This window comes from Cheilinus undulatus, linkage group 13 (assembly GCF_018320785.1).
Source record: "Cheilinus undulatus linkage group 13, ASM1832078v1, whole genome shotgun sequence".
NCBI classification, from domain to species: Eukaryota; Metazoa; Chordata; class Actinopteri; order Labriformes; family Labridae; genus Cheilinus; species Cheilinus undulatus.
The window spans coordinates 19,565,625-19,775,445 of NC_054877.1; the positions used below are offsets into that span (position 1 = coordinate 19,565,625).

Consider the following 209,821-nt stretch of genomic DNA (forward strand, 5'->3'; position numbering starts at 1 on the left):
CTACATGTGCACCAAGTATAAAATGTTGCTTTTCTTCTGTTTTTATTTGGTTTATTCATCATGAAACTGAAGAAATTTTGCCAACTTGTGAAAATCAACCAATTAAGATTTTTCTTGTTCGTTTAAAAATGTCCTCCCCAAAACTACATAGTGCCCCTTTAAAGTGCTATTTCACAGTTCCACCCTGTAACTGTAACAGTTAGACCAGTGGTACTCAACCTTATTCTACCAAAGAGCCACATTGTCTAAAAAATACTTTACCAAGAGCCACAACACAGTATGGGAATGTAAAGTAGATAACAGATCAGTTAATCTGTAGTTTAAATAAAATAAAACAGTGGATTGGTGAATAATTATGAGGTTAAATGGGATTCAAATGTCTGTATAGAGTCAGAAGAACCAATATGTCACTGATAATGAGCATGTATTTATTTTGTTTATCACTGACATCAGGCTAAAACCTTGTATCTCAATTTTTCATGATTTCAGTTTGTTTTTATAATTCATATTTATATCATTTTTATAAATTATAAACTTCACATTCCATGAAAAGTGATCATTTTGGAGATACCAGTCTTTGGCCCAACACCAGCGTTATGAAAGTTCCACCTGGCCTAAAGATTTTTAAGACATTAGAATGTGCTGAGTTTGAGCTCTGAGATGCTTTTCAAAGAAAATGATGAATGATTGTTGGCTATTTGGGTATTTATATCTCACATTGAGGCATTTACTGGAGTTCAGTGGCTTTATTAACATAAAAGAGATGCTTTCTAATTTCCACTCATTATTAGTTAAAGGGGGAGGGGCCTCATTTTGGTCTTTGCCCTGGGCCTCAAAATGACTAAAACCAGCCCTGCCTCACACCTGCAGCTCTCCAGACACATCGTTTCACCATGCCTTATTTTGGAGCTTTGGTTTTATATTTCTTCTCTTTTGACAATATTTATAAAACTCACAAGTTCAATGGATGCAAGAATTGTGAAGGTGGTATCAAAGAAGGGGTTATATGTAAACATGTAACTTGGCCTCTTAATATGTTTTTGATTGAAATAGCTTTTGATTTCAGTTAATATGTCCTCCTAATGCTGCAAATTCAACACATGACCATTTTTAGTTCCTCACAACTTATAAAATATTTTGAAACTCTGTTGTGCATAATAATTTGGAACAGTGAATTTTGAGGATTTTTTTTAGTAATAGTTATCATTGGGAAGTTTGTTCAATAAACTCTGAATAATGCCCTAACTCAACTGACTGAATGACTTGAAAATTATGCTGGCTGTCATTTGCATCCAGTTTAGGAAAATCAGAGAAAAATATCATTCATATAATATTTTGGAACACGGTGTACATGATGCAAAGCATCTTGGGATGAAAACCAAGGCTAACAACAAATGCATCCAACAGTGATCTCACTGGAACTTTAAGTGCACAGCAATTAGTTCAAAAACGTTATCACATTTCTCTCTCCATTTGAACAGCTGACCAAAGAAGTCAGCATCTGATTCATTGGCTGCTGACATGATCCCTTCAGTAAAAGCCCTGAAACATCTTTTAGACAAGGAGGCGACTACTGATCATGGTGTTAAAAAAGACAAAGAGCAAAGGATGGCAAAAGATTCAAACAAATACAGTCTTATCTATTTTTCTTCCTTGCTACCTTATAAGACCCCAGTAAAAGGACTGCTATCTTAATGAGGATGCTAAAGTGCAAAAGCAGAGCTTGATGCACAACAGGCTGGCAAGCTCACCACAGATGCTGGAGTCTGGCTTCTTCTCACATCCTTGATAAGAAGAGAAACAGACTGAGCTGCAACAAGGCAATAATGCTAATCTTTGTAGAGAAAAACCTATATCTAACCAAGACGTGGAGGTAGGTTAATAAGATGGTAGGGCTGAGAAATACATCAGTCTTTTATAATATCACTGTATTTTTAAAGGACATACAGGGACTGTTTATAACAATACAGTTTTTGTTGGGGTTGATTTTAAAAAATGTAAGGAGTGAGTGTAAGGAGCTGCTGTCATTTTTTCAAAAGTATCTTTCTTTGCAGAATAAATTTCAGTGAAAAGTTGTATTGTGGATTGTATTATGAATTTGCCGTCTCTAAAGTAATAAAGAATAGGAATAATCCGCTGTTCAACAATGAAGAATAATTTTGCTACCTGGCCTAGATAAAAAAATGTTAAAAATAACAAAAATCAAACAAGCCACATCATAAAATATTGGTATCTGACAAATTATTATTTTGAACATCTGTATCGGTCCTGATTTCTACAAATCTGTGCATCACTAATTGTGACTCTGATTTTTTGCAATAATTGAGAAGCTCTACCATCTTGTTTTATGAGCCATGGACTTGAACATAAATACTCAGTAGAAAAGCCTTATCAGAATAAAAATCTCTCATGTATACATACATCAATAAGATGACTCTGATCTGAACTGGTCCATCCAGAATGAAATTTCATTTTTCTCTATTAAAAAAAAAAAAAAAAAAAAAGACGATACCCAAGATTATGTGTGTTCAGAGTTGTTTCATGACAAACAGCAGACATGTCACAAAAAATAGAATCTTATTTACATACTGAGTGTTGGTTTGTCTCCACAGGTTTTGTTTAAATATGGGTTGAAATGAGTAGAATCATGGTGTGGACTGGGTGGCGGTGGAACAGACTAAATGAAATTGTGTCTCAGCAGAGAAATGTTTAGCATGCCTAACTTGTACAGCAAAGACCTTGGTTTTATCAGAAATATTTTTTTTCCTGTGCTTTCATGTGCAGACATAAGAGCAGACAGGCTGACAGAGCTCTTTACAGCTCACTGAATGAGTTGTGATTTGTTGAAGGTCAAGCTTTCTCGCCTTACAGGAAAGTCTTTGTCTGCCATTTCAATAGCTGAGCATTGACTTGGCAACATGTGGTCCTCTATTAGATGGAGACATGGATCAGTCCTTTCCTGGGAGCTCTAAGTGGCCCCAGCCAATTGAAAAGCAACAGCTTGGCTTATGAATAAACCCCAGTACGGTGCATGGGAGACTCTTTGATCACTGTATTTAAAAAAAACAACAACACACAAACACACACCAACTCACACCTCCACCTTCTAATTCTTTCATTTCATTTTGTCGACACCAGTTTTCATTAAAAAGAATTTAACTACATGTGAATTCACCGACAACCAAAATAACTACAGAGTAACTTTCTAAGCCTTTTTTACACATGACCTCAAAATTTCACGACACTCACCGTGATTTTGCCGAGTTGTTTTTTTCACACAAGCTTTCCCTGTCTGCAAGACATGACATCAAAAAGACACAGCCCAGTCAGCGTTTAGCAGCAACTTTAATCACAGCTGTTCCACACATTTACCCCTGGACATTTTTATCAAATTTCTGAAATATTCCTCAGTTGCTTGTTCACACATGTACCTCAAAACAGGCTTAGATGAGAAAGGGGCAGACAAAGCAACAGACTGTCAACATGATGAAATGTTTAGACTTTTTAATCTTTGCTATGATCAGTACCAAATATGCCAACATGTCAAAATGATCCAACTTCTAGTCACTGCTAAAGGTGTATGAAAAGGTCTTGACACCTATCCAATAAAACATGTCCAAAATTAGACCTGTTTCAGTATGTTCACCCACTAATTTTCTGATTACCTGTGACCTATATCAGGGGTGGAATGTATTTCAATGTGTTTTATATGTGTTTAGTCGTGTTTGAATGTTTCGGTTGTATAGTGACCCCTGCTTGGTTTTTGGTCATGTTTCTAGTGCATTATTGTTGTTTTTAATGTGAGACACATTTGTACCATGGGTGAAGTTATCCACTGACTAAAGATCACGCCTGTGACTTTAGGTTCTTCTAAAGGATGCATAGTGCATTACTCTCAGTGTAAATGCAGAAAATCTGACATCAAATTTAATACTTTTCAAGACCTTTTTCAAGACCCTCTTCATGCTTTCAAAGCCACTATGGCATCTTCAACTTCAAAACATTTCATTAGCAGCACAGTTTCATTTTTTTTGTGCCAATTGTAGGATAAAAATGGAACAATGTAGACAAGAAAACACCAGTAATATTTCTTTTTATAGTATGAAAATAGGGCTTTCTTAAAGAATTTTGAGAGTATGAGGGAAAAGATCTAAGTTTGTTACCATAAGGTAGCCGACAATGCAAAGTCTTTTTTTGTTAAATTACCTATAGTTGCCATACCACAGTCTTAAAGTACCTTTTAACAATTTTTTGCACTTCAGCTCCAACTAGAGACATAGCGTTGCTTTGAGGATGCACTGACAGCTCAGCATTGTCAGATCTGGCATGGTTTCAAAAGAATCTCATGTGTGATTAAAATGAAATTTAAAAAAACAAGCACAGAATAACTAAGGCTACGCTCTCACTGCAGTTAAAAGTGACCTTGGGGCGCAGGTGGCCAATCTGTTTAAGGCACACCCCATGTACGTGGACAGCCCGGGTTCGAATCCGGCCTGAGGTCCTTTACCGCTCTTGTCCCTGTTTCTGACTCTATCTACTGTCCTCCTCTATCAAATAAAGGCACAAAAATGCCCGAAATAAATCTTTAAGAAAAAGTGACCTGAATCTGATTCTTTTGCTCAAATGTGACTTGTATCTGATTTTTTTATTTTTATTTTTTTTTGTGTGTGAACAGCGCAATTCACATTGAAAATGACCTTTTCAAATCACATTCAGGCCACTTTCGTATGTGGTTCTACATCAGGTATGTATCTGATCTTAAGTTGACTGCAGTGTGCACAGGCAGACAAAAAAATAAGATCTGGGAAAAGATCAGAATTGAGCACATCAAGGCCAGCAATGTGAACGTAGCCAAAGTTACAACCTCGTGGTGAAAGTGAAGATCTTGAAAGCTACAAAATTTAAGTCCTCATACTCTTGCATTGAAGACTTTGTGATACATTTAAAAAGTCTTAATTTTTAATTGATTTGCCAACTTTTAATACTTTTTAAGATCCCACGGATGCCCTGAGTATGAACTGCCTTGCTATGAGGTTGATTCTCTCCTTTCTTCTTGCCAGAGGAGACCCACAATGCCACAGATTTTCAAGAGTTACTGCAGCTCTGGCATACTGTAAAACATTTAGCCATTTAAAAGTGTAGTTCAACTATATGTAGTGTGGACCAATATAAATACTTTTAAAGTGTTAAATTTGATTCTACAGGAGTTCAATTACTGTGTAAGAGTGACTTACCCACCCAAACAACCAGGTTAGAGATCTACTCTCTTCTTGATCTTGCAAATAAGGACAATCATATTTTACTGTACAACTCCTCAATAGCTACACGATACTAAGTACTTCAAGTAAACTTTAAATTAAATTTTACTTCAGTACAATAGTCTTGTACTTTTTCAACCTCTGACCTTTATACACCTAATCTATCCTCATGACCAATTAACCCACAACCCATTACCAACATATAGTGTTCTAATTAATTGTATCAACAAATGTATACACATTCATAAACACATATAAGAAACAATCAAACACAAACACATTGGTTCTAACAAGTGGAGAAGTACTAACAGGTAAATAGAAAATGCAATAGGAACGCACAAGTTATTGCACCAGAGGTTCACTTTGCAATCTATGCAAAGGATGATCCTAAGCGTCTATTTCCCTATTCGGCTAAACGCTCATTTAAATTTCATTCAACCGACTTGTCAAAAGAGGAGAAAATCCCTAGAAAAAAATAGTCAAATTTTGTGTCAGTGGGTCTGTGAGCCTGATATGCTCTCTTCAGTGTGGCTAACGTCAAAAGGTAGCACCGCCAGCCTTCGTTCCTCTTTGCAGATCAATATGGTGCTTTGCTATTTGGCCTCTTTTCACTTTAGTTGAGTAGTTATACATGAGTTCAACCTTTGACAGCCTACATACCACTTTATTTTCATTTGCCACTTAAAGGACTGTCATACTGCACTTTACATCACCAATACTGCAGGGCTATCTGCATCGTATTTTGAAAAGTGGAGACAAACCTTCGTCAAAGGATGATCCTAAGCGGCTATTTAACCGACTAGTCTAAAGAAGAGAAAATCCCTAGAAATCAGTCAAACTCCTCACAGGGTCATTGTGTCAGTGGGTGTGATATTAGCCTGATATACTCTCTACAGCGTGGCTAACATTAAAAGGTAGCGCTGCCAGCCTTCCTTCCTCTCTGCATATTGATATTGTGCTTTGATGTGTGGCCGCTTTCACTTCAGTTGAGTAGTTTTAAATGAGTTCAACCCTCAACAGCCTGCACACCACTTTATTTCCATTTACTAATTTAAAAAACTGTCATACTGCACTGTTCCTACAACATGCTAACCGCTAAGCCACCACTGAGCTTCTCATATTTATGTCCAGTGAAATGACACGGGAATGTTCAGACTAGAGTGACCAGATCGCAATTCACCAGATGTGGGACAAAGACTACATTTGTGTGGGACAATGTGGGTCACCAATGCATCGAGGTAGTCTAAAATAACTTGAAAAAAAAACCATTTCTATTCTGCTCCTTAGTTTATAACATTACTATGCTTTGCCATCTGGTTGATTCAGTAGCACATAACAGACTGCAATAAACATTTAACAAGTATGTCTTATTTAATTGCAACTTTCCCAAGTTCTCTCATGTATGAAAACATAGTATGCATGGAGCTTTCATGCTATTTTACAGTGCCCCTCAAGTTAACACACCTGACTATGTACAATTAAACAGAATTGACAGTCAAGGCTACAATTGTTCTTTTAAGTATAGTACTGTAATGTGCTTTAAAAGGGTTTGGCTTGCCTGTATATTCTCCAGCAACAGAGAGAAACAACACAACCCCAGCACAACTCCAACACCACATTAAAGTGTTTGTTCTAGTAAAACAATATACTGAACCACATATCCAAGTAGAACTTTTACTGGATTAGGCTACATGTACTGTAGTAGGCTACATAGGCTTTACTGGACAATGCTAACTAAAGGCACCACTGGGTATAAAATTACGCACTACATGAAATATTAAATAAATAAAACCAGAAATACAAATCAAAACTGGTCAGGAGGAAACAAAAACTTATATATATATATATATATATATATATTATTATTATTATTTTTTTTTTTCTTTCAGTTTTGTCCATCATATTAACACAATCAGTGCTCTTCCAGCACCAAGGAGAGCCCCTGGCTGAATTTTTTTTAAAGTTTTGTCAATCAAAAGTCTTTCAGTTTTCTCCATCACAGCAACAACTGCAGGCAGTCCAGGCCCACATAGACAATGCACTTTCATCACCACAGAAAGCACCTGGCCGTGAATCACAAGAATAGAGCACTGTTGTAACATCCCTTACCACACTGGCTCAGTGCTCACAATATTCTAATCTGTACCTTAGACAATGTTTTTATCTTACCTTATACTTTTTGCTTGAGCGTGCAGCTTCTAATAAGGCCTTCTGCTTAAGTGCATAGCTGTATAATTCCTTACAACTGCATTCAAAGTTGGTCTTAACTTGAATTTCACTCTTGATAAGCTCCACGGAGCAGCGGTTCCTCTGGTCAGTCCAGGCTGCAGTCATGAGGGAAAACACTCTCTCTACAGAAGCATTGGTTATGGGGATGCTGAAGAGAAAGGATGCAACAGCAGACGGATTTGATGTCTTTGTGCTTTTAAGCAAGATCGACCACTTCTCCACAACGGGAGCTCATGTTTGAATCTTGTTTGGGTTTTAGCAGGAATGCATGCATAGACTGGGAAGCCTCCTTTTGAGCAACACGTTTTTATGTGAGTCTCGTATTGTCTGTGTTGTTTCACGTCGTATTCTTCTCCATGTGAAACGGAAAAGTGACTCAAGCAAACTTCATACAAAACTTTACCACTCGCCTTGCACTGGTTTCACCCAGGAATACAGTGACTTTGGTGTAGCTGCATTTCCTTTTCTTAGCCGTACGGGTCGTGCTTTCCTCCCGTTCCCCCATGTCTTGTGCTGCATGCTGATGCCATTCTAACCTGATTTGCATTGTTTCTTGTTGGTGGGTGTGCCCTTAACCTGCGTCCGCATCCCGGTTTGATTGACATGATCAAACCGCCCGCCCCGCCCCTTGATGACAGCCCTCACTGCTTTCTCCACATAGCCATTTGATAAATGCCAGATTACCAGTATAAAACACGCATATCAAAACTGGAGTCTGACTGTCAAAAACGATGCGGGACAACATCTTAATTTGCGGGGCGTGTGAAAAGTAATGGAAATGCGTGACTGTCCCGCACAAAGCGGGACATCTGGTCACCCTAGTTCAGACAGGAAGGCAGTGGCCATTAACTGCATTATAGACCAGGATTTCAGGCCTGTGTTTAGAAAAAATGATAGGTGATTAATTCAACTGGCTTGGAAATCATGTGCTGGCTAATTTGATAAACAAACGTAACCATTTAACTGTGCACACCCATAGTCTATGCTAGTTGCAGGAGCTACATGGAAATACTGCTTCGCCCCCTTAAATTTTTCTTGAATATTTCATGCTGAGTTCTCACATCCCCTCAACCTGACTTTGTGTAGAAAATCTACAAGAGAGATGACAGGAAAAGTCCAAGTGAATGTGAAAAATTTGGCTGTGTTCAACTCAAGATGGCAGACAAAGTAACAGAGTCTGATGCTATGATGACAGTGTTTGCCTTCATATCTATTCCATGTATTTGGACACATTCACAGTATAAATAAATGAGTGGAAAAGACCATACTGGCTAACAGAGAAGAGTATGAAGCAAAGTCATTACATGCACAAAGTCACTTCACAGTAGCAGGACAAATATTTCACCACTCCTCCTAACACACTTTGATCAGTTTTCCTGACTTTACATGCTACCTTCACACATCAGCTCACCCCAATTTCATGCTGAAATTGTACAAGGTATGGGACAAAAATCTTTGTTGAGTCTGAGTGAAAGTTTGTCTATCTATATAAACACATGCAGCTCAATGTGAACATTCTGGAAATTTCTGTGCATGTCTAAAAGGCTGTAAGTATTGCCCTGTCAATCATACTATTAAGTTCATATTGGTGTACACAATCTAGGACCCAGAAATGGCAATGGACTTCAAAATGGCCTGAGAGGCGAGGCGTCATCATAGATGGAAATGGTCCTGCACGGTGATTGATCCGATTACTGTGATTTGTCATAATGCTGAAACTGACATTTTGTCCTCCATTAGGGACCATAAAATTGTAGGGAAGCAGCCTCATGGAATTTAATTAGAAAACAACAAATACCACAATCTCTCATGCTCAGCTGAAGCTCACTGTGTTTGGAGGAGACAAAGAGACAACACAAAGGAAGTGGTTGGGGTTTTTGTTGCAGACAGGAAAACATTATTGGTAATATTACACTGGGGAACATTTTGTCTGGGTTTATAGAATATGATGTTAGCTAAATAATACATTTGCTTTACAGTGATGATGATAACTATATGTATTAAGCTTTGATACAGCTTAACGATTACTTAAATAATCAATGAGCAGAGATGAGACAACTAATCCTTTGAGGTGTTTACCAAGAAAAAATACAATGGCATAATATTATGAGGATTAATTGCTTTTCCTTTGGCATATTTACACTTAATGTGATACCAATGGATTTTGGCTCACTGATCTAATAAATAAGGGATTTGAAGGCATTTGTGTGGTTTAAAAGAAACTTTTAAATCACACTGAAGAGTATTGCAAGCTTTCTGTTCATCTTTTTTCTTTACCATAAAAAATACTGTAGAAAATACAAACTGACCTAAAAAAAACTGAAAGGGCTTGAGGCAGCACATTTCTGTAAAAAACTCAATATTTTAAAACCAAGCAGCAACCTCCGGTCCTAAAAAATGAAGTCAATGCAGAAGTGCAAAAAATTGCTATACCGCGAGTGTCCACTTGAGGCTGGCTGCAGGAACACTGGAAGTTCCGTCTGCACACATTAAACAGCTGGTTTTGACACACAAACTGGTTTACAGCCTGGTTCAAAACACCACACGTGTCTCATTAGCTAGTGTCTTATTGTGCTCCCACTGTACGGGGGGGGGGTGAATTTTTTTGTACCACGATCGTTTGGATTATATTTAGGATGAAAGCTGATTGGCGCGTCTCATTTGATTGACAGATAGCTCGGCAGGCTAGCTAGCAGGCTTGACAGGAAGGCGCGCTTAGTGGGCGGGCTGTTAGGTTGATCCAAAATTCGGTTGAGACCGCGATTTCAATATGGAAGCCTCCACGAATGGGCTTCAAGAACCGTTTTAGCCCGCCTGTTGTAAGCAGACGACTGACGTCACACAGGGTTTGTCCAATTCTTTCTACAGTCTATTTTTTTTTAAACCAAGTAAACCACAGAGCAACCACTAGATTTTTTAAAACGTTGATACAATTCCAGTAAAAATCCAATGACATAGATTAGGGGTTGGACAATCTATCTAATTTATGTGCATCGTGACAGTGATTGGTTCAAATGTTATCCAATCAAACTGTCAGAATTCCATTAATCAATATACATCATCATCTTTAAGCTACACTTTAATTTGAAATTCCTCCCACACTCGTTCACAATTTATGCTCAGCTGCTTGTCATCCTGATCTTTCAAATAAGCTAACAGTAAACAAGCAATTGCGAACATATTTTTTTTCTTTAACTGTGCTGAAGGGGTGTATTATATCTGATATTGATCACAGGCTAGGCTAGTGCGATTTATCTTTTGTTTTTGTTTTTTTGTTTTTTTTGTCAATTAATCCACATTTTTTGTTCAGGACCAATTAAAAAATAAAAATCTAGATTTTTATTATTATCCATTATTTTTAAATCTTCCTCAACAAAAAATTCGAATCAGGAAGCAGCAGAGCAAACTTTTGTCAACATCTCAATCAAAGACATGCAGCCGAGAGGTGAAAGTGTGTCTCACTACAGAATTGACAAGACCACTATACCCACCAAACACACACTTAAAGCAGTCAACAGCACTGAAATTTAGTGGTGGGCACTGTGATGTAAACCAGTATCAATAGTGTTAATTGTAAAAAATTTTCCACAGAATGGACTTCTGCATCACCGTCATTACCAGTTTTTAAATGGGTGCATTCAGCTGTAGAGCCCATGCAAGGCATGATGCAGCCACTAGCTAGCAAAGTGATGGGAAACGACTTATTTTGAGTCCTGTCAGCAGTAAGCTTTGCTCTAGCAGTAAAAGCAGCCACATAACTAAATGAACGTCACTCACTCATGCCGCTGTATTTAAACTGTAATACAGTAAACAGGTTAAACCTGTGTTTATCCTCTCTTAGTTTAATGTCTGTAATAGTAAGGACTGTGTTTGCTTTGCAGAGCCAATCTGTCCTCTGTCTGGGGCTTTAACACAAGCTGGGTTGCCTCGGTTTGTTTTTTAACCTGAACGCAGCATTGCATGCACGAGAGTAATGACATCAGTAGCAGTGTACTGAATCAACACAGCAAACATGGCTGATAGGAAGAGGTCAAAGGTAGGGCTGTGCAGTTAGCTGGCATGGGATTTACAAGTTTTTTACAACAGCATTACTTCTAATCTGAGGAAGCAGTGTGATTATTATTGATGATTCAGATTGGCTCCCACTGCTTCCTGCTCGTTCGCCCCTCTCCTTCCCTCTCTCTGTTGCACCAAATCTTCACCTTAAACACTGTGATTTGCCCATTTATCATGTGGACATCAACCATGGAAATTTACCAGATAAAGGCATACGTTTGTTCTCTCAGTCACCTAACAGACACTCAATTAAGCCACGGTATGGATTGTCTAATGTGAGTGAGTCCTAAAAGTTGCTCTCCATTTCTCCAGCTTGGTAGAGCTGATGCCGTACAAAGGTCTCTGTCAGGATGGATGGATCCAGATTGACTTTGAAGAAGTGACAGCGCCGCAGGCTCATTCGCACTGCTTATTTTCATCGAAGAATAAAACAATTTGCCTCTTTGTATTAATTTTTGCAGTGAATACAAATAGAACGTAACAGACTCAAAGTGCAAGGTTCAGGTGTGTGACGTTTTTCCGGATTAAGGCTCGGTTATGCTTCTGCGTGGACAGGTACATGATTGATTGATGAGTGAGGAGCAGACCGCTCTTACCAGGGAAAGTTGACATGCTAGTTTTGTTGAAAAGAAGTGCATGAGAAAAGAAGATGTGCAGTTCATGGTAGAATAAGTAGTTTGTTTACTTTCATGTGTAGTTTGTAATACTTTAATTTGTAAAATGTAATACCTTTATTTATTTTGACTTCATGCTTTATTGTTCATTTGTTTTTAATTTATTCGCCCTCCATAGACCCCGACACACATTTTTCTATGAGGGGAAATTGGAGGAATAGGAGGTGGTGGGGCTGGGTTTTAATTTGTGCAATATAAAGAAAAAACACTGGGTAGTTAATAGGAGTGAAGAAAAAAATCGATACAGTATAGTATCGCGATATTTTGCATTGTGATATTATATCGGTTCACATCCGCCAAGTATCGATTTTTTTCATTTCAATTGCCAATATGAAATGAAGGGTATGATAGCGGAAAAATAAAATCAATTGCTTTTTTCTGTCCATTTGATGGAGCTGTTGCGCTGTTAGTCCGGTGAGGTCAGCAGAAGCAACAGTCACAGAGCAGGAGAGAGAAAGCACAACAAATATGGCAGCATCAGAGAATGCATAAGGAGCGCACCATCAGCGTTTAAATCAAACATATGGACCTATTTTGGATTTTTTAACAAGCAGGGCACAAACGAGATGGACAAGACATGGAGTTTGCAAGGAGGGCCACATGAAGATAAAATACTATGGAAATATGACAAACCTGAGGGCTCACTTCACTCGGCATCACCCAGAGATAGTAATAGCTGATGAGGGCAAGGATAATGCCGAACCACTGCCTCTGAAAAACCAGCCTACACTCGACACACTACAGCGTTGTGGAAAACAAGTGGTCTTGCTACATGCTACAGACACCGGAACCCAGGTATGCACCTCCGTCACAACATTATTTCACGGACACAGCTTTGCTGAAGCTCTACAGGGCAGTGAAGCTTAAAGTTGAGGAAAGTCTGAGTACAGCTAAAAGGGCTGCATTAATTTGCAATGCATGGGCATCATGGGCAGTGGTCACATTCTTATGTGACTTTAACCGCTCTTTATGTGACTGATAACTGGCAGCTGCTGTCTCACATTCTCCAGACTAGAGCAATGCACGAAAGTCACACCTGAGCAAACATTGCAGACCTCTTGCAAGCTGCAGCACACGAATGGGGCATTGCAGAGAAAAACCTGGTAGTTGTCACCAGCAGCACTTTCAATATTGCCATCACTGTTCAGTTAGCGGGATACCTGCATAGGAAGTGTGGCTTCACATCGTGCACTAAATCTGCCTCCCGTTTTCAGGCTCTTGGGACAAGTATGGCTCATTACTGGCTTTTATAACAGAGGCCCGGTGGCAAACCATGCTTTGGAGTCTTAGCAGAAAATGTCAGAGCTCCTGACCCACAAGCTCAAGACTGATGTCAGCCTGCAATGGAATAGTGCCTTTGACATGCTTAGGCGGTTCCTTGAACTTGCCATTTGCGCAGCGCCACTGTCTCCTGAAGAGAGAAATAGCAGAACAGACATCTTCACCTTGAACGAGACTGGTATTGGGAATGCTGAAGAAATTGTCCACGCCTTGAAGTCGATGCAAGTTGCAACCACTGCGATGTCAGAGGAAAAGAATCCTACTCTGTCACTGGTAGCACCACTGCTAGCGCAATTATTGAATGAGATGCAGGACAACATAGGCACAGCACTGATCAGAGACATCAAACAAAGCTTCAATCAAGATCTAAAGAAGAGGTATGCCGGTTCATCAGAGAAGAGTATCCTCTACACCAGGAGGAGTGGACTCTGGTGTGAAGGAGCTGGGCTGCAGCTGCCATCCATCCACAATCAATTCCACTACAAATACTGGGCTTCAACTCCTTCACTCTACCAGATCGTAGACTCTGTTATCTCAGTCTTGTTCCAGCCATCTATTTATGCTACTACCTGTATTTTGGACAAAAATTTCTTACACTTGTTTCCTCTGCCCACAGCATTTCTGTCTTAACTTCTGCCTCAGCCCACTCCTGCAACTTCTGGTTTCCCTTTGACCTCTGTCTCTGGACTTAAGCTGCTCTCCTACTACTCTACAGTCAAGCAGAGTTCAGATCAAGATCCTCTCAGCTCCACTACAGAAAAATAAATCCTTGTTTGCAACTTCTCCCTGCCTCAGCTTCTGTGTATCACATTTGGGTTCAACACCAGTACTGCCTAACAGAGCTGGTGGAAATCACATGAGCAACTGTATCCTTTTCTGGCCAAACAGGCAAAAAGATACCTGTGTACCCCTGGTTCTAGTGTTTCAGCTGAAAGAGTCTGCTCGATGGCTGGGGACATTAGCTGGGTTTCCATTACAGTTTTTCGCAAAATAAAAGAGATTTTTCTTAATTTCGATTAAGTACAATTGTGCTTTGAATGCGTTTCCATTAAAGGGAGTTTTGGGTATAGGCCTTGCAATTCTCGTAAAATCTCATCTCGCGTGAATCCGCTGCAGGGAAGCTTGACGCTCAAAACCTGTTGCGTGTTGGTACGGTTTTGGTTACATCTACGGCGGTTGCCTTGATAATGTTGAACAAAAGCCGAAGGCAACAGATGATAGTTCAGAGGTAATGTCCGTATGTATGGCAAAAGCCATGTATAAGGGTAGAAGTATGATGTTAAAGAAAAGTCTCGACACTTCTTCTGTCTACACGTACAGTGCCATGTTGTCTCGGAGTGACTGGTCATGTCACACCGTACGTCACGTGCCGTGACTTGTAAATGCGAAAAAGTGTTTCCATTACTCTTTTGTGATATATTTCTGTGTCGAAATGCCTGAAAAACCTCCTCATGAAAGTGTAAAAACTTTTTAGCAATATTTTAGGGTTTTTTCAAAATTCAGGTTTTTCTATTACCAGTTTTTTATTGCGCTATTTCGATTTTGCGCATTTCCAAGTGTAATGGAAACCCAGCTATTGTCACAGCACAAAGAAGCGCTCTGACATCTGAGCATGTTGATCAGCTTCTCTTTCTGAGCACAAATGCAGACTTTTCTTCACTGTCCAAATGTGTGTAACTTTTTTGGTCCTGAGACCACAAGGGACAAACAGAAGAAAATCCATTTCAATTTAAAAGCACGGTTTAATTAAACCTTTATGTTAAGTAAATACACAATTTATGTTATATAATTTTGATTTCACTGTTTTATTTAAGATTATGTTTATCTAAATGTTTCTATGTTGATGTAAGGCTACATTTTTTATTTAGAATTTAAAGCAATGTACTTTCAAATTCCTAAGTTACTGAATGGTTTGCATAAATAGTGCAAATTCCATTGTTAAAAAGAAATCTTGGTAAAGATTTCAGTTCATCTTTGCATTCAGTTCAACTGTATTTACCTGACAAGCCATTGATTTGTTTCACACATCCATCTGGAAACCTTCAATACTAAGCGTTTGGGAAAGGTTAGGGGCTTTGAAAAAACTTTGGAGGGTAATTGGATGAACGTTCTGTCTGTCACATCTTTATGGACCAATCAGAGCAACAAAACACGTGACGTATCCTCTATTGAGGTGCGCGTGCGCAGCTACCGGGGAATAACACAAACCATGGCAACTCTAGACATGTCAGTACAGGCTTTTGTCGTTTTTTGAAAAAAAAAAAAACGTCACAACTCCGCCGCGCCTGAAAGTACTGCCCCTCGTCGCTGATTGGTCCTGTCACTTCATAACCAGGCCCAAATGGTTCAGACGGGAGCTTTACAAGATGGATTCACCAGTGAAAAACAAAGAAATGGGTGGATCCATCTGTTTTGCAAGGTTAAAACTGTACTAGACTAAATTACAAATAATTCTGTCTTTCGGGTGTGTTCCACATTTTACAGTGTTGCCTAAAGTGTTAGTCTGTAGTTATTCTACCCCCATTTTCTAGAAATAAAACTGACTGAACTAAGTTGAATATAGACTGAGAATCTTTTCCTAGTAGATAAGACCTTTTTGATCCAGTTTTTCTTATAGGACATAAATGCAGTTGAAAAAAATGGTATCAATCGTGATATATCACGATATATGGTATCACAATACTTTAAGAATCGCCAAACATTTAAAAATTGCAATAATATCGTATGGTGACCCAAATATTTAGATAATATTGTATCATGGGGCCACTAGTAATTCCCACCCCTAGTTGTTATAGTAGTTTAGGTTTTCCACGTTGGAGTAGTTTGTAAAAACAGTTGTGATGTTACATTACAAACGGTGTTTGATGTTGTTTTGATACATTTGATAGTGTTATGATACTGACAAATATATATCTAAAATTAAGAAGTTTTGGTTATTTTATGAATTAAATAACATTTATTTGTGCATATTCAAATGGGTACCATTGTGTACCAGTATCGGTTCACAGGTACCAGGAACCCGATCACTTTAAATGTGAAAGGTACCCATCCCTAACTGTACATAGAATCAGTATTGTGTGGTATCATGATGAAACAGTTAATTTACAACCCTAATACCGATACCTTCTTTGACAACACTGACAACAAAAATATAAGTCACAATTTTGAGTAATTTCTCATTTTGTATTACAAAAACCTTGAACATCTGTTGTCAAACGCACAGCTGATGGCCAGCTGATCCCGACTATCACCTCCCAGCTTCAACAGCCAATCACAGCTCTTTCTCTCAACTCAGTGGTCCATTTTAATATGATGCTCTTCTCACTAATCCCAGCTTGCATTAACATTCATGCGCCACACTGCTGCTGCTGCTGCAGTCAGCAAAACTTAACCTCCTCCAACCCAGCCTCATCCTGTATAGCATAAAACTGTTGCAGCCTCATATTCAGATTCATGTTACTATGGCCTAATTGCCTATTTCTATTGTATTCACTATGCATTTTCATACATCTATCTATCTGGGGGTTACTAGCTATGTGCACCCTGGACAGTCAAAGCATGCCACTGGGCCGACCAAGGGAGCATTATGAGCTTTTGGGCCCTGACTCACCAGATGAGAACCACTGGTTTAGACATGACTTAAGGTCATGTGGAGATGCAAGATTTTATCAGTATGATGTATTTATCAGCAGATAGCTTTAAAAGTGAGTTATAGGTCTTGGTAGACATGAAGATTTTGGCCAATATGTTCAACATACATTTTGGCTGTGAAAAACTTGCCTTTATCAGCTGTAAATTTTGGCCTCATACAAGTAAGTGGAGTTTCAGGCAGAACCAAGAGACTTACCGTTTCTTTATTCATTATCATTCCTTATATTTTTAAGTGTGTTGTGATGATTGAAATTTGGTAATTTCCACAAACTTTAAATTCTGTGTTTTAAGGGCTAAAGTTTTAGGTCTAAACAACATTTAAATACCAATATCACTATCAGCTGAAAATACTAAACATAATTAGCACTCAAACATTTGTAAGGTTATATGATGAGATGTGCAGCTAGATGCACATGCGTACATCTCAGGTTGCTTTGACAGGGACAAAGGTGCTTTTATCAGAGCATTTCTCCAATTATGACAAATTTATGAATGAAAACAGAATTGATTGATTGGTTGATTGAACGTCTGTTTTCTGTTGAGTAAATACGCCTTATGATGTGTTGATTTTATTGAACAGAGTCCTCAGTACAAAGCTAGAAGTAAACAGCAGAGCTGGGCAGCGCTGGTCTGACTCATCATGTTGTGTTGGTGTTTTGGTTTAAGAACCCCCTGGTGGCAGAATTTTACATAACATGTTTAAGCTGCCTATTTGTTTTTAAATTTGCAAGCTTAGATATCTGCGTCCTTTGCTTTCGTCGTTTAAGAACGTTTAGGCATCAGTATGCAGTGTGAAACTCTTCAAGATGTCAATATGTCTATACATCAATGTCACCAAGACAAATCTGTCTCTTATCTCCTCTTGGTGATTAAAGTGCATCATTAAACAGAATAAAATAACAAGCTTGTGTCCACACAGATTTGTATTTGAACAGTATGTGTGTCCGACACCTCCACAGCAGACTTCTTCCTTTTGGATGAGCACCCACATCTTTGTGATTTCTTATCGTGTGCTCGGTGTGGGAACTTTTTACTCTTCACAGTGACAGCACAGTGTGTAATTCTCACTCTTTACACCTCTGACACATTCACAGCAAAGAACAATGATTATTGTTCTGATTTGAGGCGAGAGCAATTTACACCTTAGTCAACCTTTATGTTTGTGAGGCATCACCGCAGCTCTGCAGATATGATTGTTGACCTCGCACTCTTAACCCCGCCTTAACAAACACTTCAATTAAAGAATGAAAGAAAGTTTCACTGGTAGATTAAAGAGAACTGAAAAATAAAATGCCTTTCTTTCGTCTCACTTTTCTTTGGTTGACTCAGCTCTGTGCACTATTAAACTAGGAGAGATATTGGCGTTTGGAGCTGTCGTTCAATGAATCTCAGCATCAGATGAGGGCTAAAAAACAAACAGCTGCAACCTTCATGCCCCACGCGTCCCTTTGGCTCACACCGACCTCTCCTCAAATCGAGTGTGGAGAGGCAGCCCGCTAATCCAGCTGACCATAATGCTTCAATCAGACCTCTCACTCAGCCTTTCGACTCCTTTTCCTCCCTCTCCGTCCTCCTCCAGCCCTTCCTCAGCTTTTTCTGCTCTGCTCCTTCTCTCCTCCTGCCATCACTTCCACTTAAACCCAGCACGCAGGGGGCCTGACCGAGAGGATTGATTTCCAGTAAGGCAGTGTCTGGAGCACATTCTGGAGCTTTCCGGATGCGTTCATCCTCCTTTATTGCACTCTAATCTCGAGGGGGCAACCGTGTCTGCTCCTCAGGTTTTGCTGTAGACGCTCTCACCACACACAAAATACGTTAAAGCCTACGCACCACGTACACGTGAAGCTCGGAGTACAGTAATTTCAGTGTTTGGCTCTTCATTTTCAAGGGCCCGGCTTAATAGCTAAGCATTGTTATTGCCTTCTTTGTCTTAATGAGTTTTATTGGCCTTTCATACACGAGTCAGTCTTATTGAAGATTAAACAGGCATTTCATTTAAAGCAATAAATCATACTTATATTAGTGCTCCAATACAGCAGGCTCAGGTTGCACAAGCTAATAAATAAAGTCAGAAAAAGAAGATGCAGCATCCTTTGACCCATGAACCGTGTTTATGAACCCTGGACCCCCAGACTCCCCTGGTGCTCTGCCCACACTGCCAACCAGCTGCCGTGGGGATGAGGATCCCTTGCAGTGAAAACCCTTCGCCCTTTCTCAGCTCGCACAGAAAACAAGTCATGCCCAATTAATGCCTGGGTCAAAGTTTTAATACACCAGCCAACCGTCGTTGCTATTCAATCCTCTACACCGAGATCAGGACCCGGGATAATGAGATTTCTTTGCACCTGGTGATTACACCGAGCAGCCAACCAGAAAGGAAAGCGATCGGGACGGCAGGATATGCCCACTGATGGGCCCATACCTCGGATCGACCCTCACTGCTCCAATCTATTCTTAGCCTGGCTCTGCCTGCTATTTCCCCCCGGGTCAGGGGTTTTGGAGGGAGTGTCAAAGAAGTCTAGAGGTGCTTTTTTTTTTAACAAGAATTTCCACGAGGGCTAAAAACGGCAGGCTTAAACTAAATGTTAATTGCTTTATAGATTCATTGATTTATTGTTTGGTTACGATGTCAAAAAGTCTCCTGATATGTTCCAAAAGTCTGAGAAAACTCACCATGTGAACTGAGTCCTAATGTCGTATTGAAAGGCAGGAAAAACTGTTCAAAATGCTCTCCACTTTTTTACCGGAGTTCAACAAGGTTTTTTCAATGTTTCATCTCATCAAATCACTAGTCTTAACACCAAATGTAAATTGAGCAGTTAACATGGCCAAGAAAAGTACCTTAAACAAAACATGGAAGTGCATAAAACTTGATCTAATGGAATATTTGGGATGCAACTAGGGCATATTCAGAAATTTCAACACTGATATGAACAAATTCTTGCCTGCTCTCTATTCTTTTTCCACCTTTAGTTTTTTTATATTAACGATGTGTTGTATAGAGACCTCGAAGACTAAGTCCTCATCTTCAAACCTCAGTTCTGACGGAAGTGACAGGTGACTCCATGGTGAGAGCGTTCACAAGTCTGTAACAACAGCTATAATCCTGACACGTTGCCACTCAGCCCTACACTGTCAGCTTTCCTCATACATTTTGTTTACACTTGTGGTTGTTTGACATAAACAGCTAAGAAGCCTTTCCTTTCCACAAACTTATTAAGGAGAATATCCTTACACTTGTTTTGTGATGAGCTGGCTAATCTTCAGTACTCTGATATCATCATAACAATGGTCACATGAGACTACCAGTTGTCTGCTCTGCAGATCTTTGTGTGCTTTAAGCTCGTGGTTTAGCAACACCTGGCACCACTCCTATTAAAGATGCAGACTGTGAAAATAATTGCTGATACTGATGCAGATTTCAATGTTTCTTCCACAACTTCTTTTGTTGTCAAAACCCTACAGACATTTTCTCCCGTGTTTGACCATAAAAAAAGATGTTTGTCCAATAGGTGACTTCTTCTTACCCTAACAAGCCAGATAGACCGTTTCATATCTCCACTGCATGGATATCTTTTACATTCATCTGGGAGAGCTCCCATAGAAAATGAAGGGCAGGAAAGGGAAGGGCAGGACTTTTAAAAAATTCTCAGAAGGTGATTGGACAAACATTCTGTCCGACAGGCCAATCAGAGCGACAAGACAGAATTAGGTTGCACACATGCACAGCTCTAGAAGTAACGTCAGCTCTACAGGCATACTCTGCCATAGTGCATAAACAGAAGAGTGGAAAAAAAGTGAAAATGTCTTTTCTGTCTTGTAAAGGTTTTGTTGTGGTTCTATGTTCTTGTTGTCATCCAGAAATGTGGCCCATTTCCAATAAAACTGCCACTGTGGCAACATCTGAGCTAATTTCTCCACCAGCAGCCATATCAACTCACACTGCAATGCAAACCCCCCTGTATACCTCTCAAACTCATGCTGTAGCAACACCTTTGAGTAAAAAGAAAGGTTTCAGTGTGGTTTCTTTGCTCTTTAATTGATAAAGAAATATGGGGCAATTCTGATAAAACTGCCCCTATATCTAAGCTAATTGCTACTGCTTTCTGCTTTCAGTGAAGAGTAAACACAGCCTGTAGCTACCGCCTTGTTTTCCTCTAATGATGCTAATTGGTTCAAACGGTGTTTGGTGCGGCACAGATGTTGTGGATTGGAGCTTTTTCAGATAGATTTGCCTGAAGCCAGACTGGCAAATCCATCTGCTCTGCAAGTTTAACTTATTCTGTCCAGTAAAAAAATCTCTCATTTGATTTAACAGGCAGACAAAATGGCACCATTGCCATTAAATTTATTGGTCACAGATGATAGCATTGGCTATTGTTACCCATTGATATTGCATTATTTTCAGAGGCATATATTTGTCAACAGGGCCGATAGCCGTGTTTAACTGATGTGTTAGTTAGGGATGTACGATATTATCCGCCTGATACCGGTATCGGCAGATTTTAGCTCAAAAAGTCAATTATCGGTTTCAGCAGATATCAAAATTTCTGGCGATATTTAAAACCAATATTTTGGCTGTGAATATAAGCTAATACTGTAAATTTTGGCCATTTGTACTAATAAATTACAGTTTGGGGCTTGAACAGAACTGTGCCAGTTAAGGTCTTTTTCTCTGTTCATTCTGAATCTTTTAACTTAAAGGTTAGTTTGTCAACAGCAGGTTATTTGGCCTTTTAGGGGTTGATTTGCCATTCATTTAGACATGATCCCATGATTTTATTGCTTCAACTATGGATGAGTACAGTTAAAGGTTAATGTTTGTTATGAAGAATCATGTGCATTTCTTTGTCGTGTCATGGTAGTAGCTCTGTGACCCACTGACCTCCAAATCAACTTTTGCTCGTGCTGCAGGATAGGACTTAATATTGATATAGAGATGATTTATGATCGGGGTCATGCAAGTTGTATTGTGAAGTTGACAGAATACTTTGCATGTATTTTTGGCTGTTTGGATCAATCTGCTCTACACGGATTGTTGCAGGTTGGCAGCGGCCAGTGCCAAATATAGACCTCCAGTGTATCTCCAACAAAGCACAGTGGGGTGGCACTTCTTGGGTGACTAGAGAGGGAACGATTTTCTCTGCAGTAATTACAAATTGTCATATCTGCTGATATCGCTATCCTGCCAATAATATTGTGCATCCCTAAAACTAAATGTCTTGAAAGTTGTCTGTGAACTTTGAGGCCAAGAGACACATTCCTGTTTTTTTTCGCTTGCAGCCCAAAGACATGCAGAGATGTGGTGAGTGCTGCATAAATAACTGATCATGATTTTATCACTGCACCAGATTTGAAACCCTTCTCCATATGAGAGCTAGTGCCTCACCTAATCATCTGATAAGTTTCAGAAATGACAAAATGTCTTATTTAATTTACCTCTACATTTTAAGAGGCATTTTCCCACTGACCCAGGACTTTTCTGCTTTTAATATGCGATGGATAAACAAACTTAAGTGCTACCCATGGCCCAAACTTTGGGGACAAAAACTATATTAGGATTCCAAGCATACATGAAGCCGCTCTCGTCTATTGTTGTAACGTCTAATCCTGTGGAAGGCAGATGAGTGAAAACGCTAGCAGTGTGACACGGGCTGATGGGGTGCTGGTCTCCAGCAGCTCAATAATGATGAGATAGATGTATGACAGCCACTCACAGTAGAGTGTCAGCCTATTTGTCTTCCTGTCGCCGCAGAAAGATGGATGACCCTTCAACCTTGCGCCGGTGGAAATATTCACAGTGCTGCCGTGTTGCGAGGAGCCCCATCATCATCCCTCACTATCATGCCTCCCCCTCTTCAAGATGTCACGAGTTGTTGAGACTGGTTTTGACAGTTACTGAGGTTTTAATCAGTCTGGAAGACGCCGGTATTTAAAGAAAGTGATTCGGCATTTTGGAAAGGACAATATATATACCATTTAACAGCTTCTTTAAAATACACCAATTTAATCATTTGTTAAAACAAAAAAAAAAAAAAAAGTGACATGAAAAGTATATTAATGTTATGTGTTTTTTACACAATTTAATCCATGATTTAGTATATGCAGTATTGTTAGATACTCCTTACGATGAGTTAAGGGGAGAGTTATTATCACTGGGAATAATCAGGTAATGGTAATAATCTTGTTTGATGTGTTTACATGCATTCAACAATCCTTTTTTTCTGTAAAAACCTTGTTTACATGATTGAGGGCTGAAAGGAAATAAGATTGCAACCCATTATTTTGTTTGTTCATAATGTATTGAATCTTGTTGCATCATACTGTATTGTACCATGCTGAATCTAAAAAAGGCAGATGAAGCTTGGTTTTACTGTCACTATTACATGTTAGTTTGCACAGTATGTACATTTAATCAAAGGAATGACTTTCAGGTTTTTATTCCTTAATGTCTATATTTGATTTAGGAGCGCATTTATGATTCATGGTAGAATAAAATGTTTGAATGAGATGTTGTATGTCTATTTACAAACCTAACAGATTATTAAATTAGTACAGGACTCAGTGCTCTTTAGAAAATGTGTTTATGTTGACAACAGTATCTAAAATTAGTTTAGTAATATTCAGACATCAGCAAAAGTCCAATATCATACATACCTATCAAATTAAGTTGCATTCTGTTAAAACATAAAATATGCATTAAATAATTCACTCCATCTTCTTTGCGAATACATCTTGGACTAATGATTCAAAATTAATTACTGTATGAGATGAGACTATCATCCTCTCCCTCACACACAAAGACAGACACACACGTCTACGAGTCTCTGGAGACAGCAGAGGTCAGTCACAGATGGGTCGCAGAAAACCAGGGCAGGGGGGAAGGCCGGAAGATTGGAGGAAATAATTATCTCCATACATTTCAGACCTTCATTTCCCTCAGGGAAATGCATGGCTAATGTTCCCACCCTTCTTTTCCTTGGATCACATCAGCTGTACAGCCTTGCAACAGCTGGCAATCATTTTAAAGCCAAATCCACCCTCACCTAGAGACAATTCACTCCTCTTCAACCTCTCACATGTGTCGCCAGCAGCCTTAAACTGTGAGTCAGTCATGTGAGCCACTTCAAGGACTGTGAGCACATTGTTTGCTTGAGACTGCTTTTGATATTGCAGTACAGACTGTGATGATTCCCATGGTTACCTTGGTAACAGCAGGTTGTGCTGGGGTGCTGGGTGAAGGTGTGAATTGAGTTTGATAAGGCAACAGTTGTTAATTAGAAAATGAGTGCGGGTGGATGGGTTTCTTAGGCGGGTCTCTGGAGCCTTGACGTGCCATCATGACATTTAGTATATCATTTCTCATACTAATTATCATAGAAGACCATCACCATTAAATAGTAAAGTTAACAAACTATCTACTGCTTAAATCCTAAGTAGCATTTCTCTCTGTGGTTAGAGTTCAACTTCAATTAATCTTTTAAAAATAAATGTCCATTAAATTTACATGTCAAAGGCAGAACTGTGCATCTTTACATAACATTTTCAGCACATTGGTCATTTAGTGTCACTTTACTTTAAGCTCACTTAAGTCTCTTCACACAAATCCACAAACCCAGCATTCTTAACTTTGTAAACTAGATTCTAGAAGTTTTAGGCCTTTTTTTCAGGCAAACTATGAACCGCCTTCTCTCTCTCTCTCCTCACAGGGCTCTGTATAGTTATAGCTTCTGATCCCAGGTCAGCTAAAATAACTCAGATGTCAGATCAGATATTGTGTAAATCTTTTGCTATTTTACAGCCTAAAAAACAATACTTATGCATATTGAGTCATGAACACGTACAAATTCATCAGCAGTGGATGGTTTGTGTGATGACGTCAGAGCATGACGTATCCGTGCCCAGGCCTGGATGCGTTGAGCAGTGTGAGTGCGAGCCAAAGGGAGGACCGTGTAGGGGGTCAAATGGGCTTCAGAGCGGTTAGAATATGGCACGGTACGGATGGTCTAGTGTGAGTACACCCTCAGATACAGTGCCTGAGTACTGGTACACAATTCTTTACATCTGTCTCTTCAAAACCTATTGTATCCACACAGCATAGACCCATTTCAATCTTATGAGCTGAATGTAGATGTCTGTAAGAAACAATAAAATAAAGACATTCAGAGTAGCCTGCTGGATGGACTCCAGTATCTTCATCCAGCATAAACAAATACCGAACCTGAGCGTAGGATTGTGTGGTGAATTTTTAAATACTATCAAACCTTCTAAAAATTTACTGTGGTGTACAGTATTACCAACAGGTGTTTAAAAAACACATTTTACAATAGCAGGTCAGCCCAGGCGTAAATATGCAAGCACAGCGAGCAGAGCATGTGCCACCACAAGCATTTACAGTACTTTTATAAAATGCTTTGAGTCCAAAAAAGGCATATAAAGACATAAAAAGACCAAAAATAAATTTAAAAAAAACAGAGGATCAAATGAAGATTTGTCTCTTTTTCTCATTTTACTCCTTGCACAATGACCCATAGGTGCTCTCTTTTCTTCCCCGTTCAATGGTAATATAAGAAACGACGACTGATAAAAGCTTTTCAGGGCTGATACCATTTATTAGCGTTTCATGAGACCAATAACCTATATTTTGAAATGATATGCATTTATTTTGACATCCAAAAAAATAAATAATGTTGCAGAAGAATAACTGTATGATCCAAAAAATGAAGGAGAAAAAGAGTTTAACCCTGGCTCTATCAGCACAAGAAACAGCATAGAACAACACTGTAGAACCAGGAAAACAGAAAGTGATACTTTACGCTGACTGTGCCAGTGACACCCAGGTTACAGTACTGATTTGCTAGAACTCAAGTGACATCTAGCCAATCAGATTGTGTTGTATTCAGGACAACTGGCAAGACTGTAGAGAGTGAAAATAAAGCCAGAGGGGAAAGCACATCTGGAGTGGAGCCAAAGCAGTGCACTTTTAGATTAAATCATTTTGATGTTCTTTTAAACAGTGTGATCAATGTATGACTGTCAGATGTTTTCATTGTATTTTACTGCCTGCTAGAATACATATCAAACTGTCTAATTATGTCATAGTCCTTTCTATTAAGCTGCTTAGCACTACATGAAATAGATATTTTATCTGAAACAGTCAGAAATTACTTCAAACCTTACCCTCAGTGAACCTAACAGCTAAAATATGCTGCAATCCATCCAGTGATTGAAGAAAATACAGTAGCACCTTCAGGGGCGTGTTTTTGAGTCTTGCTGCACTTGTTTTGGTGTTTTATTGTTTTGTTGAGCCACAGGAGCTAGTCCTCCATCTCACAGTGACAGATTGATGGATGCTGTTTTACGACTGAAGAGGATTGGCTTTGTAGTCTATGTGGTTTAAAATGTTGGGCCACTGTCACCCAGAGCCTGCCTGATACAGAGGGATGTTTGGTTTATTTCAACTTCTTTGTTGATGTCATGTTTGTGAGTTTACATTTTTAAAATAAAAAATTAACACACCAACAAAGTAAATTCATAATTAATGAAATATCAAAACAGCATTATAAAACATACAGTATGTATGGTATTGCACAGCAAAGTATTGAAACATTTTACTATATTGATATTTTCTAACACCCCTAGAAAAAAACACTTCTGTTTGTAAGTTAAACATCTTATTTCTGGCCATTTCTGAGAGGATAAAAGAAAAAAACAGTTTTTAAAGCAGCCGATCTACAACCATATAAGTTGTTGAGAAAATGGTTTTAATATCCATTAAAGTTAACTGAGCCAAAGTAGGCAAAATAAGTTTAAATCCCCCACTTTTCAACAAAAAGTCTCACCAGCCCTTTATAAACTTCCCATGATTTGTCTGATTTGTCTTTTAAAGAACTGGTCATGGGATTCAAATCAAACCTAAATGTTGTACCTTTGGCTCGACTGAGTGGGAGAGGGGGACTCTGTCACCTCTGCAGCTGATTAGAGCATTGATAACAGTTATCCTCTGATCCAGACAACCTCCTTAAAACAACTACAACACTGTCCACTCAGTCATGCCCTCATAATACAAATCTATTAAAATATATATAAAAAACTCTTAAGGCCTTTGCAAACGGAGACTGTTTTTATGTCCAACATTACATCTTATCTTGTGTTTATCATGTTTGCACCAAGACATCAAAACTTTCATCCATCATGTTTTTTTTGTAAAAAGTTTTGAAATGTCAGTGCAAAAAAAGAAGAAGCTGTGTTTCCATTACCCTTAGAAATGTGCAAAATCTAAATAGCACAAAAGATAATCTCCAAAAAATACTTGAATTCTGAAAAACCTCTCAATCATTGCTTAAGTTTTTATACTCTCATGAGGAGGTTTATCAGACCTTTGGATATGGATATACAGTGCTTAACAAATTTACTAGACCACCTGTCATATTTGTCTCAGAGACCATCCAGCATCATGAAGTGCTTTAATGCGGACTCTTTCATTTTCAGTGAGCTCTCCATGTTTTACCATTTTGAACAGGAATGAGGAATTTCAAACTGAATTCACCTTTTTATACCCAAATTTGAGCGGGCTCACTGGGCTTCTCTGAGAAGTCAGGAATTAATCAAGCATAACATTTAACCACTAAAACTCATTTTTTGTTCAGGAATGCAAGTAAATAACTATAATTTGACATGTTAATCAAGAAATAATCATGTGCTTTACTATTTTTTCAGTTTTTTTGTAAATCAGTAAATTTGGAAATTCATGGATAACAATAATAATTATATTTTAGCATTAAAAATATCATTTGGGTTAAAGAGCTTCTACATATTGGTGTAGTAACCATTGCAGAAACATAAAAAATGATTTTGGTAATTACCAATGCTGTTAATTTAGGGCAGCTGTGGCAAACCTTACTTTGGGTGGTCTAATAAATTTGTTCAGCACTATATATAACGCAGGAGTGCGATGGAAACACGGTTTCTGCATTTACACGTCACAGAACGTAACGTACAGTGTCACGTGACCATTTCACTCTGAAACAACATAGCAAGGTACGTGTGGACAGAAGAGGAGACGAGACTTTTCTTAACATCATATTTACCCTAATACGTGGCTTTTGCCATACATATGGACTCTGCCTCTCAACTGTCGTCCATTTCCTTCGTATTTTGTTCAGAATTATCAAGGCAACCACTGTAGATGTAATCATAATCGTTCCAACATGCAACAGGTTTTGAGCATCCAGCTTCCTTGCAGCTGAGTCTCGTGAGATGAGATTTTACAAGAATTGCAAGGCTCATGCCAAAAAAAATCCTTTCAATGGAAATACATTCAAAGCGCAATTGTAATTAGAAATTTAATACATATCCCTTTCATTTTGAGAAAAAATATAATGGAAACCCAGCTAGAAAAAGGCAAAAATGGTACTCAAAGCCACGTACCAAGGAGAATTTAAAAAATGTTTTCTCTCTCTCTCTCTCTCTCTCTCTCTCTCTCTCTCTCTCTCTAAGCTGTTAAAACCAAATTTGCTTTTGTCTTTAATCATGACTATGAAGTCTCATGTAAAAACTGGTATTTATGGGGTCTCGTGGTTTTTTGGCTTTGCAGTCAACCAGTGGACACTTGGAAAAGTGAAGTTTTCTTGCACTCCCACACTGGCTTTATTTTTCAACCAAAGGTTGTCAGTTTGGTAAATAACAGTTGGAAAATCATTGTGGTTCTGCTGACAGATAGAAAGCAAAGCATGCTGGCTCATTAATAGCACTGAATCACACACCATTGGGATTAAACAGGCCAGTGAGTTATTCATTAGAGCAGTGATCCCCAACCTGTGGGCCGCGGCCTATTGCAAGTGGGCCGCCACATCATTTCCAAAATAGTATGATTTCTGTGGGGGGGAATGTAATTATATAAAAATAAAAATATACAGAATAGTGTTTTAAATGTTAAAACTCAGTTATGTTTAAAAGAATATCAAAAATGTTCAAATATTCTTTTTTAATTTTGTTTTGTTTTTCCTTCAAGTATTAGACATGACAAGCAAATGAGAGATAGGAACTTTTGTTGTTATCTAAAGGTTATTGTGTGGACAGATCCTTGAAAACTGTAATACTGAAGATGTTGCAACATGTTACAGATGCTGTGTTAGCGACTGTGGAGCTTCCAACATGTTTCTCCTGTATTCAGTTCAGTCCTTTATATTAAATCTTTAATTTTTTTTTTTTTTAAGTGCTCTGAGAACACATTATATGGCCTCCGTATTTATGGGGTTGGAGGTGGGCCACGAAAATTTTTGAGACTTAAAATTGGGCCCTAAGTTGGAAAAGGCTGGGAACCACTGCATTAGAGGGTTACATGTCAGATGTACTATAGGGTTAAACAAAGTCCTGTAGCTACAATAGAAAACTGTGTTTTCATCTTAGGATCTGCCTTAAACAAATGTCAGGAGGTGGGTCATCTTGGTATGTAAGCTCATTTTCATGAACATTACAGCTTTATTTGGATCTTTACTTTGGTGTGAGAACCACTGCTTTCAGTCAGCATATTTAATGAACGTTTTTCTTTTGTTCTGTTTTCAAAAGTAGTGCTACTGCCTTTACACAGAGCATCTCTCTGGGATTAGATCTCAAGAGGATTCACTGCCCATTTAAATGCACAAAAGAGAACTTCTGCACAATGTGAAGAAACTTCAGACGAATCCTTCCATCCTACTGCCCTTGCATGGAGACTCACTCTTCCTGACGATGAAAATCGTGACAGTTTGAAACATTTTCACTGGTCGATAAAAATGAAAGTTACCTTTGGCATGAGAGATGACTACTCTGACATACTGCTTCTCCATATTAGAGGGTTTCAAAGATGATTTTTTTTCTTTGAACTTCAGAGATATTCAAGTATCATATGTCCAATTCAAAAGAAACCAGTCTGCTCTGAAATATGTACCTATGTTACTGAAAATTAAATGAAGATTTACACATTTTATGAGGACATCTGTGCAGTGTTGACAGTTTTACTTTACATTATGAATAAAACATGTTTTTCTAAAAATAGATCGTCTGTAGTTAAAAAGCTGTGGTTTAATCCTAGGGGGTGCACAGTATTATTGGTATGATACTGACAGATATTAGCTGAATTATTGTATCAGCAGATGTTAAGGTTTTGTGCCAATATTTACAACCTATATTTTGGCTATAAAATCTATCTACATCAGCTGTAAATATTGGCCTTACAAACAAATGAGTTATTGACATCCTCAGCTGAAGCCTTTGTCAAACCTTTATTCTCTGCTCTTGCTTGTCAGCCCCCTGTAGCCAGAACCAGCCAGGTTTCCACCAGATTTTCCCCACTCAGCGACACACCCGCTGAGAATAAAGCTGATGGATGCATGGATGGATCTACTTTCCTGAGGGAAAAGCAAGGCATCCAGTAGCTGCTTACAAACATAAGAGACGTCTCCTGCATTCTTCTCCCCAAGGTTATGAATAATGTGGTAAACATGAAGCAAAAAGTTAGATGTCATCAGAAGTAGAGGACTGTTTTGAATTGTGGCAACAACGAAATAGAAATCAAAATTGTGCCATGATTCAACATTTTCCAACACCTTTTGTAATATTTAGCACAGCACCAAGACTGTCAACAATCTGTCGGTTTTATTTGGCTGTTCTGCACAATTTGACTTCACATATGAAACATTCAGATATCACTGTTTGGTGACAGCAGTTGCTCAAACATGGATTGGTATTAGCAATGATTTTCAGATCTCTGAGTTTGCCTACAAAGTCACCTGAATCACCACCTTAAGTGTCATACAGCAGAGTACATCTTGTCTCCTCAGGCTGAATGCTGAAGTTGTTGGTAAAATTGTGTGACAAGACATCTATCTGCCCACATCCGACAGTGTCTCATTTCTAAAGCCTTATTGATTTTTTTCTACCATTTTTTCCCTTTTCTCCGAAAAGATGAATAGATAAATGTCAGCTGAGGAACACAATCTCCCACCAGCCTGTGATCCTAGTGTTTGATCACAGGCTAACTGGGCAATTCAATAAAAGATTTTACCCCAGCTGGAGCCTCGCCGGATTTTTGTATTAAAATGCAATCCCTCTGAGTCTGAGGTATTTCTGTGGTTGTTTGCTCCTGCACCTGTCTCACATCTCCACAGGACCGTACAGCTGAACCAACCCTGCTGGAAGGTGAAACTAGCGTTGGCAACCTGGAAAAGATATCACTGATCACTAACTCCACAGAAAATTCATTTCACATTAACATTTACCAGCCTTATTGAATGGATCGTCACTTGTCAGGAGGAAGGCAAACACAAAAATAATTGCTTCAGTTGGTTTAATAAAGTTTCTAAAAGTGCAGCTTGGATCGGCTTTCTCACTCTGGGGAAATATTCTCTCATTACAGCTGATGTGGGCGAGGAGGGAAGCAGCAATAAGGTAGATTTCATCCGAGGCTTGGAGAAAATGAAAGCTTCCGATGACAGTAGAGCATGTAATGTTTTCATCTGGTTCCATCCATGGAGGAAAATTAAACGAAAATTACTGTTGTTTTTTTTCTTCGACTCACTCTGTTAGCGATGGTTTTCTTCACAGGAGAGAAAATAAAAAGCAGTAAAGAAGTCTGAACGTTGTATTTTAATGCACTTGTACATCTACCTGTTGTGCTTTCAACTATAGAAAACCCTGCAGGGTGTGCAGTAAAGTTGGCAAAGTTCAGATTCTTTTAAACTTTTTTGATACCACCTGCTTTAAACAATACAATATCTGTTATTTTTGCATTGGACTGTATCACAAGTAGAAATGTTTCGAAGAAATAAACATAATCTCATATCCACAAAGGACCTGAATCCCACGGGAACATGGGAGATTGCAAGTTTACAATATGAAAGCTGTTCGTTTAAACTGAAAACATTTTCAAAAAGCAAATATCAAATACATTATGTAGGGGTGTGATGAGACTCATCTCACAATAGTATCAGCCTAGAAATGATGAATCACTTGTCTTACCCATTTATGGATTCATCAGCTTCATTGATCTGTATTAACTACTTGTATGGGGCACTGATCGCCTGTAGCTGTTAGGTCAAACTCCATAATTGGAGGCCATAGTCCTCCAAACAAGCACCCCAAGTTTGACTCCAACCTGTTGTTCCCTCCCCACTCTTCCTATTCTCCTATTCTATCCACTGTCTTGTCAAATAAAGCCAAAAAGAACAACAATGATTTATTATCTATTTAGGGATGCACAATAATTATCGGCACCAATAAATTATCGGCTAATATTGCATATATTTTACATATTTCAAATGTTCCAATAATAAAATATTAACCGATAAAATCCACAGATTATAAAGGAATTTGTTTTCTTTCTCCACGAGACTACACATTACGAGACAGTAGGTGGCGCTGCAGTACGAGAACCGCTGTTAAGCACCAGAGAAGAAGAGGAAGCAGCCTCAGTGCTAGGAGGCTAGCAGAGGTTAGCAACACAGCAGAACTGACAGAGTTATTCAGTATTTACAGGGAGGATAACATGACAGTGTCTGCAAAATTTGTCCCGCAAAGATCCCGAAGTGTGGAAAACAGTCCGTGAGTTTAAACACAACTGATCTTATAAGTCACTTAAAAATCTTCATCCTAACGACATTAAAACTAGCCTCAGCCATGGGCATAAGGACCTGGCCAACAGCTAATACCAGGCAGAGCGCTGACTGAGCAGGCACTGGAAACTGCAGAAAGTTCATCAGAGCCAAAAGGCAGCGTTAACTAGAAAAGCACTTGGAGAGCTCAGACCTCTGCCATTAGCCCTATCTCCCAATAGTCCAGAGTCCTTCAAAAAATTCCTGGATCCAGACGGTGATCTGGATCACTCACAAAATCTAATCAGTTCTTCCTTATGCCATTTCTGACATTTCCTGAAAATTTCATCAAAATCTGTCTATAACTGTTTGCGTTATGTTGCTAACAAACAAACTAACAATCGAACTAACAAACTAGCAAACCCTGCCGATCACATAACCTCCTTAGCGGAGGTAATAATGACAAAACCAGTCTGACAGTCTCCTGATCCAACGCTGCGTTCACAGACGTATCCCTGCTCCGTTTGATGTGGTTTTATTCAGTCTGATCAACATTAGGAACAGAAGTTTAGCCACAGACTTTACATTCTTAACCTATTTCTGATATGACTTGTGTCAGTGCATATTTTTAATCTTTATGTAAAACATCAACTCTCTTTAATTCTGACTTAAGCAGCAAAAGCAAAAAAGAGACTCCCAAACATCTCCATTTGTTAAGCATGACAGCCTGTTATCATTTGGTTTTATGTCTGATTTGATATAAGTCAGCTAAATCCTTGTGTAGTTTATTGAAATGTCAGATTTGACCACTTGTTAGGATACTTTAATTTATTTCAAGGGAAATGGGGAAAAACCTGTCAGTTGTTTGTGTATGTTGTACTTGGAACACAAATGCTTAACTAAAAAATAACAGCCGTAAAGTCAGAATTGTTCTTTGAAACACGAGTGATGTCAGTTAGAATAAATTATAAATATCTTTGTTCATTACATATTAACCCCTTATTACCCCCAGATGTGCATAAACACATCCGATAAACTTTTTTTTTTTTCAAATCAACTATTGAAAAAAGGTATCGGTCATTATCAGTTTTCAACCATCAGGAGTAGGAAATTATCGGTTATCGGTTCAAAAAATACTTATCATGCATCACTACTATTAAAAGCAGAGTTAAGTGTCCAAAAGTTTTAAATCTCGGACTGTGACAGCTTCAGTGTCAGAGCAGAAATTTCCTCCTGACACTGACATGTCTTTAGAGATGCAATGACACTTGTCACAGTAATCCTGACCGCAGAAGAAGGTCATTAAACCTCATGTGAACCAAGAGCAATATGAAAACCAAAACAGTAAAAGCCTAAAAAGGGATGCAATAATGAGGCATGAACAATTGCCAGTGGGTGAAATCTTTACTTGTTTTGTTGCATCAATTTCATGCTGGTATCTAGTGTAACAAACTGGAAAAGTTCACCGAGAAAAAGAAGTAACCTATAGGACAATCTCTGATCCATTTTCATGGTCACACAGTGCTGTGAAAAACTATTTACTCCCCTCCTGATTTCTTATTTTTGGCATATTTGCCACACTAATATGTTTCATAACTTCCCAACAACCAAAATATCAACAAAAAGTACAATTGAACAAGTTTCCCAGAGAAATCACAATTACCAATAACCCACATTTCACAATCAAAACTACAAGCTATTGTTTGGAGGTCGGCAACAAAGTGCTGCTGTCAGAGACGCCACCAACCAGCTGAAGGCTTCAGATGTCCAGCCCCACTCCACCAGCCAACCACAGACCTGCACAGAGATGGCAGAGATGACAGACAGCACACTCGAACAGAAACACAGGAGAGGAACAAAGCTGGACACACAGATAGAGGACACGCTCTCACACAGAAACAGGAAATAAACAAAGATCCACATGACAACAAAGCACTCACACGGACCCAAAGGCAGAACACAGCATCCACACTAAGCTCTTCCATCAATTGCACCAGCCTTTTGCTGCTGTCTGTTTACGTCACAACTCCACCGCACCTGAAAGTACTGCCCTCGTTGCTGATTGGTCCTGTCACTTTATAACCGTGCCCAAATGGTTCAGACGGGAGCTTTAGAAGATGGATTCGCCAGTGAGAAACTAGGAACTGGGCATATCCATCTGTTTTGCAAGGTTAATTGAAATCTGTAGTGGCTAGAATCAGAATCAGCAGGTCAGACCAGGAAAAGATTGAAAATCAGAATGGAGCAGCTGACCTGGAATCATTGCATCTCTAGTTGTGAGTTAAACAAGTGCAGGGCTGCAAACGCCACATTGTGATACTACAAGAGCAACACAGCTGCACAGAAACTGCACACTGTGGACTTTGAAAATCATTACACAGGACAATAGATTAAACCTTTTTTCCCTCTGAGAGACTCAAAAAAAACTAGCACGCATCTGCTGTAACTATAAATCTGATTTTTAGAAACGTATTTGTTTAACAAGGAAAACTCCATGGCACTCTAAACAATTAAAATACCTTTATTTTCATAGTATAGTCATAGAGACCTTAAAAACAAACTTCAATAAGATTTGCCTTCAGGTTTTTATCAGGAAGTCACAACAGATTTGTTTGCCGCAGACAAGTCAACTTACGTTTTAATTAATTCTTCAGCTAAAATTAAATCTATATGGAAAGTTATTATTCCTGCTGATTAATCAAAAGCAGAACTTCATATCTGTCAAAACATAAGTGATATGATTTTTTTCTACTTTCCTTCTTCCTAATTTTAGCCCTGATAAAGACTGAAAATGAAACTGAAGCTCCAAAGACTGATACTTCTACTTCAAGTTGACAGGAAAAGAGGATATAAACTTCTCTTTCAAAAATTTGTAGTTATTTAAAAATTTAGTTTGAACAAGATGGGCTGTTTTCCTGTCTTATCCGTTACCAATGGTGCTGTAGTGGCCCATATTTCAAGTGATCTATCTTCCTAACACTTCTTCACTGGCACACAGATTTATGGACTCACCGTAGCTTCTTGTGCAATAATGGGAAATATACCATTGATTCAGGTCTCAAAGGGGAATGAGACGAAATCAATTTCATACACATCTTCAATAAAATTGAATGTCAGATTAATATTTTCAGTCCTTTTGAAAATTTCTTTTCTCTACTCATTAGCATAATTTTATTGTGGCATAAGCGGATTAAACCAACACAAGGCATCATCACATAGCTTCCAATGTACCCGACTGATCTATGGAAGGCTTTCCCTGGCCATATTTTGCATATCAATATAGGCATCTTCAAATTGAAATCTCTTTCTATTTTAAGAGATTGCTTTTTGATGGTTTCTCATTACAGGGATGTTGGCTGTGGGTCAAATGGAAATGTCATCACTGGCTCAGCAGAGGCTGTTCAGAAGGGGAGGCCTCTCTGACACAGGCTAACGTCCCTTTACAGTTTAACCTCCCTCGCTTGCGAGATGATGAATCATAGCACCCAGCGGAGAGGGCGCGTGGTGACGGGAGGCTGAATGAATGTTTTACGAGGTGCCAATCAGCCCGTTTGTGACAACCTTACACACTTCTACAGTGTTACTCACAGGCTATAATCACATAAAGTCGCAGAGTTACGCTTGCTCATGTCACAATCGCTGCTCTACAAGTCACCTCGGGTAAATGACATATGGGAAAGAAAAAGTAATGTTATTCATTGAGGTAAAATTATAAAACGATTAATCAACTGACAGAAAAAGACCCCTGACCAACCAGAAAACTAATCATTTAAACAAGGGCCCTATGAAATCCATTTCATTTTTTGTCAAATTCAGTTTTTTCCATTTTAATTTTTTAAAATTCCATTTTTTTAACCTTTCCACTAATTTTACCATAAAAAAAGAGTGTCTGGTTTACATAAATGAATAAAATGTTCACTAATTAAACTGAAATAACCTTAAATTTATCAAAAAAGGGCCACAATTGGCCCAGGAGCCGTTGTTTGGATAACCCTGATATAAAATAGCTTAATTATAACAAATGTAACAGTCAGATATTTCCAACATTTTAAGACACATTCACGACTATAATCACATCCTAACTGATGTTTATAATATAAATGAAGAAATCTTTCTGTTCTCTCAAACACAGAGTGATAGTAACTTAAAAAGAAGGTCACATTAAAGTTAAATAGTTAAAAGTAAACGTGTTACCAAAACTTTTCTTTACTCTTACAGTCTGTAACAGTCCATGCAGTCTGATGCTGCATTGTGTTTTACTCCTGACTGTAACTTTTCTCTCCTCGTCTCTCTCCATCCTCGCTGTCTGTCCGTCTGCCTCATATCAGACTGCTACGTATTTGCTCATTAAGCAACAAGAGAACTACAGTATCTGCGGGAGGGATTATTAAGCTAACTGTTACTCGAATGTAACTTCATTTAGACTGCGGGACTTCATAAAATCTCGAGTCCGTCCAGCTCGGTTTTGAATCCTCCTAGGGGTGAGCGTCTGCCTCACACAGACACACCTCTCTCTCTCCGTGACTCTCAGGTGTGGTGAGGTAAAATTACTCAAAGCACGGATGAGTTTTGTCGACTGGAAGGTGTCAGCCCTACAGCCATCGGCAAATAATGTGGGCATGGACCAGTGTCAGTACCAGATGTAAAACGGTTGTTTTGTACCACTTTAATGTTGGCATTTGACATACCTACCAACTGATCAGGAGTGATTTATTATCAGGCAGGAGATTTGTGACTCGTCATTTTTGACAGGTCCTCAACAATTTCATGAAATGAAATCAAATTTGGTTCACATTAGAGCATGAATCTTGTACGAGACTACATTATTTTTTCTTAGTTTCAGCACAAATCAATGCTATGCTAATTCTGTAAACAAACATTTTGACACGATGAATTTGTTCATGTTTTTTTGCATGACTAAATTGAGACAACACTGTAAATGTTAAATATTTTGGCAACCAAAATAATAATATCTTGATCTCTTGCACCCTGATAGATCACAACAGCGAACAGCAGCACCAATGACGTTCCAGGGACAGAGCCAGTGGTATCAAATGCTGACCAGATACCCCTGAATCTGATTGGCCTCCTCAGACTCCTTAAAATGATTAGTTATTTGCCTTGTAAGTCATTAAATAGCCATTTTAGCATGCCCAATCACAAAGCATATCTTAACCTACATTAGACTGGTTTTACTTGCTTTATCTTCAAGGTGAGGTATGAATGTGGCCCCACCACCCTTATTTATCTCTGTATGTGGCCCCAAATGGAAAAAGGTTGAACAGCCCTGCATTAAGACAAACTCTGATCTGTTTTTTTGGTCAAAGATGAGAGAAAATGTTTGCATGGTGGGATCATGCACCAAAAGAAGTGATGAGAAAAACATCAGCATCTGTATCAGCTGTCTTTTTAATTGGGATTTCAAACATTGGTAATAGTACCTCCTCTGATTTTTACAATCTGTAAATCTCTAGTTCTACACTCTCTGATTCACTCCTTTTATAAACTCCTTTCACTTAGCGGCATTGAGAGTTTTAAAGTTACAAAAGCACAAAAAACAGCCTAATACAGACGCAGTCTTTCTCTACAATCTCTTGAATACAAACATCTGCCTTCTGCATATTTGAGCTCTGCCCCAGTGATGTCTGAGGTGAAGTTAAGAGTCAGAACATTTCAAATATTTCACCTGAGTCGAAGTGAAAAAGCTTTTTGCTATCACCTCGGCATGCACGGTGACTCTTTCTTCTATGTGCCAATGTTGAGATATAATGGAGCCACAGCCAAACAGCCAAATGCAGCATACAGACATAAGAAAAGTAGCCAAAGCTAGGATTTTTGCCTCATGAGTCACTGCTTTAACTTGGTTTAAATTTCTTTTTTGTCATGATGAATGAGAGGTCACAGGCAGCGATGTTGAATGGGTGAGCTCAGAGAGTTTGGTACATGCCACAGAGAGAGTCGAGCAGTAACGAGCGACCTGTGGCGTCGCGGTGCATGAGTCTGCCTCTGGAGTGTTGAGTCGGTAATGAGGTTTTATTCAGGCAGTCGGGACATCAGCGTGGACAAATATCACTCCGCCTGATTCTGTGAACTGTGTTTGTGTGTTTGTTTTTGTACTAATGATGAGCCGTGCTGGAAATGAGACGGAGAGGCGGGGGTGTAATGAAGAGGGAGCGAGGTGGGGGCAGGAGGGTTCTGTGGGTGTGTAGGTGGGGTGGCATTCAAAAGAGGAAGCATGCAGTTGCTCCAATCACTGATTAATTAGATCATCAATCTCTCATACTGCTCTTCTACTCCTGCGTGTATGTGGTTAACTGACTGGTGTGGTGGTAGTGTGCTAATGCAGGAGAGGCATTAACCCTGATCTGTGTGGATGAGAGACCGCTTGGCGAGCACGCGTCCCCAGAGACTGATGGCATGCTTCTGTCTGCTGCCAATCTTATTTCCCGGAGAGCTTGCACATTTATTTCATTTCGTCCGGTTTCACAGCCTGTATTGATCTCTGAATCATCATGCATGTGTAAAGATAAAGGGCCCTCTTTTAAACACAGGGTTCTATTTAAAGCTCCTCTGTCTGTCTGATTCCCACTTCTGTATTTCTTTATAATCAAATCATTTATGGACTTACATAAGTTATCAATCAAATCAGGCATATTGAGTCCCCCTACTCTTCAGTTTCTTTTTCATTCCTCTTATGTTCTTTAAAATCTTTTATCTCTATTTGTTCAACCTTTCCTATCCCCAGTTTTTATTTCCCCGGTTGCTGTTCATACCTCATGAGTTCATGAGCTCCGTCTGACTTTCTGTGCGAGGAAACCAGCGGATATTAGATGACGGGTTGGGTATCAGAGACATCGTTGTCTGTCTGACAGTCCCTGTGGTACATTAGCCGTCCCTTACCATGTATTATTGATTCCCCTTCTCTAATCACTGTCTCTAGTGTTACAGATGAGCCTTTACTGCCAGCAGCGTCTGCACTCCCAGGAGTTTCTGGCAGCCAAAGTCTTGGCTGGGGCACAACTCTGAGAGGTAGTGCGGTTTTCGAGGAACAGCAGCAACAAAAACATTGGGTGAGGTATTGTAAATTCATGTCAAACAACCGGCATTAAAGACAACTCCTGCACTTTATAGAATACAAGCTGCAATCACTAGATGGATAGATAGACTGTTATGTTATTAATTACATGGGACATATTTCACATTTATAAAACCCATACAGAGAGTTTAGAAAGTGTAGGACTTTTCAAAAAAATTTTCAGAAGGTGACTGAACAAACATCCTGACTGTCCCATTTAATATCAGCCAATCAGAGCAAAAAGACAAAATGACATAGGTAAGCATGCGCAGCTCCACTATGCAGCATAAGCTCAGCAATAAGTTGCCGCTGTAGTTTACCAATGCTGGAGCTTGTTGTTGGATCAAACACATGTCCAGACCAATAGAGGAAAATGCAAAAACATATTCCCCACCAAGAAAAGCTTTCAGTGTAGTTCTTTGCTCCTCTAATAAAGGATGCTCTCCAGATCTGACCAAACTGCTTCACCGGCAGCAGTCACTACTATTTGCTCTGGCTTAACAAATGCAAGCAGCTCACTGAAGTCTTTTTCCACAAACTTAATGTGAGCTTATCTCCTGTCACAAGTTTTGCTTCATGTAGTCCAATGTAGGGCTGAAACGATTCCTCGAATTATTCAGATGATTCGAATCAAAAAATTCCTCGAGGCAAATAATCTGTCTCGAGGCTTCACTTAAATCAGTCATGTATCCATATACGTCCGTACCGTAGCCTGGACATTGCGCCGTGTGTTGCACAGCGAGCTGTGTTTCACACGGACGGCTATTTGTGTGGCACAATGTACTTGTTTTCACTGTTACTATTACGCAACATGCATGATACAAGGCATGAAAATCACGAAGGAAGAGAAGTTGATGCAGTGATGCTTACAGGCATGCGTCCTGCCACTGCCTGCAGCTGGCAGATATGGCACTATACCGGCACTGATGAACCTACGCAGATCTCAGAGTTGATCTTGCCTGCATGACTCACTGGAGTGAGACAGTGCTTAATTTGTGTATGCAGACACAAACTAAGCGAAGGGACCTAGCTTCTTTTCTCATTTCTCTAGTACTACTTCTCTAGAAAAAGCCGAAGTGACTGATTAAAAAACACAATGCAGTACTCGATTAATTGTCAGAAGAATCGATAGAGTACTCGACTACGGAAAAGAATCTATTGCTGTAGCCCCAGTCCGATGGTCTCCGCTCTGGCATCATTACAAACAGCATGTGCTAACTGGTGCTAATGGCTAATATTCCTATTTGGCCTTTTGACTCACATGTCCCTTGAGAGTTACCGTAGCTATCACTGATGCTGTAGTCTGGCTGGCTGTGCTAATAAAGCCAGAGCAATGGCTACAAAGTATTACTGTAGAAAGGTACTGTTTATCATTTCTTACCAAGTATATTCAGTTATACGAGCCTGGAGGGTTGTAGCCCACGTCACACTATATCAGTTGAAATACTGCTGCTTAAAACAGGTTATGCTCTGTGTGCGAGTAATGAAATGTTAATCTAGTAATGACTGCTACTGCAAGTACTTAAGTACTCATACCCATCTCTAGTAAGAAACGGTCAAAATTTGGCAGTTTATTCAACACAACTACACACCACGGCATAATGTGTGCAGGTGAGCAGTGTGGTTAACACCAAGTTAAAGAGATATTTCAGGATTTTTGAAGTTGGGTCGTATGAGGTACTTGGCTATAGTAGTGGCATTAGCCTCCAGTGACTTCTGTTAAAGTTGATTCTGTGCCTATTACAAGCTTAGAGAGGTCTGAGGCATAGTGGCTATAGATGGGAACGTTTTATCCGTGTAGTTTAACGAGTTTTACGTAAAAATGGGCCAAGAAAATATGTTAACCCCCCCGCCCCCCGTTGCTTTGTCAAAAACGTACAAAGCACTTCATTTCTCCCTAAAAAAAACCCTCTGTGTCAACTGAATTATGATACTTTCAGCATTTTGTGTCCTTCCGCCGTGCACTGTTATCATCTGATCAGCTGTGTTGGTCTGTGGGCTTCTACAGGGATAATAACACCACACAAAGCTAAAACAAAGATAATATGAGCGATTTTGACTCGAGTGATGATAATGTGCAGTTTACTGAAGAAACAAGAGGAAATTTTAATGAACTGGTGTAAACCGAAGAAGAACTTAAACAGATGGAGAGTCAGGGAGCCGAAAGAGAGAGCAGAGGAACTTTATCTCAAAGTTCTGAGCTGGAGAGATCCCGAGGGGATGAAGTGTTTTGTATGTTTTCCACTCAGCGTACAGGTGAGCCAACATATTTTCTAGGCCCATTTTTACGTAAAACTCGTTAAACTACGCGATAAAACATTCCCATTTACAGCCACTATGCTCCGAATGTCTCTGAACTTGTACTAACCACAGGATCAACTTTCACAGAAATCACTGGCTAATGCCACTATTATACTATACTCTACTATAGTACCTCATACGACCCAACTTCAAAAACCCCAAAACATCCCTTTAACAAAGTTGTGCATTCAATGCAAAACTTCAGTAATTGCCTTAATTACCATGCAAAGATTATGTTTCCCACAGAAGAAGACTGTTCGTGATGATGGTAGCTGGGCTGTTAATTAGACCAAAAAAGAGTAAGGGGCTTTTTGAACTTGGCAATATTGGCGCTCATTTACCACCATGTTGTTAAGGACATCTGAGCGTGGGTGATCGAAAGAACCTAGCACCTTACAACGACAAGTGCTAATGCCATCCTGACTCCCAAACAAGATGCCTCAAATTTAATAATTTATGTCCTGCATGATAAATCTCTTTAGCAGTGAAGAAATGCAGCAATTTCAGCAGAGATTATAGAGCCCATAGACCTGCAATCTCTGATATGCGACAGGTCACATATCAGATATCAGGTCTGTGATTTCTAAAGGAAAAAATAAACAACTTGTTGGTCATGTAATATAAATTAGTAGTGCCTCATTTTCATTACCAGAGAGGTCTGAGTCCATTATTTTGGACCCATAGAGACTTTCCATGTGAGCATAATTTTGGGTATGTTTTAACTGTTCATCACAAATGTCCTTCGGCTACAGAGTTTTAGCATTGATCTAGGCTGTGTGCTGAATGAATGAATGAATAAATATTTTATTTACACATCTGGTCATTTACATGACCCATCCCACATGGAATTATTCAGACACATTAATTGACAAGACAATAAATATTCTGGAATCAGCCCGGCACCAAACAGTAAATGAGTATAAACCCCTCCATATCTACATATCAATTTAAACCTTAGTTTGTACTTGAACCTAACAGCTAACCTAAGCTGTAAAGACACCATGTTGGCCATATGAAGCCTGTGTCTGCAGTTTTAAAGGGATAAGCCAGATTAAGATAGAGCTGAGAGATAAAGCCCAGATTTTTTTTTCTGCCCTTTCAACTCCTCAGTTCGTGTTTGTTCTGTGATTCTGAGAGACGGATTCCACACAGCGGGAAATCAATTACATTCACACCAATATGGATCAGAGACCGCTGGTGATCTGCATTTTCTTTCCCACTCTTTTCTCCTCTCTGTGTGCCTTTACTGAAGAACAGAGGATTCATTTATTATTTATTTCTTAAAGATGACTATGTGTGAATCTCTGCTGGGTGCTTCGGCGGAAAGTGAAAACACAACGGGGGTGTGCTGTATAAGGAAGAGAGGCAAAGGACGGTGAAGGGAGAGAGGGGGTCTTACAGAGCGGGAGAATGAACTCCATACCATTCCTGGCCCCTTCTGATGTCAATGTGACATCATCGACCCCAGCCCCACCCACCCTGAACTCGACATAAATACATTAACATCACTGAGTCATACTGTAGCATGAAGCAGTAGATCAATAATCTTCTGATGTCACTCGAAGGAAAGACAAACCTAATGTCTGTAAATCAAATTAACCATTTATCAGCTTTCAGTTTACATTAAATGGCAGCATTACATCTTACAGCGATGTATGCATTTGACAGGCTCACTGCAAAGTTGGAGGTGAAATAAAACTTGAGAAAGTGCAACAGATTTGTTGAAAGCTATACCCAGCTCTAACAAACAGTGAGCTATTCAAGCCAAAGCCCAGGGTTACTTCTTTGTTCACACTCTTACAAAAAAGGCACAGACGTGACAGAAGTGCTTATTCATCCCAAACGACTAAAGGACAATATCTGAAAGAAGGGTTACATCATTTACATGTGATGCAGGGCTGTCCTTGACTAAATTACAATGGCACGGAGGCAAGCGGCTGACTGACTAAAGAGTGAAAAAAACCCTGAAAAATAAATTTAGAAATAAAAGGAACAAATAGACACAATGAAGGATGAGAAGGTTGAGGTTGAATGATAAACTGCTTTTCTGATTGATGAAAACTACTTAAGGAGTTGAAGAAATAACAAAACAGGTATTCATGAGAGGAGAAGAGCATCATCTCTGTGTGAAAACATGAACCTGATAAACTCAACCAGCCAACCACTACGCGTTCCTTTTTCACTTGTAATGTACAGCAACGTTGTTTACTACAGAAAGGGTCATGAGAGGGTTACATAGTAAACTCTTACTTCCACACTTGTGCACATGTCGACCATATACAGTGCTGTGAAAAGAATTAGCCCCCTTTTTGATTCCTCAGTTTTTTGCATATTTATCACACTTAAATGTTTCGGATCATCAAACCAATTTTTTTATTTCACAAAGACAACCCAATTAAATAGAAAATGCAGTGTTTGAATGATTAACTTTTTTAGGGAGGACAAAAATCCAACCCTATCTGGCCCTGTGTGAAAAGTAATCGCCCCCTGAACCTAATAACTGGTGTTGCCACCCTTGGCAACAATAACTAAAATCAAGCATTTGTGATAGCTGGAGATCATTCTTTCACATCGCTGTGGAGGAATGTTGACCCACTCTTCTTCGCAGAATTGTTTAAACTCAGCCATATTGGAGGGTTTTCCAGCATGAACTGCCCGTTTAAGGTCACACCTTAATTTTGTTTTTCTTGAGCCGTTCAGAGGTGGACAAGCTGGTATGTTTTGGGTCGTTGTCCTGCTGCATAACCCAAGAGCGCTTGAGCTGATGGCCGGACGTTGGCCTTCAGGATTTTCTGGTAGACAGCAGAATTCATTGTTCCATCAATCACAGCAAGTGGTCCAGGTCCTGAAGCAGCAAAGCAGCCCCAGACCATCACACTGCCACCACCACGTTTGACTGTTGGCATGATGATCTTTTTACCAAATGCTGTTATTTTTACGCCCGATGTAACGGGCCGCACACCTTCCAAAAAGTTCCACTTTTGTCTCGTCAGTCCACAGAATATTTCTCCAAAAGTCTTGGGGATCATCAAGATGTTTCTTGGCAAATGTGAGACAAGTCTTTGTGTTCTTTTTTGTCAGCAGTGGTTTTCATCTTGGAACTCTCCCATGATGCCATTTTTGCCCAGTGTCTCTCTTATGATGGAGTCATGAACTCTGACCTTAACTGAGGCCAGTGAAGCCTGCAGTTCTTTGGATGTCATTCTAGGTTCTCATGTGCCCTCCTTGATGAGTCGTCGTTGCTCTCTTGGAGTCATTTTGGTTGGCCAACCACTCCTCGGAAGGTTTACCCAGTTTTCTCCACTTGTGGATAATGGCTCTGACAGTGGTTCACTGGAGTCCCAAAGCCTTGGAGATGTCTTTGTAACCTTTTCCAGAGAGATAGATTTTAATCACTTTGTTTCTCATTTTTTCTTGAATTTCTTTGGATCGTGGCGTGATGCCTTTCTTTTTGAGATCTTGTAGCCTACTTCACTTTGTCTAAAAGCTTCTTTTTAAGTGATTTCTTGATTCAACAAATCTGGTGGTAATCAGGCCTGGGTGTGGCCAGTGAAATTGAACTCGGCTTTCCAAGAACTGGTTAATCACAGTTAACAAGGGGGGCAACTACTTTTTCACACAGGGCCAGAGAGGTTTGGATTTTTCCCCCCTTAAAAATTAAATAAACATTCAAACACTGTCTATTTAATTGGGTTGTCTTTGTGAAATATAACAGTTGGTTTGATGACCTGAAACATTTAAGTGTGATAAATATGCAAAAAACTCAGAAATCAGAAAGGGGGCAACTACTTTTTCACAGCACTGTATATGCAAATACCTTCAAGTAGCTCTTCTTATTCTTTCTACAAACTGTCATACTGTGCATAAAATAATGCTGCAAGAATGCAATCTTAACCCTTGGTAAAGGGTAAAAAAAAAGCTTTCATGGTCCCCCTGCTCTACAGTTAATGACATTTTCAGAGGTTATTTGTTAAGATACTTTAAAAAAGTATGTGATTTACAAAAGCTTAAGAGATTTCCAAGTATCTGTTTTTAAAAAAGAATGTTAATACATTTGATTAGGAGTATTGAAGCTTCATGAGTCTAAAAATGCCTTTTATTTGGCTGAAACAGGGGCATTAAACAACATACTGTAGTGTTGTCCCAACACCTGATTTTAAGACTTTAATTTGATTTCATAACTGAAACTAAATTGTAGGGATGAGGGAACAATCAATACAGCATAGTATTGCAATATTTTGTGAGGCGATATATTGTATCGTATCTTCTGCCAAGTATTGATTTTTTTTCTAAGTTAATTGCCAATATGAACTAAAGTCTACGATACTGGATAAATAGCATCAGTTGCTTTCCTGTCCACTTGATGATGCTGTTGTGCCCTTAGTCCAGTGAGGTCAGCAGAGGAGACAGTCATACAGGAGGAGAAAGTCAGTACTACCAATATGGCCACACAAGGGAAAGGACATAGGAATGCAAGCAGGGCACGAACAACATTAACGTGACACATGGGGTTTGCAAGGAGTGCCGCATGGAAATAAAATACTGCATTAATACGGTAAAAATGAAAGCAAGGCTAATGCTAAACCAGCTAAACAGTTGAAAAAAATGGTATAGATAGCAATAGGGCTGACAACTTCCATTCGGTTGGTCAATTGTTTGGTTGGAAACCTTTTGTCCAATTGAGATCACCCTGGTTGGTGAGTCGTGCCCAACTAGGTGATTTTTTTTTTTTAATCTGAACGACCACTCGATTGGCTGGTGCCAGGGTGTAATTTCGGTCGACTAAGCATGGGGATAATATCGTATCGCGGGGCCAGCAGTGACTTCCACCCCTAAACTGATACCTGTTTTGATGCCAGAGCAAAAAACAAGTACTAAATATTGAGAAGTTTCACGTTTTTATCAACAAAAATTCAGGCAAACTGCTGCTCACTGTCTAGATTTGCACAAGTACAATATATGGACAACAGTATATAGCCACACCTGTTAATCAATGAATTCAGGTGTTTCAATCAGACCCATCGCCACAGGTGTATAAAATCAAGCACCTAGCCATGCAGTCTCCATTTGCAAACATTTCTGATACAAAATGGGTCATTCTGAAGAGAAGCATGGTACTGATAGGATGCAACCGTTGCAATAAGATAGTTTATGAAATTTCATCCCTGTAGGATATTTTATAATCAACTGTGATACTATAGGAAAGTGGAAGCATTTAGGAACTCAGCCACATAAACTCACAGAGCAGGGCCAATGACTGCTAAGGTGCATGGTTCATTAAAGTCCACAAAAGGCTTATTAGGGTAGTAAATTTGGACATAGTAAACTATAGGCCCAATAAAAATGAATTAAAATTTTCAAAATTAATCAATAAACAACCTTCCTACGAAAAAAGCATGCCATTTGCAGTGACACAGACAAAGTTACCGTAAAGTAGAGGTGAAAAAAATCACACTTTTCGTGATACCTGAGGGTATGAACTCACTAACCCTAAAGGGATGATAGCCGTCACTGCTTTATACAACACTCCCAAGACCCAAACCCTGTCGCCAACATTAGTGGTTTTGGATGAGATCCAGGTTGGTTGGTGGGACATCTTTGAAAAGGAAATGGTAACTGTAGAGAGAAACTGCAGAGGAACAGAGAGAACATTTCTGCATGTCAAGGACATCGTTTCTGTCTGTGAGTGAGCTGCTTTGCCCACACAGTGAAGGGCGTACGAATGTTGGCATGGCATGCTCTGTACAGCATGTTATAGTGCATTTTGATGGTTTTATGTGGAACAAGATGTGTTTTTAGAATGTAGACTGTCCAGGATTATTTTTGTAGACAGAGGAGGAAAACCTCCATTTTGAAAATACCTACATGTGGGGAACTTAATGTCACTAATGACTGAAGCTGAGTAAACTGGAGCTTAGCAGTGTAATAGTGATAGAAGGTGCATGGAGCCCCAACTCATTTGCTCTGAGTGCAGACCTAATGGCTACTAACAGGTAATTCTGAGCTAAACAGATACAGAAATCAATACATGAATGAGCTGTGTAATGAAAAAAGCCAGTCAGGCAATACTGAGTTTTACTAATAAACAGAAAATCACCCTAAGTTTCACTACAACTACTAGGTATGAATGGGATTACTACAATTACCATTTGATTAAGACAAAAGAATATTCCATTTGAAACAAGCATCCATGACTGAACTGTGAATCAGTTAGTTATTTCACTTTAACATTATTAAATGTTTATGGAGATTTAACTTAAGTCTTTAAGACTGCTAGTTGGGAAATAGTTTCACTTGAAGCTTTGAATTGTCCTTTTTCACAAAATTATTTTCCATTATTTTATCTATGATGGCATTACTTTGTTAATCAAAGAATTTTCAGTTTAAGTAAATATAGAAATATGTTAAGCTGCAGACTTAAAATAACTATGAAAGCATAACAAACAAGAGGCAACTGAAAAGAAAATCAAACTGCTATTTTAAAGCATAATGTATAGTTAGCATTTGGTGCACATAAACCAACAAGCAAAATAGCCAAAACCAAAGCACAAACCACAGACACGGTTAAAATGACAGCACTTGTCCCTTCCAACTAGTAATGCAGTCACAGACAGCAAGATGGCAAGTTATCATAAACAACAAACACTTACCTTAGTGTGGATATTTGATGAGAGGTAATGCATCTGGCATTTTTTGGGAAGAGTTGCTGCAGGATTTCAGTTTTCATAAGCCTTATACCAGAAAAATATTCCTCCACAAAGCCGACCTGACATGAACTTTCATTGGACTAGCTTGTTTGTAAACAAGCACATAAGCCAGAATATAAATAATAGCATGAGTTAGCTAGCCAACAACGCACGCAGCCAGGACAGGACAGTGCCTTTCTCACGCCTTATGGAGGGTGCGTTTGATATAATACCCATTACAGCTAGCAGTATGTGCTACTTACCTATACAATCTACTTAAAATCGTTTAACTTGGCTATGGTTTTGTATTATCTTGAGAGAGTGAAAAGGAAAATTAATCTTCTCTCAAAGTCTTTATTAGCAAGAAAAGAAACCAGGTTCTTAATTGTGTGTTGATAATACAACAAATACTGGAGCCCTCAAAACTCATAGATAGATAGATAGATAGATAGATAGATAGATAGATAGATAGATATTGTGGTATGATGTGATTGTTTTTAACTTAATTTAGACAGTTTTACTGAGCAGTCTCGGGTGTGGAGCTAGGTGAAGAAAAATGTTATATGATAGCTTGTTTATAATCTGTTTTTTTTTAGTATAGGCTAGAGTAAAACGTGTGTAAAAACATCGCACTTAAGGTTGGGGTGTGCTGTATATCAGCACTGCTGTGATTGTCTTTGCATTTGGCCTGCGACCTCATGCCAACATGGTTGAAAAATTAAGTGAATGCAGAAAAAAAATGTAGTTCCTTACATGTCCACCAGAGGTTGGGTCCTAAAGTACCAGAAGCCACATATAACCCCATGTTAAAATGCCAATTCTAGCAGCAGAAATAAACAAATTGAAGCTTGGCTCAAAAAGAAATTTTAGTTGGAAAAGTTCATTTCTGCAGATGGTGAATGTTTTAATGAATGAGTTCTGCATAATTAGGGGCATAGCTGATAAGACTGCAGGCCAGCATGCTGTAGTCGTTGGTCAGGAGGCCAAAGACCTGTCTCAGCTCTATCTCTTTGTCCATTTCTAGGCTTTCTGAAAGTTAGTTTGAGGCAGTGTTTGCAGTGTGGCGGCCACCGTGGATTGGCCTCAAAAGCCCCCTTCAATAACTGAACAGCTGATGTTGGCTTTGTTTGCTATTTTTTTGTCTGTGCATCATGCTTATGACTAAATCACAGCAGTAAAGTGTACCTATATTCAGTACAACATCACGCCCTGTCACATGCTATGCTTCATTATTATCACTTGACCAATCTGACATCTTTCATGTGGAATGGCCTGATGCTGCCACTGATGCTACATAGGACCCTTTCCCCCTTTCAATACTCTATTTAGAATCATTCAAGGCATGATGATATATTATTAGACATTATGTCTTTGATTTCTAACATGTAAAGGTAAGAGGAACACCTGAATACCTTCTCCAGCACCAGTGAGTTTGAAAAAGTGGGTAGTGTAAAAATGGACCACATCCATCATTCCCCTTCACTATCACTGGGGTTAATTCACACACTGCCATTCATTAATTTAATTACTCCATGGCCGACTGGGCACGACCCATCTCAGGTGCCCTCAGCGATTCTTATTATAGTGAGCAGGGGGTCTTGTGGATTCAGCTCATCTGTTGTATTTGCTCAGTGTGGCTCACAGAGACCTCTCGGCCTCGGCGCAATCTCACCTCATTAACATTTCAGGTGACAAGTCTGTCACTGCCTTAATTAACAATTCATGAGCACGGCTTATATAGCTATATTAACATTTTACAGCCAATAAATCAGCTTTCCTAGTCTGCTCTAAGTGTGTGTGAGAGAGGGAGACTTAGGGGGCTTTGTATGTGCGTGTAGGCGTTATTTCTGTGCATCCTCAACAACAGGGATCTATATTGTTCCTTTGTCTAGTCTGTGTCCCTCTCTGTCTCTGACCATGACATCTGTTTGAACCGTCTCTGATCACAGCAGTGTAGTGAATCACACACATTTTACCTTGCTCTTTAACAAAACATGAAAAAAGATCCAACCTACAGCCTTAATCAGAGGAGGTCATCCACAGTGTTATGCCAATTAATACCCAACAAAAGGCAAATCTGACTAAGCAGCCACAAACACAAGTCTAACCCGTGATGGAGAGGTCGATTAATTAGGGAGCTATTTACGATCAGACAGCTATCACAAAGTGACAGTCGGCCTCTGTGAAGACTTTTTCCGTAAGAGGCAAAATGAACCAGAGGGGAGAGAAGAGACACAGGGAGTAAAACTGAAATAATGATGGAGACAGTGTGGTAGAGGTGTCATCATCTCTGCTTCTCTTTCACCTGACTCATATTCAAAAGACCTCTGAGAGTTTAACAGCATCTAGTGAGACCAAAGAAAAATATGCTGCTTCACCATGCTATGTAATGTGCGGAGGCAGGTGTTCATACAGTAGGTAAAGATGGATGATTTGGAGTTTTATCTTCACTTACATTTGAAAATAAAGAATAAAACAGTACACATTTAGGTAAATAGTGTGAATGAGGATAATCCAGTCCCCATATTAGTAACTTGGAAGAGCAATCTTACATAAGATCTCTGAATAGTTTTTCTTTCAAAGAATATTTTGTTCCTCATAGGCCCAACAGGTTGAAGATGCTGTCCACCACTGACTGTTATTCTGCTTGTTGTAGAGAGCACAATAATTAGTGGATACAGTTGAATTTTTGGAAATAATATAACTTACAGTATGGTCAAAACTTCTCCTATATGTAAAGTCAAGACTCATGAGGCATGAGTGTGTTGGAAAGTAAAGGTTTTTGATCACCAGTTTAAGATTTTGAAGCATATTTTGGTGATTGCATTTGGTTTGAAAAGAGTAAAATGTAGCTGATTTTGTGAGGACAACTGCAACATGAAATTTTGATGTCATCTCTTTTGTCTAGGCTTTTTCACCCCTGGTAATGCACCCGGAGACCACCTGCAGTTTTTGAGCCCTTGAGATGTCCACAGCACAACCAGGGGCTTATGGCAACCGTGTTGGCTGCCCAGACAGTAGCCTAGGCCATGCTTACTCACCACATCCACCCCAAACTTTGCTCTAAAAATGTGGATTTATTTTTTCAACAGATTATTTTCCCATGCCCCTGTTAACATGCAAGGACATCCAGAGCACATCTAGGGTTCAATCCACCTTCCTGTGCAATTTTGACCACAGGCAGCTTAGTCGCCACATATATGACTTACTTCAGCCTCAGTTTTTGGCCCAAACATACCTAGAAGTTTACAGTACTATGCATTTATGTATATATACTGTATATGTATGTTTTCAATTTTCTTATGTTGCAGCCTGGTGCTACAGCAAAAAAAAACAAAAAAAAAAAAAACATTTTTATTCTCATTTATCTACTCTCAGTACCCCATCATGACAAAGAGAAAGCAGAATTTCTGAAAATTTGGCAAATTTATTGAAATAAATAACTGAAATTTAACATTGACAAAAGAATTCAGAAAATTTGCAAAAACATTTGAAATTAAGCTCAGGGGCCTCCCATTTCTCTTGATCTTTGCTGAGATGTTTCTACACTTTGATTGGAGTCCACCTGTAGTAAATTAAATTGGCTGGACATGATTTGGAAAGGCTGACAGCTGACAATGCATATCATAGCAAAACCAAAGTCATGAGGACAAAGTCACTGCCTGCAGAGCTCAGAGAAAGGGTTGTTGCAAGGTACAGATCTGGAGAAGGCTACAACAAGTCTGCTGCAATGGAGGTTCCCAAGAGCACAGTGGCCTCCATGATTCTCAAATGGAAGAAGATTGGCACAACCAGGACTCTTCTAAGAGCTGGTCACCCAGCCAAACTGAGGGAGGATAAGAGCCTTAGCAAGAGAGGTGACCAAGAACCTGATGGTCACTCTGACTGAGCTCCAGGGATCCTGTGTGGAGATGGGACAAAGTTCCAGAGGGACAACCATCACTCAGCCCTCCACCAATCTGGACCTTATGGCAGAGTGGCTAGATGGAAGTCTCTCCTCTGTGCAAAACACATGAAAGCCTGCTTGGAGTTTTCAACAAAAGCGCCTGAAGGAGAAACAAGACTCTTTGGTCTGATTCTTATTTTCTCTCTGTCTCTACCCTCTTTCAAAGCCCAGCCTGTCAAGACAGATGAGTGTTCACAAATGACTCTGCTTGAGGTTTCTGCCTGTTGCAAAGTGCTTATTGTTAATGAATTCAGTTGAAATACCTGAAAAATATGATTAACATTAGATTCCAAACCTCATGAGATATCGTTTGGTTAAGATTTGCTACTATGTAAACCAAAAATTAACTGAATTCTAGTTTTAAAATGTGTTCTATCTGTGATGGTAATTCATGTATATTGAAATGCTATTTCAAGATTATGCAGCATATTTTGGAATTCATATTTTGTGAAATATTGTAAATCAGTAATTTAGCCAGAATAACTGCATGGAAATTTGATCAAGTCTCATGTCTGATGGTATGTATCTAGAAGAGACTTTGGGAGATTAAAAAACAAATAATAAAATACTGAAATCAGGAATTTTATACTTCACTTATCAAAATCGTTTAATTGTTCTTCCTCTACAGATATGTATTTTCTATCTGTCTTTAAAACCTTCTCAACCCAGCTAGTCAAGGCCGACTATTATTTACAGCTTATTACCATGATAGCTAACTATTCACAAGACAGTCAGGCTGCAGCCCTAATATTCTAGAAAGGAAATACATGCTAAAACTTTCTAAATAAAATCAGATTAAACTTCTTGGTATGGGTGAGGGTTAAGGTAAGGGTAAGGATGCCAAAAGTTAAAATTTTTAAGAATTTAATAAAGCCGAGCAAACAGCCTGATTAATGAAAATATTCCAGCATAGGTAACATAGCTCTATTAGCTGCAATAGCTACAAAGCCGACGCACTATGTAACTAACGGAGCTAAAGCTAAGCTCACAGAGCAGCCATGTAAGCTATGTATCTACATTATCTGCACAGAGCCGTTAGCTTAATGTAGGTTTGCTGAAGCTCATGCCACAAAAGCTAACTTAGCCATAGATAACTGAGCTGCATAGCTAATGTAGCTATTGAACAATTGTAGCTATGCAGCTAACATAGTACCATACTTTACGTATCCACTAAGCCAACAAAACCAAAGTTAAACTCACAAAGCAGCTATGTAAGCTTTGTAGGTACATTATCTATGTAGCTACATTAGTTCAAGATATGTTTGCTAAAGCTCACGCTTCTAAAGCTTACTTAGCTACATGTAGTAAAGTTAATAAGGAGGCTAGCTGGCTAGCTATGTTATGTAGCCAAATCTTGCGAAGCTTAAGCAAGCCAATCCTGGATTAGACTTCTGATCTTTTTTGTATTATATATTATTACTGAGCTACATAGCTAACGTGGCTACAAAGCTATTGAGCTAAAGCTAAGTCAACAAAACAGCTATATAAGCTTCATAGGTATGTTTTCTACATAGCTACGTTAGCTTTAGCTATGTTTAATAATGCTCACATTGCTTACACTTACTTAGTAACATGTAGTGAAGTTAATTAGGTAGCTAGTGTAGCTACATTATGTAGCTAAAGATTACGAAGCCTAATCATGCCAATCCTGGATTAGACCTCTGATCTTTTTTGTTTTACATAATTACTGAGCTATGTAGCTAACATAGCTACATAGCTATTGAGCTAAAGTTAAGTCAACAAAACAGCCATATAAGATTCATAGGTATGTTTTCTACATAGCTACTTTAGCTTAAGCTATGTTTGCTAATGCTTACATTGCTTAAGCTTAGCTACATGTAGTGAAGTTAATTAGGTAGCTAGTGTAGCTACTGTATGTTATGTAGCTGAAGCCTAAGCAAGCCAATCTTGGATTAGACCTCTTTTTCTGTTTTATCCATGACATTTTTCTGAGTCTGAGTGTAACTTTTTGAGTGTAACTGCCAGACTTTTTTATGAATACAATTTAATGTTAAAAAAATCCCAAACTGGAAATGCATTGTATCAGCAGGTTACAGCATTTCTTTTCCAAGATATACAGTCTGTGAGAGTGGCTGTCAGAAATGTACAGTCTGGAGCCACAACCCTCTCATTATTCATGCAACATGAAAACATGAAGTTTTGATCCAGTCCCATGGCCAATGATATCTAAATGATATAAAAACAGGTGGATGAAGAGGAAGATTTATTTGATCAAATTGCCACACTGTCACACTCTTCATACACTGTTCAGGGGAAGAAAAGTTCAAAATTAAAGCAAAGACTCTACTTCAACCCCCCACCTCCTCCGGCAGCCTCTTTGCCCCCCCCCACGCACACACACCAAAAAGCACCCGCATCACAGTGTAATACAGGTGGTGGATACTTGGTGTTTGCCAAATGAAAGTGATGTTTGCAGGCTTGTTCTGTTTCCTCTGGTGTTGTTTGGTTTCTTGTTAAAGTTTACAGGATCATATTTGCTGTTATGAAGCCACAATGCCCTTAATATCACAGTGCACCTACATGGACAGTTAGCTGTGGCTGAATTCATTTTGATTCCCTTGATATGAAGCAGAGTGTTCCAGTGGTGTAATGGCTCTGCAGCCCAGCACAAAACTGGTCCTTTGAAAGAAAAACTTGCCTTGTGTCGCCTGTAGCAGCCTTGAACATCCCCCCTTCTCAGGTGGACCTGCACATTTATTTTAAGTCAACCAAAAGATCAAGGTCACCGCTTCAGAGGGAACATATTGAATTTAAAGGATTCAAAAGCGGTCTTAGTCAGGGCTAGCCTTGCTAAATGCATGTCTCAATGACAAATGCATTGTACACGGTGAAGGATCCACCCTGGCTCAACACAGGCTATTCCAGCTCCAATCTGTCCTCTAACTTCTGCAAAGATGAAAAAATAAGAAATCGATCTGTAAGAGGTGAAACGAGGAAATGTCCCCTGGATTTATGGCTGGAATCATGGCAAGCATCTGTCTCTTTTTTTAACTGAAAGAAAAGTCTGGGTGTTTTCCTTCACTTATGAGTCATCTTACTTCCCATGCTGCATGAACGTTGGGCATAAATGAAGTGAATTACTATTGTTACCTTGAGCAGTAAACCTATAGATGTAAGGTTATAGTGTCAAGTGAGGGGCTTTAGCTTGACTGCAAACAAACCTGTGAACTGTGTTGCTCTTACAAACATAGACAGGAATACACTATAGCACTACACTACTGATAGGTGATATACTGAGTTATAACATGATTCCTATAAAATGTACAGGAGCAGATATGACAGTGAGTTCAGACTGCACATCACAAATAATTGACACCAGTACAGCATGGAAAAGGTGGACAGAGACATGTGAGTGCAGAAATTTGGGCGCTCACACCAGCTTCACTAATGAAATGTCCTTTTCTAAACTCACTCCAACACTTTTGGAAAGGAATTACCATGACTACCAGGAGGAGTTTTGGCTTTCTTTACTGCTGCTGTGCTGCCCTCTTCTGGCCACAATAAAACCTGCCTCTAAAAAAAGTCACTGATACTACTAATACTACTTTCTCTGCATGAGTAGCATAGAGATTTCAAGGCTGACTTAGAGTATGACGTGGGTTATGCTTGCTTAGAATGATGAATTAATACAAGAAGAAGAGGATGAAATAAACAAAGTCATGGAAACTGTCAGCGATATTAAAGAACTGTGTGGGTAAAGTTATGAGTGGCACATCAGATTTATCTGACTTGAAATTCAAGTCCCTGCAGACATCATTCACTTACATAACCCATCCCTGATTCTTTCACTTGGCCGAGCCTTGGCCTGATGAAACAGTGCAGTCTTATTTTGGAAAGGCTATCTCTGGTCTGATGGCAGGAAAGAGAAACAGAGCTTCTACAATGGTGAAAGCTTTTTGAAAAGGGCTGTTTGCCTTCTTTAATCAATCCTTCAAACATGAATCATTACACTTATCCTGTCTCTCCTGAGGTGAGAGAGGCAATAGTGACTGCCATCCTTTGTGCCCTAATGTTTGAAAAAATGCCCCAATGTAGACAAAATTTGACAACTTGCCCTTGACTCTGCCCTCTAAAATTGACAAAGTGCCCTCTTTGGTGCCCTCTAAGTGGATAAAATTTACCAACATGCCCAATTAGGTGTCCTCTTTTTGGACAGAATTTGACAAATGCCCTTTAGGTGAAATCTAATCGACACATGCCCGATTTGGTGCCCTCTGTGTAGACAATATTTGACAGATTGCCATCTGCTGCCCTCTAATTTGACAAAATTTGACAAAGATTCCAATTTGGTGCCTTCTTTGTGGACAAAATTTGACAAATACCTTCTGTGGTGCCTTTTAAATTGACAAATTTGACACAGAACCCGATTTGGTGCCCTCTATGTGGACAAATACCTTCTGTGGTCCCCTTTAAGTGGACCAAATTTGAATAAAACCTGATTTGGTGCCCTCTAAATGGAAAGAATGGACAAATTGCCCTCTATGGTGCTCTCTAAGTAGACCCAATTTGACAGAGTACCCTCTTTGTGCCCCTCTCAGTGGACACAATTTCATAAATACCTTCTGTGGTCCCCTTTAACTGGACAAAGTTTGATAAAGAACCAAATTTGGTGCCCTCTAAGTGGACAAAATTTGCCAAAGTACCCGATTTGGTGGTCTGTGTGGACAAAAGGTCTATAAATTGCCCTTTTGTGAGCCTTCTTGAATGGACAAAATTGGACAACGTGCCCTTCTTTAAGGCGACAAATAAGACAAAGTGCTCTCTTTGGTTATTATTAAGTCAATACAATTTTACAGGGAACCTGAATTGGTGCCTACTTTATTGACAGAAAATGTACAGAATTTGACAAAATTCCCTCTATGGTGCTCTCTAAGTTGACAAAATTTGGCAAAAGTGCCAGATCTGTGCATTTTGGCAGAGTCCATAAATCACCCATTTGTGCCCTCTTAAAAGGACAGAATTTACAAATTTCCCTCTTTGGCGCCATCTTAGTGGAGACAATTTGACAAATACCTTTTGTGGTCCCATTCAAGTTGACAACATTTGACAAAGAACATGATTTGGTTTTGCCAAAAATTTGCTATAGTGCCGAATTCGGTGCCCTGTATGTAGACAAAAATCCACAAATTGCCTGTTTTATGTCCTCTTAAATGGACAAAATGAGACAAAGTGCCCATTTTGGCACCTTCTGGCCTAGTGCGCTCTACAAGAACAAAATTAAACAAAGTGCCCTCTTTGGTGCGCTCTAAACAAAGTTAAACAACCTGCCCTCTTTGTGGACAACATTTGCTTACCCCGCTTTAGGGTGAAAATATGAGAGCGTGTCTCTTTGTACTACATGATAAATTTCCCTCCATGTGATTAGGCAGTGTTTCCCAACCATTGTTCCCTGGAAGCCCCCCTACATGTACCTAAGAAAAGTGGCGCCCTCCCAGGACCCGAGAGAGAAGAAAAAGTGACACCCCGTCGCCAAGAATCAACATAGACTTTAATTGTTTCCCTCATAAAACCCTAAAAAATGCCAATGCTTGCTTTTCTTATCAAAAGACCTTTATAAAAACTACTTAATAACTGTTGCATCATGGTTTTAGGCGATATTTGCAAATCTATTTTGGCGGCCACAGAGCAGACAAAGCCTCGCGCCCTTCCCTAAGATTTTTGCAGGGGGGACCCCAGGTTGGGAACCAGTGCCATAAGGATAAAGCGCTTTCCAGGGTTGTCCTCCAGTGGATGTAACCAAATTTCCCACAGTGACAAAAATGCAATGAAGCGCTGAAAGCTCCTTCCTCATCTTTTTTTCCAGAGGTGTAGTAGGTATGATCATGATAAAATAATTAAAAACTTTAAATCAGGATTTCTAACTATTCTGATATAAATGTCTGACACTTTTTTGAAGATGGTGCCCCACTGCACACAGCAGGTGCCCCTTTTATCATTTTCACCCCTGCCCCTCAAACATTCTGTGTTCGCCACTGCATTACACTTAACCTGTCTCTATTTAACTCACATTTACCCCTGGTTACACAATCTCTCTGTTTGTCATAATCACTTCTGTTTGAACTGTCAGCATGTGTCTGATCAGGGAAAAAAGGCCCATGATAGCACTTTGGGTATGAAATTGCTTAAAGCAATCTCTGATATAAAACAATTTTCCCGTGTGATTGGAAGCTCTCCTCCCTTCTCTTTCACACACAATGAATTCCTGCCTCAAGTGCTGTGAATTAAAGCTCTTTTGTGTGTGCTACTTCCCGTCTCCCTCCACCATGTTCAGATATTGCTCAGCAAATTGCTCAGCCTGCCTTGGAGCAATAGAAATTGCTGTCGGACAGAGCAGACTGCACACTTTGTATTCCTCACAACACCCAGCAACAGGGCAGACAGAATGTAAATGACTAGTGTTATCCCTGGCCATGAATATCATCAACTCCATCACTACACACACTTCTTTCAACATTATCCTGCACTGCTCATCAGTGAGGTGTGAAGTATTGGCTGTTGGCAGAGAAAGAAGTAATCAACTCATGTCTCAAATGCTTTTTGTTGGAGGCAGCACATTGGCATTAATGAGCCTCTTACATTCATTATTCTGTATCCTTTTAAAAAACACATCTTAGCCTAATTAAATTAAAACATTTCCACACAATAGCACCTGTTTGCTATAAACTTTTTTAAAGGGGAAAGTTTTTTCCCTCTTCAGACTTTTTGGGAGGAGGGTGTGGACCCTGAGCGTCATTCCAAGGGAGTTGCACTCATAGTGGACTTCCCCAAACTTGGGTTGTTGGAGTTAGATCAGTCACTAGGACAATGTGACTTTGGTTTCTGGGATCGTTACGCACAATAATAACAGAGTTGCCCTCTCCTTCTGTGCTAGGACTATTTATTCTTTGGAGTTTGTTTAGTATGACTTACAGGGAGGCAGAGATGGACTGGCGGTGGATAGTTTTCACACTGTTTTTGAACTTCCAGTTCACGTACGGGACTCCCTCCTCTTATGACTTGTTCCAGGGGTCTGCATACACTGGAGTGGTGCACAGACACAGGAATAGGTAAGTTCTGTCTTTTTTAACTTGCGTGAATGATTTTAATTTTCTGTTTTACTTCAAGAACATTTTCATACCATGCTTCTTTAATTTCCTGGACTTGAGAGTCGTGCGCCTTCGTTGCGCATTTGCCAATATACAATGCGATAACGCCCAAACATCTTGGGTCGAAACGCCCCAAGATCGATGAAGATTCAGCCTGCTGTGGTCGTATATAGTCTGTTAACTTTCACTGTGCTCTTATCAGCCTCGGGCTAAGTTTGGCTTGAGTGTAGCCAAAGCTGATAAGATGCAGATAAACACTGGAATGCCAGTAACTTCTCAGATATCCCGCACAAGTGACTTTTAGTGTATTTGGAATTGTTAACTGATAAACCTAAACAAACAAGCGGGATTCTTTAGGAAATAAAACTTAAATTGTGTGAATTTCAGGGAAAAGGGGGCTTAATAGCGATTTTCATTATCAAACTACAAAATATGTCGTCCTCTAAAGCAATTCTTTTAGTAAATAAAATTGTGTTTATTTTGTGTATTTTCTCCCCCTCAGGAACTGGTGTGCGTATGTGGTGCGTAAGAACGTGAGCTGCGCCGTGCAGGGCAGTGTGGAGAGCTTCCAGGAGCCCGTGGTTGCCCCCTGCCCGGCCTACCAGCCCGACTGCCAGCAACAAGTGACGTGAGCATCCGGGGAGCTGAGGGAGGGGGGCTGAGGGTGCATGTTTAGGCGTATGAGGTAGATGAGAGTTCAGATTTTAAATGTTTCTCAGAGAGAAAAAGAGAGAAAGCTGGAGGCAGACAATGTCCCAGTGGCAGCAGAAACTCAACTGGCAGAACCAAAAGTAGGCTAAAGCATCTTTAGCAAGTTAAAATCCTCGGTGAAAAGCCAAAGAGCTCATAAGAAACAGCCTGAAGGAAGGAGAATGCTCCCTGTAGATGAAAGACAATGTTATTACTTACTTTTAAAGTCTTTTAAAGTTACAAGCTAGCCTTTCAAGTCAGTATTATCCGGTATACCACTGTCTTCATGAATACTTGATTCTGATTGGCTACACCGCGTTTATATTAGACAGCTACAGAGTAATGTTGACTTATATCCATTTTCTTTAAAACTCCCTAAACGCTCTCAAATATAATGGCATTAAGTGTGTGAAATCATGATATTGATTCAGGGACCAGCTACGACATGGCTGGTTAGCGAGCTGTTTATCAAGCAGTCAACACAACATAGCAGTAACCTTGCTAGCTAGCTTTTTAGCTAACCCTCTAGTTGAGTGCTTTAGGTTGAAGCTACTGACTAGAAATATATCCTAGTCCCAATTAATAGCTAATATATGTTTATTTAGTGGACAAGGGAACAACGTGTATTTGAATAAGAACCTACTTGGAACATGAAATTATAATAATTATAATTATTGAGTAACTAGCAGGCATTAGCCCATGCCATATCTTTTTATCCTTTGTTTTTATCAGCATGAATTCCAACCTCGAACACTCAAATACTACTGTACGAATCACAGTTATTAACCAAAACCTACGGTAATATATAACTAAAACCTAAAAATAATATAGGTTCACTGAAACTAAATTTTAAAAAAGTTTTACAAAAAACAAACAGAAAATAAAACAAACTGAATTGTGTTCTTTAAAAAAATAATTAAAATAAGATAAAATTGACGAATCGTCCTTAGTTTTACTCGTTAAAAGCAGCAGAGTGACCGTCATGAACACCTAAGTCTGCAAGTGTAAAATGGCCTGATTTGATTGGTTAAGACTCCATACAAAGAAAGTTTAATGTCTTGAGTTGTATTTAAATAGCTAGTTTGATTAGGCTAAATAAAATAAAAAGTGAAGAATAGCCAACATGAATGTGTTTTTAAATGTACGATGGCCACACACCCCTGACATGTATTTGTATATACAAAAAACTGAAACTAACACTAAAACTGATTAAAAGTGAACTTAAATTAAGCATTTTTGCAAAATAAAAACTAAAATAAACCAAGAGCTGTCAGTAAAAATGAATTAAATCTTATCTGAAATTGAAAACAGAAAACGAAAAAAAAGAGCTAATGAAAAATCAAAAACTGATATGACTATGGTACAAATGCCAAAGTTAAATGTGTTTGTCTTTTTATTTGAAGTAGGCCTTTTATCTTAAAGTATAAATGATCAGATTATAATGGACTCCTATGGACTTCTGAACTGCAGACCTCCTTATATTCCTGATAATGAGCACACAATCTGGCATTGTGTGTTACATATAACCTTATCTTTGACAGTACTTTGAGAAAAAATACCTGTGAGTTTCATTGTGTTAACCTTGCAAAGCAGATGGACTGGCAAGATTCCATGTCTGTCGTCAGGCAGATCCAGCTTGCAACGATTGTACCAGGTCTGAAAATGGAGCTGGCCAATCAGTGTAATTTGAGGAATAAGAGGCAGAAGCTACAGGCAGGGTTTAGTTGTACGGGAAGCTGAAAGCATTGGCTAGCTTTTAGCTTGGATATAGCTATTATATAGTGGCAGTTTTATCAGAAGTTGGCCACATTTTTGGATTAAATAAAGAGCAAAGAACTGCAATAAAAGCTTTTCATGATGGAATCAATTTTTTTCACTCTTATCCCCGCCTGCTTTGGCATGAGTAGTTACAGTAGGTAGCCTACATAGTTACAGGCAGAATTTAGTTGCACTGTAAGCAGTAATGGCTGACACCAGTGTAGCTTTTAGCTTGAATGTAGCTGTAGGTTGTTCAGAATTGGGCCACAAAACAAGAGCAAAGAGCACAATGAAAGCTTCTCTGAGATGTTTTTGCACTTCTCCTGACCGGCCTCAGCATGAGTTTTATACACCAACAAGCTCCATCGTTCAGACGAGCTCATGTTACTATCAGAGCTGTGAATGTCTACTACCTCATTTTGTATTGTTACCCTAATTGGCTAGTTATGAATTTGACAGACAGAACCTTCGTCCAATCAACTTTGGGGAATGTTTTTGTAATGTCTTACCTTTCTCAAACGCTTTGTATGGGAGGTTTCCCACATTTGGATCAGTACACATCAGCGCCGTATAGAAAGTCCTGTATCATAATAGTTTGAACCTATTCTCCTCACACTATCTACAAATGAACAAGAAAAATCAGCAACGAAATAATATGTACTGTTTTTTAGCATTGGTTAAAAAATTGTCCCAAACCAAAAATTCCTCACAGGAGCTTTGACATGACCTTTTATCTACTCTGATAGGTCAAAAAAGGATCATGAATCCACACTGTTTTGCTTTCTTTTTCACTGAAATCAACCAGCATATACAACACCAATACATCTATTAACATGCTTGAGGTCTTCAGGAATAAAGGACTTCAAGTCTTCAACAAATCAGCATTCATCTTGAACAGCTAGACTTTAATCAGAGAATTGGCTCAAGAATAATGAAGACAGCAAAGTGTGCAAAATTTGCTGCTTATCTTTTAAAATCATAAGTGCTGTGGCTAGAGTAAAGACACTGGCTTTAATTCTAAATATTTGTGTGTATTACAGCTTGAGTTATCTTTGAATACTTAGGCTAGCTGTTATCACTCTTTACATGTGCCTGTTTTACTTAATTAAGCATACAAGACAAATTATTCACACCTGGCTTGGAAACGTGTTTCTAAGTCTGCTCTAGTTTTATGAAGTGTTTGAATATGCGTTGATACACACTCACAGATGCCTCACAGCTGTTGATTTGTCACTAGAAGACATATAGCTCTCAACATTATGTGACTCAATCCCCTGTTATGGTTTTCATCATCATAGTACAAACAATAATAGAAATCAGTTAATTTGAAAGTAACACATCAAAAAGAGTCTCATCAAAGTAACTCTGGGTTAAATTATCCCCGGGGACAAATAATGCATTTAAAATGTAACACAAAAATATATCAAAACATAGAAGTATGTTATTCCTTTGTAAATCTGAAGACATGACTACAAGGGTAAACATATGCTCTCCCTTTGATGCAATATTAAATATTGTCCAAGTTAAATATAATTTGAATAGAGCCCATGTTTGTACCAAACATTTTAGGATTAACAAAACAATCTGTCTCTCATAGAGCAGACAATCGTAGTTCATGAGTGTATCCATTCCAGTAATTGGTGAGGAACTGATGTCATTACTTCTTTACTGGAAGGAGTTCTGTTGCAACATTATATTTACATTTTTAAAGTATTTTAACCATGAAACAACACATGTTGTTTGTGGTTCAGCTTTCTGATCCACTCACCAAAAGCACATGCATGGAGCCTTTGTGTTGTGGAAAAGATCCCTGGAAACTAGTGAGCCTTTGGTCGCAGGAGCAAATTTCCTAGAAGAACTGGCAGTGAGAATCGACACATCAGGTTTTTACATTTCTGAGTTGTGATTTTCAGCACTGGCTTTATATTATCTTGTGGTAAAATGACACTAAAGCGCGTAGCTTTTGCATAGATTTTTCTGTCTTCCTCAGGCTGAATAAAGTGTTATCAGTGACAGTGTGGAAATGTGCAAAGATGATTATTTCTGCAGTCAGATTTCCAGATGTGCATGATTGAACCCTGCTTTCAGGGAAGTGATGTCACCTATTGTTTCTTTGGAAACAGTTTGCCTTGGCTACAAAGCTGACATATGCGAGTAAATGAGAACATTACAGAAGCCTTAAAAATGACCATATAAAAAAAAACAAGTAAACAAACAGAAAAGTCATTTTTGGTGATTACAGAGCTCAAGTGTTTCCAATGAAAATAAACAAGACTGGAACAGTTTTTTCTTTGTGCAATAACAGAGTATTGAATCATGAACAAAGAAAATGTGGTTACAAACCCCCACAATATGGTTTGATGTAGAAATAAAGTTCATGTTTCCTTCGTTGTTTTTGTTTCTGCTTAGAAAACTCTGGCTATATCTTATGTTACAGATATCATAATAGGTTTCGACCTACATACAAGATTGCCTTCAAGACGGTTACAGAGTTGGAGTGGAGATGCTGCCCTGGCTACCAAGGTCATGACTGTAAGGATTTAAAACCACCCCCAGACCGACAAGTAGTTCAAGGAGCACAGCCTTACCTCCCACAAAATCCTGGATACACAACCAGACACACACAAAGTAAGTCAGTGTTTTCCTCTCTGCACTGGGTGTTTCATATCTCATTTTCTCCCCATCTTACTGAGTAAAATTGAAGTACCAACTTACTGTAAATCCTCAAATAATACCAGACGTTTGTATAAAAGAGATTTAATTTTACTCTATACCTTATTTAAGACCTGTAGGTCCATATCAGCATGAATTATAAGAAATAGGTATAGATGCTAGGCGAAAGCAAAACAATAAAATCAAAGTTTTCAGTAATAAAAACACAAAATACATTTGTGACACTGATTGTGGGCTGAGTAAGCAACATTGTGATTTCATTTACTGAGTAAATTTATGCACTAGTAAATGTGTACATGAAATGTCTCAGTACAGTATGAAATGTGGAGACATTGCTGTAAAAAAATGTGACTTGCACTTGTCCATCCTGGTAATTGGAGAACTGTACACTGTTTTCATCATCACTCAAGTTATTTCTGATAATTTGCCCCAGATATTTAACTTTGTCCACTGAAGCTTCATCACAGGTAAAGAAAGATGGAAAGGTCTTTGGTTTTCACTAACATTATGACACTCTTTAGCCATTTTATATAATCCTAAAACTTGAACAGATTTTGAGAAGTTGCAGGCTGTTACTTGAGATTCTTTCTCTGTGTGTTGTATAGTTCTTAATATTTTAATACAAAACAAACATTATAATGCAACTTCAGAAGTAAAAGCCTAAAAAAAAATATTTTAGGAACTGTAAGCTATCTGACAACTGAATTACATTAAAAAAAAAATAACAATGAGATACTAAAACAAATAATAGTTTTTGGTTGTTTTAAGGGGGTTAGAAAAGGTGTATTTCTACAACTAACAGCCGCTTATATGTTTCTTTCCCTACTCTCATTTTTATTTAGAGAGCAAAATTAGCTTTGGCTCATCTTGTTAGTGTTTTCTTTTTTTAGCTGGTAGTGTGACGGGTAACCTCCTGTGTCAATAAAAATATATTTTTTAATCTATGTCAAAGGAACTTTCAAAAACACTGTTGGCACATTTTGGTCACCGAATGATTGTGTGAAAATGTTGATGGTTCAGTCACATGGGTCTCTTAGTGAATTTATGTTCTATTTTTTTAGATCAGACGTCAGTCTGAATTAGGGCTCAAAGACATGTGCTTTGTCTAGTAATGTTAAACATTAGCCATGAATGATTGCGACAGTACCGAAAGTTGCAAGACATGCTGGTGTAAACTGCCCACAGCATGGGGGGTAATAAACATAAAACAGTCCATCCATTTTTGATGAAACCTCTATGCAAACCGTCTCTACTGTCACTGACTCACTCTGTTTATCCCTTTGTAAACTTTAGCTGCACAGTACTAAATAAACGACTGTTTAAAAGCATTAAAAGCTGTACTGTTTAAAATGGAAATGCATAGGAATCAGCCTGTCAACCCTTGATAATTCCCCTGCCTGTAGAAAGGGATGACCTTTTATTTGTACATGATGTTGACAACGCCAATGGGCCGCTACTGAACTACGGGTCTCATTTTGAGAATTTGAACTATGCTATTTCAAAGTGATTTGCTTTGAAAAGGAGAGAATTTTTTGGTTGGATTTAGTACTAAAAAATCTACAATTTATTCTTTGACCACAGGGCCAGAGCGGCGAGAGACTGGACACCATGAGATGAGGCATGGTGGGACCGATAAGGTGCATCTTCTAGAAGGTGAAGTTCAGCGTCTGTCTCAAACAGTTACGAATCTACAGTCCGCTTTGACGGGGTTAACTGCCAATCTCAAGACAGACCTGCAGGACGACACAAAAAAGATGCTGGTGACACTTCTCAACAACATGAGACCACCAGATAGTCCCACTGCTGGAGGCACTGAGGAGAGCCCCGCAGTGCTGGATGGCCATCAGGCTACTAGAGGTGGGATCGCAGGAGAAAAAGCTATAGAAAAGATAGTGGCCAGACTGGATGATCTCAACAATGCACTAAAGAGCAAGGAAGAAGCTTTGGAAGACCTCAGAGGAACCATGACCAGTCATGAGGGGCAGATTCGTGTCCTGATGGATGCCTCGCAATCTCAAACACCAGCCATAGGGGAGTTTGATATAATACAGAACTACATTGATGGCAAGTTTAAGGAGATGAAGAAGGAGCTGGATTTGAGTGTTGAAGAACAAATAGCTAAGCTTCAAAGTTCATACAACGACAAGATCCAGGCCTTGCAGAAGACCTGTGAAGGTGGCTGTGACCAAGGTTTGGCACAACTCGCCAAACTGGTGGATACAAAAGAGGCTGATCTGAGAAAGGAGATCCGGGCTTTACATCTAGACATGGTTGCTGCAGATGGACCAATCAGAACCCAAAGACAGATAGATCCATCTAAAGGGGAAGAGGATCATGATAATGACCATAGCAACATGTGGCGGGAGATTGACCGGATTGCAGAGGCTCATCGGATCCTGAACGTACGCATTGACAATGAGCTGGCACATCTGTCTTCGCCTCAGGTTGACAATGACTTTGGCCCAATGATTGAAGAGCTAGAAGCTCGCATTAATATCACAGAGCAAAATGCAGAGACACACTGCTTCTATATTGAAGAGAAGCTGACCCGTACCATTGCTGATGAAGTGGCGGCACTTCGGCTCCTTCTTGATGAGCGTCTGAACAACATGGAGGACCAGCTTACGAACATGCTGGTGGAAATGAGCAACAACTCCTTCCCTGGTATGTTTAGTGAATCTGTGGATGCTGTCCAGAGACAAGTCAACAATAACAAGTTCCTCCTTCAGGGTTTGGATGAGAAAGTCAGTGCTGTCGCTGAGTTATGCTCTGCAGGATGTTCAGGCTCAGGATACTCTGTAGATGCAGAAAGTCCATCATCTCTACCTAACAATTTGTTAAGTATTTTTAAGGACCTGAATCGGTATAGGAATGACTTGGATGTTCTCCACACAAATGTCACTGCCAACAAAAACAAGATCAGGCAACTTGTAGAACTCGTTGGAAGGCAGTCACTCAGAAATGAGAGAAATGCCAGGACAATAGATGATGTCCAGAAGGGCTTGATTAATCTCCAGGACAACGTGCGTGGTCTGGCTGGTACTTTTAAGGGTTTCAGTGACTCTCTGAGCAAATACAACCTGGATATGCATAGAATAAACTCAACTTGCTGCCATGCAGAACAAAGAGGCACTGCAGGAAATACCTGGTCATCAGTCATTCCTGTACCCAGTATCCAGACTGATGACACCAGAAGTCAGGTGGATGATCTAAGGAGCAGGCTTGACACACTCAGTAAACAGGTTTCCTCTGAACTGAGACTGTGTAAACAGAACACACAGAGTGTTTCCGATGACATTTATGCTGTGGACAGACGTGTGAGCAGACTTGAAAAGGTGTGTGGAAAGCTAGATGGAGTTTCTGACAATATCAAAGAGCTGAAAGATAGACTGGAGAGACATGTTGGTGGTCTGCAGAACTGTGTGAGCTGGATGAACACTACATGTGGCAAACAGGGTGCAGACATCATCACACTGCAGAATTCCTTGCTGAAGCTCCAGGGACAAATGTCTGCAATGGCTAAACATGTTTTGAAAGACGTCACCGCCAAGGAGCCAGGTGAGTAAATGGTTTGGTGATGGTTTGATGACAGATGACATCTTAGCCAATTTCATACATGTGCCCCAGGAAATGTCTTGAATATTTCAGTCTGCCTGTCTTGCTTGTTTGCACCTGCACCTAACCCCAGGAAGACTGGTGTTGTCAAATAAGGGCGGGGGGGGCTCGGCAGATGGGACATGACATGAAAAGAACAGTTTGCAAATGGCAATCATGGCTATATTTATAGGACATGTTCACATTGAAACTGGAAAGAGCGTAGGAAAACATACTTAAAGAAGATGTCAATATCAGGTTTATAGAAAAATGAAACAATATTGACATTTGTCTTGTTATCATGGCAACAAAAATGATCTCTCAGACACCCAAAACTGGTTAAATGAAGTTATTTTTGAGTTCCAACCTGCTTATTAGTAAGGATAATTGAATTAATACGAAAATTTACATATCAGGCCTAATTCATCAATACCACTGCAAAATTTTTCTTTACTTTTGTCCTAAGAAAGTTTCTAAGAGAAACCTATTCTGATTTCATGTCTTGTTCTTAAACTGCTAAATTATTCCAACATGTTCCCTAAACTGATGTCCTTGTAAGCTGGAAGCTTGTGCACGTATTTTCTATTTAGCATGGAAAAATGCCTCTTTTATGCCCATATAAGGACATGAGACTGCAGAGCTGTGTGCAAACTCAGAGGGCACACAAGAATGAGATAGAACTGGCATGATGTTAATAATGTCCAAGAAATACTTAGGCCTAGAGTTCAGTAGTGGATGTAGTGCTGCTCAAAATGAAACAAAAAAAGGAAATTTTTAACCATGTATTTTATTTAGCGCCAGTACTATTAAACTTATGTTACACACTATAGACAACAGATGATATCACTGGTTAAGAGCCATTAAAAACAACATGTGGCACTGTAATAAGTAAAGGATGCATTCCATAATAATAATAAACAAGGAAAATAGTTCTAGCTTTAATTTTTTTTTCAAATAACTTTGATAAACGCCACATTTTATTTTAAAAACTGGCACTGTTAAACGATGAAACGTCTTTAAACACATTTTGATATTTTCATTGTTTAGCACAAGCATCTGATGAAAAAAATTGTACCAACGTGCTTCTAGTTTATCTTCAAAATTGTACATTTTTGATTTGAGTTATAGCCAATGCTATGACTCTATTCAACACTATGAATGAATTTTGTCTAAATCATTTAAGAAAATGTGCATGGAATGCTGGATTTGCTTGGTGGGTGGGGCAGGCATGCATGTGCAAAGGCTGTGGTCTTCAGTGCACTAGTCGCTGGATCGTTTACCGGTCTCTGTGCTTTTTGCTTCAGCCTTCCCTCTTCTCTCTTCCCCCATGTCTCCTGTCTCTTTTTAGCTCTTCTATCTTAGTAAAGTCAAAAAAAGCCCTAAAGCAACTTTTAAACTTTTAAACTTTTTTAAAAAGAGAATATATGTATGGTACTGTGCAGAACTTTCAGGCATGTTTGGACCAGAAATTGAAGCTGAATTAAGGTGTGTTATAAGGAGTAAGCCCACCTGAGGGCATCATCAGGCAGGAAGGAGGATTGACATAACCCCACTCATCCTCTGGATGTCTGCATATTTCCAGTGGCATGGGAAAATAATGTGTTGAAAAAGTCTTCACCTTCAGGGTGGCTTAAGGGGTGGTTGTGTCCAGTAAGCACGGCCTAGGGCAAGGGTTCCCAAACTTTCAGGTAATGACCCCCTAAATTACAGTGCTGGGACCTGGAGGGGGTTAAAGGATGTAATGTTGCACAAATTTACATTGTAAGAATTTTGTACACAATTCTTATGTTTAAGCACAAATTTTACTTGATAGCTATTTTTAAATTGAACTTTCTCTGCTTGGAGCAGCTTTGGGTTGAAAATCTGACTTTTTTTCATAACTTTGGTACTTCTCAGGACTATTGAATGTAATAATAATTGATATTGCATCTTTTCAGGCATGCAGTATTGAAAATAGAAATTTCTGATAACCTGTATCTTAGATAATGAGTAGAAAAGAGTAGAAAGCAGCTTCATTGTCTGCTCAGTGAGTGAACTGGTTGCCCATAGGTTGTCTGATGTAAATGCCAAGATACCTTCATCTAATTTCTTGTTCAGTGTATTTTCCAGAGTATTTCCTGCTTTGTTCACATACCGTCTCACCCACTTTGCACAGTCTTACCAGAGCGCTAGCAGGAAAAAGCCCAGGTAAAGTCAGGTTGACCATTTGTGGATGTGTGGATTTCTATATGTCCTGTTGTTTGAATAGAAACTCAAAACAGTATGAAAAGACAACAAGCAAGTGGCCAGTTTGTATTCAATAAAGACTAAATAAAGGGATGAAAATACTAGCTGGTGACTAAGGATGAAGAAATGAAAATGAAGTGGTTTTAATATGCTGGGCCCTTGTTTACCTTGTTTACGAAGACAGACAGGGTAATTAATTCTCCTTCAGTTCAGGTCTTAATGCTTAGCTGAACTCACCACATCCTGGATGTTGCTTCATATTAAATTTTGCATAGCTGTCAGAGAAGGCAAATGAGGACATTTCTCACTGTGTCACACTTTTCAGTCATACTAAAATATCTTTCATAAAGATAAGGACAGAATTTTTCCTGTAGAAAGTTCTAAAATTCCCACATTAACACAGCCAGGAAATGAAATGAGCCAAAAGACTTATGAGGAAGAAAGAAGTCTGTTCATTTTTGTTTTATTTGTACAAAAAAAGCCACAGAAACGGCTGCCAAGGAGAAGCTGAATAGAAAAAAATGCAGACTAAAGTAGCTTCCCAACTTCCTATTTGAAATTCCAACATATGAGTTTATTGAGTGTGATTCCCATCTGTGTAAACACAAACTTTTCCTGAAGATAATCCTTCATAATGCATTCTGCCTGCTTGGTTTACATGGAGGCTCGGTTTGAAGGATCAGATACCATGAATGGCCACAGGGTATTTCCCGGAGTGGGAGGACACGAGTTCACTGGGCCTCTCGTGCTCGCCTTGAATATGTCACTCAATATGTCCTGAGGCCCACATTGGAAACTTCCTGTGACTCAAATCCATGTTGTCCTAAGAATTCCCCAGTTTTTATATAGGGAGTGAGAAAGGTAAATAGAATCTGAAAGTTTTATACTGCCAACCTCAGCCCCTCGCCATGACTCTATTGGTTTACTCTCACTGTTTTGTGCCTCGTTGCTCCCTTATGTAAATGTCAGAACACCGAGTAGACTGCTCCATCTCTCAAAATCCCTTTATGAACATGTTGAGCTGTGAGGTCTACTTTCTACCATCATGACAGTGCTTTTTGTAGTCACAGACCTCACTTTCAGTCACCAGCCTCTCACACACACAGCACACCTCCACCTCCTCTCTTTCTCCTGACGCATACCGACCTCCAGAGATTCCCGTAGGGTGACCTCAGCCTGATGTGTGGAGTCTGGTCCTCATTAAGGGCCCTGACTTACTGCTGGAGCCAGTCTTGATGGAGAGGGGAGAACAGGGCTCCACACCCAGTACCAGATGCTCTGACTACCCTCAGCTGTGATGTCATGATTGGGGCCCCATTGCTGGTGCCTCCCTCTGTTAAACAATCGCCCAAAACAATAGTGTGATGGAGACCTAAGTAAAAAAGGAGGGTGGATGGATTAATGGCCATGGTTTGAGAGACAAACACATTAGGGCATTGTGTTTCCATCCCACTTTTTGCCAAATATGGTCTGCTTTTTCCAAACTCAGATATCTGATATCAGTGCCGTAAATGTAACATTAGCCAGCATTAAATCAGACTGAACCTCTGCCCAGCATTCAATCAGGCAGAGCTTCGCGTGCAGGAGCAGGATTATGAAGTATGTTTAGTTTAGGCTTTGACTTTTAAAAGAAGCAAATTCTAATCCAGTACACTTCATGGCGAATTTAGCAAATATCTCTGCACTTTGTGCCGTTGTCAGTCTGATGATGTGTTGGCCTCACAACAGTTACTAAAGGACATTCAGCTGACTCTGAAGCTCTGTTTCTCTGGTGAAAGCCTAAAAAGCAGGGATTTAGTAAGCAGCTCTCCCTGGAGTGTAGTTTATTTTCACTTATCTAGAGTCCTTCCTTCCTGTTAGTATGCAGCAGTAACTATTGCGACTGTTGGCTAACTGCTGGCTAATATTTAGCACATGGCTTTATCAGAGGTATGCATAGCAACAAAAATTTTCTAATGATATACCAAAGACTTGTGATCTCAATTAGTAACCCAAGATATTATTTTCATGCTTGTTTACATTTGATTCAAAAAGTTGAATGCCTTCAATGCTGTGAAGAAGTATTTGCCATTTTAATGTTTCAGATCATCAAACAAATTTCAGTATAAGACAAAGATAACCCAAGTAAATAGAAAATGCTGTGTTAAAATAATGCTTTTATTTATCAAGGGAAGTAACATCAGTTAGCTAGATAACTTTGCTAAAAGGTAGCAATATACTGCAGAGAAACAACTAACCTCATGTAAGAAAGTTTTTGTTGCTTGTTGCAATAGTGAAAACAGCAAATCTATTGAGACAGGGTATTATCAGTTTTTCCAGTATGGTAAGAAATTAAACAACATTTTTTAAGTGGATAAAAAAAATTTATACCTCTCAGATTTAGTTAGCCATAGTTTGAAACTACAAGCAGAAGCTAGCTAACTTAGCTTAAGTCTACAGCAGTGAAACAGCTAGTCTTAGGAGTCAGATCTTATAACTTATAAAACTTCAAATAGTTTTGCAGAGTAATTTTTACTAAAAATGAATGAAAAGATTAATACTACTCATATTTATGTAGCCAAAATTTGAAACTAGCATTAGCTAGCAAACTAAGCTAAAAGCTGGACATGTACTGTCAACAGCAAGGCTTAGGAGACAGGTTATCACAAATTATTCCAGTCTTGATAGAAATCAAACAATGATGTTTTTTCTGGGTGAAAAAAGGTTTATACCATTCAGATTTAGTCAGCAGTAATTTGAAACTACAAGTAGCAGCTAGCTATCATAGCTAAAGTTTACAGCAGTAAAAAAAAGCTAGTTGTAGGAGATAGACCTTTGTTGGCAGTTGCAGTCTTGACAATAGTTTCACAGCACAAAAATGATTGAAAAAAAAATGTATTCTACTTTCATTTATGTAGCCATAATTTGAGCTAGCTAACTAAGCTAAAAGCTGGAAAGATACTACAGTGAAGCAGCTAGCTTTCGGTGGACGGTAACATTAGTTTTTTCCAGTCTTGTGAGAAAGCACAAATTGTGTCTTTTGTACTGGTTGGATGAGAACATGATTAACCTTCATTTATGTTGCTGTAATATGAAGCTACTTGAAGCAGTTAGTTAACTAAGGCTGGGGGGTGTCTTCAAAAAATCACGTCAGTAGCATGTTTTAATGGAAGTTACAGAGGAAGAATTATTGTTTACAATAAAGAGAACCACAAAGAGGAGCTGCTGTGTTTACTCTTGCTGTTGAAACAAGAGCTAGGCTAACTTTTATCCAGTTTTCAGTCAGATTTCTTGGCTGTATTAATAGGCTGCTGGTGGTAGCTTTATATTCAGTCTTTTAAGGCAAGAATTTCAATGGATTCCCCCAAATTAAGGACAAATGTCATGACACTCACACTTTGCATGTAGTCTGTATTCTTAATCCCACAAGAGAGGGAGTTTTACTGCTTAGCATGACGATTGAATGTTTTCCTAAAATTTTGGACAAAGAGGGACTGTCCTCATGAACAGAAAAAAAGAAAATCAGCTAGAAAATTCCCAGATCACTGGGTGTGGTGGTGCTGGTTGAGATTGTACTGAAACATTTCCTTTCTGTGTTTGAGCTCATATTCTCCGGACGGTCATATGAAGACCCAGAGGACACTGGGAACAGATGAGGTGTTGTAATAACATAACTGAAACATTAACAGGAATAACTTTGCCCTTACTCAATGTGACTGCTGAATGAAATTGTGTGACTTAAGTTGCAAAATGTTGGCAATGCTTCGGCCTACGGCAGCTGCAGCAGGATAGGTCTACCACTGAAGCCTGTGTTTGTTTCTGGCTGTTTCCTTTCCAATAGGGAGTTGTGGTTGGGCAGCAATGTATCAAAGTTATTTTGAAATATGGCAAGAGGCTGAAACGTCTTAAGGGGTGCAAACTGCTAAATAGTTTATCAAAAAATGTAGAAAAATGGAAAATGCTTGTTTTCATGGAGTGTAAGCATGCTGTTCTTCATTTTGACGGTGACTAATCAACCTTCTTGTGCTGGATTTTTTCATTGGATTCTCAAGCTGTTTTTTTCTACGCCTCCTGTTTTTTGGAGATGATCCCAGTCTATCTCAAATCACTTCCCTGTCTTTTTCCTCCCAGTATCTCTTATCTCCGAAACTGCTCTCTTCTCACTCCCTTGACACTCTCTCCTTCTGTCCAAATGTGATTTGTCCTTCCAAGATTGCCAGAGGACTTCTTTTTCTCCTCACTCCCTCCGCCCAGTCCTGTAAAAGTCTATTGACAGCCGAGGCCTTCACAAAAAAAAAGGTGGTTGTATTAAAGCAGCTGGATAAAGTAAAGGCTTTGATTTCATGGATCAATGCTTTGCAATTGATCATTTGGAGTCTATATTGGAGAGGCAGGCAAGAAGATTAACTGTCTGCCGTGATGAGGGAATACAAGAAAAACAAGATATCAAAGGCTTTTTGAAGTCAAAGGGTGTCTGTGGGGAAAGAATATAAAATTGTACCCACCACCACCACCACAAACACTCACTGTATATATTTAGTCAGTACCAGAATTTAAAAAGGGGAGCTGTGACTGCATCAGCCTCCCCCTAGAGAGATGTTTGAAGCTGGGAGTTGAGGTGTTTCCATCTCTGACCCATCTGGAAGTCTTCAGAGGAGAATGGACGCAGCTACACAATGGGAGTCCCAGAGGTCTGCCATGCAGCACACAACCTGAACCTCCCGTCATTAATATCACTGCAGGGAAAATAGAGGTGGAGGGAGAAATTGTGTTCATGTGCACAGCGAGGAAAAGGAAAAAGAAGTAAGTCAGACTGAGTGATGCATTAGTGCACATGCGTGCTGCCACCACACCCTGCTCCGAAACCCCCTGACACCGCTTTCCACCACATGATCCATTTGTCTGCAGCAATATTCCTTGACGCTTTCTCCTGTACACTCATGCACTGTCACCCTCAGCTGGAACTGAAGCAGGCCTTCCTCTGCCATGTCTTACTCCATTTTTTAACCAATAACATCTGTTTGTGGTGATTCACATGGTTGAACCAGATTTCTTGTGTATGTGTTTTACCGTCTCTGCGGTTGCCCCCTCAGTGACACACGGACTCAGAGCTCATGGGAAATATGCACTAAAGGCACCCGATGTCCTGAAAGAGGCAGGGGAGGAAATGAATGAGAGATTTTTGATTATCTCAGTACAACATGATTGCTGAGTTTAATTTGTTTTTAATTATACATGGGGTTTCTGAGAAGCTTGTGGTAAGAGGGAGAAGCTTGTTGGTTTGATGATGTTTTATTTGATAAAACTAGAGTGGTTGATTACTTTAATAATCTAGAGCAACAGGCGGGCTCTAACATGATACGACTGCTTTCAGGTATTTTGTGATTGATCGTCGAGCTGGATTACAACATTTAATGTGCAGCGGAATTAACAATCAAATTTGATTTATAATAACGTTGATAATTTGCTGCAAAACTTGCAGCTACTTTAAAAATTATTTAGTTATACAATACTTAAAATGTTATACTCCATACACTAACAAGAGTGAGATACAGTTAGACCTTGATAAAGATTGATTTTTGCACTTCTTTTCGTCATAAAACACTGTTTATGTACATTAAGTGCTCTGACTCAGTGCTTCTGTAAAGAACTTTTCGTTTATATTGATTTTGGCTCCCTATCTTGACTCAACAGTACATCTTAAGTCTTTGCTGGTCATGTGTTATCTGACAAGAAGAACGTTTTAATTCCCTTTTTTAAACAGTCATATGTATCACTTATTGTGAATATTTTCTGTGGAAAACATCAAAAGAGGCTGTTCCTATTCCTTGTGTGGCCCCTTACCTAAGGCTAGGATAGCATGGGAACAGCAGGGCCAAGTCTGACAGAAAATGGCATTGATCATTATAATTATCGTAGTTGTGATTCTAGTTATAAACAAGAATATTTTCCCTTCTCCTGGTGTACAGTGCCCATTAAAAGTATTCACCCCCTTGGATGTTTTAATATTTTATTGATTTTATACATCTATCACAGTTGATAAAATGTGGCTTTACTGACAAAATAATTACAAAGAAACCCTCCTTAATGTCAAAGTCAAAAACAGATTTTTACTACGTTATGTCAATTAAATAGAAAAAATTAAGTAGTCTCACTATCAGTGAAATGGGGATCACCTGAATGAAGTGAATGTGTCTCAAGTGATTGTAGTAGAAAGACACTTGTGTCTGAAAGGTCCAGTCACTGGTTAATCAGTATTCCTCGCTACAATTACACCATGAAGACAAAAAGAACACTCCAAACAACTCAGAGAGAAGATGAAGGAAAAGTATAAGTCAGGGATGGATACAAAAAATCTCCAAGGCACTAAACTTCCTCAGGAGTTCAGCTAAATCATCATCAGGAAATGTAAGGAATATGGCATGTGTGTAAATCTGCCTAGATCAGGCCTTCCTCACAAACTGAGTGACTGTGCAAAAAGGAGGCTAGTGAGAGAGACCACCAAGCCACCTATGACTACTCTGAAGGAGTTACAAGCTTCAGCAGCTGAGATGGGAGAGACTGCGAATGACAACTGCTGCCTGGGTTCTTCACCAGTTGGCTTTATGGGAGAGTTCACCAAAAGGCATGTGGGAGACTCCATGGCCAAGTGGAAGAAAGTTCTTTGGTCTGATGAGACCAAAATGGTGCTTTTTGGCCACCAGGATAAACACTACACATCACCACAAACACACCATCCCCACTGTAGAGCATGGTGGTGGCAGCATCATGCTGTGGGGATGCTTCTCTGAAGCCAGCCCCGGGAGACTTGTAAAATGAATGCAGCAAAATTTAGGAAAATCCTGGAGGACAATCTTTTCAGTCTGGAAGAGAAGTACGGCTTGGGAGAAGATTTATTTCCGACCAAGACAATGACCTCAAGCATACAGCAAAAGCTACACAGAAAGGGTTTAAAGACAACATGATCTACTAAATACTGATTTGAAGGGGGTCAATATTTATGCAGTCCCTAATTTTTCATTAGGTATTTTTTATTTAACTGACATTAATTTGTAGAAATCTGTTTTCACTTTAACATTAAAGAGTTTTTTTGTCAGTTCACAATAAATCCAATTAGCTTGACCATGATTGATTTATAAAACCATTAAAAAGGAAAAAAACATGCAAGGGCTGAATATGTTTTATAGGCTGTGTATATTGTTTGCTCAAAAAGAACTATAAAAATGCCCTTGTATCAGCATATCTATCAGCTGTAAGGTTGTTAAAAGTTGCCTTACCTTTTTATATAATGTGCTTAAAACAATACAATCTGTGTTATCTTAATTATAAAGAGTATTTTACTTACAGAACTTGATGGTATCATCATCGTATCATGGCAGCCCTGATCAGCTTTAATATCCATTCAAACATCAAAAGCAGCCTTTAAAACTTCTCACAGGGCGTTTTGCTAAGATTAAAAATGTAAGTAAGGCCACAGTTACTTCTCTGGATACTGTTTGAAGTAGGTAATGTGTTTATTCTCCCTGTCGATTATGTGTTGTTTGTTTTCTTTGAGAGCTTCCTCAAAGAGCCTTTTCCGCTAAATCTAACTGTAACCATTTGGGATAAGTGGTCATTTCCTTTATGTCAGAGTCATTGGCTGAATGACATTACTGTAATCCTTTTACATCTGCTCCATTTATGCTTAACCTCTCCCACAAGGTTTGATTGGGTTTAAGTTACAGATATTAAACAAACAGAGGCTTTGTTTTAATGTAAAATAAAACCCTCCTCTGAATCTCAGACACAGCATGACACATTCTGTGTGATATGTGGTTGTAAAAAGGGGCTGACATAAGCTACAGGTACTGTAATTACTTTTATTATGTATCCTCTGGACACTTCACAGTGTGTCTGCTCTCACCTCTGAGGCTCAGGAGATGTCTGTACCCTCAGGGGGGCTGGCAAACCGCCAACGGGTTTCTTTTCAGATGTTTCTTGTTGCCTGAAGCTCACACTGTCCGCCTGCTTTGCTTTTTTTATTAAGGCTAATAATGGTGCCACTCTAAGGTGCAGTGAAAGCTGTAGGTCTAATTTGGCCTGCCATCAGAATAAAAGTCGTAAAGGGAGAATTTACAAGAGAAGGGAGGGACGTGTTCTGAAGGAGAGAGAGGAAGAGGGATTTATAAACAAACAAGTAAAGCGAAGGGTGTTCGATGGCGTTTTCTACAACTTTCATCAGATTATGAGGCTGCTTTTGACCAGAACTTTCTTTGCTTTTAATAAACTGGATCACATATTAAAGTAGAATTTGAAGTGAAAAGTTAAAATCTTGCCAATGCCTGTTTCTCTTTCTAAGGAATGACCTTACGACCAGAGAGGCCCATGCCTGTGCCAGATCCAGCCCAGACCAGACCCAGAATCCAAGAAATCCACATCCCTCTAATCATCCCTCCACCGACACAGTCCAGACAACCGCACAGACCCAGCCAACGAGTGCCGACCAACACGCACACAATCAGGACAGGTCCGCCCAACCAGCCATCCAGCCCCCAGCTGCCAGGACAGCACATCCCCCCTCTGGTTCCCGTCAGGCCGGTGGTGGAGACGGGCGAGGCTGGACCTCCAGGGTACATGCGCAGAGTGACTGTGCGCAGAGGGTCTGAGGACTCGTCTAGTATACCGGTTAAAGGATTTGCTGGAGCACCAGGTGAGCAGAGCTAATGGTGACTGTGGAGGTGATGACTATAATCTTAACTGTGTGAACATAAAACCTGCAATAAGCCTAATTTAACTCCATTAAGAACAAACTGATTTAATTATCAAAGCTGATTTCTTTAAGTGGAAGAAAAAAGGGATTACTGGCATGAAGGAAAAAAATGTTAGGATTTAATTTATCTACAGAGGCCCTAAGCAGACATGCATCCATTTTATTTACTCCATAATTATTGATTTAATTCTGGCTGTTTTCTCAAATCCTGACTTGATTTTCCTGTGTCTCAAAAGCACAGAACAGACAGAGAAGTAGTTTAACCTACCTTAGTAGTATGGATTTAGACAACATGGAATGTCATGTAGTCCAGCCTCTAAGTATCCAGAAAGCAACTTTCTATACAATAAAAAATGTAACAAAAATGGAATATTCAGATCAATTTGACATAAAAAGATGAAGCAATACTCTTTTTAACCAGTGGAGTGTGCTATTCTCTTTTGGCTCTCATTTGATGTCAGTAAATGTAGAAGAGACACAAACTTAACAGAAGCAAGTGAACATTTCAAGGTTAATAACTCAAATATGTGTGGTTTTAACATTAATGTCAAACGTGTTGCACCTGTTCCAGACTGGGTGCGTGTTTGCTGCATGACGGCTGCAGCACATATCAGATCCAGCTTGTGCTATGACAGCTTTCATACCAGGCACATTTGTGCTACGTTAACCTCTTGTCAAAGCCCTCTCTCTTCATTGTTTTACCTCAATAAATCTTCCTACTAGTGACTTAATTTACTATACAGCCTAACTGAGTCAGGAAAAAATCAGAATAAAAGAATTCTGTACGAACAATGTGAGTTTCTCTACTGAAACGTTTATAAGCACACAGAAAAAAAAGTCTAACTGTGTTTTCTTCTCTGTAACAGTCTACTGATGTGAACATCCATATCTGCTGATATGGGGCAAATATAGCTCTCCATTTATCATTTTCCTGTCTATTTTGGCCAAGAGCACTTCCTTCTATTCTCTAGTTTCACAGGGCGTGATATGCAGGCAGTCTGAAAGCCCTCACTTGTTTACATCCTGTTGACGTGAAAATCAGACCATTGGAGCATCAGTTTATCCCAGTTGGTGGAGTGGGCACCAATATATACAGGCTACAGTACTCAATGAACTGAGTGCAAGTTAAAGTCTGCATCCTGGCACATGTTTGGTGCATGTCTTCCCCCACATTCTCTTCCCATATTCCCTGCTATCCTGTTTAATAAAGGCAAAAGCCCAGAAATAATCTTAGGGAAAAAACAAGCCATTGCTCAGCTTCTACACGGCTGCCACGCACCCGGTCTGAAACAGCAGAGGTAAATTTTACCATTATGCAAAAGTAGGTAAATGCCTGGGGTAAAATACTAGGGGCTCCATAAACACATAATTTCTCTCGCACCAGCCAGTATTTTTGGAACTTTAAGGGGTAAAGACACTCATTAAAAGCACAAAATATTACATAAACTTGGTAATGTTATAGTGGCATAAATGCCAGCTGTAAAAAAATCAAATGTATATAAAAGGTTAATATTTTTTTTTTAAACACCAAAAAAATCATCTGGTGTAACTGCATTTTTTAACAAATATGTCTGAATAATTATTAGAGCCCGACCGATCGATCAGTGGGCCAGTTAATTGGGCCGATTATAGCGTGTCACAGATTAATCAACATTGGCCAATATGTAGCCGATACATTAACATTTTTTGCTGCGCAGGGATTCTGTCACTCTGTCCTGTTGCTCTTCTCCTGTGTGTCCCTGCTGAACTCAGCCCTAGTGCCTTGCCCCTCCCCCCTCACACTAAAGTGAGTGCAGCAGCAGCTCTCCCCCACTCAGTGTTGCCAACTTAGTGACTTTGTCGCTATATTTAGCGAGTGTTCAGACCCCTCTAGCGACTTTTTTCAAAAAAGCGTCTAGGGAAAAATCTAGCAACTTTTTCTGGTGTTATTGGAGAGTTTTGGAGACTCTGATGTGAAAGCATGTATCGCTGTTGCTCTTCTCAGTGAGCAGCGGGTGCTGCTGTGGGCCCCTCCCCATCCCTAAGCAGTCACAGTCCTCGCACAGCAGTCCCTCTCAGCAGCATTCGGACTCACTCTGCTGCAGCAGAGAAGAGGACTTAACACCAGAGAAACCGCGAGGGAAACTGCTTTTTTTTTACTCCATGGTAAGCTCTGACTTTATCAAACAGTTCAAAGGTAACACCCGCACACTGTCCAACTTGCAAAAAAGGATGTATTTATTTACAACGTTTCGGTACTAGACCTTCATCAGGCAAACAGTTTGTTCAAAAGGCCAGGAAGTTATTCCACCATTAAGCTGTGACTTTATAAAACAATATAACACTACACTCACCTTGCAAAGCAGATGGATACGCCCATTTCCTTGTTTTTCACTGGCGAATCCATCTTGCAAAGCTCCCATCTGAACCATTTGGGCCCAGTTAGAAAGTGACAGGACCAATCAGCAACGAGGGGCAGTACTTTCAGGTGCAGGAGAGCCTTGACGTAAGCAAGCAGCAGCAAGAGCTGGTGCAGTTATGGAGGAAGAGATTAGCGTGGATGCTGCTAAAGCGCCAGTTTTATCAGAACTTGACAGCATTTCTTTGTTAAAAGAAGAACAAAGAACTGCAGTGAGTTGTTTTCTTTTCAAAATTGACAAAAGTCAGTACTTACATGTCTATAGTCGCCATGTTTCGCGTTCGCGACAGACAGATCGTTCATCCAATCACACTCAAAGCCTCTGCCTTTTCTCAAATATTTCCTATTGAAGCTTTCCCAGATGGATGTGTGCAACACATCTATCTGGCGTGTCAGGTTAACAGTACACTTTAGTGCCCCATGACAATAACGTGCTCACGGAAACATGATGTTAGGGCACGTCAAGGAGAGCATGCTAGTTTTTTCACACAAGTTTTAGAGAGCGTATAAAAGCGGTTCAACGTTGTCTAAGTTGCATCTTTGTGAAATAAACAAAGAGAAACGCAACTGTTAATTCCCATGTCCACCATTATCTAGTAAAGGACTGTTAAACAGTGTTTTAACATCGTCTTAGTTGCATCTTTGTGAAATAAACAAAGATAAACGTAACTGTTAATTCCCATGTCCACCATTATCTAGTAAAGGACTGTTAAACAGTGTTTTAACATCGTCTTAGTTGCATCTTTGTGAAATAAACAATGATAAATGCAACTGTTAATCCACATGTCCACATTTGTGATTATTATTATATATTATTATATTATTATATATTCTGTGTATATCAATGTTCTCATTTCATATATCGGCCAATATATCGGATATCGGCTTTTTTTAGCCCCCAGTATCGGTATAGGCATCAGCCCCAAAAATCCCATATTGGTCGGGCTGTAATAATTATTATACAAATTTATAATTAAATACACATATTCTGTCACACTTTGAGAGGTTGTGGATGGTAAAACACTATAGAAAAGAAAAAACAAGTCCAATAATTGTCATTTGTTATTGAAATGAACATTCAAACTTTGTATTCCATAGCTCTGATGTCACAGGGTTACCAGATGTCCATTTAGAGTCTCCACTGGACATTTCAAAACTGCCTGGATATCTCTATAAAAAACATTGCTAAACAGTCATTTCTGGTTAGTTTCACATCAAGTTACCAATAGGACTTTCTTGATAAATAAGATTTTCAAAGGGGGCAAGAACAATGATTGGAGAGGAGCCCCATGCCTGTGTTTGCCTAGGGGCCCAAAATTGCTAAATCCACCACTGTCTTTATGAAGAACTTAAGGTAAAAAGATGTTTTTAAAATATATTTTGGAGCTTTTTGTGCCTTTCTTTATAGAGGAGGACAGTGGATAGAATCAGAAATAAGGATAAGAGAGAGGGGGAGAAAAAGGAAAAGAGCCACAAACCAGACTTTAATCCGGGCCGCCAGCATACATGTGGTGCGACCTAAGCAGGCCATCTGAGTGGCAACGTTCAAAAGGATGGTTTCGGAGGTGCACCGATTTCTTAGGTACATGTAGGGGGGGCTCCAAGGAAAAATGGTTGGGAAACACTGTTTTAAGACATCTTCTTCTTATCTTGTGCTGCTTACTTATGATGGATGATTATTATTGTCTGAAATCTGTTGCAAGGTCTTGTTAAAAGTGGTCAACGTGATTTGCGCTGACCCCAGAATGCTTCCAAACCAGTAAGGCCACTTTTAACTGCTTTGCTCCCTCATTATGTGAAATTCATGAATGGAACCAAAATGTTGGTTTAAGGCTTAGTAAATACACCTTATTGAGCCCTCAACCAAGAAGTACACAGAAGAGGTGGGCTGAGCTGAGTAGCACGTCTGTACTCCCCATACCGTTACTGTATTGACTGAGAGCCTCTGGGGACTGAATTTACATGCTGTGTTGTGCATTTAAGGCGAAATGGCAGGCTAAGTTGTCTTAAGAGAAAAGTCAGATTAATCCATTATAATGGCAAAACAAGCAATGAGAAGAATGAAGTAAATTTAGATCCTGAGAAAACAACTAAATTCACCTTATCAGAGGAAGATGAAGTGAATAAAATGTACGGTATGGATGCATACCTGCTTTGGGTTTCTGTATATTGTAGCCAAACATACAAAGAGGAATTAGAGGCACTGACCAGAGACCAACAAGATCTGCATTTATGTCTATGAGCCTGACAGCTGGGAGAAACTCAGTAAAAAGTTGTGAACACACTGTACTCTGAGAGTATGTACTGTATTTCTACTCTCTAATTTTATGTAATCTGATTTAATGATTCAGCAAAACATCACAGAACATAAAGAGGACTATTTGTTGTAGCAGCTACCAGGCACACTATTCTCTGTTTTAAGTTTGTTTTCAACTCTCAACGAAACAGTGATCAACAAATTTATTTTAAAACTCTCATTTTCAAAAAGATTAATGTCGTTCATACTTGATTAGTGATTTTGATTAACAATCTCCACTCTAATACCAATAAAATGTCCTTGTTTGTTGTGTCCTAAAACAACATTACAGTGCAGAGAGATAGAGATCCTTCTAAATCATAATGTTATTACTAAACCTCCTGTGTTCTTCCTGTTCTCAGAATTTGTCTGGTCTCAAAAAAGTATTTTAGTGACCCCATCTTCAATAATTTAACTGTAGCTCGCAGGCTGTAATCCACATAGTTACCACAGATTGTACAAACTCTTCTTGTTAGGCCTCCGGATAAATCCTGGAACTGCGCTCTGTCATCATCCGTCATCCCCACAATGACAAGAGGGGAAAATTTAACGACACACTGTCATGAGTCTGGCACCACAGATAGGTGGGCTGAGCCAGCATTACCACATGTGTGATTTAATTTATGTACTGTATGTCATCTTTTCAGCAGCGCTGTCGCATCATTACATAAGTCATACTCGTGTAGCTCACATTTGTTCTTCTCAGCCTCTGCCTCACATGGAACCAATAACGAAGGTTGACTTAGCCATGCACTTTTGTTTTTTTTTTCATGTCATACAGTAAAAGCGATGCTGAAGTTAAAAGGGTTTTAACAGGGAACGGAGGAGACAAGATGTGGGATGAATTTACTGGACTGCTTGTAATGTGAGAAGGGAGAATATCGGTGGACAGAACATGTCGGTATGTTTTGGACTAAAAGAGGAGAGTGCTTTTTGTAACGTATCCTCTAAATCCACTCTAGAAGAATCTAAGCCAGAGAATGAGAATGTTTTCTAACCATTGCTAGGACTGTTTTATGCTTGTTTGTTTAATATGACAACAGAAACATCTGCTGGTTTGATACTAAACAAAAGCTCTGCAAACACTTAAAGGCAATTTAAAGCAATAAAAAATGTATTTTAAGTCTAATAAACAACAAAGGCATATGGTACTAACCACAATGCCAAAATTCAGTACTGAAAAAATCACCATGTTTCAAAATCATGACTATAAAATAGTAACTAGCAGAGGAGGGTACAGTTACAATTTAACCTAGTTCGCAGGTTATCCAATAATTATGCCAAAAACCCTCTTGACAGTCTGATGGTCCACTTCTGTTGTATTCCTTATTATCACAATTATTCAAAACGCTGTTGTGCATGAGCATCATGCCATACATCACTGGAACGTTATGATCCATGTGATTCTGACCTTCTCAAGATCCAACCATCAATGGCAGCCACAATCAACACATCTGTCAAACAAGTAATTAATTCTAATGTAAAGCTCTACTGTACCCTCCTGATCACAATATTTCAACAAAATCTGTCCTGTTGCATTGGAAAGGGTCCCAATGAGCCAAACCCAGTAAAATATTTCCTTCAAAGACATTACATCCATAAAGATCCATAATTTACTACAAGTCTACAATGATAGCAACTCTTTGGATTTACTCTGACTGAGCTCCAGAGGTACTTGACTCCATATAGGAGTAGCAGTATTTCACAGTAAAGCACACAGGGTATTTGGCTGGTTATTTAATAAGCTCTCTAAAGTACAGGAGGTGGTACGCTATACTCTTAAAACTGCTGGGTTAAAAATAACCAAATTTGGGTTATTTTGTTAATTCAGCGCTGTGTCCAAAAAGGACCGACCTAACAATGAGTTATTTCAACTCAGCAGGCTTTTACCTGTGAGTTGGGTTAGGTTTTTGACCTGAAAATTTGGTTAAAATTACCAGACTGTTGGGTAAAAGCGACCAAAAACTGGGTTTCAGGTTTTCATTGCAATTTCTTTTTTTCTTTTTTTTTTTTCTTAAACCAAACATCCAGCTTCTTCCACTTATCAGAGGCCGGGCTGCGGTGGTAGCAGGTTGAGCAAGTCAACCCAGATATCTTCCTACCCAGCGACACTTTGCAACTCCTTCTGAGGGAGCTGAAAAAAAAGTTGAAATGTTGATCTCTAGTCTCATATTCATCTTTTGATGTCAAACCCAAATGTTTTCAGTCTACAGCAAAAATAAGAGGAATTAGCCTGACTGTTCCAATACTTTTGAAGGGGAGTGTATAATCCCTCCAGTGCATTCTGGGTCTTCCAAGGTCAGCGTCCAGCTGGACGTGCCTGGAGTAAAGAGACAGATGCCGAGCTAGGATGCACTCTAAGTTTAAAATCTGCATTGTCTCTCCACTGTAGGCCAACCCCCTTCTACAGTCAGGAAGTGACTAACTTAGTGGACAACTACACTCAGGGTGCTGAAGTGTTTACCACAGAAACAAAGAAATCCCAACAATCATCACTGTACAACACAAACCATCTAAACACATATAAATGCATCTTAAACCCATCCAAACAACCCACCTAAAGCATGATGGGAAAAAACCACCCCTCAAATTTGAAATGGCAGTGTCGCCCCCACATTCCTCCTCTTATTAAGCAAACCATTTTGCCGGGTCACTACTTCTAAGCCAACATGGGGTCAAACCTACTCAACCTGTGACCCCAACAGTCTTCACCCAGCATTTGGGTAATAAAAATAACCCATCATTTTTTAAAACATGCAACAATTGGTGCATCTCCAGTAAAAACCATCAAAAACTTAGCCGATAAGCCGATAATGAATGATTTACAGATTAACAAATGTGCCCCCAGTTCTGATAATCTATGCTCTTGGATGGTACTAGGGTGTTTGTTGAGTTTGCCGCTGTCAAAAACTCTGACCTGCAAACTGCAATCTGACAATGAAGGTAAATCTGGCTGCTCTGTTAGACCTTCCGGTGTTTGAGCCACCAGAACCTGAGGACACAGAGCTTCTCATCCCAGGGAATTCAAGCAATCAGGCCAAGTTGATCTTCAAACTCAGGGTATGAAAATGCTATGCACTCATCACAAAAGACATCTGAGAGGCGATGACGACACATGTAATATATAAAACACATTTTATATACCATTACTGAGCCATGATATTAGATATGACTCTGGAAATAATTTAGCTGTTTCAGATGATTATGCCATCGAGGGCCAATTATTGGGGGGGATAAAGGGGAGAGCTTTCCGGGGCCCAGCCATGGAGGCCAGGAAAATCATGGTCCATTGTAAAGTTAAGTTGTTATAACCATATTTTATTGTTTTACCTGAATAATGACCACTCTCATTAAGCTAAAAAACACATTAATTATTTATATATTTATGCAATAGTATATAGCTTTCTTGAAATTGTGAACTCCTTTTCTTGAAACATAATTGAGTTATAAGGGTTATAAGTGGCAAATGTGGGCAGAAAAGGTGGTGAAAGTAGATTTTTAAGATAGCAGAAATGGGTTAAAAGTGTCAAAAATGGGTTTAAGTGCTTAAAATGGGTTAACAGAGGCAAAATTATAGGTGGGAAGTGGCAAAATGGGTTCAAAGCAGCAAAAACCAGCAGAGATTATGGTGAAAAAGGGTTAATAGTGGCAAAAATGGGTCAACAGAGGCAACAATAGGCGTTAAGTGGCAGAAATTGGTTAATAGTGACAAAAATTGGCAGAAATGTCAGTGCAATGGGGTTTTTAAAGTAGCAAACGGGTTGGAAGCAATAGTATGTGTTTGAAATGGCTAACATGGGTAAAGAGTAATGAAAAGTGGTTACATTGTGGCAAAATTGTTTAAGTAGCAAAAATGGGTAAAAAGAAGTAAAAATGGATGAAAATTTTTCAAAATATATGGAAAGTGGTAAATAATAGAGGCAAATAGGAGATAAGGTGGTGGTGAAATTGGACTTTTAAAATAGCAGCAATGGGTTAAAAGTGGCAAAAGTAGTCAAACAAATAGTGAAATGCAGTTAAAATGGACAAAAACGGTGGTGAAATGGTATTTTAAAAGTTGCAAAAATGAGTTAAAACTGGCAAAAATGTGAATGGGTGGGGAAAAAATGGATGAAAGGGGGTTAAAATGAGATAAGATTGGTTTTAAGTGGCAAAAATGGGCAAAAAATTGTGCAAATTGATAAAAAGTGGCAAAAAAGTGGTTAAAATTGGTTAAAAATGGCATAAAAAAATAACTGTAACACCAGAACCTAAATATATTCCTACACACTTTTCAGCCTAAAATGAAGTAAATGTTAGCCAGGGTGCTAGCACCCGTGCTACTGACCCAACACACATGCACTGATAGTAACAACAGATCACTACTTGCAAGTGCTCCTCCTCTGGGTTTGTCAGGGGTCCAGCTAAATATGTGGGCAGGCCTGAAGCTTTCTGTGTTGATATGTACAAGATTTTCCAGGGCAATTTTTCTCACATCATTTTATCTTTTCTTATCTTTCCATGACTGGATTCTAGATTTTCCAGGATGCATGGGAACATGTATGTGTGTTTATTGACTGTATACACTGATTTTATGCAGACCTTAAGAACCTCTATGCTCCCAGTGTCCTGAAATTTCAATCAGAATCAACTAAAAAAAGACACTTAAATACCCAAAATTGTGGAGTCTGGATTATAACCTGTTTTCTCTAAATGTGTACTTTCTCTGGGAAACCATCCCATGATGCTTTGCCTTAATGATCCCATGGAAGACAGCACAGCAGCGTCTGGCAGCAGCTTTCGCTCACTGTTATCCTCACATGATGATAAAATAGGATGTGTTTGTCGTCTGTGTCTTTCACAGGCTATCCTCCCCTGCAGCCTGCATCTTTCAAGCCTCAATCAGCGAGCCGCCAAGGTACTGTAGCAGTTCATCATGGAGTTAGACCGTATGTGTCTGCAGGCTCTGCCGTCCTACTACACCAGTGTAAAAAAATTGGAAAAGCTGTGAATAATTTGTAGCCTGGGAGTGTGTGGGAGTGGGAACTGGATGTGTTTAGTTTAAGAAGGTGTGGGCGGGTTGTGGAAGGATTTAAACTCATCTGCAGGCACTTAGCACAAAGTTTTTACTCTGGTACATTTAATGATAATCAAGAAAATCACATTACTGAAGGAGATAATTGCTATATTCCCTTTAAAGGCAATCTATTTTCATTCAAGTGATGTATTGACTCCAAAAAAACCTACAAACATCATTTAATTAATCCTGTGAATTAATTTTATACTTATAATAAGGCACTTATAGAAGAAATATCCATTAAATGAAGGTGTCAACAATGCAGCAGACAGCTGTGAGAACAATTAACACTCTGTATTTGTGCCTTGTAGTTCCTGTAGTAGCAAAGGTGCCATGGAACCCCATGTATCAAGCTCCAGTTGAACCACCAGGTAAGATCTATTTTGAAGTCTCGATTATTGATTAAGAAAATACATTATTTTCTTAATTGTAAAGAGGTTAATGTCGTTTGAAATGAGGCACTGACTTACTTGCATGCATGTGTTTTGTTCCAGTTTCCATTGACCCCAGTGCCTTTGCAGACCCCTTCTCCTTCTCTGCTGGACTCACGCTGCAGCCACTTTCCGGAGACTTCGGCATTATTCGCTTCAACAGAGTCCTAGTCAATGATGGCGGACACTACAATCCACACACAGGTACACCACCACAACAACAACAACAATATTGATTTAGCTGCAATGTCAGTGTGCCACTGTTTAAAGACTTATTGATGCATTTAAAGTCAGTCAAACATTTCAGTGTAAACAACCAACAACATGAATTATAATTCAGTAACTCAAAACACAAGGTAAGCAGATCTGGGGCACAGTAGATCAAATACTGTTACAGTGTAAATGACACAGCATCCTTAAGACAACCTTCTAGAAAAACTTTTCATCAGTGCAGGAAGACCTTGTCCACATTGTATCAACATTTAGACAAGCTTGAAAATGTACAAAATCCTTAAACCATGTTTTGTTTCGAAATAGATCTGTCAAAAGACTAAAGATTTTCATTGCGATTCAGCTGAGAATTTCTCATGTTAATCACGATTAATTGCATCCTTTTTATAAGAATTTAAAACTCCACTATTTTGCTCTTAAAACTGTTTTTGTGTCGTTTTGGAGTTTTATACTGCCTTATATAAGGGTGGCTGATTTCCTGTTTTGATACAGATCTGCTTTTATACAGTGCCTATAAATAGTATTCACCCCCTGGATGTTTTAAACTTTAATTAATTTTATAAATCAGTCATGGTCAATATAATTTGTCAAAGTGAAAACAGGTTTATACAAATAATATCAATCAGATAAAAATATCTAAGGTAGAATAAGTGACTGGACAAGTTTTCACCCCCTTTAAAGTGACTGATCTAATTCAACAAAGGTCAAAACAGTTGGTGCTAGTAGTCTCACAGTTAGTGAAATGGGGATCATCTGAAGGCAATGAATGTGTTTCAAGTGATTATAGTATAAATACGCTTGTGTCTGGCAGGTCCAATCACTGGTTTATCAGTATTCATGGCTACCATTACACCATGAAGACAAAAAGAACACTCAAAGCAACTCAGAGAAAAGTTTATTGAAAAGTATAATTCAGGGGATGGATACAAAAACCTTTCCAAGGCAATGAACATCCCACAGAGTTCAGTTAAATCCATCATCAAGAAATGTAAGGAATATGGCACGTGTGTAAATCTGCCTAAATCAGGCCTCCCTCACAAACTGGGTGACGGTGCAAGAAGGAAACTAGTGAGAGAGGCCACCAAGCCACCTATGACTACTCTGAAGGAGTTACAAGATTTAGCAGCTGAGATGGCAGAGACTCTGCATGTAACTGCTGCCTGGTTCTTCACCAGTCCAAGCTTTATGGGAGAGTGGCAAAGAGAAGGCCACTGCTGAAGAAAACTCATACTACATCTCCACTAGAGTTCACCAAAAAGCATGTGGGAGACTCCATGGTCAAGTGGAAGAAAGTTCTTTGGTCTGATGAGACCAAAATGGTGCTTTTTGGCCATCAGACAAGACGCTATGTTTGGTGGACACCTAACACTGCACATCACCACAAACACACCATCCCCACTGTGAAGCACGGTGGTGGCAGCATCATGCTGTGGAGATGCTTCTCTGCAGCTGTCCCTGGAAGGCTTGTAAAGGTAGAGGGTAAAATGAATGCAGCAAAATATCCGACAATCCAGGATGACAATCTTACTCAGTCTGACAGAGAGCTACGGCTTAGGAGATTTATTTTACAGCAAGACAACGACCCAAAGCATACAGGGAAAGCTACACAGAAATGGCTTAGAGACAACAAGGTGAATGTTCTGGAGTGGCGGAGTCAAAGCCCAGATCTCAGTCCAGTAGAATCCAATAGAATCATAGATAATGTATAGATTACAACTATTTCTACAACATTCTGACTGAAGAACACTAATGAAGATAACAAGGGATGTATTCTCATATAATCTTGTTCTTCATAATTATCCTTTATGTATGAATAAATTAAAGACTTTATTAGAGTAAACATTGTTTGATGTAAAATAACAACCTGTCAAGTTAACCTTTGACATTCTAATCATTTATAATGGCTGTAAAAAGATACTGTTGCATATGGTGACAAACAGCTGAAAGTATTTCATAAATGTGTTTAATTTACACACTATTTCCCTTTCTCACCTCTTCAGGGATCTTTACTGTACCTCAGGATGGGCGATACCTGATATCAGGACTTCTGACAGCAAAGCAAGGTAGCCAAGTCCATGCCGTCCTGTCCGTGTCTAACCGCAGCGTTCAGAGGCTGCAGAGCTCAGCGGGGCCTGTGACCGGTCAACACAGGGGATCAGCTGCTGGGAACTGTGGCTGTGGGGGCTCTGTGTCCTTCAGTGTGATCCTGCCCCTGAGGCAAGGAGACCGCGTGGGCCTGGTGAGGACTGGAGGCCAGCTGGCCACCACCGAGGCCAGGGAGATCCTCTCTACCTTCAGCGCCATCTTCCTGTACGCACCACAGGCCAAACGATAGCTGAGAAAGAAAACCTAGAAAGGACTTGTTCGATCCCCAAAAAATGGACTTGAGAAAAAGAATTCAAGAGTAACTAAACCCCAGAGTCTTGGCTAAGGTGCATCAAAAATGCCTTTAGAATGTCATGGACTGTGCCAGGAGGGGAAACAATAATCCCACTCACTTCTTCATACTGTCCCCCTCAGCCACAACATCAGACAGTCTGCGATGTTTTTTAGAATTATCAGCAAAAGTGTCCCAACTTTTCAAGACAGACTTACAATGAGGTACCCGAGTGTGTTGCGATGATACATGGTCATGTAGAGGACACTAGTTCCTATGCTACCAACCCCATTTTCAGAAAAACTGGGTTCATTCATGATCTTCAGTAAAAAAAAAAAAAAAAAAACACTACCCATAATCCTAAAGTGTCAAAGTGACCGTTACTACTGAATCTAACAGTTGCTTCTACTATAGAGGATTTGAAAGGGTGAAATGATGGTTCATGCTCCAGTAAAAGACAGAAGTTTATACGTTATCACCCTCTTTAAAAAAAAAAAAAAAAAATGGTTTATTTGTAATCTTGAACAGAACTACAATACCCACAATCCTAGAGTTAAGGTGACTGGAGGTGACAGTTGCAGAAAAAGTGGGTGGTCACTATTGAGCTTAGTGGTGACAAAAACTGGCAAACGCATACGTCTACTACTTATGGAAGCCCATTTCTGCCAATAAAAAAACAAATATGAAAGTAAGGTAATTAAAAAATAAAGTGAACTCTTAAGCCAAAATGATGAGATAAAAGTAAGAGTATGAGAAAGTAAGTCATAATTGTCTGACAATTAATGTAAAAATTATAAATATAAGTCAGAATTATGAGGTAGAGTTGAAATTATGAGAAAGGGTTAGGGTAAAAAAAAAAATCAATGTGAGTAAAAATATGAGATTGTTAGTGATTTTTAAGGCAAGTAAAATTAGAGATAAAATGTTATTTTGACATATCTCATGACTTTTTAGTCTCCCCTCTCACAATGGTAATCTTAATCTCATAGTTATGACTTTCTATCTCATTATATCGACTTTTTTCTCTCAGAATAATTACATTTTCTTTCTCTTTATTCAAACTTTCTCTCTCCTAACTAAGCTTTTTTGTCTCATAATTTTTGGCTTTTTAATCTCATTGTATGTTTTTTTTTTTCCATCTAAAAACCTGGACTTCTTCCCTCCTATTTTAGATTTTCATCCTATAATCTCAACTTTATATCTGATAATTTTGACTTTGTTCCATCATTTCAACTATTCACCTCATAATTCTGACTAATCCCATAATTTGTCTTTACATCATGTAATTATGACTTTATCTTAGAATTTTGACTTTCTTTTTCATCATTTATCTCATGATTATGACTTACTATCTCATTATTTGAAATTTATCTTATAGTTATGACTTTATCTTATGATTTTGACATTCTTTCTCATATTTGTTAAATTTATCTCATAATTTTTACTTATTTCCCATTAAGTCATTATTTTATTATTTTGACTGTCATTATTTTGACTTTTTCACATTATGACTTTCTATCTCATAATTTCGACTTTTTATCAGATAATTCTGACTTTTATGTCACCATTTTGGTTTTAGCCTCAATATTATGACTTTGTCATAGATTTTGACACCCAAAACCTTTTATTTATCTCAAAATAATGACTTGCTTTGTCATCATTTTGACTTTTTTCCCATAATTATGACTTTTCATGTCATCATTTTGACTTAATCTCATGATTATGACATTTGATCTCATGATCAACATTTTGTCCTATGATTTCAATTTAATCTCATTATTGTGATTTTTTTTTAATCCCAGAATTTTGACTATCATAATCTTCCCCTTCCATCTCATTATTTTTCATTATTTATTTCATAGTTATGACTTAGTTTCTCTAACTTTATTTTTTTTAACCTCTGAATTTCTCATTATCTTTACATACCATCTCATTATTTTGACTGTTTCATCATTATGACTTACAATCTCAATATTTCAATTTAAGATTTTGATTTGTGATGTTTTTGAATTATTACCTAATTTTCACTTTTTTTTCCTTCCCTTTTTTTACTGTGGAAATAGGCTTCCATAACCTCTGGATCAACCAATAGAAAAATTTAATTGCAGTAGCCAGCTTTCACCTATAAAGGGCAGTTGCTTTACATATTTCCAACAGAAAATGCAGAACTGAAACACTTTGTACATAACTGTTGAGAGTTGGAGCCTATCTGATAAGAATACTGCTACATACTGATACACATACATAGGTTTTCAGCTAAAAACAGATGGTTTGGTTTCTCTTGAAATGTTTGTTTTCACTGATTTGTTGTGTAGCTATATCACCAAGCAGAGCCACTGTGAGTGAAGATCCTCAGTTATAAATTCAATATAGGAGTCATTACATTGACATCTGTTAGACATATGTGGAGTATACATAAATACAGGAAGCAGAATTTGTTTCTAATATATTTGATTTCCTTTGTACCTATTGTGAATGTCCTGTACATATAAGTGTTAATAAATTAACATTAAAAGTCCTTAAATGTGAGCCTAAATAATAACAAAACCATCTCAGACTTCCACTCAACAGAGTAACGAAGAGAAGAGCAGGGCAGGGAATAAACCACAATAAATCATCAGCCACAGTGTGAGCTCACTTCTTCTTGTGTAATCGATGCTGTAGAAGGAGAGAATGATGAATAACAAACAAATGTGGAAAAACATGATATTTAGCAACACAACAAGCTTTTATTAATGTAACAAACTTGGCTGGCTTTAGAAAATGGTCATAGAAGAGGCAAGGTTAGAAGGCAAAGTCCCACTAGGGTCATTACGTAAAGTGGGTGTGGATGAAAAATAAATTTCCCCTCTCCTCACTCCTGAGACTGAGAAAATATTCCAACAGTACTCTGTAAGAAGCAGCAGGAGGTTTTCAGCCTTGAAAAAAAAGAAAAAGACTGATTTCTGTTCAGTCTCAGGGAGTTAGAGCTTTTATAAATATTTAATGTTTGTGTTATCCGATAAAACAAACTTGATTTTGGATTTAAACTGAAATAACCTCCTTTATGCATTGTCGCTTTTGAAAAAACGGCAGCAGGGTAAAAGTCAGTCCTCTGGCCTGTGTTTACTGTTGAACTTTTTGACTCCGATCACAGACAAGAAAAACACACAGACATGTTCAGTTAGAAACTTTATTTAATACAAATATGACCACAAGCCACGCTTTGTTAGCTTCATTAGGCCACTATTTTTTCTTCTTACAATGTGTTTTTGTTCTTTAAACATACTTTGAACCACATTTCTATACAAATCAAACACAGTATACACATAGGTTTTTCTGTTGGTCGGACACAATCAGATAGCAAGCATTACCTCCAAACAGAAAGAAACACACAGAGTTCCACAAGAGATCATACACTGTTTAAGAAAGAATAAAACAAAAAGGCATCGAAAACAGAAGAATGTGATGATCAGCATTTACACTGGATCATTTTCCACAGCGGTTGAGTGAGAACACAAACAATATTATATACCACGTATCCCGGGATCATAGAGGATGAAGTGTGAGTCTTCCACACAAGATGCTTTTACTTTCATAGAAAGAAAAGAATTCATTTTTGCTAAATCAGAAGATATATCTATTCACTAAACTTTATAGACAACTAGGACGGGTGAAAGATGCACAAATTAAATGATAAAAGTAGAGGTGATAAAAAACTTGTGAACTGTATAATCAAGTGATAAAAACGCCTTTGAATTTGAAAATGAAGTGATAAAATATGAGTTGATTTGATTAATTTGAGGTTAATTTGATGAAAATAGTGGCAAACTGAATAACTGATTTTCATTCATCATTTATCATTAACAGCAAAATCATTTCCATTTATAGTTCAAGGAAAGAAGCCTCAAGAGTTAAAGTCACATCAAGTGATGATAAAAATAAGGTGATGAACAAGTGTGTGATTTAAATTATTGAGTGTCAAAAAGCATTTGAATAGGCAATGGAAATAGAATCTAAAAGTTCAAAAATAAAATTGGTTTAAACTTCCATTTAGGGACAGGGTAAGGGCTAAGGTAAGGATTGGATACCAAAAGTTAAAAAGTTCATAGTATGACCTGCAAAACCTAGCTACAAAACGTTTAATAAAGCAGAGTTAGCCGTCTGCTCCCAGGAAAAAAAGCTTGTCCTTCATAAAAACCGTAGCTTGCATTGCTCCATTAACTGTGCAAGCTGCATAGATAACAGAGCTAAAGCAGCTAATGGAGCTAATGCTGAGCACACAAAGCAGCTATATAAGCTACATATTTACCTCATCTGCGTAGCTAAGTTAGCTTCAGTCTGCTAAAGCTCATATTGCTGAAGCTAACTAAGCTACAGATAATGGAACTACGTGGCATATGTAGCTAAAGCTAAGCTAATGCTAAGGCTCACACTGCTAAAGCTAACATAGCTACATTGGTTTATGTAGTAACATGCATTACATAGCTAGTGTAGCTATGTTAGTTTTAGCTAATGCTAAATAATATTAAGTGTGCCAACAGCCATGTAATTACTTCTAAACAGGTCTATGCGTAATTTAATTCTGGATTAGACCTCTGACCTTTTTCTCTGGTTTATTTATGAAATGTCTCTTAGTATGTAATGTGGTTATTTCATGAACGTCACTGCCAGACTTTGTCTATGAATAAAGGTGAATCAAAACAAAAATACATCTAAAACTGGAAATAAGTTGTACCGGTAAATTACGGCACCTGCTGTCTGAGATATACAGAATCTCAGATGACTGGTTTGTGCAAGTGGCCGTCAGAAGCGTATGGTCTGCAGCCAGACCCTTCTCTAAAAACCAGCCATAGTGTTGCAGGTGGGCCTGATGGGCCCAGACCCACCCTTTAAGTCTGGGAGATAACAGACTTTCTTTCCTTATACTTTTGTGTTTCATAGCTATTTGAATTGAAAATGCTTGTGTTGTTAATAATAAATGATGAATGGAAATCCATCAAAAAGATATCTGCCACTATTCTAATCAAATTGCACCAATTTTCTTCATGACATCAACCTCAAATTAATCAAATCAATTCAGAATTTATTACTTCATTATTTAGTTCACATGTTTTTAATCACCCCACTTTTATAATTTAATTTTTGTTACCTCCACCCTTCATAATGAACAAGCAAACCCATCAAAGCAGAATCATGGAAACGTCGCAGCTACAGAGTGAAAAAAATGACGATTCACAGAGACTCATCTGGAACTAGCCACTGTTGTAAATTGTGCTTTTTGTAAGTCTAGTCTTACTTTTTAATCCTCACTAGCACAGATTGTTAGCATGCTGCTGTTACTCGTGTGCAGGAGATATGATCCATGTAAGTGGAGTGGCGCATCTGCCCACAGTGTCTCTCTTCCTATTACACATACACATAATGCCACTGAAGTGCTTCAAAAAGCTTCCTGTATACAGTCAAGTATTTCCTGTTTATCCCCAAACAAAACCTTTTTGGCTCTTCCTCCGGACAGCGGAGAAACGGGATCAGTCTTTTATCTTCTCTCACACACAAACACACAAAGAAGCTAAGGGTTAGCTTTAGCACCCAATACAAACATCATTTACAAACACAAATCCCCTTTCAATAATTACTTCAATTCAAAGTATTTCTCTCCAAGGTGTCACTCAGGCAACAAGAGGTAAATCTAGAACTCTCCGTCCTGCTTTAATTGCATACTCGGGTCTATAATCTACGAAGACCTTCGGTGAAGTGCATGTGGGTGAGAGGTGCTCTGAGCTGTGTCTGAGTGCAGCGTAGACAAAAGTGCGTTGGAAAAAGTCTCGATAAAGCCACTGAGGGAACGTAAGCAAAGGGTGAGTGATTCTGTCACCCCACAACAGCAGCACTCAGTGATTAGGTATGCACGCACACACGCATAAACACACCATTACGTCACCCTTAAGTCATCTTATAGATGTCCTTGCAAGCCCAAATCCTTCATTTTGCTCTCTCTCTTCACATCTGCTTGTTTGTACTCTTCAAACTTATAATTTACATTTACACACATTCTAATACTAAAGCTGCAGATTCTGAGGTTTCTAAGGAATGTGAGGGTACCTTACATGTTGAAAGTTTCACTGCAAAACAAATGAATACAGAACGGTGTGAAAACTGGATACAAGATTTGAAAAGAAAGGATCTTACAAGGCCTACAAGTTACTGTTAAGTGCATGGTAAGCTGTGTCCACCCACACAAAATACCAAGTTTAAGTATTTCAACATTGCATTGGTGATAAATTAGTTATTTTTTTTCAGACAAGCAAAGGCATCACGATAGAAATCAATAACTTAAACATATCAATTATCATAAATAATGACTACATTGTTAACAAAACACACTTGATTCGCCAGAGCTTGAATAACAGAACAAACATATTAAATCAACAGCAAGACAATATACCAAGAAGCTGCTTCTTTTTGTTTTTAAGTCACATCCAAGAGTGGATCTTCACATACTTGTTGGCAAAAGTTTACCCCTGGAACAACCTTGAATATTAACAATACTGAACATGACTCATTCAGTACGGACGTAAAGAGCTCTCTGAGGGAAAGAGGGATGATCTGAAATCTGTTCTGCCAACAGCGAAGTAACAACCGCAGTCATAAAGAGCAAAACTGACCACCTTCAGCAGAATTTCCACCTTCTCTGCAGCCTGTTTACGTAGGTGCTGAAGGCATTTCTGAAGGCTTCACTGCAGGTAGAGGTGTAGATTTTTTACCAGCCGATATAACGACTTTTACTTTATGTTTGAGAACAGAAAAAACCCTCCAAGTTAACCATAGATACCTGCATCAAGGCAAACACTGCAGCCACTGCTAAATATTGCTGAAACATAAATTATGGTCAGTGTATCCTCTTTTAATCAATTTATTTTTAGTTTTTAATCTTGAGGGCATCAGGAAGATTTGAAAACTTAATTCAAGAAAACAAAGTCTCTTCCTCCAGCAGCCCGGCTCAGTCTCTAGTGCTTGGGGCTTCAGTCGTGTCCCTAATGACAAATACAGACCATCCTGTTTGCTAGAAGGTACAGAAATAAAAAGTGGAGTCTAGGATCTTAATCCCTGTTCTGTGAAGGGGACTTAAGAGCGCTCACTGGGTTTGGACGTCTTCACCGGCATGAGGAAAGGTGATTATTTAGGTTGTCCAAGGATGAAAAATTTCAGGGATTATTCACCAGGATTTACGGTTCCACTCATCTCTAATGAATCATTACAGTTTAGAGGCTGTTTGTGATTCTGGTCATTACCCTGTTACTGTGTTGAACTCAATGTACATTATTGTTTATGTGCGTATCTGAGAACTACATAGGAAAGTCTGTGTATTTCCTAAAGATGCATTCAAGTGCACAGTCCAGTGGTGGAGATATGAATACCTGGGTATCCATATGAGCTGGATCAGAGGAGCTCGTCAGGGTCGATGACTGGTATGGGTTGTCTCCAGTAACAGAACGAGCTGTACTCTGGCATGACAAAGGCCTCGTTCTGCTCCTTACTCAACAGAGGGAACACATGCTCCACCAGCTCACTTAGCCTGCCGTAACTGTGGACAAAAAGACAAGGTTAAAGGCAAAAGTGGTGATAGATGATGGCAGAAATTCAAGCAGCTATGGCAGTCGTGTGATAAGAAGACCGATGAAGATCTAGAAATAAAATGAAAGTATTTTAGACAAAACAGGCTTTAGACAACACAGAAAAATCTTACAAACTATCCAATAATTACTTTCATTTAGCTCTGGTTAGTCCTCCAGTTCCTTAGGAAACATGAGACTCTAGAGCAGTGTTACTCAACCCTCATCAACGCAGGAGCCATATTGTTGGAAAAAACAATCCAAACCTGATGGTGGGGAGGGGGGTACTAAATAAAAAATATTTCCCTTATTTATAGTCAATTAATGCAGTTACTTGGGCTAAAGAGCTAGTTTAAGCCTTTATTTTTTTATCCCCATTGTCAACTCCATCAGATGTTCGTTAACTCCATCAGAAGTTCATCGACTCCATCAGCTCAGATGATGTTATTTTAACATGGTTAATATTAAAGATAAAGTTAGGTAATCATATAAAACTAAAATGAGATATTTCAAAAAGGTGAAAAAAGAAGAAACAAAACAATGCATTTTATTGCTAAATATTGTTACTGAATACCAGTTGTAGATAACTGAAAACTTGACCTTCATCTTGAATCAGTGAAATAAAAATTAAATACACTATATTGTGTCTGATAGAGTTGACAATAATCAAGATGATCAGCAATAAAATCATATTTTGGGGAAAAAAATCTAAATTAAAATCTCCTCCTTCACACAACTGGTAGTTGAGACTTTAACCATTACATATGTTCACTTCAAATTAATGAAGTAAAACAAGAGTCAAGTTTAGAACATGTTTTGTCTCTTTTCTCAAGAATTAGTGATATCTGTCCTTCTCCGGCACATCCAATGGAAATATACAGACAAAAAAATAAAGATTGACAATTAAAGTTGATGTTAAAAGCCTACAGTACAAGTGTGGGAAACAAACTGATGTGACTTGCAATGGTCCCCACCTTTAAAAAAATCCCTGTTAAGTATCACTGCTCAAGAGCTACAATAAATTCTACAGTGAAATGAAAGTTTTTTGTTGTTGTAGTTTTGGTCCTGGTCAGTGACATACTGACTGAGTTGATTTTAAGCTGGGCAGACCTGCTGCTGGAACAAGATTAAAGGAAAAGGTTGGAAAGAACCACAGACTGTATGTTAAAATGGACAACCTGTCTTAACCTCCTCGTATTATAAAAAGATGAGGCCAGAAAACCCCAATGACAAGTTACACATTTAAAGCCAGAGTCCACAGTAGGGATTGTCTGGAAGAGCTACAGTACTGACGTCACACCGCTTCCACTAATGGAAACACACATCTATGTTGCTGGGAAATGTCATAGATCGCATAGGTCAGTACAGTTCACAGCAGAACAGATTCTTGTGTCCATTTGAAGCACGGTAGGTAATGGAGCAAGGCAAGGTAATGGAGGACGAATTACTCTTTTGTTAGTGTTAGTGTTTCTTCCTCTCACCATTCATTCAATCTGGCACACTTAGTTCTAAAAGTGTGGTCTATCATGCATTTATACCATTTTCAGCATCAAATGGTGGTTGGTTCTACACATCAAGGCTGCCCATAAGAGGGGGAAAGGAGAGAGCTTTCTATGGCCCAGCAAATGGGGGGCCCATGAGGAGGTCAGCAAAGTCATGGTCCATTTCAAAGTTAATCTGTGATAACACATTCTATCCATTTATGCTGTAGTACAAAACAGCCTTTTTCAAAATTCAGAACTACCTTTTATGGTAATGATAACGATGTGGATGGGCAAACTGACTAAACTACTGAGAAAGTAACGACAGACTTCATAGCCAAGCCATGATGTGCACAAACGTCAAGAGGCCAGACAATAAAGTAGAAGGAACTGAGACAACTTTAAGGGAAAAAAAATAAATGCAAAAATGGGTTAAAAGTGGCCTAAATGGGTTAGAAATGGCAAAAACTTGGAATGGGGTTAAAGAGTGGCAAAAAATATGTTGAAAGTGGCAAAGGGGGGGGGCATAAAGTATCGAAAATGGATTCAGAGTGGCAAAAATTTTGCAAAAGGGCCATACAAGGTAGAGTAAAAGGGTTAAACAGTGGCAAAACTAAGCATAAAGTAACAAAAAAAGGTTAAAGGGATACTTCAACATTTTGGCAAATTCATCCATTGCCATAATCCCTATAGTCTTAGTAATAGGTTCGTTACCTTCAGTTGTCGGTGCAAGCTGTTCTTAGATCGGCTGCTGCCGAGTTCGGATCTGCTGTGCCAACTCAATGTAAGCAGACGGTATTCTGGCTTTCCCTCATCAAACTCATCAAATACACAATCCAACAACTCCAAAATGCACTCGTGGACAAGTTGTGACCTGCACATTCACCACGCTATGAAATAATAACGTATAATTATGTTACATTACGACGCATGAAGCAAATACTCTTGAACTATTTCTTGAGTAAACCACTGGGTGGAGTGACACAGTGCAGCAGCCATGTCTGGAGTGTAGTTCCGGCTTTGCATTTAGCTTTAAAACATCTCCGTCTCGTAGTGTTCCATGATTATTTCATAGCAAAGTGGCAAAATGTTGCAAAATGGGTCAGAAAAAGTTGTGAAAAGTGGTAAAAAAAGAGTGGCAAACAGAGAAGAAAAGATGCATTATGGGTCAAAAAGTATTCAAAAGAAGCAAATATGCATGATACCATTCATTAATCACAACTGAGGAAGGCCCATTCTCTCACTAACATGCTCTTCCTCAGACTTGAAGGAAGAGCATGTTGGTTGTGCCTGTTGTATTTGATTTTTGTTTTACAATCTTTTCTGTGACACTGCCAGAGCAGTAAATGTACTCACGAAGATTTATTGCCCTTGGTCTGCTCCTGGATCAGCTCTCCTTTTGGGTTTACAGTGAAGATCCGACACACTGGAACTCCCACCTCTTTGTAGGCAAACACATCCTGCAGGGAGACAACATACCTCATGCTAACATTGATAATGACAAAGAAAAAATTATCTTTACATCACCACATTTGAGCATGTTTCCCCGATGTTAGCACTGACAGGCACATCTTAACCTTTAGTTAGGTTAGGTTAGGTTAGGTTAGGTTAACTTTTAACCAGTGATCTAAGTATGTGAAATAAATTTGATTTACAAGCTGAAAAAGGTAGAACCCCACCTTAGAAGGCCACCAGACAGCAGTTTTAGAGAGCTCTCAAACATTTGGTACCAACTGACATAAGCATGTTAATGACATTAACCACCACAGATTTCCTGTCTGTGTCATCCTAATGCACGTAATAGCAATAATTCTAGATGTGACTGTTTTGGTGGGCAAGCTCCGCACTGTGAGCTTGTGTGTGTTATTTTTTGTTTTCTTTACTTTAGCGAGCATCACAGTCAGACAGACTGACAGAGGTTTGATGGCTGGCCCAGCGCTTCATCTGTGTGTTAGTGTTTATGCAGCTGAAGACGAGACGCTGTGCCTGGTTTGAGCTCCCTTGCACAGACGATGTCACATGGGACCATACTCCCCAGCCAGTGACCTCAGCTCAGGTTCAGCCTAAGCACTGATTTCATATGTTTGTGTCTGCTAATTGATAGCCAAACTGTCATGTTGATCTAGCAATACATCATGACTGCATCAACTTGTGGAAAAACACGGCTTACTGACATGTAACAGTGAGAGCTTTAATGTCCGTGAGTCTGACATCTTTAAACGTCCATTAACTCACATTAGTCCTATTCCCAAAGGCGGCGTAGAATGGCTGTTTGTTATGCTGGAACAGGTTCTTGATATCTGTAAGGCATTCAATCTTGAAGATCTCTGGTTTCTTCTCGATGACCTCCCTGAAGCAAACAGACAGTTTGATTAGTGCGACAAACATATGCATGTCCTTACCATGGGTCAGGTCTGATTAGAGTTAACTCTACTGAATACATGTTTACTTTCCGCCAAGCTACTTTCTTCTCCCTTTTAATTAGGCTTTGCTTTTTCTAACACAGTAGATAAATGTCTCTGACTGGAGCTACATAAGTCCTTTCAGGCAAAATCTCTTTCTGCAAGTTGCTTTCCTGGTGGGAACAAGTTAATATCTTTATAGTTAAGGTATGATAGGCCTGTGTTTTACGCAGTTTATAGTAAAACTGTTGCACATATTTTATCATATTTAACTTTCTTCATAAAACGTTCTGCAGTAAGATACAGAGGGATTTCAGATAAAGCTCTCTTTTGCCAAAGTCTGGTACTTTTTAAATTAGTTTGGTGAAAACACATGATGAAACTTTGGTGGTAAAAATGATATCAAGGTGTTGTAATTATGAAAAAAATGACAGTTGATTGATCCACATGCCACAAAAATGATGTAGAAGAAAAAGGTAGCATTAAATCCATGACAAAAACACAATGTATACAGAAGTTAGTAATACAGTGGAGCAATTTCCCACCATAAACTGCAATAAACTGTTTACTTCTTAGAGCTGGTCTTTAGTGGAGCACTGGTACAAAGACAGAGGCTTTGACAACATAACATGCAGAGAATTAACATTGACCAAATGAAGCATAAGAAAGTCTTTATCTCCCTTTCTTTGTCTACCTTATAAAACTCAGAAGAAAAGGGGTTGAAAGAAAAAGCCACTGAAATGTGTGCCTTTTAAAACTAAAGCTGTCAAGATATGTCTTACTGTGATTTTAAAAACTTGACACTTTAAACCGTCATCAACTCTACAAATTCAAAACAATGGATTTGTCACACCCTTTTCCAGATACTGTGAACTGAAATACCTCACTTTTCCACAATCAATAGCAAACCTGTACAAACAAAATCGCCCATTAAATAATGCTTGGAGTCGATTTTAAAAATATATTAAAAGAAAGATTCTCAAAATTGTACAAGGTCTACCTAGACAAAAATAACATCAAAGTTAAGGCTTTAAGGCTTCCTCTATCTTTAAAGAAACTATTCATGTGTTCAAAAGTCATGAAATAATAATGCCACCAAGAGACAGCAAGAAAACGCTGAACATGTTCTAGGAGCTAATGGCAAACAAAAAAATCAATATTTAGTTAGAAATCATGAGTCTGAGTTTCCTGCAATCTTTCCAGTCTCACGATATGAAAGGATAATGATACAGATAGGGAATTTTGGAGGATTTTGACTGTAGAAACTTTTGTATATTTAATATGGGATTAAGTTTGCGGGCCAAAAGAATCATGAGTTTAGAAACAGACAAATGTGGAATATTCTTGTGATTACTCTAACCCATTTAGACCTAAGGGCACCGAAAACACCATCCTAAAGCTGAAGTATCGTTTAAAAATAACCTCCAAAATCCTGAGGGGTTTTTGAAAAACTGCACAGAATTTAATCATTTACTACATTTTATTTTGCAGCCTTGATAGCAGATAGATACATGAAATGATTTGAAAGCTTAAACCCTTGCCTTTAAATGATAATGTCTGCCTTTGTCCCTAAGTTCACATTGTTTTAAATGATCCATCAAATCAAATCGAGCAAGATCTTCCTTCTCTTCAACCATGTGCATCATTCAAAAACCTTGGAGAACGAGCCTGCAGCCACACAGTAACCTCTAAGGTTCCTTATCGGTCATGTATCTTAAAAATTATATGATCCAGGTACCACATAGATGGTAGAGAAGGCAGAGGCTATAGTCCTCGATGTATTCCTGGTCTTGGCGCATGTTTGATGCATGTCTTTCCCCTGCCCCCTCTCCCTAAATTTCCTGTCTCTCTTCAGCTGTCCATCAAATGATGGAAAAATGCCCCCCAAAAAATCTCAAATAAAGAAGAAAACAATAAGAAAAAACAAAACAAGCTAACATTGCATCAGGTCTCATTGAGTCTTATTTTGTCTTAAATGTATACACAGAACCATGCATTGGGTCTAAATCACACTTGAATCTAGCAGTTATTTTAAATCTAGACTTAGACTGAAGATCAAAATGTTTATTTATTTCAGTCTCAGTCATTTTTAACCCCTAAAGTTTAATCCAGTTTTAGTCAACAAAAAGTCCTTCCATTTTTGTTATTACATTTAGTCAGGCATTTACTTTTTACTAATTTGATCAGCTAAATTGTGAAGTTAATACAAATGTAAAACACTAATATCTATGCACTATCAATACTTAAGTTAATTTGAAATATATTCTGACAAACCTTATGTGCACAGTGGAGAAATATAATTGATTTTGAATTTCCAACAGTTAGACACTAACATTTAAGGCTCCTAAATGAAAATTAAACATACTTTTTATCAGATTTTTATCACCAATTATCTATTTTAGCTATCCTTAGACTGGTTTCATGGAAAAATGGCAGTCAACCCCTCTTTTTATGTCATAGTTAACGCTTGTCTAAATGAGTTAAGAGAAAAAGTTGTTGGCTTTGTGGCACTGAAATTAACAGATATTGTGAAGTTTTGTACCTGTGGAAGGCAGAGAAAAGGCTGCTGGGAGACAGCATGAGAGGTCCCCTGGGTAGAATGGTGCCTCCATCGTTGACCCACTGCAGGTAACCTCTTGTCATGTCTGCCATGCCAATAGCACGCGCTGAGCAGTACAGGAACTTGTAGCCATTCCTGCAAATATGGAGAGCAGTGCTCATTAACAGTTAATGCAGATGAATATCAAGACCATCATTAGCAGCTACCAAGAATAGTATTTCAATTGGAACATTTGTATTGGTTGCTTTTATAATGTGCAGGGGTCACAAGCTGAAAAGTTGGCATAGAAAATATTGCATGTATTTTTACTACTACTAATGGTCCCTATTTCCTCCCTTGTGTATTAAACTATCTATTCTCTGTATGACTAAGGCAGTGGGAGTAATATTTAAGTTTTCAAACTCACTTAAGAAATAACATTAAGAAAAGTGGCCGAACACCAACATGGGGTTCAGCAGTGTTTTTAGTTTCTACAACAATTCAGTCTTGATTAAACTTCCTGAGTCATCCACCTAAGAGCACCCCACGCAAACACCAGGAGGAAATATCAACTCCACAGGGAGACGGTTGGGAATCAAACCAGACAGTACTAACCACTGACTGGCCATTCATCCTTCCTCTGTGATTAATCAGTGTTGTTGTGCACTTACTCAGCTACCGAGTGATAGAGCTTGGCAATGCCCTGGTGGGTCCAGTCCTTTCCTAACTGAGGCAGGATTTGTCCAAACACATCTGACCTGAAACATTGCACAAACACACACAAACATTAGCGACATGAAGACAGAGACATCTGTTAGGGACATCACTACGGTGCAGACCCTACAAACAGAGCAGATGTAGAGTTATAGTCAGAGAAAACGTGTGAAAGTAAATAAAGTAGATCAATAGTTCAGGCAGATAAAAAAGACCACATAAAACACCATAACTGCTTTACCATTTCATCATAAAAAGACAACATTATGGACTGTTCTCCACTAATGAGGATCAGTGGCCCTTAGGGGAGGCACCGTCTCAACCCAAGCCAATAGCTGCATGTACTTTCAGACAGAAATGTAAATGGCCTCATTACAGTCTGTGTGCTCTTTACACTGCTTCTCAAAGAAAGCCACAGGTTGGCCTACAGGTCACGCAGATAATAAGCTGCAGTCACTCTGAGCCTGTTTGATGTTGAGCACCTATGAACCTATGAGTGGGCGTCAGGAAGACTGCATGGCATTAGGTTTGCGTCAGAAGAGATGAAGCTAAGTCACAGCTAATTAAAAAGCTTAAAATGAATCAAACTGGATTATAGAATTAATATCTGATACTCTAGAGGGACTTGAGATTGTCCAATGCAATAATGTCTCAAAGAAAACTGTTTAAGTTGAAAGGCAAAGAAGTAATCTGTAAAAACTCATTTAACTTCCTTTCTATCTTTCATTTGAGTTTAAAAGATCCAACTAATCAAACATCTTCTGATGACTAAAGGCCTTCTTAGTGACACCAAAGGACTTTCTAACAGAATGAATGCCTACAGGTTAGGGGTGTGAGTCTCTCCTTTTCAATATGATTCGATTCGAGTCTTGACTCACAGACTACGATTCGATTCACTGACCATTCATTAAAATAGAGAACGATTCGGTCCAATTCGATCCGGTACAATCTGATTATAGAATCAAAATAACTGTTTGATTTAACAAAAATGAGCAAAAAAGGGAAGAACAAGATAATTTCATATTAATCTAAGTTTATTTGATCTTATTTATAAAACAGAATAAACGCCAGGCCTCCTGTGTTAACATTCTGAAATTATGTTTAAGAAAAAATCAATTACCTGATCTCTACCGTTAAAACAAGTACAAAGACCAGTTTGTGCGGCATTTTAACCAATCCAGGGCTCCATGGACCGATGCACTTAGACTGCTGACGTCAAGATCGGTTAACCGATCCATATCGGATTATCTTTACACCACTACTACAGGTCTTACACTACCTTATCACACTGATGCTTTTGTATTATTTGAACTATTATGTCCTTATCTAGATGTCTGAAAGATTATTGTTATTCAAAATGGGTCAAGTTTTGATGCTGTATTTAAAAATTCAATGCTCAAATTTATGACTCAGTTACCTGAGTCTAAAAATGGAATCATGACAGTTTTATCTCAGCCTGTGCAAAGAGACCAAGGTGTTTCTTGCATCTGGAAACACTGTATTTGTTATATCTGAATACTATAATGGTTTAATTCCATGTTAACTTGTGTCAGTGTGTTGTTATTTTTGCCTTTTATATATCTATTGGCTTTGTTGTGATAATACATACGTACATCTTTGAAATACAGAAATAAACTAGAGTAAAAGTGTAATTTTTCTATACCTAAGGGTATTCATATGAGCATTATACACTAGAAGCAAGCAAATGAGCCCCGGAAAGTGTTGAATCCTACAATCCTGGCACAACAACTCACTAAACTTTTCAGAGTTGCCAAAAAAGTTAAAAGCCCAAATAAATCCAAGCATCTAACACATAAGTTGAGCATGAATTCTCTGCTCAGAGGTGCCTGGAAACAGTTCTCATGCATGCCTGAATTTTCATACTTGGTAATGGTGCCGTCAATATCAGAGATGATGACTTTATCGTCCCAATTCCACAGGTAGATGGTGCCCTCACAGCGGCATGTTCCCTGGTATTGAGTGGTGATGCTGAACGTCACATCATTGGGTCCCTCCTTCAGTTTCAGACTGGCCTGTAAACAGAAAGGAGACAGTGAGGGCATCTGAAGTCAGCGTCTATTTCATTTACAACACATCTGTTCCCACAGCACAGGGATTACACTCCAGTAGGATTTCTTTTTCCCAAAGTATGAGGATCGTGTGCAGGTCTTTAGAGCCCCCTACTGACTATAAGAGGAGCATCAACTATGCAGGTCATATCCTGCCAGCAGAGGGAGCAATACACTGCAAGATAAGCCCATGAGGAACAGCTATGACTGTACTCTTTACTCAGAGACCATAGCAATCATATATTAAAACATTAAAATGACATGTACAAGCCCAATTCTATTTTTCAAGGTAATCTTTTGGCTTTTTGCCTCTACTTGACAAAAACGGAAGAAGAGAATATGGGGAAAGACTTACAACAAATAGTGCAGGAACTGGGAATCAATCTTACAAATGAGTTGAGGACTGCAGCCTCGATACATGGGCACCTTCTCTATCAGCTGAGCTAAACCAGCACCATACACGAACCCTTCTAATACTATAAATACCACAAGGCAGTGCAATGGGATAATCACTAAGAAGTAGATTTTGAGGAAGGATAGAATTTGTGTAGGAATAACTTACTATCTGATCAGAAGAGAGGCGTAGTGACTTCCTGTAAGTGTGTGGGCTCGGGTGGTGCTGACCATCCACAGGCTGCAGTCTGTCCTGACAGGAAGCAGCGCTCACCTCCTTGCCCTCTTCATCACTGGATGTGTCTCCTGCTTTAGGCCTACAGGCAAAACAAAAAAACAATCATTCTCTGTTCCCATATACAGTGAAACAACCAATACATGATGGCTGCAAAGGCATGTATGTTTGGAGCGTTGATATTTTTGTTCATACAGATGAGGATGAAATTATGAACTCCCCCATGAACATTTAATTTTTCAAAAGTATTTCACAAGTGTTGTAAAACAGAGCAAGGATTTTTGAACACAGCTTGTCCAAACATCCTCGTTTTATTTTAGATCCATACATTATTTTACTTAGCACATGGAAACAAAATAACTTAACAAAAAACAAAAACTACCAGGATCAAGATCATTAGCCCCCCTGATGCTTATAGTCAACTGTGTCTACTTTTTGCTGGATAACAGCCTGCACTCGTTTGTTGTAGTTCTTATCAAGTCTCAGACTCACCTCCTGAGAAATCCTAGCCCATTCTTCTTTGACCAATCTCTCTGGCTCCGCCAGATTAGATGGTCTTCTGGCATGGACCTTGGTCTTTAAGTCACCCCACACATTTTCAGTGGGAATTCAAGTCAGGGCTTTGTGCAGGCCAGTCAGTAACGTTCACTCTGGTCTCTTAGAGGTAGTTCTTCACCAGGAGCCACTAGGAGCCATTGTCATGTTGACAGACAAAGTGACAACCAAGGCCCAGTTTTGCTACTAACTCCCTTAGGTTTTCTTTTGATAGTGTTCTCATATCCTTTTTTCTTCATGATTCCTTCCATCTTTACCAGATTCCTAGTTCCAGACACATGAAGCATCCCCACAGCATTATACACTGTGTTTCACTGAGGGGACAGTGCTCTTTGGGCTATCGTCTCTCCCTTCCTTTCTCCAAACATAAGCAACGTCTTATTGTCCAAAGAGCTCTAGTTTGGTCTCATCTGACCAAAGGACACGCGTCAAGTATGCATAATCTTTCTCCATGTCGTCCTTAGCGTACCTTAGTCTGGCTCAAAGGTGTCTCTTCTGAAGTGGAGCGTTTCTGGGTCTGCATCTTCTCAGCCCATTCCTGTGCAGCGCTCTGTGATGGTCTTCTTTAAGGCTACAGTTCCTGACTTAGCAAAGTCCTTCACTAGTGTGTTGTAGACACATCTGTCACTTGTTTTATCTCCAGAGTCTTTGAAATCCCCTCTTCCTCCCTCTGCCAGGCCTGTTTTGTACTGTGTGGCTCTCTTTGAATTTCTCAGTGATACGTCTCACTCCAGTTATGATGGAAATGTTGTGATAACTTTATATATATCCTTCTCCTGCTTTGTGAGCATCAACAATTCTTTTAAGTCTAAACTGATTTCTTTTGTCCTTGCCATGATGTTTTCTCTGTGACAGCTCAACCCCTTACTGAAGTTTTCTACTGAGGGTAAACTGAAAGACAACCTTCAGTTTAAACTTGATTTTAAAGCTTCAAGCACTTCGAAGTTAAAGCACATCTTGCATAACAGTGGTTTGTGCTATGGCACTACAAAAAATGTCAGTTCTAAAGCCGGCTAATGATTTAGACCCTGATAGGTTTTTTTGTGTGACATCATTTTGTTTCTGTGTGCAAAGTAAAATAATGTTAGCCTCCAAAATAAAAGTAGGATGTCTAGCAAAGCTGTGGTAAAACTCTTTGCTCTGTTTAATATCACTTGGAAACACTTTTTAAAAACTGAAATTTTTATAGGGGAGGCTAATAACTTTATTTGTATATTATTATGTTGTGTAGCTTCTAAACTGCTGAAGACTTTAAACCCTTTAAGTTACATTTCACTCAACACTGCAGTCCTCATGATCTGCCCTTTAGCTCTGCAAAACATTTACACTGGCTGACTTTATTGTATCACAGTACAATGTGATTATACAGAGTAGTAATAAAACAATATGTAACTAGAGCTGTGGGTATTTTTACAACATCCCACCAGAGTTCTTCGTGTCATTGAACTTACTCATCCTTAGTGTGTGATCAGTGAAACCTTGATATGACTTACGGCATGGGCAGTTTCTCCTGAGATATGGAGGGTCCTTCCTCCTCCAGATGAGATGACTCTTTTGTTTCAAGCTTGGTCTCCGACTGAAAGGAGATACAGATTCAAACATACAGGATGACAACAGAACTTTGTGAAGATACATACAGGTGAGTTTTGATTGCAGTGTATTTTACATTAAAAATATGTGCACACCTGCTTGATTGTACTATCCGCTCTCTTTCGCCAAAACCACCAGCGACCTGACTTCTTTGGCATTTTCTCCTTCACCCAAGCCTCCTCTGTTGCCTAGCAGAGATCACACAACAGCAGTTACACACAATCAACAATAATCCCCAAACACTGAAAAACATACAGAACACAAAAAAGCATTTACCTTTGGTAAATTCTTCTGAAATGCTTGTAGACTTAGAATTAAGGGAGCGGCTAGTGTCCAATTATAATATCTGAAACAAAGATATAAAGTAGGAGACTATTAAAACTTGACATATACAGTGGGTATTCAGATCCCCTTTAATTTTTCACTTTTTGTTAATTTGCAGCAATTTGCAATAATCATTTAAGTAGATTTTTTCCTCATTAATGTACACACAGCAGCCCATTTGACAGAAAAACACAGAATTGTAGACATTTTTACAAATTTATTAGAAAAGAAAAGCTGAAATATCACATGGCCATAAGTATTCAGACCTTTTGCTGTGACACCAGTATATTTAACTCAGGTGCTGTCCATTTCTTCTGATCATTCTCGAGAAGGTTCTTCACCTTTACTGGAGCCCAGCTGTGTTTCATTAAATTGACTGGACTTGATTAGGAAAGGCACACACCTGTCTATATAAGACCTTACAGCTCACAGAGCAAATGAGAATCATGAGGTCGAAGGAACTGCCAGAAGAGCTCAGAGACAGAACTGTGGCAAGGCACAGATCTGGCCAAGGTTACATAAGAATTTCTGCTGCACTTAAGGTTCCTAAGACCACAGTGGCCTCCATAATCCTTATATGGAAGAAGTTTGGGACGACCAGAACTCTTCCTAGAGCTGGCCATCTGGCCAAACTGAGCAATGGAGGGAGAAGGGCCTTGATGAGAGAGGTAAAGAAGAACCCAAAGATCACTGTGGCTGAGCTTCAGAGATGCAGTGGGGAGATGGGAGAAAGTTCTACAAAGTCAACCACCACTGCAGCCCTCCACCAATCGGGGCTTTATGGCAGAGTGGCCCGACGGAAGCCTCTCCTCAGCGCAAGACATATGAAAGCCTGCATAGAATTTGCCAAAAAACACATGAAGGACTCCAAGACTATGAGAAATAAGATTCTCTGGTCTGATGAGACCAAGATTGAACTTTTTGGCCTCAATTCTAAGCCTTTGTGTGGAGAAAACCAGGCACCTCTCATCACCTGCCCAATACAATCCCATCAGTGAAGCATTGTGGTGGCAGCATCATGCTGTGGGGGTGTTTTTCAGCTGCAAGGACAGGATGACTGGTTGCAATTGAAGGAAAGATGAACGAGGCCAAGTATAGAGATATCCTGGAAGAAAATCTTTTCCAGAGTGCTCAGGACCTCAGACTTGGCTGAAGGTTCACCTTCCAACAAGACAATGACCCTAAACACACAGCTAAAATAACAAAGGACTGGCTTAGGGACAACTCCGTGACTGTTCTTGAATGGCCCAGCCAGAGCCCTGACTTAAACCCAATTGAACATCTCTGGAAAAATCTGAAAATGGCTGTCCATCAACATTCACCATCCAACCTGACAGAACTGGAGAGGATCCCCAAATCCACGTGTGAAAAAGTTGTTGCATCATAGTTCAAAAGGGTGCTTCTACTCAATACTGAGCAAAGGGTTTGATAACTTGTGACCATGTGATATTTCAGTTTTTGTTCTTTAATAAATTTGCAAAAATGTTGACAATTCTGTGGTTTTCTGTCAGAATGAGGTTCTGTGTGTGTATTGATGAGGAAAAATAATCAACTTAAATGATTTAAGCAAATGGCTGCAAATTAACAAAGAGTAAAAAATTTAAGGGGGTCTGAATACTTTCCATACCCACTGTATCTCCTGTCCATTTCAAAAGTCTTATATAAAATGCTTACTTACCTATTTCCTATCTTTACAACCAGGTTGGGGTTATCTATAATTGCTGGATTCTCAGCAAATTCATGATAAGTGATGATATGCTCCATGAACCTTTCTGCAAACACAAGAGAGAGGAGCATTAATTAAAGACAGTAGATGAACAGGGCAGTGGTAGTGAGCCATAACATTTCACTTAAAGTCATATGAAATGATCTGGGAACTTTTTCTCTCTTGGTCAAAACTCAAGACAGAGCAGCCCTTATAGAAAGACACAGGACCATAAAAAGAAATGTGAACAAGCCATGTTACCCTATAACAGACCAAGCAGGTTTTTTTAAAAAATAGAACCAGGCCTTAAATAACTGGTTTTATGCTTTCTAACACTGCTATCAGCAAGGACACCCTGTAGTTACACAACATCTTTCATAAGTCTCAGCCAGCTCAGGTTTAATTTTGCATAAAGCACTTTGCTCTACATTTTTTTATGGGTGCCATTCTGTTGTACCTTTGGATATTTCAGCGTTTTCAGTGAGGCCTCCACACAGAGAAAGAGTGACGTCAGGGAGGTCACTTGCTGAATCAGAAAGACACTCTGTCCCGCTGTCAGCTGCTGCGCTGCCAACCGACTGAGGAGACTGTGAGCCAGAACGGATCTCTGATTCCATCCAGTGTTTAGTCGCTGCCTCAGACTCACTGCAGAAAACAATAGAGAAAAAAAATGACATGATACTTATGTGAAACAAAAAAGCAGAGCCATTGCAGAGGAGAGTATTTTTGCATTATATTAAGATTTAAATAGAGCACATTAAGCTTCCATTTTTAACTAAAATAGGCCAGGCAGTGACAGCAATTAGGCTCCTCTTTCATAATCTAACCTCTTAGGAAAATATCGCGCAGCAACATCAGGTTCAAGTACATTCAGGTCGTCTAAGTAGATGTCCTCAGGCCCCTGATGCTGGCTCCGTTTGGGGACACCTTGTTTGAGAAACAGAAACATAATCAAGATTAATATACGTTTTATATTAACAAGTGATGATGAAGATCTTCCCTAAAAACACCAATTTACTACATCTACATAAAATACTACAGTTTCAGAAACAGTTTGTTATGTTGTCTTCTTTCCATTCCAGCATACCCTTTTTCTCAAACTATTTTTGAGGCATTTTTGCTTTCAAAGTAGTCAATTAAAACTCATATTTAACTGTTGTTTCAGAAATAAATTTCTCGGTATTTTATGACTACTAAACAATGCTAATAATCTTCACCCTTCTTTTTATTAACATTATAATAATCATTATTTCATTTTATTTTTTGCTGCTTGACCCCTTATTTTTGACAGGACAGCTGAAGAAAGACAAGAAATATGGGAACAGAAAGTTGGAAATGCACCAAACAGCATTGGAATTCTGATTTGATGCCATGACCAGTGCATCAAGGACAGAAAATTCTGTTTATAGGTGCCTGCACTACCAACTGAGCTAAAACAGTTTCCATCTTACCCTTTAATACCATCATACTATCCCCAAATGTGACCAGGGTATGCAGTATTACTGCCAGGTGTTCAAAAAACACATTATACAGGTACTTGTGGGCACTAGCAGAACACATGCCTCCACTTGAGTTTCATTAAATCCTCTATCAAAATGCCTCAAGTCTAAAAAAATTAAGACATTAATGAAGCAAGGTTTACAGGAGCGCTGGAAGTGATTTATTGTTGAAGAATTGTTCTTACACTTAATAAGTAAACTGAGTGCGAAGTAATGTTCTGTGCTAAGACAGATGAGGTTAGGCCTTTATTGTGAGTAATTTCTGCATTGTGCTTCAGTGGTGACCTCCATCTACTTTATCTTCATTTCACATATAAAGGGATGAGAAAATTTTAAAAGTTTTTAAAAACCTTTGATGGTTTTGATTGTGTCTGGCGTTGCTGCTGCATGTATGGTTATTTATAAACTATATCATTTCTTATCACTGATCTACACACAGAAAGAAAAATTAAAGTGTTCTTAATCTCACATTGTCTTGGATCACATTACAGCCACTGATGCACATTAAACAGTTTGGCTTTAACAGAGTGACTTGAGAAGACCATACCCGGGGCCAGCCTTGCTGTGCCATGGCGCGCGAGGGTATAAGCGCCAGGTCATGCGCCTTTCTCCTTGCCATATTAGCAGAACATCATTAACAGGAGTTCTTTTATCACTTTAAATGCATCTTCACACACAGACAGTGGTGCTGTGGGTGGCAATGGACACATACTCTCAAGGAATATATCATACAAGCATGCTCATTACTCAGCCCCATCGTCATGACAGTAATTAAAGCAATACCATATGCCTCTAATGCCTATACAGGTAATCTTAAGGAACCTTAAGGAACAGTGGGCTGAGGATTTTGGCACTGACATTTCAGGTGAAACATGGCAGTCTGCCATTTCAAAAATTCACTCTTCATCAATATGCATTAGACACAGTTTATTACAATTAAACTTTACCATTCTTTTTAGAGTTGCCCAAAACTGGTTTCACTTTGGTCAGCCATCTTTGAAACATTCTCTACTGTTTGTAATAAGGAGATACATCCAGACCCATTCATTGCATTCTTTGGAGTGGTACCAGGAGGACTTGCACTTACAGGTGAACAATGCAATGTCTTGGCCTTTCTGTCATTATTTGCTCGTCGCTTAGTCTTGATTAACTGGAAATCTACCAAATCACGATCGCACAGGAAATGGGTGGAAAGTGTGAGGTCTCATCTCAAGCTTGAGAAGCTTTAAAGTTTGGAAGCCTTTCCTCACTTACTTTGAACAAAATTTTGCATCCAAGCATTAGGCATTTGGTCTGAGGCCCCTGAACTTCTGCCTCCAAATCCTAGACTGTCTGACCCCCCCACCACCACCACCACACACCTTTTTTTTTTCTCCCTGTCTTCAAATCTATTTATTTTTTTATGTCCCTGTAGGTGGATTTTGGATTTTTGTATTTGTGCTTGTTGTAACTGATTTCTGTTGTGATACATGTTGTTATAAAAGCTGAAAAGTTCAATAAAAAGATTTCAAAATAAATAAAGCAATACCATGGCTATTTTCCAGTACCTCAGGATAGGTATTACTGTATTACCAACCACTCCTAATTGGATGAGCACAAAAACATTTAAAAAGACCATGACAGCAAAAAATATGGATTAAAATAGTGAAAAATCCATTTTGCCTGTATATTTAGGTAGTTTTGCTACTTTTTTTTTACTCTTTTGCCTGTTTATGAAACTTATTCCATGCAAGTCATTTGTATGCTTCCATTACACCAAAGCTCATGCTCTTGTGTTTTCTCTATGTGCCATGTATTTCATGTATTTGTATTCATGTGTGTGAAACATATAAACAAGACGGACATACCTTTCTTCTTTGAGGGAGAATCGCTCGGTTGGCTGATAGAAGGAGTGGAGGTCACCACACTGGATGGCAAGACATCCAGGGGCTCTGCGGGGGTTACAGGACTCACAGAGGTAACAATGCTGACAGGTGTGAGGAGACTTTCCGGTGTTACAGTAGTGACAGGGGTGCGGGGCTCGGGCTTGACAATAGTACACACAGAGGAGGAAGCAGCATCTTCTTTTTCAGTCTCTGTCTCGTTTTCCATGGCCTCTGAACTGAGGATAACTCGGAAGTGGGTGCTCTCTGATGGAGTGATGGTCACTGTTTTGAGAAGTTCTGGTTTCTCTTTTTTAGGGACCTGGATATTAGATGCATAGAAAATGTGACAAAGAGGAAAGTGTACTAAAATATGTACTGAAATGTAAGCAGAGAGAAGAGCTTACCCTGGCTGTTTCTGGAAATTCTCCCCATGTCCACTGCATGTGGGACTCAGCTCTTAGCACACTCTCAGAGGGTCTCACCACTAGTTCAGAGTCACTCTTTGGAGAAAAAGCTTGAGACAAGCCATGGCTGAAGGGAAAGATAAAAATATGCAAACAAAAAGTCAGATAAAGTCCACTTTCATCTCTGCAACTCCCGTTCTAATGACTATTTGCTCATGTGAGTACACACCTATCATCTGCTGGCCAGTCTCCATCAGATAGCGGATAACCATCAAGGTTGTGTCTTGCTGCGGGTAATTTGGGGTCAATATCTCGCATTGTAGACACAGATGGTGACCTAAATACAGAAAGAAACAGATACATCGATCAGATAATTTAACCCAACTTTTCAACATTTTTGAACCTGCAAGCACAGACCCCTAACTAACCTTGAGACACGTGCTGCGGCTTCTTCGTCCGAGCTCATGTCCATCTCAAAGATCTCTTCATTTTGTCCAGAAATAGCAGCAGTCATTGCAGCAGGTACGTTAGCAGCATTAGCATTACCAGTAGTGACTGACATTGGTGGGGTCAGCTCCTCTCTCCGGGGATCTCCCTTGTGCTTCTTTCTCCTCCTCTTCTTCTTTTTTGTGGCTACAGTGCTTGGGGCTGGAGGACCAGGTGGGTCCTCTGGGTCAGCTGTGTCATCTTCCAGCTCTTTGTGCTCGACCTCTGAGATCCAGAACAGGTGACTCTCAGTGGGGATTGGAGAAGTGGCCAGGTGGGCAGGGATAATCTGCTGAATCAAGGGACAATGTAGGACCTTAGGGCTAAATGTTTTGACAAGGGCAGCATTGTAAAGTCTATGACTCAAGTACACTGGAACAGTATTTGTCTGTTAAACTGTCACAACAAGAACATTGCCCTACACTTGTTCAACAGGATCACCAACCTTTCAGAGGCACAATATGTAGAATTTTTGCACAGAAGCGTCTTAATTTAAAATATTAAAATGACTAAACCTATGTTGTATACGCTTTATGGAAAAAAGTAATTGGCCACACCTGTTAATTATTGAATTCAGGTGTTTCAATCAGACCCATTGCCACAGATGTATAAAATCAAGCACCAGCCATGCAGTCTACATTTGCAAACATTTGTGATACTAAATGGTTTGTTCTGAAGAGCTCAGTGACTCCAGGCATCGTACTATAATAGGATGATACCTTTGAAATAAATCAGTTTGTGAAATTTAATCCCTGCTGGATATTCCACAGTCACTTGTAAGATACATTACTGGAAAGTGGAAGCATTTAGGAACAGCAGCAACTCAGCCAAAAGTGAAAGGCCCCGTAAAATCACTGAGTGGGGTCAACGACTCCCAACACATAGCAGTCGCCAATGCTCTGCTGTACAAAACCGATGCTGAATCTGGTTTTATAATCCTTATAAGTATGACATTTTCTTCAGATTGGCGTCCTCAAATTTCATCAAACGGCATTTACATTAAATGATGACAAAGCAATCTAAATCCAGAAACTCTGAGTTATTTTCACAAGCAGCAAAAATATTCAAAATCCTGTGAAAGATGCTGTTATTGATCTGGAAGAAAGATTATTTGCGTTCTCTAATATCCTGTGACTTCAGTCACTATGCTAAACAAAATAAATGAATTTAGACTTGTTTTTTTTTTGTTGTTGTTTTTTTTTTTTTTAATTGGAGGGGCTTCATCAGTCTTTGAGGTGAAATGTTCACTTACATTAAGCTGTTCAGCTTCCTGAACAAAAAAGGCCTCTCCATTGTCACCAAGCTTCATGTGCAGGTCCACCGGCTCTCCATTAACTTCAATGTCAATCTGGAAGAATTTAGCAAAATATACAGTCTTGTTATGGAACTGTAACTGTGAGGTGTTTGATTTTTAGAAAATCAAAGTCACAAAGACAGAAAAAAAGTTGTTAAGATACTATGTGTTTACCTATCAACTGTCTTTAACCCTCCTTGTGGATTTCAAATAAAGTTTATATTCCTTTGTCAGGCCTCATACAATAGGAGGGCACTAGCTACTTACATCCCCATCTTACTCTTGAGACTTTTCAAGTCATAATAAGTGTATTAGTCCTCTGGGCTTGCATTCTATTGAGCCTGCCAGTAGAACAGAGCCATTGAAGATCGCCAGGAAAACCCCCACTGGATCTGAGACCATTCAGAAACTTGACACCACAAAAGCAGAAACCAGGTCACGTCTGGCAGAGACTACAGAGGAGGAGCAATTTGACACAAGCTCTGTGCTCAGTCTGACAACCTGAAACCTAATCATCGAAATGAAATCTTAACCTATAGCCACCAACATCACATGTTTGCTTCTTTTCATACAACTGTGATCTGTCATGTTGCATCTTTGGCTTTGTGGGGTTTTCTCAGCAGCTTCAATATTTACTTAAATGCCCTCAGGGTTGCTAAAGGGGAGTTTATGTGTGGTGAACAATGGCTGGTAATTTCAATGCCTACTTAATAATGAGGCAGGATAAATAAGGAACCTTCTTCAACCTGTCACAGTCTGCGACAAGTTACAGTCACTTCTTGAGTGGCTGAGATGGCGATGTGCCAACACCATGCTAGATTACTGGAATTACTGGAGACTTGGTTGCCTGCAGATACTCAGAATAAAGGCAGAGTATTGGCTTTTTTCTGCCTTATAACATAAAACCCTTTACTTTGGAAGCTCATACCTTGCTCAGAGCAAATAGAGAAGAAGGCACAAACTATTTATGTAAGGCCCAGTTAAAATTGCATCCCAAATGTATTTAAAATAAGACAGATCTTTAAAAACATGTTTGATTGCCAACTAAAGTCACTAGTGTAAAAGGACAAACATGCCATCTGAAGCCAATATTTAATTAGTGCTTGGCAGACAGCTCCAGTTTGAGTCCTATTCTGATTTTTGTAAATATCTGCATGATGGGAACAAATCTCCCATCATTTATCTGGTCCAAAACCTTACAAAAAAGGGATAAATATATTTAGCAGCAGCCCTTGAGGATCTGATAAGTAACTCAGGGACACATCATGCATAACTGTTTGTTACACAACAGCCCTTGTTGTTGAAGCCTTCTTCACGTTTCCTCCCCCTCCCACACATTCAAGTTGTAGAGCTGTTGCCATAGGAACCTCTCATTCAGTACTCCCTTCAAGCCCCATCAGCATTCTGAGTGGGTGTAGAGACACTGTCAATCCCCCGCAAATCATCACCCACTCAAGCCCAAAAGCAAGAAAATAAGCTTTCTTCTAGTCAGAGCACAGCACTGCTGTTCTAAGAATAGAAGTCTTGGACATCGCTGATAGTGCTTGTGGTGGAAAAACACATTAAAATATATTGACTGTCTTATATTAGCTATAACTAATTACTTACAGAACATGAATTCTGAATTGTTATGCAAGCTTAAAAAAACTCAAGAAACTCCAAGATAACAAACAAAAGACAATGTTCTCTGTGATTGAGAAGCAGCTTGTCTTAGTTCTTTTGATGGATGAGCTGTTCTCAAACCCCATAATTTCAGCTCTGCATCCAGACAATTCTATACTAGCACAGGATGTAATACACAGGTATGCACAGGGTTCAAATACACACCTTTAAAAATCAAATTTAAGACTTACGACTTTTATAAGACTTGAACAGAACAAATTAATACCACTTGTTGTGGAGCAAAGATTCAAGACTGAAAGGCATGTGAGATTTCTCAGACCACCAGACCAAAACTGAATTTCTAAATAAAAAACTTTTGAAATCCTAAAAAAATAAAATTTGGATCATAAATGCCCAAATCTAATTATTTCTGGTACATTTAATACATTTATTCCATCATACTATCTTATATGTTATAAAATCTTGTCAAGTGTGCAAGCTTGATATAAAACAGTTTTCTTTTTCAGGAAAAAAACCTGTCAAAAATGGGGGGGGGGGGCTTTTAAATATTTTCATATGGGCAACTTGGTAGACCATAAAACTGTAAAATGTTCAAAGATATATGCAAAAATAATGAATAAAATCATGTAAAGTTGGCCAGAAAACAATAATGTGATAAGAGCATGTCTAAGTCAAAGTGACATTTAAAATTTAAGACCTCTCACAAGTAAACATAAGAGTTTTTATAGCAGTAAAGTCCAATTTCAGAGTTTTTAAGCCTTTTCAAGGATGTGCAGGAACCCTGTATGCCTTAGTACTGGTATAGAAACAGGGTTAACTCTCTCTTCTCTTGGCCATCAATTAGGTTAACGAGAAGGTGCTACAAAACTGTGATCTGCTGAAGTGGGAAGAGAGCTACACGGCACCACTGCACCTTCATAGAGACTACAGCTTGGCACATACCAGGCGAATTAAAGCTGTCTTTGTATCGCAAATGATCAAGATAAATATCTTTCAATGATGCTAATAGAACAAAGGATAAGAAAAGATAACCAGTGTAACTCTTTTATGAAGGAGGCTCAAACAAAATTCATACATATACTGTGTTGTTGAGCTGGAGACAAAGTAAATCTGTAAATGTGACTGTATCATTAGTGGGAAAAGACAAGCAGAGCAGAGCCTTTGCTCCAGACAGCAATACAATTAAGACACATTCATGCACTGCTGAAATAAAATGAGTGGCAAGGTACGGAAATGAAGCATCGACATCTGTGTTGTATTTTGGTCCTGTAGGTATCAGACGTGTTTGTACCGGTACCTTGTTGGTACAGGGTTTTGATACTCATCCCTATTTATAGGTAGAGCTCTTTGGTCAGTGAAGGTGTAGGTCCGCTTGGCTCTGCTCATAAAGTAGGGAGGAATAAGCAGAAAGCAGCCATTCTGGTTATGCTGTCTACTGCCCCAAATCACTCTGTAATGTTTCTTTCATTTACCTGCCTCACTGACTGGTAGGTTGAGCAAATCCACCTGACACTGCTCAAAAATACCAATTTGCTCAAATCTGCTCAAAAGACGGAGGAAGCAAGGTGACCAAAGGAGGAAACAAGATTAAACAACCGTGGTAGCGATAGTAAACATTAAGCATTAAGTCTTATGGATGTCAGAAATGGAAGACCAACTCCTTGATTTGATGCAATAACAATTTGTTCTGTAAAACAGGCAAAATAGGCTGACAATGGGAGGATTTGGACCAAAATTGCTCCAATGGATATAGCAGGTAGCTAACAGTTAATCACATTGAAGTTGTTCACTCTGAAGTCGCATTTGAACGCGTGAGATTTTGAGAGTGGAGACTCTGGTTGTTGGTGAATTAATCTGTTATTGAGTGGTGTGTTGTGTTGGTCATCTCCTTGCATACCACACTATATAAACAAAACTGTTAAATCAGTCATTATTTGTTGTCATGTGTGAGGTTTCTCACATCTTCAAAACTGGCTAATTATCTATTAGTGAAAGCTAGGCTTACGTGGACTACAGCTACTATAACTATACTTTTACTATTCTTGAGACTCCTACCTAAATATAATAACTAATTCAAGTCATTAAAATGGACGACCAACCTGCTTAACTGAGTGGCTGATAATCAGTGCGACAAACAGATTAATACAGCCACAAATTTTTTACTCTGACAGTAATAAAATATGATGTTTGGCCCTGCTTTTTCAAAGAGAAAAAAGCTCTACAGATAATGGTCTAAGCTTATGAACACAATAGCTTACTCGTGTTGATGCCCTGGCAACAAAAGTAAAAGTCTTAGGCACCTGGTATTAGGCATTTAATGTGTACCTCCACAATCACAGATACTACCACTACACACAAAGTTCATATCATATAGGAGTAACAAGTGTCCCATTACTCTTTCACTAACTTGGTCAATATTTATCTGTAGTCCATATCCAAATTTCTTAGAAGGGAAGGCCAATGTAACTGTAGGTTCATGGAAATGTCAATAAAGCACATACTGTACACAAATATACCGTGCTGTTCTTTTTGAGACGCTGTGAAGTGTCCTAGCTTAGTTTGGAAAAAAGGATAGACTGTTCCAGCCACATACACTGTATGCATTTATTTTTAAGATGATTAAAGAATTACCTGAACAAAAAAAAAAACTTTGTGAGGGGTAGGGACTTGCTTCTTTCAGAGGAGACTAATAATTTTCATAGTTTAGTAAGTATTACATACATTACATCTCTTAAAAGTTCCTAAAAAATTATTTTGTAGATAACAATTTTCTGATTATGGAAATCCATGATTAAGATGACATGACCTTTAATAAACACAAAGTCATCAGGAAAAAAAAAAGGTTTAGTCACCACTTTCTCTTTGGAGCGCAGAACGCCCAGCTTGCCGAAGCGCACGTGGAAAGGTGAGCACTGGTAGGTGCCATCTCTCTGGCGGACGACCACAACATCGATGCAGCCCGACAGTGTGGCCTGATTGATGCCCTTATAAAGTTCTTTGACGGTAACCAGCACCTGACCTGCCAGCTGGCCCACGTAGTTCATGGTGTCCGCCTGGAGGGGGGAGGATACAGAAATATTAGCTGAGTCAAGGCAAAGACAGGACGAGTGTGTCTTGTTTACAGTCCAGAAGAGGTAAGTTCAGCCTGCAAAGAGCACAGAATCTAGTAGTTTTCCTCTTACATTCCCTTGTACTCTCTCAGCCCAACCACTGTTGTCCTTCCTTTCCAAGTATCTTCTTCTGAAGCGTCTTTCTGTCTCTTAGTGTCTTGTTTTTCTCTCTCTGCTCCCTCGCAGCCCGCCTGTCCTGTGGAGTCTGTTATCTCCTGACCCGCATACAGACAGCCAGAGTTCCACTGTTGCACCGTCACTGGCCGCTGTCCCACATGAGCAACACCAGAGAGGAGGGGGCTAAAGACTGGGCTCAAACAACGACAAGAGACAACCTCACACTGAGTTCCCGCTGCACTGCTGCCATGAGAGCAGCTGACTTCCTGTTTACATTCATAACTCTGCTAAGTAGATCAAATAAAGCACTGAAAGCCAGACTTGTGGGGCTATAATCATTCAGGCTCGGGTTAACTGTGTGCATATTTTCTCAAAACATTTTTTGTCAATTGGAAGAGGCTGTTTGTAAGGCTGTAAATTCTTTCATAAGCAATAAAGGGTAGTCAATCAGGGGAAAAACTAACACAGACTGAGACCAATTAGACATAATGGCACTAACTTTCCAGCTCTCCTCTGTCTTCATCACTGAACTTGACAGAACTGGATCATTTCCAGTGACATGCGCACCGTGATACAGAGCGCATATAACTCAGCAAACATAATTTTTGGTTTGCTCAGGTCAGGGTCTAGTTTAGTGGGCTTGTAAACACATTCCCCCTGCTGACTTCATTGCGTTTATGTAACCTGAAATGCTCCTATCTCACACTGACCTTTTGTTCAGATTCAAGCCATGAGAACAGTGGGGGTTGGGGTCTGGTAGGGTAGAGAATAGAGACATTTGTGCAGGGTTGGCATCATGGAACATGAGAAACTTGCATCATATGTGTCTCCAGAGAGAGAGAGCTACTGAGTATATAGCAATAAAATATTAACATATACAGGCTACTCAGAGTAACTTACACTTTTCCAACCGCACAGACAGGAACCCATCATGAAAAACATTTATCACTCTGAGCTGACAGTTCAGAGAGTTGTAGAAGGGCGCCGGTGTTTCAACGCCTTCTGTCAACAACAGGAAACTCAGAAGCTTTCTAGGAATTTTAGCTGCCTTTGTAGAATAGGAGAATGGAAAAAAGGATTACAACCCATGTTAGGGTCCACTGTTGATATTCAACTGAACCCCTTCGGAGAAAAAGGAGAAGGGGAAAAAAAAGAAAAATGCTAAAACATAATAAAAATCTTTCACTTTAAAGGTTGTTTAATTTGGAGATGCAGCACCTGAGAAAAACAGGGCCAAAACTAAATAAAAAATTTAGCTGAAAGTTGTGACTTGTTTTCTTTTGTCATTTCTTTTGATTTAGCACTTCCATGAGGCCATCATTTTAATCTCATGTTTGACCATGAAAAATAGAACACAGCTCTTCTAACAAGTGACTTCTACAGCCCAGTAAAAGTTATGTTCTTCAGCTGACAGCTTTAAAAAAGCTATTTTTAATATGTCTTAGCCTTTCAACATAAATCTACAAATTTGACTAATACAACCGTAAAACTGTTATATAATGTAAAAAAAAAGGTTTGCAATTTACTGTACAAAAACTATTTTACTTGACTAGATCCATATAAAGACCTTAATTCAATATTTTCTCAACAATATCATTTCTAAGATTTGCTCCAAGCTTATAACATGACTGTACTTAGGGCATGCTTTGTAATAAAGCAGCTATTGTCAAACTTAATGTAATAAGCCAAAGGGACACTTACCTCATTGTGAATTGTTGGGTTACATATTTTGAACATGTTCTATTTACAATGGTTAATTCATTTTTCAGAGGATTATTACCATACAGCTCCAGGAAAAAAAACACTTATTCCTTGCTGTCCAGAAAAAAAGTACATGGGGAAAGTTTCGGACAATATGAAATAAATGTTTCCTTTTGTTTTGACACCAAACAGAATGCCACATTATCTAAGCTCATGCCCTTTTGACTGACAAAGTACTAAATCCAAATGCATAAATATTGAATGTCATCATACTAAGGCTTCAAATCTCTACAAACAGAGATGCACTGATACTAATATCAGGTATCAGTGCTGATATACCAAGCCTAAGTACTTGGACTCAAATGTGTAAAATGCTGCAGATACTATACTGGATATCATTTCACAGCATCATGTACTAAGTCTCTAACTATGTGAACAGGAAGGCAAAGTTGAAGCCATGTCTGCTATTTGGTGATATTTTAACATAAATGAGGATGTAAAAAGTAGATCACACTGCAAACTATGCAATGCTAAATTGTCAAGAAAAAGGGTAGGGAACATTTGATGAAATTAAGATGAACATTCAAAATAATTAGAATTTTAACTGCATTAGGAATTCATTTTAGTACATGTTATGGGTGAATGCCCAAATTTATGTACTTGGTCTGACAAGTGGTAGTTGCATTCCTATTTATAAACATTATCATCTAATAAGAAATATTCTGCATTTAAAACCAAAGTTGTCCTTACACAGGAGCTGTCTGGAAAATTGCCAGAGTTTGGTTATCTAAAACTTGGTCACGTGTGAAAACATGCACTACCTGCTGCCACCTATGCCTGTATTCAAAACAGCTCAGAGGAAGAAGTACACACTATGACCAGCCATCCATAAACTATAAATTGAACAGTAGAGGCGTAGTATTTATGATGATCAACAAGGGTCTGTTTATTTAACGATTGTAATACAAACATTACATCAATGCCCCCTCTTCTTATCTTAACTTTTCCCAAAAAAGGTTCTGAATGCATCCCTGAGACTTGTATAATCCACCTGATTCATTGTGTAAGGTACCAAACCACTGGGCTTGGCTCCAAAAATAAACCACAAAGCCAAGCCACCTGCCAAACCAAACAATACATAAGGATGACTAACATTGGAGAAAGGCCCTCCAGCATCATGCAGGAGCTGGGCTGACAGAGACAGAGACCCGTCAGAGCTGACTCACCAGGGACCAACTCGATTTCAGAGACGTGGACTCATCACTGTTTTCTGTGCTGTCCTCCGTATTGCTTCCCAAGGGATCTTTGTCCCCCCATGATCTCTGTCTCTTCATCTCCTTTATGGAGCTCCAGCTCCTACTTCTCACAACTCAGGATACTCTACTGGGACCAACTTTTCCCTTCCTTAGATTATGAAGATAAAACTTCACTGCCATCTTGAATCCAATCTTAAAGCCCTCCTAATCAGTATGGAAAAACCCTTACAGGGGTAAATATTAGCACACCAGTATCTGATACTAGTGGTGATTGTGCAACACTATCATAAACCTTGTCATCCTTCTTCTGGGGCTATTCTTTGCAGGATGTGATCATCCAGTCAGCTGATATGTCTCTGAGTTCAGCCAATGAAATCACCCCTTTCAAGTGGCGGTGTGTTGCTGATAAGTGACAGCTAATTTCACTGAACTGCAATGCAATGTTTTCTTCCTGATAAGAGCACAAGCTCATGAAAAAAAAACAAGCAGCACAGTGCAGTGTGAAGTTCTTGCATAGTCAGTCACATGTATGGTGCAATCATTGCTGCATGTGCTTGTTATTGTGCATGACTAATCAAAGGAGGGGCCGAGGGGGGGATTGATGATATTGATTGGTTACAGAAGCAAACCAAAGCAATATTAACAACCATGGAGTTGAACATGTTGATCTCTAGTTGCTGATTAAACTTGACGTGTGTTTACAAAAGCAAACAGGTGTAAATTCTGTAAAAATACCTAAGTGATAACCTCTGCAGGGATTAAATATTAGCCCAACTGCTTAATCCAATCATATCCCAATTTAAGACAACTGGAGTGGGTACAATCATGACACAAAAGACGAACTCTAACGTGTATCTGTCATCACATGACTCACATTTATTTGAATTCTGATATGCTTATGCTTAGTTTTGCTCCTTAGTTAATTCCCTCTATAAATCTAATACACAAGACTCTTTCTAAAAGCCATCATCTCTACTGTCCCATTTGCTAACACTTTTGTAAACACTATCAAACAAAACAGAGAGGCCAACTGAGTGCAAGGCTGTTTGTTCACCCTCCCCCTTTGCAGGGATCTGCTCTGTGTTTGAATATTTGAAAAGAGTCATGCATAAATAGATTAAAACTTTCCATTTAGAAACTTTTGAATTTTGCACTAAGTCAAAAATAGACCTAAAGTTACTGAATACAGATGAATCAAAGTAAAACTGCATCTGCACCTTTAACATTACAAAGTACTACGCTCCTAACCCTACTACATAATAATGCCCTTCATCTGGAATGATCCAGGGCTCATCTGTTTTGACTAGAGTGACAAAACAATCAGTATTGTGACCAAGCAGGCCAACCAGATCACACAAGCTTCATGTTATACTCTGACAGGTGTCAAGTAACACCAGAGAACACCAAAACGAGCCTACTTATTAGGCACGTAACATTAACAAAGACTACAATAACCTCACACAGACCGTCTGGGCTTTTCTCTTTCACCTCATCGTTGCACACAAAATAGATCAAATCTCTGGGTCTGATCCCACATCTGAGTAAGATTTCTAGCTTTATACAAATTTCAAAATTAGAAGCCAGTCTCTTCATAAAGTTTCCATAAATTCTGAGGTAAAACAAATTCTTGACTAATGCCATCTACTAAAAAAATTATTTTTTTTTATTGGGTAAGCAACTATCTTTCTTCATAAAATTCTCTGCTTTGGCAGACTTTTAGGGTTCAGTAACAGCACAGTGTGTTAGACTTGTATTATTAGACTAGTAAGTGCATGTTTCTGCAAGATACAATATTAAATAACAGCTCTTATAACAAACACTTTCAAAATGACTGAGTGTACATTTTTCTGTAGCAGCTTAAACTATGACTAAGCAGTAATTTTTTGGAAAACAGAGGCCAACCAGATCACACAAGCTTTTTTAACACTCTTTCAGTTATCAGGTAACACCAGAGCACGGTTTGCACATAACATTAACTAAGTCTACACTAACCTCCAAAAGACAGTCTAGGCTTTTCTCTTTTACACATTAATCAGTGTATATATATATAAAAAAAAGATCAAATCTCGATTATCATCCGAGTAGGATTTCTAGCTTTATAAATTTCCTGATACTTGTTGTAACATAAAGAAGCTGTAAAAAATTAGAAGCCAGTAACATCATAAAGTTTTAATTAACTCAGAGGTAAAACAAATCCATGGCTTACTCCGTCTACTTCAACTGCAGCAAAGGTAGGAAAAACAAAACTAGAAATCTTTTTATTTGGTTAACAACTCTCTATCTTCACAAGGATATCTACTTTAATGGTTCAGTTACAGCATAGTGATTTAGACTGGTGTGAAGTGCTTGTTTAAGCAATATGTGACAATAACTACTCTTACAACAACCACTTTCAAAATGATTGAGTGTACATTTTCCCAGAACAGCTTCAACTATAACTGAGCAGTACAGCTTTGGAAAAGAGACGAATTTGGAATTACACTGCATTAAGAAAGCCTTGTAAAAGTGCAACTTGGTGCATTCTAATTATATAAACTCTTGAGAGTAATCATAACTCGGCTAACTCTAAGTGATTGGGTTATCCAGGGTTACCTGAAACAGTTGTGCTGTCATAGACTGACTTCAATGGTGATATACGTTCTCATTGTCTTAGCTTCAACTTCTTTTTTACATTAAACGCCTGCCTAGGCATGCTTAGTTAGTGTTTTCAAACAGCACTTACAAGCAGATGGTATTGTTTGGTGAGTTGGCAATACTGCCTTCAAGCCATGACGACTTTATTAAGAATTGCCTACAAGTAACGAGTAAGTATCAACGACACGGTGGCTAATATCGCAGTAACATATTACCTGAGGCTAACAATGCTTATTTCAGACATTTAAGCTGACACGTCGTGTCATTGAAAATGCCAACACTTTAGTGGCACTCGGGGGTTTCATGGACGAAAATTGCGGAAATAAACAAAAAGAAACCAAAACATATTGTAGTTATGTCTACTGTGTATAACTGCGTTTGTCATCAATTAATTTTCAAGACATAGACAGTAAAGAGGAGAGAAGTATCAAGTGAAATAAATGAATGAAGACGGGGCTCAGCTAGCCGTTAACCTTAGCTAGCTTCAATGTTGTTGTCCGTTTACCGTTAGCTAAAAGCAAACGGGGAGACGGTAACAGGCGCTAGCTCGCCGGTTTCAATGAAAGGCGGTGGCTTTATTAGTTACGTGAAAAACTAGTTTCATGTCTCGTATATTCATTTTCGATGGAAGTTTGTTCTGCGTACCAAAATATGCTAGCCAGCTTATAAGCTAGCTAACGTTAGCCGACGGTAGAATCAGAAATATGGCTTATCACAGGCAAAGGCGACAGGCTATCTAAAAGGGTCTGAAGTCACCCTGTCGTCTACTCCTTATTTACCTCTGCTTTAGCGAGATGCTGCCGATGAAGAGAATTACGGTGTCTTCAGTGAGTCCCCATCTCTTTGCCCGATAAACTCCTCTCAAGCCTCCTGACGTGTCCGTGTGTGGACCACCGTGGCTGGCTGCTGCTGAGGCTGGAAGCAGGGAGCTGAAGTTGATGGGACAGTGAGCCGCACAGTGGTGGTTCACTCACACAGCGGGTGTGACAGTTCAGTCCAGGGTTAAAATTACACATGAAGTGGAACACTCATTATATTTAGCTAGACTTTGACCTGGACTGCTCTTCTTGAGGGATGTTTTGTGTCTGTAATGTTACACTGAAGGACCAGCCTACATTTGGGTGAGATGTCTTAAATAGGCCAACTCTTGGCTCTCAAATGAGTTTCATGGGACCAGGGCACTTGGGGAAACTTTAGATGACACCAGCATGGATGTCTATTGTATCAAAGAGAACAGATTTAACAGAATATAAAATTATTTACCTCCCAGCCTTTTAGCTCATTTAAATGAAACTTGATTAAGGGCAACTGATCTCTCAATGGATGAGCGTTAATGCGAGATAACCTCTCTAAATGATTGCACCTTTAAAACAAAAGAAAAGCCTTTCAGAGGAAACAAGCACATGTTTAACTTGTTAATTAGACACACACCCTCAGACCAAAATGCTGTAGGGCCACTCATCTATATGATTCTGCTTCATTGTACCAGAAATACAACATTCCTGTCTTTAAACACATGGTTTTGACACAGTCCGACGCTCACAATTGTACAGATAAGACCTCCAAGAATATTCCAGTTATGCCTGTAATACTTTGCCTTGGGCTTTTTAGGTTGTGCTAGACACCTTGAATGAACCAGTTTTCACTGCATGAGTGTTTTCACATTGAAATTACTTTACACGTCATGAGGGTTTTCCTGCTTCACCTCCCCTACAAACTGTTGTGATGACTGACACTTGTAGCTTGCAACAGCACAAACAAGAGACATGGCATACACGCACACTGTATAAGTTTAACATTACTGCTACTGATAGATACTTAAAGCTGAAATCAGTTACATGTCGAATGTCACACAACACAAAGCAAATACTTGCTAGGAAGTTCATAACATCAGTTGTTTCTTTATTCTTTACAGAAACCTCAGGCTTGAGGTAAAAGGTTTTCTAAATTGGTGTAGTATGAGAAAACAGCATTTTGCTTTGCTGGCCTTCATACTGGTTTTGAAACAAAGAATGGTGAACCATTTCCCATGAGCGTACATCACATAAGCTGACAATATTTGCCTTAACTGACAGAAGACATCTTAAGCCACTAAAAGCACACAGTTATCCTCTCTAAATTACATACATAGTTTTCTTCTTGACAAGTAATACCCAAAGCTATTTAGCCCAGCACATGAAAGACGCAGGAGAAAGCAGCTGTATTCATCCTTTATTTAAACTGCTTTGGAGCACCGGCATGTGCCGGGGTAAAATGCTTTGGAAAAAGCCCAGTTGTTCATCTTTTCTGCTTTATTTCATGACACAGCAACTACATCCTTTAGCCTTTCTTCTCCTCTTTTTCCTCTTCTTCAGGGTTGTAGACGCTGACGGTGAACTCACCAGCCTCTTTGCCGTACTTGTTCTTGACAACAAGGGCGTACTTGCCAGAGTCAGCCGTGGTGACGGTGGCAATTGTGATGCTGGCAAACTTGCCTGCCTCAAACTTGAGTTTGTAGTGGTCATCAGACACCAGTTCCTTGTCATTCTTCACCCAGCACACCTCAGGCGTGGGCTCACCCCAAACGTTGCCAGTAAGATTCAAGGACTAAAAAAGAGGCATTGCAAGGATTTGATGTGAGACAAAACATATTGAATTCAACAGAAGAAGGGCTGTAATGCTGAGACAATAAGATGAAGGGGAAGGCGATAGAAGCAGTGTTTAAACACAGGTTATATCAACTTTATTTACCTTGCCCTCTTGGATTGCAACCACATCTGGCAAGCCTCCAACAACCCGAGCACGGTCTAAATAAGAAATGTAAGAGAGAGCCAAGAAGTAAATCAAGCAACCTGGGGAACATTTTTTTCACCAACATGATATTCACCCAAAATAACTTTCAAGCCATACTTTGAACCATACTTTATGACACATTTTGCAATACTTTTAACTTTATTGTATGCATGAATTAAGTTTTGGTCTTTTCTAACTCCCCTCTGCAGAAATAGATTTCCAATTTCCTGGAAAGTCACTGCCTCTGAATGATCATGGTATTTTGTTGACAAATTGGATCCTGAATCTTAACCCAGGTCTAAAATTCTATTAAAACTGAAATAGCCTCTATATCTAGAAAATGTTACACAATTTCATAGAGTCTCCCTAGAGAAACCAAATAATACATAACCACTCACTTCTCTCTGCAATTGCTGCTGCCCTGCAGAAGGAAAGAGACAGACACAGTCAGAAGCATCTTTAAATGGTATCTCAGGCTGAATGGTGTGACCTTTTCGTCTCCACTATACAATAACAGGAAAGGTATTTTGAGATTTTCTGAAAGCGCTCACAAAGTACATACAGTCTATTTTAGGTTTGTGATGACTGTTAGTATTTATGTGCGTAAACATCCTCCTCTAGCTAAAATACAGAGTTACACAACAGACCTATCAAGTCAGATGGGTTTGTTTACTCACTTGAGCCTTTGGAATTCCTCAAACGCCTGTTCCCATGCTGTAACAGAAAAAAAAATCAATTTTTTTGTGATTAATTAACACAAAAATAATCAGAGTATTCCAGAACTTTAGGAAATATGGGAAACTTCTTCCTTGTTTGGCTTTAAAGTCTCACTCACCCTGGCCACTGAGATCGAAGACTCTCTTAACACTGTCCTTGCCATCAAAGATGTCCATGCTGTATTTGCCCTTGTCCTTCTCTGTGGGCTCGTTGATCTTAAGCCAAAGCTGCTCCCCTGTGACTCCAGCCTTCACTCTCTCTGAGGCGGCGATCTTAGCATCTCTGAAGGAGAAAAGGGTAACACAGATATCAATTACTGCTAGAAAGTGACCTAATCAAGTATAACGAAGAGCAAGATTAATATAGCAGAGGAGATATTTCTATTGACCCTCAAAGTCATTTCCCTATCATACAAATTTAGAGATTCATGTTTGTTCCCAAATATGTGAGTAAAGAAACAATCCAAGTCAAATACATAGAGTTAAAATAACTGTTTAGTATCAGGAAACTGAAAAAATTCTTTGGTTTCAGAAAACAGAAATCCAGGGGAGGCAGGAATGCAATGATTTTTACTCAACTTAGTCTTTTAGGCCAGTGTTTTCCAACCTTTTCCCCTTGGAGCCCCCCCCCCCTTGTATCTAAGAAAACTAAATTCCCCCTCTCCCTCAAGACCCACACCAAAAGCAATACAATTCTATCACAAATAATAGACTGTTCCTGTCTAATTGAAAAAATCCTTGAGGAAGTAGATCTACACATATTTTTTCTGCAAAAAGACCTTTGAATAAACTAATGATGTTTCACATTCAGTTACCACAAATTTAAATATCCATCTAGCTGACCAGTCCAAAGACAAGTAAATACATTCTGTACACCAACTTCACACTGTACCAGTAAAACAACATCATACAGTAACAGTGTGAACTTGGGTTGCAGAACATTGCTAAGGTTATCAATGCTAGTGCCACCTGCCTTTGTAGATTAACAACCAAATTCCTGAGCGGAATAGGGCGTCGTATGCAAATATAACTTTACACAGCCATAGTACAACTTTATTTTCTGGATCAAAATAGAGCTAAACTTTGCTGGTCCTGAGGGGAGCTATCCATGCTATTGTTCAGGACCCAAGACAGAAGAAAAAGTGACACATGCTGCTAAAAATCAACAAAGATTTTAATTGTTTCACTGATTAAAAGAAAGGGCCGTGCATGCTTTTCTTTCCAAAAGACCTTTGTATAAACTTCTTAATAACTGCTCTATCATGGTTCTAGTCAATATTTGCATATCTAATTTTGGCAGCTTCAGAGCAGATGGAGAAAAAAAAAATCCCTTACTTGCAGGTATCTAAAAAAAAAAAAGTGTTGCTTTCACAAGATTGATTAAATGGCATTAAAGTGGAACCCTCCAACAACTTATGAAGGTTAGATATTCCTTTTTTTCACCCAGACCCAAAAGCTGCTATCCATTATTCTAGGTAGTAAATTTGGATTTTCACATATTGGAGTGAAAACAGAGGTAATTTGGGATCTGACTTCTAGTTTCCTAATAGCTTTCCATGCCTTAACCGTGGACATTGTGAATGGGTTGGTACAGGCCGACGTCAAGGATTGTTGTTTCTTTAATGTGAGACACATTTACAGCATGAGTGAAGTTATCCACTGAGTTAGAGTTCCCACCTGTGGCTTTAGGTCGATATTCTTCATCAGGATGTATGGCCTTGCTATGAGGTTGACTCTCACTCTTTTAACATTTTAAAAGTGTAGTTTAACTTTATGTAATGTGGACCACCAGAAACACTTTTTAAGTTTTAAATTTATCATTATATGAGTTTAATTAAAATGTCATTTTTTATGTGTATATTACTCTATTATAGAACTCTGACTTAACTGGAACAAGCTGGCTGAAAATCAATTCCATGTTTTTATTGACAATAAGGAAAGATCATACTTTACTGTACAACTCCTCAGTAGCTACTCAGTACTCAATTCAAACTTTAAATCAAATCCTATTTTACTTTGACTTGAACAGATTTATAGACCAATACTTTGCTTTTACTAAAATACATTTTAACCAGAGTAACTGTACTTTTACTTGAGTACAATAGTCATGTACTCCTCCTTTGATCTTTGGTGTCCCCTTACAGAGGCCCAAACTCCATGTTGGGAACCCTAGATTGAGAATGAATACACACAAGCTTTAAGCTTTGTAGGTCCCAATTTGAAACCCAAACCGTCACCATCATTGTGACATTTGGAAAAAGTAGAAGCCTGGGTTTGAGTGCAACACTCAACATAAGCTGCATGTCACACCCCACTCTTTCCCAAGATGTCCTGTCTTTATTGGCGCAAATGGCCTAATAAGCAAACAAAAAGTAGAAATGAGAATAACCTAAGTATTTGGTCATGCCTTTTAGTTTAAAGATTTGGATTTCATTCATGCAGTTGTCTGTTTTGGAACCTCTTTCACATGATATTTTTGCATTGATTCCTACATTCTTCTACCAAATATTTACAACAAACTTGTTGCTTCTTTTCTCAGGAATGCATATATTGATACTTGTTTACTATCAATCATGAATATATATGAATAAAATATATAAAATAGTAAAATAGGAAGGTTTATGTTGGTTTGTTTCGTACACATGAATATTCCAGACAGGATATTAGAAATTTTATTTAGTTGTATGGGGGAAAAATGTATTTAACCTACTTGTGGAGCCAATTAACACGCAGTTCCTCATCGTAATATGTGACATTGGAGTAGAGGATGATGCCATGTTCAGTGCTGAGAACTTGGATCTCAGAGGAGGAGTTGGCTGGAAGAAGAGAAAAACCAGTCCAACTGTTGTCAGCATCTCATGGAAACAAATGGATTATGTGTATCATGCTGTAATTTTCATTCTATAGCAGTAAAAATTCATGCAGTGAAAAAATGCTGTAGATTCATTTCTGGGGAGTTCTAGTGTGTGGTCTATGCGTGGAGCTTCATTATAGCTTAGTAAGTGTGAAGTTTTATGACTCACCAATAACCCTGAACAGTTCATTCATCACAGCTTGGTATCCTGGGAAAAATAACAAAAAACAGCAATTACAGTTATGTGAGCCAAAATCACCTTTTTGGAGGACTTTCAGTGTTGGTTTCCACTTGATTTTGATTGAAATTATTCTGAAGCAGACTATACCTGCATCTGTCAGATTGAATGTGCTCCTATCTCTGCCTCTTTCGTCCTTCAGGAAGACCTCGTAAATACCCGCGTCCTTCTTGCAGATCTGGAGTTTAAAGTAAAAGCGACTTCAGCAAACTTGAAAAAGCGATTAACTTGTTTCTACTTCAAACAGAGGGGAACACGGTGTAATTTTGAGGACATATAAAAGACAAGAACAGCCAGACAGAGACCAACTAAACCGAAAAGGCAAGCTTTTCTCCCGCCCAGGATGCTGCAGGCGTTATAAGGGAAAACATGGATAAGGGTAAGACGAGGTGAACATATGGAGAAATGATAGGCATGAACTTATGGCAGCAAAGATTGTGTCCAGACTTTGGGTCTTGGTGGTGGGGTCTCCACGGGGGCTGCCTTTTTTCGTCCTTTTTCTTCCTCCTGTATTGGTTTCTTAATAACCCACTGTGAATTAGACAGATAAGCCAGTTACTGCAAGAAGCGGATGACAGGAATGGCGAAGAAGAGGCCGCCTCTCCTGAGTTCATGCAATGACAGCAGCCCTCTATTTATGAGTGATGTACATCAACATAACTTCGCTTGCACCTGACAGACCAGATTAAAGTCTAAAAATGTTTTCCAGGTTTAAAATGTCTGCCCAGGGTTGCTAGAGAAGTTAAATTGAAGCATGTTAGAAATGAAGTTGATGAAATAATAACACAGATAAACCATATAGTGCATGAACACTATACGGGCATAAATGTTGAAATGAAAAATCAGTAAGTCTATAGAATCAATAAAAACAAAACCAGAAATCTACAAAAGAGTCAGGTGGACTCAGTACATCTATCCTTACACCAAGTACAACATGCTGACGTCCTGCCTCCATCAGAGCTCAGTGTCAGCAACAAGAGTATTTTTAAAGATGTTTCATCATTTATGATTCTCTGTGTCAGAGAGGGATGGTTGCTAGCGTAGCACCTAGCTTAGCTCTACAATGGAAGCAAAGCTGCATGGAGAGCAACTCCTTTAGCTCTTTGCTTAGCAGCTCACGACTCCAGACAAAGTACGGCCTCCGTTTAATGGGCTGACCTTTCCGATATTAAAGGTCAGCTCGCCATCCTTTCTCTCAATTTTCTGGGCGTCCTCATCATCCTCAGCAATCTCGATGCTGTCCTTGGACCAGATGATCTCAGTCTCTGGTCTGACATTTCCAATCTGTTGACAGAGTGAAGAAGAATGGGAATGAGTTGGTTCTACCAAGTTGAAAACAATATTTTAAAAAGTGTAAAGCTGTACACAGATGTACAGCTTCTTTCCTTACCTTGCATTTCAAAAGCACATCACATGCTGAAGTAACAGCGAAGCTAAGGTACTCAACAAAGTGAGGACCTAAAGATAGGCATAAAGTAATTATTGAAACACATTTCTACATTCAGTTTTGAACTTAAAAAAGGAATATGTTAGACCCCCTTACCTTGTTTTCTGACCCATTCTGCCCTCTCAAACTCTGATTTCTTTTGAAGCTCCCTGAACTCTGAAAAAAGCAACAAAAATTCAAGAGTTTAATTCCACACTTTCTGTACATTTTCTTAAATCCCAGGCTGAATGATTCAGATTTGTGGCATTTAGCTACAGCATGAAGTCGAAAGCCACATGATGGCACAAATACATGGTGTTCTGCTGCCCCTCAATGGACATGTACATTTATTGCAGTCTTACCATCTCCAATAAGAACCAGGCTGGTTGTTCCCTTAGCCTTTCCATCAACCAGGTTGAAGGTGAATGTGCCCTCATCAGTGACCTCCAGGGAGTCCATAAACATTTCAATGATGCCGGTAGACTTGTCGAAGTTCATTGTGTATTTCTGGAGGCAAGAAAATGAGAGGAACCTGGAGCAATTAGTAAAGGAAATACCAGTTTTTAAGAACATAAAACAGAAGCACACAAATCGGGTGATACAGTAGCGGGACTTTGTCAGTATGGTATCTACCTTGCCCTGAGTGATGATGGCATCATTAAAGACATACTCCACTTGGCAGTTCTGGGTAAATTTCTCCACCTGGGTCCAGAACCGCACACGACCCTTCTCAAGTAGATCCATGGCCATTTCGTTCTTGAAGGGAATAACTAGAAAAAACACACATTTTTGTAAAATCTTACAGGATATACTTATACAGTAACTAACAATAAAATCATGGTTTGCTAAGTATGATTTCCAAGACCATCCTTTTTACTAAAGATTTTCTTTTTAAGTATTTTTGATGCTTTTGCCTTTATTTAAATTTGAAAGCTAGAGCAGCAGGAAAAGTGGGGAGAAGGAGAGGGGGATGAAATGCAACAACTAGAGTCCAGATAAGGAATCAAACGTCAGCCTTCGTGGCTTTGAGGTTTAACCTCTGTACAGGCTTTAGCCTCTGCTTGAGCTTCCCTCTAAAGCAGTGGTTCACAACTGTTGTGCCAGGATCCAAAAGTGGCCACAAAGCTCTTTCCAGTGGGTCACAAATATGTGCCAGGAAAAAACAGGTTGCAAAAACTCCACGTACACAAGCCTTAAGAGAACATGGGGTAAATTAAAACATATTTACTCACTTTTTCCTATGAAACAAGAAAATTCCAGTATTTACCTTAAAAGCTCTAATTATTTATCTAATTTTCCTTGGAGTACAGAGGTAAGATAACAAGGAAATTCCTTGAGAAATTATCAAATTTGGAAAAATTGAGTAAAATAAGAGATATGCACATGTGCTTCTGTAATTATGTGCTTTTGGATATGTTTGTCATATCCTGTCTCTTGTTTAAGTATGTTTATGTTTTCGTCTATTTGGAGTCCAAACTGCAACATTTGTCATTAAATCAATTCTGATGTTTAGAAATGTTAAAAATTTGGGCCGTGATTTCTTATAAGGTGTTACTGGTGGGTCCTGATGCCTGACCAGTTGAGAATCACTGCTCTAGAGAGTAATTGTTAACAAAAAAGGGAGGTTCCCCAATGTTTTTGGGGTGTGATACTTCTCCATTTATTCCAAGGTATTACTTTGAAAATAACTTAGAAATTTATTTTAAAAAAATGTTACTGTTACAGTCATATCCAACACTAATTCTTAACTCAATATTTAGAATTGTTTGACCAATGTTAACAGTCAATCAATTAATCAACCTTTTTTATACTCAAGAAATCACCAAGGGGGCAAACCTCATTTGCAATTTTGTTGAATGTTAAACGCTGTCATACATTGTCTCTTTTCACTTTGCCATGTTGTTTTGATGTCTTTCATTAAGTACTTTAAAGCATCTGAATTGCTTTGTTGCTAAAATGAGCTACAAATAATTTTTTCTTGCCCTTATACAGAAAATGTTCAGTATTGGAAATAAAAAAGGTTTTCTATGATAAGATGGGATATTCACCAGGAAACTTGTGCTCATGGCTGAGATCCAGAAGACGCTTCAGACCTGTCAAAAAACAGCCAACGTAAAATGAGTTAATGCCCTAATATGTGGCACCTCTAGAGAACAACACATTACTTGTGACGGCAAATCTAACTTTGGATATTACAAGTCAAGACATACTGAAATGACAAAGATGAGACAGCTTTCCAAACAAACACACATATGCCTCTCAGAGAAACAGAGGTCAATTTGATGCAGCTGTTGAAACAGGATAACTGGCAGGAGTGTCCACAGTCCTTCAGGCGCCCCTTAAGGCATTAGCACTGATATCACCCAAACAAAAAACAGGAGAATCAAGTATCTGCCACGCTGGGGCAGAGACGCTGACAGTGTGGGCTGACTCACCCTCCTCAGTGAGCGTGTAGCTGGAGGAAATGCCATCAGTGTTGGTGACCATACAAGAGAACGTGCCAAGATCCTCCAGGGAAGGACTGTTGAAGATAGCTCTGGACCTGGAGAGGAGGACACAGGGGGATAAAACCGCACTAATGTGGAAAGATGAATGTGCTGATTTAACAAGCCAAAAGGGTTTCAATGGAGGGTAAAAGGCCCCGGAACAAGCCTAGAGCAAGAACTAAAGAGACAACTTGTTCCCTGAAAGTTGCACAAAAACTATGTCACATAAAGGATACTTACTTTCCTTTTTCATTGACAATAGTCAGGCGAGAGGTGTCTGCCATAGGCAGGTAGTTCTTGGACCACACAAACTCAGATCCTTCTTTCATTTCAGAGCACTCAAAGACCATAGAGATAACACCATCATCGTCAATATCCACATAAATCTCTTTGGTGCCTGAGGACAAGAGGGTGAATGGTTAATGTATGTTAATTCATAGAAATATGGATTTCAGCTCTGGAATTTAGGATTACAGATTTGCAGTCATGAATAATAAAATTAGATGATCAGTTCAGGTATGAAAAATGAGATTCAGTGCAGATTCTCCTACTTACATGTGTAGGAACACCATGTGATTGAGTACTTAAGTAACACAACTTTCACACTCACCAGGGCGAGTCTGGGCCAGGATTGGACCAAAGATTGCTGAGGGCTTTCCAACTCCGGCAAGATTTTGAGCCCGCACACGGAAAACGTAGGATGCACCAGCCTTCAGCCCTGAAACCTGAATCAGCACATGAGGTGTAAAACAGCGAGCTAGTTAAACTTTTTTCTTAGTAGGCTGTTTGGGCTACATATCAGTAATAATTAAAAATGTTAATCCAATAAAGCTTCCGTTGTCCTCACCTTCATGTATTTCATCTTATTGACCTTCTCATGAACAGCCTTCCAGCCTTCTTCTCCAGCAGAGGCCAGCTTGACATCCATGTAGTACCCATTGACAGGAGAGCGGCCGTGGAAAACAGGTGGCTCCCACAGGACCACCACAGAGGTGTCACGAACCTCCAGCACATGAAGACCAATGGGAGCACCTTAGAGATTCAAGAATATAGTTGAAGAAAAGGCAGAAAAAAATCAGCCAACTATTATTAAAACCATATTCTCTTTTACTGGCTTGTTTAAAAAGCAAGATCATAGGATACTTTCATACAGGTTTACATCAACAACTCAGATCTACATGAATTTGGCTTTCCTGTGTTGTTAATAAAGGTTTTATGATAAATTTGTCTGAGATTTGCAACAAAGGAAGCGTTATAAACAAGAATTTTGATCCTGGATCTTTATTGCAACTAACTCCTTCATGCAGTCTTACTTAACATAAATCATTTATTTGCAAGTTTTGGTACTGGAACTTTATCAGGCAAAGGCATAGCATTTAGAAATGTAATAACTAAGTAATTTCTCAGAAATTAAGCAGTGTGTGGAAGTTAACTTGGAATATTTTGATGGATTCATCGCCCTCCAATGCATCTGTTTTATGAAAAAGGCACGCTAGGAGTTGTTTCTATTTTGAATTGAATTACATTCTGTTCTCTTTAATGTGAATACACCATCGGTTGTGCTATTGTAATTCTAAATGAGCACTTTTATACCCATTATAGTGCATTCAAATGCAGTACTGTGTAAAGCTTTTAGGCATGTTTGAGCCAAAAATTTAGGCTGAAGTAAGGAGTAGACGTGGCGAGTAAGCCGCCTTAGGGCACTATCAGGTGGGAAAGAAGACTGACTCAACTCTGGTCTTGCTCTGGATGTCCTTGCATGTTAGCAGGGACATGGGAAAATAATCTGCTGAAAAAATAACAAAGTCCACACCTTTAGGGCAAAGTAAGGGGTGAATATAGCAAGTAAGCACGGCCTAGAATACTGTCTAGGTGGGTAGTAGGGTTGCCATTATCCCCTGGTCATGCTGTGCATGTTCCAATGGCCCGAAAGAGATATGTCATAGAGCCTCACCTTGTCCGCCGTGACGCATGTGGGTGTCTGACCCCATGATGAATTCCTAGTCCCCTGCATGCCTAAAACTTACTGTATATCCCACAGTTAATTGTAAGAAGTATTCTGCAACCAATGCTCTCATATATGCCAGACGGATTCGAGGTGCAATGCAAGTGTGAATATAGAACAAATTAGCTTTGAAAAGTTCACATTGTGAGGTGTTTTTTAATGACGTCTAATCTGTTAGCCTTAGAGTTAATGTAAAGTTACAGCGCTGAGAATTTATAAGAAAGAAATGTTTTTCCTGATGATAATAACCGACATCTTTTTAAATAATCAGCTGATGGCACTGATATCTATGAGCCGTTGTTGCTACAAATCTTAATTGTGTAACAGGCTGGAAAAGTACTTCTCTTTTATTGTGCCACTATATAGCCCTCTACAGCTCACTATACAGGCATTAGGAATGACTGTGTGATTTAGAAACTGCTTTGGAATAGACTGTAATTTTTTGTCCAAGTTTATCATATTTAAACATCTATGAATCAGCTTTCTATAGCATATTCAAAGTCAGGCAACTCTTGTTAGGTATCAAGTCAACTGTTTTACTTTTTACAAATCTGCTACAGCAACTTCACTCTTGACTAATCTTCAAACTTCTCTCAAGCACAAGCTGATACTTCAATCTGTGTTGATCGACTTAAAATCCTGTTTAAAGCCAACAATTATTGAGCAGTATAAAACCTGCCTGCCTGTTGTTATTGCAAAGAGGAATTTTGGCTAATTATTAGCTCTTGAGCTGAGCTATTAATTATCTACAGGTTTCCTCTCCCATGTTTATCAAAACCACTTTTCTGCTCCTTAATTGCATACCTGGTACAGTAATGGTCCATTCTTTGCACTCCAGAGCTGCACTGACCAGAGAGGCTTTACTCACACCTGCCATGTTCATAGCACGCACACGGAACTGGTAGAAGACGTTCTCCTTCAGGTTCTCAGCCTAAAAGAAACAAATGAAGATAAGTGGAAATGATTATAATGGTTGCTTTAAAGGGATACTTCAGCATTTTGGCAAATTTGCTCATTGCCACTAACAAGAATTTCCTACAAAAAAACACCATAATTTTTTTTAAATATAAAGAAGATAAACTTGTCTTTGCTAGTTTAATTTAATTGTTTGTTCTGGGATTAAAGTAAAAATACAAACCTTATAGGAGGTAGTAGTCAATGCCTTTTCATGCATTTCATGCCATTTGCCAAAAATGTCTCCCTTCACAGTCCTGTAGTCCACAAAATATCCCCTGATATCAGCTCCTCCATTGTTTGCTGGCGCTGTCCAGCCCAGCACCATGTAGTCCTTAACAGCCTCCAGCAGGGTCACACCAGTGGGCTTTCCAGGGACGGCTAAGAGGAAAGAAATAGGTTACACAAAGTTAAGATATGTGTTTAAGAATATATTAACATCTTATTTGTTTTAATTTGTCTTTAAAAAAAACTCTTCAGTCCTAAAACACAAAATATACAAATGATCTGAAATGTACCCTGTTTTTAGCCCAGTTTTAGCTTCTGTTAGTTTTAGCTATCACAGCAATAACAAGTAGTACAGTTAAATATGCTACATGCTTTTGGCACACATGTAATACAATTGTTTAGGGTCATTGTATTGGATAAAATACTTACACTCTAGACCAGTGGCTGGATAATTTTCACTCTACGAAAGCCCCAGAAAGCCAGGCGAGACTCTTTTAAGGCCCATGCTCTCTAGAACACAATTTATTTTAGCCTTTACCTTGGCCATGCAGCAACAGACATCCCTAAAGAGTTATTACATAGCAAAAAAGATCACCAGCAATACATTTTAAACAGCAATAAATAAATACACACATTCAAAGCAGTGTACAATGTGATCTATTTTGTAATTAATCTTGTCTGTTAAAAATGAAGTCATGAGAAAGAGATTAATGAGCATTGTTAGTGCTGAGCATGCCTTGCAACCACATGCAAATATATAAACCAGCAGTTAAATAGGAGCATCTGCCATGTGAATTCATGCCGCAAACAAGTAAATCCCTGAACAGCCAGATGTATGAGGGAAGAAATGAGGATATGAAAAAGAGGAGAATAATGGATACGATTTTTTTTTTTGGTCTGAAAAATGAGTGCTAAAAGTTGGCAAGGTTCATGAAGAAAGCAGAGTTAAAAGGCTCACTAGCAAAGAGCAGAGAGCTGCGGGTCATTTGTGCAACAATCCTAATTTAAAGTAAGTCTGTTTTTTTCTTTGCCAGCAGTCACTCCCCAGATAAATAAATGTTTAAAAATAGCCGGGAGGATGTGGCAGGGGGAGAGAATGGATGGAGCAAAGGGAGAGAGTATGGCTTGAATGCTACAGGCAGAGTAAATAATGGAGACGTTTGAGGACACTCACAGATGGCCGCCTGCACAACCACCGCATCAGAAACAGCAGAACTCTGGCTGTATCCAGCAGCGTTGACTGCTTTGACTTTAAACACATAGTTTGCTCCAGTGGTAAGGCCATGGCACACAAATCTGAAAAAGTTAAGATAAAGTTGTAGAGTCTAGAATTATTATGACACTCTAACAACAGAATAAGGATTTTTGTAGTTTTTTAATCACAACCAGAAGATGAAAATTCTTTGAATTCAATGACTAATGCTGCAGGAAAACAGATAATACATTTCAGGTAACATTACTAGCTACGTTATTTTCCCTGCAGCTGATTGCTAAAGTAGCTAGTTTAGCTAACATACTTTGTATTGCCAGCTGATCCTTATAAGTTAAGTGTGACTTGCAAAGGAAAAGACTGATCCATTATTAACCAATACACATCTGCTGCTCATCAGCATGATACACTCTTTCAGAAATGAAAGATAATAACTATACACTATTAAGCATTACCAAAGCATTGCTATTTAAATTCAGTGTTTAACAGTTTACTGTTCCCTAGTTCAGTATTGTCTTAATAGGAAGCATCAGGGAGGCTAATGTGTTCCCTTAATGGTTATCCAGATTAAAATGTTGAAATCACCTGTCTACAATGTATAGGACTGCTTTACTTTAAGAATAATCATTGGCTATCAAAGATGTAATAACTGTGTGACATTTATTTTCTTAACAAGTTATATATACAATAAAATGTGACTTTTGAGAATTAAATTGCGTGATTGTACCTATTTAGCTTACATAACCCATTCATATCGTATGCAGTGAATGATTTCTTAATTCATAAACACAGATTGCCTTTAGCTGTACCCACCTGGTCTCCTTGACAGGTTTATTGTTGCAAGGCATCCAGACATCAGTGCCCACCACACTACATTCAATATAATAACCAACCAGTCTGACATCCTTGGAGGCCCCCCAGGAGAGCACCACTGAGGTGGCCGTGTTCCTGGTGGGCACTGGGTTGCCTGGAGCTGGGGGCAGGTCTTTTGAAGATGAAATATGAAATTAGATTATTAAGGAGGCTATGCAGTCACATTTTGGTGGAAAGTTATGAAAACTGTAATAACTATACAAAATGAAGTCATGCATGCTCACCCAATTTATCTCCCACAGTGATCTCTCCTGTGGGCAAAGAGGGCTCACCCACTCCTGCAGAGTTGCAGCAGCGCACACGGAAGTTGTACATATTACCCTCAGCCAGGTCAAACAGGGCGAAGCGGGGAGACTTGACTGGCATGCTGGTGTTCACTCTCTGCCAGGTGTCTGTACCTGACATACACTGTGTTAAACAGATACAAAGAAAAGTCAGAAGGTTCTTAAGCTTCCATCCAGCCAAAGTACAACAAAATAGCAACCTACAAGAGATATATAGTATTTATTTGAAGAGGTGATAACCATATTGCAACTTCTCATGACTGTGTGTTAACGTTTTTTGATCAATTACATTTATTTAAGAAATAATCTTTTTTGGAGGTCAGGGATCTAGGCTACTAGAAAAGAAAAGCAAAGATAAGAGATAAATATGAAAAATGAACAAAATTTCCTTGATTATAATTGTGCATTGTTTCTTTGCCTATCCTGAGAATTATCCAGTGCCCCTTAATGTTTATTTCAGTCATCTTTTTTAGGTCAAGACCACAAGTTGTGGTGAAATTATACAGCTATATAAACATCGAACTAAAAGGCAAACCCAGTGAGAAGCAAAAATGCTGCATAAAGAAGAGGTAAAATCAAACATACAATTTCAAAAAGGAAAAAAGGGAAAAGATACACAGTACATCAAATAATCTAAGAGTGATTCCTTAGAATGCAAATGTCTAAAAATAATTATTTCAACATTTTTTTAACTGACTGCATTTTTCATAACTCATAACATACCCTCAGAATAGCTTTCAAAAGACTCAAATTGTTTATACATTTTTGACATGTCAAAGTCAGATCCCATTATTATTTTAGTTAATAAGAACCACAGCCCCAAAATATAAATACTACTAGATAATACTGAAGAAAAAACATGATTATTTCTAAGAAGCTGAAATCAGAGAATATAAATCACATTTTTGCCAAAGACAAGAAATCTTAGATTAAAGGTCCGAAAATGTGATTATTAAATTCTTATCATACCTTTTCTTTCCTTTAACAAGTCATTTTTTCTCTGGTAAGCAAACTATTATTTATTGCATTTAAATACAACATAACATAGTTGTCTCCTTTTCCTAACCTTCTCAATGTAGTACATGACTCCTTCATGACCTCTCTGCATGGGAGGCTTCCAGGCCAGCACCACGTAGCTCTTGGTCGCCTCTGTAACCACAACATCAGTGGGTTCTCCAGGAATGACACCCACTAAGGAGAGCAGATGACACTACATTATTAAGAGGAAGCCACTCATCCACGTGAATTTCAGATTAAGTGAATAATAACTTTAAGATCTTAAATTGAGTACCAGAGTCATGTCTGCTTTATTTTTACCTTTTACAAAAGCATGCCAGAAAGTATAAAGCTGTCATACCAGTGGGGTCTTCCTCTGTGAACTTGATCATCCCAGTCCAAGGGGCTGATGGGCCAGCTGTTGAAGATTAAAGAAGTGAATAACAGAGTCAACAATGTTAAATTTGTTGCAGTGTGTCCACAAGTCTGTTGTTGTGTCCCTCACCTCTGAGGCGGGCTCTGTCAGAGGGATCCATTGCAACCACGGCCTCAGAGACACGAGATGCACGGCTGACTCCTGCCTTGTTCAGGGCCCGCACCCTGAAGATGTAAGAGCGGCCCTCCACCAGTCCTGTGACGGGGAAACGGGCATATTTCACTGGGACGTCGTTACACTGAGCCCAGTGATGAGTGCCCACCTCACACCTGGTGAGAAAGCAAACCAAATAACATCAACACTAGATTATCAGGATAGGACTTCACACTAACAAACTGGAATGGAAAATGAACATATATGAAATGAAATTGCAATTCATGAAAGTGCAATAACTTTGTTAAACACCATAATAACTACATACATTCAACATGTAAGGTAACACGGAGTTTTGAAGAATACCTAGGAAGATTTTGGAATACCACCATGTGCCTAAAAATAAGTTTTTCTTGCCAAAATACAACATTGGTCTAATTCTAATCTCATTGTGTGAGATTGTTTAATAACCAGAAAACAAATAATTTCTCTGGCTTTAACATTGGAAAAATGAAAAAGGCGCAACATATCTGACTGACCTATCGATGTAGTATCCCAGGATGGGGCTGCTGCCCTCCACCGCTGGCTGCTTCCAGGTTACCACCACATAGTCCTTGTTGGCATCATGACAGCGCACATCCAGGGGAGCCACAGGAACCCCCTCCACCTCAACTTCAGTGTCTGGCATAGCAAGAGACACACACATGCACTGGTGAGTAACGCTGTTTCTAAATCAGGATGGTCTCACATACTCAGTTTTCATTTTCTGACCCACTGAAACCTTTACAGTATGCGGTTAGCACTGCTGTATGCTAACATAAGAGGATTTCAGATCTTGGTGAAAATAAAAAATGTCTCTGTAGAGTTCATTTTGAAACCAAACACCTCAAAGAGGGTGTTGCATCAGATCCAGCCGACTACAGTTCCCAAGCACATCTGTCCATGTTATGATCTTTACCACCTGCCTTAGTTTACCCCGCACTGCTTTTAAGCCATACAATTCGGTTAGGACTCAAGGGAAAGGGTTTGTGTTACAGACTAATTCAATTTTTAATGTAAAATCTACAAAGAAAGTTTTTAGAAGCCATTCTTATAACAAAGAATTCAACAGTTTCTGCTAAAATATCCACAGGGCACCATACCTCTGACAAACACATAGGCAGAGTAGGTGTCAAAGCCAGACTTGGTGTTGATGCGCAAGGTGTACATGCCCTCATCTTCCTTGTTCAGGTGGATGAGCGTGAGTGTGGCGCGTTCGCCAGACCAGTGAGTGTGAACCCATTTAGAGGGCTTCAAGGGAGTAGCTGAGGGCATAAGATAGAAAAAATGCATTGGATTAATCCAAAGGGGAAAGACATAAGTTATAAATAAGGCATGATCACACATGAATTTTCTACTTACAATCTCGGTACCACACAACTTCAGGCTGGTATTTCTTTACAGTGGGATAAACAATAACAGTGCAGCCCAGGCTCAGCGTTTCACCCTCACTGCCAAAGGCCACCTCAAATTTGTCAATGATGGTTGTTTCAAAGGTCACACCATGTTCAGGGCAGAAACCATCTATAAATAAGTAGATTAAAAATTGTTTAAACTTTAGACTTTTACTTTGGGACACAACAGAGTGGTGCAGTAAACTATAAACACATTATTTACATTATTAGGGTATGGTAGATTTTAATTTTTAACATTGTAAAGTTCTTAAAATAAATTGAATACAAAACAATACAATAAATTATTTTCATAGCTTTTGGTTTTCACCAGCTTCAGTGTCAAAATGTCTAGTTTTTGGCTAAATACATGACTTACTAGTACCTCTTATCAGTTGCCATCAGTTTTTTATGTTGGGAAGACAATTCAAAGACGGTTTAAGCTGTCTGCAGTTGTTGCATTGGGGTTGATGACAGCAGCACTAAATGCTGTTGTTGCAAAAAGCACTCTGAGCTGAGAGGGACTATAGAGCCATCCAAGAGTACCATGGACCATCAATGTTTTCCTTGCATCTTTAGCATCTTAATCAGCCTCTACTTGGACGTATACCACAAAGCAAGTTCAACACCCCCAGTCTTTCAGTAAGCTGCCTGATTAGGCCTTAAGTTGAAGTTAGAGACACAGACTGGCTTCCATATAGCTAGTTATGAACTTACACTGTCAACTTAAGCTATTAGCTTCAGGCTGTGTCCCGTCTCACACAAAAGTGGGTGTTTAGTGCATCATTTTACACTTTTTATACTTAAACACAAACATTCATTTGCTGTCTTTTTCTGTCATATGATGCTGATGCAGAGCTCTTTTAACAACTTTGTTTTTGACAGATATTAATTTTAAAAACAGTAGCCTTGCCCTACTCAGTACTAAAGCACAAAACTTCCACAACTACAGGTAGTCGTTATATAAAAGCACAAATAATAAGGTTGATCTTCAAAGAATCTTCCTAACCCTCCAGACTTATTGACAAAAACATTCTTCTTTATTTCATTCATTATGAAATCTTGACATAAAAAAAACTAAAATAATTTTAAAAATATCTCTGGGAAATAGCTGACATAAATAAATAAGTAAATTGTTAATAATAAACTTTATCAGAGTGTTTTGGGTCTATCCCTTTGTTCAACAGAATGTTGTAGTGGGAGAAGTTCTGGTTCTTCTTCGTCTGTCTTCGAACAGGAAGCAGTTCTTTGCTACTATATCAGTGTTCGAAATCTCATACAAAGGATTTTTTAAAACTGTAGGAAACTATTTTGAGACTCACGTGGCTTAGGATCAAGTGGACCTGCTTCTTCGCCATCCTGGAACCCTGCAGGTAAATATACAATTAAGCTTCCTTGTATTAAGAATCAAGAGACGTAAGAGTGAAACATCTTACAATAATAAAAGATAACAGTGGAAAAATAACATTTTAGTTTCAGCTCTATGACTTTCCTGCAATTTAATATGTCATTATAAAATTATATTCTGATAATCTGGAATAATAGGGGAGCCACATGAAGCAGAAGTGGTCTTGCCTCAAACCTCCACCCTAAACTTTGCCCTTTAATTGAAGGAAACAGGTGCTGACAAGCTGTTTGGAGAAACTGTCACCTACTTTTGACAACAACAGTAGCCGTGGAAGAAGATTCCCCTTTTATATTGAGGGCAGAGACGTGATACTTTGCAGTGTCCAAGAAATCACAACTAAAAGAAAAAAAATGCATATTTAGTCACCCACAACTGTATCTGATGTAATATTTTAGCATGGAACATTCAGTCAGGTGCGTTTCTGGGTATATAACATGAATTCTAACTGATGTCAGGCAGCTGAATGATTACCTACTTCTTGATCTCCAGGGAGTGCATGTTGTAATTGCTCTCAACTGTATACTTTTCAGAGTGGGCCTTGGCATCAATGAGCACATTGTTTTTGTACCTTGAAGACAGCAAAGAAAAGACATCTGGTTTATTTTTACCGCAATCTCCAGAGTCCGTAATTGCATAGAGGTAACTGTGGAAAATACTTTTGTGTATGACGGGAACTTTGGATGGAAACTTCTCTGTGACTCAAATACATTACTAATTGCTCTCATCAGTTTCTTTTTCTTGTGGCTCACAGAAGGTGGGGATCTTACCAGGCGATCCTGGGTTTAGGCCATCCAGCCACAGTGCAGTGCAGTTTCACAGTGTTGCCCTCCCAGATGGTCTGTCCACGGGGCTTGACGATAAACTCTGGACGGTGTGTCAGGCTGTCTGGGTTCATCTTCTTACGGAACTCAGACCACTCATCCAGCTATAGGAAGAGAGTTAAGCCAAATTGTCATGTAACGGGTTTGTGTGGCTTCATGTGAGAAATTTAATGACTTGAAAATGGGCCAGAGTTCTCAAAAGTATGAAAGGATTTACCGTCTTGCTCATCCCCACGCGTTCGGCTGATTCCCTGATATGCACTGTTCTGGTTTTCTTCTCCACTCTAACCTGCATGGCCTCCCTTGCCTCCCTGACGAACAGGTTCCTCATGGCGACATAGTTAATCCCCTCCTCTGTGGTATCATCCTCCCGGGCCTCCATCAGACCACGCACATCTTCATGGCTGTTACACAACAAACCAACAACATATGAAAGACGTTTGGACAAAAAACGAAACAGGAAATTGTCTCATTGGGTGTTCCACAGTTTCCTCACTCACTTGGCTCTGAATACAGGGATTACATAGCCAATAATTTCTTTGTCCTTGTCCATTGCCAGGTAGGTGCGTTTGGCTCTCTTGGGTAGCGGGCTCAGTTTAACCACCTCCCGCCCTTTCTCTGTCTTCACAGAGGTCTTCAGGCTTAAAGAGAAACAACAGACACAACACTTAAACCACAAGTAAAAGTTGTTCTCCCACAAAACCTACCTTGATATAGTTTTTTAAAGTAAAAAGTACTATTATCCTTAGAGGATTAAAGCTATCGCATGAAGGTTAAAAAAATCATAAAGCTTCATATTTGATCTTAAATATGTGGCCAGTGTTGTTTAAATTAAGTCTATCACATGATCACCTATCTACTGCTAAAAATACTAACAAATTTGCATTTTAAATCTAAGTAGTATCCTATGATGTAAAAAAATGAAGCCATCAGAAGTGCAAGAACTGCAGTTCCTTAACTGTCCACTTGAGGCTGGCTGCATAAGCCTTGCAAGCCCCATTAATACCCATATCAATAGCCATATTTTTTCTAGCAGATATAAAAATACGTACCGCCGTTCAATAAACAGTTTTGATCTGAGTAGCACATGTCTTTATTAATACCAGCTGTACATGGGATCATATTTTTGAACTCATCTGTTTTGATTATATTAAGGCTAAGCATGAATTGGCATAAGTGGGAATTTGGCTGAGTTGGCTAACAGGTGGACAGGTAACTGTTTGCCAAAAGGCAAAAGGCCCACATTACCCTCATGCCTTTGCCTGATGCAAACATGACCTAAAGCCAGGGTCTGTTTAGATAACCCTTTTTGGCTAGGAAGGTTCCTACTTGGAATTATTTGAGTGTTAGCCATAGTAAAAGCTGTTTAAATCCCTAAAAAATAAGGAAGGAGCTTTATTTCCTCCCTTATTAACTCTTTTAGAATTGAGACACAATGGATGATCCTTTAACAAATGAGGAAAAAAAGATGACCCACAATTCTTTGCATTGACGATGCACCTGTTGTCTGCCTGTCAACTGTGCATTAACACAAACACTCAATGTGACTGTAATGTCACCTTCCCAGAATTACACAAAAATTTTTGTTCAAACAAGCGTATGATCTTTGTAGACAAATGGAAGGAAGGGGAGATGAGCAGAAGAATATTCTACATATGACAACTCTGTAATTTCACATATGATGACTAATATTTCTTATTTTATCCAAACATCCAATTAATCAACCAGTGAAGTCAGTCATTCAACCTGTGTTTTTGTTGCTATTTTGAGATATGAATGATTAATCTGGTAAAAGTTTAATCACTGCTATTCTAAACTTATAAACACAGATGCTGTTTCTCAAAGCCAAGGACAGACCCTGGAACTGCAGTTTTTGAAGAAAACTACATCACTGACTGCCATTGGAGGACTGTTCTAGAGTCAAGATTCCCAAAATTCTTTAAAGGACTGAGCCCTTTGAATAGATAATTTTCAATCTTGCACATGTGCACCATCTTCTTGCAGGAATTACCCGCAATCCTTCTCTTAAAAAACAAAATAAGGAAAACAGCAACAATTTAGGAGAAGGCTGGGGCCTTGACCGCTGAATACACTTTACAATGTATTGTTCCTGTTTTCTCCATATAAGCGTATGGCATCAAAGTAAAGCTGGACAGGTAAAAGCAGTGCCATAGAATATGACTATATAATATGATTATATTATATTATATGCTGAATATATTTATATTATTATATATTCTACATAATATAATATGATGATATAATAGCATATATGGTGCTTGGTAAAAGTTGTACAATGCTGTGGTCAGTACTGTCGCTCGATGTATGAGTGCAACCATTCCAATGACGTAATCACGCATACTCACTAGCCTGTTCCAAGTGTGGGTTAAACAGTTGCTAGGGAGGACTTTAGCCTTGCCTCCATAGAACCCGACTCAGAAGGATCCTTCCTACAGAGGAATAGGGATGAGTATCGAAATCTGGCACCAACATGGTACCACTTAACCTGGAACGCCAGATGGATGTGTGAAACACATCCATCTGGGAAACCACTCATGGCCAACGTTTGGGAAAGGGTATAGCCTTTGAAAAAAAACTTGGATGGTTATTGGATGAACCTTCTGTCTGTCACATCTTAACGGGCCAATCAAAGCAACACAAGGACGTGACGTAGCCGCTACCAAGCTGCTCCCCTGCCAAGGAGTAAACTCCATACAGAACTGCATAATGTGAACCATGGCGACTGTAGACATGTCAGTACATGACTTTTGTCGTTTTTGAAAAGAAAACACCTCACTGCTGTTCTTTGCTCTTGTTTTAACAAAGAAATGTCATCAAGTTCTGATAAAAATGGCGCTTTAGCAGCATCCACGTTAATGTCTTCCGCTATAACTGCACTGGCCTCTTGTTGCTGCTTGCTTACATCACGACTCTGCCGCGCCCGAAAGTACTGCCCCTCGACGCTGATTGGTCCTGTCACTTTCTAACCGGGCCCAAACGGTTCAGACGTGAGATTTGCAAGATGGATTCACCAGTGAGAAACACAGAAATGGGCGGATCCATCTGATTTGTAAGGTTAGGTACCATTACCAACACATCCAAATTACAACAAAGATATTGATGCTTCATTTTGCCGCCCCAAATGAAAGGCAAGAAAAATGTTATTGAATGTGTGTGATTGATGTGTTAAGTTGCACTGGTTTCCTTTTCTTATCCCATGTTCGACTGGCATCTTATAAAGGTATTTCTGCATAGTTTACCACACCCAGGCAGCTTTTCTTCTCCTGATGACTTGGAATACACTTTTTTCCTCTCAAAAGTATCGATTCAGGCACCTTTTAGGCACCGGCATAATATTAAAAGTACTGATTTAGCATCGGTATCAGAAAAAAAAAAAACAAATGATACCCAAGCCTACAGGAAAAGGATCCTAGACTTTAAGAAACAGAAAGAGAATGCACCGAGTGATGGATGCACATTTTGCAGTCCATTAATGGTCAACTGGAGTGTAAACCGTAACATTTGCCTTGTGTGCAAGTAGTCGGATTCCCTTATGGTTCCCTTTTCCTCCTCTCTTATTCAAAGCTTTCATTGACTCTGTGAAATTTTCATCAAGGCTAAGGAAAAGTGGATAGAGGAGTTAGGAATTAGGGAGTCAATTTTGGACTTTTCAGTGGACCTTTAGTGTAGGATAGTCTTTCAAATATGGCAACCATGGTGGCCTTCATAATGCCTCTTCATAAGCAAATGGGGGATGTCACTGCCACTACATCCATGGTTTATAAAATCTAAAAAGAGACAAAAAAAAAAAAAAACCCTATTTATTCCAGTATAAGTTATAGCTGCTGCAAACTACAGTGCTCTACTATTTCAGGTTTAATTAAACCTTTCATTTAATAAAACTACACATTTGAGACACATTTTCAAAGACCTAAGTGTAATATTCAGAGTCAGAATGGGGAAGTGTTAATGCATAAATATGTTTTTGTCCTGGTTGTTTTAAGGAATTTGTAAAACTGACCAAAACAAGGTCACCGTATTGTGCACTAATTGAATACAACTTCCAGCACTAATGGTAACAGTTTCTATTACTTGAGCTGCAGCAGTGTTGGCAGATAAAACCTGTGCTGCAAACTGAAACTGAATACTGCTATTACATAACCTTTCATAACTATTCAACTATTTTGTTTTTAATGCAACAAAGGAAAAACTTAAGGATACATATGACTACAGGCAGGATTACGCACTTTCGAGTTTATTGAACTAAAAGTATGTATAGAACTTTTCATATCATTTAAATGCAGTTTTAGAGTACGTATGTACTGCAGCATTATTATGATGAAATGACAGTAAAAGAAGAACTGGAGAGCACTGCGATTCAAAAATACTGGCTAATTATTCAACATGATTCATACTGCCTCTCAGCACTTATAAAACTTTAACTGAGCTTCTCTCATTAAAAGGCTGTACAAAATAGCTTTAGTCCAGCTTCTCAGAAATATACGAATTTATTTACATGCACTGTCTACGACCCTGACCCATGTTACACCTTGACTCATTGCACATCAGCCCCGTCAGGCCATCATATTGTCAGCTGGGTTTATAAATGGAGCAGGAAGTGGTGGATATGCACTGGGGTGAAAGGTTCATTTTAAAGCATTCTCTCATAATCTCTGCCATGTCTGCCCTTATCTATCTATTCAGCCTCGAGAAAAAACAGCACGACATGGCTTTGATAAACCGAATCCTATACTGGCAGGTTGGGATCAAGTCGATGGAAGGGGCTGATCACACCGCAGAGACAGACAGATGGAAAAAGTCTCAAAAGAGTTCTGCATAGCTGGGACGGTTTCTTCTACTGCTGACTCACCAGGTGTTTTTTAAAAGAAGTCTTTGGCTCAGTGAATAAAAAAAGTTTCCCTGTAGATTAAAGCATTTCAGTCTGAGAAGCTTCTATATGTATCAGCCAAAAGATTTAAACAATAAAACACCAGTCAGACACTTTTAAACAGAACCAAAGTGAAGGATTAGATTCAAATCTTTAAAAAGTCATAAATCAAACTGACAGGTAAACTGGAACAAGAGCTTTTAAGTATTAAAAGTCTGTCAAAGCCACTGTACAACCACTTACAGTTTAATGACTTCCATACAGTGGCTTTACAGTCTGCCTAAAGGTAACGTCTCATGTCCTGGCTACAGAAATAGCCCAGCTGTCCATGAATATATCTGGCAGCCCTTCACTACAGCTGACATTCCTCCCCTGACTCCGTTTAGGAAGCTATCACACTTCCAAGATGAGCACTGAGCTCTGCAGCCTGAAGGACAAAGAAACCCTGACCACACTGCATGTTGACAGGAATCTGTCACTCCATGGTACTTAAAAATCTAGACTGAAGCCTTGTTTCAATACACGGCACCCTTTGAACACAACATGCTGTATACACTAGACTCAAAGTACCTAGTCTCATTTAATTCTGGCATAGTTTCACAAATAGGAGTGTTGAGAATTTCTGACCAGCCTTGTAGGAACTGTGATCAGAACATGACAAATGTACGTAGGAGAAATTATACACCTAAAACCTCAACATTTAGCACTGACATGTCATTGGTTAAACAGACATTTGATCATTTTTATAGCTAGAAAGCAATTCTTTCCATATCAAATTACATGCAGGCTGTTATTCTTTAACTAGCAGATCTGTAAAACATCCAAAAGTAGAGATGCACTGACACCACTTATTTCAGACAAAGGACAAATATAAACACTTGTATTTGGGTATTCACCAATCCCAACTAACTACAAATATGATTACCTTAAGGTTCTAAAAACTATTTTGAATGTTTTTTTTTTCTAGTTTCATCTTATGTTCTTCACCCCTCATCTTGACAATTGACGTACATAGTTTTCAGTCTGCTCTACTTTAGCCGTCATCATCATTTATGTTAAAATATCACCAAACTGCAGACATGGCTTCATCTTTGCTTATCTACTCAAACAATGAGAGGAAAACATCAAGCTATAAGACGATACTGAGTCAAGCATCTGCAATGTTTTATGAGTACTTAGGCTTTCTATCAGCAGCGATACTGGTATTGATATCAGAGTATTCCAACCACAAAGGGAAAAAAATCAGAATGCAACTACCAATTCACATCTTTAAGTTGCAAATGTTGTCCAAGCAACTGTTCAAACGCCAAAAATATTAAACAATATAAAATAATACCAAACAAAAAAGGCAATTCTTCACATTAGAAAGCTGGGAAAAAAACAATTTACCTTAGAAAAGGACACAAACAATACATTTCTACTTTACATTGTTGCAGATCTATGTTTTAGATCAATTTACAGCTAACTGTCTTTAGATCAATCTCATGAACCATCATGTCCAATCACATACAGTCTCTGGTGTAATCAATAAGACTTTTAGAGTTTAGACATTATGTGAGCTTTAAAAATCTATGAAGACTCAATCGAATTTATTTTAAAAAAGGTGCAAATGAAAGTCTATGACCACGTGTTCCTTATGTGAAATACAATGGCACAGTAGTATAGAAAGGCCCTACTTCCCAAAAGAAAACTTGTAACTTGTAATAGACAAATTGGAATTAGATATCTGGACTTGGATTAGTCACATATTTCATAAATGGGGACTTTTTACTCAACTTTGACATTACTGCACAATTGGCTGGGCCCCTGAAAACCTTGAGAACAGGACCTCCCTGGCTGGGATCTATTAATGTTATCAATGCATGTGTCTGCCCTTTTTTTGCTGCTGTTATCTGATTTTTGTCACTTTTAAGCAGGTTTTTTTTTGTCAATTTTCAGCTTTTTGCCTCTTTTTTGCAATTAATAAATTAGTTTTCCCTTAAAGTTATTTCAGTTACCTCTTCTTTATTCTGTGGCATCCTGATGTTTGTGCACATCACACCTAGCTAAAGTGTGGCATAACTTGCAACATATAACAAATTGTTTGACTCAATGTGCCCATCCACATCACTTGCATTACCAAAAAAATGTAATTCAGTGTTATGAAAAGGAGGTTTCATTTTGAAGAAAGGCTATACTGTACTACAGCAGAAATAAATATGTAAAAAAAAATTTTGTTGCTTTGTTAAGAATGGTTATAATTCGAGTTAAAGGTTATCACATCTTAACTTTACTATAGAGCATGATTTTCCATGATGACTTCCATGAGACCCCCATTTGGCTGGGCCCTAGAAAGCTCTCCCTTTGATGCCTCCTTATGCCCTTGCTGCCTTGCTGATGTGAGATTTGACATGAAGTGCATGAAACTGGATTACCAAAAATAACCTCAACTGCTGAAATATTTAACAGAAAAAAATCAAACTCAGGGCTTAAGTTTTGACCCAGTGTAGCCCTGGAACACTTAGAAATAACTGTGAGAAACTAAAGCAAGCCTTGGAGTTTTCAGAAACCTAAGAGACTTTTCAAATGCAATGTGAATTTAAAGACGAAGGACTTGACTTGAACTTGACCCCAACAACTGCTCGACAGGCTGTTATACAACAGTCTCAGGGATTATAAAAAGTGCTCTCATTAAAACACAAAACCCCTTATATTGTTAGCAGATAAGCATGTCTCTGCAGATGAAGGCAGCATCTGTGTTATCAAAACACAGTGACTCCTGCTGCAGAACACACTTCACATAAGGCCCAGAGCTTTGTGCTGAATATTTGAAAGGATCTGCCTGAATGCATTCATCACTTTAAAAGCTACAGAGGTGACAGGTAACATTGAAATAAATTCAGTTTTATGATACTGCCAGCAAATTTAAAACACCCCTAGGTGATGCATAACTCCCACATTCTTACCGACGGCTGGAAGACTTGTAAGCGGAGAATGACTGCTGGCTAATGGACGACTTGGAGCTCAGGAAACAGCTGCTCTCAAAGTGATGCTGCTGCTGCTGCATCTCCTGTCGTTGATAGAGACGCTGCTGCTGATACTGCTGCAGCTGCTGCTTCTCCTGCTTCCGCATCACTTGTATTGATTCTGACATCCTGAAGGCCACCCCGCCAACTTATTTCAGACTTCCCTTTTTTAACCAGCTCTGTAAATCAATCCCATTGTTATTATAACAGTTTGATGCCCTTTATGGGGTTAGTTTAAGGCAGGAGATGGTGATTAGCCATTAGGGATGGAGGTTTCAGCAACTAGGTAATGTTAAAGCTGTTAAAGCTGTTAAGATGGTGCCTTTGCTTTTGATTTGTGTTGGCAGTTAAATGTTAGCACCAGTTAAATCTATTACTATTGTTAAATAAAGAAGCAGTGGGTAACAGTAAACTGTGGCAGCATCTTTTTGTTTACACGCTACACTTTGGTTTGGTGTCTCATAGAGTATTTGGGTTGAATGAAATTCAGCAGATATTGCCTTAAAAAGTTCATTATTACAGTCGGCAGCTATGAAAATTGCTGCCTATATTTACAACCCATAATATCAGCTGTAATTATCAGACTGTATCGACTATAAATATTGGCTGTATAAAACGATTACTTTGTAAAGTTTTAGGCAGGACCAACAGGCCTATGCCAGCTTAAGTCTTTTTCTTTGTTCATCCTCATTCCTTAAATTTTAAGTTTGTTCTTATGACTGAAGTTTGTTTCTTTAAACCCTAAAGTGTTTTAAAGACTTAAGTTTTAGCTCTGAACTACATTTACATATCATATCAATATTGGTATTAGCAAAATTGAATTTGTAAATATCAGCACATCAGATATCAGCAAAAATCCAACATCTTGTAGCCCTAATTTATAAATGTTTTTAAGGCAGTTGCCCAGGGCTGGGGGATATATTGAATCTTCAAGATATGTTGATAGATTTTCAAACAAGACAATGGTAACCTTATGTCACCCACTTTTCCAACTGTTTCCAATTTATACTTGCAATTCAGTCACTCTCTTTTAGTTAAAACTATAGCCTAAGATCATGAAGTTTCTGTGCTGTTTTAACCACGCTCATTAGATAATTTATCATTCTGACATATTCAAAAGTATGTCAAATTTACATAACCTTAATATTCAGAAATGTCTGAGTTTTGGTCAAATTTAGATAGATCATAAGAGTTTGTCTGCAATAAACGACTAAAAACTAAAAATCGCCCAATAGTGAGTATCTACAACGTTTGCTGTAGCATTACACAGGTTATATTACAATAATAATATTACCAAATAGACTTAGATATGATTTTTCTCTCCATATCTCCAAGCCCCACCAATAATCTTCACAGGTGGACACATAACAATGAAAAACAAAATATGTTGTGATCTAAAACAATGAGCAACGTGGGGGTTGTCTTAGGTAAATACTTCATACTTTGGGACTATGCATTGTTCATGCATGTAAAAGTAATAAATATTACACTCTGTAAGTACTGGCACCTGAACAAACAACTATGGCTATTGTCAATTAATTTGTCAATTCATCAACTAATAAATTGGTGCACAGTAAATAATTCCCACTGAAATCCCATAAAGCCAGTCTTCACATTTGCTTACACTTGATTTGTTCATTTAAAGACAAATGTTTGGTTTCATATAAAACAAATACTCACATTTGAGAAGCTGAAAAGAGAGGAATTTAGCATTGTTGCTGTATTACATGACTTGAACAACTATTTATGCTTATGATGAGCAACATTTTTTGATTTACCACTCCACCAATTTCTTCAGGTTGCAGCTTTACATTTTGAGCAGTTCACACCAAGCTTAGATCCTTTAAGTAATCACAGAGCCCTAAGGTAATTTGAACTATTTCAGCTCATGACAACAGACTAGGAAATGTGTTTTCTGATGGTCAAGTCCTTGAGAAAACAGCAGACAGGCGGAGTCTCTGTCTTTTTAATGAACTGTCAAAATGTACTGACAGCCATGAAGGCACAGAGCTCATAAAAAGATCTGAGTCGTAATTTCATGTTATGTGTAGGTTAAAGTCAAATGAATTGATCAGGCCTTCTTTTAGGATGACTTCAGTAGCACATGCAAACCAACCTACAAGGACACACCTTGTTAGTGTAAAGCGCAGGACTACATATTAAATATGTTAAAACAAATCAAACGTGTTCAAAATAGGTTCCAGACGATGACAATCGGGCACGTTGTACAATAACAAATCATCAATGTTTGATAAAGAATCAAAAATAAAATGTACGTTTATATGTCACTCACCACAGTTATGAATTCCCAAATCCACACTGGATGAAAATGAGAGAAAGGGTGATCTATTCCAAAAGTAGCTAAAGCAAGTCCAGATCCAGGCAAAGCAGCAGGGTGAGGGGCAGCGGACAGCACGGCAGTCCACAGAACAAAAATAATGCTGCCACTCGGCAGAATGCACAAGACACCGTCAGGACCTTTTAAGGCTGGGACGGATTTAAATTTAGACCATGAGACCCATGAGAAGGGCCAAGCAGAGGAGCCTCTGTTAGGCCCGACTGCCTACTGTGAGGATCCACTGAAAGGGGGATTTGGGGGCAACTTCTTGTGTGCAATCGTGGATCTATCAAATTATCAGTACATCGCAGAAGAGCTGCTTTAGGCCTATTTGGTGACTGTTATCTGTTAAACTGGATAGAGTTCTTCTTCTTTGGTTGAGGCAAGTTAGGCTTAGACGCATCAACGGCGCATTGCTGCCAAAGATAGAGTTCTCTCAAAGCTTCTCTATTAACAAGCTACAACAGTTTACATCCAGGCCCAGAACTTGTACGAAATTGCTGCCGAATTTCGACCACCTCTAAAGCTCACTCAAAAGACAGCTTCACCAAAATGTACAAACATAACCTTTAGAATGCCATACAGATAAGCTACCCAACTTATATTTTGCCACGGCGTATGAGCAGTCTCTCATCTGTGGAAAATTATGTAATAATTGGTTAAACAAAATTGAACACGAACGAAACCCCCCAAAAATAATTCATACAAAAACCGTGGCAGTTGACGCGTTTTTAAGCTATTGCTGTCATCTAGTGGTGGAGTATATCAACTACACCATGTGTTGCCGCTACAAACATGGCATATCAACAAAAATTATGCTTTAAATTTAATTTTTGTGTGTTAAAACCCTCAATATGTTGTTTTGAACTCAGTCAGTATTTTAATTGCCCGTTTAGACCGACGTAAAATAAATAAACCGTTACACATTAAAACGACATGGAATATTCCAGGCCGTTGGCTTCTTCCAGCTCTGCTCTGATTGGTCAGTTTCGAAGAGAGGAAATAAAACATTGATGGTTCCTCTCTTCTTCATCAGGCCGTGGATGCTCCTCTTCTAGCTGCGTGGACAGCCTTGTGGCAGTGACGCTTGTTTTCTTCAAGGTATGTGATTTATTTTTCCCCCCGGAATATATAGCCTCCAAATCTTGTGCAATCCTAGATTACCTTTGAACTGATCTCGGTATACTCACTTTAAGCTAGCTTGGGTAGTCAATTATTAAGGTCAACACAGGGCTAGCTAGCTTTGTAATGCTCGCTCTCAAATGAAATGCCAGACCAGCGCTTAGTTATCTTTTATTTTGGGGTCTATAGTCAATAAGGGGCTGTCACGACCCAAAATTATAGTATGACCCGGTCTCTTCAGTTAGTATTTCATAGAAATGTAAGTTTTCCCTTAGTTAATGACCTCACTTTTATGGTGTAGCTGGCTAAAGCTAACAACATTTGTTTTGCAAACCTGACGACAGTGACCTGGATATTTACCGTCAATTCATTTCATTGGACTTTTCTTACAGTGAAAAATGTCATGCTGTCATCATATATCAATCAAATAAATACATGAAAGGCTGCAATTTCCTATAAATTTGTCAAGAACAGAAGCCGAATCAACCAAAGTATACTGATATGCGTGTTTGTGCTCTATTCTACTACTCAAGCAGAAAATAGTCCTACTATGGTTAAAATTGACATCAGCAGAAGTAACATTACTGGCCAGTAAATCTACTCAAGTTAGAAGTTAAAGGTATTTCACTAAAGGTTTTAAATAAAATCCTGAGTATTATGTAGGCCGTAAAGAGTTTTGCAGTAAAATCTGTCCCTTCCTTATTAATAATAACAACATGAGAATACAGCTCACCAGCCAGGTTGTTCAGGTAAAGTCAGACCTTTTTAATAAAAGGGAAATGAGACTGCTGTTTTGGGATGTTACATGTAATCATTCTTACTGTGTGCTACTGATGGCCATGTAGTAAATACTAAACGACTGGCCAATTTAATGTCATTGACAGAAAGCTTGAACCTCCTCATTTTGATTTGTAGCTTTTATATTTTACTCTGTAATAGGTGGTTTTTAAATTGTAGTCAGGTACAATATATTCCCCAAAATATACTGAAGTTAAAGTGACTGATTTCACAAACTATTCTACATAGTACAAGTTCACAAAAAGTTACTTAATTACAGTAATTTGAGTTAGAGTAATTAGTTATTTCCACCTCTGCTGTTCTCATTGCCTTACTTTCAGCGCTAAAGCAAATCATTTTTTTTTAAATCAGAGTGTCTAGCACAGAATTACTATGTCCTTTTCATAGCTTTGATTAATGAAACCATGTTCAAAATAACTGGTTATGGACATAAATGTCCTAGAGTATATACAAACACTAGGCCCAGAAAATAATATTTACACCTAGTTTAGTAGTTGCAAACTTTGTTATCAAGATAAGTTTGACAAGATTTAACAATATTTTATTGATGTTCTAGATCCTGTTTTTTGCCTGTCATTGACAACCATGATATCATCTGTATTACAGGAGGGGGGACCTACCAACCGCCAGCATGTCGAGCAAAAGGGCCAAGGGAAAGAACACCAAGAAGCGTCCTCAGCGTGCCACCTCCAATGTGTTTGCCATGTTTGATCAGTCTCAGATCCAGGAGTTTAAGGAGGCTTTCAACATGATCGACCAAAACAGGGACGGCTTCATTGACAAAGAAGACCTTCATGATATGTTGGCCTCATTAGGTACAAGACTTGAAATGTTCTAATATCCTTAACAACTGTGGAATTTGATATTTGTTTTTATAAGCTGTAATTTTTAAAGTTTTGAGATCAAGAGGGAAAAAAAGCATGATATTACCGTTTACATAAGCATATATCTTCTCAGGATGTGTTTGTAGTTGAAACATACCTCACAATTTCTTTTGACTGACCATTTGCCAGGTAAGAATCCCACAGATGAGTACTTGGAAGCGATGATGAATGAAGCGCCAGGACCTATAAACTTCACCATGTTTCTGACCATGTTTGGGGAGAAGCTTAATGGCACAGATCCTGAGGACGTGATTCGTAACGCATTTGCCTGCTTTGATGAGGAGGGCACAGGTGAGTTAAATATAAATACAGTGCTTACAGGACCGGTATCAAGGGGCTTTAAGCCCTTATTTAGATAGAAAAGCTAAGGGTAGGAAATATAGGAGAGAAAGTGGGGAATGGCATGGGCAAGGAGAAATAGGTCAGACTTGCACCTCACTTGTCTTTTTTTTTTGCATTTCCCTCTTTTCCCTGCTCTTACCTCTATCCCTTTTTAACCCAAACACAGCTTCAGCAGATGGCTGTTTAGCACAGGTCTGGTTCTGCTCATAGTTTCTGTCTGGTAGAGGGAAGTTTTTCTTTGCCAGTGAAACACTGTTAAATCTTGCTTAGTGCTGAGCTAATGGCGGATTAACCACAAGGCTATCTGCACTCAAAAGGCTAAGAAAATTAACAAAACAATATATCTGCTTTTGTTTGTAACCCTAATATTTCATAGATGGATATATGGGTGAGTGGGGTTGTTGGAGTATCAAAGTTCAGTATGCATGCCCTTGAAATTTAATATAACCTACCTAAAAATGTCAAAATCAGTTCCCATCTCAAGACAATTCAAGATGAAAAAGTAGGACATTTTTACTACAGTTTTTGCGATGAACACAAAGACAGCTTAATCTTTAGAGAGTTGGTAATATATTCTACAATAGCCACATTGCATTAAAACCTATGTTGTATGCCTGATGTTGTAGGTTGTGTAATCTGGTCCTATTGGAATTGTTTTATCTCTCAGGCATGATCCAGGAAGAGTATCTGCGGGAACTACTTACTACGATGGGCGACAGATTCACTGATGAAGAAGTGGATGAGCTCTTCAGGGAGGCACCCATTGACAAGAAAGGCAACTTCAACTACGTAGCATTCACACGCATACTAAAGCATGGCGCTAAGGACAAAGATGATTAGTGACAGTAGCAGCTCTAGGCAAGGTTTCTTCTGTAAAGTGTGTGTGTCTTAAATGGGTCTCTCCTTAGAACAGCTATATCCTGTATATGTGGCTAATTATAAGCTTCACTGTGGAATAGCTCACTGAAGGTCATATATTTAAGCTGCTTGGTGGACCCCCTCCCACCAACTTCTCAAACCTACTGTCAAAGCTCATTTGCACATCAGTGAAAACATTAAAAGGGTCTGTATAAGCTGTCATGGACAAAGCTGGAAATAAACTGAAGCAAGGAATCTGTTATCATGATTGGTTTGGTTTTGCTGACTACTTGTATGCAAAAGTTTGCAAATTAAAATGTCTTCTCAGATAAAGCACAAACTATCCAAATTTTCAAAAATATTTTATTTTAAAACAAATCCAAACAGATATGTCAGTGTTGGTTAAAAGTATTATCCATTCCACAGTGCACAGTATTTTCAAAGTTACATGATGATCAATTGCTAGGTCAAACAAGAGGAGGCAAACAAATAAATACACAAGATGACCAAAAGAATATGAACAGCATTGTGTACTTCTAGGGCACATATGCTTTGGGCATGGGTTCCATGTAATGATTTGTTTCAGATTTTCCTGATGCCATTCAGTTAATTACATGCATCCTAATAACATGCCTTCAAGAAAGAACCTGGAATAACCTCCTAGTTATAACAGGACAATGTCCAATGAGAAGCACACTTTGATATCAGTTTTTTTCTCACTGGATGCTAGCCCAATTATAAAGATTTGGGCTGAGCTGGGTCAAGGAGTTCAAGTTCCCCCTTATTTCCCATTGTTAGAGCAACATCAACAATCACTTATTTTCTCAGCAGCAAGGTGTCTGAAATCTGCAATTAAAAACTCAAACAGAAACTGTGATGGCAACAAACTAGCTGTTGGTGTCCACATACTTTTGGCCATGAGTGTAGAAACTGCCATCAACAGTTGGAATACCACAATGACAAGACAACACATTTTGTCTTACATTGTACATTTTGTGAGGTATTAGCTGATAAACTGGAACCAGTTTACTGACATCATTATGGATATTTCTACTAATCATTGGACTGTGGCAGTTTTATGATCATGAATTTGTTCTCTTTTAGGGCATCACACTTCTGATACTTTCACAGTGCAACTGTGGTTAAAAAAAAAAACACCTTAATTTCAGTCTTCATTTTAACCAAAGTATCAGAGATTTTTCTGGCATCAACATCTGGAATGAGAGCTCTTGCATACACACCACAGCAACAATAAATAGACAAGGAGCTGCTCCATATTTTCTGTACATTTGCATTTTTGCTCACAGAGCAATGATTATCACATAGTATCTCCTCTCTACTCTGCCAATGCAAGGTTTTTCGACTGGATCTTTGATAGGTGGTCTGATATACAAGCTTCAATCTTGTCACACTGGGCCAGAAAATCCTGTTGATCGACAAAAATCACACTTAATAAAATTAATCAATATATTAATTTGGTTTAGTGTAGCTGGAAAAGTGTTTACCTGCACTGTCTTTACAAGCCCCTTTTTCTTCATTCTGCAGTCATTGAAATTTTCAGGAAGACTCTGGTAAGAAAAAAAGTAACAATTCATGGTGAGATTTCAAAGCATAAACAAACTCAAAAAATAAACAACAGAGCCAGAATAGGTCACCATTGCATCAATCTGCTCCAGGATCTTCATGAACTGTTCTGCAGCTATTTTCACTCTGTGGTCAAGTTTACCCAACGCTTCAGCCTGGAGGTCTTTGGCCAGGAAACCCTGTGGGTGATAAACAGATGACAGTCAAAGCATGTGAGCACATATTAGAACAACATGTTGGAGAACAAATCTGACCACACAGTTAGTCACAGGTTACAAACATTTTTGAGTCCAGTCAACTCCCCGTCAACCTTCTCCAGTTTTTTGGCCGTCTGTTCCACTGACTTCTCAATGTCTTTCAGCTTCTTAAGTTCAGCTTCTTCCTCTGGGCTGTTCTGTTTGTAGAGTATCGTTAGTATCTCTCAACATTTTTATTCAAACGTTAGAAATATTACTCATCAAATGTGGCTTTACCCGCTTTCCAATCATCATAAGCTTGCAACCTTCTTTTACTCCATAGCTGGTCAGGCTCTCCTCCATGTCCTTCAGGGATTTCCCTAGAATGTCAGGATGAATCAGGTAATGTTAGATTCAGACTTAGCGAGTTTTACTTGGCTGTGAAACACATCAAACATCTGCTGCCTACCTTTGAAAATCAGTTTCTGTGATGTTTGAGGTACTCCAGTTGCTTGTGTGAGAGCATCTGCCAAGTCTTTGACTGTTGGACTCTTGCCATCATCTTCAGCTGGTAATGTAATGCTGTGCTTTGTAGATCCTGGAATAGAGGAAAGAAATCACAAATGCATCACCGATACTAAGCACATCCCACATAATGAGAGGACAATATGGATGACTTGGTAGTAAATGATGCGCTGATTCTATTCAACCTTCTTCTCTAAACCATTAGTTTGAATCCATCAACAAAACACGATCATACCCATGTATACCATGAATATTACGGTAGGGAAGGTCTAAACTTTTGAGGAAAAAATAATACCTTAAATAAAAGCTGACGATTTAGGAAAAGGGAGCATAGATAAATCAAAACAAAGGGACTACATCTGAAGAAGTTAACCCTAAGATTTTCACACTGCACGTGTAAGCTTTAATATAAAAGTAACCCAAGTTGAAGCTAGCTCCCAGACTTAGTCGCTACATATTCGCTAAGAGCTAACATGGCCTCAGAAGCTAACCATTAACTACGAGCGACGTTCGATGGGAAGTAAGAAATATTTCATTGGCTGTCAATTTGCTCTTAATATTTTACTAACAATAGATTTTAAAAACCCAATTACCGTATGCAACTGTCACTGTCATCTTTTGCTCTGACATTTTGTTTTATAGCGTACTTTTATCACTACATGAATCACACAGCAGGCTAACAGTTGTCAGCTGCGAACCACTTCCGGGATAAACAGGAAGCACTTCTTCACAAATTTTCTTTTATGAATACATCTTTACATGAATCAACTGTTCCAGCGAGCGACAAAAGCGAAAACGATTTCATGTAATAAACAGTCAAACAATATTGTGTTTACACATCCTTTTTGCTTTCAACACCATTATTTTCATAATCCTGACTGTTCGCCATAGTTGCAGAAAAAAATGTAATAAAAAAAATGTAATAGGCACGTTATTCAAGTTGATATGAGTTCGAAATGTTACGGATGACATATCTCATCTGGCTCTTGGCGCAATGGATAGCGCATTTGACTATTTTGAACTTTGGGACAATGACACACGCGTATTCTGCTCACATCAGTCCAAAACCAGTCTCAACAGTCCCAATAGCAGCAATGAGGTCTCTATTAAAAACACTGTAGTCTGTGTAATGTCCAGGGACTTTCAGCAGATGGAAGCAGGTTGTAGACCAGTGGTACTCAACCTCATTTTACCAAAGAGCCACACTGTCTAAAAAATACTTCAGCGAGAGCCACAATATAACCCGAGAATGTAAGGCAGACAACAGATCAGTTAATCTGAAGTTGAAATCATACTAAACTGTGAATTAGTGGATAATTATGAGGTTGATGGGATACAAATGTCTGTATAGTATTATAAGAAGCAATCTGTCACTGATAATGAGCATATATTTATTTCATTTGTCACTGACATCAGGCTAAACATTTTTTGCGATTTCCATTTATTTTTATAAATCAGTGCTATTGGTCACCCATTACATCTGCCAGTGGTTTGAACTAATTTTAAAGCAATAGCCTAACATATGCCAATAGATCAATTTTTTCGTTCCCTGAAAAGTGGTCATTTTGGAGAAACCAGTCTTTGGCCCAACACCACCTGTTGTTCAAACTGTTCAAAATATGCTTTAATGGCATGAATGGTTAAAAGCTTTGTTGCCAAAGCAGAGTACATAAACAAAACAAAACAAATAATAATAATAACGGCAATCACAATAACACTACTGATAATAATAAAATATTTACCAAAAAAAAACTACAAAGTTATTGATTATTGGTTATTGACTATTATAAAACTTATTACTATCTCTAATCTGGTGACATTCAGAAACAAAACGTGCAGCTAGGTGTATATGTTTAGGCTCTTCTGCAAGACACAGTCTTCCCAAATCACAATGTTTACAAATTCTTTGGTCTCTAGGTTTCCAGTCTTTATGATGACCTGTTTCAATTTCTAATTTATGGTCGATGAGTCTGTGCATTATTAAAATTTTCCTTTGTTTGAGGTTTCTCACATGCACAAGATAATCAGCTAAAGAGTACTCTCTTCTCAGTAGACAATAACATTCTAATTTATTGTAGGATTTTATATTATTTTCCCAATATTTAATGTATTTAGATTTGTTTTCTTTGTCAATAATTTTAATTTGTGTTTTGGAGAGATTTTGTAGCATTTGGTCCTTTAGCTGATAATTTTCTTTAATATTTTTAAGGGGGTCAGTCTCTGGGAAGAGGCTGTTGCTCAGAAAGGCCAGGTGATGGTATGATTCAGGATCAGCTTGTGCAGGGTCTCTTTACAGAACTGGAGATGACATTTTTCTGTTGGAGTTAAGTCCCAGGATGTTTGCCACTGTTTTAGGACAGGGCCCCACACTTCACATATATAAGAATAGGAGTAATAACATTACTGAACAATTTTAGCCAAATTTTAACTGGGGGATTAAGTTTATTTAGAGATGTTTTAATGCCGTAGTAGGCTCTTCGTGCTTTATCAGTGAAAGAGCTTATAGCTTTTTCAAATATCCCTGATGCACTGATGACTATGCCCAGGTAATTATACTCCATTGTATGCTGAAGTGTGCTTCCTCTGATTGTAAAATTATGTTTTGATTTTTGGGATCTGGCCTTTTTCTGAAATATCATGATTTTTGTTTTTTGTAAATTAATGTCGAGGGACCAATCTTGACAGAACCTCTCTAACAGTGAGAGATTCTGCTGAAGTCCATGTTCTGTTGGAGGCAGCAGAACCAGGTCATCTGCATACATGAGAAATTTGATTTCTTTGCCTTGAAGGTTTAATCCGGGGCTCCATGACTGTTCTAAAGCAGTGGCAAGATTGTTAATATAGATGTTGAAAAGGGTAGGGGATAAGTTACATCCCTGATGTACTCCTCTTTCTTGTTTAAAGAATTCTGTTCTTTTATTTCCCAGTTTTACATAGCATTTGTTGTTGGAGTATTTAGATCTAATTAGGTCATATACTTTGCCTCCAGTCCCACACTGAATAAGTTGATAGAACAGACCATTGTGCCAAATTGTGTCAAATGCCTTTTTGAGATTTACAAAACAGGCAAATATTTTCCTTGTTTTTGTTTATGAATGTGATTTTGGATCAGGGTGTGTAAGGTATAGATATGGTCAGAGGTCTGATGGTTGGGTAAGAAGCCAATTTGGCTTTTAGACAGGACATCATGCCCAATAAGGTATGACAGTATCCTGGAGTTCAAGATGCTACAGAATAGTTTGCTGAAGTTACTGTTAACACAGATTCCTCTGTAATTACAGGGGTCGTGTTTGTCCCCATTTTTATCCCCATTTTTTAAATAGGACAAACAAGACCTTCATCCCAAGTCACAGGGAATTGTCCACTAGCAAGCACCAAGTTAAAGAGCTTCAGCAAAGCAAAATGAAGTTTGGCATTACTGTGTTTTAACATTTCCAAGCTTATACTGTCTTTACCACAAGCCTTACCATTTTTAATGGCTTTGAGTTTATCTTGTAATTCTTTTGTTATGATGGGATAGTCGAGGGCACATTGGTTGTTTTTAACAACCCTCTCTAATTCTTTAATTTTATCCAGTATTGAGATCTGAGTGTATTAGCATGTGCTGAGTTTGAGCTATGAGATGCTTTTCAAAGAAAATGATGAATTATGTTTGGCTCTTTGAGTATTTATATCTCAAACTGGGGCATTTACTGGAGTTCTGTGGATTTATTAACATAAAAGAGATACTTTCTCATTGTTTTTCCACTTATTTTTCATTCTTTAGTTAAAGGGGGAGGGGCCTAATATTGGTCTTTGCCCTGGGCCTCCAAATGACTAAAACCAGCCCCGCTTCACACCTGCAGTTCTCCAGACACATCGTTTCACCATGCCTCATTTTGGAGCTTTGGTTTTATATTTCTGCTCTTTTGACAATAGTTATGATCATATCATTTATGATCATTTATGATCTGTAACGTTGATGGACTACAAAATTCGCAACTACCACTCGGTGCGTTTTCTGTGTTGTTATGTGCTGTGAATGAAACGCTAAAACGTCAGAGATATGAGCTCATTAAGATTTTTGTATGCCAAAGTCTCTTCAGGAAGAGGAACTTTGACTGTAAACATCCAGAACAGCAGAAACATTTCTCTTAATCTGAACTTTCTTCTAAGTCAGTACGACTATATGAATAATGTTCAAGTCCTTTTATTTCACAACGATATTAGATTGTTTATTCCCTGCCTATCCATTTTTTTTTAATTTTCTCGTCTCTGGTAATTTTATTACAGTCTACTCTGGTTCCGTCTTCCTTTCAGCTCGTTATGTGAAAAGCTCTATAAACCGCATCTTCCCTGCGTAATTGTGATGATATTCACAAATGGCAACATGCCGACTTTATCGCTTTAATTGGTTGTGGTTTACAAACTTATCACATTTACTTTAATATTTCAAAATAGCAAAACAAATACAGTTTAAAATACTGAAAAAAATTAAAATGAAATGGAAATAAGAAGAAATGAATGTTATCGTAAGTTGAATGACAAAGCTATCATGTCCGTCATATTTCTCTGTTCATCCCCACTGCCTTCCGTTTATCACATATTTCATACGTTTGACTGAATTTTACGGTTTAAATCGGGGCCAGTTAAGTTACAGTGCAATTATTCACTTGTTCTGATGAACGGTCAATAGGTGCGTCACTTTAAATGAAGTTTACGCAAAGCATTGTGGGTCATCTTTTCATCTCTCCTTTGGTAAAGGATGGTCCAATGTTTACTAGGCTAAAGTAGATAATAAAGAAATAATAAAGCTCCTTTCCTTTTCAGTTGAAGAATTCAAACGGCCTTTATCATGGCCGACACTAAAATGCTTCTGGGTCGTTTCACTCAGTTAGGAACCTTCCTAAGGAAAATGAACAAATCGAACGGACCCCCGACTGAGTTTAAACTACCGGTATTTTCTTTTCCATTTTTCCACAAAATGTTATCCTGCAATCAGCACAAAGCATATACAAAACTGCATAGCTATTCTAACTGGTCAACAACTGAAGATGCAATAGGGTCTTAAATGCATGAAAAGGGTCTTACAGAGGTATGAGAAAGTATTAAATTTGACCCCGTTTTTCTGTGTGTACCCTGGTACTTTGGGTTCCATTTCAAATAAAGTACTTCTATTTACCATGGACTGGCACTTAAAATTGTACTTAAGTAAAATTTCATCAAAGCTTATGCACTTTAACTTGATTTGTCTGCAATATCTAGTGGGCAACTTTTCCACCCTTGCATTCAATTATTTAATCGTATTTAACATTATTCATTTACAATTGACATCAAAAAATCCCATATGCCCTCACAGTAAAATGAAATAATTAACTTTATAACAGAGACATTTGTTACTCTTGTAGTCATAATAACATACATCTTTCAGGGGAAAAACTGTGTGAAATGTTAGCAGAAGTGAACATATAAGAACACATACAGCGCAGTGATAAAGCCACCCCTTTCTGACTCCTGATTTTATTCTATTTATTTATTTATTTTGCATATTTTTTCACACAAAAATGTTCCAGATCATTAAACCAATTTCACTCACTGTGAAATTATAGTAGTCTTTATCATCTCATCTGGTTTACACGTCTGGTTTACAAACTTAAAAAATACACTGTAGAAAAATCACTACTATTCTTGTCAATAATGGTTTGCACTGGGTAACAGGGAGGAGTCAAATTTAAATAAACAGTTAAAAAAAAAGTTAAAAATGTTCATATGAACTATAGAAAAAGGAAGATACGGAGTCTAAACTACATGGTTTCTGGATGATCACAGCTGGAAAAGAAACTGTTTTGTGGACAAGATGATATTACGTCACGTGACCACCATCACCTGACGATGACATGTTATTTTTTTACGGCAAGGGCATTTTGTAGCCAACGTTTCGTTTTCTCTGTTATACGCTTAGAGACAAGGCATTAACAGCTGTGTGACTGTGAATTTGAAATAACAGTTGATTATAGTAGTTTATTCCACACGCGACTGCCTGCTACCATTACCCAGAATGCCTCGCTAGACTCCGTCTGTTGAAGCAGTGACTGTGTAGAACAGAGTCAGCCTGCTAACAGTTACGTTTGACATTCATGAAGTTGTCGTTACTATGCATTTTTATTGCATGAAATAAGGTAACGAGGGAAAGAAAATAACAGGGGAAGGCGATATTTGTTGTTGTCAATACGCCAGCAATGCCTCTGTTCACGACCAATCCATTTGACCAAGATGTTGGTGAGTAGTCAGAACTGGGGGCTATTTTCTAGCATGCTAGCTAAAGTAGCTTTTATCACTCAGCTTTGTTTGTGTTCTCAGTCTGTCTGCCGCTGTAACGTTAGCTTGTAGACCTCTAGTTAAAATAGATAGTGTAATATGGTTGTTTTCTAGCACCCATTCATTTTTGGTTAGATATACCACAAAGATGTAGTCTGATATTATTACAAATGGATGGATTGATTTGGTTTGTTGTGGTTCGTTCAGTTAGCCACAGAGCACAGTTGGCTAAGTTATCGTTAGCTTGTTTAACGTGTAGATTTACGTTAGCAGGCAGCGAGTAACAGTTTGGCGATGCGGTGATGTACACCTGAAAATGTTTACAGAAGTAGATATCTGAAAAGTTCGTAGTACGATTATTTTTTAGTAATATTTTCCGTAAATTCGACCACCCTGTGAGGTTCACTGGTACACCGATGTTGTCACTCGATAATTAGAGTGACGTTAGCTCGCTAGCCATCTGTCTCATCATCGCCTTACTGTAACACATCGTATCTTTGTAGACCAATATGATGAGCCTAATATCCCACTGTCGGTGCTAACGAAAGAGGAAACATTGCAACACGAAACCATGAACTCACTCTGTGTTTCTTTTCCTGTCTTTGGTGTATCGAGTGGTTAACCGCTTTATTTGCATGTTACAGTATGATAGAGGTCTACAGTGTGCACAGGAACCTAATAGTTAAGTACAGATCTAAAAAAAAAACCTTTTAAAATCAGCAGCAAACCCTAGTTAGGTAAGCTTATGATGGGTATGTGTGGATTGGCAGGTGTTCATTATCAAAGGTAGTCATTTATAGGTTGGTTTTTTTCTTAGTGATTCCCTGATTTCACCAATGTTCTTCTTGCTTGTTTAGAGCTGTGAAAAGTATTTGTCACCTGCCTGTTGTCATATTTTTTTAATGCTGTCACACATCAGTGTTTTTTCTGGTCATCAAACATGTTTTAATATTAGAGGAAAATAACCAGAAGAAATACAAAATATGGTTTTTAAATGATGATTTCATTTATAAAAGGAAAAAAGGCATCAACACCTACCTGGCTCACTGTGAAAAAAGTAATTACCACCCCCTTGTTAAATCATGAATTGACTGTGATATAAAGCACATTTCCTAGAAAGCTCCATTCATTTTCATTAGCCACACCCAGGTCTGATTAATTCCAGACCTGTTGACTCAAGAAATCAGTTAAATTGAACCCATCTGACAAAGTGAAGTAGGTTAAAAGGTCTCACTAAACAACACATCATGCTGCATTCTTAAGAAATTCAAGAACAGCTTAAAAATCTAGCATTCTGGAAAGGGTAACAAATCCATAAGGCTTTTGGACAAGCAAATCACAGTGAGAGCCATTATTTACAAATGTAGAAAACTTGGGACAGTGATAAGCCTTCCCAGGAGTGGCCAGCCTAGCAAGTTACCAATCCAATCTACTTATTTATACGGCTCATTCTAAAAACATTTAAGTACCAAAGTGCTGCACAGTAAAAACACAGAAATAGAACACAAACATAGCAGAAATAAAAACATTAAGAGGAAGATATTAAAGCACGTAAGAACACAATAAAAACAATAAAAGGAATGAAAAATGCTTACTAAAAAACATAAAAACAAAAGCCATAAAAGCATTAGGATTAAGAAAATAAAATACACACAAGGACAGCGATCACACATCTTTAATGTTGAATTAAAAACCATAGAATAAAAATTTGTTTTTTGAGACGCAATTTACAAATCAGTAAAGTAGGAGAGGTTTGATTTCCAGAGGTTATTCATTCCACAATTTAGGAGCCACCACAGAAAAGTCTACATCACCTCAGGGTTTTCATCTGGTTTTTGGGATGATGAGGTGAAGCTGAGCAGTCCTCAGGGATCACAAGGGGCTGTAGACAATTAAGATAGTACTTGAAGAGCGCATCAACAACTTATCCAGGAGGTTACAAGAGCCTTGAACAATATCTAGACTGGCCAACACAACCAATCTTTAGGTTTAGGGGGTAATTACTGTTTCACATATGGTCAGGTTGGTTTGGATGGCTTATTTCCCTTAATACATGAAATCATCATTTACCAAATGCATTATGTTTTTACATGGGCCTTTGTTTAGCAATTGATTTCTCTAATGATCTGAAACATTAAAATGTGACAAATATGCAAAAAAAGAGAGAAATCAGGAAAGGGGCAAATATTTTTCTCAGCACTGTATGTAGGTGTTTGAATGCGCAATAAAATGCTATGTTTACAATGTTCTTATGAAATAGAGTTGTCACAGTACCTGAATGTTAAAGTTGAATATGATACGGATAAGAATCAGACCCTGTTGACACTTTTTTAGTACCACAGCAACAAAAAAGAAATCCAGGGCACACAATAATGTGCACTGTCTAAATTGCACAAAAACATTAACAGCATTTAAGCCCTGCCAGTTTTTTTGTGCAATGTAGGCAGTGTGCAGAAATCAGTCTGCAATTTTAATTGACTCATTCCTCTCCAATGCACCTGTCTTTTGATCTAGATGTACTGGTTTAAAGTTTTGTACTCTAAATCGTTTTTAAACAACTGGTACTGACAGTTTTTAAAAAGCTATCAGGATACTCTGTTGTACAGTACAATACAGTTCAGAAAACTACCAGTAAGTGCCAATTTGTTAAAGCCCATAATGAACATATGTGGATTGACAGGTGTTTATCAGCATAGGTGGTCATGTTAAGCCTGGCTTCGTCTCTGTGTGTCATTGTATCCATGATGTCTCTAGCATTGTTGCTGCTTGTAACTAGGGGTTTGATGCCAATGAAATGCCAGGTTTGATCAAAAACATGCTGTTAGAATTATAGAGGCATCGGTTGTGAAAATTAGGGTCGATACTGACACAGATGTCTTTTCATCACTTCTTTTGGTGAAACAGCTTTTCTATGCCAACATTTTCAATGTGTTTGACCATGAGAACAGATCACAGTGACTTCTTCTGGCCTGAAAAATCTCTTTTTTTAAATTCAGCAGTTAGGTATAATGGGGACTAGCCTTTAAATTAATTGGAAAAAACTGGAGAACAATGGCTTCTGGTGTCTTTTCATGCCACATTATTTGCTGATGGTCCATGTTTGTCAATAGGGCTGATAAGATATTGACTTATGTACTGATGTTGAACTGATGCATCGGTGCACCCCTAGTACCCAAATTTAAGGACGCACCATATTTTTGGCATGATATTAGCTTTAAAAATTATTTAGATATAAACATTTCTGCCAAAATTTACAACTGTCAGCTGATGTCTATTACTTTGTTCATCCTTAAACTTTACTTAACTTAAAAGTACAAGTGTGTTTACTGTATGTATCGGATACTAGTAAAACTAAAACAGTGTAGATAGAAACCTGTTCCAACACCACAGTGAGAAAAACAGAGATCCAAGGCATCCAATATTCTATAACTGTAACTACCAAAAATTGCAGTCCTGCATGTCTAAAGAATGTCAAACATTGCAGCCCTATTAGTGCAATTTTGACAGTGCACAGGATTTTAACCGGCAACTTTTTAAGGATTCATTCATTTCTTTTCTATGTAGGCTAACCTTCTTAAGCTAAAGGTACCTTTCCACACTATCAGTGATAATCAAAATAAGAGATTGTATCATTTTAAAACACAAGTTTTTGAAATGTTGTTACCTCCAGTGGTCTAAACCTAACTAAACATTATGAGATTCATTAAATTGGTATTTACTGCAGGGTCTTTGAACTGTATGGGGGTTGTGTTCTCTTGTCTGTATCTCTGTTTGTATGAGTTGTAAATATACTCAGTGTTTACACAGATTTAAAAGCTCACTATGATGGACAGAAGGTCTCACGCACATAAATCAGAGGGATTTTGGTTCCTATTTACAGAAACTATTTAATTTCTCATGTTAGCATCTGCTCTTCTGATCCTCACCTCTGCGATGTCTCTGAATAGCAAGTCTTTCATTCTGTCATCTTTTTTCTTACATTGGTTGATGTCCTTTCCTGCAGAGAAAGCGACCAGTGAGATGAACACAGCTGAGGACTGGGGCCTCATTCTGGACATATGTGATAAGATAGGACAGTCACGCACTGGGTTAGTTAACTGTCTCCTTCCTAACCTCACACACAAATGCATTAGTGCACTTCAAGGTCTTTCAGTTGTAAAATACACATCCCGGGGTTGGTAATAGAACCCAGGGACACACAGTTCAAGGAGATGTTTTCTTAGCTGTAAATCTTCAAAACTTTTGACTCCCTATCATTCTGTTACAGGCCAAAAGAATGTCTCCGATCTATAATGAGAAGAGTGAACCACAAGGACCCCCATGTGGCCATGCAGGCACTGACTGTAAGTAAAAAAAAACACAAACAAGGTTTTTATTAATGTGTTTGTTTGGTTGACAGAGGTTTTTTTTTTTTTTTTACATCTACTACAAGATAAGCTTTCACTGAAATCTGAGCTTGTTGTGCACCTGCTTTTAATCTGTAATGCTGCTGTGGATTAAGCTGTGGATCTCCTGTATTTTTATACCATTGTTCTCACAGCTCCTTGGTGCCTGTGTCTCAAACTGTGGGAAGATATTCCACCTGGAAGTTTGCTCCAGAGAGTTTGCAAGTGAAGTCAGTAATGTCTTAAATAAGGTAGGTGCTGTAATATATACTTTCTGGGAGTGTTCAGTCGAAATGAAACCCATTTATTATTCTCTATAACTTGAAATTAGGTTATGCTGCCCCCATTTTCCTTGTTCTCATGATGTGCTGTGTTATTATTATCTCCAGGGCCACCCTAAAGTGTGTGAGAAGCTGAAAGCACTGATGGTGGAGTGGGCAGAGGACTTCCGTAATGACCCCCAGCTTAGTCTGATCTCAGCTATGATCAAGAATCTACGGGAGCAGGGTGTCACTTTCCCAGCTGTTGGGTCCCAGGTAGGTTTAGGGTGCAATACAGAGTATTTGACATCAGCTTTCAGACACTCAGGGTAATATTGTGTTTAGGCAGCTATTTCGATTCTGGCCAAGTTACTTCTTCTGTGCTTCACATATTCCATGCTTGTATCTTTCTTTTATCCAAGTTAATAAAACCTTATCAGAGCAAGTACCCCAATATTATTACATAAGAAGAATATAATGTAATTGAAAATTTGTGGTGGTTTTGCTGAAACATATGGTTCCAGACAGATTATTTTAATCTTATTATTTTTAATTCAACTAAACATGTGATGACCCTTTTTCCACAGGCTGCAGAGCAAGCAAAAGCAAGCCCTGCTTTAGTGGCGAAGGATCCCTCCACCTCCACAAATAAAAAAGAAGAAGAGGATCTGGCTAAGGGTAATGGATCTTTCAATCATCTTTAAACCATATTTTAGAGACTTGCACATTATATTTTTTTTACCTGCATGGCATAAATCACAGTTTCCGTTGGCTGTATGCATTGACAATGTTCAGTTGTATTCAAAGGCAACAAATAGGGTAAACTCTTGATTTTAAATATGTCTTTCTTGTTTCAGCTATTGAGTTATCACTGAAGGAGCAGCGCCAGCAGCCACAGACCTCCCTGTCAAGCCTTTACCCAAGTACCTCCAGCCTCCTTTCCTCACATAAGTCAGATGGCAGGAAAGTCCGTGCCATCTACGACTTTGAGGCTGCTGAGGACAACGAACTCACCTTTAAGTCTGGAGAAATCATCACAATCCTAGACGACAGGTGAATTTCTGAAAACAGACAAAAAGCGAGTCTCATGGGATTTGTCTAATAATTGGTAAAAGAAAAAGTAATGCTGTCCTAGTGCTACCTTAAGGGCCTTGATCACATTATTACAATTTGATAGAAAAAGCTAATTTTATCTTTGACTGAGTGGATGCATTTTTAATATCAGAGTTTAATGTAAACAAATCTTAATTTTTCCTTTTCTCTTCCTTTTTTATTTTAGTGATCCAAACTGGTGGAAAGGAGAAACATACCAGGGAATAGGGCTGTTTCCATCCAACTTCGTCACAGCTGACCTCACTGCAGAGCCTGAGATGAGTAAGTACACACACATACACAGCACACACACTAATGTCGTTTTTGATAGCCCAGCAAGTCCATTAGCAATATTGCTTTATTGATCATAGGGAGGGAAATACTTTAACACTTACACACAGCTGGAAGAACAATACCAGAAACACACCGACGCTAATACCGCGAATGCACAGGCAGCAAATTATCAGTGGGCTATTATCACAGGCAGTTAGAGCAACACTGTCAGTATTTCTGGTAAGTCATTTAAGAGTTGCACTGATGGCATATTGAACATATTTCCTCTTGAGAGAACTTTAAAGTGCTTATCAATATGAGACACTGTGAGAAAAACTTTGAGTGTCTGCCATATTTATTTCTCTTTCGTAGTTGCTGACCTGTAAATCAGTTGTTCATTTGCTACATTTGCATTCTTTGCTTTGTCTGGTATCTTGATGCATGCTCTTCCCATTTCATTCGTTTAATGTGTGGCAGCAAAACTATTATCTTTTGCAACGCCAAACTTTTATCATCTACATTACCCTGCCATAGGTGTCAAAGAGAGTTCAGGCACCATATCGTAAAACATACCACTGTTCTGAAAGGAATTTACATAATGGTTGGTATAAGTGTTAAGAATGTAATGCTTGTTTAGTGTAGTTTGCATGCATAAAGATGATTTTTGAACCCAGGGGAGTAAAGGTTGATAGCCTGGCATTAAATTGATTCAATCCCTGATTACATCAGAATGTCTGCTTGCTGTCTCTCAATGTACCTCCACATGTACCTCCTCATTATATTCTTTTGCATGATCATTTTTGCAAGTGTGTCATCTCTCTTAATACTTGTGCTGCTTGTGTGAATTACCATTATTTTGCAACTCTTTCACCCTTTTTTCAGCTATTTTCTGCCCATCACTGATAGAATATCTGCATGTAATTGCTTTTTTGTGTTGTTTTGCTACTGTTGCTTACTTGGAAATCTACAGTGAAAACAGAGAAGAAGACAGTGCAGTTCAGCGAGGATATCCAGGTGGAGACTATAGAGCCTGAACAGGAGCCAGTGTTTATAGACGAGGTAAGTTTAAGTACTTGAAAGGGCTTACTTAACCTCACTATTAAGAGCCCATATTTGTATAAATGCATATACAACAATTACTAAATGTTTCTAGAAGGAGTTAGGAGTTTTTTGTTGATAGCTGTTTTTAAGAATTTGTCTCTTGTGACGTTAAAACAGAACATCCACTGTGTTCACAGCAGGCAAAAAAACTTCAATCTGACGTTATCACTCCTACTCTGATTGGATTTTGTTTTTCATGTCAGTTTGAACAGTAAAAATCACATGGAATCTGGCATTTTCAGTCTGAACAGTCAGGTCAGAATACATGCAACTTTGATGCGGCTGTTGCAGGTCTGCACTGGTTGATAAGATGTTTGCAGAGACTACAAACTCAGTTCAACAGACCTAGGGATCTGGACAAAGTCATATTTTACAAATTCAGAGAAAAGCATGTTATCAGGATGTATGAAGAACTCAGTAACATTATCATCCCTTGAATTACCCAGCTGCTGCAACAAATTCAGAAAGAACCACCAGAAAAGAATGGCCAACTGTGTAAATATGCAAATTAAGTCTGATAATATCACTTCATCATTGGCACCCAGTGACATAAATGCTATATCTCCTGTTACTTCCCTTATCTTACTGTTTTCTCATATTTGGTGTGTTTGATCATTTGGGACATTATATTTCATCTGTAGCTTTGATAGTATATGGAGCAGTGTGGGGCTCATGAAATTGGATATGAAAAAATAATTGATAGCAGCAAGTATGCTTCGTTTTATAAATTACCCACACACAAATTAGAGGGCGTGAGTGCTTTATTTAGTTCCTATTTGGAGACGATAGATTAACTATAAAGCTTCTATTGCTTGCCTATCTTTCATGATCATAATGGCTGTTTTATACTAATCTCAAGGAACAAAGGCTGAACTGACCTGTTCACATGAATCTAGAAAGGTTAATCACAGAACTTTTTTCTAATCCTTTAGGACAAAATGGACCAGCTGCTGCAGATGATCCAGAGTGCAGACCCCACAGACAACCAGTCCGACACTGTTGAGTTACTACAGTTGGAAGGTGATCCAACTTTTTTTTTTTATCTTGCGATACAGTAAGCTGATGTGAGTGGGACAAAATCCAGTGTCAAGAGTACAGGAGCCATTCTGTAATGGCTTGTTCTGATTAGAGCAGATTATATTTCACTGTAGATTAAATCAATAATTAATGTGTTTTGGATTTAGGTGCCTGCAATCAAATGGGACCCCTCATTGACCAGAAGCTGGAGGATATAGACAGGTACATGGGCAGATTTGATCATTTCTTTGCTGACTTTTTAAGATAAATACTTTTATAATGAAGGAAATGTTCATAGAGAATTAATGTAGTCTAACGATTGTTGTCGTTTTTTGAATCACCAGGAAGCATTCAGAGCTGTCAGAGCTGAACGTTAAGGTGATGGAAGCTCTGTCTTTGTATGCTAAGCTAATGAATGAAGATCCAGTCTACGCCATGTATGCCAAGCTGCAGAGCCAACAGTACTACATGCAGCAGCCAGCCAGTGCAGCACAACAGGTACATTAACAAAGATCTGTAGCCTTCTAGGGGCAGACATTGAAACTGTTTCTTTCAACAAGCATAAAAGTTGATCTGTCTGCGATTACAAGAGAAGGTTTTAAATATTATATCGATGTATTTCCTGAAAGAATATAGTTAGATATGCTATCTTCTACTAGCTGAGGAACTGGTGAAAGCACAGGGGTAGAAACTGTTCATAGAAAGGCTTCTGAATTCACCATGAATCACTAAGGGACTTTTCTTACTAGGTCTAATGACAAACAAGCTGTTGTAACATGTTATACCTCGACCAGTATCTCTTAACTTTGTAAATGAACAAAGGTATCCTTTATGTCTAGAAAACATGTTTACATATATGACAAGTAATTCTTTGAATATCCATTAATCTTACCACAGTTTTACTTCCTCATCAACTCTCAATATGGCTTGTGTCCTTGTGTTTTTTGTACCCTAGGTGTACCCAGGACAGCCTGCATCAGGTTCTTACGCTATGAGTGGCCCTGCAGTGCAGGGTTACACAGTTCCCATGGAGCAGCTTCCAGCTGGAGCACCCATACCTGGTCAGCCAGCTCCTAGGTGAGTCCCAGATACTAGGTTGGATTTGTATTATGATGCAAATAGACACATTATAAGCTGAAAAAAAGCATTTTGTGCCCATAGACAGAGGAATAATACCCACAGCTGATGTAAAATAGCTGGGTATCAGTAGGCTGGTTTCTTGTTTATCGCTTTTCTCATTCTTAAAAGTTGGGTGTCATTATGTAGGCTGTGTTTAACTTTTTGAAACTCTTTAGAAAAACTTCTGCTAACCACAAATTAAACCAACCTTTTATATGCTACACAAGAAAGAAGAGGCTTTTTTTAACTACAATCTGCATGGTTTGAATATATTCAAGCATAATTTTATGATACCTTGTTTTATCTGCTCTGATTGTTTTGCTGTTAATGCTGACCCAAAGCTAAAAAATCTCAATCAAAAGTTTAGTATTAATCCCCAGGGAGAAAATTTGGTGTTATGCCCATGCACAGAATACATGCAAGAAAGATGCAAGTAACAAACACAAAGAAACACAAGGGGGCATATGCAAAAGTGTAAATTACATGTCCAGTAAAAACATAAAATGCACCTTTTGCATATTCAGCTGTTGTGTTACAAATGTACTATATAGTATGCTGAATATAGAACTCATTTGTTTTACTGACACAGTCACATCAAAGTAAGCACTGTACTGCTGCAACAGAAACAATGTTTATTAGGTTAACACTGAAACTGCATAATTTCTGCTGTTGCTTGTCTTTAAAATGCTGACATTTGTAGAAAGTACTGACTTTTACTGACATAAACATAACAGCACCCATCAGCATCTACTCCCATCATGAGCAGCCAGCTGTTGCTCATTTCATTAGAGATATTTGAATTTGAAAGCCAATTTTCTTGTGAAACTGACTTTGAAAACTTCCTACATGCTCTACATAATGAATCTTCCTTTCCACAGTGATGTTCATATGTACATGGGCCAGCCGCCAGTCTACACAGCAGCTCCAGGCAGCATGGCCCCAGCAGAGGTACAGTCCTACCAGAACCCAGCCAGTGCCCCTGGCCCCACCCCAGGCACCACTCCCGCAGGCATGACGCAGACACCAAACTACAGCACCCCCTCTGGGCCCAGCATAGCACCTTCCTCAGACGCCTCGCAGGCCCCCTACTCGGAGAAAGCCTTGCTATAGGGTCTACCAAGCTCACTGTAATCCTCACTCCTACACACGTACATGCGCCAGACCTTATCAAACAGTGGTAGATCATTTCTTTAACTGTCGTTTTATAATGTGTTTATCATAAGAAGGATGAAAGAAATATAAATGGAGAGGTCTTACTTAAAATTTAGTGCCCTTAAATTCATAAAAAAACAGTTACACTCTCAGTCCAGGTTAAGAAGTGAGCATGACAGTTTAAGCATCTTCCACAAAGCACCATAAGCTCTGAAAATACTCTTTTAGGACTATATTTATTTATTAATTAATTATAATGCAGTATTTTCTCCCTGTTTTTCTTACTTAAATCTTAACCAGATCTTAAAACATGCAAAAGTTTGTAATTGCACTTTTTGGTCATCGTTTAAAATGGATCACTTCTCAATCTAAATCTGATGGCAATTAATGAATTGTCTTTTTAAGTACAAGACCTGACACTGATTCCAGCTTTAGTGTGATTGGACTTATAAAATATGTTGTAATACATTATTTAATGGGTCTGTAATTAAAAAAGGAAATCATTGAAGGAAGATGATCATTTGGTATGAATAGTTTCTTTTGTCCATTTCCAGAGAAATTTCTTCAAAACACAAGCCCTTATTAAAAGCAAGTTAAGATTTATTCCTTTGTCAATGATTATTGGAGCTCCCAAAATTCAAACTGATTATATTTTAGGGTATTGACCTCTGACTTGATGCTTTTTTTTACACTCCCATTTCAATTTAAAATTATTGGGATAGACCCTGTAAAACTTGACTTTTCAAATGCATACACAGCTGTTAATCTGACTAGAATTGTGCAAAATCAAATTTCTCAAAGTTGGACCAATATATCTAGATGATGGGGTTGGAGGTTGTATGCTTGGACTAGGCGTTCTGCACATGCTCTATAGTCTTTGGCTGGGCTTTGACCCAGAAATCAAACAGCAGAAATGCTAAGTGTAGCAGGAGTGAATGAAGCTGTGTTTCCATGAGGTGGTCTAGTTTGACTACGGTTTGGTATGGTATAAGTAGCTGAAAGGGGAGAAATTGCCACCTGTTGTGGCAACGGCAGACGAGGTCCCATCAAAAACATTGTCTCTCTATACATGTATACTGGAATAAGAACAGTGGTCCAGTTAAATTGCCTAATTAAGCTATAACTCTAATCAGAATCTTTATTGTCATTGTACACAAGTACAACGATAATTGTGCATAATTCCATTGAGTCTAAAAAAAACATAAACAAAAACGAGGTATACCCTGACTCTTTGCTATATATGTAAACATGCTAATTGTAAGCTGGTGACAAAATTCCTTTTAGAAACATTTCAAAGAAATTGTTTTCATAATTACAGATCTGTTTAATAAGGTGTTAGTAAATTGTAAGCTGTAGGGGTAGCCACATCAACCCTAAAACAAAGCATTTGTGCAGTAACTGTGATCCAGTTTAAAACCAGACACTATAGGCAGGTGTACAGCAGCACACAAACACAGATGTTCTAGTTGGTCCACGTCCTCAGCAGTTTTTTTTTTACTAAACTCTCACTGGCACACTAACACGAGTTGAACTCCACAACAAGCCACCGCCTTCTCACCCTCTTAAAGCAACTACAGTGCTAATCACGTCTCACAAAAAGGGTCATAAATTAACATTTTTATTTCTTTTTTGTATTAAAAAAGGACTTTTTGTGATGCTGAAGCGTTAGGCTACATTCTGTATATGTTGTCAACTTTTAGAAGTACTGAAAACTGAAGCCACTTTGTTTTATTTTAGAGGGAAAGTGAACAAGAGGAGTTACAGCATGCACATGACTCTTGTATATACTGTAATGAACTAGTAGTGTAGCCACAGGATGACCTCATGAGTGGGGCCGTGTGTTAGTACAGCTCTGGGGGTTCTTTAAAAGGTGAACTCTGCAGTCGTTGTTTGAGCCCGGTGTAAACGCCAAAGAGAACAAAGTGGAAAAGAAAAAAACAAGAAAAAGAAAAATGTAATTTTTCCTTGCATATTTTAATAATAATTGACTCCTAATTTCATGCTGCAGTGTTTTCCTCTCCAAAATGAGCTCCGTCTCCATTTACGGGCTGTACTAACACACTCGCACCATGCACTCGGCTACGAAAGGGGGGAACTCTGTGAAAAACCCCAGTGTCTTTAAAGCATCTCTTTAGTCAGTGTTGAAAATTGAATACAATGTTTTTTGTAGTGCATTTAATTTATGTTTTTGATTATTGTTATGCTATTTTAAATGGAGAAGCAGTGCAGGATGTATGTATTCCGAGAAAAGCAGAATATGTGAAATTCTGCCTGACTAAGTTGTATATTTAAAAAGCTCACATGAGAACATGGACTCCTCTCTCTGTGTTTGATACATGCTTATTGTACTGTAGGGTCAATGGTAATGTGAAAAATTGATCCAACCTACCCATGTGCATTTCAAATCCGTTCCTCTCTCAGAGCTAACACTACAACAAATCCTCCCTGAAGCAGATCTGAAGCAAGGTTTCTGGATAAGTAGTCAGGATTTGAAGCAACCTTCTTCCAAAATCTCTCCAAGCTTTCAGTTCATGACACATTCAAGATCAAATGTTTCAGTACTCTTCTCATATCGTAAATCTAACCACATACTACCTGTTGAAATTTTAAGGGAAGGACATGTTTATAGATATTGATTGCACATTGCAAAAAGTTGATGAAACAGGAAATTTATTTATGTTATTTTATTATACTGATTGATGCTACATGAAGGAATGAGGAGTTTGAGACACTAGATGATCCAATTGCAGGACAAATTGGTTCGTGGAGCTGACTGTAAATTTGTGTCCTTTCAATTTCTTCTAAAAGTCAGTGTTTGGAATGTGCTACTCCTTATCATCCCTGTGCCACATTGAGTTTGTAGAACATCCTAAAACTTTAAAAATGCACCTGGGACTTTAAAGACAAAGGCCATTGTATTCTCCAGAACTGGATTTAAACATTAACAAAGTTTATTCTAAGGTGAGAAATCCTTTTTTTGCAGCCTTTGACTTAATTTTAGAATGAGAACTGTTGATCTTTTGGATAGATGAGGGCTGAAAATATGAAACATATAAATAGTAGCAGCTATTCTGGGACCAGGGAGCCAGGAGCCAGTTAATCATCACACATTTTACCAATGTGACATCTTTTTGCACCACAGTAATGGAGCGCAGCCCCAATGTAACTTAATTGCACAGGATTGAGATGCTGCCTGTTTTTAAGTTTTAAACCAACATCATTATTGTAAAGGTTCTGTCTAATTGTGTACCCTGCTGTTTGTATGTATTCTTTTAACCATACTTATTAATTGATATTCACAATAAAACCAGGCCAAATGTACAGAATATTATCAAAGGTGCTGTTTTCTGTTTTTTTGGAGCTCTTTCTGGATTCATTACGCATTGCCACACTTGAGCACCAGCCTCCCAGACCAAAGCAAAACTCTTCTGGCACCACGCTTCCCCTCCTTCTCCCCTCCCTCAGTGTGATAGCACCTGTTTGTAGAACTGCTCATTCAATTGCTATTTTTTCAAGGGTCATAGGCCCAAGTGTGCGCTTTGGTTATGAAAGTGTGTCGGTTCTCTTTGAATTGTATTTTGCAAAGAAAATACAACATTATGCCTGTACAAATAGCGTTACTGAGTTGGCGGGGCTGACTTTCTACCCCCTGTAGGTGGCAGGGCTTGGTTCAATAGGGAGGGATTCATGCAAACAAAATGAGCCTCTGACACATCTATAGGCCTAATAAAGATCCATCCTGTTAATGTGAACTCAGAGCTGAGAACGACAAACCCAAAGGAATTCTGAATTCATTCTTTTTTTCCTAGAAAGTCCTTACTGAGCAATATATAAAGGGTATATTTGAAATTTGCTGGATGTTATTGTTTCAAATATCTAATTTCATGCCTTTTAAGATCCTTAAACATTTTTCTAAAGCTTTGACCTGTGTGGCAGCATGCAAACAGTATTTTTTATATTTTAGTTAGAACAGCTTACATTATTGAAGATAACAGATCTTTATACGTACATATGCTTTTTCCAGGTTCTCACTGATGTAAATTTATCAAGGCTCAGCAGGTGCACATTCTTCCATATTTAGATGTTGATTTGGAGTGTTGTTTTCCCCCTTCATCAGAGGTTTGCAGCATCTGAATCAAAGTACTGCAATGCTTAATCAGGACTTATTTGCTTTTTATCTGTTCCAGTGTTCATCAAACCTACAGAGGCATGATTCAAGTTTATATACATTTAACTCCATTTACCTCAGAAATCACATGTCTGAGCGGGGAATGACATCAAACCCAAGTGGACCTCTTTCCCAGTTATGGGCTGATAACTGAAGAGACTGAAGTTGGTGTGAGTCTTCGAGGCGGAATTCCCTCTTTAGGGCATGTTCAGGATGGTGTATCCACCCGGCATCTCAAGATTTCCAGCTTTTCAGATCAAATGGGATGCTCCATTACCGTCACTTTTGATTGTTTATTTGCACACCCAACTCAAAAGAAAGCATTTAATGCTACAGCGTGGCAAGGCAACTTTATTTATAGAGCACCATTCATACATACAGCAATTTAAAGGGCTTTACAGAGCCAAAAGCAAGACATTCAAAACATTAAGAACATCGCTGTGCAGAAGCCACAGGCTGGACTTGAACCCAGGCTACCCACATACATGGGGTGCGACCTAACCACCTCTAAACCTGCTTTAAAGGTGCTGACAAAAGTACTGTAAAAAGCCCCGAGATCTCTGGCAATGTGTCATTGTCAGCACAAGTGAGGTGCAGAAGCCAAAAGCTACCTCACCCTATTTGGTTCTGATTCAAGGAACAGTTAGGAAACCCATCCCAGAGGACCTGAAGGGTCTGGATGCCTTTTAAGGGACTAAAAGATCAGATCATTAGTTTGAGCTAAGACCATTAGAGCTTTGAAGCTTTGGCAGTGAATTTGGCCCTTATGAAGTTTAGAATATTCTGTTTTTGGTTTTTGGTTTTTCAAACAGGAGTCCATAAAACCTGTGATAACATTTAAAGCTTTTGTTTTTAGGTATAGTTTATCCTTATTTCATTATATGGAGACATTTCTGTTATAAAGCTTACCCTATAATCAGTTGAATAAACATTTCTTTAGACCGACAGAACCAAACTTGAACAGAAGTTTGTGAATGGAGGATTTATTCCATTACTGTTCTGTTAAACTGCATCAGTTTAACCCACAGGCATCAATTCAGAGTGAGCTTTTACTCCATCTGTGAATTTGTATGTTGTGTAGAAATACTAGAGATGTGACACCAGCATTTTCTGGAGAAGTTGTCCTCTACCCAGCCACTAGATGACACCAGTGTACATGAGACCTGAAGACACTGAGAAACTAAACCGACAAGGGCAATGTCATAATATGAGAATGACTAAAAAATACAGCTATTTGCAGTGAAAGTCAAACAATGATGAACCAGAATGTTGGGCCTTTGACATTAGAACCTCAGCACTTCTTAAACAAATGCTGTAAGCAACTGTTGAAAGGCATCTGACACAAATTGAAGCACAGTGCTATGAAAAACTATTTGCCCCCTCCTGATTTCTTTTTCTTTTTTTTGCATATTTGTCACACTTTAATGTTTCAGATCAGCAAAACTATTTTAATGTTAGAAAAAGATAACTAAATGCAAAAGGCAGTTTTTAATTGATGGTTTCATTCACTAAGGGAACAAAGCCATCTAAACCTTCCTGGCTATATGTGAACAAGTAATTGCCTCCTCTTGCTAAATCATAAATCAACTGATTTACCGCATTTTCAGAAAGCTGAGTTCAACTTCACTGACCACACCCAGGCCTGATTACTGCCAGACCTGTTGAATCAAAAAATCACTTAGAACATGTCTGACAAAGTGAAGAACGATAGAAGATCTAAAAGAGCAACACATCATGATGTGATGTTGTGAAATTCAAGAACAGACGAGAAATAAAGTCATCTATCAGTCTGGGAAGAGTGACAAAGCCATTTCCAAGGCTTTGGGATTCCGCTGAGAGTCATTACCCACAAATGGAGAAAACTTGGAGCGTTGGTCAACCTTCCCTGGAGTGGCTGGCCTACCAAATTGCTCCAAGAGTGCGTCAACGACTCATCCGGGAGGTCACACAACAACAACATCTAGATTGTGCCACCAACCAATTGTTAGGTTTAGGGGTGCATTTACTTTTTCACATGTCACTTTTTCGCCTCAATGAATGAAATCGTCATTTAAAAACTGCATTTTGTATTTACTTAAATTATCTTTGTTTAAATTAAAATTTGTTCAAAGTTCAACGATCCAAAACATTTAAGTGTAACAAAAAAGGAATCAGGAAGCAGGCAAACACGTCACAGCACTGAAGTTGTGACACTCTTTTCATAAATAATTTGGTTGTACTTCTAAAGAAACTTTGCCCTCAAGTCTCCATCTGTTAGTTCTTATCTCATCTTAAATATGTTCCTCTATAAAACATGTTAAAATCAGAAATGAGTGTTAATGTCATCAAGTACTTTGGCACGGACCATTGGTAGACTCATTGTAGTTTTCTCCTTGAAATTATGGGATGGGAGTGCTCTTTTTGTGAGCCCATAAAAAGACGAGCATGACCAGCTCATTACCTCAGCAATAAAAGAATACAGCCTCCTGTGCAGTGTAAGCAATGTCAGCGTGCAGAGTCCACATCTCCACTGGCTTGTTTCTCAGGAGATGATTGTCAAAGTCTTTACCTCCAAATTCAGATCAGCAGCCGGATATCAGGAGCCACTATGCCCTCAGGGAAGACCATCAAACTCATCCTGTATGAGCTGCTGCAGTTTGCTGCCCTCATTGTACCCGTGTTTGTGATCATGGAGAGGTTTGCCAGCCTCATATGGAAAATTAAAGGACAAGATCTCACAGCGTACTGGCTGGTGGTGGCAGTGTCTATGGCCTATGTGACCTCTGTGGTTCTGCTGGTGTGGGTTCCCCTGAAATATGTGATTCTGAAGCAGAGGAGGTTCATCAGAGAGATCACACAGTGGTGAGTACAGCTGGAGTGTCCAGTTTTACATTATAACATGAGTATGTGCAGCATTTCAGCTGAGACAGACAAGTGTGCATTCAGTGATGGAACAAGATTTAAGGCCCTATAAATGAATCAAAGAAGGAGAAAAACATCTGAGTAATATTGAAGTAGAGATAGAAAATCATTCACTCACAAAAAAGCTTCTTAAGAATAATGCACTGTCATTAAAATACACATCCATATACATAGTCAAAGTTAAATGCTTGTGTTGTGACACTTAACCTTTAGTTGTACATTACTTGATGTGAAGTGCATGTAAAGTACTTTATGCCATTGTTGAAGTTCAAGTGTTGAACTGTTCTTTACTATTGTTGAAATAATAGTGCAATTAATTTAGGCTTTAATCGAGCATCATAATACTAATTCATTACTGCATGTATGCTCTGTATGTGACTTCTAAAAGCCAGACTGTGTAACATCCTTTGAAATCAACATCTTTATTATACTTAATACCAAATACAACACAATACAATGACTTTTTTGCCATTTTTTTTTTTTTTTTTTTTTTTTTTTTTGAGAATTTGTGCCCAATCATTCTGTAGAGCATTTATGAGGTCAGGCACTGAAGTTGGACAATAAGGCCTGGCTTGCAATCTCAGTTTCATCCTAAAGGTGGTCAGTTGGGTTGAGGTCAGGGCTCTGTGTGAGCCAGTCAAGTTCTAAACCAAAATCATCAAACCATGTCTTTATAGTCCTTACTTTGTGCACTGGAGTACAGTCATGTTAGAATAAAAAAGGGCCCTCCCCAAACTGTTGCCACAAAGTTGGAAGCATAGCATTGTCCAAAATGTATTGATGTGCTGAAACATTTAGATTGGCCCTCACTGGAGATAAGGGGGCTGAAAAACAGCCCCATACCATTATCCCTCCTCCACCAAACCTCATGACTGGGAGCAGTTGGAATGCAGTCAGGCAGGTAATGGAACATGTCTCCACTGCTCCACAGTCCAGTGTCAGTGTGCTTTACACCGCTCCATCCAACGCTTGGCATTGGACTTGGTGATATGAGGTCTGCATGCAGCTGCTCCGCCATGAAAAGCTCCTGCCACACAGTTTTTGTGCTTATATTAATGCCAGTGATGGTTCAGAACTATTCAGATAAGGAATCAGGAGAGTGCCGGCTACTATTATGCACCATGTGCACCTTGGCAGTCATTGACCCTGCTCTGTGATTGGTCTGCTTTGTGGCTGAGTCGCTGTTGTTCCCAAACACTTCCACTTTCTAATAAATTCACTTGTAGTTGTCTTTGGAATATCCATCTGGGATAAAATTTAATAAACTGTCTCATTACAAAGATGGCATGCATAATAGTAGCACGCTTAAAGTCACTGAGCTCTTCAGAACAACACATTTTGTACCATTAATGTTTACCAATGAAGACTGCATGGCTTGGTGATTGATTTTATACAACTGTGGCAACAGGTCTGATTGAAAAACCTGAATTCAGTAATTTACAGGTGTGGCCAAACATCTGTGGTGTGGCCACACTGTCTATATAGTGTGTCTTAGTTTTAATGTGTTTGAGCTAGCAAAGGATTTTTATGTTTTTATTTGTTGTGAAATTGTGGTGGCAAACGTGCATGGCAGCATCTTGGTTTAAGAAATTAGTGATGAATCACCCTCATATTGATCACACAGCCTATAACATATGATTCAATCTTTGCAGAGACATACTGATTTTGCAGTAACTTTAAAAACATCACTTTAAATCAAGTAACACTGAGAGCTAAAACAATGCACTGGTTCCCCTTTGTAGCTGTGTGAATTGGTAGGCTTTCAGGATGTTGCAGAGCAGCTCAAAGTAAGCAGCTGCCAGTTTCAATTCACCTTGTCACGAATGTTTAGTCTGAACTGGGCTTATCATTAACCAATTCTAGGTAGAGATCTCAATATAACTGTCATCACTGAGTCAGTTATGCTGTTATGGTAGTTTGGCTTTTCCTCATGTGCTGAATTTGTCGTAACATTTTTGTTCATCCCATGAATTTTACTTGTGGGATAAATAGCCTATATTTTTGTTTAAATTTAGAACAGTAGTTCCCAACCCATTCCCTTAGCCCCCTCCTCACTACCCGTATTTGAGAAAAGACCCCCAGGAACCACTTGGAAAAAGTGTGAATTATAGATAATTGTTTTCATTAAAATCCAAACTAATAGGCCTACTTACTTTGTAGGTTCTTGCCAAAAGATGTATGTATAAACTAGCGCTAAGCGATTATGGCAAAAATCAAAATCATGATTAATTGAACTTTGATCTCAATTACAATTAATGAAGGATGATTCCACCCCCAACCTCTGACTTGGTATGTTCTGTAAATATTTGTATAATTGCAAAACAAAAAACTGAAAAGAATATACACAGATGAAAAATTTATGGTTATTTATTGAAAAATGTAAATAAAAAACACACATCAACTGAAATGATTTTTTTATGTAAAAAGTCAAATTTTCCAAGAAAAATAGAAAATAAACAATATATTTCTTGGTAACAACATCAATTGTTTTAATAGTGTATAAAAACTAGAAAATAACTTTGCTGCTCATGATGCACAGTCGGCTTCATGTTTGAGTTTTAGCAGACTGGATGGGAAAGTGTCACATGACTAGTACTTCTTCTCTTGGGTTTCCATCAGGCTACATGCCTTGTAACACCTGGCTGCCTCTCACATGGCCACACAGCTTGCAGTCTGTATTTAAGGGGGTGGTGCATTAGTAGAGAGAGAATTACAATGGGAAAAAATTTAAATAATTGACAGAGCAAGTTTATGTTGGTTAGAGGCTCTAAATGTCGGTTATGATTATTTTCGATTAATTGCCCAGCTCTAGTATAAACTATCCATTATTACAGCTGTGTATTATTGCCACTCTAGGGAAAAAGGGATCTGTTAATTTTCAAGGAAAAATTAAAAGAAAAAAAGTTTGACAGTCCTTGATTTATGTGAAAACAAAACTAGAAATTTCTAAATTTAAAAGTCTTAAATGCCCATGAACCACAACTTTGAATTTTTGAGATTATAAAGTCAGAAAGTTGAAAATGAAACCATTGTTTTCAGTATGGTTTCTTTGTTAGTTTTTGACATTAAACTGTTGTAAATTTAGGATTTTAAAAACTTGAAATTTTGGGGTTTCTAATGCCAAAATATAAGACTTTTTACATAATTCATCATTTCTGCCTTTTTAAATTCTGAAATTGAGTTTTTTTTTTCTTGGAAATATAGGACTTTATAATCTAAAAAATATCATTATTTTCTTCCAAAAAATGTTGACTTTTGCTCAAAAATGAAAAAATTCTCTTTTTTTATCTTTTGGGTTGGCCCTATTACACCATTTTGTTTGTAATCATATTTCAAAAAGATGTATGTACATTGAATGCTGGCAACATCAGTGCAGACAGGGTCCCACCCTGAGATCTTCTGTGTCCCCCTATGGGTCCCAGGACCCCAGGTTGGAACCACTGATTTAGAACTCAAAGATTTCTCTGATGCCACACAAATACAATGAGTGCAATCTGCAATACTTTCTCCTGAAATGTACATTAGAATAATGAACCCTGACTGACCACTTCATTAGGTACGTCTGTTTAACTGCTCATCAACGCAAATGTCTAATCAGCCAATCACATGGCAGCAGCCACTGCATTTGGGCTTGTTGACGCAGGCAATACGATCTGCTGAAGTTCAAACTGAGCATCAGAATGGGGAAGAAGGGGGATTTAAGTAACTTTGAATGTGCCATTATTGTTGGTGGTCTAGCAGGCTTTAATGATCACGTCAAATTCTGAGACACTCAAGTCATTTAAACTGCATTTAAGTAAAACACTTGAAAAATAGCCAACACAGTTCAAATGTGACTAATACAACCCTTTGCTTTGCAGGAGACCCACAGCGCTGGCGTACATCATCCTGTGCACATTACCCTGCTTTGCTATTCTAATGGCCAGCTCCAAGGTAAAGTCATCAAGACGGATGGTTCTTGTCTCTGTAAAGCACCTGTTGACGTTTTGTTCTGTCATGCTCTACCAGGGTCCTTGAAGAGGCTTATTTGTTGTAAACAGTCCATTTGTGGCACCAACTCGTTTTATGACCCCCCTGTGTACGAGGATGTGTTCACAGCACTATAATTATTCACTCAGTGATGGTGGTCACGGCACATTGCACCACAGAGAAAGAAGAAAAGATGCCCTGTCAACTATTCTGCTCATTCTCTGGAGATTTTTGGCCTTTTAAAGTTGCATCCAAGTATTTTTTACTAGAAAGGACTGTGATGTGTTCTCAAGTAAATAAATAGGCAGGAGGGTATGTGTGCGCTGTCACGAGACTACACTTCAAACCTCTGCTATTCAGTAACCTACAGTGAACAGGTTGAACAGGTTGGCCATTAACTTGAACTTTAATACCATCCTCCACAAAAAGACAGGAATCTGTCCACACACGTGACGCTGCCTCTTTAAAGTTTTATTTTTAGACGAGCATGGATATAAACAAGAGTGACTAGGATTCCTCACACATATTCATACATATGTGTCTGTATCTGGTGTTAAGGGCGTTCAGCAGCATCTTAATGTCCGTAATGATGGGGTGATAAAAACCATGAAGGGCTTCATAAAATTTCAAACCCAGGATCTCCTTGTTCTTACTTCAGCCAAATGCCGTAATGAAAGAGTTTAAATTTGCTTTCTTTCTGCTTTATGTGTCATTATTTTTAAGTGTCAGATCATTTCTTTCTACTGAAGAACTCACATTTATGCAAATTTTTTACATTTTAGGTGCAAGTGGACAGTGGAAAAAGACCAGATCCTTTCACTGAGTTGCCTGTTTCCTTAGTACTGATGTCTCTTATCTGTGTAGACATCATAGAGAGGATTCGGCCCTGCAAGATCCTCGGACAGTGTAAGTCTTTAAGGTGTTGGCATGAGAATGTAATTGTTTAATGCAACGACACTGCTTTTGAGTGTTTTTGCTAAAGTCAGGCACATGTCATGCTTCAGACTAAGATTGTGAAAACTGTCAAAACTTAAACAATTTATGTTTCCAAAATATGAAACAACACAATCTCAGAGTAACTATTGATTGCACTGAAAAGCTTAAAAAATGTACTGATCTTCAGTTGCATTTTAGCCTGAAGCTGTGAGAGAAAGCACTGGGGATCTATTCAAATTCACAAGCTGAGAAATTCTAACATTTCCCATCTTATGTCTCCAACAGACCGAGTGTAGGAAGTGTTACAGTACTCAATGTTTTCATGAAATTTAGACAACTTGCTGACATTTTTTTTGCTATGGGTTAATGAAAAACAAGAAATGATCACATATCGGATGCCTTAGACTTTTTTTTCAATGGTATTAAACAGATTGTTTACTAGACTCATAATAAAATGTAGAACTCCAGAATCACAACAATCCTGCTGTAGACAGTACAACCCCAATTCCAAAAATGAGTTGGGACACTGTGTAAAACCATATTAAAACACAATGCAATGATTTGCAAACCTCATAAACCCATATTTTAATACAATAGAACATAAACACCATATCAAATCGTGAATAAATTTTACCATCCTGAAAAGTTTTAGCCCATTTGAATTTGATGGCAGCAAAGCATCTCAAAAAAAAAAAAATTCAGGAACAGTCATGAACACCCATCATACATTTAACCATTATGTTGTAAATGGATCTACAGTTTTACTTGGCAGAAAGGGCTCTGCTCAAAAGATACTCCCTGGGTTAGTCAAGCAGCATGCTTTTGCTTCCTAGGGAGCGCATAGCTAGAAACCCCATATAAATAGAGACATTTATTACAATGTGCACTGAATACACTAAAATTAGTTCAATAGTGATTCATCCATAGCAGCATGAATCTGAATACAAGGGTGTGACAGCTTTGTGCTAAGAGGAAGCTGATGGAGGAGGTTGTGCTTTGCCAGTAGCATTAATGCAAGCAAGGATTAGTGAGAAGGGCCTTATATTTGAATGGACTGCCGTGTTAAGAGAAAGAGTTGTGATTGGCTGTGGGAGCTGGGAGGTGATGATTAGGCTCAGCTGGCTATCAGCTGATCACAGCTGAGCATTTGACTTCTGTGTCCTGTGTAATGGTCTGGGTCCAAATTTCTAAGGTTACTTTTGACCAAAAAGTAGGCACCAATCCTTGCATTACGTGAGTTGAGTGGTAAATGGGAGAACAGGGGCTCAGCTACAGGTAGGCATCTATAATGAGAGTGCCACTCATATGAAAACAAAGATAAACAACTGTGCCCTCTAGTGACATTGCACAGTATGTCGTAAAGGTACATCACACAATCTTAACTGTTACAACTGCATAAACTACAGTTAAGCTTCATTTATTGGAAATTACCGCATGGGCTCAGGAACACCTCCAGAAATGATTTTTTGTCAACAGTGTTCATCATGCCATCCACAAATGCAAGTTAGCTGGATCATGCAAGAAGGGGCCATGTGTGAACACTTCCCAGAAACGCCACCGTCTTCTTAGGGCCAAAGCTCATTTAAAATGGACGGAATCAAAATGGAAAAATGGTTGCATTAATACCTAGAGAAAGGGACGTTGCATATTCCAGCAAAACAATGCTAAACCACGTACTGGTGCTGAACTGGCCTGCCTGCAGTCCAGACCTTTCACCAAAAGAAAACATTTGGTGCAACATAAAACAAAAAATCCAGGACTGTTGAACAGCTAGAGTCCCACATCGGACAAGAATGAGACAACATTCCTCTTCCACAACTTCAGCAACGGGTCTCCTCGCTTCCCAGACATTTACAGACTGTTGTTAAAAGAAGAGGGGCGCTGCAACATGATGACCCTGTCCCTTCTGTTTTGAGACATGTTGCATTCCATTCAAAATGAGCTTATATTTTTCATGAAATGGTAAAACGTCTCAGTTTCAACATCTGACATGTAGTTGATGTTCTATTGTGGAGAGAATATGGGAAATACATACATTTTAATTAGTGTCCCAACATTTTTGGAAGTGGGGTAGTAAATTGTTGTTCCATTTAATTTTGATTGCTTATTTATTGAATTTCATTTTATTATTTTCAACTTTTTTACAAGTTTGAAAGACACTTTGTTTAAAAAAGGTGGTATAATAAAAGGCATCTTAATATATATATATATATATATATATATATATATATATTATTATTGTTCAAAATTAATAGATGGGGTATTCATTTAGACAATATTTATTGATTTTTGGATTGAAAAAGGAAATATCCCAGTCACAGGCAGTGTTTTATGTGACAGCTGGTGTGTGTGTGCTTGTGTCATTTGCAGCAGACAGCCTGGACCCTGACCTTGACATGTCAGGCCCTGTCCTCACCCACCTGGAGCAGGTGACGACAGTGTCAGGCGAGCTGCACACTGACGAGCTCCCTAATGGTGACACCCAAGCCCACCTAGAGTTGAGGAATGGCAGCGTGTCAGGAAAATTGCAGGAACCTCCCCGCACACCAAGTCGTATGACAACCAGCTCACGAGCAACCAGCACGGCCTACCTGTACTCCTCCTCCTCCTCACGGCCCCGAGTGTACTCTGGCCCTTTGAACTTCCTGTGGAGGAGGGATGGAAGGGCGGAGGTGTTTGTGGACAGCTTCCTGTTCTGGATGGACGCGGTGGAGTTGGTGAGAGTTGCAGGAGTGCAGTCAGTCTTCTACTCGGTATGGGTGTTCCCTGTCTACATCCTGGCCTTCTTGTCTACTCTCCGCATGGTCATCACTCCTCATAACCCTCTGCTGTCCTTTGCTGGGGTCGCTCTGCAGGACTTCCCTTTCTTTATCATTCGAGTGGCTCTGATTGTTGTGTTCGGCTATGTGACCCCCATGTTGTACCTGCTGAAAAATGTGCTGGTGAGCCTGACTTTCATCTACTTCACATTCCTGACCAGGCTGAGGATTTTCAAAAGGCAGAGCATGTTTTGAGGAGGAGTGGCTCGTTCTGTTGTTAATACAAGATCTGATTTGATTGTGGATGGTGAAACAGTTGGTGTAGTTATGTATGGGGGAGCAGGCAGTAATAGAGAAATATGGTGCTGCTGATGATGCTGAAAAAAGACACGTTTGGAATTGAAGTGACAGAAGTGACAGTAATTTTTCGGAGGCCAGTCGCATAAATCAGAGAGTTTAAATGATTCTGGGGTTCTGAAGTATTGCAAAGTTTGTGACATATTTGAATTCAGTTGTATTTATTACATCTTGATTTTATTCTAACCTGCTACATTTTTCATTTTTTGTATTTGTACATTTAGCAACATACCACAAGGAGTGAAATTAGATATTTATGTAACTGGACTATTTAATAACTACAATTATTTTGATCACTTGTACTATTTTTAAATGCATGTGGGGTCATGTTTGAACAATAAATATTGCTTTACAAGTAAGTCCTATGTACATGAACAATATGTAGAACAAGACGATAAAAGAGTTAATTTATTCCAGCTTCCATTAATAACTTGATCTGATCTGTCCCTATGAATTGTAGTGGACTACATCTGCATGTTTGGTAATTAGTCTATCTTGTGGATTCTGTGCATGCATTGCTGTATGTTTTAAATTATTCTCTGCTGGCTATAAGACAAATTGCCTTTCAGGGATAATAGTTAACCTCCTAACCCCAGGTTGTGGCACATCAGGACCTGTGATGAATCCTTAGTGCCATACATGCTTCAAACTTGTTAAGTCACTAAAACATCTCCCTTCAGCCACAGTGATGTGAAAAGGTACACCACTGTGCCTTTGAATGCCTCATTTCCCTTTAACAAACTCACAGACAGCTCAGTGGACACTGATGTAGTTTCTGAACGGTGGAGCTACTTGGTGGATAAAACACAGGCTGAGGCCGGTCAGAAGAAGTGCAAAACATCTTCTCTGCCAAGAAAAGCCTTCAGCTTGGCTCTTTGCTCTTGTTTTGATAATGTGGCCCAGTTCTGATAAAACAGCCATGATACAGCAGCTACATCTGTGCTAATCGCTACACTGGTGGCAGCCATTGTGAGAGGGGTTTGGCTGCAGACCGTACATTCACCACTCTCACAGACTGTTCATCTGAGGTTGTATTCCTCAGAAGGAAATGACCTAATTTGCCTATACAATGCATTTCCAGTTTTATTTTTTGTTTTTAAAATTCAACTTTATTCATAAACAAAGTCTGGCAGCTAAAACAAAAAAACCACAGTGCAAACATTACAAACAAAGAAACCTTTAATAAATAAAACAGAAAAAAACAGAGGTCTAGTCTGGGATTAAATTACGCATAGATCCACTTTAGAAGACATTACACTAACGTTGGCTCCCTTTTAGCTTTAGCTTTAGCAAAAGTAGCTTTAGTAGCTATACCACCTCTGTAATAGATTTCATTACATAAGCAAATGTAACAAAGTAAGCTTTAGCAATGTGAGCTACAGAGCTAACAAACCTATGTAGCTTACATAGCTGCTTTGTGAGCTTAGCTTTAGCTACACTAGCTACATTATCTATATTAGCTATGTAGCTCTTTTATCTAGCTTACATAGCTGCTTTGTGAATTTAGCTTTAAAGCTCGGGAAGCTATTTAGCTTTGTCAGCTACATGGCTTATTTAGCTAACAGAGCTATGTAACTTACACTAGCTGTGTTGGAATGTTTTCATTGTCGACAAGCTGTTTTCTTGTCAGCAACTATATATATATATATATATATATATATATATATATATATATAACTACAATGTAATTTTAAGTTACTATGGAATATAACAAAACAGAATTTAGCTATTTAAAAAACATAGTCCTGCATCTTCTTGCATTTTAACTATCTTTGTGTAACCTGTAGATGAGGATTTTCCCCATTCGCTGCACTGAATTGAAATTCAAAATAATTTTTTTCTAAAGAAAAGGAGAATAAATCAATATAGAGTAAATGTTCTCCAATCTTTTGTATTTCACATTATATCAATTTTTATGTTTGTGGAATGGACCTTAGGAGCAGTCAGACCATTGAAAGAGGAAGAGGCAGAAAGTGGAGCAAATCCAGGAAATGGGCATTTGTTTTCAGTTTCAACAGTGCATATTATCATATTAATGGACTTGTTAGACAGCAAACCCCAGACAGACTAACCCTCCATGGAAGAATGAGCGCCCTCCCCCTTGGGTGCTACCACATGCAGGGATGCTATTTAAAAATCCAACATTAAACAATATTAATAAAACCCAAGATTCATAAATATATACAAATACTCAGAAAGTATTTACATTGAAAACAATTATTAATTTTTTAATCAAACCCAAAGAAGCTAGAAAAGAAATAAGTACATTTTATTCCCACCCACCATACCAACCTGCCAGATTGAACCCTCCAGGACTATAAAGCAGTTGATTGTTGCCTCAGGGACTCTTTTACTCGCACACCTGCCTGGGAGCGGAGACAGAGAGGCACAGGTAAGTGATCAGCGCCTTCACCATCACCACATTTACCCTTTTTTTTAGTCGTGACAGTTTTCCTTCACCCTACATAAATTAACTCAAGGCCGGCTCAGACTACACAAATTTAGCCAGATTTAAGCCTGACTGCAACGTCGCAGCTCATCGTCAAAACTCGGGCCCAATATGAGCATCAGGAACGACTAACAGTCTTGTAGTGTGACACAATTAATGACACGTCCAAGACGCCCCACGACCATGATTCAACAAGACTAGCATGTCAGAATTTTTCGTACATCGTCGTCTAGTTTGACACCCTGACCTGACGTCAACAACATGAATCCTGACGTCTAACAACAGGAGAACATTTGCTCCTTATCTTTGCATCATTATTTAAAAGATGAACTACTTTTAATCCCTTTTTATTCCCTAAGACTAATAAATTTTATTCTATTTTATTTAAGTTATTAAATTCATATCTTAAGTTCTATCTGAAGGAGAGCAAGTCCACATTGTCCTCCTCTTGACACATCCATAACTGTTATCCATAATACAATCCATAATTGTTTCTTATTTTCCTTTTTTATGAACAAAACACCGCTACAATTACAAAGAGCACTTCTGTTGTAGAGTGAGAGACACTCTCTGCCCCCCCCGGTCAAACTGTGAACTAGCACTCAGTTGCGGAGACAGTGGTGACGTCAGCATACGGTGAGCAGTCAGGATCACTCTTGTAGTGTGGTCAGGTTGTCGGCCAAGAAGGGACAAGATTTTTGTTGCATAGTCTGACATGGTGCTGTTGTGAACCACCAAAAATATCATGTAGTCTGAGCCGGCCTTTAGCCACAGATTCCTCAATCTGAGCTAATAATTTATGTTACATCTCTTTTAGGTGCCGCGATGAGCGGCAACTGGGACGAACAGCTGATTGCCTGCAAGACCTGCACACACATGCACTCCTAACGGTTGAACAAAACCAAATAAAGCTTTGATCTTTAACTAATCCCTGTCTGATTATTTATCCATTGTTATCTAACTGTCCACAATGCTATTCAAGCTACTTGCAAGCTAAAACGTAGCAATAATGCTGTATCAGTTCTTCAGCTTACTCTGCTAGCCACAGAGTCCAGCAGGATCTTTGTTACAATGTCATCTCGTAACGACCAGGTGTTTGTGGAGGGAGACTATGGGAGACGAGCTGATCATCACGTCCAGCTTTAAGGACTGATGGACTGTGTTGTGGGGAGGGAATGATGTGACAGGCCACCGTGTTTTTTTTTTTAAGTTGTATTTGGAAGCCATCATTCTCAACGACACTGCACGGCACAGGTCCTTACAAACAAAACGAAGTATTAACTGTGTGATTATGATTGCACAAGTACCAGTGATAGCTTCAACAGGCTTGATGTCAGCGTTAGCCATAACTGTAATGCTATCGCTATGTTGTCTAGCTTGCAGATTTGTTGAGTTGTCTGAGTATTTCACTCTGGCATGGCATATCCTGCAAAACGACTTGACTCCTGTCTAAGTTTGTACTGTCTTTAATTTTTTGGAAGCCAGAACAAGTCCACATATCCGCTACGAATGCAGCAGAAGTCGCTCTTCGGGGTAGGCACGAGCAATTGGCTCGCTCAGACCAGAAGGCTCACATGATCTTGTTGTCTAAAGAGAGGAGGAGAGGGAAGAGTCAAATGACTGCTGCCAGCTGGCATTGCCTGCCGTCAACTAGCGGTCAGGGGGTAAAATATCGATACAGTATCGCGCCAGGAAATATCATGATATTTTAGTGTATCGATTATTTGTCCCACCCCTATTTGCAACTATTGCAAACTCATGCCGAGGCAGGTCAGCAGAAGAACAAAAACCTTTTCCATCATGAAAAGTTTTCAGTGCTGTTCTTTGCCCATTGTTTAACAATGAAATGCAGTCCAGTTCTGATAAAACCACAGCTATACCATAGCCAAACGCCCATAGCTAGTGCATTGTATTCCTCAAATGACGCTGATTGGTCAGGTCTCAGACCTGGGGCAATCGTTTCAGACTGGGGCTTTGCAAAATGAATTTACTTGACAGACATGGAATCTGGCTGATCCATCTGCTTTGCAAGGTTACAAAAATATGCTTCTTGTACTAATTGGTGATTTTGTCTGTTTGCCTCTATAGCCCTGTTATTGACTGCTGATTGGTTCAGTGTGCTTCTGACCTCGGACGGACTAAGCAGGACAGGAAATGTGTAGATAGATGTGCTGGCAAGAATATTGGCAGATTTTGGAAGAGGAAAAGAAACCTGGGGAGTGCCATCATTTTGATTGCATTAGCTCAAACAATCATAGATAGCAGCATTAGTGTCCAGGTCTTAGTGTTGGATTTGAATAAATCATTGAAGGAATTTTAGGGATATCAACTTCTGGGTACTTGATTTTGCCTGTGGCTGCTTGAAAAGACAGGAAAATTTTGGTAACAGGCATAAAGCTACTCTTATTCCAGTTTATAGTGTAGCACAATATTGACAATGAACAAAACTGCATCATCTGCTTAAAGCAAGACAGAATGGTCAACGTGGTCTAGAAATTAACACAGCAATGGAGGTTTGATTTTATTTTTTCAGCTCTAGAGTCATTTTCAGTTTTAGTCTTCATCACAGTTCCTTTATAGAAGCACAACTGTTAGGTAAAGATATTCCCTTTTTATTTTTTTATATTCTTTACTCTCCCTTATGCTGTTTACAATAACCCCCCTATCTTTTGCTTCTTGTGAAGGCAACATGCTGGTTTATGTTGTCATTGCCATATAACTCACAGGAGAGTAAAAGATGTGTGTGTGTTAAAACAGAGTGCCATGTCGATGCTGGTGTTTAATCGTAGTCCTTGACCAGAACTAGTCTGACAGAATTACACCCCATGAAGCACCTGGTCTTTGTCTGGACAGGCTCTTTAAGGGAAGTGCCAAATTTGTGTCTCCTCTTCCTTCAAAATCGAAAAAAGTAGGAAAAAATAAAGGAAAGGGGTGACAAAATCCTGCAGCATCCATGATAAACAACTGGGTGAATCCTAAAAATCAATCAGTTTAAAACCCACAGCCACACTGAGAGGGAAGATTTGTTGAAGGCATTACAAATGACAAACACAGTCAGTGACAGCACGTCAGACTCACAGCAGTAACTCACACAGAGGGAGCAGAGCTGGCCTGCTTTCATTTACTGCTGAGAAACACTAAAATTAACTTCCTTTAATTTCCCCACAGCCGTGATCCTCCTCCTCCTCAGTGATTCATACTGTAATCTGTAAGAAAGCATTAGTGCAGCTTGACTCATTGTGGCCATTTAACAGTTCCCCATGTGTTGGCAGGCAGGAGACAACTTTTTTTTATTTCCTGTGACAGAATGAATGCTTCAAATGATCAAAGAAAAAAAGCCATAGTCTGCATCTGTTCCTTTTTATGTGAGTCTGTGAGATACGCGTTCAACTAGGAGTTCTCCCAGGCAGAAGCTTTCATTTCTTTTTTTTTTCCTTTTTTTTTTGTCATCAAATGACTTTTTTATGCCTGTTCAGAGGGGCTTTGCATTAATATCCAACTCACTCTGTGCGCTGCATAACATCCCCTTCCCCCCTTTTTTAAACCCCAACCAAGACAGTTTCTTTTATATCGTTTCATTTTGGTTTGTAAGCAGGATTTAAAAAACTGTGGGCCTGATTTTCATCAGGCCCTCACAAAAGTAACACCAACTGAATATTTAAATCAAAACAACCATCTTCCTGAACATACTTTAGTAAGCCACATACTTAATAGTTTCTATTCTGGTCTTCTGCACGGTCTATGATATCCTCAGGCCCTACATGTACAAACAAGGACATCACATTCTGACTTCCCTACAACGTAATAATAATTTCTGCTGTTAGAATTTTTAGATAATTGTCCAGAATGCCGATTTTAGTGAGTCATTTTGTTAGTTATTTGCTTTAAATGTTGGAGAATTTGTAATGACAATTTCAGGAATTTTCATGGAAATTTTAGGGATTTATTTTGACAATTTGGGGAATGTGCTTTTTTTTCAAGTAGTTCAAGGACATTTGGGGACAATGTTGTATATTCTGTAAAGGTTCATTGGAAGTTTTAGGGAAAATTTGCTTTGAAATTTATTGGCTTTTTCTTGGGAATTGGCAAAATTCCTTTGCAAATGCGTAGGAATTTGATTTGAACTTGATTTTTTTAATTTGATGATGTTTATAATTGAGCTGAGCTGAAGGCCAGTTACATCAAAGACCAGGTTACTGGCCACTTCAGACTGATTAAAGTTGGAAAATTAGATGCATTTTCAATGCAGATCTTGTTTTGACTTCTTGATTCAAGTGCAGCGTTTTGCCTTTTTCCCTTTTTAGCCTGAACACAAAAATTGGATTGAGATGACATTTTTTATGAATTGGTGCAATACAAACAGAGATTGTTTGGTTTTAGAAATTCAGTCAGTATGGGTACATGCACAGTAACATAGAGCTATGGCTATAGTTTGTTTAAATGATTTAACTTGACTACTGTCCTTGGTTCGGCATACACAAACAGCAGGAGAATCAATTTATTGACAGGAGTATGTCTGCCTCCACCACAGTAGGGGGCAATATTTCTCCTTTCTGCTTGTTACTATAGACCCTCTACCTGTTTACCTTGCTTACAAGTTACAAAGAAGCTAACCTGTTATATGTGGAGTGTCAGTACCATGAAAAATGTACAGCTTCTTTCTTTAAATACAAACTTTGTGCTTTACTTTTGGTCACCTACATGTGAAATGAAACATTACCTCTGGCTTATGGTGATGTCTGAAGGCAGACGACAACATTGCTGCTAAACTTGGCATTTGCGCTTTTCAACTTCTGGGTCAAAGCCTGGCACTCGGTGGAGCATGCGCAGAACACCTGTCCAGTCTGTAGGTCTGACCAAGCAGAAACCTCCAGTCCTGAAAAATGAAGCCAATGTGGAAGTGCAAAAAAATTGCAATACCATGAGTGTCCACTTGAGGCAGGCTGCACGAACACTGGAAGTCCCGTCTGGACACTTGTTAAACAGACGGTTTTTACAATAGAATTAAACTGGTTTACAGCCTGGTTCAGAGACTGCAATATCAATATGGAAGCCTCCGCAGATAGACTTCAAGAGCTGTTTGAGTCTGCCTATTGTAAGCAGACAGCTGACGTCACACAGGGTTTGTTCAATTCTTTCTACAGTCTGTGGGTCTGACTGACATGTGTACGTGGAAGATCTCCGACTACATTATCCAGGTGTGTTGTTTTTAAAAAAGTTGATATAGTGTGATTTTAGTCTGAATAATATGTTTGCATGTAATCTTTAAGTCAAGCTTTAGTCAAAATAACATAACAATTTACTTTTTCTAAAGGCATGTACACATAATGAACAAGTGTTTAAAATATCCCAACAACTAAAGAATTACTCACATTAACAGTTGTATAGGCAGTCATTATCAAAATGGTATTGTGATCTCATGAATTTTAATTGATGTAAAAATAAGAAATGAATTGCTTCTCATTGGTAATTGCAGCTATTGGAGAATGCAAGTTTTATTAAACTGCCTTAAAAGAAATTATACTAAACAAAATTAATTAGAGCTATGTTACCTGATATTTTTACATTATGACCTGATCAGGACTTATCTTTTGCCTTTTTTAAATCTTGAAAAAAGATATTTATGTAGACTTTTCAGCTGAATGCAGCTCAAAATAAGTGGAATGAGATATTTTTCATCAGATATTAGTGCACAGTCGCACTAGATTTGAGTTTTTGCAGTGCAGAGGATGTATTATAATGACTTTGGGAATCCCCTGACTTCTAATCCAGCTCCACCAGCAAATTTTCCTCACCATATGAAATACATCTTCATCTACTAAATGGACTGGCTCATATTTTGGCAATGACCGCTGTTGGTCCCACAGGTTGTCATTTTCCTTTTTTCTCATCCTGAATTATTTCAAAAATGATTCAAGCCTGGGAAATTTGGTACAGACGATTATTGTCCCCTAAGGAGGAATTGTAATAACCTTTGGGATCCCTTAAAACAATGTCATATTGTGCCAGCTTCAGATCAAAACTGATGAAAGATTCATCAAGGCTTTGCTGTACATCATTGTTAACTTTACTTAACTTTAACCAAAGTAAATACAAAATGCCATTTTTTTGTCCATTTGTATGGGTTTTGACCCCAGTGAGCCGCAATGAGCGCCATTACCCACACAGATGGAAAACTCGAAACTGTGGTGAACCTTCCCAGGAGGGGCTGATCGACCAAAATGACTCCAAGAGTACACTGAGGTAGCAAAAGAACCCAGAACAACATCTAAAGACCTGTAGGCCTCTAATTTTTATATTAGACAAAGATAAACAGAGTAAATACAAAATGCGGTTTTTAAATTCTCATTATATTTATCAAGGACACAAAGTCATCCAAACTGACCTGTCCCTATCAGAAGAACTGACTGCAAAGGCTCATCTCACATTTACCAAAAAACATCTTAATGATCCCCAAGATTTTTGGGAGGATATTCTGTGGACTGTCAAGACAGAAGTTGAACTTTGTGGAAGGTGTGCGTCCCGTTACATCTGGCGTAAGACTAACAGTTTGTGGCCGATTAGGTAGAGTTGGCTGTCTCGCAATCAGAAGGAAGAGGGTTCGATCCCCAGCATCTGCAGACACACACTGATGTGTCCTTGGGCAACACCAGGTCCACCTCTGAATGTCTTAAAAAAAGAAGTTGCTGTGGAGTAGCCTGAGTGACTTTGGAGTGGCCTTGTCATAGTCTTGCATGCCAATAGATGTCAATGACTTTTTTTCTCATCTGTTCTTTAGATTGTGGCGTGATGTGTTGCTTTTTGAACTCTTTAGCCTACTTCACTTTGTTGGACAGGTTCTATTTAAGGGAATTTTGATTCAAATCTGGCAGTAATTGGATCTAGGTGTGGTTAAAGAAATTGAACTCAGCTTTCCATAAAATGTGGTTAATAACAGTTAATTCATGATGTAAAAAGAGGGGCAATTACTTTTATTATTATTGCTGTGCAGATGATTGGTTTGCATGTTGTGCAGAGGCTGTAACACAAAGTTTACAAAGATTAACTTAAGATAAAAAAAGACGACAGGCACTCGTGTATTTTTAGACAAGTTGATTTTTTTGGAAACAACTTGAAATATTCACAAAGCACTGACAGAATTTCTTCACTCCTGTCAGGGTTTTTTTTAGGAGTAAGTAATAGACGGAAATGGCTTGGGATGATTTTTTCAGCCTTTTAGCAGGAGAAGAATTATCCCGAGCACTTTATCTGTCAAGGTAACATTAAAAACAAGCGAGAGAGCGACAGCAGAGAGGAGAAATGACACAAAAGGAAGCAACAGTGGGAGGAGAGGGAGCAGACACTGTGGACACCGATGAGGAGAATAAGATAGAGGGGTGAAAAAAGAGAGGACAGATGAAGAGATGACGAGAGGAGGAGGAGGGGAGATTTGGGGAGGGGGTGGGGGGGGGTGTTTCTGTTAAGGATGGGTGGAGGCTTTGTAAATCTGAGAGAGGCTGGAGGCGCATTTAAATTCAGGCTGTGTGTCTCCTGCGCTAGCCGAATGTTACCTGCTCTAGCATGGCAACAGAAAGAGAGAGGGAGAGAGGGAGAGCTGCAGCCTGCACACACACATTTAGACAAAAACACACTCACACGTGCACAGACAGCCACAACAGGAGTGCAAAGGAGTGACTCAGGTAAGCTCCTGATGAGAAAGAGAGGGAGCAGCGTGGTGGAGAGAGAGAGGCAGGAGGAGGAGGAGGAGGAGGAGGAGGAGGAGCCACAGAGCTGAGGGTTTTTTTAGGAAGGAGGAAGAAAAGGAGGAATTGCACAGAAACCCCTGAAAATCTCTGTATGTGGACTCCCAGGGTGGGCTTACAGGGGAGGGAGAGACAGGGAATGCAGCAGGCGCGGATGTGGAGGGATGCGAGAGCTCTGATTGGGTAAATCTGACAGACTAGAGAGACACA

The 209,821-nt window shown here is 38.7% G+C and overlaps 7 protein-coding genes across 10 annotated transcripts; 4 read left to right on the top strand and 3 right to left on the bottom strand.

The window, feature by feature from the left end:
- Positions 1-59,519: 59,519 nt before the first annotated feature.
- On the top strand, positions 59,520-94,913 carry emilin2a (elastin microfibril interfacer 2a). Its single transcript, XM_041802959.1, has 9 exons — positions 59,520-59,796; positions 60,338-60,463; positions 64,721-64,911; positions 66,538-68,514; positions 79,094-79,444; positions 89,042-89,095; positions 89,566-89,625; positions 89,749-89,889; positions 91,917-94,913. Exons 1-9 carry the CDS (start codon positions 59,651-59,653, stop codon positions 92,249-92,251), a joined length of 3,381 nt encoding a protein of 1,126 aa, XP_041658893.1. The 5' UTR covers positions 59,520-59,650; the 3' UTR covers positions 92,252-94,913.
- A 538-nt stretch (positions 94,914-95,451) lies between these two features.
- lpin2 (lipin 2) lies at positions 95,452-130,839 on the bottom strand. Of its 3 annotated transcripts, none has more exons than XM_041802961.1 (20): positions 130,664-130,839; positions 123,919-124,119; positions 119,402-119,497; positions 118,092-118,441; positions 117,893-118,000; positions 117,664-117,790; positions 117,242-117,578; positions 114,723-114,822; positions 114,353-114,540; positions 113,869-113,962; positions 112,143-112,212; positions 111,962-112,054; positions 111,770-111,852; positions 109,656-109,803; positions 108,909-109,057; positions 106,982-107,068; positions 106,314-106,466; positions 103,605-103,719; positions 102,726-102,829; positions 95,452-99,860 (listed from the first exon to the last, which is right to left on the bottom strand). In XM_041802961.1, the coding sequence occupies exons 2-20, from the start codon at positions 124,108-124,110 to the stop codon at positions 99,716-99,718; spliced, it is 2,739 nt and encodes a 912-aa protein (XP_041658895.1). In that variant the 5' UTR covers positions 124,111-124,119; positions 130,664-130,839; the 3' UTR covers positions 95,452-99,715. The 3 variants fall into 3 exon arrangements, with proteins under 3 accessions (XP_041658895.1, XP_041658894.1, XP_041658896.1); XM_041802960.1 differs by lacking the exon at positions 130,664-130,839 and adding an exon at positions 124,249-124,990; XM_041802962.1 differs by lacking the exon at positions 130,664-130,839 and adding an exon at positions 124,249-124,986 and having other exon boundaries at positions 118,092-118,438.
- A 926-nt stretch (positions 130,840-131,765) lies between these two features.
- On the bottom strand, positions 131,766-161,442 carry myom1a (myomesin 1a (skelemin)). 2 transcript variants are annotated; one of them, XM_041802317.1, is made up of 37 exons: positions 161,301-161,442; positions 158,948-159,186; positions 151,615-151,755; positions 151,332-151,518; positions 151,061-151,218; positions 150,769-150,861; positions 150,541-150,629; positions 150,208-150,252; positions 148,857-149,018; positions 148,598-148,759; positions 147,995-148,136; positions 147,432-147,631; positions 147,288-147,344; positions 146,997-147,121; positions 145,871-146,054; positions 145,587-145,758; positions 144,738-144,859; positions 143,520-143,716; positions 143,186-143,312; positions 141,224-141,408; positions 140,987-141,101; positions 140,617-140,773; positions 140,326-140,432; positions 139,939-139,983; positions 138,524-138,660; positions 138,253-138,397; positions 138,008-138,067; positions 137,855-137,922; positions 137,623-137,748; positions 136,555-136,642; positions 136,396-136,434; positions 136,083-136,188; positions 133,492-133,655; positions 133,334-133,370; positions 133,055-133,077; positions 132,615-132,670; positions 131,766-132,470 (listed from the first exon to the last, which is right to left on the bottom strand). In XM_041802317.1, the coding sequence occupies exons 2-37, from the start codon at positions 159,133-159,135 to the stop codon at positions 132,204-132,206; spliced, it is 4,476 nt and encodes a 1,491-aa protein (XP_041658251.1). In that variant the 5' UTR covers positions 159,136-159,186; positions 161,301-161,442; the 3' UTR covers positions 131,766-132,203. The 2 variants fall into 2 exon arrangements, with proteins under 2 accessions (XP_041658251.1, XP_041658252.1); XM_041802318.1 differs by lacking the exon at positions 158,948-159,186 and having other exon boundaries at positions 161,301-161,441.
- Positions 161,443-162,331: 889 nt separating this feature from the next.
- Positions 162,332-165,617, top strand: myl12.2 (myosin, light chain 12, genome duplicate 2). The gene is made up of 4 exons (XM_041803664.1): positions 162,332-162,446; positions 163,872-164,080; positions 164,279-164,440; positions 165,159-165,617. Exons 2-4 carry the CDS (start codon positions 163,897-163,899, stop codon positions 165,329-165,331), a joined length of 519 nt encoding a protein of 172 aa, XP_041659598.1. The 5' UTR covers positions 162,332-162,446; positions 163,872-163,896; the 3' UTR covers positions 165,332-165,617.
- A 77-nt stretch (positions 165,618-165,694) lies between these two features.
- Positions 165,695-168,332, bottom strand: bag1 (BCL2 associated athanogene 1). Its single transcript, XM_041803663.1, has 7 exons — positions 168,228-168,332; positions 167,579-167,707; positions 167,407-167,489; positions 167,214-167,327; positions 167,005-167,112; positions 166,855-166,917; positions 165,695-166,775 (listed from the first exon to the last, which is right to left on the bottom strand). Exons 1-7 carry the CDS (start codon positions 168,262-168,264, stop codon positions 166,686-166,688), a joined length of 624 nt encoding a protein of 207 aa, XP_041659597.1. The 5' UTR covers positions 168,265-168,332; the 3' UTR covers positions 165,695-166,685.
- Positions 168,333-173,521: 5,189 nt separating this feature from the next.
- stam (signal transducing adaptor molecule (SH3 domain and ITAM motif) 1) lies at positions 173,522-187,656 on the top strand. The gene is made up of 14 exons (XM_041803154.1): positions 173,522-173,892; positions 177,935-178,019; positions 178,199-178,274; positions 178,472-178,567; positions 178,706-178,852; positions 179,164-179,254; positions 179,434-179,629; positions 179,856-179,950; positions 180,912-181,000; positions 181,975-182,062; positions 182,227-182,281; positions 182,404-182,557; positions 183,015-183,136; positions 184,057-187,656. Exons 1-14 carry the CDS (start codon positions 173,853-173,855, stop codon positions 184,286-184,288), a joined length of 1,566 nt encoding a protein of 521 aa, XP_041659088.1. The 5' UTR covers positions 173,522-173,852; the 3' UTR covers positions 184,289-187,656.
- Positions 187,657-191,033: 3,377 nt separating this feature from the next.
- On the top strand, positions 191,034-199,738 carry tmem236 (transmembrane protein 236). The gene is made up of 4 exons (XM_041804178.1): positions 191,034-191,339; positions 195,260-195,332; positions 196,151-196,274; positions 198,675-199,738. The coding sequence occupies exons 1-4, from the start codon at positions 191,086-191,088 to the stop codon at positions 199,316-199,318; spliced, it is 1,095 nt and encodes a 364-aa protein (XP_041660112.1). The 5' UTR covers positions 191,034-191,085; the 3' UTR covers positions 199,319-199,738.
- Positions 199,739-209,821: the final 10,083 nt, after the last annotated feature.

What these genes read in the sequence shown, in the direction of transcription:
- emilin2a (XM_041802959.1), top strand. Translation starts at nt 59,651, where the DNA reads ATGACTTACAGGGAGGCAGAGATGGACTGGCGGTGGATAGTTTTCACA. An exon ending in CGTCACCGCCAAGGAGCCAG is followed by an intron (nt 68,515 to 79,093) that starts GTGAGTAAATGG and finishes TCTCTTTCTAAG; the next exon opens with GAATGACCTTACGACCAGAG. An exon ending in TCAATCAGCGAGCCGCCAAG is followed by an intron (nt 89,096 to 89,565) that starts GTACTGTAGCAG and finishes TGTGCCTTGTAG; the next exon opens with TTCCTGTAGTAGCAAAGGTG.
- lpin2 (XM_041802961.1), bottom strand. Translation starts at nt 124,110, where the DNA reads ATGAACTACGTGGGCCAGCTGGCAGGTCAGGTGCTGGTTACCGTCAAA. An exon ending in TTCTCCCTCAAAGAAGAAAG is followed by an intron (nt 114,823 to 117,241) that starts GTATGTCCGTCT and finishes TTCTCAAACAAG; the next exon opens with GTGTCCCCAAACGGAGCCAG. An exon ending in GCCTCTCTTCTGATCAGATA is followed by an intron (nt 109,058 to 109,655) that starts GTAAGTTATTCC and finishes TTCTGTTTACAG; the next exon opens with GCCAGTCTGAAACTGAAGGA.
- myom1a (XM_041802317.1), bottom strand. Translation starts at nt 159,135, where the DNA reads ATGTCAGAATCAATACAAGTGATGCGGAAGCAGGAGAAGCAGCAGCTG. An exon ending in TCATGTACTACATTGAGAAG is followed by an intron (nt 146,055 to 146,996) that starts GTTAGGAAAAGG and finishes TGTTTAACACAG; the next exon opens with TGTATGTCAGGTACAGACAC. An exon ending in ATGGACCATTACTGTACCAG is followed by an intron (nt 141,409 to 143,185) that starts GTATGCAATTAA and finishes TGAATCTCTAAG; the next exon opens with GTGCTCCCATTGGTCTTCAT.
- myl12.2 (XM_041803664.1), top strand. Translation starts at nt 163,897, where the DNA reads ATGTCGAGCAAAAGGGCCAAGGGAAAGAACACCAAGAAGCGTCCTCAG. An exon ending in TGATATGTTGGCCTCATTAG is followed by an intron (nt 164,081 to 164,278) that starts GTACAAGACTTG and finishes ACCATTTGCCAG; the next exon opens with GTAAGAATCCCACAGATGAG. An exon ending in CTTTGATGAGGAGGGCACAG is followed by an intron (nt 164,441 to 165,158) that starts GTGAGTTAAATA and finishes TTTATCTCTCAG; the next exon opens with GCATGATCCAGGAAGAGTAT.
- bag1 (XM_041803663.1), bottom strand. Translation starts at nt 168,264, where the DNA reads ATGTCAGAGCAAAAGATGACAGTGACAGTTGCATACG. An exon ending in TTATGATGATTGGAAAGCGG is followed by an intron (nt 167,328 to 167,406) that starts GTAAAGCCACAT and finishes CTCTACAAACAG; the next exon opens with AACAGCCCAGAGGAAGAAGC. An exon ending in AGTTGACTGGACTCAAAAAT is followed by an intron (nt 167,113 to 167,213) that starts GTTTGTAACCTG and finishes TATCACCCACAG; the next exon opens with GGTTTCCTGGCCAAAGACCT.
- stam (XM_041803154.1), top strand. Translation starts at nt 173,853, where the DNA reads ATGCCTCTGTTCACGACCAATCCATTTGACCAAGATGTTG. An exon ending in CACTGCAGAGCCTGAGATGA is followed by an intron (nt 179,951 to 180,911) that starts GTAAGTACACAC and finishes GGAAATCTACAG; the next exon opens with TGAAAACAGAGAAGAAGACA. An exon ending in CCTGGTCAGCCAGCTCCTAG is followed by an intron (nt 183,137 to 184,056) that starts GTGAGTCCCAGA and finishes TCCTTTCCACAG; the next exon opens with TGATGTTCATATGTACATGG.
- tmem236 (XM_041804178.1), top strand. Translation starts at nt 191,086, where the DNA reads ATGCCCTCAGGGAAGACCATCAAACTCATCCTGTATGAGCTGCTGCAG. An exon ending in ATCAGAGAGATCACACAGTG is followed by an intron (nt 191,340 to 195,259) that starts GTGAGTACAGCT and finishes TTTGCTTTGCAG; the next exon opens with GAGACCCACAGCGCTGGCGT. An exon ending in CTGCAAGATCCTCGGACAGT is followed by an intron (nt 196,275 to 198,674) that starts GTAAGTCTTTAA and finishes TGTCATTTGCAG; the next exon opens with CAGACAGCCTGGACCCTGAC.